At 38.9% G+C, this 288,358-nt stretch overlaps 1 protein-coding gene and 1 long non-coding RNA gene across 2 annotated transcripts; one reads left to right on the top strand and one right to left on the bottom strand.

Moving 5' to 3' along the window:
- The first annotated feature begins 32,025 nt into the window (after positions 1-32,025).
- On the top strand, positions 32,026-57,430 carry LOC126297469 (uncharacterized). Its single transcript, XR_007552529.1, has 3 exons — positions 32,026-32,116; positions 37,170-37,223; positions 51,153-57,430. It is a non-coding gene; the product is annotated as an uncharacterized LOC126297469 (long non-coding RNA).
- Positions 57,431-59,535: 2,105 nt separating this feature from the next.
- LOC126297466 (protein phosphatase 1 regulatory subunit 37) lies at positions 59,536-262,673 on the bottom strand. The gene is made up of 11 exons (XM_049988342.1): positions 262,215-262,673; positions 244,254-244,351; positions 229,588-229,734; positions 180,452-180,571; positions 135,144-135,294; positions 107,240-107,369; positions 107,016-107,157; positions 85,857-86,045; positions 77,565-77,684; positions 71,763-72,101; positions 59,536-65,192 (listed from the first exon to the last, which is right to left on the bottom strand). The coding sequence occupies exons 1-11, from the start codon at positions 262,378-262,380 to the stop codon at positions 63,582-63,584; spliced, it is 3,213 nt and encodes a 1,070-aa protein (XP_049844299.1). The 5' UTR covers positions 262,381-262,673; the 3' UTR covers positions 59,536-63,581.
- Positions 262,674-288,358: the final 25,685 nt, after the last annotated feature.

The following is a 288,358-nucleotide window of genomic DNA, read 5'->3' as shown; positions in this document are numbered from 1 at the left end:
ATAAAGAAACTTACAAAAACCTGAAACGAAAATATAGATCTGAAATTAAAATAGCCAAGTGTAAGGCAAATGGTGATTTCGTTAAAAAATCACACAATAAATGTAAGGCTGCATGGAAAGTAATAAAAGCAGAGCTAGGTATGGATATAAACTACAAAGACAACACAAATGCTGCTAACGTCACTGCTGATGATTTCAATCACTTTTTTGTCAACTCTGCCAATCTTAGCCTGCCAACCCACAGCAACCAGTATTCCAATTCAATACATACACCTATTTCTCACTCCATATCTGGCAGAAATTTTCAACAAAACATTACAAACATAGTGTCAGCTTGTAAATGGAGAGAAGTACAAGTAACTGATATAATTAAAGCAACCTCTAAATTAGGATACTCTAGATCTGAAGATGTGTATGGCCTGTCAAACTATGTAATTAAAAAAGTTGTAGATCTCATATCATATCCTCTTTGCATACTGATAAAATGGATGCTCTCGAGTGGACACTTTCCAGAATGTCTAAAAAATAAAAAAAAAATAAAAAAAAAAAAGTTGTCATACCATTATACAAAAAGGGTGACAAGTCCTGTATCAATAATTATAGACCAATTTCACTTGTGCCTGTTATCTAAAAAAAATAGAACATTGCATACTGCAGCAAATATGCATACACCTATCAGACAATAACATATTAAATGATTCTCAGTATGGATTCAGGTCAAACTTATCAACAGTTAAAGCAGTTGAAAACCTTATCTCTTTTGTACTAAGCACATTTGAGTCAGAATTATCTGCTGAAGTCATTCTAATTGACTTGAGTAAGGCTTTCGACTCAGTTAACCACAAATTATTATTAGTTAAACTGTGTTGCTATGCAATCAAACACTTGGAACTTTCACTATTTGAATCATACCTCAGCAATAGAAAACAAATAGTAAAGCATAATGACCAACAGTCACAGACTTTAAGTGAAAACGAGGTGTACCTCAGGGCTCAGTGCTTGGGCCTCTACTATTTATATTGTTTGTAAATGACTTTCCGAATAACTTAGCCTGTAAATCTGTCCTCTATGCTGATGACACAACATTAGCTAATTCTGGAAAGTATATAAATATATTGAAGGAGGAAAGTGAACAGTGTCTCAAAATATCAAATGTCTGGTTTAAAGCTAATGACTTATCTATGAACCATGAAAAGACTGTCAAGATAATCTTCAGTTTATCAAACAGTAACATGGAATTATCATCTGTTAAACTACTAGGAATACACATTGACTCAAAATTAACTTGGGACACACATACAGATTATGGATGTCGAAAGCTATCACGAGTTATCTACCTTCTAGCCAAACTACACACATGTGTTACACAAGATTTATTGCTTCAGTCATACTATGCCTTCTTTCATTGCCATCTACAATATGGCATTCTTTTATGGGGTAACTCTCCAGGAGCCAAAAAAATTTTCACTTGGCAGAAGAAAGCAATTAGATGTTTTTGCGGAATCACTGACAACAAGCCCTCATGTAGACCTTATTTTAGAGACGTAAACATTCTCACAGTCCCATCTCTTTACATATATTGTTGCCTATTTAACATAAAAGAAAACTTAAACCACTACGCTATGAGGAAATCAGTTCATCAACACAATACTCGACAAACAAATATGATTGATATACCCACAACCAGGCTTAAGAAAACCCAATCTAGCTATGAATACATAGGCATAAATTTATTCAACACTTTACCCGTACAGGCTCAATTGGTTTCAATGGATATTTTCAAAACTAAAACCAAAATGTGGATGAAGAAAAATACTTTCTACAGTGTAGAAGAATTTCAGAATAGTTGTAAAGATGATCTAATTTATTGATAAACTAAGGCTTACTGTTATGTATAGTTATGGATGTAGAGGCAGCTAGCTATAAGCTAATAGGGTACAACACTGTCATTTTTTTCCCATGTAATATTTTTGCTATATGAAACATAATGTACAAATACACTCCTGGAAATGGAAAAAAGAACACATTGACACCGGTGTGTCAGACCCACCATACTTGCTCCGGACACTGCGAGAGGGCTGTACAAGCAATGATCACACGCACGGCACAGCGGACACACCAGGAACCGCGGTGTTGGCTGTCGAATGGCGCTAGCTGCGCAGCATTTGTGCACCGCCGCCGTCAGTGTCAGCCAGTTTGCCGTGGCATACGGAGCTCCATCGCAGTCTTTAACACTGGTAGCATGCCGCGACCATGGACGTGAACTGTATGTGCAGTTGACGGACTTTGAGTGAGAGCGTATAGTGGGCATGCGGGAGGCCGGGTGGACATACCGCCGAATTGCTCAACACGTGGGGCGTGAGGTCTCCACAGTACATCGATGTTGTCACCAGTGGTCGGCGGAAGGTGCACATGCCCGTCGACCTGGGACCGGACCGCAGCGACGCACGGATGCACGCCAAGACCGTAGGATCCTACGCAGTGCCGTAGGAGACCGCACCGCCACTTCCCAGCAAATGAGGGACACTGTTGCTCCTGGGGTATCGGCGAGGACCATTCGCAACCGTCTCCATGAAGCTGGGCTACGGTCCCGCACACTGTTAGGCCGTCTTCCGCTCACGCCCCAACATCATGCAGCCCGCCTCCAGTGGTGTCACGACAGGCGTGAATGGAGGGACAAATGGAGACGTGTCGTCTTCAGCGATGAGAGTCGCTTCTGCCTTGGTGCCAATGATGGTCGTATGCGTGTTTGGCGCCGTGCAGGTGAGCGCCACAATCAGGACTGCATACGACCGAGGCACACAGGGCCAACACCCGGCATCATGGTGTGGGGAGCGATCTCCTACACTGGCCGTACACCTCTGGTGATCGTCGAGGGGACACTGAATAGTGCACGGTACATCCAAACCATCATCGAACCCATTGTTCTACCATTCCTAGACCGGCAAGGGAACTTGCTGTTCCAACAGGACAATGCACGTTCGCATGTATCCCGTGCCACCCAACGTGCTCTAGAAGGTGTAAGTCAACTACCCTGGCCAGCAAGATCTCCGGATCTGTCCCCCATTGAGCATGTTTGGGACTGGATGAAGCGTCGTCTCACGCGGTCTGCACGTCCAGCACGAATGCTGGTCCAACTGAGGCGCCAGGTGGAAATGGCATGGCAAGCCGTTCCACAGGACTACATCTAGCATCTCTACGATCGTCTCCATGGGAGAATAGCAGCCTGCATTGCTGCGAAGGTTGGATATACACTATACTAGTGCCGACATTTTGCATGCTCTGTTGCCTGTGTCTATGTGCCTGTGGTTCTGTCAGTGTGATCATGTGATGTATCTGACCGCAGGAATGTGTCAATAAAGTTTCCCCTTCCTGGGACAATGAATTCACGGTGTTCTTATTTCAATTTCCAGGAGTGTAGTTTACAACATTGCTATATTTTTACTATGTAATATTTTGGTATGTAAAACATAATGTACAAATAGCTGTAACTCTTCTGACGACATTGATTGCATGTTAATGCTGAAAGATGGATAAAATAAATAAATAAATAAATACTGTGATTTTATGAGAATTTTGTGATATTTTAACATATCTAGTACCTGCCTGTCTGAGCGTCTCATTATACTTAATTTCAATAAATGCTATCAACAGGAAACAATCCTATGCTTGACAAAGTAGTCACCCGTAGCAGCTGATCCAGCTGCATATTGACCTTATATCATGACTGCAATATTTCCCTAGCCTTGCTGCACATATGTTGTGCTTTTTTCTGCAAATGTGGTGTCAGGCAACAGCTCTTTGAGATGCCGCTGGTGTGCAATTTTGTGAAGACATTGAGATGATATCCATGGCATCATTGTTTTACCAAGCAAGGCATTGAGTGATGTGCCTGGCATCACTTTTTCTCTCCATTCAGGCCTGTGATCGGCAGGGAGATGTAAACTGGGGAACCCCAATGCTTTCATGCAGTGTTTGCTCTGAATTAAAATAAAAATAAATAAAAGGAAAAAAACAATGCTGTTATTATCACAATAACAAAACTTGTAACATATCTGTAGAATGACAGCTGAGTAGATTTTTATTTCCTCACAGTGATGTGTCTAGACTTGAAACATATCACCTGCTGTCCTGCTGTCCACGTGATTGTGATTGAAACATTTCTCCAGCACAAGGACACTGTAATGACCTTTGTGTATACACGTTGCAATTTTTTTCTGTGGACATAATATCACATGGCAGCTCTTCTCAACTCGAGAGAGAGACGCCGCTGGCACATGCCATGTCAGTTGGATGCTCAATGGAGTGACATCTGACAGCAATGCTTATTCCTCTTCATGTTGTATGTGAAGAAGCATTATCAATAACCTGCCTCCATAAAAAGGTATGTAGGATCAAAAATTCTGGCCTCTTGTCTTGGCATTCACAATGTGTATATTCAAACACCACACACCATGATGATGTGTAAGATACAAAACCAAAAATTCAGGACCACTGTGAATCTTTGAATATTCTATACTACAGCATAGCAATATACATTCACCATGACATACTTCATCTATGAGAGTCGTCCCAAAAGTAAATGCCTCCTATTTTTATTCATGGGAACTACAGGAGATACATAAATGACAACAGCACAGATAGAGCAATATTTCAGCTGCAGACTGTTGTTTTCCCACATAGTCACCTTCACTTTTGCCAATGATGAAGCGGAGCCTGCATGCTGTGCTTGTGAAAATCATAACCAACTGAGAGGAATCACTTCCTTACAGCTTTTACAATGAGTTGCATAGTCACAAAACTGGTAAAGGGCCTGGTGTTGTCATGTTGTAGGTGAAAGTTAGACTTCTTCTCTGGCCTTACCTTGGGAATTAGGGCTTTCAGCTTAGTCAGTGTCATCTTGTAGCATGCTGAACTGATAGCTTCTCCAAGCTACATGACATCCAAAAGACCCACATCCTGGCTCTCTCAGAAGACTGGGCACACCACTTTGCCTGCAAATGGCTGTGTCTTGAACTTCTTCTTTCACAGAAAATTCACATGTTGCCATGCCATGGACTGTCTTTTGCATTCCGTCTCATAACAGTGACACCTTGTCTCATCTCCAGTGACGATGCTATTTCGAAACTTGTCATCTTCAGCTTCATATTGGTCCAGCAGGTCCTGGCAAATTTCCATTATATGAGTTTTTTGTTCTTCTGTAAGCATCTGTGGGACCCATCTCGCACAGACTTTGCAATATCAAAATGTTCCAACAACGTTTCCAAACAATTACAACTGACATTCAGGTTTGCACATAATTCTGTGGGCATTATCTGCCAGATGAATTGATCAAGACACTCTTCATTATGAGGGATGACAGCTGTGCAGGGTTGACTGGGCCATGGCTTGTCATGGACACCCTTTTCCCCATCTTGAAAATGCTGTACCCATCGCCTCACATTGCTCATATCTATTGTATCATCTCTATACACCTTTAGCAAGTGTTGGCCCAATTTCTTCAGCAGTGAGGAATTCAATCACGCATCGCTGTTTTATACATGTGTCCATATCAGACTCCATTTTGGATCACTCCTCTGTTAGCGCCAACTACCACAGGGCAACAGAACCACCTTAAAATGAAAAAGGAAGGTTCAAGCATTAGCACTACACCAAAAAACATCTGGCATGATCATCCAAAGTCACCACAAAAAAATAGGAGGCATTACTTTCGGAATGACCCTCATATTAAGGTGGTGTTATTCAGGGTAATTTACAATTTGAATGCATGGTTCATCTTCTGATTGAAGGTTCAACATAGTGGTGATAACTGAGAGTGTAATGCTTTCATACAATGAATGGTGTGCAGTGTTCAATAGTCCAACACCTCCTGTCCTACTAGACTAGATGAAACAGTTAAGGTATGTAGCAACTGGGAAACTGAGGAGTGCACTCACATTCAGGGATCAAACCTAGCCCAGCTACACAGAGTACTGTGAGTGTGTGTATGGAATGTTTTTATGAAATATATCATATGCACATACAGAACTAACTCACAACAACGTTTTTTTGCAAAGCATTTTGATGTGTGTTCTGCCTATGTATTGATCATCACTACCTGACATAGGTAAAGAATTATGAGTACCTGATGTATAACACATTATGTAAATATACTAGTGGAATAATTTAATTATATTTTGACAACATGGCAGTTGACAAGTTACCGAAGGTTGGGCCTAAGGCCTTTGTACAGTTATCAATATTTATTTTATAAATTTGTGTCATGAAAGAATATATCATCAAGTTTCTTTGCAGATATTGAATACTATAATTGCTGTTGTTGTAAAATTATAACACATGAGGGGAAGGTGCAGTGTGTTTCGTGGAATCACAAGACAAAATGTAAGAGAAGAACCAATATTGTTGTGTGGTTTGCATGATACATGAAGTTTAATGTTGGGTCTTCTGAAAACAATGTGTCAGAGCTGTGAAACAGGCTACCTTGCAAATCTGCTTGACACACATCTCATTAATTAGGGACTCCTGTGAGCATATTGCAAAGAATTCTTCATATAAGTTCCAGATAATGGAACTTCTCAAGCAGCATTTTTGGCTGTGATATTGGCACCAGCAGTGAGCATCTTTAATGATTTTTTTTCTTTCTTTCAAATGAGATTACATTCCACATGTCAGGTAAAATTATCAAGCACACTGTGAGGATATAGGGTTCAGAAAATCTATATGTTGTGTTAGACTTTGTTCCTCCTAAAATGAATGTATGGTGCAGTTTAATGATCAATGGAGTCATTGTTGTTGCTGATGTTATGCAAGGAATGTGTTCAAACATATGGTGCATATGTTGAAATTTATTCTTTCATTTGTCAAAAACCACAAATACATAAAACAAATAGGTATTGATAATTGTAGTTTATTCAGAGCAATATTTGCATCTGAATTGTGTAAGTGTTAACACTTTCCTAACAATCCATAATATCTTCATGTCATGTGCCTGTGGGATATCTCATCTACTGACAAAGCCACACCGCAGTCATAATGGCCTTGGTTAGGACGTCTAGTTCACGCAGTCAGTAAATGTCCCATCTTCCACCAGTGGCAGTACAGTGAGTCAGACAAAAAAATCGTTTGAAGTAAACTGTCAAAGTACTCAAATTATTTGTTATAAATAATGCTCTGTGGTGGAGTGATTTATCTTTGTTAAATAATAATATGTTCTCATAACTATTCATCATATTTACTTATGCTCCACTTGATGGGTGCGTGTCTGTGAAGCAACACATGCACACCCCCTGACAGCACAATGTGACGCCCAGTTCACATACTGAAGTGATAAGGCTTGCTGCACTTCACTTGTTCTACGTCATTATGCAAAAAGGAAAAAAATTGTACCAGCAGACATCAATAAAAGAAAGGCACTTATCTTCTACACAGGCTCTCCCTCTGCACTGAGTAAACATATCTTTTAATATTACCTCCAGTGGCAAACAAAAGTATTTTACAAACAAGTGGCATATACAATTTTGTATATTGTAGTGTTAACTTAGTCAAAGCACACTGTAATACTGAGATCTATTGCTACAACTACTGTACATCTGCCACATGCTGTTGGCATATTTGCTCTTCACCCCTGGAGCACAGTACACAGCAGTATGGATAGGTTTCCAAAAAATCAACTTATTTAGCTACCTGCTACATCACAGTACTTTCACAGCAATGCATTGTTGCCTATGTGAAAACATTACCTCTCGTATTAAACAACAGAAGCTGCAGCCAGCGGACTTCTCATGTTAAGAGATTGAGTCCTACTGCAATATGTAGAATACCACAGTTCTTTGTCTTCTTCTGCTTTCATACTGTTTGCAACATAGGGTGTGTTCAAGAGAATAAATAGCTATCTGTGGCAGAACATAAACTCTATGGCATAAACTATATGTGATCCGGACATTAATATGAGATCTGCCAACAGAAAGTATTGCTTGGGCATTCAAACAGTCAATATGGTGGATGAGGACCATACATGTATAGGTATTGACCAACTATGCAGGGTGTTAAAAAAAGGTATGGCCAAACTTTCAGGAAACATTCCTCACACACAAGTAAAGAAAATATGTTATGTAGACATGTGTTGGGAAATGCTTAATTTGCATGTTAGAGCTCATTTTAGTTTCATCAGTATGTACTGTACTTCCTCGATTCACCACCAGTTGGCCCAATTGAAGGAAGGTAATGTTGACTTGCGACTGGGGAAGACCTAGAACAATGAGGACACCTGCAATGGACGAGGCAATTCTTCGTGCAGTTGACGATAACCCTAATGTCAGCGTCAGAGAAGTTGCTGCTGTACAAGGTAACGTTAACCACATCACTGTATGGAGAGTGCTATGGGAGAACCAGTTATTTCCGTACCATGTACAGCGTGTGCAGGCACTATCAACAGCTGATTGGCCTCCATGGGTACACTTCTGCAAATGGTTCATCCAACAATGTGTCAATCCTCATTTCAGTGCAAATGTTCTCTTTACGGGTGAGGCTTCATTCCAACGTGATCAAATTGTAAATTTTCACAATCAACATGTGTGGGCTGACGAGAATCCGCACGCAATTGTGCAGTCACGTCATCAACACAGATTTTCTGTGAATGGTTGGGCAGACATTGTTGGTGAGGTCTTGATTGGGCCCCATGTTCTTCAACCTACGCTCAATGGAGCACGTTATCATGATTTCATACGAGATACTCTACCTGTGCTGCTAGAACATGTGCCTTTACAAGTACGACACAACATTTGGTTCATGCACGATGGAGCTCCTGCACATTTCAGTCGAAGTGTTCGTACGCTTCTCAACAACAGATTCAGTGGCCGATGGATTGGTAGAGGCAGACCAATTCCATGGCCTCCATGCTCGTGCTCGTATTGTGGACGGCTGTGATACAATACCCCATTCTCCAGGGCTGCATCAGCGCATCAGGGATTCCATGCAACGGAGGGTAGATGCATGTATCCTTGCTAACGGAGGACATTTTGAACATTTCCTGTAACAAAGTGTTTGAATTCACGCTCGTACATTCTGTTGCTGTGTGTTTCCATTCCATGATTAATGTGATTTGAAGAGAAGTAATAAAATGAGCTCTAACATGGAAAGTAAGCGTTTCCAGACACATGTCCACATAACATATTTTCTTCCTTTGTGTGTGAGGAATGTTTCCTGAAAGTTTGGCCGTACCTTTTTGTAAGACCCTGTATGTATGTATGTATGTATGTACTCTCTCGATCATCCATGATTCTCCAGTAAATCCGATGTTACTTTTACAATATAGGTGTAAGCCACCCACCTATAAAAATGAAGTTCATTCACATTCTATGGGCTTTTCTCTTGTATAAATTTCATAATGAATGAGTATATAACAACAACCATCCCATACATATGTTTTGGTATTCCATGGAAGAAAGTCAACATAATTCCCATGACAACTCTACCATCAATGTTGTATATCTCTAACAAACACATCTAAGGTGCAATATGCCCCACACAGTGAGGTCTATAGCACTTGACACAATATTATGACAACCAATCTATGGAAGAAAGTCATACAACTAACTAAAAACCTCACATGTTGCTCTTTTACCTTTTTATATAGCTGTGGACTTATAGTGAGACCAATGTCAAGGGTGGAACAGAGTGTGTGCATGCACATTCATGCATGCCCCCACCCCCCTCTTCTTCCCCCCCCCCCCTCCCTCGACACACACACGCACATATACACACATCAAAAAAGTTTTGCATCACCTCGGTTCCGAGAGTTCCGGAACCTGTACAGAAAATTGGAACAGAGATCAACATAAACATCATTTCTGCCCTTTTTATTGCTAATGAAAACCACACATTGCATGTTGTACCACCATACAGCAAGACCTTCTGAGGTGGTGGTCCAGATTTCTGTACGCACGGGCACCTATAATACCCACTGGCATGTTCTCTTGCATTGATGCATGCCTATATTCATTCTGGCATACTATCCACAAGTGTATCAAGGCACTGTTGGTCCAGATTGTCCCATTCCTCAATGGCAATTCGGTGTAGATCCCTCAGAGTGGTTGGTGGGTTAAGTCGTCCATAAACAGCCCTATTCAATCTATCCCAGGCATGTTCGATAGGGTTCATGTCTCGAGGACATGCTGGCCATTCTAGTTGAGTGATGTCATTATCCTGAAGAAATTCATTCAGGAGATGTGCACGATGGGGGTGCAAATTGTCATCCATGAAGACAAATGCCTCACCAGTATGCTGCTGATATGGTTGCACTGTTGGTCGGAGGATGGCATTCCTGTATCGTACAGCTGTTACAGCACCTTCCATGACCACCAGCGGCATACGTCACCCCCCTCATAATGCCACCCCAAAATAGCAGGGAACCTTCATATTGCTGCACTTGCTGGACAGTGTGTCCAAGGCATTCATCCTGACTGGGTTGTCTCCAAACATGTCTTCAGTAATTGTGTGGTTGAAGGCATATGGAACACGCATCATGATGTCAATCCTGAGTGGTCCATTCGGCATGTTGTTGGGCCCATCTGTACCATGGTGCATCGTGTCATGGTTGCAAAGATGGACCTCGCTGTGGACGTTGGGAGTGAAGTTGCACATCATGCAGCCTATTGCTCACAGTTTGAGTCATAACATGATGTCCTGTGGCCGCACAAAAAGCATTATTCAACATGGTGGCATTGCTGTCAGGTTTCCTCCGAGCCATAATCCACAGGTAGTGATCATCAACTGCAGTAGTAGTCCTTGGGCAGCCTGAGTGAGGCATATCATCAACAGTTCCTGTCTCTCTGTATCTCCTCCATGTCTGAACAACATTACTTTGGCTCACTCCGAGACACCTGGACACTTCCCTTGTTGAGAGCCCTTCCTGGCACAGAGTAACAATGTGGACATGATCGAACAGCGGTATTGACTGTCTAGGCATGAGCTGTGTACCTCCTTCCCGGTGGAATGACTGGAACTGATAAGCTGTCGGATCCCCTTCATCTAATAGATGCTGCTCATGCATGGTTGTTTACATCTTTGGGTGGGTTTAGTGACATCTCTGAACATTCAAAGGGAATGTGTCTGTGATACAGTATCCACAGTCAGCATCTATCTTCAGGAGCTCTGGGAACTGGGGGTGATACAACATTTTTTGATGTGTGTATCACTATCTCTGTACTGATGTGGAGTTAGTACCGATATTACAATATTAATTTTCTATTTAGTTTCATACATAAAAAAAAAACATTCATTTTGGAGAACAACCCTAGGCTTTTTTCACATAGTAAAGTGCCCTTTAGGTAAGTGTGAGAAGGTGACTTATAAACAACAGCAGCTCAGGTGGGGTTAGGGAGGGAGGGACTATATGCATACAGATAAACCCACCAGTCTGCCTAGTCATTAGTGCAATGCTGCTATTCACAATAACTTTTTATTTGAGAAAATATGGTTTGCAGAGGATCAGTGTCCGCATCTAAACTGTCATTGAGTTATGGCAGGTGGTGGTTGAAATAGAGGATTTGGTACATTGTAGGAAGGTTCAGCTCACACAAATACAATAGTATATCTTGTGTGATAGACTATTGTACACTGAGAGTCAATTAATCAACTAGATCTGGCCAGACAATGTCAAAACTGACATAAATGTTTTCACCATCAGTGACAGTCTTAGTGCCTCAGTCATAAGTGTGTTTAGATAATCTTTTGGATTGTGTTATGACATATAGTGTATTATTCAAATTATAAAGTGTTGCATCAAATCTGGGTGTTATGTGATGCGATATGTTTCACAGTCGACAGATATATCGTTAAGTGACAATGTGAAGAAAGTGTTTGATGTCACTGTTGAGGTATTATACAATATAGCCTGTGTGAAGGCTCAAAGTTGGGTGATTTTATAGGAGCCTACAGTTGGGATTACATACATGGTGAATTTATTGTGCCTAAAATAATTATTTGGTAAATATTGTATATTGCAACTGGTTTTGATGTAGGAAAGACAAGCTGAATTTAAAAAAAATTACATACCTGAAAAAGTGTAATAAATTAATATTGTTTAAGATGTGCAATACATGTAAAATTTCCACCACTAAAAAAAGATTATCGGTTTTAAACTCTGAGTTATAACTATGGAATGGATTGTCCAAATTTGACTCTAAAAAGAGTAATCTAAATGTATTTGCATAGAGGATGAAGTTGTAATAAATAATTTTTTCTACATGCTGGAATATATATTTCTACAGATTATTATTAGTTTCGATTGGAGTAGATGCATTTTTATTTTCCACAATACATACAATAAACTGATGTTAATTGCTACAAGAATGGCTTACTGTAGGTGAAACAGATCTCTGGTGCACATCACACATTGAACTACACAATGGTGCTGATTTAGGAGATGAAAGTGGAGGTATTTCCATTCTGTACAGGCCACATACACTTTCTCACAAGAATTTACTATCTTATTATACGCCCCGTAAGGGGTCTCCCAGCCAATGACGCCAAAAGCTCATTTCCATTTCCATACACTTTAAAGATCCAAGATGATGACACATCCAGTAACATGATTATGGTCTTAAACATTCTTGTAGATGTAATCCAATTGTATTGCTCTACATTCTTAACATCTAACATACTTCACCATATCTCCAACTGATTCTCCAGTGCCTGTGATTGTGTGAGTGCTGCCAGGACTTGATTAGTTGGTTGGAACAGCAGCAAACCCTGTTACTCACCTCGCTCTTCCACTGTTAGTTATTTTTGGTTATTGGAGTCCTGAGGTACTTCATCCTCTATGTAGCAAAACAAAAAGATGTTTTTAATTAACTTAGGTCACACCTACATTAAACATGCAACTCTCTGTCTAGACAGTAGTGTTCTAGCTTAGCTTTTTGCTACCCTAATGTACTTGTAAGTAGAAGAGAACAGTAGCTGATTACTTATCTATTTCTATTAGTGCTATTTACTTTTGTTGTAAGGGGTAGCAGATTTCGATAGCTTCTGCTCAGTGAGTTTACTTTCTAGTGCAGTACACAGTTTGTATACATCATTTGCCTTGTTTGTATTTTTTGAGATCTTATTAAGTTCTTATATGTGGATAGGGACTGTGCTTGTTGTGGGCAGACACAAGAAGCATTGGCTGCTGCCCATAAACAGCTGAAAGCTGCAGTTGCCATGGTAGGCTGTCTTCTGGCTACTACTCAGTGCTGCGGCAACATCAGGGTGCCAGTGATGAGACCTGCACTACCTCTAGTGCTATTGGAATCCCATGATGACACGTTTGTTGCTGTGTCTGCAGATATGCAACATCTGACTGGTCTGTCTCCAGTCGATAGTGAGACGCAGACAATGGTGTGTTTGCACATCATTGGGTGGAAGGCAAAAGAGGGAATGGGCTGCACAGTTGACTCCTTATGCCTTATCACCAGGTATGGGGTGCTACCCCGTTTTGTTAATACTTCTGAGCCAGAATGGAATTGCCTTTCCTTCTGGGCCAGCGGCCGATTTTCCTATCCAGCCAAGACAAGTGCAAAGGGCAGATATGCTAGTGATTGGGAGTTCCAACATTAGGTGGGTACTGGAGCCCCTCAGAGAACTAGCAGGCAGGATGGGAAAGAATGCCAGTGTGCACTCGGTACGTTTGCTGGGGGAATCTTGTCTGAGACATGGAGGAGGCCCTACTGGTGTCTATCAAGTGCACTGGGTGCAACTGGCATGTCAGCAAAAATGACACCTTCTGCTTGGGGTCTGAGGCCATTCTTGGCTCCTTTCGGCAGATGGCTGGTTTAGTGAAGGTAACTGGAATTGCATGCAGGCTGCAGACTAAGCTGACTATTTGTAGCATCATATCCACAGTTGATCATGGTCCTAAGGTTTGGAGTGGAGTGCAAGGTCTAAACCAGAGGCTCAGACATTTCTGCAATAGCATTGGATGCAAATTTCTTGATGTCCACTATCATGTGGAGAATTGTAGTTTTCCTCTTAACAGATCAGGCGTGCACTACATGCAGGAAGCATGTACTAGTGTAGTGGAGTACATGTGGCATGCACATGGGGGAATTTTAGGTCAAAGGAATCCTGCCCCACTTTAGAACTGCCTGAAAAAATGGAAGATATATCAGGCACAATGACCTGAGAGAATGCTCGTCCTCACAGATTGGATATTGGTAAATTATAGAAGCATCCAAGGAAAGGTCTCAGAATTGGTATCACTTATTGAAAGCCGTAATGCACAGATAGTGTTAGAAACAGCAAGTTGGGTGGAACCTGAAGTGAATAGCAAAAAAATTCTAAATTCAGACTGAAATATTTATCACAAGGTTAGGTTAGTCACTAGTGGTGATGACGTAGTTATTGCAATAAAGAATCCTATGATATCTAGCAAAGTCACCATCGATTCCAAATGTGCATTAATATGGGTGAAGTTAAGTGTCAAATGTGGGTCAAAAATGATAATCAGATGCTTTTATGGACTGCCTGGGTCAGGAGCTGTAGTGGTAGAGTGCTTCAGAGAGAACTTGCACAGTATAGTTGATAACTTTCCTGATCTTTTTGCTGTGATAGGGGGAGACTGCAACTTGCCAAGAATATATTTGAAGGGTCATGCTATCAAAACTGATGCCAAACATAGGGATTCATTTGACATTATTCTGAATGTCTTGTCCAAAAATTATTTCAGTCAGATAATTAGAGAACCAACTCTCAAAGGAAACTTCTTTGGTCTCCTAGCTGCAAACAGGCCTAAACTTATCAAATCAGTTAACATAGACAAAGGTATCAGTAATCATAAGGCAGCGATAGCAACTTTGACCATGAATATTAGAAGGAATGTTAAGAATGGTAGGAAAATATTTTTGCTTAGCAAAGATGTGAATCACAAATGGAAAAAAAATAAATCAAAAGGATCATTCAGTATGTCTGAGCGAAGTATCCACCGAGCTAGGTCCTGAAGAATGGGAAAGACCCACCATGATTTAATAATCATGTTAGAAAACTTCTGCGTAAACAAAGAGAACTTCATCACAGATTCAAGAAAACTGAAAACCTAGCTGACAAACAAAGGTTGAGCAACGTCCAAATGAGTGTAAGGAGAGCAATGAGGGAGGCATTCAATGACTTTGAAAGTAAAATTTTGTCAACCACTCTGACTAAAAAGCCCAAGAGATTTTGATTTTACATAAAATCAGTAAGCAGTTCAAAATCATCTATACAGTCACTGAGTGACCATACAGGCACCTAAACGGAAAACAGAGAGAAGGCTAAAATACTGAATTCGGTTTTCCAAAAATGTTTCACCACAGAAAATGGAAATATTGTCCCTCCTTTCAATCATCATACAAATGTCAAAATGGCAGATATTGAGATAATTGATTGTGGAATACAAAATCAGCTACAGTCTCTTAGTAGAGGAAAGGTATCAGGACCTTCAAGATTCTACAAAGATTGTGTGAAAGAATTTGCTCCCCTTCTGGCAGCAGTTTATCATAGTTTGCTGGAGCAACAAAGACAGCCTAGTGATTGGAAAAATGTGCATGTCATTTGTATTTTCAAGAACAGCCGTAGAACAGATGCACGTAATTAAAGGCTTACATCGTCAGTGTCAATCAGTTGTAGAATTATGCAACATGTCTTATGCTCAAGAATTATGTTTTAGGAGAACAAAAATCTCTTCTATAAAAATCAAATGGATTCTTCAAACAGAGATGTTGCAAAACTCAGCTCACTCTGTTCCTCCAAGAGATCCATAATGCTGTAGATAACGACACTCAGGTTGATGCTGTGTTCCCTGATTTCAGGAAGCCATCTGACATCATCCTAGCAAAAACATTGTGAGCTTACCAAGTATAGACCAGATTCATGATAAAACTCAACACATTACTCTTAATGGAACCAAATTAATGATGTAACAGTAATTTTGGGGGCACCAAAAGGAAGTGTGATAGAACCATTACTGTTTATAATGTATATAAATGATCTAGCAGAATGTGTCGGAATCTTTTTAAGGATGTTTGCAGATGATATGGTCGTCTGCACAAGGTAGCAATGCCAGAAGACAGCAATGATTGCAGAAAGACCTACAGAGGTTTTATGAATGATGCAGGGACTGGCAGATGCTCCTGAACATAAATAAATGTAGCATATTGCTCATTCATAGGAAAAGAAATCCACTACTGTACAACTACACTGTTGACCACAAATTTCTGGAAACAGTATATACCATAAAATATCTAGAAGTAACTATCCAGAGTGATCTTAAGTGGAATGATTAAATAAAACAAATCAGAGGAAAAGCAGATGCTAGACTGAGATTCATGAAAAGAATAGTAAGGAAATGTAACTCATCCACAAAAGATGTGGCTTACAAGGTGCTTTTTCTACCTATTCTTGAGTACTGTTCATCAACCTGGGACTTTTAAAAGATAGGAGTGATAGAAGGGAGAGAGAAGATCCAACAATGAGTGGTGCTTTTTGGCATGGGATTGTTTAGTTAGTGGGAGAGCATTACAGAGGTGCTCAACAAACTCCATTGGCAAACACTGAAAGGAGGCATTATCCATCATGGAGAGGTTTCCTATTAAAATTTTGAGACGGTACTTCCAGGGATGAGTTGGACAACATATTACTCCCTTTCACACACATCTTGTGAAATAACCACGATGAAAAAATTTGAGACATTAGAATTAATACAGAGGTTTGCTGACAAGCATTCTTCCCATGCCTCACTTGTGGGTAGAGCAGGGAAGAAGCATCTTCTGCCATACAACATCAGGTGGCTTTTGGAGTATTGATGTAGTCAACACAGAGTTATAAATCAGTTCTGTATATTGAAAGAAGTATCGTAGGTGAGGCACAGTGAGTGAGAACGTATGATCTACTAGGTTGAACATGCTGTTTAAAATTACCGTCATCATTATTAAATTGCTAACAATTCTTACAAGCAAAAACAGTTTATTCTTTTTCAATTGTCCCTTTTTTTAACATATTGTAGAAATGACTTATATCTCAATGTTTTCTAGATGGAGAGTTGCATGTTTACTGCAGTTATGACCTAAGTGAATAAAAAACTTTTTTTTTCTTTTTACTGCGTGGGAGATGAAGTACCTCAGAACTCCTGTGGGCAATAATCAACTATAAATGGAACAGTGAAGTGGGTAAGAGGATGTTTGGATGTTCCAGCTGATTTACCAAGTCCTGAAGGTGCTGACATGATTACAGGTAGTGGAGAATCGGATGGCTGTATGGTGAAATATGTTAATGGTAAAAATATATATAGCAACAGAATTGTATTATATCTGCAAAGACATCTGATTCCATAATCGTGTGACTAGATGTGTCATCATATTGGATCTTCAAAGTATATAATAAGGTAGCGGATGCTTGTGAAAATGTATTTGTGACATGTGCAGAATGGAAATACCTCCACATTTATCTCCTGAATCAGTGCCATAGTGTAGTTCAATGTGTGATGTGCACCAGAGATCTGTTTCAGCTGTAGTTAAGTCCATACCTGTAGGAATTACCATGAGTTTATTTGCCATATTGTGGAAAACAAAAATGCATCTATTCCCAGGGAAACTCATAATAATCTGTATAATGGAATTAAACTTGTATTACAATGTGCAGAAAAAATTTATTTATTACAAATTCATCTCATAGACACATACATTTAGACTACTTTCCTCAGAGTCAAACAAGGACATTCCATCCATAGTTATAGATTACAGCTTAAAACCTATAATCTTGTTTTAGTGACAGAAATTTTGCATGTGTTGTCGATCTTAAACAATATTAACTGATTACACTTTTTTCGTGTATGTAGACTTTTTAAATACAGTTCTTCTTTCCTCCATCAAAGCTACTTTACATATGCAATCACTAAATAATTTTGTTATTCACACTAAATTCACCATGTAGGTATTCCCACCTGCGGACTCCTATGAAATCACCTGATTCAAAGCCATCACACAGCCGATGTTACATATACCTTACACAATGTCATCAAGTACATTCTTCACTTTTTCACTTAATGGATATATCTGATTGTCAGCAAAATATATCACATTGAAATTAGCCAGATGTGATGTAACACATTGTTGTTTTAATATACACTAATGCTGGTGAAAACATTGATGTTGCACAAGCAATATGACTGTAGTTGAATGAGCTGAAACCTCCTACAACATACCACATCCTCTAATTCAACCACCTCCAGCCATAATTCAGTGCCAGGTGAGATGCCAACATTGACATACTGCAAACTGTAGTCACTCAAGTAAATTGGTTTTGTGAGCTGCAGCGAGCTGATGGTTTATATGTATGAAAGTAGCCCTCATAACCCCCCCTCCGAGCTGCTGTTATTTACCAATCACCTCCTCACACCTACCTGAAGGTTACACTATTGAAACAAACATAAGGAACGGTTGTTGCAATTATTAATCTCTAATCACTTGGATAGTGCTAGCATTGTGGAATTTAAACTAGTGAAAAGCCCATCAAATGCAAATGAACATAATTATTTTAGCTGGTTGGCTTACATCTACATTGTAAGACTAACATCTGATTGCTGGGAGTATCATGGATGATTGAGAGACAGCATACATACATATAGGTGATCATTATCTATACATGTATGGTCCTCTTGTGCCATATTAAATGTCTGAATGCCCGAGCAACACTTTCTGTAGACAGATCTCATATCAATATCCAGATTATTATAGTTTGTGTCCAAGGCTTCACATTCTCCCGTAGATAGCTATTCATTCTCTTGAACACATCCTATGTTGCAAATAGAGTGAAAACAGAAGAAGATGAAGAACTGCAGCACTCTGCACACTGCAGTGGGAATCAATCTCTCAACATGAGAAGACTGCTGAGTGCAGTTTCTGTTGCTTGATATTAGAGGTAATATTTTCTCATAGGCTACTATGTGTCAGTGTGAAAGTACGGTGATGTGGGGGACAGCTACACAACTTGAGTTTTGAAACCCATCCATACTGCTGTGCATCATGTTTGAGGGGTGAAGTCTGTATTTACCCCATTCAGTAATTCAGGTGTGCGCTGTGGTGTACAGTAGTTGTAGCAATAGTTCTAAATACTGCAGTGTGCTTTGACTGAGTTAACACCACTGCATTTGTTTGTAAAAAAAGAATTATTCAATGCTGGAGGTAATATTAAAAGATATGTTTAATCAGCAAGGAGGGAGAGCCTGTGTAGAAGATAAAAAAACACCTTATTTTTATTAATGTCTGCCGGTACAATTTTTCCCTGTGTGCTGTATGACATGGAACAAGAGCAGTGCAGTGGCCTTATCACCCCAATGTGTGGGTTGGTTATCAGATTGTGCTTCCATGTGCTGTGCATGTGTCACTTCAGTGAGCTTGTGCAGAGCTTATATAAATATGATGAGCAATTGTGATAGCATATTGTTATTTTAAAAAAATATCATGATGTAGCCCTTCCACAGAATGATATTTGAAACAAGTAACTCAGATGCTTTGAAAGTTATTTAGAATGATTTCCCCATGCCCCCATCACAAACACAAAAATTGTATGATGATATTATGGAGGTTTTAACAATTATGTAGTTCAGATGCAAATGTTGCTCCAATAAAACTAGAATTATTAATATCTATTTTTTTACAAACTTGTGGTTTGTGACAAATGAAAGAATAAATTTCAACATTTACACCATACACACACTTGATGACATTCCTTTTGTAACACCAGCAACAGCAATTGTGCATTAAACTGCACCATATATTAACTTTAGGGAGGAATCCCTAATGCAATCTAAGACAACATATGGACTTTCCAAATCCTATAGCCTCACATTGTGGTTGTTAACTTTACCTGATATGTGGAATGTTGTCACATATGAAAGAAAGAAAGGAAAAAAGAAAAAAAGAAAATTCATTAAAATACTCAATGCTGATGCCAATATAGCAGTCAAAAACTGCTCAAAAAGTTCCATCATCTGGATATTATATATAGAATTATTTGCTCTGTGGTTCCAGGAAATCCTAATTAATGATTAATTAATCAAGTAGACTTTGCAGAATGCATGTTGCTCAGCTCTGAAACATTGCTTGCAGAAGATCCACTACACTGCTCTCCTGTTTATACTTCATGTACTAAGCAACAATACTGGTGCTTTTCTTCTGCATTGTCTCATGATACAACAGAACACATTCAACTTCTCCCCATGTCACATCATTTTGCAACAACAGTGATTGTAGTGCTCTTTACCTGCAAACAAACTTGGTGATTTATTCCAGCACTTGGGTAGCTCAGTCAGTAGAGCACTTGCTCACAAAAAGAAAAGGTCCCGAATTCGAGTCTTGGTCCAGCACACAGTTTTAATCTACCAGTAAGTTTCATATAAGTGCACATTCCACTGCAGAATGAAAATTTCATCCTGGAAATATCCCCCAGGCTGTGGAAAAGCCGTGTCTCTCTCCCCAGAGTGCATGTTCTGCAAATTTCACAGGAAAGCTTCTGTGAAGTTTGGAGGATACAAGATGAGGTACTGGAGGAACTAAAGCTGTGAGGACAGGTCATAAGTTGTGCTTGGGTAGGTCAGTTTGCCTGTGAAAAGCAAAGGTCCCAAGTTTGAGCCTCAGTCCAGCACACTGTTTTAATCTGCCAGTAAGTCTGGTGACTTATTCCTTCATATCACAAATTTGTAAAACAAATATTGATAATTGTACAAAGGGTTTAGGCCCAACCTTCAGTGACTTGACAACTGTTCTGTTAAGGAAATATAATTATGTTAGTTAAACAGTGTATTCGCACACTGGCTGTGTCGACGTGTTCTACTTCAAGTACATGTAATTTTCTACCTATGTCAGGTAGTGACTAGTGACAATATGCTATACATAGGCAGAAAACACATCAAAACTCTTAGCAAAAAAACGTTGTGGCAAGTGAGTTCTGTAAGTGTGTACCATGTATTTCCTAAAAAGTCCATGCACATAATCACAGCACTCTGAATGGCTGGGCTAGGTTTGATTCCTGAATGTGAGCGCATTCCTCAGTGTCCCACTTGCTATATATCTTAACTGTTTTTGGGTAGTCTAGTAGCAGAGGAGGTATCTGACTGTTAAACAATGCACACCATTCATTGTGTAAAAGCATTACATTCTCGGTCATCACAACTACATTGAACCCTGAATTTGAAGAGGAACCTATGCATTTAGATTGTATGTTATACAGAGTAACATCACCTTAATAGACGAAATATTTCATGGTGCTGATAACAAGAACAGTTGATGTATATCACTATGCTGCCGTGTGGTTTAGTCTGAGATTCATAGTGGTGCTGTATTTTAAGTGGTGTATTTTACACATCATCTTTTGGTGGCATCTTATCAATAATGATTCTCATGTACAACATGAAGAGGAATAAGCATAGCTGTCAGATGTCGCTCCAGCAAGCACTTATATGACACTGTGTGCACCAATGGCATCTCTCTCATATGTTCAGGTGGGCTGCTTTGCGACACTATATCTGCAGAAAGAATTTGCAACATGTAGACACAAAGGTCTCTGCAGTGTTCCGGTGCTGGAGAAATGTCTCAAACAATATCATGTGCACAGCAGGTAATATGCATCAAGTACAACACACTGTTATGTGAAAATAACACATTGCTTACCTGGCATTCATACTGTTTCATAGTGTTTGTAAAATCACACACTGGCAGCATCTCGAAGAGCCACTGTGCAACACTGTATTTCCTGAGAAAATTACATCTTCTCTGTGTGTTGCAAGGGCAGAAAATGTGTCATGATTCAACACAGGCCGCAGTGCTTAAAATAGGAGCAGAAAATGGGCACACAAATGTGGGGTTTGTGGAGGTCTTTCAGCACCATGATCAGCTCTGGGAAAACACTGCTGTAAGGCATGGTAACACTGAACTGAACAGGATGCTCCAGACACCAGCAAAATCTCATGTAAGTGTTGTTCCAGATGATGCTAGTGGTAGGTGGGGATACAGTACACATGGCCTGCACCTAAATAGAAAGAGGAAAGGTAAGTTAGCTGCTCTATTAGCAGATACTGCAAGGGAAGCCACAGTCACACAAGGAGCGATTCCTGTAGTTAATGTGACCAGGCAGACAGGTTCTTTAGGTTAAAGCCAAAGTCCAGACAGACAACAATCAAGAAAAACAGAATAGAAGAAGCTTCATGTACGGTAAATAGGGATAAAGCTAAGGGTGGTATCAGTTTACTTCATCAAGACATCAGAGAAATAAAAAATAAAGTAGATGAGCTGTTAGTGTGTTTAGATGATCTCAAAAACAAGAATGAGATTGATATACTGTGTCTGACTGGACACTATGTCGCTGTGGGGATGGAAAGTGTCAGTATAAATGGGTATAATTTAGCTACTTACACTTGCAGATCTAGCATGAAGAAAGGAGGAATTGCCATTTACACAAAACAAGGGTTAAATACAAAACTATAGAAGTAAGCAGATTTTGTGTTGATCAGCACTTTGAAGTTTGGGCATATGAACTCATCTGGATAACGTAGTGTTTATGTTAGCAACAGTGTACAGGTCCCACTTAGGAGATTGGGAGCTATTCATAGAAAAGTTTGACTCCCTATTATGCTGTCTGTCAGACAAAAAGAAGAAGTTATTAATCTATGGTGATTACAATGTAAACTTTCTAAGCAATTCTTATAGGAAAAGCAAACTTACAATCAGTAATCAATATCCCTACACATATAGCTAAAGACAGTAGCACTCTAATAGATAATGTATATTTACAGCAAGAGGCTGTAAAACTAACACATGCTTCCCCTGTGATAAATTGATTATCAGACCATGATGCACAATTGATTAACTTACAAGTTAGGTGTACAGTTCACAAACCTTTAAGTAAAAGTGCAAGACTGCTCAACCTGATATCTACAGAGCAGTTCAGAGAAAGTTTAAGAAATGTTAATTGAGAAGATGTATATAATGAGCCAAATGCTAATGATAAATGCAACATATTTCTTGAAAGATTTATACCCCTTTTTGAACATTGTTGCCCAAAAAATTACTAAATGTAACACCAAACCTTGGCTAACTACGGGTATTAAAGTGTCTTCAGAAAGAAAAAGAAAACTGTATGAGACAGCAAGAATTAGTAAAGACCCAGAAGTAATTTTACATTATAAAAATTATTGTAATATACTGAGAAAAGTCGTCAGAAAATCAAGAAATATGTATATTAGCGTTGAAATTAACAACACAGGCAGTAAAATCAAATCAATATGGAATGTGGTTAGAAGGGAGAAAGGAAAAGTAACCACTGGGGTTGGTAGTATTACTATTAAAGAGAATGAGTCCATCTTAAAAAAAAAAAAACAGTAAACAAGTTGCTAATGTATCTAATAACAATTTCTTAAGTGTAGGTGAAAGAGTTGGTGAGAATAGTTCAAAAGAAAAAGCAAGCAGTACATGGAAGAGTCAGTTCTGAGAAATCTAGGTCACATTAATTTTCACCTAACATCATCTTGTGAAATAAGGAAAAATCATTAAATCTTTAAAAAATAAATGTTCTTTGGGGTAGATGACATCTCTGACAACATATAAAAACAATTTGGAGCAGTTACAGCTGATGTTCTGCATCAAATATTTAACACATCACAAACACAAGGTATTTTCCCAGACAGGTTAAAATATGCCACTGCCAATCCTCTCTACAATCAAGGGGACACTACAGATGTCAATGATTACTGGCCAGTATCCTTGCTTACAGCATTTTCAAAAATCGGCGAGAAAGTAATGTACTCAAGAGTGGTTAGCCATCTCAACAGTAATAGGATACTTAGTAAATCATAGTTCGGATTTCAAAAATGCTGTTCCACTGAGACAGCAACATACAGTTTCCCTGCCCACATAATAGAGCCTTTAAATAGCAAAATGTCACCAATAGGAATTTTCTGCAACATTTGATTGTGTGAACTATGACATTATGTCACAGAAATTATTATTCTATGGTATAAATGGAACAGAATATGAGTAGTTTAAAGTCATATCCACAGAACACAAAGCAAAAAGTTTCTTTAAATGGTTTAAGTGATTTAAGGAAGTTTGTCACTTCATCTAACTGGCGTGAAATTACATTAGGTGTTCCACAGGGTTTGATCATGGGTCCCCTTCTGTTCTTGATATATGTGAATTACCTGCCTTCTATCTGAAACAGGAAGTTGAACTGACACTGTTTGTTGATGACACAAGCATCATTATTAACCCAGTAAAAGAAACTCCAATGGAAAATTATACAAATAATGTCTCTGGAAAAGTTATTCATTCGTTTTCTGTGAATGGGCTTACTCTGAGCTTTGAAAAAACACAGTACATCCAATTTTCTGCCACAAGGAGTACAGTTCCTTCAATAAATATAACACATCAACAGAAGTCAGGGCCAGGGTAGAGAATGTTAAGTTTTTGGGTCTACATATCGATGAGAATCTTAATTGGAAAATTCATATTTTGGATCTCCTAAGCTGACTAGGGTCAGCAACGTTTGTAATCAGGATAATTAACAATTTTGAGGATACAGAAATTAGTAAGCTAACATACTTTGCAGACTTTCACTCTATGATGTTATATGGAATAATATTTTGGGGTAACTCAACACAAAAAGTACTGACTGCTCAAAAGAAAGTGGTTAGGATAATGCATGGGGCTCATAGTCGCATATCTTGTAGGCATCTGTCTAAATGATTAGGAATTTTTACAACAGCCTCACAGTACATTTATTCACTAATGAAATTGCTTCTCAACAACATGGACCAGTTTGAAAACAACAATGACATTCATGATTATAATACCAGAAGAAAGAAAGACTTACATTATCTTCTGCTAAACCTACCTTTGGCACAGGAAGGGGTAAAATATGCTGCTGTAAAACTTCTCGACAAGCTTCCAGATACCAGCAGTAATACTTTCAAAAATAAATTGAAAGCATATCTCTTTGACAACTCTTTCCATACCACAGAGGCCGGCCGCAGTGGTCTAGCGGTTCTAGGCGCGCAGTCCGGAACCGTTCGACTGCTACGGTCGCAGGTTCGAATCCTGCTTCGGGCATGGATGTGTGTGATGTCCTTAGGTTAGTTAGGTTTAAGTAGTTCTAAGTTCTAGGGGAGTAATGACCACAGCAGTTGAGTCCGATAGTGCTCAGAGCCATTTGAACCAACCATTTGAACCACACCACAGATGAATTCTTGAATATGAATGAATAATACTATAGTTATATCATGTGCATTTTGTGCCATTTAAGGTGAAGGGGTAGGTAATAAAAATTTTAAGCTTTTTTTCTTATTTTTTAAAAAAAATACCTTGATTCATGTGTGCATTTCTTATGCACTTGACATCTTCCACATCATAACGGTTCCCGTGAGATTGAGCAATCGAACACATAAATAACAATCTAACTAACTAACTAACTAACTAACTTGACACTGACATTGATTGGTATGATGCCAGCTTTGTATAATTGGAATAATTTGTTACACCAATAAAAAAATTGACCAAAGGGTCTCTTCGCTGCAGAGCACAGAATTCTAATAACTCCTATTGGATGGAGAACAGAAGGAAGCTCGATTCCCATTGGAAGAGTTCCCCCTCCTCTCTCCTGAGTGAACTTTCTGCATGTCAGCATCGACCTTCAATATGACATGCACAGATGTAATATGCTACCAGCCAAGAAGTGCTAACAGACGCTGTGTCAGCAATTTCAGCCAGTTCTCTCCCATTTTACCAGAATGCAGGCATAATACAGGATGTCCCACGAAAGGTGCCTAGGAGGGATCCACAGACTGTGTGGTACATTTCCCCGCTGTTGCTGCTGCATCTCCCAGTTGTTGCTATGGGTAGTTCTTGGACACCAGCACTTTGTGCATGCCCCCTACACTGTGTGACTGAGTTTTTTGTCAATTTTAATCACTTCTAATATTGTCACTGGATGTCTTTATAGCAAATGCACCAAGTCTGGGGCTTTCCCTGCCCCTATGTCGATGAGCATAATCATAAGTGGAATGTCGGGTTGACTCATCTGAAAATTTCCCAGTGTGCATGTTCCCAATGATCTGATGATACACAGATTAGTGAAGAAATTTCAAGAGGCTGGAGCCATGTTATACAAACAAAAGCATAAAGAACCTAGTGTTTTAACTGAAAGTAAACTAGACAAGATAGGGTATGCCTTGGTCAGAAGTCCAAGAAAATCTCTGTGCCCTTTGGCACTTCACACTGGTTTGTCAAGAGTATCTAAGTACAGAGCTGTGCACAAACTGAAACTGAAATCATATAAAATAATGGTAGTGCATCAGCTGAGGAGCAGAGATACTGTTGCTCAACATCGTTATTGCAACTGGATGTTACAGTCTGTGCATAGTGAGGAAGTTAATCCTGAGATGCCATTCTTTTCTGATGAAGCATGCTGCATTTGTCAGGGTACGTACATTCTCAGAGCATTTGACATTGGAGTTTTGAAAATCCTCATGAATTATATCAACAAACTCTGCATGATGTGAAAATAGGAGTGTGGTGTGCAATTAGTGCAAAACAAATTATTGGACCAGTCTTTTTCCACAAAACAGCATGTTCTGGCAGGTATGTGAATAATAAAACAATATAAAGCATTTTCCCCCTTCTCCCCTCCCTCCCCGAGAACTAGCACCTAACAAAAAGATATATGGTTATTTCATGCAGGACAATGCAAGACCACACATCACCAATGCTTCTATGACAGACAGAAATACAAAGTGTTTTTGATGATAGGATAGTTGACTGGTTTTCTTGTCCTCCAGATCTAAATCCATATGATTTTTATCTTTGGGGAGTGTTAAAAGACATGGTGCATGTAACCAATCCACACACATTCGAAGAGTAGGATGACAGGGCTCAACTAGTCACTTTCCAGATTTCAGCACCTGAAATTCGTTGAGTGCTTGCTGATGTGTTCAGGATGTGTCAGGATGCTCTTGCCACAGAGGGACATCATTTTGAGCAGCTACCATAGAAAAGGGTAAGCTGAAGTTAATCAGATGCCAATGTAGTGTGCACGAAGCCGACTAATGGCAGATTAGTGTCCGATAGTTGGTCGCAATGGCAATCGGAAGATGCGGTGGTGGCTGCTGGTGGCTGTGCCACGTGATCCATGGAACCCTCCCGGGAGCCTTTCATGAAACACACTGTATTTTCATTGGATGGAGTTCCTAGACCCTGGGAGATTGGAGCTTCAAATTTGTGAAGCTACTTCATTAAGTTCAAGCAATGACAACTGCTCTGGGCAGTGTTTACTAGTGCTGCACGGTTATCCCAACATCATCAAAACAACTTTGAGTGAACATCTAATACGCTCAGTTAAATTTTGATGCTCTAGTCAAGTGAAAAATGTATTTGTGATGATTAAAACCATCACAAGCTGATATGGTAGTCCCTAGGCCACCAACTACTGTAAACAGCTGATCCTTTTCAGGGAGGTCAGGCCACTGCCTTCAGCAGAGAATCATGCTAATCACCATCAGCCAAACTAGTCTGTGGCTGCTAAGGAAGAATAACAGAGAGGGTTGACTATACTGAATGATTTTCTGGGCAGATTTGCATCTGATGTGGAGAAAAGGCAGACCACACAACCCAGTGTGATCCTCCACTGTGGACTGCATGAAGAAGAAAGATGGCAAATGACGTTTTTATCTGTTACTGGTGACTGCACAAAATCTCGAAAAACAAAGAGTGACAGTACCCACCAGCACAAATTGTATTCCTCATGGACTGTCAATATTCAGAGTAGCTACTAGCAGATCTAATTTGATGAGGCTGACTGATAAATCATTGCTTTTGCAACATCTAATGGCCTTTATGAATTTTAAGTTATGCTGCTTGGTGTGTGCAGTGCTCCAGCAACCTTCAAAAGCATAATGGACAACCTGATTCCACACCTTGAATGGACTAATCAATTTTGTTACCTGGATGACATTGTCGTTTTGTCAAAAACATAATGAGAGTATCTACACCACCTGACAACAATGCAGAAGGGTGTCAATGATACAAGTCTTCTCCTGAATCTGTTAAGTTGATGTTTTGTCACTTAAGGAATGGAAAAGGTTATACACTGCCAAAAATGCACCCTTTTGAAGATTTCAAATTCATTCAAGACTTAGTGTTGCAACAGTGAGCCCAGACATGTCAACACAAACTGTGGCAAGCCAATTATTAGCACACATGCCTGTAGCCTGTCTTCCATTCATGTCACAGCATCAACATACACCGCTGGACTGGTGCCATCAGAGGAGTGCTTGGCAAATGAAATGGCATGTCGAGGTCTTCAGTGATGAAAGCAGATTTTCTGCATGCAGACCATCATTGCACAATTGACGCAGCACATAATGGATCTTATAGCTACAGATAGGCCATACCATATCGGTGATGTTGATACAGAAATGGGGATTAGCGATCATGATGTCATTATAGCAACTATGATTATGAAAGTTAATAAATCAGTCAAGAAGGCTAGAAGAGTGTTTCTGCTAGGTACAGCAGATAAACAGTTATAAGCATCTCACTTAGGCAGTGAACAGGCATCACTTAGTTCCAGTAAGATGGATGTAGAGGCATTGTGGGCAAAGTTTAAGCAGATTTTAAATTGTGGTCTGGAAAGTTATGTGTCTTGTATGTGGATTCATGATAGAAAAGACTCATCATGGTTTAATAATGAAATCTGGAGAATACTGAGGAATCAGAGGCTGTTGTACTCTCAGTTCAAAAGGAAACACACAAATAACTACAATTGAAGGTTAGCAGAGATTCATGCATCTGTGAAAAGATCTATGTGTGAAGCATACAACAGCTACCATCGTCACAGCTTAGTAAAAGATCTGGCAGAAAACTGAAGGCAGTTCTGGTCTTATATAAAATTGCTACATGGGTCTAAGGCTTGCATTCAGTCCGTTCTTGACAACTATTGTGGGGCAGTTGAAGATAGCAAAATGAAAGTCGAAGTTTTAAATTTCACATTCAAGAAATTGTTCACCCAGGTGAATCATACAAACATACTGTCATTTGACAATCAGACTGACTCCTGTAAGGACGACATAGCAATAAACATCCCTGGTGTAGAGGAACAACTGAAAGATTTGAAAGCAAATAAATCACCAGGTCCGGATGGAATTCCAGATCAATTTTGCAAAGAGTACTTTACGGCATTGGCTCCTTACCTAGCTTGCATTTATCATGAATCTCTCACCCAGCACAAGGTCCCAAGTGACTCCAAAAAGATGCAGGTGACTCCAATATACAAGAAAGGTAAAAGACTGGACCTGCAATATTACAGACCAAAATCTCTAACTTCTGTTTGGCGCACAATCCTTGAACATATTCTCATTTCGAACATAATAAACTTTTTTGAGTCTAAGAAACTCATGTCCACGGATCAGCATGGTTTTAGAATGCATTGCTCATGTGAAACTCAGCTTACCCTTTTCTCATGTAATATTCTGAAACTATGGATGAAGGGAAACAGGCAGAGTCCCTATTCCTAGAAAGCACTTGACATGGCGCCCCATTGCAGGCTGTTAACAAAGGTGGGAGCATATGGAATAAGTTCACAGATATGTGAGTGGTTCAAAGCCTTCTCAAGTAATAGAACTCAGCATGTTGTCCTCGATGGTGCTTGTTCATCAGAGATGAGGGTATCACCAGGAGTGCCCCAAGGAACTGTCATAGGACCGTTGTTGTTCTCTATATACATAAATGAGTTGGCTGACAGAGTGGGCAGAAATCTGCAGTTGTCTGCTGATTATGGTGTGGTGTATGGTAAGGTGTTAAAGTTGAGTGACTGCACTTAGATACAACACGACTTGGACAAAATTTCCAGTTGGTGTTATGAATGGCAGCTATCCTTAAATGTGGAAAAATTTAAGTTAATACAGATGAGTAGGAACACAGCCAAGTTGTTTAAATATGTGGGCATAATGCTGCAAAGGGATTTGAGATGGAATAAGCATATGAGAACTGTGGTAGGGAAGGCAAATGGTCGACTTTTGTTTAGTGGAAGAATTTTAGGAAAGAGTGGTTCACCTGTAAAGGTAACTGCGTAGAGGATGCTGGTGCAACCTATTCTTAAGTACTGCTTGAGTGTTTGGGATCCATACCAGGTCATATTAAAGGAAGATGTCGAAGCAACTCTGAGGTGGGCTACTAGATTTGTTATAGTAGGTTTGAACAACAAGTAAGTGTTACAGAGATGCTTAGGGAACTCAAATGGGACTCCCTCAAGGGAAGGCAACATTCTTTTTGAGAAACACTATTGAGAAAATTTACAGAACCAGCTTTTGAAGCTGACTGCTAAATGATTCTGCTGTTGCCAACACACATTGTGGGTAATGACCATGAAGACAAGATATGAGAAATTGGGGCCCATAAAGAGGCATATAGCTAGTCGTTTATCTCTTGCTCTATTTGTGAGTGAAACAGGAAAGGAAATAGGGAGTTGTGGTACAGGGTACCCTCCACCACGTACTGTATGGTGGCTTGCGGAGTATCTATGTAGATGTGGCTCTTGTGTTGCAGTTCTCCAAAAGGGCAATCCCGCCATTCAGAAGGCCACAGTTGAAGTCCTCTCAAACTTGCTCAGTTGGCTGTTGAAAGCATGAATGCATCTCTGTTGCATGGTTGCCGGCTTGCTTCACATCATTACCTATTAGAGGGTAGTCACAGACGGCGCTTTGGTAGCTATGCCACTATGCTACCCATTTGTGGACGACATTGAAATCATTAACAGTACATCTACTATCCCCCAAGTGGAACATGTCATCATGGGATCAAAACTGATGTTATTTTTCCAGGTGTACTATTCTCCCTCCCCTCTGGCAGTGTATTTCCCAACTCCTTGGCACATTCATGATGTGATAGGTTTCCTCGGAATTTGCTCCTACTACATAAACTTAATAAAGTATCACGGCATGTATGAGAACATGTTATTTGTAATCATCCCTCCACACACACATATATCTTCTCACAAGTGATATCATTTAGCATCCCCTCCTCATCCCTCAATCATTAATACATATTTACCCTTGTTGATTTTCACTTCTAATTATGATACAGCTTCTATAAAGATTTTGCACTTGCATGCCTCTGTTGCCCCTCTCAGCTTGGCACCCCAAGCAACTGCTTGTGTGGCTTGGGCCTTAAACTGGCCCTGCAAAGAATGTCAATTGAAAGACACTGCCACTACAAGAACTGCTGCAAACAGATGAACAATTCTTGGAGCGAGGAGAAAGAAGGACATTTCTACATCTTTATGGGACACCTTTTACTGACAGTGCTATTGTTAGTCACACTGACTCAGTTTCTCAGTTCAACATCAGCATACATTAAGAAAATATCTGCCAATGTATTATTCATACAGTCGTTGAGGCCATTCAACTGCAGATGTTAAACATAGTGCTCCATACTTTATGGAGCACTGGCAGTCGGTACAACACTGATGACAGTGTAGCAGGCTGAGTGGTCAGAGCACACTACTGTCCACTGGAACGCTGCCACTCCAGTTGCTCCATTTCACCTGATTAAAACTGAATTCTTGAAGAGGTTTCTGATGTGGACAAATGGGAATAAATGGATAACAGTGTGCACTAACTACTGAGACTGCTACATGGTCACCACTTCTGTACCAACTGCTAAAGCTTCACGAACCACCAGGTCTCTCGTAGAAGACATACTTTTGAAGCATGGAGCACCACATTTAACATCTGCTGTTGAATGGCCTCAAGGTATGTGTGAATAAGACATTGGCATATTTTCTCAATGTGTGATGATGTTGAACAGAGAGACTGGGATATGATACTGCCTATTCAGACATTCGTGTACAATATAGCAAAGCAGGGCACTACTTATTTCATGCTGTTTTCCTGATCTGCACTCAAGAGGCTGAAACAAAAATGGATACTTTTTTTCTGTTTCAGCTCAACAATTGTCAGGATAATTATGTCAAACATTTCATCATCTGAACTGAAGAACCAATACAACTGGTGTGCATATGAAACTTGTGGATTAAGGATAAGTCTGCAAACACTAAACACCATCCTGTAAGTTACAATCCAGGCAACCTCATATGTATTTTTACACCTGTGCAGAAGGAATTGCTGTAGGTAAAATTTTAGATAACATGGTTTGGAGATGACAGCAAACTATTACTAATTATCAATTAATAAAACAGTTAGGATCAAAATAATAATTTATTTAGAAATGACGACTGATTTCAGCCTTTATGTGGGGCATCTTCAGACTTAATGCACCATATGATTGCTACTGGAGGTGCATGGAACACTTGCGTGAACTCACAGGCTTCGACTATGGAATTGTTCTGTGCACCACTAGATGTAGTCATATACTTTGTTGGATCTGAAAATGGCCAGCATAAAGGCCAAAACCAGTCATCATTTTTAACCCTCTGCCAGGCATGCATTTTTTTATTGCACGAGCAGTCGCACAGTGCATTTTGTGCTCCACTTTCACTGCTCAGTTCTATAGTTATTTTCACACACTATCACACTAGTATTGATATTAACTAGTTTATTGTTTTTAAGAGTAGATGTAGTATAACTCAAAATGATAATAATATCAAAATAACAAATTTTGTTATGTAATTAATACAAATAATTTATTATGGTCACAGTGGAAAATACTAAGAAATAATGTTACTTATAGTGGGAAAAATTCTTTCCCACATATAGTGGGAAAGAATTTTTCATGATTTAACATGGCTGTTAATTATGCTTTATTTAGAAAAGAAGATATACGTCAAAACACATAAATGACATAATTCTAAAAAAATCTATATTTCACTATCAGCTTTGAAAATTACTATGTTCTTAGTGAATGCCTACAGAAACTGTATTATAGCAGATTACAGGCAGGTCATGTTCATTACTTAGTAATTTAAGAGATGTCAAGATTCAGATCACTAGTCATCTGAGTCTGCAGGTGTAACTTGACACTTTTCACAGGTGTAACTAACACTCATATGCTTCCTGCTAACAAAACTATTACAAGAATCACACTTTATTGCTGTGTTAATATTCTTGGCCCTTCCACAAATAACACAGCATAGCTGTTTCTTAGCCAAATGCTTCTCAACTTGCTGAGATGTTTTCCGGTACCATTGAAGGAACAGCAATAGTTCCTTGGGAAGGTTCTGAATTTTGGCTCTTTCTATTGGATGCGGTTTCATGTAGTCATGAGCCAGGGTATTCAGAAATACTCTTCTTGTATCCTTTCGATTTTGTCCATTGGAGTAAAAACGGATCTTGGCTTTGATACCTGCAATGTCTATCAGACTGAAAAAGATTACCAAGGCCACCTTCTTGTTATGTGCGCCACACATCTAGTCGATTGTATCAATGCCACACTTAGTGGCATTGTAATCTAACACAATCTCTGGCTTTCGAGAATCTTCATCGATAATACCTGAATCGTGTATAGTTGAAAATAATAAAGCCCCCTTTTCCTTCTTTGGTACATACAAAACCAACAACAAATCGTTTTTATATCCAAAGAGCGATGAATCAGGTACTCAATTTTTCTTAGGCAGGAATTCCAAGGGAATTTCTTGTTTATTCTTTCTGAATGTCCCAATACATGTAAGCCTTTTATCTAATAGCGACATAGCCAAGGGGCAACTTGTATACCAATTGTCCATAGTTATATTCCACTAAATCCCTCTATATGACTCACAGGTCTGTGAAATATTTCTGATGCTGAATTTGAGACTGCTTTCCACAATATACCTCAAGGTTGCTTGTAAAAAATGTTTTTGCATCACAAAGTGCAAATATCTCAATGCCATATTTGGCAGGTTTGTTGGGGATATATTGCACAAATCCACAATGACCATGAAAAGCTTGAAGTTCCTCATCAGTGGTTACAAACTCACCAATGCTGTACGTAGTTTTGCAATTGGTTGCAAACTCATCCAGAATCGAATGTATGGTGCCAAACTTATCAGCTCTTCTCTTGTGCTTTTATCGTTGAAACGAATGCAATGCTACAAGAAGGAAAACTGCTTGTAGCTCATCACAGCTCTCCCAGTTTGGATTCCTGATCCATCAGTATTCCATAGTTCCATTGCATTTGTGTGGTTTGCTTTCTTAATTCCGAAGAAGTAAAGTAACCCAAGGAGTGCGAGTATTTCACTTCTCTTCATTTCATTTTTGTCTCTTTCTCTCTGATAGTCAGACAGTTCTGGTTTGAGCTGAATATATTTGTTTGTACATTTCACAATAGTATCAATCATTTCCATGTTAATTATCATGAGCAATCCAGAAATCTTGGTTGCTACATCCCTGGCAATAGCCTTGGGTCCAGGAAAAATATTTACAATATTTTTCCTTCTCGCTTTGCTTGTGACAGAGCTAGTACTTTTCCTCCATTTAGAAGTTTTGTCTCTTCCCACAAACCAATCATGAATAGAACCTGGTTGACAATTATTGCCTTCATTTTCATCTGACTCATACTTATATTGAACTTGGGCCATTTTCATACAAGGGGCTGAAAGACATTTGATTTAGGATATCAGCACCATCATTGGCATTGGTGCTAGGTCAACACTGTTTTTTATGTCTTTTTGCAGCACAGTATTCTTGGTACATATTAGTCTGAGCATTACATAGTCTGCATTAAGTTGTTTTAGTCTGATGTCTGTTGTACTCTTCCATCTCGGGGTTAGGGAACTCCTGCTATGTTAAATGTTACAGGATTCAAGTTGGCTTCTTACTTTGGTAGAGAAAATATGGAGAAAGGAGAAGTTGCTACATTTGTCTGAAACTGTTTTGATGTCAAGAGCATTGATATTAATAAATTTTGCTCAGAGCAGCACTTATAAGCTTGTGCAACAGAAGTAGTATCTCATAATAAGTCCTTAATAATAGTAGATATATACAGATCACCTTCAGGAAATTTTAACCTCTTTATAAAACATCTGGAAGCTTTGCTGTTCCATCTCTATGGTAAAAAAAAAAAAAAAAAAAAAAAAAAAAAAAAAAAAAAAAAAAAAAACCAAGGAAATAGTGGTTGCTAATGTAAATGCTCTGTTACTGCTATTGATAATATCTTTGTTGACAAATCTAGGGAACAAAGTCATATCACAAACCCAATAGTAAATGTGCTATCTGATCATGACATGCAGCATCTTGTGTTAAGTGTTGAAACTTATCAGGATAAAAAATCTATTAAATCTGAGAACAGGAGGGTAATAAACAAGTCAAAAATTCAGAAATTCAGGAAACTGCTCAAAGACATGAACTGGATAGATGTTTACAATACTTCTGACTCAAATGGAAAATACAAAGCATTCATTAATAAAGGTACCTCAACTTTTGAAAATTGTTTTTCCATAAAGGTAACCCAAGTCACATAGAAGTCGAAAGATAAAACATGGATTACACAAGGAATAAAGACATCATGTGGGATAAAAAGAAAACTGTATCTACTATCTAGGAACAGCTCTGATGTTAGAATCATAATGCATTACAAAGAATACAGCAAAATATTGAAACAAGTAATCCAGAAATCGAAGCAGCTTTATTATAAGAAAAAGATAATTACATTAGGCACAAAATAAAAAACTGTATGGGATATAGTGAATACAGAGACAGGTGGGGCCAAAAAGAGAACAAGTACGTGTAGTGTTGCAAACCTCTTAAACAAGTACTTCATTTCTGTTACTGACAGTTTGGAGTTATCATATTTGGTGAACAGTGCAATGGAGCATCTGAGGTCCGTCTTTAAAAATAACTTCAGTAAAATGGAAATGACACTCACATCTCCCACAGAAGTAGCATCCATCATAAAATCCTTAAAATCTAAGTATTCTAATGGGTATGATAACATATCAACTAAGTTAATCAAAGAGTGCTCTTGCAATTCGAGTTCTATCTTAGGTTATTTGTGTAATCAATCTCTTATCAGGGGAACATTTCCAGACTGGCTAAAATATGCTGAAGTTAAGCCTCTTTATAAGAAGGGAGATAAAGAGATACTATCAAACTATCGACCAATTTCACTTTTGCCCGTTTTCTCAAAAATATTTGATAATGTTGTGTTCAAGCAGCTCCTTAGGCATCTGACTGCAAATAATATACTGTCCAAGTCACAGTTTGGATTTCTTAAGGGTTCTGATATAGAGAAAGCTATTAACACTTACAGAGAGAATGTACTCAATTCATCAGATAATAAATTAGAGGCTACTAGCATTTTCTGTGACCTGCCAAAAGCTTTTGACTGAGTGAACCACAGCATTCTCTTAAGTAAATTAGAATATTATAGTTTCACTGGCAATGCAGTTCAGAATCTGTAAGAGATTTCCTTCCAGCACGTGTATAACATATGAAGACATGCAGATCGAAGAGGCTGACAGTGTTACATTTCTGGGATTACAGCTCGATAATAAATTCAGTTGGGAAGGGCATACCACAGAATTGCTTAAGTGCCTAAACAAGTCTGTATTTGCAGTGAGAATGATGTCAGATGTAGGAGATACAAATATAAAAAGACTTGCATATTTTGCTTACTTTCGTTCTATTATGTCATATGGGATCATATTCTTGGGTGTCTCATCAAACTGAACAAAAGTTTGTAGGGGGCAAAAGTGTGGGATAAGAATCATTTGCAGTGTAAATTCAAGAACATCACGTAGAAACCTGTTCAAGTAACTTTGTATTCTAACTACTGCTTCTCAGTATATTTATTCTTAAATTCTTAGTAAATTGTTGCAAGTAATACATCTCTATTTCCAACAATAGCTCAATACATAGTATCAAAGACCTAAAATCACTAACCTTGGTCCAAAAAGGGGTCCAATATTCAGGAACACACATTTTCAATAAATTGCCAGCAACAAGTAAAAACTTGGCATAAGATAAAGCACAGTTGAAACAGAGTTTGAAAGACTTTTTGATAGGTAACTTCTACTCCATAGATGAATATGTTAACAGACTGTTAAGCCAGCTTAAATAAAAATGTGTTATATTAAATTTTTCACAGTACTTGGTCACAACAGTCAAGATTACATATTTTGTGTATGATAAATGTATTAATGTGCATAACAATGTTTCATTCTGACAGCATGTTAATTTGTTCCAGTTCACCACATTGTGTTCACGTATTTTGACAATCTCCTGACCAGTGATCAGGGTAGTAAGTATTATATTCAAACATTTTATATTTTTATGTTATACTTTTTGACATGTTCCACACCTACAAGAATCATCTAATATTTTGGGTGTATGGAACGAGAACTGAACCTAATGTAATCTAATGAAGACTACCACTGTTTACTTTTTGGAGTGATAGAGATTCTGTGTACCAGAGACACTAGAAAACTTGCCAAATGCTTAACAGAGGGTATTTTGCCACATGGCTACTTTTCAGCAGAAAGGTCACAAGTTCACAGCTAACTTCCATTTGCTAAACCAGAAGAGGAATCATTTACACAGTATCACTTATTGTGTAGTAGCTTTCCACTGCTAGAAAGTGGTGAAAAAGAGGAAAAAAAGTGCAGAACCACTAGTACAACCAGCAAAATAACAATAAACACAAAAGTGAAGTCTTTTGTGTAAATGTAACATACTAACGATACATTTCCAGAGCTGGGAGTAACGTACCATACAACGACACATGGTAATACGACTGAAAGTACAATACAACTCAAACCATAAAATTGTATATGGCCCTAATGGTTAGACTGATGTATACCTGTTACACAAAGCCATAACAGCATTCTGTTGACTGAGTGCCAATGCAATGACTATGCTCATATCAACCACTGAATGTCTTTCAGCCTCTCATATATTAAGTACTCATCTCTCATTTTCTGCTCAGGATCTATGTTTCTGCTGGACTCGTTTTCATGAGTAACACTACCTCTCAAAATATGTGAAACTTTTTCAACTCCCTGTATATATGTCACACCATTCATCTATACAGGGTGGAGAAAAATTGTGTCACGAAATTTTAACCCTGGATAGTTGATGCCAGTAGGAACCAAAATTACTAATGTTGTGTAGATTAACAACACACCATTTTTAAACTACAGATACTTGGTACCACACACTCCAATTGGCCGCAGGATTGCGCTGTTGCCAGATGCTCTGGACAATGCATGACTGCAAATGCTTTGCCTGCTGCAGATCGTGATGTATCCAAGATGGCCCGCATACTCGGTGGAAGTGTGCCAGCCTTCTGTTATGGCGGTGAACCCGCCGGGGTCCCAACACATTCATTGTAGTTTCATGATAAGACGACCGGGAACAAACATGTCAACAGCTGTTAGTTTGTGTACAGAAATTGTGATGGCCCTGAAAGGGTCTTTTTTGTAGCTAGGGCATTGTTTACTTAAAGGAACTGCTCGAAATGACGACCCTCTGATGCGACACAAGCTTGGTAACATTCAACGGTGTTGTGTCGAACTCTTTCTAAGATTACTGGCATTGCCCTGATGTGTTTGGTGGCATGTTGAATGTGATCCATTGATTCCTCTTGGTTTCTAGGTGGTTTGTGTCTGGGTGGGTGAACTAGAACCTTGAAGAATCCCCACAGGAAAAAGTCCGGTGGCGTAAGGTCTGGTGATTGCAGGGGCCATGTCCTATGAGGAACTCTGCCAATTACCCAGCCGTCGAAGAGTTCATTTAAATATCCGAGCACAACAAGACTCTTATGTGTGGGCGCCACATCATGCTGCAACCACATGTGTAGCCTTATGTCCAGGAGAACATCTTCCAGCAGGCCGGGTAGAGTTTCTTGCAAAAAGTGAAGGTAATTTGCCCCGGTACATCGAGAAGGTAGATGGACCAGCCCAGTCAGATAGTCACCCACATATTGAGCAAAAATCATTCCTGGTGTCTGTGGATGTACGTGACATGAGGATTTCCCCTTGCCCAGTAATGAACGTTTTCAGTGTTGTAAAGGCCATCCCAATGGAAGGTGCACTCATCGGTACACAACACCATGGCGGGGAAGTCAGGACCTTGTACAACATGTCACAGAAACCACCAGCAAAACCCTAGCTTGTGTTCATAGTCCGCCACAGGATTTAGATCTTGGACAGGGTGGAAACTAAATGGATGCTGGCTCTCATCCCTCAAAACCTCCCAGACTAACTGATGAGTGACCCCCATGTCATGTCCAACCACTCTAGTACTTGTCATAGGTGCTTCCTTGAAATGCTCGAGAACAGTCTCTCCAAATGCAGCATCCTGTAGTGTTTGAGGTCTTCCAGCATCGCCATGATATCCTACTAACGAGCCTCTTTTGCCAAGTAAACATTTTTGGGTGTGAGTGGTGTCATGCTGGGGTACCATTCCTCATACAACTGTCAAGGTTCACACACATTACTGTAGGCTACTCCATAAACAAGAACCATAACTCATTGTTCTTCAAACGAATACTATGCCGCCATGCTTACTGCATGACTAAATCACAGGTGACGTATGTGTGCTCCGAAGTGAAGCTTACATTTGAACGCCTCTGACGTGAGGTACAGACAAACAGCAAGACCTATTCAACACATGTGCATATCACGTTGGGGCAGTGACAGGGTGAGGGACATTTGTATGTGTGAACCGACAACCATAGTGCTGCTTGTGAACCGACAAATGGCAACAGGGTAATCCCATGGCCAATCGAAGCATGTGCGCCAAGTTTCTGTAGTTTAAAAATGGTGCATTGTCGACCTACATAACATTAATAATTTTCGTTCCTAATGGCATCAGCTATCCAGGGTTAAGATTTCAAGACACAAATTTTCTCCACCCTGTATAGTCATTTATTCCATCCCTCAGTGACCATAATGGTACCAAAAGATGACAGAAATAAATCTGAAATACTGAATTTAGTCTTCTGAAACTGTTTGACGGTGGAAGATAATAGTATGTTGCTTCATTTGAAGAACTGCATGAATGCTGAAATGGTAGATATTGAAATAAGTGATTGTGGCATAAAAAATCAACTAACACAGCTCAACAGCAGAAAGTCAACTGCACTCAATGAGATACCAGTCAGATACTAAGGATTATGCGAAAGAACTTACTCACCTTCTAGTAGTAGTTTATCTTACATTCCTGGAGCAATTAAGGCTACCTAGTAATTTGGAAAAAAAAGTAGAAGTCATTGCCATTTTCACAAGGGCTCATTGTGCAGATGCTTACATTGCTGACATCAATCTGTTGTAGAATGAAGGAACATCTTTTATGTTCAGCTGTTGTGATGTTTATGGAGAACAAAACTCTCCTCTATAAAAATCAACATGTATTTCACAAACACATAGGTTGCAAGACTCGCATTCCTCTATTCTTTCAAGTTCCAGTAAAAAGAGCAGTGCATTTCATCATCGGATTGTTTACTTTGTGTGAGTGCATTTTGGAGAGGTTCAGAAAACTCCTGTGACAGATGCCACAAGAGAGTCATGCATCACAGAGATTTAGTGTTGAAATTTCAAGTTTTAATGTAAACAAAACAGGAATGTCTCAGACAGATGACAGCCTGCTGGTATGATAAGGATGAACATCTAACCATGCAGAAGAGCAGGAAAGAGGGAAAGTCACCATCTTTAGTACTTGCAGGTATCATCAACACATATACCTTCTACAGCATGCTGTGAATTCCAACCAACAGTTGTAGTTCACCCCAAATGGATATTAATATTGACAGTAATTAATTATTACTACTGATTGTATACAGGGTGGTCCAGTGATCTTGACCGGACCAGATATCTCACAAAATAAGCGTCAAACAAAAAAACTACAAAGAACGAAACTTGTCTAGCTTGAAGGGGGAAAACAGATGGTGCTATGGTTGGCCTGCTAGATGGCTCTGCCATAGGACAAACAGATATCAACTGTGTTTTTTTAAATAGGAACCCCCATTTTTTATTACATATTCGTGTAGTACGTAAAGAAATATGAATGTTTTACTTGGACTACTTTTTTCACTTTGTGATAGATGGCACTGTAATAGTCACAAACATATGGTTCACAATTTTAGACGAACAGTTGGTAACAGGTAGGTTTTTTAAATTAAATTACAGAACGTAGGTAGGTTTGAACATTTTATTTCGGTTGTGCCAATGTGATACATGTACCTTTTTGAACTTATCATTTATTAGAACACATGCTGTTACAACGTGATTACCTGTAAATACCACATTAATGGAACAAATGCTCAAAATGATATCTGTCAACCTTAATGCATTTGGTAATACGCGTAACTACATTCCTCTCAACAGCGAGTAGTTTCCCTTCCGTAATGTTCGCACATGCACTGACAATGCGCTGACATATGTTTTCAGGCACTGTCGGTGGATCACGATAGCAAATATCCTTCAACTTTCCCCACAGAAAGAAATCCAGGGCATCAGATCGGTGAATGTGTGGGCCATGGTATGGTGCTTTGATGACCAATCCACCTGTCATGAAATATGCTATTCAATACCGCTCCAACCGCATGTGAGCTATGTGCTGGACATCCATCACGTTCGAAATACATCGCCATTCTGTCACGCAGTGAAACATCTTGTAGTAACATCGGTAGAACATTACATAGGAAATCAGCATACATTGCACCATTTATATTGCCACCGATGAAATGGGGGCCAATTATCCTTCCACACATAATGCCGCACCATAAATTAACCTGCCAAGGTCACTGATGTTCCACTTGTCGCAGCCATCATGGATTTTCTGTTGCCCAATAGTGCATATTATGCCGGTTTACATTACCACTGTTGGTGAATGACGCTTTGTAGCTAAATAGAACGCGTGCAAAAAATCTGTCATCATCCCATAATTTCTCTTGTGCTCAGTGGCAGAACTGTACACGACGTTCAAAGTCATCGCCATGCAATTCGTGGTGCAATCGATGTTGATGTAGCATTCTCAACACCGACGTTTTTGAGATTCCTGATTCTCCCACAATTTGTCTGCTACTGACGTGCAGATTAGCCGCGACAGCAGCTAAAACACCTACTTGGGCATCATCATTTGTTGCAGGTCATGGTTGACATTTCACATGTGGCTGAACACTTCCTGTTTCCTTAAATAATGTAACTATCCAGTGAACGGTCCGGACACCAGGATACCGAGCAGTAAACATAGCACACACCTGTTTGTCATTTTGATCACAATAGCCATACATCAACATGATATCGACCTTTTCCGCAATTGGTAACCGGTCCATTTTAACACAGGTAATTTATCATGAAGCAAATACTGTCCGCACTGACGGAATGTTACGTGATACCACGTACTTATACATTTGTGACTACTACAGCACCATCTATCACAAAGCGAAAAAAGTGGTTCAACTAAAACATTCACATTTCTTTACGTACTATACGAATATGTAATAAAAAATGGGGGTTCCTATTTTAAAAAACGCAGTTGATATCCGTTTGACCTATGGCAGCGCCATCTGGTTTCCTCCTTCAAGCTATACAAGTTTCGTTCTTTGTAGTTTTTTCGTTTGATACTTATTTCGTGAGATATTTGGCCCGGTCACTATCAATGGACCACCTTGTATAATCCAAATAAACAAAGTCATAATATTGACACCATTTATTAACTTTTAACCATAGAGTAATATTATTGTGAATATTTGCATGTATAACCACAGATAACTGCAATGCCATGGACTTATACTCGGAAAGTAATTATTACTGTGGATAGCCAAACTTGAGCAAATCTCTGAGCATCTTGGGTGCCAGAATGATCCCATGATCCCTACCCCATCCTAATCAATAACAGTTTCAGACTTACACTACTTTCACTTCTGAAGATTTTTTGGTTGTTTCAATTCTCTCAATCACCCTCTAGCTAATATGAATTCTGAATATGGCAAGGTAGTTTGCATTCACAAAAATGATAATTTTTAACAAATACTGTTTATTAAATAACATGATTGTTTTATACAATTTTATTCTCTCCTCATTCCATTTTAACTTGCTGTATAACATGGTTAATGACAAGTCACAGTTCCTGTAGCTAACATGCATATCATCACAGCAATAATGAATACAGGCACATACTATTAATCAGAGAAAGAGAAAAGCAATATGCTGTGAGAAAATACCAGCTGAAACTTTAAAGGAAATTGAGCAATATCATGACTCACCACTCTTACCAACAGAACATATCATGAAGGCATCATCTTCGAAAATGTATTTAAAACTCTTCTACTCCCTTTACCAAAGAAATACAATGCCAAAGAATGCGAAGACTACAGGACAGTTAACTTCATATTGCACATTACAAAGGCTACATGAACACATTCATTCAGAAAATCAGAAAGAAAAATTGAGCAAAAAATGGGAGAGGATCAGATTGGACTTAGGAAATGAAAATTAAGATGAGATGCCATTGGATATGTGAGATGCCATTGGATATGACGATGATACAACAAAGAATTCTGAAAGTCAACAGGGATATGTACATCTGCTTTGTTGACTGAGAAAAGGTGTTTGAAGAGCAGACTGGGGTATCAACTTGAAGATCTTAAAAGAAACTAACATAAACTGAAAGGACAGAAGACTTACAAATAAATTCTATTCAAGACAGAGTATGGTGGCACGGATTGGTGATAAAACAGATGAAATGATCGTCAGAGAAGGTGTAAGTCAAGGGTGTTGTTTGTTATCAATATTTTTCAATATTTATACTGAGGAACTAATAGGCAATGGATTATAAAAGCAAAACAGAAGGAGAAGAAAGAATAAATACAATTAAGTATGCAGATGAGCAACACTGTTCACTGAATCAGAGAAAGAGCTACAATTTCTGATTGAGAAGATAGTAAAAGTGGGAAAAAGAATATCAAATGTGGTGAATGTGGGAAAGACCAAAGTAATGAGACTCAGGAAACCTGTAGTCTCTGCCAAAATATCACTGGAAGGATGCAAAAATATCACTGGAAGGAAAGACCTTGGAACAAGTAAAACCTTTTGCGTACTTCAGAAGACTAGTGGCAAAAGATGGAAGATGTATGAAGGAGATATGAGTAGAACATCTATGTGTAAAAGAGCTTATGAGAAGGTAAAAGATTCATTGATGACATCAGAGTGTCTGATGTAATATTATATGACAATGAATTATCAGCAGTACAACTGACTGGGGTAAAAGGCTTGGATAGTTTTACCATGTAGCCATGGAGAAAAATGCAAATAGTGAAATGGACTGACAGAATCATTGCGAGGAAGAGAGGGAGACAAAGATGATCACTTGAAATATTTGGCAACATTAAAAATTGGCAGAGGACAGAGGAAACTGGAGAGCATCCAACATATACCTGTCATAAGACAAATAATGTATATCAAATTCAACAGCAGGGCACCCAAGAAAGTGAGAGTGAGTTTTTTTATATCAAGAATCCAACAGTAGAACATTTACAATGCTTCAAAAAAAATTATATATATACGTGTCTGTGTATGTGCGGATGGATATGTGTGTGTGCGCGCGAGTGTATACCTGTCCTTTTTTCCCCTTAAGGTAAGTCTTTCCACTCCCGGGATTGGAATGACTCCTTACCCTCTCCCTTAAAACCCACACCCTTTCGTCTTTCCCTCTCCTTCCTATTTCCTGAAAAAGCAACCGTTGGTTGTGAAAACTTGAATTTTGTGTGTATGTTTGTGTGTCTATTGACCTGCCAGTGATTTTGTTTGGTAAAAGTCACATCATCTTTATTTTTAGATGTGTTTTTCCCACGTGGAATGTCCCCCCCCCCCCCCTCTCTCTCTCTCTACTGAATTCTTACCAAAAATAGTGTGTACATGATCTGAAACCTTTAGGTCTCCTTTTTAAAGTAAATTTGTAATATTTTCCAAAGCAGTGTCTCCTAAATGTTGTACTTTAAATAAGTTTTTATCTAGAAAACTGGATATAAGGGAGCCACATACACTATGTGATCAAAAGTATCCGGAAACCTGGCTGAAAATGACTTACAAGTTCGTGGTGCCCTCCATTGGTAATGCTGTAATTCAATACGGTGTTGGCCCACCCTTAGCCTTGATGAAGGCTTCCACTCTTGCAAGCATACATTCAATCAGGTGCTGGAAGGTTTCTTAGGGAGTGCTGCACTGAGAAGAGGTATCGATGTCGGTCAGTGAGGCCTGGCACAAAGTCAGTGTTCCAAAACACCCGAAAGGTGTTCTGTAGGATTAAGGTCAGGATTCTGTGCAGGCCAGTCCATGCACAGACCATGTATTATGAAAAAGTGCTCGATTGTGTTGAAAGATGCAATCGCCATTCCTGAATTGCTCTTCAATAGTGGGAAACAAGAAGGTGTTTAAAACATCAGTGTAGGCCTGTGCTGTGACAGTGCCATACAAAACAACAAGGGGTGTGTCGTATCAGCTGCCGCACAGTAGCCATCAACTCGGCGCCGCGTGCTACAACACGCGCGGCACACAGCGAGTACCGCTGGCACCGCACACGATGTCAACAACTGGCGCAAGTTAATGCGTCGTCACGGGGTTAGCGGCAGCGTACACACCACTATTGACACGGATTACCCTTGTGGCGCTGCCCTTGCCACCAGAGTGAGCAACCGTATAAGGGCACATCTACCAACACTCTGATTGGCCGAACCTGTGGATTTAAGCGAGCTCCCTGAGCCCGTTTAACCAGTTCAATCTTTACCAATGACTGTGTTACTACGCGGCTGCTGGATTCACGACGACCGAGCCGTACTGTGGCCTCCCTGGCTGGAAACTTGCGACGAGTTGGTATCGACTGGTTGGCAGTGGTTTGGACTGGTATTCTCTACTAGTGACTCTGATTTCTCCTTGGTGCTACAGCCAGCGAAGTGTTGTGTAGTCGAACTTAAGTTTTGTTTTGAGTGACAGAAGGTCAAATAAATTTGGTTATCACGGAATATTTGTTGTGTTATAGTGCACACATATGCAATGGGGTGCAAGCCCCCTCCATGACAAACATGACCACACCATAGCACCACTGCATCTGAATTTTACTGTTGGCACTACACATGCTGGCAGATGACGTTCACCGGGCATTCACCGTACCAACACCCTTCCATCGGATCACCACATTGCGTACCGTGGTTTATCACTCCACACAACATAATTCCACTGTCATTTATGAGCAGCCACTCGACCATAAAATCTAAGTTTTCTCAACTCCCACCTAACTATCATAGTACTTTCAGTGGATCCTGATGCAGTTTGGAATTCCTGTGTGACGGTCTGGATAGATGTGTGCCTATTACACATTATGACCCTCTTCAACTGTCGGTACACAGCCGAGGTCGGACTGCACGCTTATGTGCTGCACGTGTCCCCTCATGTTTCCACTTCTCTATCACATTAGAAACAATGGAGCTAAGGATGTTTAGGAGTGTGTAAATTTCATGTACAGATGTATGACACAAGTGACACCCACTCACCTGACCACATTCTAAGTCTGTGAGTTCTGCTGAGTGCCCCATTCTGCTCTCTCACAGTGTCTAGTGACTACCGAGGTTGCTGATATGGAGTGCCTGGCAGTAGACGGCAGCACAATGCACAATGCAATATGAAAAACACATGGTTTTGGGGGTGTTGAGATACTTTTGATCACATAGTGTATGTGCAATACTGATAGTTGTAATTAATCATACTGCAGTAGTGACTAACAAAATCAGAACATCATCTCATTGAAAGGTTAAGCAGAATTATGAAGAAATGGTCTAAAGAGACTGCAGCTTCTGAAAAAGAGATGAACTTTTTTCATGTTTTCTACAGAATGTTCTGCATTTCTTTGCAGATAATCAACTGGAGCATTGGCAGAACACTTTCCCTGCTCTTTAATCCAAATTTAAATTGAGTCATTTACAAGTTTCCTACATGATTTTATGGGAAGTTAAGTTTATTTTTAGTTTATGAAACATTACACTCCAAGCTCAGACTTTCCAGTCAGCTAAAATTTGCAATACAGGTAAGAGAAATCAGTACGCTGCAAGTTTGTTAATAAGTCTCCATGGAACTACAGTAACTTAGTCCTTGATGCAAAAATATTCTTTCACTCTCACTCAGAACACATTTCCATCACTTTTTATAAATCTTTTGATAACAAGATCCTCTTTATATGTTATTTAGCTTCACAACTGAACTGGGTGAAATTGCATAATCTTCAGCCAATGAATAAGCATTTATATGGAGAAGTGTTTAAATCCTTGCTCAACCTTCCCAGTTAATCTTATATGGTTTTCCTGTGGGATGTGAGGATTATGGTTTCAACAAAACCATGATCAGTTTGTTTCCTCATCCTTGTTCAAGTTAGATTTCTCAATGACCCTGGTCTCATAAAGCATTCAAAGGACATTATTCGTGGAAACTGATACTCAAGCATAATGTATGCCTCTGTTGCAATGATTAAAAATTCAATTGTTAAAAAAGTAGTGCAAGAAAATGCATTTATTGCACAAGTTGAGTACATCACACATTGTCAGATATACAGGTCAAAAATATGTACAATACTTAGAAACACTACTATCATTCAGTGAGTACAACAACAATATGCAACAGGTACAAGGTGACACATATAGCAATGATGGAAAGTTAGCACACTTCATCATTATGTCATTTATCAACTAATATGATAGCTACATGATTGTTGTACACAATTATACATTACAATGAAATGCTGAGAGGTATATTCTGAGGAACAAGATATTTCACAGACACAAGTGTATTAATGAACTTTTCTATAAACTTTTCAGTTTGGGATGCAATTTGGAAGTTAGCAAACAACTATTATATTAAACTAGATGATGACAAATAATATTTTATAGCACATAATTGAAATACAATCGCTTTATATGGTCTAAGAATTAATATATGGGCACTTTTACAAATTATGCTTTAGTCTGCAACATGAAATATATCAATATCACCAACACTTTAAAAAAAAATCCATGGCAATAAAAATATATGTATGCATTTATATATGTTGTATCATTCTCTTCTTGAGACTATGGCTTCTACTATGTGGTAACATATTTTCACATCATATTCCTTTCACAACTCTGCTATCACACTAATTGCATATTTTATTGAGACAGTGTCTCATTTTGTAATAAAAGGACAATGGGAGACAAAACAATAATTTCCATCAATATATTCTGGCCCCTTCACATTGTACATGAGATATTATAGTATGGAATAGCACATATGTCAGTTTCTGAAATAGGAAAGTAAAGAGTAATGTGTGTAAAAGCAGTGTTGATAAATATTGTGTAATGAGTAACAGAATCATGGTAACATTCTTATGGAACTGTCTTACACCAATAAGCAAACTCAACCACTACTATCAACACATTTTGTGTACGAACATTGTTTACAGTTTTAGATGGTGTAGCACAACTTGGATGCCCTAGTTTGAAAAATACATGTTATCATGGTATCACAAGAGGAACAAACAAATATGTATAATTATTACAAATAAATCTTTATATTATTGATATACATCATCGGAATTTCATTAATAAAAAAGCTGCATGAACATTATTTGTGAATTAGCTGCAAGAATATTCATAATGAAAGACAATAACTAGGGCAACTATCTTTTGTTAACTCCATTGTACTTATTCACATACATGATTTTATTATTTAAGAGGAAATAAAAGTAATATGAATGCAAACAGTGCACAGTCAAATTTTTATATCCCACCTGACAAGAAACGTTGACCCAAAGAAACTTTGCAACAAATTAAAACAGACCAGGACTCAAACTTGACACTTAACTTTTGTGGGCAATACTTTTCCTTTACTACTAAGACATTCTCAAAGTCAAATAATATGGTAGTGACTTAATCTGAATGAATAATCAGACTATGTCAATAAGTTTATTCTGTGCTAATGGAGATCATAAAACATTTTACACAACAATCCTGAAAGATACAGTTATTCTAATAATCAGAACCACTTGCTCTGCAGTTGTTCACTTAATAAATTACAAAGGAAAGAAAAATGAGATTATTGAAAGTGGCAATCCCGCCACATTTCTGCAACCCAGGACTTGTGATACAGTTGTAATATTACTATTAAAGGAGTCTTCTGTGTTATTCATTAGTTTATGACAAAGGAAGAATAGTAATATTGAGTGCATCAGCTGATTTAACACACAAATCACAACTATTGCAAGTTATACAATTTCTCAAATACTGTTGCTTTGCAGGGTATTCAGCCATTTAACAAGGTACTGCATTTTCCGTGTACACAGTATATGGTTCTTTGCAAATGGAGAACTTATCTCCACAGATGGGCAGTTCGGCACAGACAAATGGTACTATTATGATCCTCATTGTAACTGCCTTCACTGCTCTATCAGATGAAATGGTTTAAATTTAAAATTAGCTCCAAACTACAACAATGCTGATAAAATTTATTACTACAGTTGCTTTGCTGTTTCCCAACACTTGTCAATATGTCTTGCATTTGCCTGATAAAATATTAAGACATAAGGCAGACATCTCAACATGTCTTGTAAATGTGGTTTTGTTTCTAGAAATTCAAATTCAGCTGTACCCTACAGCAATTATCATTTTTTTCCATTTTTTATTAGCTTCTTTCATTAACAGTCCATACATCCAAATGTTGAGTCAACTGTTGGAAATCTCATGCAAAAGTAGAAACATTATAGTCAAACAGAGAGTTCATCAGACAGAACAAATAATTAAACATTCATACATATAAACATGTTGGGAACCATCATATCTTTGATTCACATTCCAAGGAGGATACTTTGTTTTCCCCGTATGGATCCACTGACATGAACTGATGTACTCAAGGTTTCTCATTCAGCAGTGGCAGTATAAATTTTATTCCTCACTTTCCTTACTCCACTATCCTCAAACTATATTTTTACCCAAACAATGGAAAGTCCAGGATGGAATAACAACAATATTATGAAAATGATAGATTTCTACTCATCACAGGTGTTTAGTCACAGACAGGCAAAATGAAAAGACAGCTAAACATTAACATTTTCAGCCACAAAGCCCTCTTGGACCCAATTTTTTATGCTGCCTACTGACTTAAAATGGATGGTTCTCACAAAGTACAAAACTACAGTCAGTCAAATAGTTCCTCATGAATGTCAGGATATAATGCAAGCCTACATCAAAAGTAAACTATTTTACTTAATTTCAATTGGATATGATTCCCTGAAGAAGTTGTTAGTAGCAATTGAGAGCTGTTTTACTAACATACAATAACATATTTTTATAGTTGCATCTGATATACATACATCACATATTCTTATTTTTGAAGGATTATTATAATTAAACTTTCTGTGAGATTTTACTTGCTTTGGAAGTCATAACCACAAGAAATTGCAAAAGGGGTTTTAGTCTACTGTTTGACTGAAGAAGAAAGAATAGCACTGTTCCCCACAAAAATATTCATTTATGCTTACATACATGGTGTTGACACATGTGTCACAAGAATTGAGAACTCTATTCTCTCTCTACCCCCCCCCCCCCCCCCCCCCAGTATAGGAGAAATTTTTGTATGTATTGTGGACTAAAAAAATGGATTTGTGATAATAGCTAATGTTCTTCTTGGTGGGTTCTTTTTCCAGTTTATTTATTTGTTGTTAGTGTTAATGATAACTAACACATGAAGCAGTGTAGGGTCTGTTTCGTGTAACACAGGGAAAGAAATAGGCTATAGCCTTGTTAAATAAATCAGACTAGCAATCACAGTATCTAGTATCCCAACTACATCACCACCTGACATTGGTCATGGTATACTGCTTCCAGTGAAAGTAAGATGGGTACTGTTCTTCAAGGCATTTCTGACATTGATATTATAATCCTCTTCATTAACTAAGTGAAGATCTTCCAGGCAGCAAGGAACAGAACATGTTAACTCCTTATTCTGCAAATAATAATATGTTTGTATCCTCTTCATTAACTAAGTAAAGATCTTCCAGGCAGCAAGGAACAGAACATGTTAACCTCTTATTCTGCAAATAATAATATGTTTGTATCTATTCTGTGTTTACATTGTCAATGAAAATGAAATAAAACTAAAATTGAACGATGCCTCAGAACATGTATACTTTGTAATTTGTTGAATTCCAGAGTACGCTTGCTTTGGCCCCTTAGTAACCACATTTACTGTCACCAAGTGAGGAATGCAACAGAACTGCAGAGGAAGAATACTGGCATGGCTATCCTAACAAAGGGTTGCCTCATTTTCTGGTGAATGCCATAAAAGTTGTAACAAGGTCAGATAAATTTCTTATTAGTATTTCCAAATTAGATACTGAGCTTATGATTCTCTTCAACAACATTACCCACTATACCCCCTACATTGGTCAAATTGCTTGGTACCATTTAATATTTTGAACTAAATAAGAAAGATGGCTGTAAAGCACTATAATTTTCAACGCAAAACAACATCTGATTTCTAAAAACATAGTTCAAGCCCATTTCATCACTTCATTCCTATAAATAATAGAAAGAGATTCAGGCATAGGGAAAAGTTGAAGTTTGTAATTATAAGTTATAAATTGCATGTGATGGGTGTAGTTCAAGGTATATTGGTCAAACTGGTAGAAATTTTGAGATACATTGTAAGGAGCACAATAAAAACTCACACTCCAAATCAGTGTAAGTACCCACCCACAGGAAATTGGGAATTCAATTACAGTTCTCCCCTCTAATCTTCAGATAATGCATCGAGAAACAAAGGGCTATACATTTAATAGTTTGGAAGAATTGGAAATTTATTACTCCTGAAAAAAATTCCTGGTGAAATACTCAAAGCACATATGAATTTATGCCACAGACACAATTTGGCGAGTTTTGATTGTTTAAATAAGTAGTTTATAGGTTACCAGAAGCATATTCTCTTCACATCACCTTTAGATGTCAGTATATGCATCCCCTGGCTCATTGGAGGATTAGTTTATTAAAATTATACAGCCACTTTTCACCCTTCTCATTGACACACACCACTCGGCCACTCTCTAACTTCGCGCATGCGCTATTTTCCGCACAGCCTCACAACAGCATTCTGCCAGTTTAGCTCAGTTTGATGCCATGCTACCTGCATAAGCAGTCTACATATAAGGTATGTGTTGAGCCTTGCTTCTTTCTTTCTGGTTTCTGTTTGAAGTTAGGCTATGTTTATTTGATTTTGTTTATTTGGATGTTCTTACGGCACCTATGGTTTTTCCAGTTTCTTTCGTTTTTCATATTTAATGAGATATGCGCTTCTTTTACAGGTTGCTTTTTGGGCCCAGTCATTTTAACTTGGACCACCGCTTTACAGCGAGTTACTTATTTTTATTGATTTGATGATGAATAATGGGACTTGTCTACATCTGTTTTTCCTGTACACTACAATGACTTAAAATAAAAGATAAGTATACTATTCATAGCAGCATTATGTGATTCTGATCACTTATTTTTATAAATTGGTTATTCTGAAGAGTAAATAGGTTATTCCCCCAATGTACAGATTACTTGAAGATGCATATTGAGAATGCAAAACTGGTCATGGCCTTTCAGTAGAGGACTTTAACAGCCTGATCGTAAGACCATTTATTCAGCATTATAATTTTCAACTGATCTGATGCTGATGATTGTTAACTAGTTACTTACAAGTAAATTATTATAAATGAAAATGATGGTTTCACATTGCAATTAATGTTTGCTGTTCTGGAACTTCCCAACAGGTAAGAATGGCTCATGAGGATTTCCGGCAAAAGATAAGGCTCCAAGCTGGCGGAGTCCCAGTCAGCACACAGTTTTTATCCACAAGTAAATATCAAAGTGTAATGCTGATTGCTTATACAGTTTCAGAATAAATTTAAAAAAATAAAAATAAAAAAATAAAAATAAAAACATAAACTAGAACTGAAACATACTTTTAAGAAAGTGCTTGAAGGGTAGTATGTGATGATGTATTAAATAATTGAAACAGTCTCCAATTACTTCAATAGAATGAAAAAGTTCAAAGTGATATCATTTTCACTTTCTGCTGAAATGGTGGCAATTACTATTTACAGAGCCATTTGTAGCTGTCATAAAGCAGCTGGTGGTAAGTACAGGCATTCATAATTCTACATACAGTGAAGTCATCTACCCCAGAAATGTTTTGTAAGGCACAATGGCATGTGTGGTTCATGAAGAACGTACTACATTTCACCAGAAGTAAAAATTACTGTACTGACTTTAACAATGTTAAATTTTATCACTTTCTAAGAGGTGCTATGGGAATTTTGAAGAAGCCAACAATTGAGTCAACGAACTTATGGATACATAAGACTGAAGGATGAGAAGTGTTGCAATAGCAAACACAAATAATGGAGTCACCTGCTACATACATGTCAATGATGATTAGTCTGTAAATGATTTCTCAGTTCTCTCATTCCCTGATGGGTATTAACTTGGGGTCATTCTTTCGTCTCCCACAAACAAAAATGGAAATTTTGTGAAAGCCAGTTTAACACACACACTACTGAAACATGTAGAAGCTGCTTTGTCGGAGAAATTTTCAAAATAACCTGAAAGAATATAAACTGAAAATTTCTAAACATAGAGATCCTTGAAAATATGTTTACATTTTTGGTCAATAAAATATCCCTAATGATTTTGGTGACAAAAACTGTGTGTATTCTTGAATATTATTTTTTTGAGATATAATGTTGTTGCACAGAATGAAGCAGATTAAAATGAGAGCTGAAGTTTCAATCAAACTTTAAAAATTCAAGGGAGCAAATGTAGTAAATAAAATGGCTGAAAGCTGGTCAAAATATTGGTTCTTATTTAATTTCATTTCTAAATATCACACTGCACTATAGCCCAAGAGGATTTCTTTTATGCCGACACTGGCTGCAGAAATGTGTTGAGTTTGATTTACAAATATTTATGCATTTCTGCATAATATTCCTAATTTAATGTTTGTGATACATAAGACTAATAACAAATGAGGCAAGCTGCCAAGGATAATTTCTGTTATCAGGAACTTTTCTGTTATCAACAACTTTTATGGAGCTATTCTTAAACAACAGTCTAGGTATTACAGGCTAACTGCTGGGCCGGTCTTACAGATATGTGGAACTAACGTGTGTTGTCTACCAGCATTAAAGAATAAAACTGAATATTATAATCATAACAATTACTGGTTTATGTCTGTATCGTTGCAACAAGCCTGTGAGTAAGAAGAACAAAACATTGGTGGGCATATAGAACGAAAATCTTATTACAGTTATTTTGCATATTATAATTTTGATAATATAACATGAATTTTTGACATTTGATTGTTTAAAATTCTATCAATCTTGACTGGCTTGTACAGTGTTCTGTGTTTCAGTGATATCTATGTCACTGTAAATATAAAATATGTTGAAACATCTATAACTGGTATTGTCAACACAACACATTATCACATATGTAATAAGAATATAACATTTTATAAACATTACAAAAGAAGAACAGCATCTGCTTATCATATATTGAAACAGTTGGTACAAGCCTGCCCCCCCCCCCCCCCAAAAACACACACACACACACACACACACACACACACACACACACACACACACACACACACACAGAGAGAGAGAGAGAGAGAGAGAGAGAGAGAGAGAGAGAGAGAGAGATGTTAAATCTCTAGCTTTCAGAACGTTTCAAGCTGCTTGTCATACAGGGAACAGAAATAGGTAAAAGAGAGTTTTACAGATATCTGAAGGAAGAATATTTCACCTTTAATCCTAGAGGTGAGAGCTAAAATTTTACAGTTTCTCTTTATTTCAATTTTGTGTGTGCCTACTAATGCAGGAACTGTTCGAATAGCTTTGAAAGATAAAGATTCAATACAAATTTCCCCATTTGTGCATGAACCAGTAGTGTTCTAATTTGAGCTGTTGCAACCACTGGTAAGTTCACACTTTTCTTCAGTCTTAAATAATGCTAACACTTACATTTAACTTTATATTTTTAATTTAAACACATGAAATGTTACTTTCTCACTCAATACAAAAACTTACTACTACAAAGGGTGAGTGCCAAAAGACACATATTTATGTTTTCATTCTTATTTCTGGAGTACATTATGGAGTCAGCAATTATAAATGAGACTTGTTCTTGAATCAAAATAGAAAAATCAATAATTCAGTACCACACTTATGGGTATGCTCAGGACCTTTTCTACATAGCACCTTCAACTGTCCACGAGTTCCTTCTGTTTTGTTTTCACATACACAAGAAAGCTGGGTAGTAAGCAGTAATGCACAGTTTCTTTCGCTGGTTTCCTAGCTTAAGACTTTCACAGTAGGACGATTGAGAGAGTTCAGAATGAGCAGTAGCCTCAAGCCATTATATGGGGAACTATGAAAAGCATTCAACACACTACAGATGATTACTTCCATTCTCATTTAAATTTTCATTAGTGCTAAATGATTTCATAATTAATTTCTCATACAGTTACAATAAGAAAATTACTTTTTATGGTTATGGCTACAAACCAATACTTTTCTGTGTATTTAGATAGAACATGACAGCATTGCCCGCTTCTGTGGTGGAGGTCAACAAATTGTAGAGGACTCATGTAGTTCCTTTACCTCATGCTGATAGGGTGGCTCCATGAGAGAAATCATTTTCACTGGCATATTGGGTTTGCTGCACAGGAAAGGTAATGTTCCAAAGACAAATTGTTTAACTGTGTTCTAAGCCAAAGCAAAACTACCCAGCAATATCTTACCAAGAGAAGGTCACTAGTAAGTTCTTCATTCAATGGAAACATTAAATTAACCGGTGTTCTACTGATTTTAAGTTAATCCCATTTCCAACAATGCAAACATTATATTATGCTTAATATACACACACAGCCACTGGTTTTTACAGTAACACATTAGGTACAAATAAACTTACGAACAATGCAGTTCTTCGTGGCTATAGTCGTGGATAAATATTTCATGCATTTGTTGCCACTTCAATCTCTGAAACATTTACCCACACACGTAAGAAGTTGTAAGCTGAGATTAAATAATGGCCTACAAGATGTCTAGTGCTGCACTTGTAAGCAAACTGTGTATGTACAGCTACATGAAACAGCCTGAAACGGGGAGCAAACATTATGATGAAGATTTCGTCACTGAAATGTATGCTTTCATAATTTGAAAAACTATGCACATGAAAATAATAATTTTGTGTTATGTTATAACTCTACATATTTGCTGTTTAGTAGATACATTGTGGTAACTAATGATCAGTCAAATTCATTAACTACTAGTGTAAGTTAATCAACTGCCAATGGATCCATTAACTGTTCAATGAAGTAATACAACACAGTTAACTGTTCTGTTCCAATAACAACAATCAAACATGTCTCATTTGTATTTGCACTCCATTCCCTACAAATTAAATAATTTAATCATGGCCTAAGACTGAATTTGTCGACAGTCTGCATATTACTGAAATTCTGTGTAGGTTGTCACCATTTGCTTGGAAATGTACTCTTACACCTATTCTTCTGAGCTACTTAGAATTATCAGTTCTTCTCTCTGTCTTCAGAATACACAAATACACTTTGTGTGTGTTTTCACCACCCACACCCCTACAGTTTTTCTATTTCATGTATAACAATAAATCTAAGCAGAAGTACTAAGTAACAAACAGATTTGAATTAATTATATAATTGTACTTAAAAACTGCATCAGCATGTGTTCTATAGGTACACTACTTTAAATATAACACAAATAAGACCAAGACACGAAATTTTTAAAAATGTCTTTGTTTTACAATCGCTAGGACAGTGACAAAGGCATACTACATTCATTAAAAAATTACTTAAGAGCTTTAAAACTTGTTTGGTGTAGTGAACATAGATGTTTCTGAAAATAAAATAACACATTTAATGCATGACAATATTTATCACAAACATGGGAGAAGTACTTTAGCCTATTATAATTTTCTATAAAGTTAGCTGTTTCACAACTGACATTTCAAATACTCTATCTTAATACTGTTGTTTTGTTTCCACTTTACCCTGTACAAGCCAAATTCTGATCACAGTTTACAGCCACATTTGCACATCCTGAAAGTAAAAACTTCAATGCAAAGAATGTGTCTGAAAAAATGTTACAAAACAGTATTGTATGTGCACATTAAAAGTACATCTATCCACACAAAACATATTAATTCTCTGTTTCACTCTTAACTTACAAAATAATTTTGTCAAGCAAATCTAGCCTCTCTCCTGTGAAGTATGAACAGTTTAGTCACTGTAGTTTTAAGAAACACTGGACTTTGTAAGAAACAGAAGTGGGCCATCAGTCATCAGGCAGAACATAAGGTACAATGCTAGGGAAATGTTCCCCTAAGAACTTACGTAAACACGAACAAGTACACGTGGGTTCCCTCCCCCCCTCCCCCCCTTTCCCTCTTCCCCCCCCTCCCCCCCCCCCCCCCCACACACACACACGAGAGAGAGAGAGAGAGAGAGAGAGAGAGAGAGAGAGAGAGAGAGAAAACAGCAAAAATTCAGTGAGATGAAACACATAAGCAAAACATTGACTGTAAGTGTACATTTTAAATGACTGAGTGTGGTAACAATGAAGAAATGCTCAGGGTTCAAGTTGCTGCCATGGCCAGGTACTAGTAAATAGAATCTGTCACTGCTTTTTCTTTCAACTATGTTGTGTGTGTGTGTGTGTGTGTGTGTGTGTGTGTGTGTGTGGGCGTGTGCAAGTGCATAAACGCACACAGGAAAGGGGAGGAGGGCACAAATGCAAGCGCACACACACACACACACACACACACACACACACACACACACACACACAAAGCACATTTGCTCATATATATCCAGGGTGTTCATAGTTAAAGTTCCAGAACACTGTAGAAAAAGAACCACTGCTCAGAATGACATCAAATTTGAACAGAATATTATTTGTGCAGAGGGAAACACCATGGAATAAAAAAGAAATTAACAAAAATTTGACTGATAGAGAGTGCTAAAAGCATCAGAAGTTGTTCACCAATGGACGTCAAACACGCAGCTGTTCCTCATTTTGCATCTGAGATGTCTAACATAACTGTCTACATGAAGGATCGCACATTGCTGGTAAAGCTCTTTTACAAGAATGGTGACTGTACGCCAGTAACCCTGCGGAAGTTCCAGATACTCAAGGATATGAAGAAGGTTCTGCAGAAAATGATTACAAAATTCAAAAAGACAGGTACTTTTGAAGTGCAATGTGGCAGAGGGAGGAAAGCAGTTGATCCTACATTTGTCGAAGATGTGGCCACAGCACTGCAGGAGGGGTCAGTGGTATCCAAATATGCATTGCATGGGAAACCGTTCAAACGTTGGACATGCTTGTGAGCATGTTGCATAAAATACTACAAAACATCCCGAATTGCTATCCATATAAAATCATATATGTTCAGGAATTGCTTCCTGCTGACCTGCCAGCAAGACAAATGTTCGCTCTGGAATTTCTTGCTTGCATGGAAGTGGACAATCAATGGTCATGGAACATTCTTTGGACAGACACAGCCTGGTTCCACCTCCACAGACATGTCAATATGTAGAATTGCAGAATATAGTCAACAGAAAATCTGCACAGAAATCAACTGGTACCACTTCATTCTGCAAAGGTGACTGTGTCATGCAGGTTGACTGCATTATTTATCGTAGAGCTGCAGTTTTTCGAGGAGATGAGGCCTGCGGATCCTGTTACTTGTACCATCACTGGTAAATGCTATGAGAATCTTGTGGCACCAACATTATTCCATTACCTCTGCAGCATGGATGCAAGAGTCGGATAATTTTTATGCAAAATGGCACTCCTCCACACACTGAACAAAAAGTGAAGTGGCTGCTGCAGAGGCATTTTGCAAACGCTAGAATTATCAGTCACCGTTTCCTACAGCCTGGCCATCTATATCACCTGATCTTAATGCGTGTGACTTCTGGCTGTGTGGTTATCTGAAAGATGATGTGTTCAGTGCTCCAATTATGAATGTAGCTGAAATGGAGGACCACATTTTGCACTACCTTCTGAATGTGACTCCCATCACACTCCAATCTGTTGTGGAACATGCTGTATTTCTATTTCAACTTGAGGCAGAAAAGAGTGGACAGCTTATTGAACATGTCTTGCGCCAGTCTCACAAAAATTATATGTCACTGTCCTTTTACTCTTTATGTGGTTTCTGGTCCCAGGACAATTAAAAAGTGACATAGTTTTGCTTTATATGTGGTTTTTGGAATCAGGACAATAAAAAACAGATTTTTTCCATCAAATGTAGTATGACTTTGCCACATTGGATGGGCTTACCTAACTAGCAGTGCCACAACTGTAGACTGCTGAGCTTGTACAGACATGCACACTGAACAGTACAGATGGTGTAATGTGCAACTCAAACTACAGCTGTCACTTTGCGATTCATCTGTTACTTTTACCTGACACCATTTATTGGTAAGATGATGAAATTTTCATTACCCCCCCCCCCCCATGGTGATTCTTCCTGTGTCAATAACATGCTGTTCCAATTTAATGTCATTCTGAGCAGTGGCTTTCTTCCTATAGCACTTCGAAACAGGAAATTTAATTATTGTGAAGTTTATTAATTTGTTTGTAATGTCACACATAAATAGACAGTCAGGATGATGAAATCTAAAAAGGATAAAGAGCTTATTCCTCTTAAAAGGTACCAAAAGGATTTCTGAGTTTAAAACGCCAATTTATAACTATCAAAAGTAGCTTATAATCATCTTTTACTGAACTTTAAACATATAATTGGAGTTCAATTCAGGCCACTGGGCAAAATACAACAGTCAGCTATTATATACCAACATCTCTCTTTCTTTTACTGGACAATGTGTGCAGACATAAATTTCTTCCGGGATGAAGGGTAGGACATAGAAAGGTGTCATCATAATTTGATGCCTATGTCTTAAAAGCAGGTGTAGATAAGGTTGCATATGAAAAATACAAAAACTAGATGGGTGAGGAAGTCACAGGGGGTCACCAGAGGAGAGGGAACAGAAGCTAAAATTTCAAAGAGACTACGATGTGGAAATATGACGATGAAAAAGACTGTAGTGTTTGCACACACAGATTACTGTAGCTCTGCAACACTCAGTTAGCATCTAAAACAAATGTAAATGACAAACAGGCAGTAACAAACAGAAGGAAAGTGCACAATGGCAATGACAAAGAAATATGGCAAATAGTAAACAAAAATGAGGGTGGAAAAAAAGCAGAATTTTCAGAGTGAAATTGCTTATGAAACATTAGTGAAAGATGTTGACTGGCTATAACAATGAATTTATGGAACTAAGATGGACCACAGCTAGGATATACAAATTAAAAGCTGGGAAAGAGTGAGACTTTTCACAGACTGCCAACCAAAGCCAAAGCAATTTATATTTTTATTCTTTTATATAAAGAATGCTTTCACTCCCCACTCCTCCCTCTTCCTCCCCCCCCCCCCTCCAACAAATTTTCATTCTACTTGAAAAAGTTTTACATACACTAGTAACTTTGTCAAACTCCTCTTCAGGGTGTAGTATTGGGTACTTCACACAGGCATTAGTTCCTTTCCTCCTAGCTCCACTTTGTGACAGGAGGACACACAATACAAATGTGAACAAAGGTTTATAATTACAATTATCTGTTTCAACGAGTAATTATGAGCAATTCACAATAGTGTGGTACAGACAACAAAACCAAACTGCTTTTAATGAGGTGTGTGCTCTCTCTTTTAATATTAGTTCCAAATATGAAATCAGCATGTACTTCAATTTAGACATCACTGTCAACACTTTGCTGTGATGGAATTCCCACAAATACAAAAAGTACTAGGGAATGGGTGACATAGTTTGTCACAAATAAGTACTTGCACTCACTTTTTTCAGTGCTGAAAACTCTTGTAGAAGGTGTTTACTTTATTAGTAAATCATTTAAATAGATTTAGAACATTGGCAGTCTTTTTTCATTTCTTGTGAGATGTTCAACATAATCTGTACTGTTATCTATCAGAAAATCTTTTATTTTGAAGATTATTTTAGATGATTACTCGAATATTACCCGTGAATAGCGATGGATTAGACTTTCCCACAACATTCAAACAATAAAATTTACTTATGATTCTGTCATGATATAACTTTTTTAAAAATCTACATTTTGTTTCTAAGTAAAGGTTTTTCTTATTCAACTAAATACTCAATGAAATTAAGCAGAGTGCCAAACTACCATCCACTAAACCAAAAATGCAATGGTAACATACTGTTCTCCATATTGTGATAGCCGATTGATAACAAATGTTTGCTGTGAAAGAAAGTCATTAAAAATAAAGATGCTCTGGCCTCAACACTGTTGAGTCTCAATGCAGCACCACAAAACAATAAAAATAAGCAAATCAATAATTGTAATTTAGACATGGAGTTCATGCAATCTGAAGAATTGTTTAGTATTGCCAAGTCCTGAACAGAATGTTAAATAAATTTGAGAGTGAAGAGAACTGCTAGGCAATTTCCTATGATTGAAATCTTTATTGTTCCTAAACTAGCATGTTCAAAATAAGACAGAAAAATCTTATGAGAACTCTGTTTTAATAAGAGAACTGTGGCACTACTAGCCATGAATATTTGTTTACATCATCAATCAAGCATTATGATGAAAATAAGGACAGCTGTAAGTACAGGCTGTGATAATTAAAGCTGACGGGAACAAAACTTATTGAAATTAGCCCTCAAACACATAAAATTTGTTATTTTTGAATATGCATGCAATATATGCATTAGGACCATGGTAGTATAAATTCCACATAATGACGACACGAAAATGAAGTTATTCAAAATATACTAAAGATATATCTAGTCAAGAGAGGCAATTTTTTCCTAAATGGGGGCAACTGCGACCATAAATTATATATTATATTTTCTGCTCTAAGTGAGAGAGAGAAAAATGGCAAGTTTTGTCATGTTTTGTACTGAGAAAAAAGATGTGTGTTCAGGTTAATTAGGATTAGTGCTCCTACAGTATATAAAAGAATACTTCAAACTGTATTCCGCAAAAACCCTTTTTTTGTGTGTACATTTATGTACACATAGTCGAAGAGTGCAGTTTCATGGGAAAATGTTACATATATTTAACTACATTAACAAGCTAATGGTTTCAATTTCACATTAATTAATTATATAGCCACCAGCTGAAATAAGACCCAGTACTTTATACACGGTGTGAAAATTGTAGTAAAATAGTGCATCGTAGATGCGAAAATGGAAAGAGAATAATTTGAAGTGTACAGAAATGAAAGCACAAAAGTTAAGCTAATTCAGAATGAAGCACACCTATTTTTCCTTTGCAAAAGATGTAAGATATGAATAGAAACACTTTCTCAAATAATTACTAGAAGAGGGACACACCATACAAATTCTAAATCAGATCTATATTACCAGATAGAACTAGCTGAAATACAATCTAATTATTTGCCAAAGAGAGAGAGATTTAGTGATATACTTCTGACATTCAGCAATGAATCACATACAAAAATAATGTGCTGAATTGCAAACATACAATACGTGCCCCTAACAAAGAGACAGATCAGTATTTAATTAATAGAAGAAGTATGAAGCTGTAAATTTACTGGATTTTGTAATGACACACATTAATGACCTCCTTAAATGGTTATCTGCTATAACCAATTACAAGTATACATGAACTCATTGCTTTAATTAAATATTCTGGTAAATAGTATGTGAGTGGTACTTATGACATCTGCTCTAATGTACAGGCTACGAATAGTCCACTCCAGAACAGGTGTATACATCACCACTTGAAGAAACAATTAACCTAGAACTGTAGCTGTATGTTTCCTCAACGTCGATCGCATAAATCCACCCTAAACACAACAAATTTGTCAACTAATGAAACGACTGCTAACTACAGTTAATTACATTCTTTATTTCAGGTAAGCATTTCTCTGCCTTGGTGTCCTGCATTTATCTGATGAATGAGGGTCCACTTCTATTTTCAATGTTCTAAAGAACCAATTTACTTTTGAGACAATACTTGCAACACTTTCACTCTCTAGAAGTTTTCACGAAGGTAATACTCCGTGAACTGACAATGTAAGTCAAAGGTACACTGAAATGCAACATAACAGTCATAAAAAACACAAACAATATGCATTTGTCACTTCTGCTTTCAAACTCTAGTAGTGTCCATTATTATAAATTATTTTCACAGTGAAGTTAAGATTTTAGTTTAATGGAAGATACTTCTCTGTTTTTCAACCATTACGTCATGACAGAGAAAAAATGTAACAATGTTCAAAATTATAAAAATTACAACAACTGGGGAGAGACTCACAATGACAACTGGAATACCTGAAGAAAGGAAATGAAGAGGAAATAGGGTATTATTTAATATATAAATGAAATTTAGAGCTCTGGTTTAACCAAGAACACTTGAAAAATACTGGTGATTCCACAAATGAGAAATACACATGAAGTGCCTGCAAAAAGAATTTACAGAAATGAGTTATTCAGTCAGGTACTACAGTTATCTGATCATCATCTCTTGCACTACTTAAGTTATTCGCTTTATCAACTAGTTGAGCCTGTCTCGGATCAGGGTCAGTAGTTTCAACATTTTCAGGTGATTTTACAGGATTACACGACTCTTCGAAAGAAAATGGACTATGGCAATCACTGTCACTTTTTTCACCAGTTGCAGGAGATCCAGCTTCATTCACATGAAGTTTCATCACTGTCCGTGCATCATCAATCACACTCAAATTTCCACACTGAAAACCACAAGCACTTTGACTGAAATCTACATCAGCTGAATCCCACAATTTAATACCACTGCCACAGACTGATGTTACGGGACACCACATTCGGGTATCACAATCATCATCATCATCATCATTATCACGATCATCCTCACCTGTAACAACTGGTAGGCAAGGTTTGGCTAGATTAAAATTTTCATCCTCATGATGCCTTATTCTCGGCTGGTTGCCTTTCTCATATGATACTGGCGAAATTTCCTTTTTATCATCACATTCACTAACCTTGGCTTCTCCAGTTTTATTGTTATTGATGAAATCTGGCACTGGAGATTGTGATGCTCTAACTTCGGGACCTTCTGGGATTAGCTTTCCAGATTTCTGAAGCATTGCATCTTTAACTGCATTAGCCAATGGCCCTGCAGTCAAAAGAAATGCTGCATCACTATTTGATGTAGGCTGTTGATTTATGATAGCAGTTGTTGCTTTGTACTGAGGCTGGGATTTGTTGAAGAAGCTGCCTGGTTGTTGAAACAATCCCATAAGTTTTTCTAAATTGGAAGTTGCTTTTTGGTCACTGACATGGATGTCTGGTGGTGCAACCCATGAAATCTTTCTTTGTGGTTGAGGAACTGTGCTATGTCCAAACCTACTAACTAATTTCGAACTATTTGAATGAGTTTCATTTGTTGGATTAGAACTGACTGTAACTCCTCCATCTGAAGGGGTTGTCACTTTTGGAACTGGAATTTCAAAATTTGTGCTCTGAAGAGAAGAATTACTTTGGATATCTGTTACAAGTTGATTATGCTTTTCAGTGAAACTTTCTGGATCCATAAGTCTCCTAACCTCCATGTCATCATTATCTTCAGAAGTGTCAGAAGCTAATGACAGTAAACTTGCACAACTGGACAAACTTTGCATTTGTTTTGCAATGTTCTGAGATATTTTGGATGTATCGATGAGTTGAGTCGGCATAACTGGAGAACTCTGGGTTGCGTCACCTGTAATTATTGATGACGATAATGATGAGCCAGACAATTCACTTGCTCTAAGAGCAGCACTTTCATCCATGAGGCCACCTACAGATGGCTTCAAAGGTGTTTCTGATTTCTTAGATTCATCTGACGTTTCTAAATGGTTATTTGGAGATACATCATTGTCATTCAACTTGAAAGAAAAGCCAGGTGTGACAGTCCTCCCAATCCTCCTGTTTATATCTGGATTTAAAACACTTGGTTCAACGGAAGTCACCTGGAACCGGGATGATGATGCAGATGGTGATGCTGTTACTGGACATGATGATGGAGATGGTGATACTTCGAAGAAAGTTGTCGGTGAAGACATCTCGGATACTCTTGATACCTATAGACACAGTTTATTTTATCAGAATTTAATGTAAAGTTTGTTGCATAATTCACACATTTTAAAATGATTAAAAATATGTCATTTGTAAACTAACAATTGTAAATATTCCTCATCATACACTTAGTACTTGCATATTTCTCTTATGAGTATTTTATTCTCAGCCACACAATTAGTTTTGAAGATAATACAAGTACGCACAGAAAATGTTAAGCTACAGAAAAGATCTGTATTAATAATAATAATGCAGTAGATAGGTGGCACAATAGTACTAACATTTTAAAACTGGAAAACTGCATCATATGCACGGATCTATTAAACAGGAGCATGCATTGGAGAGATACTCATACTTATTCCACGGATAGTTCTGCTCATCAAGAAACAAAAACATCGGAACAACAAAACAGCTTTTCTAAAAAATAATAATATATTTACACTTTCAGAACATTTTTTATGAAATATTTATGATGAACAATACTAATCTTTCTTTATTTTCCTGACTTTAGCATTCTATTCACAGCGAAGGATTAAAACTGCTCCACAGTGTTTCATGGAATGAGAACATGTATCACTGTGGAAGGTGATTTGTTGATCAGATGGGGGTGTTACTTTCTGTGATCCCCTTGGTGCTATTCAAGAGGAGTACATTATGTGCAGGCACCATGGGTTTCATCCTTTCTCTTCCATTCCTCATCGTCAACGACAACAACAACATAATGCCAGAATGTTGGTGTCCTTATTTTGTCAACAAAATTGTGTACTGCATAATGATTTATATTTTTATTTCCCAAATGTGTGCATACTTTGGTAGTTCATCAACAGGTGCAACACATACCTGTTAAGTGGCTGACCCCATTTAATTTGTGCCGTTTGTGCTCAGTAACAAGTAAAGCATAAGCCTGAAAACTACATTCACAGGTGGCAGGCAAATCAGTACATTTAGTTATTACAATACATAAGAAGGAGAACACATTTTTCAATAAACGTAGAAAATATGCTAAACATGTGCACTGTTATTGACTGGGTATCATGACTATCATATGAAATAAACTTCCTGACAGATTAAAACTGTGTGCCGGATCAAAAGTTGAACTTGGGGCCTTTGCCCTTTGCAGGCAAGTGCTCTACCATCGAGCTACCCAAACATGACTCATGACCCATCCTCATAGCTCTACTTCTGCTAGTACCTCACATCCTACCGCCTGAACTTCACAGAAGTTCTGCCTAACTTGTAGGACTACCACTTCTGGAAGGAAGAATACTGCAGGGACTAGGCTTAGCCACAACCTGGGGTATTGTTGCCAGAATGAAATTTTCACTCTGCTGTGGAATGTGCGATGACGAGAAATTTCCTGATAAATTAAAACTGTGTTATGGACATGGACTCAAACTCAGGAACTTTACTTTTTACTAGCAAGTGCTCTTCAATTAAGCTACCCAAGCATGACTGTCCTGCCGGTTAAGCAAGGGAACTGTGAAGTTTGGAAGGTAGGAAATGAGGTCCTGGCAGCAGTAAAGGTGTAAGAATGGGTCATGAGTTATGCTTGGGTAGCTCAGTGGTAGGGCACTTGCATGCAAAAATCAAGGGTCCTTGGTTTGAGTCTCAGTCCAGCACCCATTTTAATCTGCCAAGAACTTTCACATCAGTGCACATTCTGCTGCAGAGTGAAAATTTCATCCTGGAAACAAACCCCCAGGCTGTGGCTAAGCCATGTCTCTGTAAATCCTTTCTTGCAGAAGTGCTAGTCCGGCAAGTTAGGCGGGAGAACTTCTTGTTATGTTTGGAAGGTGGGAGATTAGGTACTGGCAGAAGTAAAACTTTGAGGGTGGTTCAGGAGACATGCTTGGGTAGGTCAGTGGTACAGCATTTGCCCACAAAATGCAAAAGTCTTGAGCTTGAGAACCAGTCTGGTAACATAGTTTTAACCTGCTAAGAAGTTTCATATCAGCACACACACTGCTGCTCTGTGAAAATTTCATCCTGCAAGCACTTTAAGTGTATAAAAAATAATAAATCAGATTAAGTGGAGAAATTTTTAAATTTCTGAGACTTTGAGAGACTACAGCATTTCATAGGTAATTAGCCCCTACTGGTATTACAAGCATTGATTTCTGAACACTCACAAGTAGCCATTATAGGAGATGGTGGAACAAAATGAAAATGATTCTGCAAATGAACAAAGTTGTTCACTAATATAAAGCTATGGTTGACAACCTTGATAACCTAGTATGCTTGGGGCTGTGTCAATGCTGGATTATCAAATATGCCAGATAATGAAGGTTATTTATAAAAACCTGGTTTAAAAAAAGGGATATAAGTAAAACCTACAGTTTTAATGTACAAAAACAAGTGACTGTTATTTGTTTAATATAACAGGAGAGACTACAGTATAAAAAAAAGTAGGTATTACTTTTCTATAAAAATAACACTGAATTAAAAGCCGAATACTATAATGCTCTATTAAATCAATTTAAGGCTCAAAGTTTTAGAAAAGTTCAATATACACAATTTTTTTTATTGTATGCCAGTTATGAAATACAATAGGCACCACTGGTTTGAAAGGATAAAGAACTAGCTAATTATAAAAACTGTTACCAAGGATTTGGTGGAGTTTAATTGAAATACGTTGGACTGGTATTTAACCCCAGTGGTTAAGCTGAAAGTTTGTTCTGAGCTCTCCTGAACATTGGAGGAAATGCTAACTTGTTTCTTGGAATGAGCTCCTCTTTTTTTTCTTTCTTTCTTTCTTTCTCTCTCTCTCTCTCTCTCTCTCTCTCTCTCTCTCTCTCTCTCTTTTTTTTTTTTTTTTTTTTTTTTTTTTTTTTTTTTTGAGAAACATCGTTTTGTATAATCTGCAAATTTATAACTTCAGAAGTGCTGTATTGTTGGATACTCTCAGTGACTTTCATAACAATGCTTCTGAAACCTAAGCCCAGGAGATATGAGTTTTAGCCATATCTCCTTTATCACTCTCAGTTTCTGACAGCTCCTGTGGGTTGAAACCCCTTTGTAACATCAGATCATCAGTCTGCTCTTCTTTGATTGCTAAATATCTATCAATATCTATCAATGTCAATCCATTTGTCAACTTCTTTGGCTGAAAATGCACTCAGTTCATAAGTGGATGCAGAATTTATCACTTTTACAATTTCAGAGCGATCAGTTCTCGACTCCTAATTATTTACATCACTTTCCATCTTGGCTTCTTCGAGCAGTTTACGCTACAGTTTGCTCCAGGACATGTGCAATGTCGCATTTTTCACACAGGTCCAAGCAACTGCAGCAGTTAAAATAGCATCTTTGATGTTAACATTGCATTGGAACTTTTTGATGATGCAGTAGCTTAGCAGCTTTTGCACAAAAAATTCACTGTACCAGCACCTGAAATTTTGTTTGTTCCCTCGGTCCGTGGGTTGAATTAGTGCTGTAATACTGGCAGGAAGATACATGAAAAAAATTCTACATGAGACAAAGTCAGATACTGGAGGGTAACCTCAACAGGTGTCAGCATGAGAATCACCTTACAATTTGTAGATAGTCCAATTTTTTGAAAGCTTTCTTTCACAGCTGGACAAAATGGTGAAAGAATCAATCTTTGAACAACTTGGCTTTCATCTAGGAATTAATCTGTGCACCGTAAATATCTGGGATATGCGTTATATTTTTTCAGGTTTAGGTTGTTGATGTTTCCCACTCAAAAACAAGGGAAGTTTATGATCATCTTGACACATTTTCACACAATAAGACAGTTATTCTACCTTTATTCTTTTTCAAATGCTTTGCGATGGACCTCTCAGCTTCCACTAAGGTTGAATTTGGCAAAACATTGCCGTAACAGTCCAGTCTCATCAGTGTTGTAAATTTGATGTGGGAACAACTTATGCTCATCAACAAGCTTTTGAAACATTGTTTTGTACTCATCTGCAGCACCCTCATTAGTTTATTTTATTTTATTATACCAGAAACATCTAGTTTACGGATGGCCTGACAGATTTTGAATTATGAAGCAACCCTTTCAATAATGGAAGAACTTCATGTGCGGGCAAAATTAATTCCTTGTAAAAAAATTTGGCTTTTCAAATAACATATGCCTCATTGATGCATTTACCTCTGCTCTCTTAGCAATGAAGCACTTATGCAAAAATTCATCTACAGTTCCTTACTTAGGTATTTTTAGAGTATGCCTCATGTCCGGGCATTTAACCGAAGTAGATTGTGACACAAATTTCTCTAGCTGTTGTTCTTTTTTTCTTTAATATCATATATAGTTGAATATGTGATACTAAATTTACTCATAATATTGTCTCAGTTCTTGCCTTTTTCCAGGATTCATATGATGTCCAGTTTTAAGTGAATTGTTACAGTTTTGCTCTGGAAAACGTATTAATTGTACATATGAACTTTTTACTGCGTTGTAATCTTCTGACAGTCATCCAAGCAGCTGAATATCGATATAGTACAATGATTTTATTAAATAACTACTACATAAAATCTCGCAGCACTGATTCAAATGTAAGTACTGTAAATTTAGGTCTAGTGAACAAAGAATCACTGATACTAGCACAAAGCTAACAATGCAACTGGCTTATCTAGACAAGAAAATAATCGCTCAGGGAGGCAGACAACTATTGCTGATGACACGCTGAACCAAACAGTTCTAATGTTTCTCAAAGGCATCCGAGTGTACTGCCAATTGTGCCAAGCTAAAAATATGAGAAAATTTCTGATGAACAAGTTGTGATAAACAAGCAACAGGAATTATTTTACTAATTTTGCAGGCTTTATACATTCAATTTTCAAATTTTTTAAAATCTTTTTGGTACATGTGTTTCTGATGTATGTTTGCATTTTCAGCAGATCTGAATATTTAGTTTATTTTTGACAGTCAGAAATGTATAAGTGTTTGTGAGTACTTGGTGAATTTTTACTTTAGAAAAAGATGGATCAAATAATTTGTATTACATTTTGCTTGAAAAATGGAATAAAGTGTAGTGCTGCATTCAAAACGTTGACTGTGGATTTTGGTGAATCTGCTATGAGTAAGACCAGAACTTACAAGTGGTATAAACATTCCTAAGAGGTGTGAGAGGACGCTGAACATGACGACCGTCCTGGATGCCCTAGCACATCAATTACTGACAATTGTGTGGAAGAAGTAACAAAAATAATTCTGGAAAATCACCAAATCATCATCAGAGAGGTAGCTGATGATTTTTGCATATTTTTTGGATTATACCAAGCGATTTTTTCAGACTTTTGGGCATGAAACAAGTTGCAGCAAAGATTGTTTTGAACCTGTTGAATTTTGAGCAAAAAGGACATCATGTAGACATCACACAGGAACTGCTGAATGAAGCTGACAGTAATTCAGAACTTCTCAGGAAAGGTGGCAAAACGTGAGTATACAGATAAGATGTCAAAACGGAGGCCCAATCATCCCAATCAAAGAATGAAGAGCCAAGACTGAAAAAAATTTGACAATTTCGAACACATGTGAAGGGTGTTTCTCACTGGTTTCTTCCATTACAATGGGATAGTGCACCACGAGTTCCTGCCTTACGCTTGTACAATCAGTAAGGAATACTAACTGGAAGTTATGCACTATGTGTGTGAATCAATCTGAAGAAAATGACTACAATTGTGACAAAACCACTTATGGAAATTGCATCATGATGATACTCCCGTTTACACCTCAATGCTTGCTCAGGGTATTTTGGCAAAAAACAAAACCATTATGTTGCCTCAGCCACCTTATTTCCAGGACATAGTCCCCTGCGACCTCTTTCTGTTTCCAAGACTGAAGTGAACTATGAAAGTCTATCGTTGTGCCACCCTCGATGAGATAAAAACAGAATCAGTGAAGGAGCTGAACACCATAATGAAAAGTGAAGGACTTACAATATCAGAAAAAGCACTAGTGAAAGTGTATTATATCTGAGGGGGATTTCTTTGAAGGGAACAAAGTTGATGTTGACCAATAAATAAAAATTATTTAAGAAAAACAAACATTCCTGTTAGTTTTTGATCACACCTCGTGTGCTGGACTATTGACACTGCCGGAGTATTGAGTGCCAGATTGACGCAGTCTTACTGTACATAAAACTGAAAACAATGAGTTGATGTGCAGCAATGTGAGGAAAAGCGAGTAAAGACAAACAAGTTAAGAAAGTTTAAAAATGCATAAATGAGAATCGAATAGTGCTCTTGAATAACTAGCACAATTTGCGAAGTAACTGAGAGTTTTATACTTCCTATACAGACTAGGAACGTCTCATCCTTAACTATTCTGGTGCAGCAGAAACATTGTTTTGTCATTCATTGTCAGACCTTAATGAGAATAAAAAATGAATTAAAAGAGCAAATGAGAATTTAAAAAAAGAGACTGCAAAGAACTCTTTATCTTACACACATGTATCCATGTTAGATTATAATCTGAATCATCGTCTGTGATGAGTAACGAGTCATTTCCGAAAAGCACAAATTCATTCTCAAAATGTGTTACTGTGAACAGGTATCTGTGTTGCATAAACCATAACTTATGACTTAATGTTTTTAAAAAGGAACTGTACCTGGAAGCGATTCCGAGATGGACTAGGGATAGGACTCGAGACAGGACTAGGGCTTGGAGATGGAGCAGGGCTGCGTAGACGACCACCACCTCCACGTGGTCGCGTTTCTGGCAAGAGGTGATGTGGCTGTGGCTGCTGGTGATTAGCTGTTTCCACATTCCGCATCAATGTTTCACAGGTTAACGAGATTTTTCGAGAAACAGATTTTGGAATACGTAGTCGGCGCTCTGGCACTTCAGCTCCAACTGTGTCTTGATGTTCCGATGCTTGCTCTTGATTACGAATGCAGAATCTACGCACTTCAGCCACCAGTTGTTCATATTGTTTATCGTCATCTTCCTGTACAACCATGAAGAAGTATTAAAAAATGAAACACTCTCACAAGTTCCACCATAAAAAAACTTAACAGGTAATAGCATAAATTCATTTAGAAATTACACATTGGGGTATTTTGAAAGTCTGGTATCCAAGTGAAGGACATCACTGGTTCAAGTATATTAAATTACATGTACTATTTATTCCAGTAGATACATAGTGAGGAGGTCTGCCAGGATGCAGAACATGTCCAAAAACAAAAACATATAATAAATATTTACATAGAAAAAAAAGATATGCTAACGTACCTTCCACAGATCCCAAGTGAAACAGTCCTTATGAGTGTGGAATAAGTCAAAGAATCTTGAACACATTTTCACTTCAAAGATAACAACATGTTTATCACTACACATGTAAATTTTCAATACACTGTGGTAATTATTAGGCTATAAATACTTTTGGATTAAAGGAAAGCATAAGTATTGAGTTGTTGACAGGCTCACACTAAAGAAATAAAATTTGCTATTTTTTAGAGCCATTCTTTGATCAGCTAGAGTAAAATACACACACAAAACAGACACCTATGCACCTACATTGTGCTAGACTAATGCTGTATTTTTGGGAGTGAACTGGTTGCAGTGGGGACGGTAGAGGGAGAGAAATGCGGGAGGCAGGGAGAGGGATTGGGAGTGAGTCGCTAGAGGCTCGTATGGAAGCAGCTTGTTTGGTGGATAGGAGTGTGGATAGCAGAGGTGGCAAGTATATGGGCTCAGCAGGTAATTCACATTGTAGGGTCCAGCGGGAAGTTTTGCAAACTGAAGATGGTATAGGGACATGAAGTGGGACAGGGTGACAGGACAGAGGAAGGGGAAACTGTCAGGTGAAGGGTCAGTGAGTTACCTGAGACTGAGGCCACAACAATTATACGAGTGGAGGATGTGTTGTAAGGATAACTCCCTCCCAACTATGTAATTCAGAGCAGCTAGTGGTGGAGGGAAGGATCCAGACGGCCTAGGTTGTGAAGCACCCACAGAAACTGAGCACATTCTGCCTACTGATAACTCAACATTTTTCCTTCTTGCTGAGTGGTCTCCTTTAATCCAAAATACATAAATTCTACAAGAAATTTCCTACAACATTTATACCACATAGGAGCTCTCTTCCTTCCAAACCTTGAGCCATCCCTGCTTTGTTACTGCCCATAATCACATCCTCTTTGTCTCCCCAATATTGTCCGTCCGCATCTTTTCCTATGTTTTCCCGCATGCCTTTGTTACATACACGCATTGCCGATGCCTAACAATGTGGTTGCACTTGACATTTGTAACACCCTATAGCACCGGGCATGGTCATTATAACTGCACCACATGCTGTTCTATGTACCACCCATCCACGGGTTCACAGTTCTAGCACCTGCCAGCAACTAACCACTACATTTCAATGCAGAATCCACTCACCATCCCTGCTCCCATATTGCTCCAGCCAGATATTCAGGTCTTTCCTTTCTTTTTCCTGTGTATGATTACAACTTCTGCACGATCAAATGTCCTCATGCCACAAAACCATTCTATTGCTCCAACACCATTTTTTTTTATCCTTTTCACTCCCCGAACTACCGCTATATTATCTGAGTCCCCTTATACCCACATAACACTTTCCACTGACTCACTTCCCACGTCACTATCTCCTAACACCATCCCTACCCCAATAGATGCCAGCTCCATCTTTCTGCACCAGTTCAAAACAGTATTTTTTCCTTGGCTAAAAACCAGTCCCAAATCCTGTTCCTTAAATGCTGTCTGGATCATGGTACCCCTGTCCATCAATGGCCTAACCATGAAAATCCCCTTCTCTGGATACTATCTATCCTTTCACAACAACCTTCACCTTTTCAGATTACACCAGTCTCTATCACTCACAAACCTAGTATTGCAGAAACATCTTTCCGTGATACAGGCATCCCATAACCACCTCTACTCCCTCTACAAGATACTATTACTGTGCAATTCTTGGTACATAAACAAAATCTTCAAAACAGAAACCTGTGCACATCAACACCTACAGCAGTATTCCAACCACCACCTTCATAAATTGTCAAACCTGTTGACATCACAGCACCCAGACCCTGCCTAGCTGACCTCTTCAACTTACCACATCTTCTAAAACTCCCTCCCAGTGCCTCAAAAAACCCAGAACCTCTAATAAACCAAAGAAATTGTTTTTAACCTTTCCACCAAAAACCTCAGCCCCATAGAAGTTTCAGCCCTATGCAAAGGCCTCACATCAGCTCTACACCCAATTTTAACCCATGTTGGGATTGTCAAAGACCTACTTTCCTTATCGCAATCCCTACATTGGAAACACTTCATTGCCACCAATCCCTTCAATCAAAGCCAATCTAATCTGAACACTCAACCAAGCCTCTCCCAGTTCATACCACCATCAAAATGTGACCCCCTCCAATCTTCCACCTTGTGCTCCCACTGAAAGAATTTCTGCTCTTGTCGACCAGTACCTCAAGCAATTGCCAGAAACCTAGCCTCCCACATCAAAGATACCAACCACTTCCTTCAGCAATTCTCCATCCTTTAACTCCTGGATCCCTTATTGTCACTGTTGACTCAATTTCCCTGCACAACAACTAATCCCCTATGTCCATGGTCTTGCCACTATTGAAAACTCCCATCCTCCTTCACGCTCCAAACCCACTACCTCATTCTTCATACACCTTTCTAACTTTATCTTGATACGCAACTACTTTTCCTTTGAAGTGGAGGTATAGAAATAAATCCATGGCCCAGCCATGGCCACCTGCATAGAACCCTCCAATGCCAACCTGTGTATGAGAGATCTTGAGGAATCCTTCTCAGCCTCTCAAAACTCCAACTCCTAGTCTGACTCTGGTTCACTGATGATATCTTCATGATCTGGACTCAGGACCAAGACATCCAACTCTCATTCCTTCACAACTTCAACAACTTCCTTCCCATTTAAATCACTCTGTCCTCCTCAACCCAGAGTGCCAATTTCCTGGATGTTGTCCTCCTCCTCTCCGGTGGCTCCATCCACACATCTGTCCACCTTAAGCCCCTCAACAACCACTGGTACCTGCATTTCAACAGCTGCCATTCCTCCCACACAACCTGGCCACCTGGATATGGTGTATCTGCAGTGACAATATCTACCTTGTCCATTATCCTGAAGATCTCATAAAGGTTTTCACAAAGTCACTATTCCCCAGACGTAGTCCACAAATGTATTTCCTGTGCCATATCCCCACACAACCCCAATCCTCCCATCAAAGGCTGGAACAAATGAACCACATCCTTTGTCAGGATTTTCATTATTTATCATTATGCCCTTAAATGAACGACATCCAATATCCTTCCCATCCCTCCTAAGTGGTGTTTCAGTGCCCACCCAACCTCCACAACATCCCAGTCCATCCCTCTGCCACTCCTAATCCCAACCCCATGCCACAAGGATCATATCCCACCTGTCCACCTGGATGAATGGCCACTGCCAAACTGTGGCTAAGAGCAAAGTGAGCCACTCTGAGGCACAACATGCAGTTGAATATACAATGCTTCATTTCAATGGCTGCTTCACAATGGCCAACTGGCTCCTCCCCTCTTTTCTGAAATGCGCAGATGGAAGTTATCCCTACAACACAGTCTCCATTCCCAAAATTATCCTGGCCTCAACCTATGGTAACCTACTATCCCCACACCCTCCACAACCATTTCTGTCCCATCATATCATCTCCTCCCAATTCACATTCCGCCACATCAGCCCATAGAGGGCTCCGCCTCTGTGGCGGCTATTCCGCGCAGCGGCTCTCGCGCAGTGAGGGCGCCACTGCTAAGCCACGTGCAGACAGTGGCCAATAGCTGCTCCCTCCGGTTTCGTATATAGGGACCTGCTCTGCCCTAGTCCAGCCAGTCTGGTACTCGCTCTGGATTTGGTTTCTATCTCGGCGGTACTGCGTTCTGGTTGTTGCTCATTGTTGATATTTGCCTGGCTCTGGTTCCGAGTGGATTTACGTTTGGTGTTTGGTGTTGTGGTTTCCACAAGCCTCCGTTGTTTATCCCTTCCTTGTTGTGTCACTCATAGTCGGTTGTGGTCGGTTGTTGTCAGTTGTCGTTGGTCTGTCGTCCGACTCATCCTGTGTTTACCCGGTGGTGCGTGCTCCATTGCCGGTGGCTTCTCCGCCTGGCGGCTCCGATCCGCAGCCCAAGGCGTTCCCACTGTTGGTTGTGGTTACTACATTCCCCACATATCACACAACAGTTCTAAATCATCATCAAATCGGCGATTGAGTACCCTGAAGATCATGCACCGACCTCACAATGCTATTCCATAGATGGCGATTGTGTGCAGTTTGGATCCAGTTGTCATGTACTCCAAGCTGGCTAAGATCTTTCTGTAGTTCATCCTCCCATTGCTTCCTGGGTCTTCCAATTGGATGGGTCCCATCAGGTCTTCCCACAAGTATGGCTTTTACCCAAGAGGTTTCTGGTCTTCTACCAATGTGGCCTGTCAAGCTTATTCTCCGTGCTTTCAGTTTTTGAACGATGTTCAGTTGCCTCATCAGCTCATACAATTCTTGGTTTTTTTCTACGTCTCCACAAGCTCCCTTTCTGGACATGTCTAAAGATTCTTCCCATACTTTTTCTTTCGAAGACCAACAAGGTTTCTTCATCCTTATTTTTGTGCTTATGGTACAGTTTTGAATGTTTTGTGGTCATAAATTTGACCTGTTGCGCTTCACAGCATGAGAGTAATTAATAGTATTCACCAAACACGCAAATAAATACGCGTGGATATTAATGTTTTCTGGCTGTCAGCTGTAACTAGTTAGTAATATTAACAATATAATTTTATGTTCATAGTCTCTGAATACTATTAATGTATACATTAATAAAAGTACTTACAGTAGGGTATGGCATGTTTCTTATATCCTTTCAATTTGCATCAGAGAAATTATGTCACGTTATCTGTGACCATAGTGAACAAGTACCAGAATAAGGTAGAAAGGGATATTTACATATTGCAACGACTGTCTGCTGTACTGTTTGTAGCTCTGTGTAAAATGCCTGTCAGCATTTTCCACCTACTACTGCTACTACACTGGGGCACTTTTCAACAGTTTCCTTTCTTCTCAATTATTTGAGATAGAAAGCACAACTGATAAAAGAACCTCAATCAAATGGTAATTTCTTATGTAAAACCTACATTTAATAGACATTATGGTACCATCTGCACAGTTTCCTTACTTACTGATATTTCATTATTTCTTTATAAACTCACAATATTCAGTATTTATGAAACCATTAACACAGCTACTTTACATTTCTTTATTCATGCAATACCATGCCAGATGTTCAAAAGAATGTAAGCTGTTTATCATATACAAAATTTAATTTGATGAATATTATATATAGACAAGTAACTGTAGTGATATATGAAAATAGTAGTATTTCATACCATCTTTTCCTTTGGTCTGTCATCCAGATCCACTTGCGTTACACTATGGTTAACTTTCAAGGAGTGCGTAAGTGCTAAAAGGCCAGCTAGTTGGATGTTGTTATCTCTCAGATCAATCCGCTGTAAAATATTTGATAAAGAATCTCATATCACTGGATTGCAATGTAAAACTGTAGTTCTGCTACACAAATTCAATAAGAAATCTATCAGGCAACCTACATATGCATTTTTTCTATTACTAGTATTCAATTAATAAAGCTACAATTTCTTTAACTGAAACTAATCCTCTGTTTGTCACATACAAACAGAATGATAAGTGAAGCATGTACATAATGACAATTAAGGATACAACTCATTGTGCTCAGAGAGTTCTACCCATGTTACTGAATTCACATAATAAGTCAAGAGGTAGTTCAGCTTTACCAATGCTGTACGTATGCCACTGAATTCTATATCACTACAAGACACACTTTCTATTTACAGTACATAGAATAATAGCACAGAGTACATAATTAAAAAAACTGCTCTCTCTGAAAACTATAAAAAATTGCAATATATTCACTTCTAGTCATCTAAATGCTATCCTGACAGTAAAAAAAGGATATTAAGTACCCAATAAGACAATTTCTTATGTATTTTTGGACAGTATAAGTGTCAACTGTTGAATTACATGTGGCACAAACAGTGGACATGCAAACTGACAGTGCACCACATAGAAAGTCAAAAGGCTTTACTGAAATTTCAATACAATTTCTATTACAATCAAATCTCAATATTCTTAATAATTATGTATTCCATTAATGATCCACTTTCACAGCATGTGAAATATCTGACAATCTGTAAGCCTTACCTAATGTCACCACCAGTCTTATCATGGTACATCATATTTAACACTTACACTAATTTACACACTACAACTGCATAAGCAAAGATGTCCCTGGTGAGACATGTAACTCTGTTTTCAGTTTATAATGGTTTACATTGTTCTCCGGGAAAGAATATGCCTATACTGCTGCACTACAAGCCGATAATCTGAGTTTAGGGTTATGATTGGACATTTATCATTTGCTTGTTGCATCAGACAAAATACTTAATACAGGTAGACATTCTAGCAGCCAACTGTCATATTTGAATGCTTCACACAAGACTGTAATCAAAATCTGTTAAGTTACAGGTGAGATAAATTTGAATATTTGTGGTTTGTATTCACTGCTGTACATGGCATGCAGAAGCTACTCTAAATCTTCCATATGTAAGGACCGCAAAATTAATTTATGTCTAGTGTAATGTTTCATTTAAAAGTGTTGACTTATCAAAACACTGCATAGATAAAATATCTGAAGACTGTGCAAGAGAGTTTCATTTCTCAAAGAAAAAACTTTTCACTACGGCCATCTGCAAATGACGCTGTTCAGACTAGAGTTCTTTTCTTCAGACCTGACCCAGCATTAGGCTTGGTTCTTAAGAAAGACATTAATTTGATTTTGTATGAGGATTTCAATATAAACCTTCGGACTGATTCTCAAGAAAAACAAATGCTGACTTACTTGAATCTTACAACTTAGTGTAGGCAGTATAGTTTCCTACCAAAATTCAGAGAAACAGTAATAAGTCACAAATTGTTCAGCACAAGAAAAATTAGTAATGGCTTGTCTGATCCTGAAGCACAGGCAGTAATACTGACAGGAATAAAGGCAGAATCATATCTCAAAGCACTGAACAAAATATTTAGAGATACGAGACCACTTGTAATGCAGACATTTGAAGCCAATCTCAAAGGGGAAACTTGGTAAGAAGTATGAAATACAAACAACTTGAATGATAAAATATATTTCTTAAGACTTGTATCTCATTCTTTGACAGATGTTTACTATCAAAAAATTGTAGCCAGTCACACAGTACTAATAAGTAACCGATTTGAACAATGTATAGTATTATAATATCATGTAAGAGGAAATGGGAGCTGTTTATTTATTTAGTCATATGGCTCACAAGCTGTATAAAAATACAGGTGTATAACATCAGTATATGTATATAAAAAGAATACAGCAAGACAGAAACTATATGTAAAACTATCTAAATGGCAATATATAAGTTTCTAATCCACATAAGATCTGTATCATCAGCTTTCAGCTTTCATGAGGTCACTCCAGCTCCCTTGATAGGAACAAAAGGGGCATTCATCCCTAATAAGCTTGACTGACTGGTTCTGAGTCCCACAGTCACAAACTCAAGACTCTGTAGTGCCCCACTTGTAAAGTGAGTCTCTGCATTGACCATGCCCAGTGTGAGTTCTGTTCAATTTGGCCCATAGTTTTCTGTCAAGTTCTGTGCCAGCAGTATCACAGTTATACTTTCAGAACCACTCATGCTGTTCAGGATTTTCAATAAGTTTACAGTTCTGATTTCACAGGACTCTCACCTCGATATTACTGTCATCTAGCTGTTCTGCTTGCCACAGCAGTGGGTTTCTTGAATTTCACTGTAGACTTGGTATGTCTTCCTGTATGGGTAATTCCAGGTTCTCCTGTAACTTGCGGTATTCCCTAAGCAAGGCCTCACTTTTATGGATTGCGGATGGATAGATGTTGCTCAGCAGATGAAGCCAATAAATGGGAGTTGGTTGTATTGTTCATTATTAACTGGATAGTGTGGTTCAGCTAGACACTGATAAAGTTGGTGTGGCAGCTGTGTAACCACACAGGAGCATAATACTCAGCTGCTGAGAAGACCAGTGCAATGGATGACGTGAGCAAGGTATCTGCTGAAGCTCACCATGTCACTCCACACAATTTTTAAATAATATTGTTATGAGTTATCTTCAGAGCAGTATTTTCAAGATTTTTTTATATGAAAGAGTGCGGTCAAGGTTGACACCAAGGTACTTAGAGTATTTGTTATGGCAAGAAGTGTTTTCATGATGGTTCACTCTGAGCTCCTTGTTAGCTTGTTTGTTGTTCAGATGGTTGGGTTGTTTGGGGGAAGAGACCAAAAAGCAAGGTCATCAGTCTTGTCGAATTAGGGAAGGATGGGGAAGGAAGTCGGCCATGCCCTTTCAAAGGAACCATCCTGGCATTTGCCTGGAGCGATTTTAGGGAAATCATGGAAAACCTATGCAGCATGGCCGGACGCGGGATTGAACCAGCGTCCTCCTGAATGCGAGTCCAGTGTGCTAACCACTGCACCACCTCGCTCGTTGTTGTTCAAATGGAATTTACATACATCATTTTTACTTGTACTGGGTTTAAGTCACCACTTAAAATGGGATCTCATAATGGCTGGATATTCTGTGACAACTGCCTCCACTTGTGTACATGATCTTCGGTTTTACAAGCAATAGTGATATCATCCGTGTAGCACAATTCTGTTGACCTGTTACTGGGGAGATTGGAGATATATAGGTTGAATAATAGGGGACTAAGACAGAGCTGTGGTAGACCATTACTTAATTTCCTCTCCTTGCTCACATTTTCTCCCAAGTAAATGTGGAAATACCTATTGTTTAGCATGGTGTTGATGGAAGTTATAATTATTTGGTATCAGATTGTTTTTAGTAATTTGTATACCATTCCTTCTCTCCAGACTGGGTCATATTCTGTGGTTAGGTCTACAAATGTGACAAATATCTTCATGTTTTCTTGGAAACTAGTATCTATGAAAATTGCTAGGACCAATACCTGATCACAGCAACTTCTCTGTGGCCTGAAACTTGCTTGTTTAGCAGGGATATTTTCCAGAATGAATCCACTAATTCTATTAAAAATGAGTCTCTTGAAGAGTTTGTAAGTATAGCTAAAAAGGGAAATTGGCCTGAAACTTTGAGGTTGGTCAGCTGATTTACCTGGTTTCAAAGCTGCCACTATTTTTGTTCCCTTAGCTCATTGGGCAGTAGTTCATTATCTAGGATGTTGGAGAAGAAGCTGAACAGCCATTTTTTTCCACCATTACCCACGTTTATCAGAAATTCTATGAATGAATCCACTAATTCTATTAAAAATGAGTCTCTTGAAGAGTTTGTAAGTATAGCTAAAAAGGGAAATTGGCCTGAAACTTTGAGGTTGGTCAGCTGATTTACCTGGTTTCAAAACTGCCACTATTTTTGTTCCCTTAGCTCACTTGGCAGTAGTCCATTATCTAGGATGTTGGAGAAGAAGCTGAACAGTCATTTTTTACCATCATTACCCACGTATATCAGAAATTCCAGGTGCACATTATCCAGACCAAGTACTTTATCATGTTTAGTTTGTTTCAAGGCCTCATCCAATTTCATCAGTGTAAATGGTGAAGAGAAATTAGATTCTTTTGGGCACTGAGCTTTTACAGAGGTGAATTCTAGATGTTTCTACTATATGGTTAGCGATTTGGTTACCTGAAATACCAGATTTCTGACTGGGTTTATTGGAGGCTCCGCCAAGCTTACACAGAAGGCTCCATGCCTTTCAAGTTAAATGTTTTAAGTTTACATTTTCTACTGTCTTGCACCATCTTACTTCTCTAGCCATGTCAAGACTTCAGAGGAGGTCACCTACAATAATATTGCCACCAGTTTTGCTATATTCTTCATAAAATTGTTCGCCATGTTCATTCCCTGCTGGTATATATTCCTTTCTGCATCTACAGGGGATAAGTTTCTTAGCAGCAGTAAGAACAGCCCTGACAAATCGAGGGTAGTTTTTGGGTGGGTTCTAGTGGAATAAAACAAATATATTTATCGATGTGGTTGGCAAAACACCACCAATTAGCCCTGTGGAAATTCCATCTTGGAAGCGATAAAGGGACAGAGAGCCCCATATCGAGCATTACTGGCCTGTGATGACTGTGTGGGAAATTATGTATGACTTCTCTGCACATAGGCAGTGGATGCCCTCTACAGTCCCAGTACACAAAGCAGAAATCTTCGCCAAGCAGCCATCTGAACGTGGTCAAATCCTTGGCATCATAAACCAGGTACAGATTTTTATGTTCAGCCCAATCACTGACTGTAATACCACATTAACTGTCACATGCATAGTCTCAAATGACCATGGTGAATATTAAATTCTAGCATAAAACAAATGATGGGCAGTAATTGGTAGAACATATAGTGGCTACAGCACATTTGATGGCTTACAAATATTATTTATAACGATGTCCTCCATTTGTACCGAGACATATAGGATCTCATTTTCTGTGTTTGTTGAAATAAGGTGAGCATGCTCAATATTGCTCCTTGAACAGGTGGCACCACCATACACACTGTGATATGTAGCACCCACAAGATCGTAGCCATGGATTCTACCTCTTTTACGCAGGTCTTTTGAAGCTGGAGTGTGTGTTTCTGCATTAGAACTATTTAAATATCATTATTTACAAGGAGTTTACATAGGTACAAGCTTTTAGCTTGGCCAATGTCTTCTATGTTTAAATGGCATACTTGGATTGAAGGCCAAGTCTTTTAATCGACTGGTCTGGAGAAGGCCCATTTTTTAAAGCTTTTTGATTTTGATTTGTCTGCATGTTTGTAGCCAGGAAAGCCAACATTTTTGACCTTGCTGCTGATTTGTTCTAGGTCATTTACTGTTACATGGGGTCCACATGTAGTATTCTACTATGGGCGCAAGAAGGGAGCTGTACTTCAAATTATGATATGGGATCTGTATCATAATTTGAAGTACAGTCAAAGACGAATAACAAAATTTTGCTACAAACTATACTGCAAATTGTTGAGGATTACTATTAGACAGGGTAAAACAAAGAGAATGAATAGCTTTCAGAGCAGAATTGAAACTGTATGGTCAACTGTGAAAGAAATATTGGGGCAGAATGTGGGTGTTCGACAAATTTCAACTCTCTCACATGAGAATAAACCAAAGTTGTGCTAAATATTTAATAATCACCTATAATCAATAGTCAGAAACATATATTTTATTAGTAAGCCTACAATTAAATATGAAGAAATTTTAAAAAGCTGGTGTTACAACACTAATACATCACATGCATTCTGCAGGAAGCAAGAAAAGATGAAAATGAAACAGTTATTATGCCATTAAAGAGTAAGGACTCCCTTGCGTTTGATGCAATCTGAAGTGGGATTATGAATAAAAATGCACCACACATCAGTTCTGTACTCAGTCAGCTGTTCAATGTCTTTCGGGTGTGGCCAATTTCCTGATGGACTGAAACACTTGTTAGTAAAACCACTTAATAATAAAAGGGTGAGTGAGAATATAAACAATCAGTGTCCAGTTTCACTGATATTAGTTTTTCCAAATTTTTGAGAAAGCAATGCATAGCAGAGTGGTAACATATCTCAGTACACATAATTCGCTGTCATACTCACAATTTGGTTTCAGGAAAGAGGTATACACAAAAATGCAATTTATCCTTTCGTGTGTGAGGCACTGGCATGGCTAAACAACAGGTTGAGGACAGCAAGTATTTTCTCTAATTTAACAAAAGTATTTGATTGTGTGGGTCATACAATACTTCTGCATACACTAGAATGTTATGGGAATAGGGAAAAACCAACAACTATTCACTTTATATCTGAAAAATAGGAACCAGAAGCAGTTTCCCAGTGTCAATGTGATGGGGGTCATGTAAAGTGTGCGTTGTCTTGGAATCTGTTCTGGGTCAATTGCTTTATCTTGAACTCTACCGACAAACTTTAGAATTGGTGGTATAGACCAAAACAAGATAAAATGGGTAAACACGGGCTCTAAAATGCATACCTTCAGGGCTATGAGCACTTGTTCAGTTGAAGAGAAGTGTTTCAGAGTAGCAATGATGAGAAAGTGCTCATTGCTCTTGAGCTATGCATTTTAGACTTTTTTCTTGTTTTGGTCCACACTACCACCTTTCAAAATATAGAAAGCAAAGAGCTTTCAGTAAAGAAGATGTGTCTCACAGTAATAAGGTCAGTGGAGTTCTTGCTCATCCTGCATATCAATGACCTTCCACTAAACATGACAGATGACTCAAAAATATTTATATTTGCACATGACCCAAGTGTTATTTTCAAAGACATGGAATGTAATATAAATGATATAACTAATAGGGCAGCCAGTAACATCAGTATGTGGCTTTCAGAGAACAGATTAACTCTTAACAGCAACAAAACCAGTGCATTCAGTTTCTAACACAGAACTCTTTAGCCAATTTTTATTGTCGCAAACTGGCCAATGATCAATGAGGTCAAACATTTTAAATTATTAGGACTGGAAGACTATCTTGGAAGTATCACATTCAGGAGTTGCAGAAACTGAATGCTTCTATCTTCACTTTAAGAATGATCTCCACTGTCACTGGCATTGAAATGCAAGGACTTGTTTACTTTGCTTACTTTCCTTCTCTTATCTTGTATTTTTGTGTATTTTGGAGCAACTCTTTGCACTCACGAAGAGTATTCCCAGTATAAAAAAAAGGGGGGGGGGGGCAGTTACACTGATCTGCAGTGTCAGTTTGTGAACTTCATGTAGGCTATTGTTTAGGTGTCTTGGAGTTCTAACTCTGTCATCCATGTACATATCCATCATGGGAGTTTGCTAACTCATTCAGAAGAAACAGTAACATTCATTCAGTGACACCAGATGTAAAATGATGTGCACTAGGATAACACTTCCTTAAGAACTATGCAGAAAGGTACGCACTATTCAGCAGGTTTCATAAGTGATAAACCCCAAGTATTAAAATTCACATTGAAAGGTTTGATTGTGGCATGATGTTTCTATTCTGTACAGAAATTCATAGCAGTAGTTTAGATTTTTTGTGTGTCATGAGTTATGCATTTGCATACTCTCTTGTAAGTTTTTATGTGGTTTAATATTTTGTTTACAAATTTTCTAATTAGCATTCTTTAAACTGTGTGCTAATTTATTTTGCAACCAAGCAGCTGAATCTTGCATAGTGCCATGGACTCTGATAAATAAATAAAATTAAAAACTGTCTTACTAAGAAATAAAAGAATTACTGGTGGTGCTCAAAGTACTATGCAGATAGCTTTAAGAAGTTATTACCTTTGCAACTAATGTAATATCATCCTCTATTCCCCCTGTCCCATTTCAACTTTGTAATCTAAATAGTGATTATTGTGCACTACAATTCTTATGCTACCCATATCAGGTAAATACTAAATCAATTTAGATCAGTGTGTCTTAAAATGTCTCTCACACTGCCAAGGTTTATTCTATACATTTGTTTTCTGTGCTGTTCCACCGAACATCTTTTTGTTCATTACACTATGTAACGGTTTTGAAATTTAAAAGGAATTAACTTTATATACAAGAAATAGCAAACGTATTATCTGTCTTTTACCTGAATAACATTATTATCTGCGATGCATTCTGCCAAAGCTATGACACCCTCACATGAGAGGTGTGTTGACTGCATACCCAAACGTAACAAACTACGGTTCTGCTGAAGTGGCTCCTTTATAATATGCAGGCATTCACTGCTCAGTGTGTTATGGCCTACATTCAGTGTTTCCAGTGTTTTACTGTGAGACTGTAAAAAAAAAGAACAATGTATGTAAATTCACAACAAATCAATTCACAACATGCTTCAAAGTGATAACAGAAATTTTGTGATAGCCATAATCTGAAGGCTGTTGATTAGTTATCACAGTGGGAAGACTAACCTAAATACATTACAAGGCATTCGTATTTCATCCAGTATCTTACTGTTGATACTAAAACAACGGTATACTTAATATATACTATTTTCAGAGATGAAGAGTTTTAAAAATATATAACAGCGTTTTTAACAATTAAGCACATATTACTGTGAGAACGGTAAATTTGAAGAACAGAACATGGAAACTTATCATGTTAGCAGCCATCAGGTAGGCGCTCCTGTTATGGGTTACTACTTCCTCGACTCCTTCTAGTAGTACTACTGTAAAAGGGAAGCGTTAGTGTTGAGAGTTTCCTGCAGCAAGTTGCAGTTTTGAACTGTGCTTTGTGTGCAGCTAAAAGATAGTCAAATAGACACCAGGAAATGTTTCTTCATTATATGTGCAGTGTTTTTCACTTCAAAAATACATTTTTGTTGTTAAACAAACAAATATAATTTATCATTACGTGAGAAATGGACAAGCTACAAGTGCTGCACTGACCGCGACATTTGTTCGATATAATTAACCACTCAAAGGGCAAGAAAAGGGCAAGAACCAAGTCACTCACATGTATAGGATCTGTGCACAGTAACAAACAATAAAAGTATAATATGGCACATATCAGTGCTGTGGACATAATGACAACTCACAAGCAGCACCAAATGACAGTGAGGCAAAGAGTGTAGGGAATCTTTGAATAACATGATGGACAGCTCTAGCAAAAAGATGAGACTAAGGGTAGTGTGAAATCATGCCTTAACGTATGACAGCACTGCACACACACACACCACACACATTTGGGAAGGAAGCGGTGCTCCACACTTAACTAAACATGCAAGTAGGCTTTCAATTGACTTTGAACACTTTCCTGGTGTAAAAAGTCTTGAAAGTCTCCTTGGCTTTGGTGTGGGATCCTAAAATCAACATGAATCAATATTTTGGTGATCTAACTGTCCAACATCTTCAGGAGAACACTGCTGGTCCTGAGTCCCACTGAAAACTGATGCCACGGCTGCAACTCATCATCCTACAAAGACCTCCATACTGCACACAGAGCATGCTCAACCCATCACAGACATTATTGATGATAAATTGCTGGGAACAGTAGCTACTGTAAAATATACTCTCACATATGTCTTGCAAAATGACCCAAGACTGGGCTGGTGGCATCACCCTTAGTAGAGCACTGGCGGCAACAATATATCGCACTCAGTCAGGCTGGCCACACCAGAGAACGTACTCTTTTGATGTGGGATGGCATAGGATGCCATGTCCAAGTGGAAAACTGCTGTCTCTATTAATAAAACTGTCTGCCAACCTAATTTCAATTGCTTCTTTATAAACACTGTTCCAAAGACTGGAAGTGTTGCCAACCATTACAGTCTCATCAAATTTCATTCCATGTCTCTCGTTTAGGCAATGAGCTGCTACCGCCAATTTTTTGAGCTGTTGTAGCCTCGTGTGATGGCGATGTTCCATGCACCTGTCCTAAACTGTGCAAACTGAACAGCCGATGTAAGCCTTCACACACTGACAAGGAATTTTATATATGCCAGACTTTTTAAGCCCCAAATCATCCGTCACAGAGCCCAGTAGTGCCCTAATCATCATAGATGGGCAGAACACACTATTCATGTCAAAATTCATTAAAATTATTCCAGTCTTAAATGATATGCCCCCAGCATAAGGAATGAAGGCCACAGACCTATGTTCCTTTTCATGCACCTCTGAGTATGGTCCAAACTCCACACCCAGACAAATCTGCTTCCTAGAGTATCTATATGCCTTAGAAACAGCCAGTGCAAGTTCTTGGGTTAAACTGTTTGTGTCAGAAAAGGCATATACTCTGTGTACCAGAGTCCAAAGCATGCCTGGCATGGTTGATGGCAATTCTTAGCATGCAGATACTGTTCAGTGTGTGTTGGCTTTCAGTGAATATTATGTCCCAGAGTACCATATTGTTTTTGTAAACCATGATTTCCAAAAACAGAAGCCTCCCATCACTTTCAACCTCCATGGCAAATTTAATTCAGGGATGAAGACAGCTGAAATGATCCCAAAATCTGTTGACAGCATTACATCCATGATGCCAGATGAAACAGGTATAATGTATGTATATTTTGAAGCATGCTGGTTACAAATCTGAAGTCTTCAGTGTCATATCCTGACTATGGGAGTTGAACTGTAGCCACTCTGTCATTCTGTTCTGCAATTCTGCCATTACATGGAAAATACATGGATGTTGACACATGACAATAAAGCTTCTCCAAACAATTTCAAGGGCTTTCAACTGTCATGGAGGTGGGAAAGAGCAGCATCATAGTGGATGAGTGACTTGTGAGAATGCATAAACAATGAGAGTGGTGCCTTACATATATGGGAGTGCAACAAACATATCAGACAAGCAGTGTGCAGGGGGCTGTAACAATAGTGGTTGTTATGCGATCTTATGTTTTCCCAGTGTCTTTCTAACTTGTAGAATTCTCTGGTGTCCGGTCAGGTCACATTGTAACTACTACACAATACTTCAGCAAACAGATCTCTTGTCATCTTCAGGTGGTCCTGAACCACTTGAAGATGGTAAGTCTGTTGGAGTAATTACAGTATGACCTAGCCTGGCACCTAAGAATTCTACAAAATAGTGGCTGTGTTTACAATAAGTATCGGCATGGATATTTTGAAAGGTATTGGTGAGACTGAACAGCTGCAACCAGTAGTAGACAATCACCTGAAGATAATGTTTATGTCTGCAATCTATTCAGAAGTGGCCAAACCCCTGTAAAGATCAAAGGGAGAAGTATAGCATCTGCAAGGGATTTAAATGAAATCATTAAATGTATAGGCTGGACAAGTCTTGCTTCAATCTGTCCAACAGCAATTGCTACCTATGTCTCAAAACCTATGATGGTGATAATAATATAGCAGCATGCATAGTTGTACAGCACAGTAAACAGAAGCTAAGTTTGATGATCTGGAAAGTCACTGGATAAACATGTGATCTCAACTCCTATATGTTGATGGTGGCTTCATAGCCCAATTTACTGCTCCCTTATCAGACAATTGCCATGCCAAACTGGTCGTGAACCTGACTTCTCTGCCAATTACCTACATCTCAGTATTTGAAAAGGTCTATTACTGCAGAAATCTTTCTTTTTTATCATTTACCAATCCAGTCTAGAACACAGTTAAGAAAAAAGTGTTATGATTCATTATAAGAACACATAGCAAAAAGAAGCAATTGGTTATAGTAATGGAGAAATTAAGCAGAAACATGTACTCCTTACTACAGCACATGGTAGGCCACTAAAACTACAACACCATGAAGGCAGCATGAAACAAATCTCAAAGACAAGATGTGCACTACTTACTTCAACATGCAAACAATTAGCATTTTAACGCAATTACACCAAGTAGGTAGGAATAATGCCATATACATTCTGCATATAAGTCAGCATCTAACAGCACATGTCGGAATTCGACAGTGACAGAAGATCTATTGAGACTGCGGTTTTCTGTTCTGTCATATTGTTGCTTGCATTGGTCGAGAGCACACAACTGTCATATGAATATGAAATTAACAGGTTCAGGGGGGACCATACTCAACACCACACAGGATGTCAGTGGCCCCACATCTACATCAAAACTCTGCAAGCCACCTGACAGTGTGTGGCAGAAGGTACTTCTGGTACCATTACCTGATCCCCATTCCCTGTTCCATTCACATATGATGCATGGGAAGAATGAATTTATCAAATTTTATCATTGTGGTGATTTTGCAAGACATATGTGAGGATATTTTACAGCAGATACTGTTCCCAGCAACTAGCCATTAATAATGTAGTTGTACAGTAATGGCATTTTTTCCTATGTATGCATAATAGATTATATTTATCTATGTTCAAGATCAGCTGCCAGTCCCTGTACATTCATCAATCCCCTGTAGGTGCTTTTGCAAATTGTTACTGTCTTCTGGTGCTGCTGCGTTGTTATAAACAACTGCATCATCTGCAAACAGTCTTGAAGAGCTTCCGACACATGGTACTAGGTCATTTATAAACCGTGTAAACAGTAATGGTCCTATCACACTTCGTTGGGGTAACCCAGAAATTACCTTTACATCTGTCAATTTTGTTCTGTTAAGAGCGACGTGTTAAGTTCTATATGCCAGGAAGTCTTGAATTCAGTGGCAAATTTGGTTTGATACTTGGCAAGTTCATATTTTTGAAGTTGAGGAACATGGCACCAACATGAGTACCAACGTCTAAGCACTGTGGATATCATAGAGGAACAGAGTGAGCTGAGTTTTACAAGATCTCTGTTTGTGGAATCCATGTTGATTTTTATAGACAAGATTCTTGTTCTCCAAAAACATCATAATACATGAGCATAAAATATGTTCCATAATTCTACAACAGACTGACATAATTGATACAATTATAGGCATCTGTCCTACAAACCTTCTTGTAAGTGTGAATGACCTGCACTTTTTTCTGTTGCTAGGAATCCTTCCTTGCTCCAGCAACCTACAATGGTAATGTTAGAAGGGAAGCAAATACTTTTACATAATCTCTGTAGAATCTTACTGGTATCTCATCTGGTCCTGATGCCTTCCCACTACAAAGTGATTCCATTATCAGTTATCTCAATATCCGCCATTTTGATGTTCTTACAATTGTTGAAAGAGGGACCATATTGGCAGATATACTGTATGCTCAGTCATGCAGAATTGTACAGCCATGTCATATACCTAGAAGTAGGAAGTAGGCTTGTTTGCTGCATGGCACACAGTGCAACAATGGAGCACCACTGACTTTCGGCCACTATTATCACTTCACTTGTCACGGCAACAGAGAGAGGCATGCTGACAGTGGTGCGACCAAAGACAACACTGTACACAGGACTGGCACTTTGTTGTCTTTTCAGGTGAGTCCCCGTTGTAACATACAGCCTTGGAACAAATATATATGTATGTCTCTGACCTCTGAGGAGAATGGTTGAAGATTGTATTTGTCACCATAATACAGGCCCAGCACTTGGTGTGATGGTATGGGAGTATTACTTGATACACAACACAATCATCTCTAGTTTGTTTAGCGGGTAATCTGGACAACAGATGTTCCATTTCTGACATGCTACGGCTAGTGGCTATGCCCTACATTACAAGTCTCCGTGATGTTATGAAGTTTTTAAACCTGGTCAGAAAACTGGTACCAAATGTAGACATGAAGTGGTCCAAAAAGAATCATTGCATCAGCATAAGCAAAGATCACCATCCACTAATGACACTGATGTTTTTGAAGCTTGCTTTACTGCTGATACTTCATTCAAAAAGGATTCAGTGAGATACATCAACCACAAAGTTATGAAAGCCCAAGGCAGGAATATTAAAGTAACTGCCACAGATGCTGTTGTGAGCTAAGTAGATATTGCTCAAATACAAATGGAAGAGTGCTAAAAATGTAAAGATATGGGCATCTTAATTGAACAACTTTAGATTAAGCTTCAAACTTCAAGCAATTGCACTAGTATCTCAATGTAGCGAAGTGTAATGTGATGCGAATACATAGAAAGATAGGTCCCTTATCATTTAGCTACAAAATAGCAGGTCAGCAACTGGAAGCAGTTAATTCCATAAATTATCTGGGAGTACGCATTAGGAGTGATTTAAAATGGAATGATCATATAAAGTTGATCGTCGGTAAAGCAGATGCCAGACTGAGATTCATTGGAAGAATCCTAAGGAAATGCAATCCAACAACAAAGGAAGTAGGTTACAGTACGCTTGTTCGCCCAATGCTTGAATACTGCTCAGCAGTGTGGGATCCGCACCAGGTAGGGTTGATAGAACAGATAGAGAAGATCCAACGGAGAGCAGCGCGCTTCGTTACAGGATCATTTAGTAATTGTGAAAGCGTTACGGAGATGATAGATAAACTCCAGTGGAAGACTCTGCAGGAGAGACGCTCAGTAGCTCGGTACGGGCTTTTGGTGAAGTTTCGAGAACATACCTTCACCGAAGAGTCAAGCAGTATATTGCTCCCTCCTACGTATATCTCGCGAAGAGACCATGAGGATAAAATCAGAGAGATTAGAGCCCACACAGAAGCATACCGACAATCCTTCTTTCCACATACAATACGAGACTGGAATAGAAGGGAGAACCGATAGAGGTACTCAGGGTATCCTCCGCCACACACCGTCAGGTGGCTTGCGGAGTACGGATGTAGATGTAGATGTAGATGTAGATGTAGTGAAGTTCAAATTTAAGCCCTGAGCGCAAACAGCTGGACTATTGAAAAAAACGGCTAAAGAACTCAATGTTTCAACTAAAATGGTGAAGAAGAGCTCAATGATGACGCAAAAGCTCAGTGATAAAGTAAATTAAAATTTCCTCACTTTTTTTGAAGGCAATGAGTTTTCTTGCTTATGCCCAGGGTGAAAAGATTCACTAGCAGAAATGCCTGCTCCTTTGTAACCTGAAAGAATGTTCATTCAGTATGTGTATGCACAAGTCATCAAAATGTCAAATTAATGCTGGCTTCAGCAAACTTCCACCGAAGATGACTACAAGCATTTGATGAAAAAAACTGTATGCAGTTTGGAATCAAAATATTGTATGCTGCAATGTTGTGAGGAATGTAAAGGAAAAATACATCTAGAGGCCTTCCTTGAAGATGACCCTGAAGAGACAATGGAATACAAGTAATCGGCCCATACTGAGACACATATTAGAGACATGTTAGAGAACTGTTGAAGATTTCATGGAGGCACTGATTTTGAAAATTACCGGTTAAGAAGCCATCACTTTGTGTCAAAGCACCAAAATTTATACCTTAAGCAGCTAAAAAGAAATCTTGCAGAAAATGAATTAATTATTTTCATGGATTTTGCTGAGCATTATTCATTTGTTGTTCAAGATGCTGTGCAAGAATTTCATTGGGAGAATAGTCTGGCCCCATTACATCCATTTGTTGTCTATTCTGGTGGCAAAAAATGTCCGAGTATTACCATTTGTATGATCAGTGACTGTCTCTGTCATGATACCATTGGTGTCCACACCTTTCAAATAAAGTTAATAGCATATTTAAAGACAATGATTGAAAACATTAAGAACATTTATCACCTTAGTGATGGTTCAGCTGCTAGATTAGATCAATACTTGTTCCATAGATCATGAATACGACACTTCGTAATGATGTGGAACGTGTCAGGTTAATGAAAGATGTCTGTACAAGATATTACATTACAAAAAATATTGCATGACACTAATGCTTAAGTTAGTTTTTTTCCCTCCCTTGATTTATATCTAAAAATTCAGCCAATGAGTAGGAGGAGTTGTCATCTAGAAATTCTTTTAATTTATTTTTAAATGTTGGTTGACTATCTGTCAGGCTTTTGATGCTGTTTGGTAGGTGACCAAAGACTTCTGTGGCAGCATAATTTACCCCCTTCTGTGCCAAAGTCAGATTTAACCCTGCATAGTGAAGATCATCCTTTCTCCTGGTGTTATAGCTATGCACACTGCTATTACTTTTGAACTAGGCTGGATTATTAACAACAAATTTCATAAGTGAATATATATACTGTGAGGTTACTGTGAGGAACCCTAGATCCTTAAATAGATGTCTGCAGGATGACTGTGGGTGTGCACCAGCGATTATTCTGATTACACGTTTTTGAGCAATGAATACTTTTCTACTCAATGATGAATTAACCCAGAATATGATGCCATACGAAAACGGTGAATGAAAGTAGGCATAGTAAGCTAATTTACTGAGATTCTTATCACCAAAATTTGCAATGACCCTAATAGCAAAGGCCCTTAGATGACCAAATACTGACTCCATATAATTTGTTCAAATTCTGTAATGATAGTATTCCAGACAAAGTTCTTTTATGCACCAAGAGAAGAAATTGAAGAAACTCAGACTGACCAAGAAAGAAGGTTTTCCATGGGACATACAATGTCTGGAACAAGAGAAAATCATCAGTTTAAACCAATTAATTGTAATCAGCTCAAAGTAAGCAGAGTTTCCAATGATGCTACAGCATTCACAGATGCTGCCTTCAAAGCAGATGAAGAAATTCCAGTAATCTCAATTGCAAGTTTATAACCAGGACAGTATTTGCATGTATGTGTGACAGTTTTTGGCAGGTTGGAAAAGTGTGTGAAGTTTCACATGTACTACAAGGTTTCCTCCATCTTTTTTAAGCACCCCCAAGGTTCTGGTCTCCCTTCAACTGACCAACTTCTCAAGATACCTGCTGGACTCCTAACCAACATATTTACATGACTTCAGAACCACCACCACTACCACCACCACCACCACCACCACCACCACCACTATCATCATCAGGAAGACAATACAGCTATCCACAATCTGCCTTAACAAAATTGTTGAACTGTTTAACCAAAAATGGAACTGACTCTTTAGTATTTTTGTTTTGCAAATTTTCTGTGTTGTGTATTATGCTTGCTTTTATGGCCTGTGTTAAATTAATGATTGAACAAATTTAATTTTGGGAGTAAATGAGCAAAATATTTCACTTTTCAGTCTTCTCGAAGTGCTAAAATAATAACTTTTGAAATGTATTTTTACTCATCAAAATGGAAGACCTAGAAATTAAGCAATATAGCTTTTAAAGCTTAAAGCACACTCTTTTCAGCTGTGGCAAGAAAAAAGGGTTGAACAACACACAGGTGAGATACTGCCCCCTAAAAATACCCTAAAATTTGCACACAGAAAATTTTGGCCAACTATGCAGATGCATATTTATTCATCTAGGCATCCAATGTTAATTAGATTTGTCCATATATAGACATAATAGGTAGAAATAACCCTCTAATGTCTTGTAGTTACTGGTTCAATTTTTTAGCCACTTTAGAGGCTTGTATCTACATTTACATGTGGCTTAACATCTTAATTTTTTCCAGGTGTGATTCAGTATAAAAAGTTTCCTCTGTGTATTAAACAAATGACCAAATGTCTGGTAGAACTTTAAAAAAGCATTGCAAATGTGGCACATTTATATGGGATGCAAAGATGAGTAGCCTCTCTTTAAAAGCTCCTAAAAATTCAATCACTGAAGATATTGGACTGAAAATTTGTATATAACCATCAAAGGCCATATAGAACCATCAAACCAAATTTTATTAGATTTGGAGATGGTTGAGTGGGGACCCATGGTCCCCTTGACGTGGGGTTGGGTGAAGAGACCAGACAATGAGGCCATTGGTCTCATCGAATTACAGAAGGGCAGGGAAGGAAGTCGGATGTGCCCTTTCAAAGGAACCATCCTGGCATTTGACTGGGGCGATTTAGGGAAATCACGTAAAACCTTAATCAGAATGGCCAGACGTGGGGTTGAACCGTCGTCCTCCTGAATGCGAGTCCAGTGTGCTAGCCACTGCGCCATTCTCACTCAGTTGACATGGCATGACCCTTTTGTAAGTTGAGGAAATCTGCTATCACATGACACCGAAGTACAAAGACCTACGTGATGGTAGACTCCAGTCATAGAAGGTAGCCTGTTGTGATTTGGACCTTCAAAGTTTGCACTGAAATGGTGGAAGTAAACTTCTTGCTTCCAGACACCAACAAAGTCAGTGATCGATAGTCGATCACTCTTCTGGGAGTTTGCATATGGCCGCCATTAGAATGATTGGTCTATATTTGTCTATATTGTGAGGTCTGTACAAGGTTTTGATATTGGTAGAATGATAATTCTTGTCCATTGGGTGGAAAAAACTCCCTCTTGCCAAATCTTGTTATTAAACATCATCACGAGACTTTGTTTGCTATAGTCACTAAGGTGGTGAAACACCTGGTTGTGTATGGTATGTGAGCCTGGAGTGTTATCTATTCATTTTACTAGTGCACCCTTTGAATTCCTAGCCTGTACAAGGAGCATTATATGTCTCTACCTATCAGATGTTAAAAGAGAGCATGCTACATTGTGTTTAAATTAAATGTAGAGTAAAATTTGGGAGAAAATTTTTTGAAGTTGATATTTTGGCAGAATTGCCAGTAATTTGGCTATATGAAAGTGCTTCTCAGTCTAAAATCCATGTATTTCAGCTGGAGCATACTTCACAGTTTTTCCCACACCTGGGCATGTGTTGCATGTGCAGTCACTGAAACAATGTATAGTTCGCAACAATCTCACTTCCATGGTTTTATTAAATAATGTGATTTTGCTCTTAGCCATTAATATAAAATTAGATTATTAGTGAAGAGTTTCTCGTTGGTTATTGTCATGGTTTTTGTCCATTTGTGATGGCCTCACCCATTTCTTGACACCAGCATGGTATGAAGATGAGTCAAGATGTTCCAGAATAATAGGTTTTGCATTATATGTTGCTAAGGTAATCACAGTCTTTGCTTCTTGCACTATCTTGTCAATGTTCCTTTCCTTGGGCTATCGTGACATAGGCTTCCGACATCTAGGTATCCCAACTGGCTCTCTGTAGAGTTGACCTTGGAATGACCAGAATAATAGGTTATCTATTGCATTACATGCAGTATAGGTAATCACATTTGTTGCTTCTTGCACTATCTTGTCAATGTTCTATGTGCAGAATAGTAAGTTATCGCAATACTTATTGCACAGACAATTACATTCATAGGTTCTTGTGTTACCTTGTCTGTGTTCTTTTCTTGGGATATCATCATACAGGCTTCAGGGCACTAGGTAACATAACTGGATTTCTATAGGGACCACTTTGGAATTTGGCATTGATAAAATGAAGGGGCACTGATAGCTGTTGCAAAAATCACTGTGGGCACACCATTCTATCAGAGTGAGGACAGCAGAGTGATAAATCAATTGGAGAACAGGTGCCTAGACTGGTAGTAAAATGCATGTGGGTACATGCATTAATTAGACAAAGATTACAATCCATGAGGAGTCATTCAATTAACTGAACTATGTTATTTGTATTCTCACTGCTAAACAGATAATTGTGGGCACAAAAATCATCCATCTGGATAATAGGGAGGGTAACTATTGTAATAGTTCTTTCAGCTCTTCATAAGATACATCCCTACTTGGCAGAATATATAAGTTGCAAATCGTTACCACAGTAAGCAGTTGGATTCTAATCACTACAGTCTCAAGTGTGGTGTTAGAAGTACCTGTTCACTAAACGTGGATGATAGACCAATGTGCAAATGCCACCTGAAGCCCTTATTGTGAAACTTTGATTGTGCTCAGATAACTGAACTTGTTAAGACGACTGCTTGCAACAGATGGGAAATCCAGGTTTGAGTCTCAGCCCAGCACAAATTTTCATATATCTTCATACCTAATTTACCTAATGTCAGAAAGATTTCGCAACTGTGAATAAATTTTATATGTTACTAAAAACACGGTAGTTTCTGGTTAGTGAGTGGTAAACTATCAATAACTGTGATTCCTACAGTGCTACACATACAGTGGAGAAGAGGGACACTAACAGCTATTGTTCACCCAGGTGACAGTAATAGCTGCAACAATTCCATTGTGTCATTGTTAAAAGAGAGGGTGTTAAGATGGCAAAAGTGAAAGACAGTTTCTTTAAGTCGCTGTTCCTTCCCTGTCTTTCTGTATGACTGGTATAATATCCATATTTACATGTAGTTCTTCTATAGGAAAGATTTAAGGCTGAGCAGTACCAACAAAGACATATTTTATTTACATTTTCTTTTCGTTTCCTTCTGTTTCTCTTTCTTATTTTCTTTACAAGATTTTAATTCTTATGATGGTATGGGGGATTGTACATCTGGTTTAATAATGAAATTCAGAAAATGCTGAAGCAAAGGCTGTTGCACTCTTGGTTCAAAAGAGGACACACAAATGATGACAGGCAAAGATTAGTAGAGATTAGTGCTTCTGTGAAAAGATCTATGCTCAAGCATACAATGCTACCACTGTTATACCTTGGCTAAAGATCTGGTGGAGAAGCTGAAAAAATTCTGGCCTTATGTAAAATCGTTAAATGGGCCTAAGGCTTCCATTCAGTTACTTGTTGAACAGCCTGGTTTGGCAGTAGAAGACAGCAAAAGGAATGCTGAAGTTTTACATTCTTCATCTAAGAAATCATTCCTGCAGGACTATCGTACAAATGTATGATTGTTCGACAATCATACAGAGACCTACATGGATGGATGGAGAAAAATGTAAGGCAATGTGAATGAGTAGGGAAAAAAACCTGTAATGTTATGATACAGCATTACCAGTATCACACCTGACACAGTCACGTCATTTAAATACCTGGGCATAATGTTGTGAAGCGATATGAAATGGAACAATCATGTGAGAACTGTGGTAGGGAAGGTGAATGGTCAACTTGAATTTCTTGGGAGCATTTTTGGAAAGAGTGGTTCACCTGTAAAGGAGACGACCACACATAGGTTGCTAGTGTGACCTGTTCTTGAGTACTGCTTATTTCTTTGGGCTCCAAAACAGGTTGGATTGAAAGAAAACATCCAAGCAATTCAGAGGTGAACTGCTAGATTTGTAGGTTCAATCAGCATGCAAGTGTTACAGATATGCTTTGGGAGCTCAAGTGGGAATCCCTGGAGGGAAGAAGACATTCAATTCCAAGAACACTACTGAGAAAGTTTAGAGAATCAGCAATTGAAGCTGACCACAGAATGATCCTACTGCTGCCAACATATATTTTGCATTGGGGCCACGAAGATAAGATACCAGAAATTAGGGCTCATATGTAGTTGTAAAAGACAGTTGTTTTTCCCTCACTCTATTTGTGAGAGGAACAGGAAAGAAAACGACTAGCTGTGGTACAGATACTCTCTGCCATGAGCCATACAGTGGCTTGTGGGGAATGTATGTGGATGCAAATGGGGAGTAGGATGATTCTATTCTATGGTCTTCTTTAACCTTTCTCCCAATGATTGTTATGTATAGGTGGGTCAGATGAAAAACAGGATGAGGATGCCCCAGGGAGATGACCTTCTCTTTGGTGATGCTAAAGGAGGATGGAGAGCCTCTGGCTGCATCAGCTGAGGGGTATGCATTGACAATGCATGGGTGGGGTTGAAGGTAGGTGATAACTTTTCCTTCAGAAGGTTTACAACTTTCTTCAGAGGAGGTGCTAGTTGTAACTTTTGCAAAATTTGTCATCGTATCTACTCAATGAAGCCGTTCATATTTTTTTCATGCTTCAATGTATGACTTGTGATCGAGGTCTTAAGTTCCTCAGTTTTCTTTTACTTTCTAAAAATTGGGCAAAGTTATGACCAGAAATGGTGGTGGATCAAGCAGTTTGTGCACAGAGAAGATGGTTCACAAGGGTGACCACTGTGAGGAGTTCTAGGACGATTTGCAGAGATAGGTTCTAAAGTACAGGAGGATGATATGTGATCAATACAGAAACACTAGAAGAATCTCATGAGTGGTGGGAAGTATTGTTTAACATCACATCTATATACCATTAGCTTTACTTTTTCTGGTAAGATGTGTCCTTCAAATGCTAATATGACTGCAACTTTGTCAAATGGTTTTCCTTGGTCACTCTCTATACACATCATACAAAATGGATGCTGCAATGTTCCACATTTTCTCCGAGTTCTCCATTAGATTAACGCATTAGACCTCTGTGAAAGATAATGCTCTGAGACTTATTAAGGCTTTTGTGTGGGGTAATAGTGACAAGGATATCTCCTAGCTTGGTACAGGTTTGGAGCACTTGAGGTTCCTTCACTCACTGCTTTAATTAATACAAATAAGAAGAAGAAGAAGAAGAAGAAGAAGAAGAAGAAGAAGAAGAAAAGATACTGTTCGCTGCCCAATAAAAGGAGTAAAAAAATTTGAATCCCCTACACTAGCTATTAATTTTGTGGTTTTCAGTACTACTTATAGTCTCTGTACCTTGTATAATGGCAATTTATTTCTACCATTTTATCTATGTATTATACCACAAATTTAAAAGTTGTAGATTTAATTGTTATCTAAAAAATATACACAATACATTCTTATCATCTCTCACACCACTTTATTTATTATACAACTTCACAAGATACACATAATAGCGTGACTAAAACACAGTTTTAATTTATTTATCCTCCAAATTTCCTTCAATTCAAGTTATGAGTTAATTCACTTCTGCATGTGAGTAAACTGAGTAAATGTGTGTGCTTCACATTCCCTAAATTTCAGGCTACGGGTTAATTCTCTAGTGCGTACTAGGAAGAGTGAGTGAGTGAGCATACATGGTGTGTGTGTGTGTGTGTGTGTGTGTGAGTGTGTGTGAAAGAGAGAGAGAGAGAGAGAGAGAGAGAGAGAGAGAGAGGTATGGTCCGAACTCACTGGGAAGTGACAAGTAACAGATGTTTCCACACATCATGCAACTCTGTAGTTTACAATGAAGTGGTTAGCGAGCTGACTGTATTAACATTCCAGAAGTGTCAAAACTGGATTGGTGTCTAGCAAAGGAACAAACATAGTTTAGCACACTGTCAGCGACAACTTCATATGAGTTTGAGGCTAATTCAAGTAAGGATTCAGGAAGGAGACAGCACAGGCTTTGCAGAAAACCACATCCTGGCGTTGAACTGAAATGTATTTAACAAAACTATGGAAAATCTAAATCAGGATATCAGGACCGATATTTGAATCCTACTCTCCTCCCAAACACGAATACAACGTCTCAATCTTTGCATCACCTCCTTTGGTGTTAGATGGTAGATTTGAGTGCTAGTGCATTGCCTGGAATTCATTAACATGCTCCTTGAACCACTGTTATGCACAATTTTGGCATTGAATTATGGATGAATGACCAATTGCAATTCACTTCTATTCACGTGTGGAGTACGAGAAGAATGATAGCTTAAATGCCGCTGTGTGCATGGTAATTAATCTTGTCTTCACGATTTCTTAGAGAGCAAAACATAAGGGGTTCTTTTATATTCCTAGATTCCTTGCTTAAAAGTGTACTTGAAACTTTGTAAGTAGGTTTTCGTAGGATGGTTGCCATCTATCTTAAGAAATATGCGATTTTAGGTTTTTCATCATCTTTATGATGCTCTTCCATGGAATAAAGAAAACTATGATTATTCTTGCAGCTCTTCTTTGCATACATTCAGTATCCTCCATTAGTCCTATTTGGCACAGACTTGAATAATAGTCTAAGGTGAGTCACTTGGGCATTTTGTAAGAAATCTCCTTAGTAGAGCTAGTGCATTTCCCCAGCATTCTACCAAAGAATGGAAGACCATCACATGCTTTACCTATGAATGAGTCTATGTGATCATTCAATTTCATATCTCCACTAACTGCTACACCATGGTATTTTTGTAAGTCAGCCAATTCCAATTGTGACTCAATGATGCTGCAGTCAAAGTATATAACATTTTGCATTTTGTGAGGGGCACAATTTTATAACATTTTGCATTTTGTGAAGTGCATAATTTTATGTTTCTGAAAATTTACAGCAAGTTGGCACTCTTTGCACCAGTATGAAATCTTACGAGGATATGACTGAATATTAGTGGCCTTTTTTTTTTGCGGTAGTACTTTACTGACACTTGCATCAACTGAGAAGAGTCTGAGGTTATTATTGACACTGTCTGCCACATCATTAATATGCAACACTAAATAGAAGGATTCCAACACAATTCCCTGGGGTACACTTGAAGTTGCTTCTACGCATATCAAGGACTCTCCATCAGAGATAATATTCTGCGTCACTGCTACTGAAAACCTCAATCTAGTCACAAAATTTTGTACAATACCCTATATAATTGGACTTCCATTAATAAATGTTGGTGTAGCACTGAATCAAATGCTTTCCAGAAACGAACAACTTCTGCATTCATCTGACTGCACCAACCCACCATTTTCAGAATGTCATATGAGAAAAGCTCAAGGTAGGTCTTGCACAGTCGATGTTCCTGGAGAGGACAGAGGATACCATTCTGGTTGAGATACCTCATTATATTAAGCTCAGAATATTTTCTAAGATTCTACAACAGATGTCTATGGTACTGGAGGATAGTTTTGGGGGTAATTTCTTCTATGTTCCTAGTGTCTGTGGGGCATGAACTCAAGAAAATCCTTCAGAGATATGTTCAGGGAACTAAGGATACTATTTCCCAATATATTTATTCCTTAATGAAATCTGTCATAAAATATTCCTTTTTATCAAACCAACAGCTCAATTAATGGAATCAATACTAAAAATAAGAATAATATTCATAAATATATGGAATCACTTATTTTATTCCACACACTTATCATTTATTCAGGAATAGGCATTTTCAATAACTTGCCAGCAGCCATAAAAGATGGTTATGAATAAAGTTCAGTTTCAGAGGAGCCTAAAAGATTTTTTGGGCACCAAATCCTTCTACCCTACTGATGAAGTTCATAGAAGAATCAGTTTATGTAAACATTATTATTGACATCAAATGTCATGACTGTTCATAAAATCTGACATCTTTACATCTTCGGTGCAATAACTTGATCAATCTAAATACGTGTCACAAACTGAATTTTTTTTGTTTGATGATGTGTGTCTGTAATAGCTTAAGAATCATCACATGCACCTCTGTGTATTATACAATTACAAGTTCTGTGACTAGTTACCACTTAACTGAAAACATATTTAAGATTTGTTGATTTATTTCACATTTATGAGTACCATTTAACTTAGGAACTCAGGAAGGATATTGGTATCTCTCTTTCTTTGTAAATATGTATTATTGTCTGTTCTTGTTTTATGACATGTTTTACATTCTTGAGGATCTCCTGACTATGGATACATGGAACAAAAAGTTCATCTAATCTAATTTAAGTCATGAGCATCTAGACATGGATTGGATTGGATTGTTGGGGGGAAGAGACCAAACAGCGAGGTCATCGGTCTCATCGGATTAGGTAAGGAAGTTGGCCGTTCCCTTTCAAAGGAACCATCCCAGCATTTGCCTGGAGCGATTTAGGGAAATCACGGAAAACCTAAATCAGGATGGCCGGACGTGGGATTGAACCGTCGTCCTCCCGAATGAGAGTCCAGTGTGCTACCACTGCGCCACCTCGCTCGGTATATCTAGACATGAACTCCAGTGCTATGGACTGTGTTGGGTCATGTTAGATAACTCGTACAACTCTTGTGGTGAATCTTCTTGTGAGTGGGACAAATTACTACTACCACAGGATTCATTTCTGGGAGCATTCTTGTTCTTGCTATATATAAATGATTTTCATATTCCACTGATAAAGCAGAAATGGTGCTCTTTGGTGATGATACACATATAGTGAATGAGCTCCACAGAGATGCAACAGAAGAAGGAATAAATGAAGATTAATTGGTCCTCGATAAATGGCCTATCAATTAATGCTGAAAGTGATACGAAATGGATCAAGCACATGAGGTTGCTAGTAGGGAAGGGGAATGGTCAACTTCATTATTTTGGGAGAATTTTAGAAAAGTGACAGTCATTTATGAAGTCAACCACATACAGAACACTAACGCAACCCACTTTGGAACACTGCTCAAGTGTTTCAAAACCACACCACGTCAGACTACAGGAAGACATTGAAGCAATTCAGACACATGCTGCTAGATTTGTTACTGCAATCAAAACACGGGTATTACAGAAACGTTCCATGATCTGAAATGAGAGTCCATGGAGGGAAGACATTCTTTTTGTGAAACACTTTTGAGATAATTTAGAGAATAGGCAGTTGTGATTGACTGCAGAACAATTCTACAACTACCAGTGTACAATTCGCATAAGGGCAGTGAGAACAAGACAAGACAAATTAAGGTTTGTATGGAGTCACACAGTAGTTGCTTTTCCTTTGCTCCATTTATGAAGTGGAACAGGAAAGGGAATGACTAGTACTGGTGTAAAGTACCTTCCTCCATACATCATATGATGGCTTGAGGGGTATGTAAGTAGATGCAGATTTCGAATAGGAACTAATAATAACAATAACAATAATAATAATGTTAATCTGTACTACTATATAAAGACATAGTTTAAAACTGCATCAAAAATTTTGAAAGACTCTTGACTGATCTACTTCAGATTTTTATGCAATACTTGGATAAAAGTTTGGACAGACATATAATACGCATTTTTTTTAATACATATGGTATATAAAATGTATACTACTATACAAAGGCAAATCATTGTTCACCATTGTTACCAAAAATCTCTCTACATTTTTTTAAAGCAACACTGCACAGATTTCCTGTTACAACTGCCTGTGAGAAAGTAAATGCTGTGCAATGCTCTGCTGATGAAGTGTGGTTTCATTTTCTTTCTTGCAGTCAGTTTTAATTACGATAACAGCACGTTTAAACATCAGACTAACTGTTTCTCCCATATATATATATTATTTCTCCTTTTATACATAATTTTAAACAAAATTTGTACACACAACTATGTACTGTTTTGTTTTCTTTCTCACAATCTGTTTTAACAGAAAGCAGGAAAGTTGTATTTATGGCTTATGAGTATACTATTACTACTACTACTACTGTTTGCAAATTAAAACTGTGCAAAATACTGTCATTGAAGCCACTATCCTCACAGACCCAACAGTAGGAAAGGTCTCTCATACCCAATATACAAATGATCCCAACCAGTTCACCCATTCACTTTAAGCTACTTCAGATCCCAATCACGGTGTTGTTGGCGCATCAAAGAGAGGGGGGAAGCAGATGGACAGAGAGAGGTTGTGGGGCGTGGGGGGGGGAGGAGGTAAATGAACACATCAATAGAGAGGGGGAAGGAAGAGATGGACAGAAATAGGGTGGGGGAGGAGGAGATGGGGAGAGTTAGGGGGAGGAGGAAGAGATAGACAGAGAAATGGGGGATAAGCTCCAGCTCCGAAATCTGGAAATGAGGAATGCCCAATTGGAAATCAGAGAAACTAGTTGTAAATGCAAAAATGCAGATTTCAGAAACAAGAGCATATATTGTTGTTTTAGAAAGTAGGTAATTAGCTGCCTTCAGAAGCTGGAGATGTGATTCAGTTCTCTGATAATATAAGGGGGATACTTCCAAAGCAAAGTTCCTGCTACCAGGAAGAGTTATGGAAGCCTGCCGTGTGAAGGAGGGAGATGAGGATTGTGATATGGTGGGTGTGCTGTTCCAATAACAGCGTTAAGGTCATGGAGAAATAAGAGGGGCTGACAGTCAGTATGGAAAACTGCACTTCTTCATATGTATCCAGAATAGTTGTGCATAATAAAGTGACAAAAGATCAAAATGATGAACATCACAGGTGTATTGTATGCAGACGTTCATCACCAGCTCCAAGGCTCATCAGCTTTCCCGAGAAAAACATTGAAGCATAACACTGCAGTAAACAAGAATTCCAATCACAAACATTTGTACAAGTTTCTTTTCCAGGCCCAAATGTTAGAACATATTATATTTTTGTAGGGGGGTGGGAAGATACTGGTGTCTTCTTACAAGATGTTGCTCTGTGTTAAGAGCAATATTTGTGGCATTTAGGAATCCTGAAATTTAGGGCTAACGAGCACAGAATAACCAACAAGGATAACTTCGGTTTTGGATGGATAGAACTTTAACCCCACTTTCTCAATGATGCATACATGTCAACAATGACATTCTCAATAAATGTTCTAAAGTTGATTCGTTTTGTACTTACATATAACTGGAGGTCATCACCATGCAAATTGTATTTACAATGGGACAGAACTGATGATATGTCAGTGTTTGGATCATAAGTTATTTTTATTGCAGCAAACATTGTGTTTCAATATTTGTGGAAGCCTGATTCCTATTTGTAGTTAAGTAGTTGGTAAGTTGATCAAGGACTACATATTGTAAAGTCTTGGATAACAGCAGTAGAATACAAATAGTGCAGTAGTAAGAGAGTGTTACAGCAGTGTCTTTCTTCTGTATGTGGTTTGGTAATTCTGTGTTCCAGGCCATTGTCAAAATGAGGGATGAGTGAAGATTTCTGTTATTGTGGTTAGTGGTGCGTTAATAATATGCTTCCTCATCAACCATCGTGTAAAGTAAATACTTCATACACCAAGTGTGATGGATTTTTTGATAGTTTTATCAGTAACACGATTTTTTCTGTGTAACATCATCCACCCTCTTGAAATAATCAATAAGTCTTATTTTTTATCTGCAGTTCAATAGTGGATGTCAATGAAGACAAGGCAGATTCATTCAGAGTACAGATGGCTTGTGTCTACTCACAATTACAGTATGAGTGTGAATTATTTTGTATTGATTATAGATCAGCTGTCTGTATGTGTCTCACCTCTGGTTGTAAGCATAATGATTTTCTGAGGTTGTGTTTTGCTTGCACTTCCAATATGTAGCACCTGAGGCTCATAAGCTGTATTAGTTCATCTGTTGAACAAACCCCTGATTTTCTTCTCAGATATTTTTGGCTTTGGGGAAGCCTATTTATCATACCTTAATGTCTGTTAAACCTATCAGTAAAACCACACAGTTCATCATTTATGTCCTGGGAAGAGACAGTAATTGTTTCCCAAGCTCTCTCTTGCACTTTGTCCACAGGTTCAGATAGACTAATGCACTCTTGCCTGCACATAGTTAATTGCAGTTTGTTTATTACAAAGTCAAGCAGTGTCCTGAAAATCACATCTCATGCATAAATTTTTATATATCCTGCTTGTAAAAAAAAATATGTCAATCCCCATTCAATGTTTTTATACTAAATGCTAATACTGACATAAAATATTCTTCTAATTATTAAACGTTCCATTTTTGTTGGGTACTGCACCTTATAACTGCAACTGCCTCCAAAAAACTCTGTTTACTCATTCTTTTACACATCTTACTATCCAAGAATCAGAATGACACAAAATAAAATGCATTTTGTTATAGCACTGTGATACATACCAGCAGCCTTGCAAGGTGCTTTGAAGCATTAGTTGTTAAATGGTTGTTCCATATCACAAGAATGCAGAGTCCCGCCCCAGATGGCTGTTCAGCTAGTCCATCAGCTATATGGCAAAGGCCGGCATCTTGAATGTTGTTGTTACTGTAGCAATGTGTTCATTACAATGAATAAACAAATTTCACAGCAAAAAAGACAGTCTGTATGTTCATTAATCATATCTCACCTAATGTCAAGTAGTTGAAGGGTTTCATTTGCACGAAGCAGGGCACCAATCTGTATAGCATCTGTCGGGCCAAGATTGTTGTCAGCCAAATACAATTCCTTCAGAGCACTGTTTAATTTCAGAGCAGAAGCTGAAACAGTCACACATTTCAATAATAACATGAGCAATTTTGTATATACAAAAATAAAGCAGATTATTTCAAATGACCTTTCGATTTCTTTGGAAAGAGTTATAAAAGACAAATTTCCAGCTATACAACTAAGTTATTGACTATAGAGAAGTTACCAGTATTCTGGGTAAAAAATTACTGCTGTGTTCCCAGCCTGTGGAGGGCATAAGAATTTGAGATGTGTCCAAACTCTTTAAGTGCCTGACTACAAATCCAGTGGCATGAAGTTTTTTTTCCCCAGTTGGCATTCGATTTTTTTCCTGTCACTTCTTGCTTCTTTCACCTCTGGCAACGATTTGTTAATGTGAAAAATGCCAAGTTGCATCATGGATGGGAGTCCAAATTAAACTGTGAGCTCACCTTTAACTGGATGGGTAAAGAAGGCAAGGGTATATAATCTCGAATAGAGCTGCATTTAGTAAAGCTCTGTGGTGTTCAAACCAATCTCCAAGTTGAGGACAGTTATTACTTATGTCCAAAGGATGGAAAAAGAACTTTTTTTACACATTCACAGACATTCATAAAAGGTTATAAAAGTTGGAACACACATAATGAACTCTTAGAAAACAAACTGAGCACTTCTGTACTTATCTGGTGGCTGTTATTCATCATGGAAACAGTAAAATATGGAAAATAGTACATCATAATTGTTTTGAATCTGTCAATAGGTTTGGCACAGATTTTATGTCTTAAGGAACCTCAAACAGTACACCATGGATACTAGAGCTGTACCCTCCCTCTATCTTTATGAAATTATTATCCTTTTATACAACAATCTGACATTTTTTAATAAAATCATTCTGACTACATTTGCAACACATGAAAACAAAGAAAACTTTTTGCTTTCCACACAAAAACTAAAGTTATGAGATTAAGCACACACAAGCAATTATATGAGAGATAGCTGTGGTGTTGGAGAGAGGAGAACTAGGGAGGGAGGGGGGAAGGGGATAGGGGGGAGGGGGATGAGAGAGAGCACTACTGTCACCATGGTGAATGGAATCGATGGGTGTGCTTTGTGATTGTGATATTATCAGACTTTGTACGGCAATCTTTGTGATGGTCAACTGCAGGATCCATCGTGCAGGTATGGGCTTTAAATGAGTACCCATGTTAAGGGCGTAATGTGAGTATCAACAATCGGGGGAAACCATTGTTGTTAGGATCATCTGCCATGGGTCACAATGTACTGAAGACATGGGCTACTAACACTTACTGCAAGAGGTGAACATGGAGTAAATCAGATGACGAATGACAATGATGATGACAACAATGACGACAACAACAACAACAACAGCAACAATAATAATAACAATAATAACAAAAACTACCACCACCATCAAGCAGCCATACTGTCCAAAGTGCTCATATCATTAAGGTTCAGTTGTACAATCATATTTTAATGCATGGTTGGCAATATGTGGAACAGACTAACTACAACACAACTGTGAGTATCTATTGTACAATCTATTATATTCCACATTTAATTATACCACAAACAGAATGCCATTCTGTTAGACTGAGAATATAGATCAAGTTAATTTAATATGTTTGTGCGCTAAAGTTGTGATAGTCAATCAGTTTTGTCTTTGTATGAAGAAGCATTAAATGTAAACATAAATGAGAAGCATTTAACCCTCTCACTTCCTCTGGCTTCAACTGTATACATTAGCTTTCACTGTGACTTAGCTGCAACAGAAGTATTTTTCCCCAATGGAAACCTGAGGTACACATTTGTTGATGTTCGTCCTTTTCATCATGAACAAGTGCTGCCAACCATTGGGCACCACTATGAATATATCAGCAAGTCAGTGTGCAGCAGCTTGCGACCACCAGAATACAAAGATGTGGTCGATTTGCTATATTCCACTGTATAGTTGAATATTGTTATTTTTGATGGTAATTATTGATTGATCATTTTACTATTTATTACAATAGAAAATATTTCATTATTAGTTATCTTAGTCCATAAAATGAAGCCAAGTGTACAAAGTATGTTTTGAAAACAGCTACATATTTTTGTATAAATATTGCATCCAAAAATCATTAAAAAAATCGCCTAAGAGCATTACCACATAATTAAAAATGTTCTCTTCTCCAGAAAAAATTCATGTCTGAAAGAGTTAAACTGTCAGAATTACAGTCTTGAGCATACACTACAACAACTGGACATCAAAGTGTGCTCCAAGAATTTACTGGAAAAAAAGTTACTGGATTCAGTCACAACTATTGAACAGTTAATGAAAAAGATTTTAATAGCCTTGAAAGTTACACATCACAAAACACTGTATCTTGAAGCCAGTTAAAGGATTAGATATTAGTTGTTCAGCCATTACATGATGTGTCATGTAGTTCTAAACATCAGAATACATTTGTTTAGGTAACATACTTAAGTGATTAACATTGCAAGATCACAGGTTCAGGTAAGTGCAAGATAAGCCATTGCAAATGTGAAATGCTGGTTTATTAATAATCAGTGTAACTGCCAGAATGTTGAATGCAAGCATGCAAAAATGCATGCATTGTGTTGTACAAGTGCTGAATGTCAGTTTGTGGGATGGAGTTCCACGCCCGTTGCACTTGGTCGGTCAATACATGGACGGTTAGTGCTGGTTGTGCATGTCGTTGGATTTGTCGTTAGATGATGTCCCATATGTGCTTGATTTGAGACAGATCTGATGTTCAAGCAGGCCAAGGTAATATGCTGATACACTGTAGAGCACATTGGGTTACAACAGTGGTACATGGGCAAACATTATTCTGTTGGAAAACACCCCCTAGGACGTTGTTCATGAATGGCGCAACAACAGGTCGAATCACCAGATTGACATGCAAATTTGCAGTCAGGATGTATGGGATAACCATAAGTGTGCTCCTACTGTCACATGAAATTGCACCCCAATCCATAAATCCAGGTGTAGGTACAGTGTGTATAACACACAGCAGGGTTGCAAGCCCTCAACCGGCCTTCTAACCAACAAATGGCCATCACTGGCACTGAGGCAGAACCATCTTTTACCAGAAAAACATAACAGATCTCCACCCTGCCCCCCAATGAGCTCTCGCTAGACACCACTGAACTCACAAATGGGAGGTGGTTTGGGGTCAGTAGAACGCATGCTACAGGATATCTGACTCGGATCTGTTCTTGAAGTAACTGGTTTGTAATAGTTTGTTGTGTCACTGTAGTGCCAAATGCTGCTCAAACTACTGCCCTGTCATCTTGCGACCATACATTCTCATGACCACCGCTGCCAGCAAACATGTACAGTGGCTACATTTCTGCCAAGTCTTTCTGCAATATCACAGAAGGAATATTCAGCTTCTCACAGCCCTGCTACATGACCTCATTAAAACTGACTGGGGTGTTGACAATGGCATCTTTGTCACCACAAAGGCATTCTTGACTAGCACCAATTCACCATATTTAAGATTGAAGGTAACTAATGCTCATGACTGTTGCAGTGTGTATTTAAAGCAAACCTGATTTTCGCCCTCATAGTGGTGCTATCAGTGCCACTGTTATGCGACTGCTGTGAAATTTTAATAGACATAATCTAACCTACCAACTGCGATTTATGTCACACAACTCCTTCTTGGTGTTCTGATTTTATTTCTCTCAGTGTATATCATTGCTGCAATGTTGTATTTTATCTGGATTTCGGAGGAATAGTAACTGTGGCATACCTAACTTTTGCTTGTGTAATCACCTCTAACAGTTAAGGGGGCTGGCAAGGGGTAGTGGGAGCATGAATATGCCGCAGTACACATTTATCTCCTAACTTATCTTAAAGCAGCCTATTTTATTTTTGGACTCAGTATACTACTTTTCAAAGATGTGATGGAGTCAATCACTGCTACAGAATCAACAGGTAAGAATCGCAAAAACTACTTCACAAATATTTAATAGATACTAGAAAGTCTTAAATCTGAAAATTTTAAGCATTCTGGAACCTGTTCATTGTTATAGGACAATGGCAGCAGATTTTCATATTATTCCTTATAATAAGAATCTCACATTGTATATGGTACCTTCTGATTAAGTGCACATGTAATGAATCTACTTTATCATGTATACGGTTTTACAATTCACACAACTGTGCCAGTTCACCATCAAAATATCTGAAATTTTTTTAGCTGCATCGCATAATGAATGCAATATGTAATATAAAATGCTTTGCACTGTATGTATTGCAGATGAAAACACCATGGCAACAAAATACTTATACAAATTACACACAGATTATTAATGGAGTCCTGATTATAGCTTCTTCGTGTTTCTTTGAGCAGTATGCATAAGATAAAACAAGAGAAATGTAAATTAACAGGTTACTATATATACTCATTTTCTCAGCATTGAAATTCTGTCTGTAATGAAATTAAAAAATGTGATTTCTTTTTAATTCATGGTCTTCATTCTGTTGAAACAGATGAATCAGTTTGTTATGCTTTAGTATGAATATTTTATTGAAAATATTATATTTATAATGGTGAGAGCACAAACAACTCTAGTTAACCATAGAATATATCTCAAAGTCAATGAACAAAAATGAAATCAAAGAACAAAGAGGATTCATTGGTATACACTGCAGCTCATAATGACAGCATCTTTACCACTCTTCATCACTCTCCCCCACCCCAACCCCCACACCTCTCTTTATTGTTTGATTTCATGATTGTTCATTGATTTTCATATTTATTCTTTGGTTTATTCGAGTCATTCATGTTATCGCATGTATGTTATAAATGTTGTTAATAAAGTATTCATAGTAAACACAACATTTTTGTTGACCACCAACACTTCAAATTGAGCAGCACTGCATGCTAGATATGAGACAGTCACATGATTGCACCATGTATTTTCCGCGCACTGACTCTTAATTTAATTAGCTGACATAACCTCTGACAAGACCAAACACTGTTACATCATTGCTGCTCTTAACAAGGACATGGTCATGGAAAATCCAGGATTCTTGAACTCACCATCAAGTGTTGACAAATACACTTTAATTAAAAGTGATCTGATCAGTCGCTTGTCTCAATTAGAAGCCAAATGACTGCAAATGTTACTCCACACAGATCATGGCAAGCAATTTTGTTAATGAAGACATTCTCAAAAGTATCTGGCTGTCACACTTATTGCCTGACACACAGGAAATATGCATTATATATACTGGCAACTTCAACCTCCTGCCAAAAGTGGTGGACCATATTGCCAAAATGTATCTGTCCACGTGTGTTGCAGCAGTATTTCCACAATCAGAGAATTGCCCGGTCTCATTACAAGCACAAATCACTGAGTTTACCAGACAGGTTACTGTTTTTTAGACACAAGATGCCTGTCACCCATCGTGCCAACGATCACCAAGCAAACACCACTGTTCACCTTCAGCTGAAAAAGGTATGCTGGTAGTATACATGATTTGGTTCAGAAGCACAACAATGCCATTTCCCATGTCTTTTGTTATGACAGTAACTGGCTGTCCAGATGGCAGCCACTGACTGTTTGTCACTGAGCTCTGTTCTAAATTACAGTAGCTAGTGGACACATGTCAGCACATATAGATGTACCTGTCATCTTGATTACATTACTGCTCTATGCAGCCAATGGTCAGACAATGAAGAGATATGGTCACGTATCAGTTTCACGAAACTTCAGCCTTCATAGTGGTGGACGTAGTATACCCATCCTTGAAGCAGATTTTTTTTTATCATTTTACAGTCTGCTACTGGACTGTCGTCACAAGTGCCTTCTTGATACAACCACTAACTTTGACAGCCATGAGTTTTTAAGCCATGTGGACAATACTGCCAGACACAAAATCACCGGTGATTCTCCAGATCCAGAACTCTTTGGACAGTTCCCACAGATCACTCAGTGGGTATCCACACTAGTTTCTGTGTAGCACCCAACAGAGCACTATATTCTAATGATGACAGGAATGTTGATTCACACTCAACATAGTCAGGTACCGCCCAAGAAATTGAAGGTAGTGAAGTGGGAATTTTCTTCTATGCTTCCCCAATGGATCTGTCATCCATTATACAACAACTGAGCCTTGCCTCCCCATGTTGCTCCAAAGAAGACTTTCGGATGGCATTCACATTTAATGCCAGAATGATTTCCGAGTGGTATTCTGTCTGACACATTGAAGATTTCTCATTCAGTCCTCGCCACAAACACATAATCTCAACAACAACCTTGATATGTGTTTTTTTTATTAAATACCCATTGCTCCAGAAGATACACCTGAGATCATTGTCTGTACTCCATTTGGCCCACTGGATTATGCAATGCTATGCAAACCTTCAAGCACTTTATGAACAGAGTCACATGTGATGTCATCATCTGTCATGTCCATCCTGATGATGTTTCAAACACAATGATGGTTCAAATAGCTGTGAAACTGATAATTCCAACTGGATTGATCATTGCCAAGAAGTTTTTCTTTGACAGTTCATTCCCGATGATCATGATGCATTTGTCCAGATTTGAAATGGAACATTTGGATCATTTATGACAAATCCTCACTTGCCTCCATTCATTCGGTTCAGTCATCAACCTACTGAAGTGTGTGCTTCGAGAAATGGAGAAACAGAAGTTTGAAGAACCAGGAATTCAGCTGCCGCAGGAGAGAGTGGAAGCCATGAACAACATCCCACAACCTGTTAGTGTTGAAACTTTCTTGGTTTTGCTAACTATTATTGCCACTTTGTGCACAGCCACATGCTTTTGGCCATCCACTAAACATCTTCTTACCAAATTCATCAAAACCATGTGACTAACTACAGTGGACTAGCAAGAGTGGAAACTATCTTTAACAATTTGAAGACTGCTACATCTGAGAACACATGTTTAGCGTACCCCATTCCACAAGCAGCTCCCACCTCGATGATTCATATATCTCCAACTGCAGTAGGTGCTGCACTTTAACAACAAATAGACCCATATTAGTAGCCATGTTCTTCAGTCATCACAACAGAGCTGTTCAACATATGACTGCAAATTACACGTAGCTTATGCTTCTAGAAATAAAAAAAAAAAATTCTGCCAAATGCTTGAAGGCTGACAGTTTATGTTGGTAGAAGTTTAAATATCTTAGGAAAAGCTTTTCTAAGGGTGTTTTCATAATGACAATTCAATACGGTCAAAGCAAATGATGCTTCCATCAAATCCTTTCAGATGTACAACACATTCAATTCATGATGTCAGTCTGATACAGTAATTGAAACAAATAAATAGCTATACAGCTATTTTCAGTTCTTATTCTGGGAAATCAATCTGATGTTTCAAACACAATGATGGTTCAAATAGCTGTGAAACTGATAATTCCAACTGGATTGATCACTGCCAAGAAGTTTTTCTTTGACAGTTCATTCCCGATGATCATGATGCATTTGTAGACATCTCGGGCACACACCTATCTTGATTCCATTAAATATCCCCATGTTGTGGTTGGTTCTTCTTGTTTCCAGTGATATTCCTTTGCTACAATTCATTAAACAGATCATCATAATGATTGTAACCACAAGAAGAAATCTTCAACTTACAGGAAATCCTTCAGTTTCATAGCCTTGTTAACTGTCATGTAATCTTTAGTATCATTGTCAATATTTTTTGCCATGCACTCAACAATTTCCTTTTGGTACTTGTATATAGTGGTTACATTCCAAATTTGAAATTCCAACTGATGGAATGAGGACAAACAGGAACACATTTATTCTCTATCTCATCAAAAGTGGCTGTGCCTTTAGGAGACTGGGGGAAAAAAAGGGTATAAATTTCTGGCGAAGTTACTGAAAAAAATCTATAGCCATTTACTGCCTATCACACAATGTTCAACAGTTATATTTAACTGATTTGAATAGCTGTGAATACAGTGAGTATTTCTGTACACATCTTTAATTCCAAACCTATTTTATGGTAACTCATAACAGTAGCACTGCTGTAACTCTGAGCTACCAGTTTTTCAGGTATTTCATTTACTTTCATTTTGTCTTGTTGATCGAGAGCAGCTACAGTTACATTATCTACAGTGTGAATTTTTGGTTGTACAAAGGAAATAAATCTTTATTTATTTCCCCCAGTAGCTCTTACTGAATTATTACGAGCAGCTGTGACAAATTTGCATACTGAATTATTACAACCAGCTGTGACAAATTTGCAGCAGTCAGTGATTGCAGTTTCGATTACCAACAAATTTTTCTTTGACAGCTCATTCCTGATGGTATTGAGGAATACCTCATGAAGTGATTCTAGGAATTTATTTTGAGGAGTTTTAGGCAGACGTAAGAAAACATGGTTTTCTGATTTCTCAATGTGCTGCTTCAAGATGCATCCCAACTCTTACATTATACCAACTGAACTTTCAAAGATTTCGGGGTCCTTGCAATTTTCTGTTTCTTCATGGCCCCTTCAGGCAAGTTCTAATTTGCCACAAAATTTAACACCATGTATCAGTTTACTCAGTATATACCAATTCTTTGAACATTTCAAATGTGTCTTTATATTAAGGCAGTAAGCACTATCACAAGTTGGCACATAATGTCCACTTTTCTTAGCACTGAAAATTCAATAAATCATTCAATTACTTTTCACTGGAGTTATGTTTTTTCACTATTGCATGAAAATTTGTGGTACCATTCTCAGTCCATGTGCTATCACTGTACTTTGCAACAAGACAGGTGAAACAAAAAATTCTATTTTACACATCACAACCAGTCAGCTGCATTGTAGATTGTTCTGTTGAAATTGTGTGTATAATGTTGACTGGATTTACACAGTTTTTGTTCTTGACTGATGTTTACACTATGCCAGAGTAAATCAGATTCTTTCACTTTCTTGCTGAGCTCATGTTCCAAATTTTTGCTTAATAAATTGCACACTGATTTCATATTGTGCTGTTTCAGACCTGTGGTCTACTGCAGATATTCACAATAAAATAAAACCCACTAAATCACAGGCACAATGCACTTGCACAAAGAGACTTTCTAATAATACACTTTCTTCCACAAATGCCTTGGTGGTGATAGTTATATTACCATATTATGGTGCACTTCACTTCAATGAGACGTTTGCGAACTTATTCCCATAGCAGATCAAACTGCCAATGCCAGAAACAAAAAACTATCTAAACCACTGTTGTTGTTGTGGTCTTCTGTCTAAAGACTGGTTTCATGCAGCTCTCCATGCAATTCTATCCTGTGCAAGCTGCTTCATCTCCAAGTAACTACTGCAAACTACATCCTTCTGAATCTGCTTAGTGTATTTATCTCTTGGTCTCCCTCTATGATTTTTACCCTCCACACTTCCCTCCAGTATTAAATTGGTGATCCCTTCATGCTTCAGAATGTGTCCTACCAACCGATCTCTTCTTTTAGTCAAGTTGTGCCACAAATTCCTCTTCTCCCCAATTCTATTCAGTACCTCCTCATTAGTTACGTGATCTACCCATCAAATCTTCAGAATTCTTCTGTAGCACCACATTTCAAAAGCTTCTATTCTCTTCTTGTTTAAACTATTTATCATCCATGTTTCACTTCCATGGCTACACCACATAAAAATGCTTCCAGAAAAGCCTTTTTGATACTTAAATCTATACTCAATGTGAACAAATTTCTCTTCTTCAGAAGCTTGTCTACATTTTATATCCTCTCTACTTTTACCATCATCAGTTATTTTGCTCCCCAGATAGCAAAACTCATTTACTACTTTAAGTGTCTTATTTCCTAATCTAATTCCCTCTGCATCATCTGATTTAATTTGACTGCATTTTATTATCCTCATTTTGCTTTTGTTGATGTTCATCTTATATTCTTCTTTCAAGACACTGTCTGTTTCGTTCAACTGCTCTTCCAGGTCCTTTGCAGTCACTGAAAGAATTACAACGTCATCGGCAAAACTCAAAGTGTTGATTTCTTTTCCATGGATTTTAATTCTTACTATAAATTTTTCTTTTGTTTTTTTTACTGCTTGCTCAATATACAGACTGAATAACATAAGGGATAGGCTACAGCCCTGTCTCACTCCATTCTCAACTACTGCTTCTTTTTCATGCCCCTCGACTCTTATAACTGACATCTGGTTTCTGCATAAATTGTACATAGCCTTTCTCTCCCTGTATTTTACGCCTGTCACTTTCAGAATTTAAATGAGAGTATTCCAGTCAACATTGTCAAAATCTTTCTCTAGGTCTACAAATGCTAGCAATGTAGGTTTGCCCACTATCACTATCAAAACTTTAATACTAAATATAAATCAATAGTCCATCAAAGCATATAAGGAATTTGACAGTGAAGTTTCAGCTGCTCTGATCACCCCTTTCTGATGTAAGCAGTGGAACACTAAAATATTGTGGAGGCTGGCATGACACTTTTAGGCTGTATTATCAGAACTAAGCCATTGGGACACCCATAAGAGCTGCACTGGGTATAAAAGTCATGCCCCCTAACCTCTGCTACATAGAGCAAACTGGCCATTCACCTTGAGACTAGCTACTATCTGCTCGAAAAACGTCACTTCATATCAACAGCTCCATCTCAGAGCCTTTAAACTTCAAGCTGCGCCTGCACTGAGATGCTACTGGGCACCATTTACCTGCCCACAAACCACCTGCATGCAATTTACAGGAATTGCGTGACCTGTGAATAGACATCTAGTGCCACGTACCGTTGAAAACCTATCACGGACCTGTCAAATCCACACCATGCAGAATACTACTGTTCTGCATTCTAGATGTGACCCAACTCACTATTAGGCTGGTGGTCATCACATTTTGGTTAATCAGTATAAACTGTTAACTACTTTAAATAAAAAGTTCTCAGGTTTCCAAATGGGTCAAGTAATTAAAATTGCACAAGCTTTCGGCCAAGTACTCCTTGGTCATTGTCAAGCAGTATGACTACCTTTGGGATGCTGGTATACCCCTTATATACACTAGCTGCCTGCTGTGACGTCACTGGTGCCTGTGCCATCGCCATATAGGGCATTTGCTGAGCTGCACGCCACCATCTCTGTTTAGGGTGTTATTGGTGATTTTTATTTCAATAGCTTCTTTAATTCCACAATCCCAAACCTGTTTGTGTGAGCCATGATGGATGTTTCATCAAATTTTATCCGGTGTCCATTTTCTAAAGCATGATCTGCTAAAGCAGATTTCTTGGGATGATGAAGGCAATACAGCCTCTGATGTTACTTCCTGCATTGTTCCACAGTGCATACTCCTTGTCTGACATAAGACTGGCCACATTTGCAAGGTATCTTGTAGAACGCAGGTGTTCTGAGACCTGCTATGTCTTTCAATTGTCTCAGTAATTGACACATTTTCAACAGAGGCCTGAAGATTGATTTGATCTCGTGTCATTTTGGTAGATGGCCCATCTTACCCAACATGGAGCCAGAGCATGGCAAGAAAGCAAATTTCTTTTCCTGTCGGTGGTCTTGTTGCGAGTCTTAAACAAAATCATTTATTTGATGGATGTTGTAGCCATTGTTGCTGAAGACCTTGTGGGTGGCTCAGTTGATGTGGCAGGTTATCAGCATCTGATATCATTCTTGCATGATGCACCAATGTTTGTAAAACAGTGAGCTTCTGTGCCGGGTGATGATGGTTGATGGCATGCAAGTACAGATAGGTGTAGGTAGTTTTTCTATAGACGCTGGGACCAAGGCATCAATTTCATTTGAGGTGGATGAGAATGTCAAGGAAGGGCAATGCATCATATTTTTGTACCTCCATTTTAAACTGGATATTACTATTAATGTCCTTGAGGTGTTCCATGAAATCGTAAGTTTCTCACATCCATGGGGCCAAATGATGAATGTACAGTCAATGTACTAAATGAAACAACTAGGCTTTACAGATGCTGTAAGCTCTTCTACAGTGCTCAGTTATGTACAAGGAGAGTAATATTCTTGACAGAAGTAAATAGTCTTGAATGCTGAAACAATCAGGTAGTTTCTGATTAGTAACAGTGCTTAGCAATGTCATGCTACATCGATTTACTCGTACTTTCTCACTGCAGTCTTCCATACTAAGGTTGATAAAAGTCTGAAAATCCAGAGGATCTGGGACAAAGTTCTTGAGTTTGGCTGCTTAGAAATATGTGCTGACCAACTGTAGTAGCAGACTGTAAGATCGTGTGAATTCACTGTCCTACAGTGGTGTGTTTGTGTGGCACCACCCATCAGAGATAGTGAGAAACTAAAGAGAAAACTTGCCACCAGCACACTGGTAAGAGATATGAATGTGCCATCTCCCACATAGCTGTGTGCAGCACCCTCAGTGTGCTTGATGAAGACGCCATGTCTAAGGCAATGTCCTCAAAATTCTACATGAAGCTGGTACTAGTGCTAATGAGTTAATTGCAACACTGTCTGTCTTATTGTAATACTGGCTATTGTGCAGAAAATAGATGTCAGAGTGTGCCTAAATAGCTTGACCACTTCACTGACAAAGATAAGTCACATGCTGAAACAACACAAGAACAAATTGATGTTCAGGCCTCAAACAAAAATCCATCACTGGGACCAGTTAAAGACACAGCAGGGCTACAAGATACCTTCCGAGTCTGGCCAGTCTTATGTGGGACAAACAGTACACACTGCGGAAAACACAGGAAGGGGCATGATAAGTTTTATTGCCTACACCACCCTGAGAAATCTGCTTTAACAGATAATGCTTTAGAAAACGGACATTGGATAAAATTTGATGAAACATTCATCGTGGCTTACAGAAACAGCTTTTGGGGTTGTGTAATTAAAGAAGCCATTTAAATAAAAATCACCAATAACAGCCTGAACAGAGATGGTGGCCTGCAGCTCAGCACGGTGTTGGATCCAGTGATTGTGCGGTCAAAGCCGGCACATCGATGGTCAATATATACCTGTATATGATAATGCTGCATGCACCAGTGAGGTCACAGTTTGTAGCTAGTGTATATATGGGGCGTACCAGTAACCCACTGCGCATTGCATATGTCCACTGACAGAGTGAACAGCACCCAATAGGGAACATTGTCAACTGTGGACTACTTTGCTTCCCCCTTTTACTGGTGGATGTGGGAATATTTCTACCGACAAGCTCAAAACACAATGCGCTGCAGACACTCTGACCAGCAATTAGACAGTACCATTCAGTGCCTGCACCTGTACATTACAAAGTTCTGAAGACTACATGCCAATTTAGCAAACATTATTTATGGGGAACTTGAACAAACCCAGAGTGTCTGTAATATTGGCGACAAGATCAACAACTGCAAAGAGGCAGCAAAATTATTTTAGATATTGTTGTATAAGATATCAACTGCCATGTACCAAACTGTACCAAAGTTCAGTACCACTTGTAACATACTCTTAATAAATCTTATTTCTTACAGTGTTGCCACATCTTTGCTATAGTGCTACTCAAGCAAACAAGCATTTATTTGCAAGCATGCAAATCAGCTACCATTAAGGAACCACAACAGGGAAATTGTTCTTTGCTATCATGTATTTTTGTTCTGAATTGATAGTAGCATTCAGTTACTAAACTCACAACAATTCTCTTAGAGTCATAAATGATGGTATAATAATGTTATCCTAGCTAGAAAGTTCATTGTCACAGCAACAGCTTGGATAATTGTTGTATGGGTATAAGAGTGGTATACATCATTCCTGTAGATGGCCAGTTCAACTTCTGTTTTCAATCCACTGAGGTTATCCTTTTGGTTGAGGTTGTATCCACATAGCACATGAAAAGCAGAATGTTAAACATATGCTTGATGTTGGTGCAAACATATATGTCCTCCCTACATGTATAGCGTTGTACTACAGTTCCGGCTCTTCCAGCAAAACAACACCGTAATGAACTTGGAGATACCACAGCAGAGTGGTGCAAGAAACCACAGTATAGGGGTCAGTATGGTGTTTTTATATAAGTCTGCAAGTGGTCTATGATGACACTACAGAAATCACTCTGGAAAGGTGAAAATGCTTCACCGACACAACACACCCTGGGGTGTGAAACAGGTGACACAACAGAAAAACTGAGGCAATGATGTCATGGTTGTCCAATAATCACACCTTGCATCTTGATTCTACTGTGACTTAGGGATGAGAAGTGCTACCATTTGAGAAACAACAGTGGACCCAGCTAGCATATATACTGCCCACTTTAGACACACAATATCAAGCCAATTACGAGGGGAGTTCTATGACAGTCTACACCAAGAAATGGGCCAACAAGCTACCACACGCTAGCTGTTGTCCACACTAAGTCTGAATGCTGTTGACTTTGTGCTTTCCACCTGGCAGGCCAGCTGCTGATTAACTACTGCAGGGGGTCTACCTTGTGGGTCTTTGATTCATCCGTGGACCACCTGGTTGTCCAGACCGCATGATCTATGTGGGTAAATTCTCTTGTTGTCTGTCATCGCCTGTGAGGGCACACATCACTGCTGTTAAGTCACTGTCGTCCATGCTGGGGTCCACAGTTGGATTCTGTACATGCTGTTGTAACCTGCACTGAATCGTTCATTCGTACCAGTCAGAGTGGCTGTCTACTCCAGATGCTGCATATCACTTTGCTTTGGGGCCCTGAGTCACACCACTGGAGTGCTGACCATGTTACCTCATGCAGCCACCACACCCCAGGAGAGGTCGTTTGCTGGCTATGACAAGAGGCCGCTTGTTGATCCAAGCACGCTTCATCAACCAAATCTGGCCTTGACCTTAGGGGCATTGACTACTGCCTAGCACCACAACAAACATTGTATTTTGGTATAGAACAAAAGACTAAGTCACTGCTGTTTTAGGATGTTGGGCATCCACCTGGAACCTATCCACCACACCACTGCAACCACAACCAGAATGATGAACTGGAGGCCTTTCTGACTACCAGCAGCCCAGTTACATCACCCACCATACAGGTCAAGCACCCCTTGCCTCTTACAAGATGAAGCAAATATGGAACATTGCAACATCGACAATTGTGGTACCTCATGGAGGAAACAGCAGGGACTTCTGTCTACAAGTGGTATCAAAAACGTTCCTGCCACAGGCAACTGGATCGAGGATGACAGTTGTGGTAACATGCTGTATTAAGAACAAGGTAGGGTGAGTGTAGAAATTACTTTCTAGCAATTATTTTTGCAGTTAGGTCTCCTACCAGATTTCTGATTCTGGTTTGCATGTGCAGTGTGCAGCAACAGACTTGGCAGATTCTGATAGGAATGCATGCTAATTTCTGCCCAGTTGGTATGGACAATGTATTTTGTGAGCACGGGGTATGGCTCATAGTTTTGAAGTATATAAAGTAGTAAGCATGAGCAGCCACACAGGTGGAGAAATTAAGTTACAGCAAGAAGTGTTATAACAGTGTTACATTAAGTGTTTATGGCACCAATGGCGTCTTCATCAAGCACACTGAGAGTGCTGCACACAGCTGTGTGGAAGATGGCACATTTATATCTCTTACCAGCATGCTGGTGGCAAGTTTTCTCTTTAGTTTCTCACTATCTCTGATGGGTGGTGCCACACAAACACACTACTCTAGGACAGTGAATTCACATGACCTTACAGTCTGCTACTACAATTGGTCAGCACATATTTTTAAGCAGCCAAACTCAAGAACTTTGTCCCAGATCCCCTGGATTTTCAGACTTTTATCAACCTTAGTATGGAAGACTGCAGTGAGAAAGTATGAGTAAATCGATGTAGCATGACATTGCTAAGCACTGTTACTATTCAGAAACTACCTGATTGTTTCAGCATTCAAGACTATTTACTTCTATCAAGAACATTACTCTGCTTGAACATAACTGAGCACTGTAGAAGAGCTCACAGCATTTCGAAGTGATTTATATCTCAATTATTACGTGTACATGTTATAAGTAAACTTATTAATGTGTTACCCTTTTTGTTTATGTCCAATTGTGTTCCTTGGCCATCTCAATTATCGATACAAACAAACCTGATGCTTACATGTGGTAATTTTTGGAAATTCATAAAATTTGCAAAATTTTGTGTAGAACACATTTTACAGTGTCTAGTTTTTTGTATGCAATGGAAACTACTGGACAGCAGTCAATCACCTCACTTGTTCAGTTTCAGAACAAACAAATCAACTCCTTGCTAGGAACTACTGGCAGACTGCTTGATGCTCAACAAACCCAGCAAAAGCCAATGACTGAAGAAGTGACTGTTTTTATACTGAATGGGATGGTCCAGGTAAAATCAAAACAGGCCCTTTAAAAATAAGTGTGTGCGAAAAGTTAAAGAACAAACTCAGAACAGTAAAAAAGAAACTTCCGAAAATGAAAATAATTGTATATGCACTAATTAACTGCAGAGGCAAGAAACACTGAATAAAGAAATAGGTAAAAACAACATATTCGAGGTGTCTAACATAAAGTATGGTTCTCCAGACAGCATGCATATCCCAGTGCACTTCTGCAGACGATACAAGTGAACAAGGAAAACTACCGGTGAGATCATCAATGAAAAAGCAATCCACTGTTTCTGAAAGACCAGTACTGCATAGCAAACCTAAAAATACAGTATTTATTGGCTCCAAGAGCTACGGCAGAAACTGTGCTGGATGGTAGATAATGCAACGTGGACCCATTAGTGCATTATTACAGAATGCCGTGACCTGTATAAGCTGACAAATACAGAATTTGCCGTTATCTGGGCAGGGGCCAAAGATATAGCAGAAAAAAAAAAAATAGAGCTAATATAGGCATAAGGAGGTTGAGTCGTCATGTGTAACTCAAGAAATCCAATCCACAAAAAAGAAAACTAAGAAAAGTTGTGAAAGGCTTTTACAATGCAAGTATTATTGCTACACCTAGTAAAAAAAAGAGCTGTATAATGTGGCAGATAGAGTCACTGAAAACAGTTACTGGTTCAATTCCCACAAGAACAACAACAGAATCCTTAAATGCAAATACTATATCTATAGATAATGTAATTATTTAAGAAAAAGTCATCGAAAAGAGATCAATGCAAAATTTAAAGGAGTATCGAATGAAAATAATCAGCAGCAAGGGTGGCAAAAAAGAAAACATCTTATAAGCAGACAGACCAAGTTTCAGAAAGAAGAATAAGAACAACTCGAGCTTAGGTAATGGGAATACCAACAGGCAGTATATGGCTGTCAACCCAAAGAAAGAAACCACCATAAAAGGTCCAGGTCCTTTGGAGGGATCAGAAATTGTTTTACTAGAGAAAGCAGTTAACAAAGTGAACCAACAACAGAAGAATAGGTATGGGACTAACATAACACATACCGTCACAATGCACTGTGACTAAAAGCATTAAATGAGCCTGCAACCTCGAGTATAGCGATAAATAGCTCCAGGGGAATACAGATAGAGACAAACTTCTTACTTTTACACAAATTAACACATGTTGAATTAGAAATAAGATTCTGGAATTAGAATATTTGTGTAACATTCACAATGTAAATATTATATGTATATCTGAGCATTGGTTAACCCAAGCCCAAGTAAATCAAACAATGGAAAATCCAGGATGGAATGGAACAACACAAGAAGAAGAAGAAAACTAGCATTTGCAGGAAAGTACTGAAATTAGTGTGTCATAGCTACTTCTAATCAGTCATAAGGTACAAAATTAAATTTTGGAGGGTAGCTCGAGCCATATGTCTCAAATATAAACTTCAAAAAATTATCATTAGAAATATGCACAACATAAAGTGAAGAAAACCATGTCAACCCTCCTAAGAAATCTAAGTATATTAAGTGTTCTCTCATTTTACATCTGCGAACTGATTATCTTCATACATAGTAACCCTGATTTATTCATAGCAAATCAATTTCAACAGGATTACAGTAACAAGAACCAAAATCATTTTATGCTACCCGTCTACTGCTTAAGACTTTATCCTCAAACTCCATGGTATATGGGTATGAAAATTTACAACAAAGTAAAAGGAAAAGAATTGCTTGGTATTAGTTTGGAAACGGTGAAAAAATCTTACATGACAGACTGGCACAGAAATGTTACTATTCAGATAAAGATTTAGTGGAGGACAACTTGAAAATTTGAGCAGGAGAGAACACGTACTTAGGATATTATAGTTTGTTATTTTTTTGAAAAGACATCAGTTTGTGTCACATATGTATTCTGTACAGTATATTAATGATATTTTAAGGAAAACTGCAAACAAATTTTTGTACACTGACAGGTCTCATGTACATTAAGTCAATGACTTGAAACTGAATGTTATGAGACAATAAACTTCTATTCCATAAACCAAAGTCTGCCACTTGCTTTGTCCATGTCTGTGCGTATGTGATCATTCCATTTTATATCCCTTCAAAGCATTACACCCAGGTATTTGTATGAGTTAGGTATTTGTATGAGTTGGCTGATTCTAACTGTTACTCAATGATATTATATTAGGACACTACAATTTTCTCATTTTGTGAAGAGCACAATTTTACATTTCTGAACATTTAAAATTATCAATCTTCGCACCACTTTGAGATCTTATCAAGATCTGACTGAATATTTATGCAGCTTCTTTCAGACAGTATTTCATTATAAATAACTGCATCATTTGTAAAATGCCTGAGGTTACTTTTAATATTGTCTGCAAGGTCATTAATACACAACATGAACAGCAATTATCCCAACACACTTCCACATCTGATGATGAATCTCCATCCAAATAACATGTGTCATTCCTATCAAAAATCCTCAGTCCTGTCACAAATTTTGCCTTATACCTCATATGATCACACTTTTGAAAATAAGTGTAGATTTGGTACTGAGTCGATGCTTTTCAGAAACCAAAAAATACTAAATCTACCTGACCACATTGATCCAAAGCTTTCAGTAAGTAGTCTTACATTTCTACATAGAATGGATCACTGACCTCAAACACATGACTAGGAATTGCAAATTTAAATGCTGTTGTGGAGCCCCATTTCAACATGAAATGCTTTGCGATGTCATTATTCAAAACCTTGCTAATAACAGAATATGGACTAAGTTCTAAAGCACCACAGTCCTGGTCTAAATGACATGCTAAAAGTAACCGAAGCTCAAGAAATGCAAGACTTTGCCAAACTAAAATTTAATGTGCTTGTTGTTGCAATGCTGACTGCAGATTGCTCACAGCAGTCCCAGTTTTGCAGGGCACAGTACAATGGCCATCACAGACATAAATATAGTGTGATACAATCAGTCGCCTCCTTGGCTAATTTAAACTGTTAGAAGTCTTCTGTGAAAAGTTAAGTAACACATGACTGCTAGAACTGCTTTCTCCACTATGCAGAATGCCATCAGTGGCACAAATCAGAACACACACAGAAAGTGTGCATGCAAAAGAAACACTAAATAAGTTCTGTCCCACACAAATCCTGACCGGAGAAAATGGAAATAAATATTACCTCTCATTCTGAATCTGTACCCACTCATCCTGACAATCCACACAGGAACTGTGGATGAAAGCGATGAAATTACACAGCAAAACACACAGTAGAAAACTTATCACATTCTCACCAGCTCTTCTATGTTTTGTCAATAATAACTCAATAAAGACAGTCTTCCACAAGTCAGAAAAGACAGTCACATTCAAAGGACACCACAAAATGTTGATCTCCTGCAGATTTGTAATCAATCTGTACTACTTCAGTTAGTTACTGGTGCTTCACTACTTATGAGCAATTGGGACACCCTCAATTACAAAAATCATGACTGTATCTTCTGGCCTATAATGGTGAAGTATCTCTGTTCTTGTAACATGTAATTTGCATGCAGAATGTAGAAATATGACATTAATGCCATTCACTGTAGTTGAGTCATGTTTAGTCCCAATATTTTTGGCATGGATACTTTTGATTTATTTGTTTTAGGTATTCAGGACAACATACTTGCTGTTGATACATGGCAGTATTCATCAGTTATGTGAAAAATATGGATATTTGTTCTATGCAACACTGAGACATGCCAAGAATTTTCACACAGTGCCACAACTCTTTTCCCCCCTTGAAAAAAAAAACTCACTTCCTTGGAGACATGGACAGTGCGGAGACATCCATGGCCTCTTGTGAGGCCCCGAGAAGATCCTGCGGAGAGACACGAGAGTATGGTTGAAAATGTCCAGGACGGAAGCTCGTGCATGGAACGTGCCTCCTGGACGAGATGATGGGTGAAAAGTCTGGAGCAGCATCCATAGGTGTCGTGGATCTGGGGGTGTGCTCCCGCGAGATGGGTCCCGGAGAAGGCGGCGTCGCGACTGGGGCCAGTTCCGGCGTACTCGGAAGCATTAGCCACGTCGGCTGCATCAACACGTACGGTAGATCGGCAGCAGCGACAGGACTGCCTTCTCGGGCTGGTGGAGGCGAAGGAAGGGGCGGTGGCACTGGCATGGCCACCACTTGTGGGTGCATCTGGTCGTAATGGCGAACAACCATGCCGTCGTCCTTACGTATTTCACAAAGCCGGCGGCCGCGAAGAGCCTTGACCACCCCTGGAATCCATTTAGGGCCAGATCCATACCCTCGTGCCCACACGTCGGCGCTCACCGAGTATTTCTCCGCACTAGGGGACACAGCACAAGGCATGACAGGGTGAAGCAGGTCCAGTAGAGAGCACAGTTGGCGGCCATGCAAGAGTTCAGCAGGGCTGCGATCACCCAGAGGCGTGAAGCAATAAGAACTCAGAAATTGCAGCAGAGCGTCATCTGTGGAAAAATCACTAAGGAATTTTTTCATCTGGCTTTTGAAAGTGCGGACAAGGCGCTCGACCTCCCCATTCTATTGCAGATGGAAGGGCGGTGCTGTAACATGATGAATCCCTTGTCCAGTACAAAAATCACGGAAGGCCTGCGAAGAGAACTGAGGGCCATTGTCCGTGACGATCGTGGAAGGAAGGCCTTCTAGCGCCAAGATTTTGGACAATCCCATCCTCGTCGCCAAAAAGTGTTATAACCTTTAATCACCAATAATTGCGTGGATATTCAAACACTCTCACTTAGGAACAATAGATGGTTACATGATAACAGCTCAGTATCTGGTATTCGAATGCCGTGCCGTGACATGCGGCTGGCGCCGTTCGTAGCTACGTGGCGCTCCCGCGCTCAGCCGAGTTGTGGAGCGCCTCTATCGCCGTTTGCGTGTACTGTCGTGGCGGCACTGTTAAATGTCGGGGCACCTTAGTAGAAAGATTAAGGAAAGGCAAACCTACGTTTCTAGCATTTGTAGACTTAGAGAAAGCTTTTGACAATGTTGACTGGAATACTCTCTTTCAAATTCTAAAGGTGGCAGGGGTAAAATATAGGGAGCGAAAGGCTATTTACAATTTGTACAGAAACCAGATGGCAGTTATAAGAGTCGAGGGGCATGAAAGGGAAGCAGTGGTTGGGAAGGGAGTGAGACAGGGTTGTAGCCTCTCCCCGAAGTTATTCATACTGTATATTGAGCAAGCAGCAAAGGAAACAAAAGAAAAATTTGGAGTAGGTATTAAAATCCATTAAGAAGAAATAAAAACTTTGAGGTTCCCCGATGACATTGTACTTCTGTCAGAGATAGCAAAGGACTTGGAAGAGCAGTTGAACAGAATGGACAGTGTCTTGAAAGGAGGATATAAGATGAACATTAACAAAAGCAAAATGAGGATAATGGAATTTAGTCGAATTAAGTCGGGTAATGCTGAGGGAATTAGATTAGGAAATGAGACACGTAGGTGGTAAAGGAATTTTGCTATTTGGGAAGCAAAATAACTGATGACGGTCGAAGTAGAGAGGATATAAAATGTAGATTGGTAATGGCAAGGAAAGCGTTTCTGAAGAAGAGAAGTTTTGTTAACATTGAGTATAGATTTAAGTGTCAGGAAGTCGTTTCTGAAAGGATTTGTATAGAGTGTAGCCATGTATGGAAGTGAAACATGGACGATAAATAGTTTGGACAAGAAGAGAATAGAAGCTTTCAAAATGTGGTGCTACAGAAGAATGCTGAAGATTAGATGGGTAGATCACATAAATAATGAGGAGGTATTGAATAGAATTGTGGAGATGAGGAATTTGTGGCACAACTTGACAAGAAGAAGGGACTGGTTGGTAGACATGTTCTGAGGCATCAAGGGATCACAAATGTAGCACTGGAGGGCAGCATGGAGGGTAAAAATCGTAGAGGGAGACCAAGAGATGAATACACTAAGCAGATTCAGAAGGATGTAGGTTGCAGTAAGTACTGGGAGATGAAGAAGCTTGCACAGGATAGAGTAGCATGGGGAGCTGCATCAAACCAGTCTCAGGACTGAAGACCACAACAACAACATAAATCTGAGTTGAATTTTCTTGCCATAACCTGTTGAGGCATGGTGTCTTATATCGCTCCTGTCTAGCGCCTGTGTATCGGGAGAATAATTCATGCATGTACAGTAACAGATGGTCTGAAGCAGGTACACTCAAGTACGTAGCTCTAATTTTCATCTCCTAGAGGACAGTAGTGCACAGTGACATTCAAGAAACAGGTCAAGATTTTTTTTAACTGTTCTGTTTATTTCTTGACAGCTTTTTTGTTTATTTATGTTTGTACAGTTGTGTATATGCTTTTAGTAGTGTGAATGATGCATGAATGTGGTCTAAAGTAAATATGTAGATCACTGTTCTACTGATGAATGCGGTATGAACTAGTGTGAGAAATTTTTAAGACAGAGTGAATGCAGACGACTGGGAATTTTGTATCATAATATGTTAAGTAAGTTTATGGCAAAAGGATAGCTAATTTCATTAGGGAATCAGTATTTAATGTCCAGAACTGTCATCAGTGGGTGCATTAAAATTTCTGTTACATTTATGAACAATACAATTATTCACAATTTTTGCAAGTGGAATTGCACATACTGTCAGAAGTTGTTCCACGACACAAATGCCTAAGGATGTTGGTCCAATAGGGTGGTGCTCTGCTGCATTCCACTCTAGTAGTCAGATGACTTTTAAATTAAGTGCTCAGGCACATGCTGGCTGGGCATAGTGGTCTCTGAGAGTGGCCCCCCAGATTGGCCAGTTTAACACCACTTGACTTTTTGTGTGGGATTTTATGAAACGCAGTATCTACAAGACACCAGTCAAGATCTGGATGCAAGAATTTTTGAGGCCACAACAATCATTCACATGACACAAATTTTTGAGCAGTTCCCCATCATTTCTTCAACGATAACAATTTGGTAGCAATGTTTAAGACAGGGATCTCTAACATAAAAGAAGTGATATGATAAAAAAAAGTCTTTAAAATTTAATTTCTGTTTTCTTTTTGCCCACTATCTCAGTTCACACTTACTTATCTGTTGAATTTGATTCTAAAATTCATTCACAGCCTCTGTTCATTAAAACATGTGGCCTTTAGATTTCATTCTTAATAACACTGTGCCTTACTCTACCACATGTTGAATATCTTACTGCAATGGTCTTTCTGCAGCACAGCTTATTATCTAACAAAATTAAAAAATTAATGTCATTATCGCACTTTTAGAGCAGTTGATTTAACAGTCAAGCCATAGCATAACAGAAAATTTGCATCTATCATAACCAGTCATGGATAGGAATTTAAAGTATGCCCAGCTTTGAGCATTCAACTAAAACCATTATTTATCTTCAAATAATTTAAGTAATAGCTTTGTACTTCAGCAAAACAAGTATTAGCTTGGGCAAGTCAGTTTAAATGCACACACTTCCACAAAGCTCATCGCTGACTGGTTATCATTTCACGGCCATAGTTTCATAATCACGCATTTCCAACTTATCAATATTTGAAAAATTTTGTTCAATTTACTCTTATCTTACTATAGGATTGTATTTCTCCATCCTGTATGATGTAAGCTGATTAACCATTTGCTACAGGATTGGCAAGTCCTCATTTTCCTTCAAACGTTTATATTCAAAAATTACCTATCACAGCATTATTACCTTCAGCTTTTTGATTACGGAAATTAAAGACTGTTGCTAACTCATAAGTGTCTAAAAGCTACTTTTGCCCCTTTCTCTGTCAAAATGTTTTTATTCTTCTGTTTCTACGAGAGAACCTGTAATTTTCAACCACTTTTCAGTGTAACTAATGAGTGTAGACAGCAATATGTTGTCTGTATGAATGAAAAGTCACGTGGAAACAAATTCTATCAGGAATGCTGTCCTGTACCCACTCTTGGTCTCCTTACATATCAACGACATGTCATTGGTTCTGTCTTTCAGAAGATATCATTTCTATGTTGATAAACTGCACCTTTACTTAAGTTTTGGATCCAATGATATCAGTACAAAACCATCATCCAAATTAATTACAATCTACCTTCTGAGTACAAATGGGTGAAAAACTGTGCCTATGCTTAGATGTGACGAAGTCTCAAGTAATTTCAGTGTCTCAGAATATAATTAGTCCTGACTTATGCAATTGTTGCTACCAATTCTTCTTGACGGCAGCCCACTATTGCATCAGAATGTGTGAAGAACATGGGTTTAGCATTAGATTAACAGATCAACTACATAGAAAATACTGCCACCACACGTAGGAAGACTTCTGCTTGTTTCTATGCACTCCAGAAATTTTGGAAGATACTCCAACACGATATGAAATGAAAACTTGATTATCATTCACACCTATGTCTACCTCCCTGACACATCATTAAGCACCCCTCCCAGCACCACAGCACCATCTCATCATAATTGCAATGCTAGGTCTCACATACCTAGTGTGCTAGCTGTATCTATCCATAACATTAAAACACTGTCAAATTACTTATCAATTTAGCTATCAGCCTCTGGGACACTCAACCTTGCACTCTATGCTCAATTACAAATAATGTAGCATTTAAGATAAAGTCAGAGCACTTCCTTTTCTCCTCCTCCTCATATTCTCTATTAGATTAACATTGCTCTTTATCAAACACCTCATTTTTCTCCTTTCTTCAGTGGTGCAGTCATAGCTTGCTTTCTCCCCTCTCTTGTCCATTGCTATCATGGCCCATAGTCTAAAACTTACCTGTAAATTGATTTTATTATTCCACTCTTCACAAAAACATAAGCTATGTTTTTTTCTGCAACAGCTATTACAGTTTTTATTATTTGTTTCATAAATATTTAGAAGTACTCAAAGTCATATTAAATCTAAGACCCTTAAAACAAGTGGCATAATGAATGTAACATAAAATAAGCAGAATTCCTACTTATATATAATGCTTTCCTAAACACATTTCTCATGCTCTTTGAGAGTTGTTTTCCATTAGAATGTTCTAGCAGTAAAAGATAGCCCGGGTGGTTGACTTGTGGGATAAGGATATCATGTAGAACAAAGTGAGAATTATATCAAAATGTTAGAAGTAGTTAAAATCAAGCTAAAGTAGCCCAATGCACATTCACAAATGTGACACAGCATGTGAAGGTTGCTGTGTGTGGACAGGTTAAACCGAAATTGCAGATCTGAATATGGTTCTAGAGGAACCGAAAATGGTCATGTGAGTAAACATTTTTGCAATCAAGACAGATTATGAGTAACATTATCTGGTCAGCAACACAAGGTCGACGATATAAAGTCAGTTCATAGTAAAAATATTTCTGTTCTGATAAATCAGATATTTGTACAGTATTTAACAATCATTTTCTGAGCATCGCTGGTGACTTAAGTAAAAATTTAGTTTCTACATGTAATCATATAACTCTCTTGAAAAATGCCTTTCCGAGACTGATGTCTGAAATACTTCTCTGTGATACTGACAAGGGGAAGATTGAGTCAATAACTAAATCACTGAAGACTAAGGACTCTCATGGGTATGATGGAGTGCCTAGCAGAATATTAAAGTACTGTGCTGCACATGTTAGTCATATTTGTAATTTTTCCTTTAGGAATAGTCAGTTTGCTGAACGATTAAAGTACTCAGTAGTAAGGCCACTTTATAAAAAGGGTAATGTAGATGATTTTAGACCTATTTCTATGCCATCAGTTATTGACAAAGTTACTGAAAAGGCTGCGTATGTAAGGATAATTGATCATTTTATATCACATAATTTGCTTTCAAATGTATAGTTTGGCTTTAGGAGTCATTTAACAACTTTTTTCTCTGTAAGGTACTGGATGGGTTAAACAAAGGGTTTCGAACACTACCCATATTTTTTGATTTAAGTAAGGTGTTTGATTGTGTTGATCACAAAATATTGCTCCAGAAGTTGGGACATTATGGAGTATTGGGAGTAGCTCCCAATTTGTTCACCTCTTATATTAACAACAGACAGCAAAAGGTCCATTATTCACAGTGTTGAGAATGGCTGTGATATGGGGTCTGAGTGTGATACAGTCAAATGGGGGGTGCCCCAGGTATCAGTGTTGGAGCCACTCCTCTTCTTTATTTATTTAAATTATATGCCCTCTAGTATTATGGGTAATTCTAAAATATTTCTGTTTGCTGAGACACTAGCTTGGTAGTAAAGGATGTTGTGTGTAACATTGCTTGGTTTCACATAGTGCAGTTCATGACATGAGTTCATGGCTTGTAGAAAATAAACCAATGCTAAATCACAATAAGACTCAGTTTTTACAGATTCTAAGACACAATTCAACAAGACCAGATGTTTTAATTTCACAGTATATGATTAGTGAACTGAACAGTTCAAATTTCTACATGTTCAGATAGACAGTAAACTGTCGTGGAAAGCCCATGTTCAGGATCTTGTTTAAAGACTTAATGCTGCCATTTTTACCATTTGAACGGTATCTGAAGTAAGTGATTGTCCAACATGAAAATTAGTTTACTTTGCTTATTTTCATTCGCTCATATAATATGATATTATATTTTGGGGCAACTCTTCCCATTCTAAAAGGATATTTTTGGCTCAGAAACAGGAAGTTTGAGCAATAAGTCGTGTAAGTTCGCGAACCACTTGTCAACCCCTGTTCACTAGACTGGGTATTTTGAGATTGGCATCTCAATATGTACATTCTTTACTGCCGTTTCTTGTTAACAATATCAGTTTATTCCCAAGAATAAGCAGCTTTCACTCAGTGAATACTCAGCAGAAATCCAACCTGCATTTGGATCAGACTTCCTTAACTCTTGTGCAGAAAGGTGTGCAGTATACTGCTGCATCCCTTTTCAATAAGCTACCACAATAATTCAAAACTCTTAACAGTAATCCATGCACTTTCAAATCGAAGCTGAAGAGCTTCCTCATGGGTCACTCCTTCTATTCTGTTGAGGAGTTCCTTGAAAATGTAAGCTGATCCTTACATTATACTGTTGACTGTGTTTACTGAAACTTACGGTTAGATTTTTTTTGGGTTCATAAACATTTTATTTTTATCTGTTATTACTTTTATGTTTTACTGACATGTTCCATGACCTTGGAGACTTGCTCCTCAATTTGATCCTACAGAACTTTACGCTTAAATAAAATAAAATGCCTAATGGTCATAATCTTTCCATGGTAAAAAAATTAAGATATTTGTACTGACCAACAAAGAATGGACTTATTTCTAAATTTTTCAATTTATGCTCATTTTTCATGAATATAATCACATAATATTTAACCATATTTGAGCTACACTCAAACAAAAATAGTTTATAACCACCAAATTCAGATTTCAATCCTAATAGTGTTCGGAGACTCAGATGACATCAATTTGATTCCACATCTCAAGATCTTCTAAGCAATCAATCATTTCTTTGATTTTTAATATATAATGAATGTAAATGCTACTTATCTTTAACTCTTTAAATAATTATGTATGTCAACTCACTAAGAATAACAGTGGGTCGTCCTGCAAGACCACAGTTTTCCAGCTTCAGCACCTGTAACTGAGTGCCAATTCGTAGGGCTCGGCTAATTATAGGCATGAGCTGTTCATTTAATGTTAAGTTCCTCGCCTCAAGCTGCTCTAGGCACAGGGTCTGAAAGAAAAATATGATATAAGAATACCGTTTCATTCAAAAACACTGCTTTAATAGAATTTTGTTTTCATGTTATTTTGACATTAAAATTCACGTAATTTTGAGCTATACCTATTTAGAAAACAAAAACATGTACCAATGCTGCTTTTAAAACTGGGAAAGAAACTATTTTTTCCTAGAATGTGGAGTACAAATTCTGCAGTAGAAAATGTTCACAGGGCGTGCTCTAAGAAATCTCATGGGTACTGATTACACAATGAAGAAGCTTGAATACAATGTTGTTTGCTCCTTTATGATTACATTGTGTACTGTAAATGTATATATAATATAGAACACATCAAAAATAGAAACCATTCATTATCACTTGCTTTCTAAGAAGTGACCATTTTGATTACACTCTCTAACATCACTTATAAAGAACAATGTACAAAAATTTGACTTAATAGGTGATCTTTAACACTCTAAAATTCTTTGAGTTTCTTTGTCCAGTTACTGCCATGTATACTATCATACAGGTTTTAGGGGAAATTCTTAATAACCTGATATCAGAGTACTGAGGTCCTTTTTGAAGTAGTGTTAGTTGGTTGGGTAAGCTTTGTACATCATTCTTCCACAGTGCTTTGTGGGTGTGTGCACTAGCATTTCTAATCGACTTTGACCTCTCTTTCATGATGTATATTATTGTTTTGTATAAGTACAAAGGTGTACAAGTTAAATGCCTAGATTTCTGAAGCAGTTTCTGCATGTTTCAGAAGTTCTTCTGGAAATGATTCTAATTGCCAGTTTTTGTTGTTGTTGTTGTAATGTCAATGGTCTCTTTGTTTCCCCACACTGTCACAGATAACGCAGGCACAGTTCAAAGAATCCATGGTACACTGTACATAGAAGCTATTTGCATACTACATTAGCTGTTTCAACATAAACATGATGGATATGAGTTTCTTACAGACAAAATTAATATGCTGTTTCCATTTCAACTCCATTATCCACAGAACCTAGTGGATTCTACTTCTTCCAAGTTTCTATCACCAACCTTAAAATCCAGTTGTACAGACTTCTCTTGGTTGACGAACACTGAATATATAATCTTTTTTGGGTTATATCACTGTATTTTCCATGAGCCATTGAGCTGCAGTGTTTCAGAAATATATGCTCTTCTCTCCAGAGGTTGCACATTTTGGTAACTGTTCCTTATTGTCAAGTCATATGCCCACAACATTTTCTTCTCATTCTCTTCAGCACCTTTATCAGGCTGTTCCTGCTCGCTCACACGCCTGCCTGCCTGCCTGCCTTCCTTCCTTCATTCAAGCAGCAAGGCAGGCACAGGCACAAGTGAACAGCAGAGGACTAATGGCTGACACACAGGCAGTCTCACAGTTGGGCCATAAATGTATGGAATCGTGCTACAATGCAGAGCGCAGGCCAAGCAGGTCGCACATGTGCAGCACATATGCAATTATGCTGTCTTGCAGGTAGCCTGCACTACTTGTGCCTGCATGTGGGCAAGCTAACGAGCGCTAGTGTGTGCCCGTGCCCTTTGGTCCTGCATTGGAAGAGTCTGACCTATATCATTTACAAACAGATTAAATAGTAATGACCCCATTACTGAACCCCATGTTTTTTCCTGTATCAGTTGGCAACAAGGATATTTTGGGCACCTCAATCCCCCCCCCCCCCCCCCCCCCCCACTGCCAACCTTCCTAGTTTCATCCCAGAACATTTGGCAACAAGGTATTTTCTTTTGGACTCAAGTTTCTCATCCATCCAAGGTCAATAACATTTTCTTCAGGCTCCAGAGCCTCACCATTTTTGTTCCACCACTGGCAATGGCATCTATGTTTCATCCCACCATTTGGTGATGGTGATAAAACATTTTCGTCAGCTCCAGTGACACCATTTTCTCCAGTGCTACCACTCAATGTTTTTGTTCCATCATCTGGCAACAAGGTGGAAACTTTTTCAATAGCTCCAGTACCACCAATGGCTCCTGTGCCACCTCCCACCATTTTGTTCTATCAACTGGTGATGAGTATGTTCATTCTCTACATAGAAGCAACTTTCTCAAATCCTATCTTTCTTGCACAACTTGCAGCAGATTCACAGACATCTTTCGGATAAATTAGCCAGTATCATTACAACACTGGAGGTACCCAGATGCAGCCCCGATGCACCTCCAGGGTGAACCACCTCCGGACAGTTCTACCACAGCTTCCTGCTTCTGGCGCTGCACCAGAACCCTCAACTCAATACTTCCTCAAGCATGGACCTTATGGTGACTCCCATCAGCAAACCTTAGTGATTGAGCCTATTCCCTTTCTCCTGGCTGAGCCCATGACTACTTCCGCACACAATTCCTGATCCTCTTTTCTGTGCCTTATCTATGCACATATTTTATGAATATCCTACCTGTGCCTAATACAGGCACTCATTTCCCTATTTCTACAGTGCTCCTGCATCCAACTATGCTCTCTGCCCACAATAATTTTACGTCTCAAGTGCTCCCGCACTCATCCATATGCTTCGGACATGATCATTTTGCATCCCTACTGTTTCTGCCCTATGGGCACAACAATTTACTTGCCAAGTGCTTCTGGACCCATTTATACCCTATGGGCATTCTTAATTTTTAAAAATTGAGATTTTTGTAGTTACAAATAAACAAGGGTGTTGCCCTGCTCCCCTGTTGAAATAGTTGGGTCAGAATCCGATTGCTGTTGTTACAAGGTGTAGAAAACTATGAGTTTTTGCAACATTCGATATTTTTCTCAGCCAGTAAAAGTCAATCAATTCAACCTGTGCTTTGCTTCTGTGACACATGAAGGGAGAATAACAATGTAGGGCATCAATAACAATGTCTTTGTCAATGATAAAGTGAGAGGGTTTTTTGCAAAGCAATGAACATAAACTGTAGGTTAGCAATTGTCACCAGAGTCAACAATAGACAACTTTGACTCCTGATAATCATAATTTCAAGCCAGCTTTGTCAATGAGAAGTTTGCAGTAAAATATTTGGCTGTGGAACTATAAAATTGAGGTTAATACAATCAAGAAAAACAATCAAAGAAAACGGTATACATGTAATTGAGAGTACAGGTGGCAGGAAGACCAGGTCAAGAGTGAAAACATCCAAGAAGTACAACAAGAACAAGGAAATGCCACCTACTGTCTGTTCACATAGGCTACCAGACATACTAGTGAACCCAAAAGCCTCAAGAAGAAAAGAATGCAGAGCAGCTGAGTGCATTTATGATGATATCAAAAATTTTCTTTGTCATGGGAATAGTTTAAACAAAATGCACCTCGATAAATTTTTACAAAAATACATGGGAGTAACTGAAATGCAGGAACGTAACAAAACAAGCAAAAAGGAAAAATGGTGTTTCAATACAGTACAGTACCTGTACGTGAGGCAACATTTCAAGCAACATCAGGGATGTCCAAAGACAAACTCTCAGAAAGCCCTGGCAATGGTGAAGTTACTGGCCAAAAACTGAGAGGGAGTCCACAGTACTACAAAAGATAAGGAAGTTGCACAAGCTATATGGAATGATATCAAAATATATAGCTGCAGAGAGAGCTGCTATTCAAGGAAAAAGTCTGAAAGAGGATATTTACCACCTGAGCTGAATATAATCAAAATGTGGAAATATTCCTGTAAAAAAAAAGGGAATCATTAGGCCTTCCCCCTTGCTCTTTATCAAAGTACAAACATATTTCTATCACTACTTTTAATATTCCATCTAAAACTCCCCATAAAAATACATGCTCAACATGCAAACTTGGTTTACTGGAACTAAGAAAGGAAGAAGATCTGGAAATAAGAATCAATTAACAAGAAACCACAGGTTGTTCAAAAAAGTACTATGCTATAATGGAGGAGGAAAATCCAAATGTGGTTAAAGTATGTTTTCATATACAACAGAATCATTCAATACCAAAGCTCTCCTTAGGTGAAGTGTTCTATTCAAGACATGCCTGACTAAACACTTTATGCATTATGATTAATTCCTAAGAACAGACAAAGAAAAGGACTGCTTCTTATACTTAGTTTGAAACACACGGTCATAAAGGATGCAACCAAGTAGCCTCTGCTCCGTTGGATTTTCTCAGAAACAATGAGCCATACAAGACAGAAAATAGTCCAAATGAAATTCTTTTAGTTACCGACTCCTGTTCCAATTAAAATAAAAATACAGCAATGATGTGCACTACATACGGAAGTAAGCACAAAATTAACTAGCTGGTACGTTATTCCCCTATATGTGCTTACAGCTACAATTCTGACAGAAATGTTGGGTGGAGTGGATGGAGACTATCAGAAAAAGGAAGATATTCTTTCACCAACTGAATACTATAAAGTGCTGGAACATTACAGCATTGTCACAATGTAAGTAAAGACTGGAAAGCAAAGGATCTTAACTCCAGTGCAGTAAAAGCCCTATGAACTAAAATGTCTTTCAAATTAACTGCTCAGCAAGTGATGGGCGATAGAAAGTCTAAGAAGAAGGTATTGTTGTTAGTGTCAGACGCTTATAATGGAAGTCCTGTAGAGGTTGAGGTACAGAAATCCAGAAACCGCAGACAGGAAGTGAGGAAAGCAGCCACTTTGGAAAAGAAGAACATGGTCACCACAGGGGAAAATTATGTCTTAAAATTTATGAGGCATTTTGACATGCCAGAAGGGGCAGAAGAGTTTTATAAGAACACTGTTGACAGTAATCAACAAATTTCCAGTTTAGTATTGTTGTAGCCAGTACTTTGTGTGGTATTTAAATAACATTTGTTGCTATTTTGCACTCCTGCTTATGAAACATTTATGAAAAAGTATTATACTAAAGTGTTATATTGTAGCACAGTATTGTATTTCTACGTAAAATGAACAATAACATGGATTTTTTTGTAGTTAATGTTAAAGATAAAATAGAGAAACCAATCTCTGAATCTGTATATTAACAAAACTTTTAACTTCTATTTTTGTATTTATCAATGTTTGAAAAAACTCATAAATGTTGACTCCCTACTTTCATATAAAAAAAATTAAAATTTTAGAAAAGTCATGCAGACAATCGGACTCATGCCTACAAAACCACTGTAAATGTTAAATTCTCTCATTTACAAAATTAGTATTTCGGTATAGTATTTAAAAAATACTTTTCCTCAAAAACGTACTTTTATGCATTTATCGACTTTTGAAAAAATGTTCCTCTATTTTACTTCTCAGATGCTTCTGCGCCCACAAACACCTTCCAGGCAACAGTCAGTTTGTATAGCAACAGACTACAGCTAAGACTTGTCATCATGTGGTCATGCAATATAAGGACTTGGTTTCGGTCCATGCATAATTTTGTGTATAGACTATGTCAAATGTCACCATATAATAGTAATTTGATTTATATGCCATCTCAAATATGATAAACCATATGATGATTATCCACACGTGCCTGAAAATGACCTAAACGTCAAAATCGGGCAATCGGACAATTAATAAAGAATATTACAGTCAGCTATAGACCACGTTTTCCATTACAAAACATTATTATGCACTAGTTTTAGAAATAGGAATACAACTGAAAAATAAACATATATGACATATGAAAGAAAGTGGTATATAATTCTTTCCACTTCAAAGATGGTTTGCAGCAGTGCAGAAACCTTACTCTCATATCAGAACAAACAGCCCATATCACTCTCATTCTGGAAAAGAAGTAGAGTGTAATAAGCAGCTGCTTCAAATTACTTGGCGACCTATGAAATATTTTCTTTTATTTAACTTTATTCAGCTGGACATATGAAATTAAAATCACAAAACAGAACTTCTCTACAGAAAGAAAACAGGCTTATAAAACATTGAACATTGAATTGTCAAAATGTAAAATAACAATGTCAACACTACTACTGCTGCTGGCAAAAAACACCACCACCACCAACAACAACAACATCGACAACAAGAAAACAAAAATCAAGCGAGTTTGATCAGATAATGTCTGATTCTTCTTTACATGATCAGCATTTCTCAATTTTTCAATTAACTCTGCTGTTTCATAATTACAATAACATGTTCAAACACACCAAGTACTCACATTAAAGTAGCACTATCTATTCTTTGGCTCATTTCAGTGAATTATACAATCAGAATCCAATTAAGATAATGTCAAGTACTCCTGTGGGAAATAGGGACATGCAAAGGAAAAAAAGTCTTCAACTTGTATTTGGAAACCTACGGCTTGTCACTAGAATTGTGACATTATCATCATTTTGCCTATTCTACACATCATATGCAGCACAATAGCCCTCCTTGTACTTTGATTTCAAAGAAAAGAGCCATAAGCACAAATTATGTACCCACAGAAGCAGGCTCCAGTGTTGCCAGTTGTCATGAGAGAACTGCTGGAGCATGTGGTACAGTACAGAGAAAGAGCAAACTGAAAAATACTGTGAACTAGTCCCCAACTCCATCTATGTAGAACTCAGCACATTCTCTGTATAACACACCACATTCTTGTCTTCTTAAAGTATACCACCCTAACACCCTTAAACTCTTGTGAAAGCATGCTAATACATGTTGCAGGGCACTACACACTTTTTTTAGTAATATTTAACAATGTGTTCACACATTACAAACATTACTAATCTGCCTTGTTTTCACTGAGTGCCTGCTGCTGTTGCCTACATACAACATCAATTCTGTGCACCATGACTCTCATATGTGAGTAGATGTACTGTGATATTTATAATTGCCTGACAAAAAAACTAAAGCACCCAGAAAGGGAGGAGGAAATGAAATAAAACTTCATGGGTTGAGAGGTTATGCAATGTTAATTCAGTGATTATAAAATCAAGTCAAATTTACAAAGAACTTCACAGTATGATCCCACTTATCAGCATGACATTGCATCTCCATCTCCTTCACAGTGATCACTCAACATCGGTCGCTGTTCATGCCCCTTATATATCCTGCCAGGCTTGGTAAAAACACTAAACATGAAAAATACTAACACATTCTCTGGACCAATCTACCTGTCACAGAAATTTGCAACTCTAATCACTTACATATCTACCAATGGTTTGCACATGTATAAAGTTACATTGACATCTGACCACGTCTTCTGGGTGCTTTATATTTTTTGTCAGGTATTGTAATGTATAACAGATTATACAAGTACATGGAATACAATTTATCAACATATAACCCCAAAATTGGAATTTAATTTTTTAACTTTGTAAAGGTACAGCCTCCTCTATCATTACTTTTCTTCAGCAGAAGTTATCGATACCAAAAATGCTTTCTACCTTTTAAACAGGTTAATATTATCTCAGCTGTTTAACTAAAAGAATTTCATATGATTTTGTATATAATGTATATTTCAGGCTAAAATGCATAAAAAGAAATTATTTTTGTTGTTACAATTGATACCTCCTCACTCTGTATGCACAGTTAAAATTACTTTTCTTTTAGAAACCTCTGAAATTACGAAATATATGGTACACTTTGGAATCCCCCCCATGAACCATGGACCTTGCCGTTGGTGGGGAGGCTTGCGTGCCTCAGCGATACAGATGGCCGTACCGTAGGTGCAACCACAACGGAGGGGTATCTGTTGAGAGGCCAGACAAACGTGTGGTTCCTGAAGAGGGGCAGCAGCCTTTTCAGTAGTTGCAGGGGCAACAGTCTGGATGATTGACTGATCTGGCCTTGCAACATTAACCAAAATGGCCTTGCTGTGCTGGTACTGCGAACGGCTGAAAGCAAGGGGAAACTACAGCCGTAATTTTTCCCGAGGACATGCAGCTTTACTTTATGATTAAATGATGATGGCATCCTCTTGGGTAAAATATTCCGGAGGTAAAATAGTCACCCATTCGGATCTCCGGGCGGGGACTACTCAGGAGGATGTCGTTATCAGGAGAAAGAAAACTGGCGTTCTACAGATCGGAGCGTGGAATGTCAGATCCCTTAATCGGGCAGGTAGGTTAGAAAATTTAAAAAGGGAAATAGATAGGTTAAAGTTAGATATAGTGGGAATTAGTGAAGTTCGGTGGCAGGAGGAACAAGACTTCTGGTCAGGTGACTACAGGGTTATAAACACAAAATCAAATAGGGGTAATGCAGGAGTAGGTTTAATAATGAATAGGAAAATAGGAATGCGGGTAAGCTACTACAAACAGCATAGTGAACGCATTATTGTAGCCAAGATAGATACGAAGCCCACACCTACTACAGTAGTACTAGTTTATATGCCAACTAGCTCTGCAGATGATGAAGAAATTGAAGAAATGTACGATGAAATAAAAGAAATTATTCAGATAGTGAAGGGAGACGAAAATTTAATAGTCATGGGTGACTGGAATTCGAGTGTAGGAAAAGGGAGAGAAGGAAACATAGTAGGTGAATATGGATTGGGGCTAAGAAATGAAAGAGGAAGCCGCCTAGTAGAATTTTGCACAGAGCACAACTTAATCATAGCTAACACTTGGTTTAAGAATCATGAAAGAAGGTTGTATACGTGGAAGAACCCTGGAGATACTAAAAGGTATCAGATAGATTATATAATGGTAAGACAGAGATTTAGGAACCAGGTTTTAAGTTGTAAGACATTTCCAGGGGCAGATGTGGACTCTGACCACAATCTATTGGTTATGACCTGTAGATTAAAACTGAAGAAACTGCAAAAATGTGGGAAATTAAGGAGATGGGACCTGGATAAACTGAAAGAACCAGAGGTTGTACAGAGTTTCAGGGAGAGCATAAGGGGACAATTGACAGGAATAGGGGAAAGAAATACAGTAGAAGAAGAATGGGTAGCTCTGAGGGGTGAAGTAGTGAAGGCAGCAGAGGATAAAGTAGGTACAAAGACGAGGGCTGCTAGAAATCCTTGGGTAACAGAAGAAATATTGAATTTAATTGATGGAAGGAGAAAATATAAAAATGCAGTAAATGAAGTAGGCAAAAAGGAATACAAACGTCTCAAAAATGAGACCGACAGGAGGTGCAAAATGGCTAAACAGGGATGGCTAGATGACAAATGTAAGGATGTAGAGGCTTATCTCACTAAAGGTAAGATAGATACTGCCTACAGGAAAATTAGAGAGACCTTTGGAGAGAAGAGAACCATGTGTATGAATATCAAGAGCTCAGATGGCAGCCCAGTTCTAAGCAAAGAAGGGAAGGCAGAAAGGTGGAAGGAGTATATAGAAGGTTTATACAAGGGCGATGTACTTGAGGACAATATTATGGAAATGGAAGAGGATGTAGATGAAGACGAAATGGGAGATACGATACTGCGTGAAGAGTTTGACAGAGCACTGAAAGACCTGAGTCGAAACAAGGCCCCCGGAGTAGACAACATTCCATTAGAACTACTGACGGCCTTGGGAGAACCAGTCCTGACAAAACTCTACCAGCTGGTGAGCAAGATGTATGAGACAGGCGAAATACCCTCAGACTTCAAGAAGAATATAATAATTCCAATCCCAAAGAAAGCAGGTGCTGACAGATGTGAAAATTACCGAACTATCAGTTTAATAAGCCACGGCTGCAAAATACTAACGCGAATTCTTTACAGACGAATGGAAAAACTGGTAGATGCAGACCTCGGGGAGGATCAGTTTGGATTCCGTCGATATGTTGGAACACGTGAGGCAATACTGACCTTACGACTTAGCTTAGAAGAAAGATTAAGAAAAGGCAAACCTACGTTTCTAGCATTTGTAGACTTAGAGAAAGCTTTTGACAATGTTGACTGGAATACTCTTTTTCAAATTCTAAAGGTGGCACGGGTAAAATACAGGGAGCGAAAGGCTATTTATAATTTGTACAGAAACCAGATGGCAGTCATAAGAGTCGAAGGGCATGAAAGGGAAGCAGTGGTTGGGAAAGGAGTGAGACAGGGTTGTAGCCTCTCCCCGATGTTATTCAATCTGTATATTGAGCAAGCAGTAAAGGAAACAAAAGAAAAATTTGGAGTAGGTATTAAAATTCATGGAGACGAAGTAAAAACTTTGAGGTTCGCCGATGACATTGTAATTCTGTCAGAGACGGCAAAGGACTTGGAAGAGCAGTTGAACGGAATGGACAGTGTCTTGAAAGGAGGATATAAGATGAACATTAACAAAAGCAAAACGAGGATAATGGCATGTAGTCAAATTAAATCGGGTGATGCTGAGGGAATTAGATTAGGAAATGAGACACTTAAAGTAGTAAAGGAGTTTTGCTATCTAGGAAGTAAAATAACTGATGATGGTCGAAGTAGAGAGGATATAAAATGTAGACTGGCAATGGCAAGGAAAGCGTTTCTGAAGAAGAGAAATTTGTTAACATCGAACATAGATTTATGTATCAGGAAGTCGTTTCTGAAAGTATTTGTTTGGAGTGTAGCCATGTATGGAAGTGAAACATGGACGATAAATAGTTTGGACAAGAAGAGAATAGAAGCTTTCGAAATGTGGTGCTACAGAAGAATACTGAAGATAAGGTGGATAGATCACGTAACTAATGAGGAGGTATTGAATAGGATTGGGGAGAAGAGAAGTTTGTGGCACAACTTGACTAGAAGAAGGGATCGGTTGGTAGGACATGTTTTGAGGCGTCAAGGGATCACAAATTTAGCATTGGAGGGCAGCGTGGAGGGTAAAAATCGTAGAGGGAGACCGAGAGATGAGTACACTAAGCAGACTCAGAAGGATGTAGGTTGCAGTAGGTACTGGGAGATGAAGAAGCTTGCACAGGATAGAGTAGCATGGAGAGCTGCATCAAACCAGTCTCAGGACTGAAGACCACAACAACAACAACATGGTACACTTAAAATTCTTATCATTAATTTTGCAATCTGGTGCTAATTATTAAATTTATTTCTGGATTTATTTGCAAAATAATGTTATAGATTAATAGAAAGTCATTTTTCAAGGAAGTCTGTAAACTTTTTGGAATATTGTTAGTGCTGCAAAATGGGTGAGTAGTAGTGATCAGACATGTTTTTATGTTTGGCAATAACAACATAATTTTCAGTTTTGAAGTGTAAATTGTAAAGACAATGTGATATAGAAAAATGTGAAAGAATAAAAATCAAAATAAAACGGACAATTCTTCAGAAATTATTACATCAATTGGAACCATGAGAAACTAAAATGTAAAAAATTTCAGCTTCAAGAATCAATCCCTAGACATGAAGAACTGGAGCCAACTACGAGAAAAAATATACGCGAAAAAAAGTTTATAGTAAATCTTACTCCTCTTGAAGCTTATTAAAAGAGTTTACTTTGAAGTCAGTGACAATCAATAAAAGATGGGAGGGAGGGGTAGATTATAACTTGCTCAAATGATCATATAATCACTGAAAAATTCCTCAGCTGGGTAATAACATTTCTGCTTAGGAGCGCTACTTAATTTCCTCTTTATCAACTCAGTTTCAACTTTCAAAAATTTGTGTCTTTTAGCTTCTGGTATATTTTCATTCGCATACACTGTCTGTGTGAAAAGATGAGATCTATGTTCAGTAAGCACGAAACTTTCTTTGTCCCTTATTTCATACCTGTGCTCAAAGTTACCTAGAAGGAACATATTCAGGGTCATTATTTCATGTAAGTACAATGAGTGAACACTCAGGATATTTAGGTCTCGTAATAGTGGTCAACAAGATTCTCTTGGCCTTGCATTCACATTTTTCTGATCATTTTTTTTCTGCAAGCATAATATTCTTGTCATGTATTAGAGAACATTGTAACATACAGAATTACTTAAAAGAAAACCAAATTATAAAAATGGAATAATGAAATTCTATAATGAAAAGAACACTGAAAAACCATCAACAACAGCACTAAGCAAACATGTAGTGTAAGAACATATATCATTTTACACATCTTGGTAAAGGGAATGGAAATGGGAAAATGTACTTTAAGCCATGACCTGTTACTAGGAAAATTTCGGAATCCAACAAGCCACAAATAATGAAATGAGGATTGCTGCTGGATCAGGTAAAGATGTTGGTAACCCCAGCTACTAAACTTCCCAATGCATTGTAGACACAGAAATATAACAACATATCTAAGGTTACTTCAAGTATTCATTTATGAGAAATGTTGTTCCATCATTTCACTGAATTACATACTTAACAGCTAGTTAACTGAACACCATAATAGTTTACCAGGAGTAGAGCCTTCATCTTGTGTTTGTAAACCTGCAGCTTGCCACTAACAGTCAATTATTTTGGATGTCTATTGAAAATGTCTGTTAGAAAGCACTGTATACTTTTTGGTCACTAGTTAAAGATGTACTTGGAACATACAGATCATTCCTCCATCTTATGTTTGTCGAGTAGACTGAGTTCCATTAAACCAACATGAAATTGTGGAAACAATAACTCTCACGCGTGAGAAGGTGTACTGTGATGACATGTAAGAATTTTCCAGCTCCTTAAATACAAGCCTACATGAATTAACACCATGTATGTTCTTCAAGGTCACATTTTTTTGCTAAATACATTCATTGCACATGAACTGGTTTGTGGGAAATGTATCTTCTCAAGACATCAATGAATGAAAGTATATACAATAGACAAATTTCAGTGTATCACTTGATTGGAGTGCATCAATCATAAAAGTAATAAAAAGTAGAACTTGTCCACTCATCCTTTGTAAGTGATTGAGAACATGAGTGTCCCATGAGAGCATCTCAATTTATTCCCAGTCTCAGATCTATGAAGTCTTCCGATACACTGATTGCGCCACCATTGTAGGAGAACTATTGCCACCATGGACAGAATAGTGAGTAATATATTTGATGTACTGTGTTTTATTGCAATTAACATTTCCCTTGCTAGATGTGAAACAAGAGTTGCTCCTCCACAGAACATGATTTCATATATTGAGTAGTTCCTGACTGGATCAGTAAAATTATGTTAGTACCATCTCCAGACAAAACTGCTTCAAAGCTATCTACTAAAGTTGAAGGTAAGTAACAAATGTTTATCGCAAAAAGAAACAGTTATAGTATGGAACCCTGTGAAACAATCCATTTTACAACATTTCCTGTAATGTAATACACTAATTTCTTTAGCAATAAATATACCATAGTTTACATTCTCAGAAGCCTGCAATAAGTCACAAATGTATCAAAGTGCTGTTATTTCTTATCAATATTTCCGAATATTTTGTGCAATGTCAACTGAGGAGGTGGTTCGAAGACTGGATTGCGAATCAAGTAGTACTGTATCGATAAATAATTTTTCATAGAGCAATATGAAGTTAATCAAATGGATGCTTACCCAGTTGTAAAGGAATTGTGAGATCATGATGCACAATTAGTCACGAAAAACAACATGCTTGCGTACAGATCTGAGAACAGAATATTACAGCAAAAGCTTAAAAACTGTTGTCTGGAATCAGTTTTATAATGAGCCAAATGCTTATTTTAAATTTAATCAATTTCTTGATAAATTTGTATCCAACTTTCAAAACAATTATCTCAAAGAATTAAGTAAGAGTTATTTTTAAATTTCATTGAAGAATCCATGAACCACTGAAGGAACTGAAAAGGGTAAGTCTCAGGAATATTCTCATATAATAAGTAAAAAACAGTTATATGGTTAGAAGAATCAACATGCATAGTGTCAGAAAAGACTATTTGAATGTAAGATAAAAACACTATGGAGTAAAATAAAATGAGAATTAACTACAGATAATTTTCCTTGATTGTGATACCATTAAAGATAATAGTAAATAAAATCTATTTTTAATAATCTTTTTATAAATGGGCATTATAAATTTAGTTCAAATAGTTTGGCAGGAAAGCAACATTGTACATCAAAGAAGCAGTGCTGAACTTAGGATAACTAAAAACTCTCTATAAATATGAAAAGTCTAACAACATTGATAATATTCCCCACACACAATTAAAAAGTTTCTGTCCACTTGTAATCGATGTTACCATTCACAAATATAACTCTCTAGATAAACTAAGTTTCTGATATAAGAGTGATAGCACAATAAATTCACATGAAGAGTCATGAGTATTTGTAACAGCCTTGCAGTACACACAAGTTTTTGAGAAAGCAATGTACAGCAGAGTAGTGGCACATCTCAGAACAAATAATTTGCCATCAGACTCACAGTTTGGTTTTAAGAAAGGGGAATACACAGAAAACAGAATTTATTCTTTTGCGTGTGAAGCACTAGCAGGGCTAAAACAATGGGTTGAGGACAGTATGTATTTTCTCTGATTTAACAAAAGCGTTTGATTGGTTGGCCATACAATGCTTCTGCATAAGTTGTGACATTTTGGGTTTAGGGAAAAAGCTCAACAACAGTTCACTTCATATCTGGAAAGTGGGAAGCAGAGGGCAGTCTTCCAATGTCACCAAACATGGAAGAGGTTTGAATGTGACAGTAGTCATGTAAAGTGAGGACTGCCATGGCGCATGGTGTCTGTTCTGGGTCATTTGCTTTTTATTGCTATACTGGGTGAACCCAAACTCCACCAACAAACTTTCAGAAGTGGTAGAATGGACCAAAAATGAGAAAAAAAATCTAGTAAACATGGGCTCTAAAATGCATAGCATGAGGGTTATGTACACTTGTTCAACTGAAGAGAAATGTTTCACGGTAGCGAAGATCAAGTAGTACTCATAGCTCTTACGGTATGCACTTTAGAGCCCATGTTTACTGGACATTTTTTCTTGTTTTGGTCCATACTACCACATCTCAAAATATGGAAAGCAGATATTTTGCAGTACAAGAGATTCGTTTCATACTATCAAATATGAAGAAGTGCATATAGCTCTAAACATATGCGTTTTAGACCATTGTACTTTCAACTGTATGCATTTACACGATTAATTACAATATACCCTGAATAACTTGATGTAGTTTATAATTCATTGTTCCTTACTATCTGAAATGTACGGTAACATTCAGCAATATAATGTTAGATGGACAATGAATTACATTATTGATCAACCTGTGATTTGCTTAAATATGCAAGAATTGCACAAATTTGAGAGCTTGGGTTGAAGTCTAAGTTCAGCACACAGTTTTAATCTGTCTATAAGATTCAAGCAGGTTGTATGGAGAAGAGAAGAACATGCTTCACCTATTTTTTCTAATATTAAACTTTGAAATAAATTTGCAATTTCTGCTTGTGCCTCGGTTATTAAGGAGACACTGACTCTCAGCCCAAACTGCAGTAAGACCCAGTTCGCAGGATGTTCTCTCTCAGTCTTGGGTATGTCATGTTAACATGGACTTTTGTTTTTCTAAACATCTTAGTTGTACTTTCACTGTCTACTTCTTTGCAAATTAGTTTTTCTATTATCATAATTCACTGAATTCATTATTCTTCACTGAGGAGACATCATAAAGTCAGTATACAGTCAATGCTTCCCTAATCTTTCGATTGCTCAGGAAATGTTAACAAGTCTAAGTTCAGCACACAGTTTTAATCTGTCTATAAGATTCAAGCAGGTTGTATGGAGAAGAGAAGAACATGCTTCACCTATTTTTTCTAATATTAAACTTTGAAATAAATTTGCAATTTCTGCTTGTGCCTCGGTTATTAAGGAGACACTGACTCTCAGCCCAAACTGCAGTAAGACCCAGTTCGCAGGATGTTCTCTCTCAGTCTTGGGTATGTCATGTTAACATGGACTTTTGTTTTTCTAAACATCTTAGTTGTACTTTCACTGTCTACTTCTTTGCAAATTAGTTTTTCTATTATCATAATTCACTGAATTCATTATTCTTCACTGAGGAGACATCATAAAGTCAGTATACAGTCAATGCTTCCCTAATCTTTCGATTGCTCAGGAAATGTTAACAAGTGACACTGCTACTGTCCCTGTGTGCTCTGAACTCGATTACACACACCTTTGATGCTTCCATCATGTGCTCTAGATGTGTGCGTGCACAACCACTTGCCTTTGTTTTTTATTAAGAAAATGACATACTGTTGTGGTTATACAGAGGAAGAAATCATGAAGATATTGACAGGCAATGATACCTTGTACTTGGCATTGCATGATAAAAAAAACTGAAGTAGGTTTTCAGGCATCTCCAGATAAAGACCATTTCACCAGTGATGCTGGAGAGACTAGTTGGTAAGTGGATTTCACTAATTATAGCTATAAAGTGTTTAAAGAATGTAAATACACGAAAGTCTCAATGGAAACTGAAATAATTAAAACACATTTTGACGTAACAACAAACAGGTTTCCATTAAGGTGGAGTAGCTCACATGGCATACCATAAATACTAGTGTGTGTGATGTCACATTATTCTTTTTTATGAATGACCAAAAATAAACAAAACACAATGTGTTTTTACCTCTGCAAAATTCTTAAAATTTGATGCAATGATTCACTTAATTTGATGCTACACACTAACTACAATGAGTAATGAAAATGAATTCAGTCCTCTACTGAGTGAAGATGTCTCATAAGATGTAAAAGAATGACATTTTTTCACCACATAGCTTTTTTGAAAGCAGATGATAAGTATTTCATAGTGCCTGGCATGTCTCCTCAAGCACGTCGTTGATAGGTTGTCTGATGCAGTTGTGCTGCACACACAGAACAGAGTACTGTAACCACATCTCACTACTTCCTGTTAATAGTTTGGCAATCTGTCTTCCTGTGACAAACTGTTCATGTTTGCTATCGTATATGAAACAGATCATACATGAAATTATGGAAGACGTCTCATGAAACGGAAGCAACAAACCTGGATGGATCTGAGCACTATTGCACTTAACATCTGAGATCATCAGTCCCCCAACAAACCTGGAGCAAAAAAGTTATTACTACAGTTTCCAATGACTGTCGGTGTTTTAGACGGATATCACAGTATAGATTCACACCTTCCTTCAGTTATTACAGTTATGAATATTTGAAAGACAGCAGCTAGTATAGAAGAGTAACTATGAAAGAACACCAAGTTACTAAGGTGAATACAAAGTGACAAGCTGCTTTCTTCACTGGCTTCTAAAATCCAACTAAAAACTCCAGGAAAGATGTAATTCTCAGTCATGAAACAATACTGACACACCTATGTGTTTGTCTATGCAGTAATTCATTTCTAGAGCAGATTTACAGTGAAAAACTTAAGTTGTCAGAGTAAATGCATTTATTTTGTATTGGGAATGGCAAACCCAAGGCAGCAGACAAAGTCGTCAAATCCAGTGCTCCAGCAATATTCAGTACAGGTGAGCCAGACCATGTGGCAAAAGAAGTACACAGGTGACGGCCTAAATACAGCATCTCAGCATAGGTAGCAGTATAAGGCAACAACAAAAGTCTCGGAATAGGTAGCAGTATAAGGTAACAACAAAGCCACACTCACCACGGAATGCAGCGAGCAAATTTGTAGCAGTCAAAGGGCTAAAGACACCTACATTAAATGTGTTTATTACTCAGTTACTAATGTGAACTGTTTTACATTGATGTGGAGGGAAGTACTATTAACAAAAGCTTGACTGAGTATGAGCACTGTATATGGCTTAGGCATGACAAACAGCTGAACAGAAACATATGCATGAAAAATGAATACAATTTAGACAAGCCAACATATCTGATCAGCAGACCATCACCAAAGAGAACTCTGGAATAAAGGCAAAAATTGTACTAAAATAATTAAAAGAAAGGGCTAAAAATAAAGGGAGAGAGTCACTGTAGGGCAAGGGACACAAAAATCATGAAGAAAGACAAGTACCTCAATCTCAAATAGGCACTACAGTTTAATATTCCAGGCAGAAACTTAAAACAGATACTGTAACATCTGGAGATTCAACGCAGAGTACAATGATCTTCCTCATGTGAAATACATCAGCCACCACACTCCTCTCGTCACCCTAGTACATTTTCCCCTCACACACTGGAACTTTAACCAATGTCTTATTTTTGCACGCACTGCTTACTTTGATAGCAAATAGACAAATCAAACGTTAACATCAATTTTGTAACTACACATGTACGAGGTACCTTAAAATACACTGCTCTGTAAAACTTATCGACGACCTAGATAAAGTAACATAAAATATTAACAACTTGGTGGAAATGAATGAAGGGGCAGAAGCATGTTGTCAAGAGTCTCATAGTTGTGCACAGGAAGTTGCACGTCACCTAGCGTGAGGTCAGTGGGACTATAGTGCCAAATGGGATTCACCATGCAACACACGACAGTTGAAGGAATGGGAAAAGACAGTGTATATCAATCAGCAAGCAGTTTGGTGCACTGTGGTGATGTTTTTCATTACAACATGGCTCAAAGGCAACATTTGGATGGCTTCACACAGGGAAGAATCATCAGGGAACCGGAAGACGGATAAAGTGTGACTAGTGAAGCACAGGAGTATGGTATTTTTCACAGTATTGTTTTGTTAGCATGGGGAGTGATCCAAACCAAAGGTACTGCTGCTTGAATGTGAGAGAGTGGTCAACTACAGCAGCAGATGTCAGCTACACTGTGCAACAGGCAAAAAGTTACCATGTCAAATGCGATGGTGCCAAGAGCTTATGGATTGGACCAATGAGGAGTGGGGTCACATGCTCTTCTTGCGTGAGAGCAGATTCAGTCTGGAGACACCTTCACATGGTGGAGGTGGGAACACACAATGCACCCTGGAGCATTGTTGAACATGATCGTTTTGGTGGTCATATGTTGTTGTGTAGGGAGACACAATGTCACATGGGTGTACTGATTTTCAAATCTTTGTACACAGTATACTCACTAGTCAATGCTGGTGGAGGAATGGAATGCCCCACCAAAGGTCTCCTCACCAACTTTGTGCACAGTATGGCAACATGTTGCAGAACATGCACTGCTGTCTGTGATTATCACACACCCAATTAAGAACCATACCCAACCTTTTGAAATGTTCAAGGAATCATAATAAACCATGGCAACTACAGTGTAATCATTGTCTCTGAATAAAAAGTGTCATTTATTCTTCTAATAATTTCCGGGTATGCAGCCGGATCCCGCCGACATTCTGCCACGATATTTCGGCCCAGAGACGTCTGGCCATCATCAGGTGAGTACACAACTACTGAAGAGCCCAGGTGCAGTCGCGGTATTTATGCCGAATCTCGCGCATGCGAAATGTACTGGCATCCTACAGCGCATGCGTCACGTGTTGACATGCGCGGCATAACCGAGTTGTACGTGCTGTCCTCGGTGGTGAAAGTAAAAGATCATCTAGTCATTGAGTATCGAATGACGCTGTCTATTCCGCTGTGATTGTATAATTTTAATAACAGGATTCCAATTTTTATCCAGTTGAAAGCCGTTGTCACGATTTATAAGATTATTGGCAAGACGTATTTCCACTGATTCCTTGATTACGGAATCCCAAAATCCGGAAACCGGAGCTAAAATTACTTATTCAGTGCAGAAATGACGGCCTTGTTTGAACATATACTCTCCTCAACGTACTTTTTATTCAATGACGAATTCTTTGAACAAACAGATGGCGTCGCCATGGGGACCCCTTTGTCCCCTGTGGTAGCTAATCTCTTTATGGAGGACTTTGAGGAGAAAGCACATGAGTTTGCTGTCTTAAAGCCTACGGTCTTCTGGCGGTACGTAGATGATACTTTTGTTATATGGCCTCATGGCAGACAGGAACTGGAGAAATTCCTTCATCATTTAAACTCTTTACATGAGAACATCAAATTCACGATGGAGATTGAAAAGGATGGCACTTTACCATTTCTAGATGTGCTAGTACACCTTAAAAATGATGGGTCATTAGGACATTATGTGTACAAGAAACCGACTCACACAGATCTGTATCTCCAGGCGTCAAGCTGCCACCACCCAGCACAAACAGCCGGTGTTCTCAGTACCTTAATACATCGAGCGTATGTAATATCGGATGATGAAAACCTCCACGCAGAATTAGAACACTTGCAGAAGGTTTTTAAAGAGAATAGCTACACTTCACGCCAAATAAGAAAGGCCAAGCGCAACTGTCATAACAAGAAGCAGCGCACTGAGGACACTGATGACGACCTTAAATCTACTGCGTTTCTTCCATAAGCCGGGAATGTGTCGTCGAAAATAGGCCGATTACTGAAGAAGAATAAAATCAAGGTTATCTTCCGTCCACCAGCAAAGAACCGAGCCCTGGTTGGATCCGTTAAAGACGATTTACAACTGAAGAAAGCAGGCGTCTACAAAATTCCCTGTGAATGTGGCTCTGCATATATTGGCCAGGCGACAAGAACTGTCCATGAACAATGTCCAGAACATGAAAGATACACCCGTCTGCGGCAACCGTCAAAATCGGCAGTAGCAGAGCACTGTATTTCATTGGGACATTCAATGGAATACAATGGAACAAAAATTTTAGCTCCGGTTTCCGGATTTTGGTATTCCGTAATCAAGGAATCAGTGGAAATACGTCTTGCCGATAATCTTATAAATCGTGACAACGGCTTTCAACTGGATAAAAATTGGAATCCTGTTATTGAAATTATACAATCACAGCGGAGTAGACAGCGTCATTCGATACTCAATGACTAGATGATCTTTTACTTTCACCACCGAGGACAGCACGTACAACTCGGCTATGCCGCGCATGTCAAAACGTGACGCATGCGCTGTAGGATGCCAGTACATTTCGCATGCGCGAGATTCGGCATAAATACCGCGACTGCACCTGGGCTCTTCAGTAGTTGTGTACTCACCTGATGATGGCCAGACGTCTCTGGGCCGAAATATCGTGGCAGAATGTCGACGGGATCCGGCTGCATACCCGGAAATTATTAGAAGAACAAATACGTCAGGAAAATTTCAGAAGTCACAGTGTCGTTTATGTTTATCTCAGGTTTCTTTCAGTTACCTTCTGTGCCACACTTTTAACATTCTGTGTATGGTCCACATTTCATTGAGCTATGTTACTTGATAGCAACACATCATGCAGAAATTATTTTTGTTCTTAAGTTTTGCACACGAGTGTACATATGCAAGTTATACCGCAATACTATAAATGACAAAAAACATGTGCTTTGCTGTTTTTATGCATGAGAACAACTGAATCATTGATTATTTTGCTAAATTTTCAATTAACTGTGACTCTGAAGTCAATGGTACGTGGGAAACTAAAAACCAAAATGGAGAAACTGTGTAGAAATTTTGAATGAATTGTCTCTGCAATTTTTTCTTAATGATTGTAGCATACAACTAATTAAACAGTATAGATTTTTCCAAAGGAGTAGTTTCGACAGGTTTACAAGCTGATGTCAATGTTTTTATGTATGTTAGAATTTACTTACCTTTTAGAGAGATTACTTCCAATTCTGGGGCTTATTACAGTTTGTTACTGTGCCTCACAGTCTGCCATTCAATATGACCATTGGGGTTTACGTTTGTGGAGGCTCTCTCTCCAAAAATTGAGGAAGTAAATGAAAAAAAAGGAACTGAAAACTGAATCAATAAATAACGTCACATGTATCATGTTCCATCATGTGACTGTTGTTCATATGTGTAAACTGATTTATTTTGGTTACTGGTCATATATCAAAAAGGGAAGAACCATATGCTGAATATGTGCTCAACCTACAATATGGTCTTAATCACTTGGTTGTGGAAGGGTGTCCACTACTGATGGAACTCTTGCGTTTTTAACGCTTATATTATTAATAAGTTACTTTTTAATGCACTTAATGCTTATATTAATAATAAGTTACTATACAAAAATATTATCACAACGAGTAAAAGATTATAAAATCTTCTGTACAGCAACTTAAATGTATTATTAAACTTGAAAATACAGTTTATCATACAGCAAATTTCATTTCCACAAGCACATCCCACAATTTTTATCCAACGAACTTACAGTATGGTACTGAAGAAACAGGTATGGTTAAACAGTGTTCTGCAGGTGCAATTACTGCACCTGCACTCTTACCCAGCATGCCAAACATAGAGGGGAGTTGGACAGATGGGTGTTGAGGAAAAGGAAGATTTCAGCCAAAATCTATTACACCAGCATAGTCTCCATATCAATCTGAGAAATATACCTACCTTCCTGACAGGTCACATGTCCACAATATTGCTCACAATACGAGTTGTGTTGCATAAGATTTATGATTTGCATTAGATATCATATATTGTCTAGAAGCCAAATTTTTCATTGAAAATTGGGATTTGCTTTACTTTTAGATATAATTTGAAAGACCATGCAAAATGTTTTATTATGGCACTATTCTGTTATATGTTGGAAACAAACACTCATAGGAACTCCATTACAATATCAACTACAAGGACAACATTATGCACTTGTCTTCTGGGAGGACTGTAGCATTCCTAGAGACAGTGGAAAAGAGGGCATGTGTCTGTCAGTGGACTGCTGGCCACATTTGTACATTTGATGTCATTAACTATTTCAGTTCCTTAAATCTCTCAATGTAAGAAATGAAGCATATGGTCACTGATATACTCGTGATTTGGGGCATTTCTCGTAACTCAAGGCAATCAGCTGTGAAGCAGACATAACTGACAACAATTCAAAACTTGAAACAAAGTATGAATAGTTTTCAAACAATTTGCAACACTTTATCCAATTCAAGACTCATTTTGTCTTATTTATCGGACCATTCTCTCTTATGGCTCCTGATGTACCATACTGTTTTCAGCTTGAGCCAATAAACCTATGGTGAAACACATGGCTCAAGAGCCTGTTTGCTCAATTTCACAATTTACAAGATTTCTTGGAAATATTAGCTCCTCTTGTGTGTTATGTACAATTAGATGTAGAAATGTTACAGGGAGTTTATTTCAGAGTTAATTTCTTTAGGATTTTTTTTCAGTTATTGCAAATTTTGACCAATATTGTTTCATATTGTTGAGTTCGAAAATCCCATGCACCTCATTTCTATCAACCCAAGGAGTTCCACAGTTAAGTTGCTGGAGCAAAAAATCTGACATAAAATTTCTGACGATATAAGACTGGGACTCTTCATTATGGTTATTAATACTCTTGTCACAAGAGTTCTGGAACTATATGGCAATAAAAACAATATTGAAACACTGGTACACAGAATCACTAAATAAAAACCAATCTCCCCCATTATAGCTCAACTCACTCACTCATTTATACCAGTCCATAGTATGATCAAATTTTGTACATAGCTATGTTTGAAAATGTATTATTAAAACATAATAACAGGACACAACAGAACTAATGAATCAACAAACTGTAACTGGCTGATGACTTTAAAAAATGAATGGACAAAAATTCACAATCAACTTTAGATGTTATTTCAGGTAAATACACAAAATTTTAAAACACTTACAATATTGCTCTCCCTGTCACTTAAAATAGAAGGCAGATCATGCAGAAAACAGAAACTGGTCTGTTGTCATGGCATGAAATACATTTAACTCAAAATCTGTATGCAACAAGAATTGAACAAAGGTGGCTCCAACCTCCAAAGCAGGAATCCAGGTTTCATAAGGTTGTATCCTATATTGATGCAAGTTCAAACTACCTTATCTTACAAGAGTAATTAGATACAGCTACAGCAGGATGGTGTATACTACCAACCATGGCTAACTGACCCTTGCTCCACCCATCCTTGCTGACCACATACTCTTTGTTCCTTGATATGCAGCTAGCAAGGACACAAGGCAGGTGATGGATCTGAGAATACGAACAAAGGTAGCCTATCCCCACAAGCTGACACAGTTCCATCAGTCAAATTGTATTACAGAAAGAAGGAAGGAGGGGGGGTTTGATGTCCTGTTGATGATTAGGTCATTGGTCATGAAATATAAGCTGGGAATGGGGGAAAAAAAGGACTGTGTCCTTTCAAAGGAACTGTCCCCTCTCTATATCAAGATACTAGCATGCAAGAGGGATCTGTATATACATTGTACCACTGTGTCACCCACTGTGGCATACTTAAAGCTATGACTGCACACATTTGCTTAATTTCTCTGTTCTCTGGTACCAAGTAGAACATCATCTCCTTCCCCAGCTGTTGCAGAGAGACAAAGAGATTTCAGTATATTTTTCACTAGTTTATCCACTGGGTACAAGCACTGCATAGTGCTCTTTATGTCACACATGAATTTACATCAAAAACTAACTTGATTCGGGAACTGAATTTTGAAGATACTTCATGGCAATTAATTAAAATATCATATGACAAATTTTTAAAAATCATACTTTGCAATTGTTTCTAAGCTGAAATAAATCCATGCCAAGCAGAGATTCCACGTATAGTTGAGGACAGTGATATTGTCTGCACCAAGTGCCATCACCTGAGTGGCAATGTGGAATGGTGGTAATTGCAGGACAGACAACACTCTTCATGCATGACATACTGCAAGGATCTGTCACTGTGTGGCAAGTATTAGCTAACCTGGCTCAGCATAGAAGTTGAATATAGGGCTGGTTTTTGAAGCACCAGTCTCCATCCTAAAATCCTCATGATGCACAATGTTTAACATTTTGAAGCATGTAGACCTCAGTGAACCATGAAGTATACATTCATAATGAAGCTGGGATTACTCAAAGGAGTAGCAGAATTTGATCAATGTGATCTGTCTGCTACCCCAGATCTATGAGTAACGCACTTCAGGATATTCAATGGTTTAAGGTATTTGACCATTAAAATATTTATATGCTACAACTATGTCAACTTTTCCATCAAAAGTGAAGCCCAAAAACATTAATGTATTTTTTTAAAAACTGTGAACAGTGTCCTCCATTTTACACATACAAAATTCTCCAAGAAAAATAAGGCTGACCACATACTCTTTGTTCCTTGATATGCAGCTAGCAAGGACACAAGACAGGTGATGGATCTGAGAAGACGAACAAAGGTAGCCTAACCCCACAAGCTGGCACAGTTCCACCAGTCAAATTATATTACAGAAAGAAGGAAGGGGGGAGGGGGAGGTTTGATGTCCTGTTGATGATTAGGTCATTGGGCATGAAATATAAGCTGGGAATGGGGGAAGGAAATCGACTGTGCCCTTTCAAAGGAACTGCCCCCTCACATTTGTCTTGAGCAGTTTAGGGAAACCACAGAGGATCTAAATCTGGATGGCTGGATGAGTACATAAATTCCATTCTCCTAAGTCCAATATGGTAATCACTATCTGACTTGGCACAAATTTACAAAATATAGGTAAGGCAAGTTTTAGTTTTGGTCTTATTTACTACCTGCCATAACATGTTACTTCAAACTCAGTCACTTCCAGCAGAATTATCATAAGCCTTAGATAACAGGGAATCCAGGTCCCAGATGAAGAGTGAACGATTACGGACTTCACTTTTGTTGTTGGGACTATCCCTATCCTTACCCCTGTCATCTTTTCTCATTAATGTATGGTGGTGATTAAAAGCTGAAATCTGGTTAACGTAATGGTAGCAAAGGAAATATTCCAATATTGGCTGGTCAATGTCTTCGGCTGCTGTTTGTAAACATCTTTGCTACAGAACAGCAATTAACGGTGGGCATCCATCATGACAGAAATCATCCTGATGCACTCTCACCCATTTGCTGAGACAATGGCATAATGAATCCTATCCAGTAACACACACACTCACTCTCTCTATCAGATATTTCTTTTGATTCTTGACTCTGGTGATCTGAATGCTCCTAAGGTTAACAACAGTAATACACTGAACAATCTGGCCCAAATATGACCCTGATTGCATAGCAACACTTATTCTACAGAGGGAAAGGCTACCTTTTAAGCAATCACGAGAGCTTTGGAATAGATGTGTCAGTAGCACGGTTAAAGACTATTTACAACACATTCGCCGGGAAAGCTCGAAGAGTCACACGGTTGATAATGTTTGAATTGTGATCCACCCAGTTCTGGACTTTGTCTGTGTTACAAACAGCTAACAGCTAATCATTTTTGAATATTTTCTGATAAGCTTTCATTGCAATGCCCTCTTTCCATTTGAGGATTGCTTTGTCTGAAAGGTGGTCACTTAAGTGGAAGTCATCAACTTCTTTTCATTCATCAGTATTTATAAGGACAGAGCAGGAGAACTGAAGATCAATGACAAAGAATGACACTACCGCAGTACTGAAATACCTATTACCACCCATATTGACAAGACATAGCATCTATGGGAAGATTAAGTTCTGCAGATACTCTTAACTTGACTCCTGTATCGGGTGCATACAGAATGCCATACTACATTGTGCTCCCTCTCTCTTTCTTGTGAAAGTTGTAAAATCAGATTAGTGAGAGACCCTTGCTTGTGCACTTGTCAAGTGCACTTGTCAGGTGACGCGTGATATGTATTGTTGGTATGACAGGTACTTGACCTTTGGTTCAGTTGGAAGCTGCACACCCTTTGAATACGAGTATCAGTAGATTTATACTGTGTCCCCTGTAGATGTAAGCAACAGGGTCTTTACTGTGTTAAAAGTTGTTCAATTGGGAAATGGGAGCCATTTTAGCTGTTAGGCTCCCTTTGTCCATTAACACTTGCTTCACTTGGTGATCTTACAATGATGGATGGCTTATACTAGGGGATCGTATATTGCCTCAGGTTGACCTCAATGTCCATATTACATTTACCAGTTCGTCAATATTTGATACATTGGACAGGACTAATGTGGTATGGACTGACAAATTTTGCCATTTTCTTTTTTTTTTTTATGAAGGATCTGTTACTTTCTCCTGAAAGTTGTTCCTCCGGGACTAGATGTGATAACTTAACAATCTGTAAGACATTAGATACACTTTTTTTGCTTGCTTGTCGGCCCAAAACTGCTGGATTACATATACTGTTATATCCCTTGTTTTGTGTTTTTGGCAACTTGAAAGAGAGAGCAGACTTTACGGCAACCTCATCATTAGAGGAGAAGGTGGGGGGAGTGAGTGAGTGAGTGAGTGAGTGAGTGAGTGAGTGAGTGAGTGTGTTTTGACTTTATAGGCACACAAAGATGAGATTATCGGCACTCTGACATATATTAAAAGAAACAAATGTGGACAAAATCACTAAAATTGTTCCAAACAATGTGGATGGGATCTACAAAACAATACCCCTGCACCCATACTCACCTTGCATTGACCCACACAATCATTCAATCTCACATGCATTAAGTCAACAGACAATTGATAAAAGGTGCTATACCAGGGTTAAAACACAGGTGGAACGACAGAGGAGGTAAGACAATGGCACAGGCAAATGTGACTGGCTGACCAATTTCAAAAAACGTGGGTGAGCCCATCACCTGGTTAACACACTAAGAATCTTAGGAAACACACTGGGTGATTCACAAAACTTTAAAACTTTAACGACATTCGTTTGAAAGTAAAGGGCACTGCAAGATCACATATACTTCCACAGCAAAAGCAGTAAAGTGTTGAGGTAGTCACATGCTGAGCACATGATCAGAGAAAACATCAGAGCAACCAACAGAGTCACTCTGTTTCCATACATCTGTAAAGAAAGCTCTAGAGTTGTGGTCCTCAGTCAAAGGATCATTAAATAATGTATTAACAACATATGTAGGAGTGCAACCTCTCCTTTACTGCACTAAATCTAAAGTTAGTCTGGGCCTCTGTGGTAACCAGGTTGGGAGGCATTTAAAACACTGGATTAGAGGTTATACTTGCTCCACACCAAGTGACTACAGTACACACCACCCACGGATCCCAGACAACCTTGTTGCTCATGGACAATTGTAGAAAATGCATTCCAGAGGTGGACAAGCAACAGTATGGTATACAGGTGAATCCGGAGCCATGAGGAACTTAAATGCCTGATGCACAACGAGGAGCTGCCACCAGAGGGAGAGTGTCGGTTCCCCCCAGCTTCAGCAGAGGAACTAGGTATGGGGCGGGTCCCACAAGCACCTATGGCCAGCCTAATCCCCTCTTGGTGGGTAGCGTCAAGAAGGCCTCACTGATTTATACATTGTGCACTCATAGTCTAGCCAAGTACACACAAAATCCTATAAAATTGGAGCAGATGCACCCTGTCTGCTCACCAAGTCCTGTAACTAAAGCACTTTATGACATTCAGTGCCTTCTGGTTTCTGGCTTTCTGTCTCTTATGTGTGGCAATCAAGGCAATGTAGAGTAAAAAATGAGGCCCAGAAACTTCACTGAGTCTTTAAAGTTTAGAACGGTACCCCTCATTTGCAAGTTGGGTAAATTAAAAACATGACGAGAACAATTAAAGTCAACATAATCACACTTATCTGCAGAAAACTGAAAAACACATCTTTGCAGCCCACTCCTCTAACCTCTGCACTGTAAATTGCAACTGACAAGTCACTGTGGCAACACTGGAGGAAGATTAGAAATCATCTGCAAATAAGGAGCATTGTAAAGCACCCCTTACTGAGGCCATGATACTGTACATGGCTATGGCAAAGAGGGTAACAAATCACTGCTCTGAGGGACACCACTCTCCTGCTCAAAACAATCTGACATCTTGGGACTTGAAAAACCATTTAGACAGGAAAGACCATATGAAGATGGGGAGGTGGTCACTAAAGCCCCTCTGATGAAGTTGCTCTAGAATTCTGTCTCTCCAAGCAGTGTCATATGCCTTATTGAAGTCAAAGTACATACCAATACAGTGACATTTCCATAGGGAAGCCTGCTGAATAGCCACTTCTAGAGGAGTCGGGTTATTGAAATCTCCAGAGCCTACAATGAGAGTGCCTAAGGTACTGAAATCCTCTAATTTTAAGGCATGGTTTGCATGACACTCATGATTGGATGTGGAAAAAATCCATTTTTTGTGATATTTCCTTTAGGCTTTCAACCTGCAAGCTGTCAGTTTCAAACACTATGTTACACATTTATATGTGCCACTAAATTAACTGCCCAATTAAAACAAGAACAGAAACAGGGCATACAGTATACTTATCTTAACCTTGCTCTCATGATGCTTTGCTGGTTGTATCCATAAAACTATCTTCTACAGTGACGGCAATATCTTCCTCAGCTGTCTCTGTTGATTTGTCATCTGCTGTTTCAGATGCAAACAACAATGATGACGAGGTTTATATCGTCACATGTATAAACTACATTTGAATATTTACTGACACATTCGTTTGACAATACTCCTTGTCATTTAGCAAACATTTATTCAAGTTTAATTTATGTGAATCAATGTTTCATCTAAATAAACCACAAGCCACTTCAATTCAAGTGTTTCATATTCTTTTAAAAGTCTAATGTCATCTCATTTGCAGATGATAGATTATGACTTGTTTGTCCTGACACCTTTGGAAACCAAAATGCTACAGACAAAAGTTTTTTTCATCATGAAATAAATCTCGAGTGAACAGCCTGGTGTGAGTGTGTATAAAGAACACAATATTTTGGGATTCAACCTTGTTGCCATCATCAGGTGTGCTGATGTACATCGTTTCATCATGAAATACCCTTGGAGATATTGAAGAATCACTTTTTTCTTAGTTTCCTTGCTACCCTTGAAATTCAGGTAGTGTGATAAAAGCTGTGAAGTTTATGCATACTTGATATTTCCTTGTGTCATTCATAATATGGAAATCATTGAGTAATACCACACTCGTCCACTTGTCAATGAAATCTTAATTGTGTGCACTTTGCTTCTTTTTCTCTGGAATAGGTACTTGAGCCCCAATCCACATGACATTGTGACCCTCCTTCCATAATTTCCACACCATCAAATTAATCAACTTTTGCTTTTGTTAAAGCATACTGTTGCCTTTTATGTAGGTTCTAGGATAGCTATTCAAAGTTTCGCTTGTTTGAGCATGTTTCGATTCAAAAGAAAATATTTCATAAAGGCCGGTAGTCGTTAGTTTTGTTTACATTTTAGGCATAAATTTTGTGTGAGTGTAGATCTTTATTTCTGACTAGACTCAGCAGTTCAAAGCTAAATTAATTCATGTCTGTCACATAGTATAGGTAGTTAATTAATACTTTCAAAAGTAAGTTTAAAAGTTTGTTGACATTAGTGTATAGTTGTGTATTAGTACAGGTTATTAAAACTTCTGTGCTCTTGTGCCAAGTAATTCTCTGCTTCTGTGTAATTTTTCCTATAAAACCATGTGCAACAAATGTGGCAGCTGCTGTACAAGTCTGAAGAAGGGGGTGTTCTGTGAAGACTGTAGGTTATGGTTTCATTGAGGCAAATGTAGCGGCGAGGAAGTGGGGGTAGATAATGAGGTTCTTCCATGGCAATGTAGGTAATGTAGAAAGAACAGAAAAAATGCTCAACAGAAGGCAAAAATTTGTGCCCTTAAGGTTGAACTAGAAAATGCAAAGGTGGAATTATGTAGGCTAAAGGAGGAAAAAGAGATGGGGTGCTGGGAAAAAGTAACAAGCAAAAGGCAAAAAAGGGAAACTGTTGAAAAAACTTCCGAAATTCATTAGTAAATCAGTCTGGCTTGCTATCTGAAGCAGTGGAGGAAGGACCTCATCCAGATGTAGTTGAATGTACACTATGTGATCAAAAGTATCTGGACAACTGCAAAAAACATAAGTTTTTCCTATTAGATGCATTGTGTCGCCATTTACTGCCAGGTACTCCATATCAGCAACCTCAGTAGTCATTATACATCATGAGAGAGCAGAATGGGGCGATCCGCGGAACTCACTGACTTCGAATGTGGTCAGGTGATTGGGTGTCAGTTGGGTCATATGTCTGCACGCAACATTTCCACGCCCTCAAACATCCCTAGGTCTGCTGTTTCCAATGTGATAGTGAAGTGGAAACATGAAGGGGCACATAACAGCACAAAAGCGTACAGGCCAACCTCACCTGTTGACTGACAGAGACTGCCGACATTTGAAGAGGGTTGTAATGTGTAATAGGCAGACATCTATCCAGACCATCACACAGGAATTCCAAACTGCATCAGGATCCACTGCAAGTACTATGACAGTTAGGCAGGAGGTGAGAAGACTTGGATTTCACAGTCGAGTGGCTGCTCATAAACCACACATCATGCAAGTAAATGCCAAACGACGACTCACATGGTGTAAGGAACATAAACATTGGATGACTAAACACTGGAAAAACTTGTGTGGAGTGAAGAATCACAGTAATGTGGCGATCCAGTGGCAGGGTGTAGGTATGGCGAATGCACGGTAAACATCATTCGCCACTGTGTGTAGTGCCAGCAATAAAATTTGGAGGCGATGGTGTTATGGTGTGGTCACGTTTTTCATGGAGGGGGTTTACACCCCTTGTCGTTTTGCATGGCACTATCGCAGCACAGGCCTACGTTGATGTTCTAAGCACCTTCTTGCTTCCCACTGTTGAAGAGCAATTCGAGGATGGCGACTGCATCTTTCAACACGATCGAGCACCTGTTCATAATGCACGACAATAACATCCCTGTAATGGACTGGCCTGCACAGAGTCCTGATGTGAATCCTATGGAACACCTTTGGGATGTTTCGGAATGCTGACTATCCGCCAGGCCTCACCAACCGACCTCAATACCTCTTCTCAGTGCAGCACTCCACGAAGAATGGACTGCCGTTCCACAAGAAACGTTCCAGCACCTGATTGAACGTATGCCTGCGAGAGTGGAAGCTGTCATCAAGGCTAAGAGTGGACCACCACCATACTGAATTCCAGGATTACCAATGGAGTGCACCACGAACTTGAAAGTCATTTTCATCTAGGTGCCTGGATGCTTTTGATCACACAGTGTAGGTTGAAGCAGAATATTAGCTCAAAGAAAAATGACAGGTTGGGATCAAATCAGAAAAGGAAAAGAGGAAGCCTGCTTATAAGTAGCACACATGGGAGGGGTCTAGGCTAGCAGCTTCAGGAGAAATTAGGTGCCGGGTACCAGGTCACAAGTTTTGTGAAACCAAGTGCTAGCATTAGCCAGGTGACAGAAAACTTGGGTCAGCTAAGCAAGGACTTTGAGAAGGAAGATCAGGTAATTATAGTTGGGGGAGCAGGAAACAGCCCGACTATGAAGCCAAGATATAGCATTAAGAGTGACCTGGATAAAATATGAGCAGAAACTCTGCACACAAATGTGGGGTTTGTGGAGGTCTTTCAACACTATGATCAGCCCTGGGTAAACAGTACTGTAAGGCATGTTAATCACATAAGTGTTGTTCCAGTTGATGCTACTGGCAGGTGGGGATTCACTATACATGACCTGCAACTAAATAGGAAGGGGAAAGATAACTTAGCTTCTCTATTAGCAGATACTGTAAGGGGGACCACAGGCGCACAAGGGATGATCCATCTGGTTAATGATACCAGGCAGGCAAGTATTTTAGTTTAAAGCCAAAGTCCAGACAGACAACAATCAAAACAAATACACACATAAAAAAAAACTTTTGGAGCACTTCGATTTCGAGAGTTACAGAACCTGTACAGAAAGTTGGAAGAGAGATCAACATAAACATCATTTCCGCCCTTTTTATTGCTCATGAAAACCGCACACTGCATGTTGTATCACCATACAGTGAGACCTTCAGTGGTGGTGGCCCAGATTGTTGTACACACCGGTACCTTTAATACACACATGTTGTTGGGCCCATCTGTACCACACTGCATGGTGTCATGGTTGCAAAGATGGACCTTGCATTGGAAGTATGGAGTGAAGTTGCATATCATGCAGCCTATTGCGCACAGTTTGAGTTATAACACCATGTTTTGTGGTTGCACGAAAAGCATTATTCAACTTGGTGGCGTTGCTGTCAGGGTTCCTCCAAGCCATAATCCGTAGGTAGTGGTCATCCACTGCAGTAGTGGGAGGCCTGTGCGAGGCATGTCATCGACAGTTCCTGTCTCTCTGTATCTCCACTCCGAGACTCCTGGACACTTCCCTTGTTGAGAGCCCTTCCTGGCACAAAGTAACAATGCGGACGCAATCGAACTGTAGTGCTGACTGTCTAGGCATGGTTGAACTACAGACAACATGAACCGTGTATGTAGATGCTTCCTAGTGGAAAGACTGGAACTGATCGGCTGTCGGACCTCCTCCGTCTAATAGGCACTGCTCATGAATGATTGTTTACATCTTTGGATGGGTTTAGTGGCATCTCTGAACAGTCAAAGGGATGGCATCTGTGATACAATATCCACAGTCAACGTCTATCTTCAGGAGTTCTGGGAACTGGGGTGAAGCAAAACTTTTTTTGATGTGTGTAGAATAAAAGAAGCTTCATGTACAGTAAACAGGGATAAAGCTACGGGTAGTACCAATTTACTTTATCAAAATATCAGGTGAATACGAAATAAAGTAGATGAGCTGTTAGTGTGTTTAGATGATCTCAAAAATAAGAATGAGACTGATGTACTTTGTATGACTGAACACCATGTAACTGTGGAGATGGAAAGTGTCAGTATAAATGGGTATAATTTAGCATCTTACACTTGCAGATCTAGCATGAACAAAGGAGGAGTTGCCATTTACACAAAACAAGGGTATAAATACAAAACTCAGAAGTAATCAAATTTTGCGTCCATCAGCAATTTGATGTTTGTGCAACTGAACTACAGTGTTTATATTGGCAGCAGTGTACAGGTCCCCATTCGGAGATTGGATGCTATTCATAAAAAAGTTTGACTCCCTACTATGCTGTCTGTCAGACGAAAAGAAGAAGTTATTAATCTGTGGTGATTACAATATAAATGTTCTAAGCAATTCTGATAGGAAAAGTGAACTAGAAGTGTTATTAATGACATAAACTTACAATCAGTAATCAATTTCCCTACACGTATAACTCAAGACAGCAGCACTCTAATAGATAATGTATGTCAAACTAACACATGCTTTCCCTATGATAAATCGATTATCAGACCATGATGCACAATTGATTAACTTACAAAACCTAGCAGGGTGTACAGTTCATAAACCATTAAGTAAAAGTGTAAGATTGCTCAACCTGGTATCCACAGAACAGGTCAGAGAAATTTTAAGAAATGTTAATTGGGAAGATGTATGTAATGAGCTAAATACTAATGATAAATGCAACATATTTCTTGATTAATTTACATACCATTTTGAACATTGTTACCCAAAAAATTACTAAACGTAACACCAGACAGATTCCAAAGGAACCGTAAGTTACAACAGATTATTAAAGTGTCTTCAGCAAGAAAAAGGAAATTGTATGAGACAACAAGAATTAGTAAGTAGTAATTTTACATTATAAAAATTGTTGTAACATACTGAGAAAAGTTGTTAGAAAATCAGGAAATATGTATGTTAGAGATTAAATTAACAACTCGAGCAATAAAATCAAATCAATATGGAATGTCAAAAAATGGGAGACGGGAAAAGTAACAACTGGGGTATGTAGTATCACTATTAATGAGAATGAGACCGTCTTACCCAACAATACACAAGTAGCTAATATATTTAACAACCATTTCTTAAGTGCAGGCAAAAAAATTGGTGAGAATAGTTCAAATAAAAAAAAACCAAGCAATACATGGAACAGTCAGTTTTGAGAAATCTCAGTCACATTAATTTTCACCTAACAACCTTTTGTGAAATAAGGAAAATCATTAAATCTTGAAAACATAAATGTTCTGTTGGGATAGATGACATCTCTGACAAGATATTAAAACAATGTGGAGCAGTTACAGCTGATGTTCTGTGTCACATATGTAATGCATCACTAACTCAAGGTAACTTGAGTATTGCTCATCAGTGTGGGATCCACACCAGATCAGATTGACAGAGGAGATAGAGAAGATCCAAAGAAGAGTGGCGCGTTTCGTCACAGGGTTATTTGGTAACCGTGATAGCGTTACGGAGATGTTTAGCAAACTCATCAAGTGGCAGACTCTTCAAGAGAGGCGCTCTGCATCGCGGTTTAGCTTGCTCGCCAGGTTTCGAGAGGGTGCGTATCTGGATGAGGTATCGAATATATTGCTTCCCCCTACTTATACCTCCCGAGGAGATCACGAATGTAAAATTAGAGAGATTAGAGAGCGCACGGAGGCTTTCAGACAGTCGTTCTTCCCGCGAATCATACACGACTGGAACAGGAAAGGGAGGTAATGACAGTGGCATGTAAAGTGCCCTCCGCCACACACCGTTGGGTGGCTTGCGGAGTATAAATGTAGATGTATTTTCCCAAGCAGGTTAAAATAGCCATTGTCAAACCTCTCAACACAAAAGGGGACTCACAGACACCAATAATTACTGGCCAGTATCCCTGCTTACAGATCTTCAAAACTCATCGAGAAAATAATGTCCTCGAGTGGTTAGTCATCTCAAAAGTAATGGGATACTTACCAAATCACAGTTCGGATTTCAAAAATTCTGTTCCACTGACAGAGCAACATACAATTTCACTGCCCACATGTTAGTCGTTAAATGGTAAAATGTCACAAATATGAATTTTTTGTGACTTATGCAACGCATTTGATTGTGTGAACCATGACATAATGTTAAAGAAAATACAATTCAATGGTATAAATGGAACAGCATATGAGTGATTTACATCATATCTACAGAACAGGAAGCAAAAAGTTTCTTTATACAGTTTAAGTGATTTAAGGAAGTTTGTCACTTCATCAAACTGGAGTGAAATTACATTAGGTGTTCCACAGGGTTTGACCGTGGGTCCCCCTCTGTTCTTGATATATGTAATGACCTCCCTTCTTACCAGCAACAGGAAGCTAAACTGACACTGTTTGCTGATGACACAAGCATCATTATTAACCCAGTAAAAGAAACTCCAATGGAAAATTATACAAATAATGTCTCTGGAAAAGTTATAAATTCATTTTCTGCAAATGGGCTCGCTCAGAATTTTGAAAAAACACATTACATCCAATCTTCTACAGCAAAAAGTACAGTTCCTTCAGTAAATATAAAACATCAACAGAAGTCAGTAGCCAGGGTAGAGCATGTTAAGATTTTGGGTGTACATATAGATGAGAGTCTTAATTGGAAAATTTGTTTTGGATTTCCTAAACTGACTAGGTTCAGCAAATTTTGCAATCAGAATAATTGCCAATTTTGTGGATACGGAAATTATAAATTAACATACTTTCCGTACTTCCACTCTCTGATGTCATACGGAATAATATTTTGGGGTAACTCAACAATTAGGCAAAAAGTATTCACTGCTCAAAAGACAGTGGTTAGAATAATGTGTGGGGCTCATAGTCACACATCTTGTAGCTATATGTTTAAAAGGTTAGGAACTCTTACAACAGTCTCACAGTACATTCCCTCACTAATGAAATTTGTTCTCAACAATGTGGACCAGTTTAAAAGCAAGTGACATTCATGATTATAACACCAGAATAAAGAAAGACTTACACTATCCTCTACTTAACCAAACTTTGGCACAAAATATGCTGCTGTAAAACTTCTCTACAAACTACCAGATGAAATAAAATGTATGATAGCCAGCAGTAATGGTTCCAAAAATAAATTGAAATCATATATCCCTGACAACTCAATCTATACTATAGATGAATTCTTGAATAGGAACAAATAAATCTATAGGTTTAATATATACATTTTGTGCCATTTAAGGTAATGGGGTGCGCAATTTAAAAAAAAAAAATGATAATAAAAAAAAACCTTGATTCATGTGTGCATTTCTTATGCACTTGACACTTTGCACATCATTATGGTTACCGTAAGATTGATCAATGGAACACGTAGCTAACCAACTAACTAGGAAGTATCAAACCTTTGTCCTTCTTCTGTCAATAAATTTAATAATGTTAAAAGGATGTTGTTGTGTCTGCGAGTAAAGAAATTTTCCTAATAACTTTCTGTTCTTCTACAGCAAGGTATCATCACACACTACTTCAAACTGAAAAATGGTTCAGCTTATTCACATGACCAAGGTAGTTCCCACTACAGTCGAGTCTACAGTTTGCTTTGGTGAGCAATACTCTATTTGCAGCAGTGCAGATTACAGAAACAATTAGACTTCATTTTTCAGACTGTCACTGAATAGTCAAAATGTTTCACATAAATCAGTTGTGTGATTAAGCAGCTTCTTGGAAATAGTAGTTAAATGGACTCACTTTTCTAAGACCTGTACTTGCAGAAAAGATACTAGTGAAAAGATTTAATGTATTGATAAATATTTTATGTAGTAATTATTTCAAAACAAATAACAGTTGCCTTGCAAATCATACTGCAGGTAATAGGTAGTTACACTTCCCCAATGAATGCAGATTTATAAGTAATGGTGTGTCTTTTCTAGCTTTTCCTGCTTTTTGATTTTGCTTTCTATGCCAAGTGAGGTTACAGTTGTATATTTTGGCAGTGTATTACATATGGCTATATCATTTAAATCTGCATCTTTTACATAGTATTGATAAGATCAAACCTTTATGTTTTACACAGTTATTGTAATAATGTTGAGCAGTCTTTACAGTTTTTATTCAATCTTTTTTATCTACAGTTGTGACATTATTAATGTGAAATATATGTCATCTGATGACTTAGACATTTGTAACAAAATTTTATACTAGAAATCACATCAGCATGACCAGCCGGCATCATGGCATTGTGTCAACACATCACTAGAAGTAGTCTAAAGTCTCCAATCATGTAGGCCTCAATGGGATATCATTGTTAAGTTGTTTCTCTAATTTAGGTGTTCCACTAACAAAGAGCCTTTTATCTTTTCATATAAAAACTTCATTCCATGACATAAGGTACAGATTTAGTGCATAACTTTTCAACGGTTATTCTTTTGATTGGGTGGGTGCTATAGCTCCCAGATGACAGATCCATCCTGTGGGCAACACTATCCGGTAACTTATGGAGTATGTAGATACAGACAACTTTTAATTTGTGAGAGAGAAACCACTGTGTTCTCATGAAGAGCTAGAAAAACGTGTCAACTCAGGGGGGACCCATATACCCAATCCATCCTCACCCAACTGTTATGAAGCAGTGCCCCAGAGGTCTGCTATTGACTGTTTTACCTAAACTTGTACCCGCTACTCCACTCCATTTGTCAGAAGCTCGCCTTGAGGTTGACACTCTTCATTCCTCCACCCTTTCCCTACCCTTTCCCTCAATGTCTCTACCTTCCTTGCGATGCAGACAACTAAATAACAAAATCTCATCTCTCTGCAACAAACACTCCGCAACTGTGATGAATGGTGGTTACTGAAGCATGTCCAAAGCTCAAAGCTTACTGTAATGGTGTACTATAGTTTGAGAAATCCAGATCTCTGCTGTCTGAGCTTGGAACTGTTTCCATTTAGCACCAACCAAAGAGCACATGTAACTTATGAGTGATACGGTCACAGTAAGCGTGACCCTCTTTTTAAAACTAATTCAAGATCTGGTCAAAGTGAACTCTTAAGACTGGCTAAATTTGCTCAGTGCGACAAATTAGAAAAATTAATGTGATAATACAGTGTCTGGATGGCGAATGAAGATTTAAAAAAATAAAAAATAAAAAAAATAAATAAAGACAGGAAAAAGGGTACGGGAAAACAGAATTGGAAGGACGGCACTCCAGAATGATGAAATACAAATTAAAATGTATATGAATAGTAACAGTTTCATTATTGGTTTCTCTACCACTGTCTACACGAAGTGTGGCTATATAATAATGGGACTGATGCTGTCACAAAGTAAGTATGCATGAGCCAAAGATGAATGACAAATACCTCTCAAGGGTGAAGTCTCCACAGCTGTAAGCAGCATCTCTGGTGTCTGCAGGCACATCAGTGTGGCTGTGGCCTGAATTTGTGTAATAGCAGTTTTTTGTTTTCCAGAAAAAAAGTGTAATAATAAAGCAACAAATTGCACATGAACTTTCACATGAAATTAAAAAAAAACTGCTAGTGAAAACTATATTTTGCTAAATGAAGCAAATGGTAAAGACTGCTTATCACATACAAGAGTTCTTGAGTGTTTCAATCATTTCCAAGATAGCTGCCAGAGTTCTGCATCAAGACAACGCTCAGGCTCAAACTGCATTGTCTGTTATTCGCCTGACCAAGCAACATGTAACTTTTACATATTCTCCAAGGTCAAATCAGCATTTCAGTTTGTTGAAGCAGTGAAAGAAATAGCACCATGTGTCATCAAGGAGCTCACAGAGGAAGACTTCCAGCTCTGTTTCCATCAATGGAAGTGTAGTAAGGATAGAGGATGGAAATATATTGAGGGTGGCAATAACTAAATACATATGTCTTTGAAACAAAATGTTTTACAGCAACAGTCCCGTCATTTTATAGTCACACCTTGTATATGCCTACAACTATATCTGCATTGCATTGTTTTCTTCTTCTGCAAATGCTCACTCCCCCTTTTACTGGCTTCAAACCTCATTCCCTCCCTCATTCTTATGCACATTATGCCCACTCCTTTCTCTTTGCTCTCTGAAAAAAGAAATCCATGCTTCCAGAACTTGAGTCAGTTTGGTGTTTGTCAACATCACAAAGAGTTCTTGCCCTTTGGACCACAACTGCTACACCAGTCAATTTTTGTCTTGAAAATTTTCATTTCAGCTTTTTTTTTTGGACTGCTGTGATGTCTGTTCAAAAATAAACAAACTTTTTCATGCAGTAATGTGCTATTGTAAGCACTGTGTCTGTTACAGTCCCCCCCCCCCCACACACACAACAACAATTTGATTGTTTCAACACTGAACATATTTCTTTTAGAATCCAAGGTATTAATATTTGAGAGAAAGGCAGAACAGTGTTCATGGCAAATTTTACAATATCTAATTTACGTAAGAATACAGTGTGAAATTTTGCATGAATGTGGAAAAACATTTACAGAAACATACGAATTTCATAAATAAGCTTATGAAAATGATTCTCCAGGTCAAACACAGTGTTATGAATGATTCTCCCACTCCCAAATGAGCATTAACCAACTGAAGATTATACTCACCAAGGTCTGACATCAACTGATGGCACTCACAAGGTTCCAGTGCAGCCAATAATTTTCTAATTGTCAGAGTACTCATAGTAGAAGTTTGAATGTCATTCAGTTGGTTAGTGTCATGAGATTTTAACTGAAAAACTGAGTGTGCATCATGCTGTAGCAAAGTTTAGTTCTTCTCAGCAAAATGACAATAATGAAACATTCATGCAGAGGAATACTATAGGAGACAAGTGCTGCAACATTGACATGGAAGATCAGTCACCACAGTGGGTTTGCAAAGGCTCTAGTGGCAGGAAAAGATACAAAACTCTCAATACAATGCCAAAGGGAGGCTCACAGTATTTTTCCCCTTATGTCCAGGAAATTTAGCATTTTGAATTTTTGGCTGAAGGTCAATCAATCATCACTACCATACAATCATTATAAAAAGAAGAATGTACAAGTCTATCTGCAAAAAGAGACTACAGTTGTGGCAAAACAGCCCATGGTTCCTTCACAATGATGACACACCTGTACACTCATCTTTGTCAATTCAAGAGTTCTGTGCCAAAGAAGGAAATGCTTGTTCTTCCAGACCTCACTACTTGTTACTCATCTTGTTTCCAGAGTTAAAAAACCAGTGTTGGAAGAATGCCACTTCAACTTAACTGATGAGATAATGGAGACTTCATCATGGACACTGAAGGAGAGTCTGAAAGAAGCCTTCCACAACTCACAGTGAAATGGGAACAGTACTAGGACAAAAGAGGTGATATTTGTGGCAAGACAGCTCATAGTTTTCTAGACATGACAAAACCTAAAATATTACAATAAAACAAAAATGAAAATTCATCACCCATTACACCACAGAAAGATCTAGTACGAAAAAAGCAACATTCATTTTTTTAAATTTCTGACCATTACATTAGTCAAATCTGTGTTTTTTAATCAATTTTTAAAAGTAGTTTGAATCAAAGATTGGAAAATTTTTAGATTATTATTTTCACATAAGGTGCTGAACTCTTAAAATCTCATATAAATCATAGTTATTATTTCACCACAGAAGTTTAATATTTAGCACTGAGAATGATTTGGAATGATAAACTCAATAAATATTACCGGCTTCAGTGACAATTTTACTATTTATACACTAAAAATGAACTACACAGTCAATAAGGACTGAAAGCATACAAAATGTGAACAATACTAATCAAAAAATTACAACATTCTAGATGCTAAACAAAGTTTGTGTGAAAATGTATCAAATAGTACTGTGGAATCCATATTAATCGAGATATGGTGCTTGGGGGGAAAAAAAGGTAAAATATGACAATCAGCAGTCAGAATGGAAATGAAAGTGTGCAGTGGTAAGACGAAAACTTTCTTGTACTGTATTTGCACTGACAAATTATGTAGAAATAAAGAACAAGTTAACCCCTCAACCCTTTCCCATCCTCACCCCCTGGGCTAGGATAGTACTTATAAAAGACGAGACTGAAACAAATAACAATAATCTTGTAAACTATGATGAAACATGACAAGTGTGTGACATGTTTTCAGTATACACTAGTAAGTCCATAGTTATAACTTTGTCTGAATAACTTTTTACACCAATGTTTAAAAGTTAAGCAAGTCAAAAACTGCCTGTACATTTCCTTACTAGGATTTTGGACTGCTACAGAAAAAATTAAGGTTAATCACAAGACATTTAACACACAACAGTATCAACAATATGTACTTAGAAAAATATTAACACTGAAAATACAAAGAAAAATGTTATGACCCCAGTAAAACTGTTCCACCAAAAGTAAAACAATCAGTAGAGGATATGATTATCACATTCTGTCAGGTGATTCATGAGCTCTGCTGGCAGACAGTCTCATTGAGAGAAAACTTTGTCAGTCTGGAAATATCCTTGGTGGCTGCTGATGGGGCGCAATTCATTTCCACAAGTCATCCCGGACATACCTTATATTACTTCTATCTGAAAACCTTGTCAGTCAGACTATGTGGTGGATATATTGACCACGGTAAAACCCATATACCACACCACATGTTTTTGCTTTGTTCATGAAGATGGATCCATTTCAAATGCACAGGTGCAACTCAAAAGTAGAAATTTCCTAGTGTCAGGCCCCCACTTTCGTTAACGTAACAGAGAAATGGCTTCATCTTCCATATGACTACTGGATATGTCATTTTCCTCATCTGTTAATGCCAATTGTACTTATGTTTCTTCTTTGTTGTAATGTAAATGTATTTCTGGTGGTTATGATGCTCACAATTTTTAAGATATGTTATACGCTGACAAAAAAAGAAATAACAACACCAAAAATTAGTTAATGTAGAGTACTGAAATTTTGGGAATACATTTGTCTGAGTAAAATATTTAAGTGATGAAAATTGCAAGATCACAGGTTAACGTAAGTGCGAGACAAGCCCCTGCAAAAGTTAAATGCTGGTACGTTAATAACTGATGTAACCATCAGAATGTTGAATGCAAACACACAAACATGACTGCAAACACACAAACATGCATGCATTGTTTTGTACGAGTGCCAGATGTCAGTTTGTGTGATGGAGTTCCATGTCTGTTGTGCTTGGTTGGTCAGTGCTGTTGCAGATGATGTGGGAATTGTTGTCCAATAGCGTCCCATATATGCTCAAATGGAGACAGATCTGGTGATCAAGCAAGTCAAGGAAACATGTCAACACTCTGAAGAGTACATTGGGTTACAACAGTGGTATATGGGTGAGCATTATCCTGTTTGAAAACACCCGTGGAGTGCTGTTCACAGATGATAGCAGAACAGGTCAAATCACCATACTGATATACAAATTTGAAGTCAGGGTGCATTGGGTAACCAGGAGGTTGCTCCTACTGTCATACGGAATCACACCCAAGACCATAACTCAAAGTGTACATCCAGTGTGTCTAGCACACAGACAGGTTTGTTGCAGGATCTCAACTGGTCTCCTTCTAACAAACACATGACCATCATGGGCACCAAGGTAGAACCAGCTTTCATTAGAAAACACAACAGACCTCCACTCTGCCCTCCAATCATCTCTGACTTGACACAACTGAAATCACAAATGGCACTGGTTTGGGGTCAGTGGACTGCACACTACAGGGGACCTGGCTCTACACTGTCCTTGAAGTAACCAATTTGTAACAGTTCATTCTGTCACTGTGGTGTCAAATTGCTGCAGCAGATGCAGTACAGTGCACCACAGCCATACGCCCAAACACAATGGTCTTCCCTCTTGGTAGAGCCACATGGCCATTGGAGCATGGTCTTCTTGTGACCGTACATTCTCATGACCACCACTGTTAAGAATCACGTGCAGTGGCTACATTTCTGCCAAGTCTTTCTACAATATTGCAGAAGAAACATCCACCTTCTCGTAGCCCCATTACATTACCTCATTCAAACTCAGCGAGGAGCTAATAATGGTGTCTTTGTTGTGTTAAGGCATTCTTGAATAACATCAACTCACCTCAACCAATCTCAAAGATAACTAATGTTCACGAATGCTACATCAGGTATTCAAAATAAATCTGATATGCATCCTCTTGGTGGTGCTAGTAGCACCACTCTTATGTGACTGATGTGAAATTTGAATAGAAACGTGCCTTCCAACTTTTGTTTGTCGCACAACTCCTTCTTGGTGTTGCAATTCTTTTTGTCAGTGCATCTCACAGTTATACACGTTTTACCACCTCCCACACCCCATCTCTCTTCATCCCCCTTTCCTTCCTTTCCTCCCCTCCCTCTACCTCCCAGTCTCCCGTACTCCCTCTTCCAACCTCTCTTCCGCCTGGTCTTTTTGCTATTGTTTTCTATTTGCACTATCTCACAGTTTACATAATTGGTTTTTACCACAATGACCTTTTATGGAGGGTTATTATTATTTGTTGCAATTTTATTAGTTTGAAATGTGTACACAGCAAATGGGTTTTAATATCAAAATTTTAATTTTAACATTTTAAGCAAGTTTAGCACAACAGTGTTCATTCACTATCGTGCACCCTTCTCGCACGTACTACTGGTGCCCTCCCTTGCCAGAAGTTTTTCTTAGCCCAAATGCTATGTACACAACGCTTGTGCACCAACTTTACATTGGTGAGGTGATACCAATTGACAACAACAATGTTGTGCATGTTTTAAAATTATTTTGGAGGTGAAATTTTATATCTGACTGATGTCTTTCGGCTATATTTTAACATACCTTCACTGCAACATGTAAACCAGTAAGTCCGAATAATTTTTTTATATTCGTAAAGAGATAGTATATACACAGGGGTTTAAATAAACCTTCCATTTTGCAACTGATTGGCTGTTCATTATTTCTACAAGAAGCTTTCATCCTATGGTTGCTGCTCCCGTTATTTACAAAATTTTAAACAACCATGCATTATTGTTGATTATGGGGAAGATAGGGTCAACAGGAATAGCTACATCTCTGAAAAGTCGCAAATGTGGTTACAGTACCACATGCATGTGCTTCTTGCTGTTAATTGCATTCTTCCAAACACAAATTAAGATATGGAGCCCCCTACATCACTCCAAAAGAAGCCTGGCCACACCAAGACCCAACCACAAGCAAACTATTCTCTTTCCACAATGTACATGTGTCAGTACCAGCTACCAAATTCCCTCCCGAACTAACATTTTCTTCATTAATTTATGGACCAATCTCTATGTTGGTGACTTCATAATGAACAGTCTGGCATAGAGACCAAAGGACCAACTGGTCTGGACTTCCCATATGGAGCTTGGAAATTGCTGAGAACTGCAGGAGACAAGTGTGTTGCCAATATCCTTAGTTTTTGTAGTGCAGATAACTCTTGAAAATTGGTTTATCTTGTACTGATATGAATGTGATGAATCACATTCCTATTTGAAGAGTTTCATGTAGAGAGCGCACAACCATGGTTCTGGGGAAAAGAGAAAGTCATTTAAAGTGAGTGATGACCTTGTCCTTATATTTTCCTCTTTCCTTCTATGTTTAACTTCTGTACTGTTGTAGTATTCTCTTGAGTGATTTCAAGAAAGAAGGAAAAGCCTACATGACACTGTCAGCACATCATTTAAACTATTATCCTACTGCTAGTTTTGTGTTTTATTGTCATAACAGCTTAGTACATCATAAAAGAGAAGAGAATTGTTTAAGAGTCTGTAAAGATACATTCTCACTGTGCTGTCATGATTCAGTTTTTCATCAATAAAAAAGAACAAAAGTTTTGTAATTTGTGTATACATAATGTTCATAAATAAATCAGGTATCACGTACTTCTACCACTCCATTCTGACACAGTGACATTAACTTTACATACATCATTTCTGTTCCCATGCATAACACACCAATGATTAGATGTTTCTTACCTTCTTGATCATACGTGAACATGCCTGCCATCCTCGAACACCAATATTGGGGTTGGAAGATATGTTCAAATGAACAGCTGCCTCATAATATTCTACCATGTCAAATAATGCAACTGACCCCTGAAATAAGAAAACAACAATGAATAGCTGAGGCGATTATATTCTTTGACAACTTATCATGGCTTACAATCTAACATTATCCAGAAATAATTGAAAATGACTATGGAACATAGCTAAGACTTAATTTTAGTATGCAGTAACTGACAGCAGATGCCCAAGAATGGATTGATAATAAACTTGAAAATGCAGTTACTAAAACAGACAAAATATGACAGATTGGGCAAATGTCTTATTATAATAATTCTCATAGCTAAAGATGTCAAACAGCAGTCTCAGCATTTTCTCTGCAAAGAGACTGTAAAAGGAAAAAACATTTGGGTTGAATTTTCTGCCAATTATGAGGTCACTTGAGGTTAAGCACAAGCTCAAATAGGGCCAAGATATCCTTTTCAAAAGGAAACATCATGGCATTCACTTATAATAATTCAAGGATGCCGTGGAACACTATACCAAATGGCAAAATAGGAGTTTTAATCCCATTTCTCCCCACTTCCAGTGCCTTATCCAGTACCACAACTCAGTATGGAAACTGTAATGAGCATTACAATAACAATAATTATTATAATTACCATCATCATTTCAATATTATGTGTAATTATTTTACCACCGAAACTGCTGATTATTGTTTCCAGTGACATGGCAAGCACATATTAAGTTAAATGGAACATTACTTCCCATTGACACAAAACCCAAAGCAATCACTGCCTTGCAAGAACAGAACAAATGAGGGAAAGAGTGACCCACTCATCCTGGGGTCTGAATGACCATTCCTATTTCCTCCATGTGGAAGAACCTAACAGTACTGAAAGGCAGGATTAGTGTTCTCAGATTTACCTATCTCCATCGACAGCACTTGAATTTTGGTCCCTAAGGTAAGTACTGGCCAGTCACTCTGTCTCTTCATAATTAATGTTTTTATTAAGATTTATGTGTCCTCCAACGATAATTGTTCAAGATAATTGCAATCAGTATAGCTATTTTTTAAAGTTTTTGGGTAACTTCCTCTTAGCTAAGTTCATCGGAACTGTTGAAACTCACCCGAACATTATGTTGGCAGGACACCTACAGCAACTGCCCACTTCTAGTATTAGAATCATTGCAAAGGATATAGCAACACTAAAAACACTGGCAGTTAAAGTAATTTTAACATGTATTCATTTATTTAAAATTCAATTACCACATTTTCTCAAGTCAAATGGGCAGTTAACAAATCTTCAAGCACTACTTAAATGATAATTAAAAATAAGTTTTGCAATTCTCAGAAATCTTCAACTAAATGATTGCCATTTTTCCCCCCTCATAGGGATGATACCCGATAGGCAAAGTAATTTGGTAAAGCTATAACAGATCAGAATAATTCAATCATTTCTTTTAAATCCAAAGAACAGTAACTTCTCAAATACATTACTGTCAAATTTTATTTCTAAGGAGCTTACATCAAAGTAGAGAAATTTGTTGTCTGAATTAGCTGTTACAAAGGAAATGATAGAAATAAGTTCTTGTAATTCAAGAACAGAGAACCTGTCTTGCTAAATTTTATTAATCACCATATGCTTCCAATCCAGTGTCCCCAACAATTTATAAGTAAGTTCTTTAAGCAAATTACAATATTTTAGCCGCTTTTCTGTGGAAAATATTAAGATCCATTCTTAAAGCAAAGAATCCCATAGAAATATGGACAATTTATCACAATATTTTGCACAGTGTTAAACAGAGTACCACAGACAACAGCACAGAACCACAGAGGAGAGTTCAGTACTATTTTGATACTAAATAAGGATTTTTAAACACCACCTTCTGCAAAACACAATCTTTCTCCTTTACCCAACTATGTTTTGACACATATGTCATGTTCAAATCTCATTTCATTTCTATAAAATATAACACTTTTTTTATTTATTGAAAGTCGTGCAACATGTACCTCTCCATTTTACAGTGATTCCTCATCTAAAACTACATTAGTTTTTACAGATGGGATTGTACATTGACATGAACATTACGTATATCTGTGGCCTGCTGCATACAAAAATGTTCAATAACAAAGTAATAAACATTTATCATTTTGACATTCACATCAAGTGAGAATTGCTTCAGACTGTGTGAAAATGCTGTTTTATTTTTAAGTGAAATTATATAAATAATGAAATCATTACTACAAATGAGAGTTGTAGTATTTGTTTTACAGCTCACACAGGTTAATTAAGATGGGCACTGAAATGTTCTTTTATATTCTACTTTGTATTTCTAGTTAATGAAGTACACCTGCAAACAGAAAAAAATTAATCGCACAATAGATTTTCAGATAAAAATTACATTTTGAACATTGTTTTCCCTACTACCACAATTTCTTCGCAAAAGATCAGTTTTTGTAGGCCCCTAAGTATTTGTATAGATTACAGGCAACGAGTTTTACTTAGTATAGTTAGTTGCATGTTCCATGGATCACAATTGCAATTTGTCATGATGTAGGGTGAACACACACATACACACACACACACACACACACACACAAAATAAAATAATATTCTACGTAATAGGAATGGTTGTCAACCAGATGTAATTTCAGTTTGTGCTTGAGTTTCATTATATTATCTATTAATGTCCTTACATCACTGAATAGGTGATCAAAGATTGTTACAGCTGAACACCTCACTACTTTCTGTGCCATAATAAAACTGAGTGAAGAGTACTGCAAGCCATTCCCCATCTAGCTTTATTTTTAAGACTGTTACTGTTGTTTTCAAACTATGATTGATTGTTGACAACAAACTACATAAGGGACTAAATGTACTATTACGCTGTTGTTAGTATGTTCAACAGTTTAGAGCGCTGTATACGTGAGAGGTCTGGTATTAACCTTATTACACAATTCTTTGTAACCAACATTTTCTTCCTATATTATGAGTTAATTCACAATATGACAGCATAAAACATTAGTGGATGAATACAGGAAAAGTAAACCATCTTTTTGATATTTTCATCTCCAAAATCTGATATTACCCATAATACAAAACTTGTAAACCTTAGACATCTTACAATATCCGTAATGTGTAATTTCCAGTTCACTTTCTTTTCTACATAAGCAGCTAACAATTTAGAATATTCTCTTTCATCTACCAATTTACCCTAACATACTATTTCTAATGGTGTGGTCAGGCACTGTGCAGCACTGAACTGCATGCATTGAGTTTTATCTAAATTTAGCAACATTCTGTTTGCAGAGAACTAGTTATTAATTTTCAAGAAAATTTTATTTACATTTTTTAACTGTTGAAGTTTCCCCATTAGGATTGCTTACAATACTTACAGTGTCAACAAAAATAAATATTTCTTCTTCTTGAACGTATGATGGAAGATTATTTCTATACAACAAGACAAGAGCAAGCCCAATATCAACCACTATGGTAGGTCTGTAGTGAATAATCCCCATCCTGAGAATGCTTCTTTGCTGCATAAACTCCTTGAATTTCTTAATGTGACACACTGCATCCCTTTGGTCACCACTAAGATTTCTGATAGTGTAATATTTGAGCTTCTCTAGGAAAATACTGACTACGCTTTGTGGAAAGACGCTTTTGAAATTCAAGTTGAGACACGGCATCTTATTCAGGAAGCAATGTGTTATGGGTTTTGTGCAAATAATCTTTTCTAGTACCACTGAGACCTTTGAGGAGGTGGTAAATATTGAGACTGGTCAATATACACACATCAAAAAAGCTTTGCAGCACTTCAGTTCCGCGAGTTCTGGAACCTGTACAGAAAGATGGAATTGAGATCAACATAAACATTATTTCTGCCCAATTCATTGCTCATGAAAATCATGCATTCAATGTTGTACCACCAGCGAGACCTTCATTAGTGGTGGTCCAAATTGTTGTACACACCGGTACCTCTAACACCCAGTAGCATGTCCTCTTGCATTGATGCATGCCTGTATTCATCGTGGCATACTATCCACAAGTTCATCAAGGCACTGTTGATCCAGATTGTCCCACTCCTCAACGGCGATTAACCGTAGATCCCTCAGAGTGGTTGGTGGGTCACGTTCTCCATAAACAGCCCTTTTCAATCCATCCCACGCACGTTTGGTAGAGTAGATGTCTGGAGAACATGCTGGCCACGCTAGTTGAGTGATATCATTCACAAGATGTGCACGACGAAGAAGAATGCCTCGCCAATATGCTGCCAATACGGTTGCACTATAGTCAGAGGACGGCATTCATGTATCGTACAGCCGTCACGGCACCTTCCATGACCACCAGCGGCATATATCGGCACCACATAATGACACCCCAAAATAGCAGGGAACCTCCACCTTGCTGCACTTGCTGGACAGTGTGTCTAAGGCATTCAGCCTGACCGGGTTGCCTTCAAACACGTCTCCAATGACTGTCTGGTTGAAGTCATACGCAACACTCATCGGTGAAGAGAAAGTGGTGCCAATTCTGAGTAGTCCATTTGGCATATTGTTGGGCCCATCTGTACCGGTCTGCATGGTGTCGTGGTTGCAAAGCTGGACGCTGCATTAGACGTCAGGGTTGAAGTTGCACATCACACAGCCTACTGCACACAGTTTGAGTTGTAACATAATGTCCTGTGGCTGCACGAAAAGCATTATTCAACATGGTGACATTGCTGCCAGGGTTCCTCCAAGCCATAATCCATAGATAGCGGCCATCCACTGCAATAGCAACCCTTGGGCAGCCTGAGCGAGGCATGTCATCGACAGTTCCTGTCTCTCTCTGTATCTCCACCATGTCCGAACATCACTACTTTGGTTCACTCTGAGATGCCTGGACACTACCTTGTTGAGAGCCCTTCATGGGGCGAAGTAACAATGCAAACGTGATCAAACAACGGTACTGACCATCTACGCATGGTTAAACTACAGGCAACATGAGCTGTGTACCTCCTTCCTGGTGGAATGAATGGAACTGATTGGCTGTCTGAGACTCTCCATCTAATAGGCACTGCGCATGCATGGTTGTTTACATCTTTGGGCGGGTTTAGTGACATCTCTGAACAGTCAAAGGGGCTGTGTCTGTGATACAGAATCCACAGCCAATGTCTATCTTCAGGAGTTCTAGGAACCGGGGTGACGCAAAACTTTTTTTGATGAGTGTATATTGACATATGTCTTACTACCTTTCTTGAAAAGGGGTGTGATAATGGCAGGTTTCAGTCTGTCTGGAAATATCCAATGTGATGATTATGTATTGCATATGTAACTGTTATGCAGTGCACATGTGTGTATAACCGGGTACTAGTTTTAGTACAATACCTGATAAATTGTTAACTCCATGAGGGTTTTTGGTTTTGATGGAGTTAATTACACTCTTATTTTCTCTGGTAAAGTGTGGAGTAATTGTAATTTGCCTTTATTATGTGACACTGCTTCTTACATGTACACTCATGATCCAAAACATTATGACCATCTGCTTAATAACTTGTTTGTCTGCCTTTGGAAAAGAACACATCACTGATTCTGCAATCAGGGGTCCAACAGTTTGTTCGTAGGTTTGTGGAGGTACGCAACATTAGACATCTATGCACAGGTCACGTAATTCACATAAATAATGGGCTACTGATAAGCATACACTGTGATGGCACCTGATAGCGACCCACATGGGTTTCATAGGATTTACGTCAGGTGAATTTGGTTGCCAAGGCATGAACATGAGTTCACTATAATGCTCCTTAAACCACTGTAGCATAGTTCTGGCTCCAAGACGTGCACAATTATGCTCCTGAAAGACATCATCATCATTGGCGAAGACATCAAGCATGAAAGGATGCAGGTGCTTTGGAACTGTCAGCGTGTCCTCGATTATGATCACAGGTCTCACACGAGCACAGCAGAATATCTCCCATGACATAACACTGATCCCACCATCCTGCATTCACGGCATGCTGCATGTTTCGAGCTACCTTTCACCTCAATTATGGCATTTGTGGAGACGCCCATCTACCTAGTGTAGCAAAAACGTAATGCACAATTATGCTCCTGAAAGACATCATCATCATTGGCGAAGACATCAAGCATGAAAGGATGCAGGTGCTTTGGAACTGTCAGCGTGTCCTCGATTATGATCACAGGTCTCACACAAGCACAGCAGAATATCTCCCATGACATAACACTGATCCCACCATCCTGCATTCACGGCATGCTGCATGTTTCGAGCTACCTTTCACCTCAATTATGGCATTTGTGGAGACGCCCATCTACCTAGTGTAGCAAAAACGTAATTCACCTGAAGAGCCGACATATTTCCATTGGTCGACAGCTGAATCCCGATGGTCCAGTACCCACTGCAATCATAACTGACAATGACACTGGATCCCAGGAACACATAGGGGTGATCTGCTGCAGAGGTTCATGTTCAACAATGTACGATCAATGTTGTTGTTGTTGTTGTTGTTGTTGTGGTCTTCAGTCCTGAGACTGGTTTGATGCAGCTCTCCATGCTACTCTATCCTGTGAAAGCTTCTTCATCTCCCAGTACATAATGCAACCTACATCCTTGTGAATCTGCTTAGTGTATTCATCTCTTGGTCTCCCTCTATGATTTTTACCCTCCACACTGCCCTCCAGTGCTAAATTTGTGATCCCTTGATGCCTCAGGACATGTCTACCAACCGGTCCCTTCTTTTTTGTCAAGTTGTGCCACAAACTCCTCTTCTCCCCAATTCTATTCAATACCTCCTCATTAGTTATGTGATCTACCCATCTAATCTTCAGCATTCTTCTGTAGCACCACATTTCGAAAGCTTCTATTCTCTTCTCGTCCAAACTATTTATCATCCATGTTTCACTTCCATACATGGCTACACTCCATACAAATACTTTCAGAAACGACTTCCTGACACTTAAATCTATACTCGATGTTACCAAATTTCTCTTCTTCAGAAACGCTTTCCTTGCCATTGCCAGTCTACATTTTATATCCTCTCTACTTCGACCATCATCAGTTATTTTACTCCCTAAATAGCAAAACTCCTTTACTATTTTAAGTGTCTCATTTCCTAATCTAATTCCCTCAGCATCACCCGATTTAATTTGACTACATTCCATTATCCTCGTTTTGCTTTTCTTGGTGTTCATCTTATATCCTCCTTTCAAGACACTGTCCATTCCGTTCAGTGACATGTATAATGTGATACCTGTCAATTCTAAATTTGGATGCATTTATGGGTGGATTTCCATCAAGCTGTCTCTGACAGAATTACAATGTCATCGGCAAACTTCAAAGTTTTTATTTCTTCTCCATGAATTTTAATACCTACTCCAAATTTTTCTTTTGTTTCCTTTGCTGCTTGCTCAATATACAGATTGAATAACATCGGGGAGAGGCTACAACCCTGTCTCACTCCCTTCCCAACCACTGCTTTCCTTTCATGCCCCTCGACTCTTATAACTGCCATCTGGTTTCTGTACAAATTGTAAATAGCCTTTCGCTCCCTGTATTTCACCCCTGCCACCTTCAGAATTTGAAAGAGAATATTCCAGTCAACATTGTCAAAAGCTTTCTCTAAGTCTACAAAAGCTAGAAATGTAGGTTTGCCTTTTCTTAATCTTTCTTCTAAGATAATTCGTAAGGTTAGTATTGCCTCACATGTTCCAACATTTCTGTGGGATCCAAACTGATCTTCCTCAAGGTCCGCTTCTACCAGTTTTTCCATTTGTCTCTAAAGAATTCGCATTAGTATTTTGCAGCTGTGACTTATTAAACTGATAGTTCGGTAATTTTCACATCTGTCAACTCCTGCTTTCTTTGGGATTGGAATTACTATATTCTTCTTGAAGTCTGAGGGTATTTCGCCTGTCTCATAATCTTGCTCACTAGATGGTACAGTTTTGTCATGACTGGCTCTGCCAAGGCCGTCAGTAGTTCTAATGGAATGTTGTCTACTCCCGGGGCCTTGTTTCGACTCAGGTCTTTCAGTGGTCTGTCAAACTATTCACGCAGTATCTTATCTCCCATTTCGTCTTCATCTACATCCTCTTCCATTTCCATAATGTTGTCCTCAAGTACATCGCCCTTGTATAAACCCCCTATATACTTCTTCCATCTTTCCGCCTTCCCTTCTTTGCTTAGAACTGGGTTTCCATCTGAGCTCCTGATATTCATGCAAGTGGCTCTCTTTTAAAGCTTGATGGAAATCCACCCATAAATGCATCAAATTTAGAATTGACAGGTATCACATTATACATGTCTCTCCAATCAACTTCCTTTAATGTTGTCTTTAAATTTTGTTGTCTCTCTCTACCAACTGAGCTAGCCAAGCATGTTGGTAAAGCACTTGACCTCAAAATGCAAAGGTTCCAAGTTCAAGACTCGGTCTAGTACACAGTTTTAATCTGCCAGAAAGTTTCATATCAGCGCACATTCCGCTGCAGAGTGAAAATTTCATTGTGGCAACATCCACCAGGCTGTGGCTACACCATTTGTCTGTAATATCCATTCTTCCAGGGTGCTAGTCCTGCAAGTTTCGTAGAGAACTTCTGTGAAGTTTGAAGGTAGTAGACAGGGTACTGGTGGAAGTAAAGCTATGTGCATGGGTCATCAGTTATGGTTGGGTAGCTCAGCTGGTAGAGCACTTGCCCATGAAAGGCAATGGTCTCGAGTTCAAGTCTCGGTCTGGCATACAGTTTTAATCTGTCAGTATATCATTGATTAAGGATTCACATACATATATGTTGTCTTTTAGTTTAGTGTTTTTCTACATAATTCTAGTGGAAAAATTAACAACAGAACTAAGGTTTATTTGACATTTCCCAAGAGTTTCTTTTATATGAATCTTTCAGAAAATTAATATTAAAATCTAATATTGGCATAGCAATGACTCACATTTTTCTAAGAATTTTATCATTTCTCAATGGAGCTCTACGTATTGTAATATTTACAAATGACTTCGCCAGTAGCACAAATTTCCAAGTGCAAGCTACCCATTGCTGACCTAAGTAGAACCTCCTGGATTCAATAGATTTTTTTTTCTTTTTTCTTTACAAAGGTAACAACTCCTCCTTTGTCCATATTTTTGCTTACAGAAACGGGGTGCTAATTTATAATCATCTATGTTTAACATATGGGTCCCTGTATTTACATAGTGTACAGACAGATGTGATACATCAATCTTCCTTGAGAGATTCTCTGTTTTGTAAACAAGAAAGAAGTTTATTAACTTTCAATAAATGATGTATACAACCAATAAGTTGCATAAAGTTTATTGTAATAAGCCTTGGCCAGGTTTCAATACCAACAGGGGTGTCTAGAGGTATTGAAATCTGGTGAAGGCTTATTACAATGAATTTTACACAACTGATTAGCTGTAAATATGATTTATTGAAAGTTTCTTTATGGTTGCTGCTTTCAGCCATGATTAAAATTGTTTATTAACTTAGTTTTTACATGCTCTGACATTCTGATGCTCAACGCGCGTGTACATGCATGCATGTTATTACTTCATTTGTTTGGACCTCTTTTGAAGCAGTTTGTCTGAATAAGATATTTAACTTCTTGCACCTATTATCAGCATACAGAATATGTTTCCAGGTATGTGAGAGGCTCCAAGACTTCATAAGTAACAGAAATCACACTTGTTGTACTCGATGGCAAGTGTTCACCAGAGGCAATGGTATAGAAGGAGTGCCTGAGGAAAATGTGATACGACTGGTGTTATTTTCTATATACATAAATGATCTGGTGGGCAGCGTAAGCAGCAGTCTGTGGCTGTTTGCTGACAATGCTCTGGTGTATGGGAAGGTGTAGTCATTGAGTAACTGTAGTAGGATTCAAGATGGTTTACACAAGTTTCTAGTTGGTGTGATGAATGGCAGCTAGCTTTAAATGTAGAAAAATGTGTGGTAATGCAGATGAGAAGGAAAAACAAACCCATAATGTTCGAATACAGTATTAGTAGTGTGCTGCTTGACACAGCATAAGTATCTTGGCATAATGTCGCAAAGCAATATGAAATGTAATGAGCATGTAAGGGCTATAGCACGGAAGGTGAATAATTGACTTTGGCTAATTGGGAGAATTTTAGCAAAGTGTGACTTATCTGTAAAGGAGGCTGCATATAGCACACTAGTGTAAACCATTGTTGAGTACTGTTTGAGTGCTTTGGATCTGCACCAGGTTGGTTTAAAGGAAGACGCCGAAGCTAATAAGAGGCGGTCTGCTACATTTGTTACTGGTAGGTTTGAAAAACATACAAGTATTACAGATATGCTTCAGAAACTCAAATGGGAATCGCTGCAGGGAAGGTGACATTCTTTTTGAGGAGCACTACTGAGAAAATTTAGAGAACTGGAATACTGGCATTTAAGGCTGACTACAGAACAGTTCTACTGTTGTCAATGCACAGGACCATAAAGATAAGATTAGAGAGATTATGGCTCGTGGAGGGATATAGACAGTTGTTTTCCCTTTGCCCTCTTAGCTAGTGGAACAGAAAAGGACATGACTAGTAGTGGTACAGTACACCCTCTGCCACACATCATAGGGCTGCTTGTGGAGTATGTACACTTATGTTCAGAAAAAACAGAGCACCCTGAACAACTAGAGATAGGTTGGTTATATTCACAGGACAAGTACATTAGTATGTTCTACTGAAACGACTAGCATTTGAATCATGTTGCCCTGCGGGTTTAAGGTCAACATCGATATCGGCAATGCAACACTACCTACTGGTGATATGTAGCCTGCGGCTCTTGTTGTCACTATAAAATGAAGGTAATGGATCAGTGTGACCTGTGTAGAAACACAGGAAGCCTCGCAGATGTACGCACGAACTGCACCATCAAGTAAGTGAGTTTGAAAGAGGGCACATTATTGGCATTAGAGAATGTGAAGCATCCCTCCGGGAAAGTGCTGCTCATGTGAGACAAAGTGTTTTGGCAGTGCAGAGGCAACAGAGTACCTGATTGTAAACTATCGGGGGTGATAGTCTGTCGTCGTTTATTACAGTATGGGTTACGTGCATGTCGTCCACTTCTCTGCCTACCTTTGACGAATATGTAGAAACATGCTAGAGGGCAATGGTGTCTGGAATTACATCACTGGCAACAGGAATGGCATCAGATAGTGTTTTCGGATGAATCCAGGTTCTGTCTGTTTGCAAATGATGGTTCGCCTCACACAGAGGGAGCGGCATCACAGTGACTGCACTACATAAGACATATAACACCAACTCAAGGCCTTATGGTGTGGGATGCTATTGAATATAACCACAAATCACAGTTGATGTGTGTACTGTGCACTGTGACTAGTGTGATCTCCATGAATGACGTCATGCAACCCATAGCCATACCCTTACTGTACACCACCACAGTTGCTATTTTTCAGCAAGACACTGCACAACCACATTTTGCTGGATGAACACATGTCTTCTTGGTGTCAGAGGATGTCAGACTTTTGCCCCAGCCAGCCAGATCACCAGACTTGTCGTCACTCAAAAATGTGTGGGATATGGTGAAACGACAGGTGCAGCGCTGTGGCCCAATGCCAAACACCCTAGATGAACCAGGTGAATACATCATGGATGGTTATACTACAGGATACCATTCGCACCTTATACATGTCAATGCTGTCGTCCATGGAACAAGTTATCAGTACCCATGGCAGAACTGTGCCTACTACACAACAGGACACATGTTGAACTGAGTTGACTGAAATGCTAATCATTTCTGAAGAACATATTAATGAACATTTTTGGTGAATATGAACATTCTATGTCTAGTCTTTCAAGGTGTTCTGTTTTTCTGAACATGAGTGTATGTAGATGTAGATCAGAGGAACTCTACCACTGGATCATTTGTGGTGGTTCAAATCTCTCTGAGCACTATGGGACTTAACTGCTGTGGTCATCAGTCCCCTAGAACTTAGAACTACTTAAACCTAACTGAACTAAGGACATCACACACATCCATGCCCGAGGCAGGATTCGAACCTGCGACCACAGCGGTCGCACGGTTCCAGACTGTAGCGCCTAGAACCGCTCAGCCACACCGGCCGGCTTGTGGTGGTGCACCTCCTCTTCTATATATTTTCAACTATCAGTTCAGCATATCAATCTTCTCCCCTCCTATATATTCATAACACTGTTAACAAACATTATAATATATTAGCATTAAATACAACAAACTAGAGTTAATTAAATATCCCATTCTCAGTCGTTACAATTAACTTGCAGTTACTCACAAATAAATACGGTAATTATCGCATGGCAGTGAAACTTGGTAGATACACTAATGCATTAATGCGGAAGCAATTTTTGCTGGAAGAAAGAAGTTCCAATTTTGACCGCTGTGTGAAAATCTGGTGTCTTGAACAACACAAGCAAGATGTATACATGTGTTTCCATATGTAATGGATTAGGAATGGGACGTGGGCAGAAAAGGTGAAACATGAGAGAAATGCATAATGTTGATTCTACTATTAACCACCACTTACACAATATGTTGAATACGAGCACCAGAGACGTCAACAAGAAGCTGTATCCATAAAGTGACGTGGTCAACAGTTGCTCGCAGCACTTGCGGTGGAATCTGAGCAATTTGTTCCTGTATACTGGCCTTCAGATCATCTACAGACCAAACACATCCCTAGAAAATGCATTCTTTTAGATATCCCCAGAGCCAAGAGTCATATGGATTCAGATCAGGTGATCTTACAGACCATACATCTGGAAAACCTGTGAAGATAACACATTCATGGAAGGTTGCATTAAGCAGCTCTTTCACTGGGCAAGCAACAGGATGTGTTGCCCCATCTTCCACAAAAACAGTGGTTTCCACACAGTTGTGCTCTTCCATAGCAGGGGTCACATGCTATAAAGGGAGTTCTTAATAATGTGCAGATGCCACAGTACACATCACAGGCCCTTTGGGTGTTCTCTTCAAAGAATAATGGACTGACAATGAAGGTGCTTGTGAATCTGCACCACACAGTCACATATGGTAAGTGCAATGGCTCTTTGTGCACAGCACAAGGTTTAACAGTAGCCCAAATTTGGCACTTCTGTGTATTCACTGCACCCTGTAGTGTAAAATGTGCCTTGTCACTCCATAGAATATTGTCTGGTCACATGTCATCAACTTGAATCCATGCCAGAAACCTTAGAGCAAATTCAGAATGTTGCTGCAGATCATGAAGTTTCAGTTGCTGCACCATCTGGATCTTGTATGGGTACCAGAGTAAAGTAGACCACAACACTTTCCATACTGTTGACTGTGGGAAAGACAATTGTTGTGATACTGCACGAGCACTAGCACTTTCCAGGAGACATGTTAAATGGTCAATTACCTTATCAATAACTTCCACCGGGATAGGACACCTTCCTCTTCCAGGTGCCACACCCAGTTCACCCATGTTTTAAAATTTTGTTATCATCTGATTTAAAACATTTAATGACATTGGGCCTCTCCTCAGACCATTCAGTCAGTGATACTCTCTCAATGCAGCACTGTAATTGCTGCTGTTCACATAAAACAAGTTCACTGTAGTGTGCAGTGCCAGATTTGCACCTGGTGGCCAAAACTGGAACTAATTTTTTCCCAGCATAAATTGTTTTTGCATTAACATATCTACCAACTTTCACTGCCATTCAATAATTACAGCCCACACTGGACCTTCATAAGTAGTTGCACATTAATTATAACCATCCAGTATTACTCGTGTCATTGTGATTAGGTTTTACAGACTCAATTACTGTTGTGTCTATGTGATTTACTCCAATGATGTTGCCTCTTTTTAATGAGAAAACAGGGAATGAGAATAGGCAATGCTCCATCTACATAAAAATGAGACTAATGACTAACAAACTTATTACACATATTAACTCTGAAATTTCCTCTTCAGTGGAAATCCAATACTTGCAGGCTTGAAATAAGTTCAAATTGAGCTGCAGTATTAGCCACATCTTACACAGGATGTCACATCTTCAGCTGACCAAAACCTTTTGCACTGTATCAGCCAGTATTGATAATATCCTGGTACTTCATCTAGTGTACCATTTTTGTGTTACCACTTTTCCTATCTTTTAACTGAACACCATGGGCATTACTGGTCATATTTCACCACTGTATATCTTGCGCACATAGTTTTTAGTTTCACAGTGTTGAAATCCTCTTTATTCTGTTACGGTGTAAATTCAGCATTGGCACACCCTTTGGGAATGATAGAGAAGAGATTGGTGAGAGACAAGGTCAGCCAACTGTACACTGGCTGACCTCCCTCCAAGATGACAATGCGACAGCAGCAGCCCTAGATGAAGAGGACATAAGTGCTGCGACCGACTGGTGGCACCCACTTCATCAACGTTTGCCACTTTGTTAGGACTCTCTATGTAGCACAGACTCGTGTTTGTCTATTCTGACAAAGACTGATTATTTTGTATGTCACCCTTCGCTTGCAACACATCTATCAAAGTTAAGTATTGTAAATTGTCTTATTGTAATAAAACTCATTAATAAGAGATGCCGGCCGAAGTGGCCGAGCGGTTCTAGGCACTAGAGTCTTGAACCACGCGACCGCTATGGTTGCAGGTTCAAATCCGGCCTCGGGCATGGATGTGTGTGATGTCTTTAGGTTAGTTAGGTTTAACTAGTTCTAAGTTCTAGGGACTGATGACCTCAAAAGTTAAGTCACACAGTGCTCAGAGCCATTTGAACCATTTTTAATAAGAGATGTCTGATTGTTCGTCTAGCTAACCAAGTATGCAGGATTCCTAGACACAACATATTCACTGCGTTATTCTGTATACATGTCTTCATTCAACTTTTAATACTAGGCAGTAACTTGTTTGCCTTGGACTTAAAAAATTGAAATAAATTATGTGCATTCTGAAATTTGTTTTTGACAGTTTTTGGGAACATATAACACATACACGGTTCCTTTACACCAGGACATAATATAAAGTAATATCCAATCATTTATTTTGCAAACGATAAACTGTTAGGCATATATATATATACATCATTAAAGCTCAACAATAACTCCATGAAACACTTCACATTCAACATAAAAGTTTATGAATAAACATGTTCTTTTGTGCCTTTGCTGCAGTGTAACAAATGTTCTTAGACAAGATCCCAAGAGCAGGTTGTCCATTGCACTGACGTTCAGGCTGTTTTGAGGCCCTGGCAATGGTATACGGAAGTCTTGTCACCCGTCAGACCCAGTCGTTTAACAACAGTTTACTCAGCTTTCCACTGATGCTCAGGGTTGGAATATAATTATATCATCTATTCCAACAATGGTTACCTCTGGATATGTCCACTCATTAATCATGTGAATATAAGTGTACTGATTGTAAGAGTCATAAAACACATAGGTGGGCCAGGTAGATGGCTGGATGGCACCCCTGCCCAAAATCCACATGCACTAGAATGCTTTAGATTTTTTCATTACAATGATTATTGTTTTTTGACCAGAAAAAAATTATGATTCCACGAGCAGTAATAAGTCAAACACTTAACACAGGTTGCATTATTATTTTGGTGATTTTTATGAGGGAAGTGTGACAGTATTAGCTCACGAGCATGCACACACACCTGTGTATCACAATCTTTCATTTAGTATCTGAGGAACAACATGGAAAGATAGTCTCTCTGTGTGTGGTCTCACATATTTGGTCATGAGAAACTTGAGTCATGGTTATTTATCACTTCTAACTGCAGACTAGTGTTAAGAGACTTTGCACAGTCTCTTTCTTTTTTTCTTTCTTTCTTTTTTTTTTTTTTGGTTCCTTTATTAGAGTGGTTAGTTACAACCGGAACGTATGTGTACTCTCTATAGGAATAAGAATGTTCACAATTACAATACTATAATAAAAAAGATCGCATATTCTTCAGTCAGCTGAAAAAGAGGTAAATTCTTTTGATAAGAATTTTATCACTTATCCAATGATATAAAATGCTAAACAGATATCAAAATTAACTTTACAAACAAATTAAAAATGTTCTTCTACACAACTAATTCATATATGAGTTTTTCTTTACAGACTTGCAGCAACAAAGCGTAAATGCATAACACATTTACTAATATTAACATGCTGACTGCCGCACGCTTAGTGAGGATGTTGCACTGGCAGGCCAGGCACATGGCGTTAGGCATGAGAATCACTTAAAGTAACATATTTTCATTTTGGTATACACTTATCTGAAAATAAGTACCATGGACTCGCATATAGAAATAAATTTTAAATTCCTGTAAACTGACTCAATGTACAACACTTTGATAAGGTATGTTAATGACTGACAGGATATTTTAATTATATAGCACACCGGTCGGAGAATGTATGTTACACTATAGGAAACATTATTTTCATTCAATACTAAAATGATGAACTAAAGCAATATTGTTAAAAGGCAGATAACAAGACAGCATATACTGCATCATGTTATAGAAGACATGTCACGTTTATTGCACCACCCCAGTATTTTTACTGACAGAGGAGATCTAAAAAAAAGGATGAATTTGATTGTTGTATACCCATATAGCTTGTACAATAATGTGCTAAAGAAGTTACTGATATTTCACTACAAAAGAAAATAAGAGAGACACGACATGGCGGGTTTTGGAAAAGACATAACCATGACAAAACTGGAATCTGAAAGGTTAGATAAAGTGCGAATAGCTAAGTTGTGATGATCACTTTTTAAATGCAAGTCATATGCAACTATCTTCATACAATCAGTTTGGCCTCTAACCACCTATTATGAACAACAGTACTTTGTTCAAATGGCTCTGAGCATTGTGGGACTTAATATCTTAGGTCATCAGTCCCCTAGAACTTAGAACTACTTAAACCTAACTAACCTAAGGACATCACACTCATCCATGCCCGAGGCAGGATTCAAACCTGCGACTGTTGCAGTCGCGCGGTTCCAGACTGAAGCGCCTAGAACTGCTCGGCCACACCGGCCGGTGAACAACAGTACTGTACAGGCAATAAATTTTATAGTATCTAACTGTGCATGGAAATATCCTACAAAAATGGGAACAGGTATGCAACAATGCAGCATGGAATGGAAAGCTGTATGTTTGTGTGAAATTGGGTTTTGAGTGCAAGAAGGTATTACTGTGTCTCATGCAGTTTTTTGGTAGATTTTGAAACTGTGTGTTTGTGTACTAATGCCTAAATCCAGATCTGGGAACTTTATAGATTTTTATATCAATCTTCATTGTGAGCAGAATGTTTTAGTGTTGACTGTTTGTGTAACCACAGAATGTGTTGCATTGTCTTCTGGTCACCAGCTTTCTCCTCGGAATGAGAAAGTATTTTGTTGGTGCTCACCTACATGGTGTGAAGTAATCATCATTACAAAATAGGAGAAATCAGAGCTCTCATGAAAAGAGTTCAGTGTGCTTTTTTCCTGCATGCTGCTCAAAAGTGAAAGAGTAATAGCTAGAAGGTGTTTCGCTGAACCCTCTGCCAGTCAATTAAGTGCAAATTGCAGAGTGATCATGTAGATGTAGTGCCTGTCCACACATACATTACATCATCTACATACCTGATACAGTATTCAATATTTGCACTAAAGACATTCTTTACTAAATAAAGGTGTTTCAAAGTGACCCATAAACATTTGTGCCAGAAGTTGACACAGATATGACCACAAAGTTAATCAATATAACTGCTCGCACAGAGTTCCCTGGAACTGGAACTAGTTTTGTGCTATGCATGCCTGAGTTAAAGTCTCTATCTAGTTTCACCAGGCTGACACTAGATCTGTGTACCAGCTCTGTCAGACTAGCAACACAGTCTCCTACTGGTATGTTGAAATTAAACTACAGGCATCAAGGGATAACAACTTAGCACTGTGTGTGATTGGTAAGGCTTTTGTTTTATTTGCAAGGTCCATTGAGATTGAAATAGCATACTGCAGTTTGCATATTCTCTTACCTTTAACAGCTTTGATATATTTTACATACTTTCATTCGGTAATGTCATAGGGAACAACTTTCTGGGATAGCTCAGCTTTAAGAAAGAAAGTCTTCACTTTTTTAAACATACTGTAAGAATAATATTGGTGTTCATCCGCAATAATGTTGTAGGCATCTGTTTAAGAAATTAGGCACTTCGACTTTACTACACAGTATACTTATTCCTCAGGAAGTTTGTTGTAAATAATCCACTGCAGTTCAAAAGGAATAATGATGTACATAATTACAAAACCAGAACAAAAAATGACATTCATTACTCCACATTAAGGTTGTTTTTAGCACAAAAACCAATGCACAATGCAGCCACCAAAATTTTTGATCACCTACCCAATGATACAAAAGTCTGCAAGACAGCAAAGTTTTTTTTTTTTAAAAAAAAAGAAAAAACTATAAAAACTCCCATTCCACAGAAGAAATTCTATTTTCCTAATGTGTAAAAAGTGGCGAGTGGGAGTACTAACTCATATCTGTATTTAATACCTTTTTAAATGGTCAGCAAGTAGCCACATTTACATAATATGAATGTGTAATGTTAAAGTAAAAGTCATTCAAATGGTCCAATCAACCAACCAACCAACCAAAGTGCCCAGTTTTCTTTACAGCTTGTAGGCTGGAACTGTGAATGTGGATACAACGGGATATTATTCAAATAAAGTGTGAAAGTTAAATCTATTTGAAGGTCAGGAGATCAACAAGCATCTGGCACCCTACCCTCACTTCACCCCTCGACCATGCTTGATGAACCAAGTTCGGCCTGCCTCGTAGTGCTGCGCTGCGTGCTCGACAAACAACAGTGCTTGGGCCTGCAGTTGGTAACATTTGAGGTGCTTTACAAAGTGTATTTACGGTTTTACACAAGCTGCAGGCGTCCACTTGGTATTTTCACATTCGTTTTTGATGATAGGTTTTTAGCAATAATAATTAATGCGAGAAACAAATATGTTGAACAGTTTGTAAATTCACATGTGGATACATAGAAATGATTGCATGTGCACAGATGAGTGCCAATCAGCAATTGAGATTTCTATTCTTTGTTCACAATGTTATTTCTACAAGGCATAGTTCAGAAACCAGATTTTTAAATGTATTACTCAAGGAAATAAATTCTTAAAACATCTATTTTCTGAAGAGTATTGTGTATGCATATTCATTTGCTCCTCCCACAAAAACCTTCATGGGACTGTCAAAATAAATCAACTGTAACAAGCTATTTTCACAGCACACATTCCTGATGCCAAAAGCCTTGAATTATTGACAACTTACAATTGCAAGAATCACATGGTTTGAGAAAAATGCATCAAAGTGTGTCAGCTAATGCCGGGCTGCAAGAAAGCACCACAAAGTATGGGAATAATCACACAAGAGGGAATAGATAATGGTGCAAGGAACAGCCCAGTCTAGGGGTTAATATTAAATTAGCAAAATCATTTTAGTATGTCTTCACAGAAGACCCTCATTTCTACATTTCATTCAATTTGTTAACACTTCCTTATATTTATTTCATTGTGATTGCCAATGTAGTCCAAATTATATATATATATATATATATATATATATATATATATATATATATATATCTTCTCTACTATAAAGTGTAATATTTCCTATTACTAATGTAATGGTTAGCTTATCTATTTCCAGTGTGTTACAACTGTCAAAAATAACTTTTACTCTGTTTTTGCACCACATCTTCCATATATAACACTTTTTTAAAGTTAATCTCCAGTATTCTGGTGCATACATCTTGCATTTATGTTATTTTGATTGTCAATGTAATTTAAATTTTGTTGTTTTACTATATGTACAACTTCTCTTTAGCTAACTGCACTCTTTCTTACATGAATCTGCCACTTGCGTAGTACTTACAGCAGTTACAAACTTATATTTAGGTGCAGCATGATTTTTTTATTGTTCGTATCCTCAAAATGGCTCTGAGCACTATACGACTTAACTTCTGAGGTCATCAGTCGCCTAGAACTTAGAACTAATTAAACCTAACTAACCTAAGAACATCACACACATCCATGTCCGAGGCAGGATTTGAACCTGCGACCGTAGCAGTCGCTCGGCTCCAGACTGTAGTGCCTAGAACCACACGGCCACTCCGGCCGGCGTTCGTATCCTCACCACCCTTTTTCTATGTTCACACAAACACAGCTTCTTCACTGTTTGGCCTAAATATTTTCTGGGAAGTTCCTTTCAGTTTTATATACCGATTGGTTTATGTATTGTAAGTGCTATAACAACTGTTCTGTCAAATGTCACATTTACACTGTTTTTGCATCATAACCATCATATTTAATGCACTGGTGAGCAAAACTTAAAGGATTACAGTAACTTCCACATGGTGTGTCACTGTCAAGTAACACAGTTTGATGAAACTTGGCGCATACATAGAAACAACTGCTGCGGTACAGATGGTAACTGAAAGAAATACACAATTTGGTAAACAGAAATGACACTGTTATTCAAGGACTATAATTACCCTGAGCAGTAGTTACTCAGAGATGAAGAGGCTTGCACAGGATAGAGTACCATGGGGAGCTGCACAATTTGTTATGGTCTTCTGGACATTTCAAAACATGGAACATGGTTCTTAATAGGATACGTAATCACCACAGATGATACTGCATGGTTTGCAACATGCTTCCATACTGGCGAGAAGGTTGGTAAAGTGTTCGTGTGGCAGGGTGTCCCAATTTATCCAACAGTGCAGCTGACGACTGCTGGATTGTCATTGGCACATGTGGATGTGCTGCAATACATCTCCCAAACCCTCCCACACATGCTCAATGGGATTTAAGTTGGGGAAACAGGCAGGCCAATCCATTTGCTGAATATCATCTCATTCAAAGAGCTCCGCCACCTTTGCAGTTTGATGTGGCTGCACATTGACATAAATGAAAATGAAGTCAGGGCTGAATGCACCCCTGAAAAAATGCACATGAGGAATAAGTACAGTGTCCGAATAATGTTGACTGGTGAGTGTACCCTGTTAAAAGATCCGAAAGTCAGTATGTCCATGCGTCGTTATGCCTTCCCACATCATAACACCTAGACCACCAAAACAATCATGCTCGAAAATGCCCTGGGTGCATTACGTACCCTCATATTATGAGGGGTGGAAAGACGTAAAGGAGCCCAGAACATTGCTGGACTTGATAGTTTCAGTTATACAGATGTTATAGTGTGAGGCAGAATAACGCTCCATGGGCATACTGACCTCCAAATTTTCGAACATGGTGCACTCATCGTTGAACATTATGACACTGTACTCTTTCACCAAGAGCACCTTTTCAGAGGTGCATTTGGCCCTGACTTAATTTTTATGGATGACAATGTGCAATTGCATCAAACAGCACAGGTGGTGGAGCTCTTGAGAGGAGGATGTTCGGAAAACTGAATGGCCTGCCAGTTCCCCTGACTTACATCTCATCAAGCACTACAAATGATGTATTGGGGAGATGTGTTGCAGCACATCTAAGTGTACAACAACTATCCAGTAGTTGTCATCATGCAAGTGGAGGGATCGAACATGCTAGTGCACACCAATCATGAGGCCAGCATGGTCACCATATTGCAGGGCATGCATTGTCGTCCGGTGATCACACAACCCCATTGAGAACAATGACCCGCCTTTTGGCATGTTTAGGGGACCATAATAAATTATGAATATGGTCAAAAACTTTGAAAAAGGAACACTGATGTGCAAAACTTAAGGACAAAAGTAACTTTCACATGATGTGTCATGGCCAAATAACATAGCTTGGTGAAACTTGAACCATACATAAAAATAACTACTACAGTATAATACAGAAAGTAACTGAAAGAAATGCGCAATGCGGCAAACATGACACTTTCATTCAAAGAGAAAAGTTAATTGTCTCACGAGTATTTGCAAGTATTATTTGGCAATGGCTTCAAAGCCAAAACATGACTGTGGTGAATGTCAATATTTTTGTGATTTTGATAAGAAGTTTACATCCCAGACAGAATCACAGTTTCAACCTTCAACAAATTGTTAGCAGCTGTGAAATCCAGTGTAAAGAAAACGATTCACAATATACTGTTACTGTTAGAAACATTCCCTGAGCAGCACAGCAGCATGGCTGTTTCAAATGACCACATTTTCTACACGGTCCACTCACACTAATGTGCAATAACCACTCACGGACAGCAGATGGCAGCATTAGCAGTGGAGGGTATATAAAGCATGTTGCATTTAGGCATCGTAATGTGGAAATGGACCAATTTATTTGACATTCAAAAGAGCATGATCACTGGCTTTTAGGCCAAGGGTGGAAGCATTTCCAAAATGGCTAAGTTTGTAAACAGTTTGCTAAAGTATATCATGCATGGCCAAATGGTGCTATCCAAATCTAGTGATGAGGCAGCTGTGGTGCACCACATGGGCCATAGATGAAAGGGGAAATGATGGGTGCAGAAATATGTACGTTCAAACAGATGAGCAACTGCTGAGCAACTGACCACCCATATGAACCCAGGGGCTACCAATAGTGTCTCCTCATTGATCATTCAGCAAATGTTGCTGTTTATGGGCCTTTGCAGCTGGCACCTGATCACGCACCCGTGCTGACTGTTGTTCACGGACGATGGAGGCTGCAATTTGCATGCCAATACCACAACTTAATGTCCACTGAGTGGCGATAGGTGGCCTTTTTGGATGGATCATGTTTTATGCTCTACTGGCCGGATGGCTGTTGGCATGTACAGTCCCGCAACATTCGTCTGAAGGGTCCAGGCTGGAGCAGTGAGTGTTATGATCAGGGGAATATTCGTGGCATTCTCTGGGTGATCTGGTTATTCAGAATGGCATAATGGATTATCAGACCTATGCATCTATCATTGTGGACCATGTCCATCCCCACATGCAGTTTCTTGTTCCTTGGCACAATGGGATCTACCAGCAGGACAATGCAATGTGTCACAGTTTGTGGTGTACATGCATGGTTCGAAGAGAACAAGGACGAGTTTACCATACTCTCTCCTGGCCACCAAACTCCCTGGATTTAAATCCAACAGAGAATCGGTGGGACTACCTTGATCAAGCTGTACACACCATGGCTCCTCAACTGAGAAACCTAGCACAACCAGTCACAGCAATGAAGTTGACATGGCACCATATTCCCGTTGGTACTTTCTAGAACCTCACTAACACTCTTCCCACACATTTCGCAACAGTTAGTGCTGCAAAAGGCTTTTGGCCGGTGGTCACATTAATGTAACTGGACACTGTATTCATGTCTAGTATGACACATACTAAACACTGGCTACAACTATTTATTTTTTTTAAAAAAAAATGACCTGAATCACTTCCAGTGTATATGATCTTCAGAAACAAACAACATCATATTATTCTCACTGAATAAAGTTTTGTTTTGCTCTTCAACTGAATTATTCTGTCTACTCAGAAACTTTCGTTCATAATTATAACCATTTGGTTAGTAAAAAGAAGAACAGTACATAGTTTATACTGCAAATGTGGCTCTTAATGTAAATAGATCATCTACATTACCATTTCAAATTTTTTCTGTAAATGGAGACATTGGGTCCAAAACGTGTTTTTCTGTCTAGCATCTCTTTAAAGGTTTGCATGTCAGTTTTTCCACTTATTTTCCCTACCTGCATTGAATTTGGTTTCACTATATACCGGGTGGATCCCATTCCAGACCTTCCCAAGATGGAAAAGTGTAAAGCTGTGACCAAGGATTGAATATTAGATTTTCAAACAAGTAACCTGCAATGTATATGGAGTCACTCACTAACCTACACAAATCTTTCCAACTCATGTCAGTAGAATGGTCAAACTCACAAAAATGACAAACTCTTCCTTTTCACTGTATGTTGTTTTAAACCTAACAGCTTGCACATCTATTGTGTATAGAAGGCAGAATCATTACTTGTGACTCAGACTATAGCTCCACTGGACAGGAACTTAAGTCCACTGTGCCACATGACCACAATGTAAAAATGCACACACGTCATATTAAGAGTCTTGTGAGACATGCTTTTGTTAGACAAGTTATTGGGCTTATCCTTTTTACGTCAAATACATGTGAATTCTCCTTGATACCTCAAGGATATTTAATATGAAATAATATGAGAGACTAAATGAGCTTTTTGGCTATTTATTTCATCTGACAATAATACAATACAAAACAATACACCGTCAAGCAGAGCCTTAAGGAGAAAGCGAAGTCATCTTCCCGCCTTTGTTTTATGGTATGTAGACCCAGTCTGCTTTGAGTGTAGCAACTGCCTAAATCAGTTAGAAAAATCACCTAATCATTTTCCATTTTGGCTATTTTTATCATCAATAAACAAAACAAAATTATCAATTTTTCATTCATGTACTAGTTCAGCCATCGTCTTATGGTTCAGGACAAATATCACATTTATGAGCCAGGAAAAAATATCAAAACTTAATGTGTATTCTTTGTATTGTATTCTTATGTAATACTCACAAACTACACAGTATATGACACTGATACTGGCTACACATATCATATATCAATAACAACACTATTATACTGATCAAGCAAGCAAAGAATGATGGGGTATATGGGATATTCAAATCTCATAATCTAAAATACCATTATACTGCTTTACCATTGAGTTTTCCCCTATGACACTCAAACTGCAATCAACAGCAAGGTAATTATAAAATTCAAAAGCTGTTCAGTTCACATAAAGATTGAAGGGGGAAATGATCATGGCTTATCACAAAATGATTAAAGCAATCATCTCTTAAGATATTGGGAAATAAGTTAGAGCTTTAATCAGAATAATTCTTTTTGTAGCGTAATGCTCCATTTAGTAAAAGTTGACATCTGCAACTTCTCACTATGTGAAAACAAGATAAAATATGCAACAAAAGAAAATATGCATCTGTTGAAGTCCTGAAGAACTTAAGTGTGATGAATGACTTCATCCAAAATGAGAGTAATGTTATGCTAATTGCACACCACCTTTTATATTAATGATAACATCAAATTTACTTTTTATGCACACAAAGATAAATCCAAGATGTCTGGTGCATAAGCTGAATACCAGCAGTGGACAGAACATTTACTTTTTTTTAATTCACATTGCTGCCCACATAACGACTGATTAAACCACATGGGAAATAGATATTTAAGGAAAATTTAAACTCCATGTAACAATCATGGAAACATGTGGAATTTCAGGATAATGATATTAACAATACTACAGGGAGAAAGCTTTGTAAACTGGTTGGTTGAACAATAAAAGTGTACACAGAAAATTTCTTTTAAATATTTACTATAAAATAGAAACCATCATACATTTTTGATATGCAAATCTTGGAGAATGTTATACACAACAAACTTAGTTTCAATAACACAGCTGAGTAAATAAAACAGAAATTTCTGTTGGGCTCTACAACAAACAACTGAAATTATTCATGAAATTGAATAGGTATAATAGCAAAAACACACACATGGACAAAATTTTAAAAGAAGATTTTTCAATCAAATGCTATATAACTCACAAGTCATAATCTAATCAACTGTCAACGGTAAGAACACTAAAACTGCCTTGGAAAAACATTTCTCTATACCTAGGAAAATTAAATGAATGTAAATAGTCAGAATACAGATTTTGATTTCTTACTTCCCTAGTTTTTTAAATACGTAATATAATTTGCATACAATCTGTTATTACAGGATAGCTGTAGCTTTTTAATGTGACATATACATTTTGAACAACAGTTTTCTGCTTTCCTTATTCTGACCAAAGTCAGCTGTCTCCAATAAAATCCGATTCAATCCACAGTTAATTTTATACTCTATATGACAAGATTAATTTGATTAATACTATGTGTTCATTAGAAAAAAAGCAATGAAAGTATGGTTATATCATACTGTGTATTGGCAAAAGACCCAATGATCAAGTTCAGCCATTCAAATAAGTACAAAAAATAAGATCTGCAATTGGCACATAGCCTACTACTATTCAGAGAAGGATCTGACAAATCTGAAGTCTCCACCCAACAAAACAAGCACCATCAACACTTTCTTATTTCCTCACACAGTATGCAGATGTGGTTTTTAGAATTTGTTTAAGGGCACTTCCAAATAATCTGGTGGCAAAAAACAATTGTACACAATCTCTACTTCTTCCTTTGTTGGCTAAACTTTCTGATGAAATGTTTTCCACCAGCAGGATTCAAACTGTCTATTTCTGGGTTGAGTAACACTACATTGCAACACAGATAGCAACTTAGCCATGGGGGTGAGTGTGATAATGAAACTCAAAGATTACTTTTATTTCAAATTTTTAAAGAAATGTTAATCAGTGAAGTCTGATAACAGATTCCTGAAAGAAGTATACTTTGCTAGTGATTAAAATTTCATGAAGGGTCACATGACAAGCTAGCATAATTATCGCAAAAGAACACGATTATATCTTTTTGAAGCCAGGCATGTTTCCCTTAAATGTTCAATTAGTTTTTATATGTTTGCGCACTTGCCTCAGTTTATGAATACACTGTGTACCGACACCAATAGTGGTTTGTAGTATTAATCATGAAAACATCATAAATCATTCCAATAAAAATGAGAAAATGAAATCTACTTTGAAATGCCTATTTAACAAGAGACACTGTCCATATGGGACACATGCATGAGTACACTTGGCTTCCAGACAGCAACTCTATGGCTATGGGAACGTGTTTACCAGTTACATACCTGTCCTTCACAAAATGTACTTCATATCCAAATAGACAATGTTGTATACAGTCTATAGTGATGCAAGCATTCTTTTGTTGCGATGACAATAGCACACTTTCCAAATTACCACAATAACAGTGAGATGTATGTGCACTTCCAGAGATACTGATGATAACTGATAAGAACCAACTGCCAGCCTTATAAGAATATTCATGTGGCCTACATCATTTTACAATGCCAGTAAGGAATTTGTTTAATTTACATATTTCTTTTGTGACAGAAAAACTCTATCACACAAAAAGCAAAATTAAACAATATATTGGTCACAAAATTTCAATAATGAAATACTAAGGCCACATTTATACAGGCTGACCCAAAGGTGTGTTATTTTAAAGTCATCAATTTATGGAATAATGTAGGTAGAGAAATAAAACTTGGCACACATGCCTGAAATGACATGGAGTTTTACTGAAACCAAAAGTGAGGGCAAAAACCAGCCAACAGATAGCACAGTCACAAGTCAGTGATGCCACATGAGGGTGTGAGGCACACCGATATGTTACAGAATCACATCATCCCGACCTCACTGATAAATACCTGCAGGATGGCACTCAGTACCATACTGGTGTACTCTTGAAAGATTTCTCGCGCACATTGTTTCATGAGGACTGCATTCTGAATTGTTGCTTCCATCAAGCTTGGCCTCTCAGGTCCCCAGACCTCAATCCACGAGTTTGTTGATTGTGAGCTTAATTGAAGTTGCAATTCTGCCGTGATCATCCTACATCATAAGAGAGGCTAAAAGACAACATCTAACAGCAATTTGTTACCGTATCTACCGATATGCTGTACAGTGCTGTTCACATTGTCCCTTGACTACATGTATTGTTGATGAATGATGGCTGACATACTGGGCATTTGTTATAAAGAACATCGCCTTTGCTAAAAATCATCTGTTATGGTGATAATTGCTTTTGTATCATATAAACTTCTATCTGTTGGTCATTTTGTGTTCTTACTTTGGTTTCAATAAAAACCCCATGTCATTTCAAGCACATGTATCAATTTTTGCCTGTCTGCCTACATTATTCTGTGAAGCACTGAACTTCAAAGTGTTAATGGACTTTTCCATGAATTACAGTTTGTAGCTGCATACATCCATGTTGTTCCTCCATGTTCTGTAATGTCGTCAACCAACGTTGATATTGGTTTGTTTTCTTGGTCTTCTCTAATTTCTTTCTGCCGACTTACATTTTATTTTTATTTTCAATATAGTCACAACTATGTCTCCCATTTCTTGGTACCTTGATTCATTCAATTGTTTTCCTGTTTCTTAGTAATGCCCAATACGCACTTCTCCACTGCTTGCTGAGCAACCCACAGTTTATAAAAGGTTCTCCCATTCAAAACGCTCATGTCTCACTGTCACATGTCACAACTAGTAATAAGCAATGAAGTGGCATACAATCATATGCTCTTTGTTATTCAGCAACAGGCTATGCACGTTTCGCTTGGGTTGGGTATCGTCAGGTTATCTGTCAAGTGTTGGTGACAACAGTCATAGCGGCACAGAACAAGATCACACACACAAGCTGCAAATATAGCTCTAGACCAGAACAGCACTGGAGGCCCATCCGCTTTCAGTGTATGATATTAGATTTATATCAATTACCTGATCAGCCCGAGTTACTGTGTATTTGTGAAAGATGCTTCTTCCTTTTATATATTATGTCAATCATCAACAGCTCTATATTATATAAAAAGAAGACAGATGTAAACAAATACCCAGCTGACTTTCAGCTACAAACTAGCTAAAAAAAGAAAGAGAGAAGAATATTATTCTACTCTACCAACAAATACTGACAGAACATTTGCATTTCACTGGTTTTAGAATGTTGCATCTACTGCAAACATACAAAATAAAATTCAATAATGCAAAGTCTCTTCAAATTCAGGGAAGAACAAACATGTAATACCACAGTGTTACTAAGATTAACAAAAAATAAATTAGTTTTGAGTTGTTTGAAAAAGTAAATGTGTCTTCTATGCTGCTTTTATAATTTTTAAGGTAACTGATCAAATAAGTTAATGAGCTGAACTAAAGAGAAATAAATACTGTCTATCTTTAAAATTTGTATTGTTTTTTCTCTCACATTACATACTATATTTTCTCTTTTAAATTCTGTAAGGAACATATTCCTGTGTTTCTCTTAGTTTTGTAATTCTGTTAAATTACAAATCCAAACTAGGCCACTTTCATTTGTGAGCATTGGGGTACAGAAATTTAACTCAATAATTAATGTAACTATTTTGAAGCTTCCTGGCTGATTAAAACCGTGTGCCTGGCCAGAATCGCACCTGGGTTGGTAGAGCACTTGACCTTGAAAGCATACGTCCTGTGTTCAAGTCCCGATCTGGTACACAGTTTTAATTTCCCAGGGAGTTTCATATCAGTGCATAATGCCCCGCAGAGTAAAAAATTCACTCTAGGTGTAACTATATTTTATTCAGCAAACAGTTACATTTTTCATGACATGTAAGGTCACAAATCCATGAACATAAATATAAGTGAGAGAGAGGTGTAGGTCCTGTGCCAGGTGAGACATTCAAGTTATTGCTCTTGTGAAGATAAGTTATTTAGATTGTAATAACAGTTACTTTAGAACAGATTACTCATTGAACATGTGCATTACTGTGTTTTTGAGGCCTACTGTTAAAAGTTTCACTTTTCTGTATGCATTAATCCAGAAAATGTGAGCAACTTGTAGATTCTGGTTGTAGTTGCTTACGTTTTGATGCAGTAAACTCAGAAAATCACATTTAATTGCTCTGTTTTTCTTTCCAGCAATTTTAGTAGAACACATTCATTCATTATTAAGTTAATATTTGTGGAAAGTAGCATAACTCTTAAGACACAAAGGAATTACAGACATTTGCTGCAACTAGGCCAACTAGGCAGATGCTCTAACCATTGAGCCATCCAGACACAGTGGTGATTGTAACTGCACGGACTGCCCTAGCAAGCCTCCTGTCAAATCCAAATTCTAAACTTTTCTCACATACAACAAATGAGTGCTCCTTGCATGTTGGAAAGAACAGACACCACACATAAAAATCTTAAGTTGTTTGATACAGAAACTTTTGCACAAGTAGTTTGTTTACATAGAGTTTGCATTCATTAATTTTACATTTTATGGTGAAAAAGTTAATTAACAGACCACTACCAAATTTGTGTCCCCACATCAGCTAATTGTGTGCTGTTATCTCACGCCCTAGTGTATGAAATTGTGTGCCCAGTCAACTGTCACTTGCCCCCTCTATTTGCACCCCTAGCTAGACCACAGACAGCTCCCCACTCTCCCATGAGCCGCCAGACACTTCCCTCCAACCCCTCCCTGCCTCCCACCTTTCTCCATCCCTCACCCCCCCCCCCCCCCCCACCTCCATCTCCATCTCATCCCAGCTCATCCCAGTACACTCACCATGGACCACTAAAGAGCTGGCAGTCGACGGAGCACAATATAGGGAAACAGGCATGCGCATGTGAGTGAGCGTGTGTGTGTGCATATTTTTCCTACAGCTACAAAAAGGAAATGCATTCCAAAAGCTAGCCAGGCTCTGTATCTTTTGTTTGTATACCTACCAATGATGCAGTGCTTCTGCCTTTCAGTGCATTTTCTCCTTGATTCCTAAATAATTTATAATTTTCAACCACAAGTTTCCTGCCTGTCAGTGGCCTGTGATACGGGAGTAGTTATGTCATCAAGAACTAAGCAACTACTACCGTCGTCGTCATTATTGATATGTTTTTCCATTCCTTCCTTATGTTTTTCTCTTCTTTCTTCTATCCTTACCGCACTTTTTTTCCTTTCTTTGTTTTCTCCTTCAAGCCTTTGAAACTTTTTGCTTTTACTCTGAACCTTTCTCTTATTTCTTCCTTCATTATTTCCAATTATCTGAGGTTTACTTTAACTTCTTTGACTTATGTCATTGATGTTTTTGAGTTTTTGTCAAAACGTTATAAATTCTTTTTTATTATCCTCTTTTCATCTAGCTGTTTTAGGTGTCCAAAGAATTCAACTCTTCTCTCCCTCATTGTGTCTGATATGGGTTCTATTTTTTATAAATTTCTTTATTACTTCTTAATTTCTGTTTCCCATTCTCATATTTTGGTCCCTAGACTTTCCTGATTATTTTTCTTTCCTTCTTTTGGAGCTGATCGAATTGCTTAGCTGTACTTAATGAAAGGTGTTCTGAAGTACAAAGGTATTCTGATTTAATGACAGCATTGTAGTGCCAGTTTTCCAATTATGAGATTGCTTTCTTGTTATACAGGTCGTTTGTTAGTCGAAAAGCCACCTCATTTTACTTGTGCTTGCTAAGTTAGCTTTTTGTCCAAAGCATTTGGTTGTATTATTTCATCTAGATATTTAAATTTTGCAGACACTTTTTTATTCTTAGATAATCAGTGTCCACATATTCTGAGTCCTCCCCAACATCTGTCATATACTCTGTTTTTTCACAAGATGCAGCTTTTATAGTACACAATTGAACATCAGATGGGACACAATACATCTGCTTGTTTTAACCCAGTTTTGATCTCAAACGGCAAGGCGGTCTTGCCTAAAAATTTAACATTGCGTTTTGTATTTGTTAATGTGTCTTTTGTGACTCCCACCGATTCGTTGTCAGCTCCAAACTCTTAAGGTGTCGAATAATGTTTTCCTGAAACTGAATCATATGCTTTTTTGAAGTCTACAAATGTTGTATAAATGCTTTTGGATCTCATTTTTCTATACCTGATTATAAATTTCGGATTTAAAATGTGTTTCACAGATGATTGTGCTTTTCTAAAACCTCTTCAGTACTCTCCTAAACACTGACTGAGCTTGCTTTCCAGCCTGTTTTCTAAAGTTTTTGAATAAACAACTATAGTTGTTGGGGCAGTTTTACTCCTTTTTTGTGGAATGGATGAAGTAATACTGTTTTCCAATCTTCCTGTATAGCTTCCATTTCCCAGACTTTTTGAAAGACGCCATATAGCTTCTTGGCTGTTCTAGCATATTCCATTTTCCATCATCATCATCATCATCATCATCATCATCATCATCATCATGCTTAAACTTGATTTATGGTGGTTAGGTGTAAGAGAGGGCCTGAAGGCCCTAGTCTTGCCAGGTAAAATAAATGCATAAATAAAATAAATAAATAATTTTGGATAAAAACTAGTAACATTAGCTATTATATAGGTGGTAATAAAAGCACACACAAAGAGATCAAGATTTTTTTGTTAAAAACTTGCCATATTTTGTTATACACTGTACTAATAAACCCATGTGCTTTTTACATTACATAATTTTGGAAGTGGAAGATTTTTCAATACCTTCATATAACAGTGCTAATTGCAAATAATCCAGATCCCATGCCAAATGAATGCTGTTGTAACAAGAAAATCAGAGTAACACACAATTCCTTCTCTGAAGTGCTTCCAAGACAGCTAAGCCAGAACATAACAGTAATTTTTACAATCATTAACAGAATTGACCAGGTTTTGACAGAATATGCAACATAAACCTGATCTATTTTAAAATAATTGCACAAAATAGCCTATTGTTATTTTTTTCCTTTGTGATTGAGTTCATTAATGTTTGCAGACAGGGATCTAAATACATACAATCGCAACTTATAAAAATGAATAAGAATCTAGTTCAACTATACCTCAACAAGTGAATCCTGCAATGTGAGTGACAGAATTACTTCATAGTTGGTAGCTCAGTGGATCAAGGTTACAGAAGTCTTAGGATCATCAATTCAAACTGCACTGAGTGCGAGGCTTTTTTTTCTGGCCCGTAAATAACTTCACATTTGGCAACACTTCATGTAAGCACAACATGTCATGTCACACTCAAGTTTACAGCTACGCTCTTTCCAGAGTATGAAATAAACTCCACAAAATTGGGGTGCATCAGATCCTTGGACGAATGCACTGATAGCTCTCACTGGAATATGAAATCACCAATAAGTGGACAGAGTTCCATGTAGATGGTAATCAGGAGACTTCCTGTCCAGTACAGTGACCAGAATAATTGCCTGTTACTGGCTCCAGTCTTCAGACACTCCTCTCACTCTTGCATGGCACTGAATCAATAAGCAAGATGATAGCTTACAGAAGAATTGCACACTGTATACCAACGGACTTCCTTGAACCATTATGTTATGACCTCATTTCTCCAGATTGCAAAATATCCCCATAGCCTGCTCCACCAGAAGTGAATCTGTATATTTTAGTCCATTTTCGCTGCTGGGTACATTTGCTGTAACATGTTTGGAGCACTAAGGGAATAAGAGCAGATGACAAATTTCATCCCCTGATGACAGTTCATCTATCCCATATAGCTTGGTGACAATCACTGCAAATTCATTTGGAAGCCTCAATGTGAAGATATGATCATAGGGAAACAATCAAAATGTCAAGGAAGATGTCTTGCCTGAGCCATCAGTATATACTACCTCAACACAAAAACAAAAAAGACTACAGACCTATATATAGTAGTATATTCGTGAGTGACTGTTTCCCAATTCTAGACTGTGTTCTCATGATCTGTTAAGTTTTGTCAAAATTGATCAATTGAGCGGCACTGGACGAGCAGTTTACTACACATACTGCATTCCATCAGAAAATGCCCTTTGTGAAATTTGACATAAAAGTAAAAGTATTTATGTACTTACCAAATATGTTCAAGCAGTGGGTGTTGGCTTCAATGTAGGACCCACTTGAGTCTGTACACATCTGCACATGTCCATTCCACAATTCCTAACATTTCTGCACATCATTTTTTGTGTGGCTGTGTGGAAACTCAACATTTCTATCTTCTGGCAGGGCACAAGAAAATATTTGCAGTGAACTATTCACCTGCTGTGCCATAGTAGATCAGTTTTGATAAAACTTGTCACAACATGTGGACACAGTTCAACATTGAAAAACAGTTGTTCACCAATATGCTACGCCAAATAGTTCCACAGATGTCATCAGTCTCATTTGTTTTGCATCAAGGTACTACTACGTAAAAATCATGGTACATTATATCCAGAGTATCCCTAAAAACATTGACAATACTTAATGTTGTGCAGGAAGGCACATTGATCAGTTTTCAAGAAAGAACCCACATTTGGAAACACACGGTTTGGGTAATGGAGAGCGTCAAAGTCTGAGATGGGTGTGTGTTCCACATTACGTCAATAAACCCAACATGAGCAGCACATCAAGCTTTGTACATTACAAACAGGATTTAAACTGCATACCTCCAATGTTGATGCAGGGTCTACATCAACAATGCTGAGCCTCATACACATAAGCCACTACATGTGGTTGTCTTTGCAGTTTTTCAATCACTCTGTGGACTTGACCACAATATGGTCCTCTGCTGACATTACAAGTGTGCCATACAGCATACTCTTCATACTACCCCACACAAAAGGTGTCCAATCTGGCTACCATGCTGGCCATAGAACTGTTTCACCTTTACCATTCCATCGATTCTGATATATGATGGTGTGGTGATTCTGCACATCGAGATCAAAACATGCTGGAGCTCGGTTGTGTTGCAGCCACTTATCCACCAGAACATTTAGTGGCACTGCATCAATAGGGTAGGCAAATCATCCTTAATAAATGTGAGGAACATTGCTACTGTTAGTCTGTCTGGCACTAGATATGGCCCAACGATACAGTTACCAATTACCCTGGTCCAGATGTTAAAACCAATCCTGTGTTGCTGATTTTGAATAACCTGCACACGTCGGTTTCTGCCCACCCAAGCATGCATATTGAGCAAAAGTTCAATATGCCGTCTCTAGTAAACGGGCATTCATCCATGAAGAGCACCAAGCTCAAGAACTGTGGCTGGAGTATGCATTATTGTAAATATCACTGCACAAATTCTACCCCGTCCTCCTGTAATGCCTTGACTTTCTGCAGATGGTATGGATGGTGCTGGTGTTCTTGGACAACACATCACGTCGTCTCATCTATGAAAGAAGGTAAGTATAATTATTGACTGCATCTCAATTAGCATTTATGCTTTTGAAAGGCTGACTGTCTTGTAATGCACAGAGACTTTAAACATAAGTTTCCATCTTCAAAAACCGACTGCAGAATTTTACAGTATTTTACAGATGCTGAAAAAAATATTGTAAATTGTTTGTAGCACGTCAAGAAATGTTGTAGCCAATTTACTACTTGTGGCTGTACTTGATCCTACTAGATTAAGGGGATGTGTGGAACTGGGGATCAAAACTGCCAAGGAATTGAAGAACTTGACTCCAGTTTGTTAGGCCCGAGTAGATTCCTGCAATATTTGCAGCATTATCATAACTATGCCGAGGCAGTTGCTTATCTCTAATACACAGGAGTTGAGGAACTTACATACTGCATCTGTCAATTCTTTCCTGGTAGGCTGAGCATTTCTCAAACTCTATGAACAACTCTTGTGGTACACCATTTTTATTCACATATTGTGTAATGGAACTTCACTGATCACAGTTTGACACATTAAGGTTAGAACCCACAACAATCGAGAAATACTTTGTATGAACTCTCTCTTTTATGATCTGTTCTGTGACACTCCTTCCCCATAATATTTACCAATTCTTCATAAGTGGTAAATGGTAAATATGAGGCATTTCTTTACCTTGGTTTTCATATTTAGCTATATGACCTTCTAAGAAAGGATCAAATTCAGCTGTCAGATCTAAACACATCATAAAAATACCATTCCTAAGGAAACCAAACTGTTCTTAATTGCTACAAAATGGCAATCTCTTTGCAAGAAGTTTTTCCACTATAGCCACTATCCCCGTTAGTATATTTCTCCAATACTTTACTACTTGCAACTGAGTAACAAATTGTTTATCAACTTTACAGTTGTTTATCAACTCCCCTTTCTTTGAAATTCACAACACAATCGCAACGTGCAATGGAATTTTCATGTTCAGTTAACCTTTGATTAGCGTGTTTCCTATCACTAAAGCCACTTGCAATGAACTAATACACACCCTCAAACAGTTTACATGGTACACAGCAAAGTGACTCCTGACTGGGAGAGTAAATCAAGTAATCGCGTTACACAATGTTTTGATTCAACAATTTTCTTTCAAACAGGTCTTTGGAAATATATCTTCATTTATCAGGATATGCTCACTCTGACTTTACAAAATCACAGTTTCAACTCCGATTAATTCAGTTTTGTAAGACAGGACCTTCATCAATTGTCAAATATGATTACACTGCCCTTAGGCCTAACTCTGGTTCACCTGTGGAATTGCTTGTATGATGGTTATCAATTTCAGATTCACTAACATCAAGCTTTTCATCACAACTGCTGCTGCACTTCAAATCAGTTGTAGGTTTCTCAGGTGGCAAAGAAATTACAACTACAGAATCTAGTCATCTGGTAACGAAAAATGTGAGTAACTTTGGCATCTGATCTAATATTTCTCCCCCCCCCCCCCCCCTCCTACCTTTTTGTTCAACTAATTTTTTGTAGAACAGAATGAGATTTTCACTATGCAGCTGTGCGTTGATATGAAACTTCATGGCAGATTAAAACTGTGTGCCCGACCGAGACTCGAACTCGGGACCAAGTTGGAAGTTTCATATCAGCGCACACTCCGCTGCAGAGTGAAAATCTCATTCTGGAAACATCCCCCAGGCTGTGGCTAAGCCATGTCTCTGCTATATCCTTTCTTTCAGGAGCACTAGTTCTGCAAGGTTTGCAGGAGAGCTTCTGTAAAGTTTGGAAGGTAGGGGACGAGATACTGGCAGAAGTAAAGCTGTGAGTACCGGGCGTGAGTCGTGCTTCGGTAGCTCGGATGGTAGAACACTTGCCCGCGAAAGGCAAAGGTCCCGAGTTCGAGTCTCGGTCGGGCACACAGTTTTAATCTGCCAGGAAGTTTCATAATTTTTTGTAGTTTTGCACGACTGAGGTATTTCCTGCTGTCAATATTGATGTTTGCTTTATAACAGAACCTCAGCACATTAATAAAACAAGGAGAAATACAAAAATAAAAGCACCAAGCTGATACCACATTACATCAGACGTTCTGATTCTACATCTGACGCGTCTCTATCTAGCCATACAAAACATCGGAGAGGCAGTGTTCAGTGTTGCCAGTCGCATGATGCATCCATCTCCATCCATCTACCTACAATTTCCCTTTAACTAATAAGAATTCTGACCCCCCCCCCCCCCCCTGCCACACACACACCCTTCTTTTGCCCACGAAAATTTTTTTGCTCATACCCTCAACACAATTTACCACCATGAGCCAGAGCCCATGCATAATTATGGAGGTGTGTGTGTGTGTGTGTGTGTGTGTGTGTGTGTGTGTGTCATGCATAGACAATGAAGGGAAAAAATGGCAGCACCAAGAAGGAGTTGAGTAGACAAAGTTAGTAGACATGTTTCTACATCTGAAAGATGATGTCTAGTCAAATTTTGTACCAGTTGCATAACAGTGGTGCTAGTAGTGCCACTATAAGAATGAAAATCGGGTTTGCTTTAAATACAGGCTATAATGGCCATGTGCATTACTTACCTTTGAGGTTGGACGTGGTGAGTTGATGGTACTCAAGAACACCCTTAAGGAGACAACGATGCCATTATCAACACCTCACCGAGTTTGAACGAGGTCGTGTACTAAGGCTATGAGAAGCTGGATGTTCCTTCTGTGATACTGCAGAAAGACTTGGCAGGAATGTAGCCAACATACATGATTGCTGGCAGCGGTGGTCACTGCGAATGTATGGTCACAAGAAGACCAGGTTTTGGATAGCTACGTGGCACTACAGAGAGGGAAGACGAAGGCTCTGGCGCATTGTACTGCATCTGCAGCAGCAATCTGAGCAGCAGTTGACACCACAGTGACAACAAATTGTTACTTCAAGGATAGCGTGGAACCAAATGCCCTGTAGTATGCATTTCACTGAACCCTAACCACCGCCATTTACTTCTTCGGCCCTGTCAAGTGAGAGCTAATTAACGGGCAGGATGGAGGTCTGCTGTGTTTTCTGATGGAAGCTGGTTCTGCCTCAGTGCCTGTGATGGCTGCACGTTGGTTAGAAAGAGGCCAGTTGAGGGCCTGCAACCACCTTGTCTGCCTGCTAGATGCACCATACATACATATGGGGTTATGATCTTTGGTCCACTTTCATATAACAGCAGGAGCACTCTCACGGTTACTCCATTTACCTTGAATGCAAATTTGTACATCAATCTGGTGATTCGACCTGTTCTGCTGTCACACATGAACAGCATTCCAGGGGGTGTTTTCCAACAGGATAATGCTCACTCACATACCATTGTTCTAACCCAACAGTATCTACAGAATGTCAACATGTTGCCTTGGCCTGCTCGATCACTAGATCTGTCGCCAATTGAGCAAATATGGGACATCATCAGACGACAACTCCAGTGTCATCCACAAGCAGCAGTTATCCATAATACTAGAGGGCATATCATGTATATAAAAAAAAAAAAGGAACAGGAGTGGCCCAAACAGTGATCCCTGGGGCACCCCCCATTTGACTGTACTCCACTCAGACTCCGCATCACAGCCATTCTCAACATTGTGAATAATGACCTTTTGCTGTCTGTTGTTGAAGTAAGAGGTGAACCAATTGTGAGCTACTCCTAGTATTCCATAATGGTCCAACTTCTGGAGCAATATTTTGCGATCAACACAATCAAACATCTTAGTTAAATCAAAAAATATGCGTAGCTTTCGAAACGTGTTTAACCCATCCAGCACCTCACAGACAAAAGAGCATGTTGCATGTTCAGTTGTTAAAAGACTTCTAAAGCCGAACTGTACATTTGATAGCAAATCATGTGATATAAAATGATCAATTATCCTTACATATGTAGCCTTTTCAGTAACTTTAGCCAACACTGATGGCATAGAAATAGGTCTAAAATTGTCTACCTTATCCCTTTCACCCTTTTTATAAAGTGGCTTTACTACTGAGTATTTTAATCATTCAGGAAACTGCCCATTCTTAAAGGAAAAATTACAAATATGACTAACATGTGCAGCACAGTACTTTAATATTCTGCTAGGCCCTCCATCATATCCATGAGAGTCCTTAGTTTTCATTGATTTAATTATTGACTCAATCTATCTCTTGTATGTATCACAGAGAAGTATTTCAGAGATCAGTCTCAGAAAGGCATTTTCTAAGAGAGTTATATGATTCCCTGTAGAAACTAAATTTTTATTTAATTCACTAGCAATGCTCAGAAAACGATTGTTAAATATTGCACAAATATCTTATTTATCAGTAATAGACTAAAGGATGCTGTGTGCAACACTGGCTCAGTTTCAAATGACCTAAGTTTAAGGATTGTAGAAAATAAACTAACGCTAAATCACTATAAGATTCATTTTTTACAGTTTCTAACATATAATTCAACAAAACCTTACATTTTAACTTCACAGGATAGGCATGTGATTAGTGAAACTGAACAGTTCAAATTTCTAGGTGTTCAGATAGATAGTAAACTGTCGTGGAAAGGATCTTGTTCAAAGACTTAATGCTGTCATTTTTACTATTCGAACGGTATCTGAAGTTAGTGATCGTTCGACATGAAAATTAGTCTACTTTGCTTATTTTCATTCACTTATGTTCTATGATATTATATTTTGGGGTAACTCTTCCCATTCTAAAAGGAAATTTTTGGCTCAGAAATGAGTGGTTCGGGCAATAAGTGGTGTAAATTCACGAACCTCTTGTCAACCCCAGTTCACTAGTCTGGGTATTTTGACATTGGCCTCTCAATATATATTCTTTACTGTCGTTTCTCATTAACAATATCAGCTTATTCCCAAGAATAAGCAGCTTTCACTCAGTGAATACTCAGCAAAAATCCAACCTGCATTTGGATCAGACTTCCTTAACTCTTGTGCAGAAAGGTGTGCAGTATACTGCTGCATCCATTTTCAATAAGCTACCACAATAATTCAAAACTCTTAGCAGTAATCCATGCACTTTCAAATTGAAACTGAAGAGTTTCCTCGTGGGTCACTCCATCTATTCTGTTGAGGAGTTCCTTGAAAAAGTAAGCCGATTCTTACATTATACTGTTGACTGTGTTTACTGAAACTTACGGTTAGATTTTTTTTTTGGGTTCATAAACATTTTATTTTTATCTGTTATTACTTTTATGTTGTAATTTCATGTACTGACACGCTCCACAGCCTTGAAGATTTGCTCTTCAATTTGGTCCTACGGAACCTGACATCTAAATAAATTTTTAAAAAACCTTGAGACACTGTATATTTTTTCTCACTCAGTGTCAGTGGGAATTAAAATGCTTCCCTCCTCTAGCTCTTAAAAGGCTGGCATTTTAAGCTGCATACCCTTTAGCATCACCATGGGATATATATAGCTTGGGAATGATATGGATAAGTAAATATTACACTGCTTACTCCTATTATGGGTAGGTTTATATCCATACTACATTTGCAATCATCATCATCATTGCTCTACTCACCAAAACGTAACTGACAACAAATGTTAGCAAAAAATAAATGTACTATGAAACTGTAGGTAACCTTGCTAGTTGCGACATAGTGACAATTACTTTCTCTTGCACAGTGACTAGTTGTTTAAGTGAAGAGAAACACAGAATCATTATCCCATAGGACATTAGTGAACGAAGTTCAGTAAAACATGTTAATTTACAACTGCGGAATTCAGTTAGCAAATTCCTCATTACCATGTTTTCCTGCATAGTATGTTCATTCTTAAAAGTCCCAGTCACAATTGTATTAAATACATGTTAAACTGACTCATTTGTGCATTCCCCCTGCCTGGTTTGTGCATTCAAATTTTGCAGTATCGGTACTGTTTGTCACAAATTTTGCCACAGTGAGTTGTGAGAGTGGCAGGAGTAGGGAAGTTCACAGCCATGTGGTGTGGAAATTTGCATGGGGGGAGTGCTGTTCAGTGTCAGCAACTCTGCAAGTCTCATGGATCATTTTCTATTGTAGAAATGACATGTAGCAGTAATTTGTACGGGTTGGCAGTAGCTTCAATGACATCCAGTTTCTGTTGCAGACAAACAAACTGAGTAGCGTGTAAATGAGTCACTGGTCTCCTTTGCATGTTTGATTAACTTTTAGTCCATACTTTTTTTCTTTTTTTTTTTTTCTTCTTTTCATTTGTACAACAGTCAGCAAATGAAAAATAATTGAAGCAGCATGTATGGAAGGAGGCAATGGCAAATGAAAATTAGTGCACAACTATCAGTTTCCAGAACTGGTAAATGTGCTCCTGAAGTGGATAAAACTAGTTCGTCCTTCTAACATTTCAACTGATGGTGCAGTGGTTCATGCTAAAGCAATATATTTGGCACAGAAGTTGGGACTTGCACATTACAAGGCATCCAATGGTTGGTTCAAAAGGTTTAAGAATCGACATAATTTAGTGTGTGTGTTCAAGTTGAGGTTGCAAATGTGAATTCACACTGTTCAGTCATACTCTGTCATCGATCATAGAAGAATACAGACCAAATGAGGTTTTTAATACAGATGGAACAGGCTAATTTTCTCACTTTCTGTCTGGCAAAATTGTTGGGGTCAGAGGAGAAAAATACCATGATGGAAAATTTAGTAAAGAGAGGCTAACTGTTTTATTATGTTGTAATGAAAGTGGTACAGAAAAGTTGGTACCACTAATAACTGGAAAAGTGAAGATTTAATAATGCTCCAAAAATGTCCACTCATTTCCATGTCAGTACGTACATCTAATGCAAATGCATGGGTAACAACACTTATACTTGTACAATTCTTGAGACTAGAATGCAACATTGGATGTTGTAAGCAGGAAAAATAATCCTGTTTATTGACCAGTGTGCAGTGCATCTGCAAGATAAATCATACCTATGTAATATAAATGTAATATTTTTCCCTTCCAATTGTAGAAGCCACCTTCAGCCACTTAACTGAGGCATTAAAAAAATGCCTGAAACAAAGATACAGTAAGATTCTTGCAGAGAAGAGGCTGGCTTGTAACCATTCTACAATGAGGTTACAATCTTGGGTGCTATGCATTTTGTAACAAGAGCCTGGGATTCCGTGCAAGAAAGCATGATCTCAGACTGCTTCAAAAGAAGGCTGGCTTTCATCGGATACTTTACAGAAGACATCATACCAGAAAACAAAGTAGCTGGAGCTGAATAATAGCAGCAAATAATTGGGCAAGGAGAAAACACTGACTACCTTAGCTTCGATGAATATCCTGATAGTGGCAAAAGTGTTGACATCTGTCAATCCAGGACAATTGATGAAGTGTTGTAGGAACATATGGCAGAGAAACAAGAGGAAAGTGAAGAACAGGATGAATGGGACATTCATCGGTTTCTACACCAACGGCTATTGAGGCATTGGACACAGTTAAGTTTTAGGTTTTGAGTGTTGGAGTCAACAAAGATGTGATGAACATGATAACTAAGATGGACAATACAGCACTAAAATTAAGACAAAATAAAGAGTCCACTATAGAGAAGTTTTTCAAACATCTGCGAAGACAGGATTACACACTGTATGTTACCATGATGTAATGTAGTTTGGCTAATAAGATGTACAAAATACCAATAGTCTGTTGAAATGACAACCCGTAGTAAGTAAAAGGCAGTGATTCACTAATGGTGAGACACTGTCACGTGACTTTCTTGCATTCCAGTTGGATGATGGTCGAAGTGTACACATCTGATTATTACATTTCACACATTTTTACTTCTTTTATACTAACATGTAATTCTGAGAATTTCTTGGTTTGATATTCTGAATGTTATCTCAAGAAGGTGCATTTTGAATTATAATTTATTTATTACAGTAGCGTGTCAGAAAGTGTGGTACTGTGAGATCCGATATTACCCCAAATATGGTACCCATATTTACGCATTTTGATAGACAAAAAAAAATCTAATCACTATCAAATCATATATTTTTCAGTAGAATATTTTTCCACTTGTGATTTCAAAATTTGTGGTTCTTTCAAAAACACGCTGGCTAATAAGAGGCCACTGTAATTGCTATGCCTCCAAGGCAGAAGTAGCTGAACCTATGTTTTTATCAAGTTCACTGTAAATTTTTTCCCTTAGTTTAATATCATCATCAATATATACAATGTGGCCAGCAAAAGTCTGAAAAGCTTGTAAGAGCATTGCAGGGCAGGTTGTGGTGAGAAATAACTGTTACGAAAAAAATTCATACATTGTGCCATTTCCCAGTTAATTGCATTGAAGTTAGCAAATCAGGTCATAGGGCACATAAAAACAAGCAGCCCGCCAGAGACAGTGTCACCAAAAATGTTCTCTGTTTGGTTTCCTAAACAAAAACAAGAGAGCGATACGAAAGTTGGACAAGGGACTGTAGTAAGGATTGAACCCAAACCAAAGGCTTAGCAATCTCTTGCACTATCATCCATGTTATAAGAACAACTTACACTAATTCTACCTGGGGGGCTGCTTGAATTTGAACACGCAATGCCCGATACGTTACCTTCAATGCTAATTAACTCGGAAATGGTACAATATTATTAACATTCACAAATGCACGATTTATTATTCTCTCGCTTGCACCTTACAACAATATCTGGTCCCATTAAAAATGAACTAATTATCCATGCTAGTTTAAAGGTAATGGTACATAGTCTTGTCAACTACAGCAACAGAGGTCCTATGATTGAACCTTCTGGAATAATGCCTTTTGTAATTTTTCACTATGTAGGTGTTTCAGTATAAATTAGTTAAACCACCTAGTGTAACTGGAGTCATCATATGCCTTAAGCAGGAAATAACCACTCATGCTACGCCATGCAATTCATATAAAAGTAAGTTCTCTGTCACAGTGTTATGATCGATACAATCAAATGCTTTTGAAAATTCATAGAACATATATTTCACCACATAAAATTTTATTAAATTTTTGCTAAATATCAGTCACTAGGAAATAAGAAAAGTGAGCTGATCTTTCCCATTTACCTGCGATTCATAACATTTTCAGTATTTATATCTACATCTACATACACTCCACAAGCCGCTATACAGTGTAGTTAAAATAGTTGGTAAACAGAGAAAGAATATTAAAACATTTTGGTAAAATAGCACTCCAAAGATACATGCTTTGAACAGCTGATGATATCTGCCAACAATATGTCATCATTTGCACAATGAGAAGGGCAGTTGAAGCACTATGGTAACTTCTTTAGCTCTGTTCGCCATAGAGGAGTGGATAGTTTTAAGATTTTTGTCTTCAGTGAGAAGACTGAACAAGTCAGAGCAAGTGAATAGATGCATGTCTGTCAGTTGTTGAGGACATTTACTCTGATTGAGCGCAACCATTTCTGGTGAGAATGTTGGACATACTGATGCCATTATTCATGAGAATCCGTGTACTTTTTTAAAAACTTTGCCCATAGAACTTGAATGTTAGTGTCGTATACACTCTCACCATTGTTACGGAGGTTCTCAGGTTCTTCAAATTGTGTGCCCAGTAGATGCATTTCGTACTTGATGACAAAAACAAGATTCATACAAAATTTCCATATCCTTTTAGTATTATGTATTTCTGTAAGAGACAGAGTGCTGACACATACTGTCACAAAGGAAAAAATCTGGAAGCACCATTACATACCAAAAAGCAGAAAGAAGTCTTTGATGGGCAGCACATATGTTCTCCAACTAAGTCTAAACTATGTGCCACTACAGTATTTTTCACACTTTTCTGGGATATGAATTGGCCAATGCTCGTACACTAACAGGAGAGGGATGAAGAAATGAATGCTTCCTGGTGTAGCACAATGTTGGAAAGGAGTTAAATCTATTACCATGAAGCCATCACAAAGGACTTCTGCCAAGAGACATTAACCTCCTTCACACCAACAGTGAGAGCAGTGATGTAAAATAAGTTAATTGGAATAATCAAAGAGTGTTATTCACTTTATTATTATTACAGCAGTTTGAAAATGCTGAAGGCATATGGCAATAGTTATGTCAAATATTAATGTCTACTACAGTTATATACACCGAGGTGGTGAAAGTCATGGGATACTTCCTAATATCGTATTGGACTTCCTTTTGCCTAGCGCAGTGCAGTAGCTCAATGTGACATGGATTCAAGTCGTAGGAAGTCCCCTGCAGAAATACTGAGCCATGTTCTCTCTTAGCCATACATAATTGCAAAAGTGTTTCTGGTGAAGGGTTTTGTGTATGAACTGACCTCTCAATCATGTCTCGTAAATGTTCGATAGGATTCATGTCAGGTGATCTGGATGGCCAAATCATTCGTTTGAACTGTCCGGGATGTTCTTCAAACCAAACGTGAACCACTGCGGCATGGAGACAAGGTGCATTGTCATCCATAAAACTTCACTGTTGTTTGGGAACATGAAATCCATGAATGGCTGCACATAGTCTCGAAGCAGCTGAACATAACAATTTCCAGTCAATGGTTGATTCAGTTGGACCACAGGATCCAGACTATTCTGTGTCAACACAGCCCACACTATTATGGAGCCCAAAGTTTGATACATAATATATCCACAACTCAGAGGCATGATAGTTAATTTAGAGAGATCTGCTTCAGTTGCACTAATATTTATTTAAACAACAAGCAGCTCTGAGACTTTAAAATCCCATCTTCAGATGTATGAAAATTATAGTATTTGGTAATAGATAACATGCAGTCAGGTCAGTCAGCGCAAGATTTCCAATCACTTTATGTCGGCAGAAACTGTCTGCCGGTGGGCAGCCACATGGTAGGAACGCCAAACACTACTGTGTGGAGGGTCACACCAGAGGTCTCCACCACGCCAGGGGTGATCTCTATAATTGTCCTATTAGCAGACCATACAAGCAGAATTGTACCATATTAATATCAGGAAGTGAATAATGCGACAAATCATTTTCTGGAGAGCATGAACACTTAGTTCACAGCTAATGGACTAAGTCTTAATTGCAACAGCACACGGGACATCTAAGATTCTTACACACATTTCTGATCACACTGCTATTCAAGTCTTACAATGATTAGGAGAAAACAAGCAGATTTATGGAACTGAGGATATGTGACAAGCTGTCGCCAAATGTTCCTATTCACAATGTCCAATGGAACATGAATGTTGCTACCTATGTGATTAGTACATTTTTTACTGTCAGCACCAGTGGTACACTGAAATGTATGAACTATATATACTTGCTGCCCATGATGATATATATGATAAGGTATAGGACCAACTGCATTCAGGCATTCCGAAAGTGAGTAATCAAAACCAAATATGCTGTTAATTCACAAAAATTCATGTAAACCTCTGTTTAATTAGCTGGAGATTCTCATACTTGCAAAGTGGTACGACTACACACTTCCACAGGTTGGAGAAAAAAGGGAAACACTCCAAGAAATGCATGCTTGAACATAAATGCAGATGCTAGTCAAGTCTGCAGGTTGTGCTGTTGTATTTGACCATGAACAACACCTCAACACATCACAGATGTCAGTCGTGATCAGGACAGTGCTCCGTGAAGCTGTGAGTGACTTATGATGGAGTTAAGTGAATTTGAACATAGGCAAACTGCTGGTGCTCATAGGGTGGGTTCTTTCATTACCAAGGGAGCTGAAGCATTTCTTGTTACAAGAGGCACTGCATCAAAGATGTATACAGCATACAGGGAAAGCAGAAAAAACATCATTCAAAATCACAGTGTGGACAAAAGTGTGTGTTAAGTGATCATGACACACTGTCATTGAAGAGAATAGTGATGAAAAATAAGAGGATGACAACCACAAAAGACACTGCAGAACTGAATGTCGCACTCACAAACACTGCCAGCACAAAAATGAGATGAAGGGAGATTTGTAAGTTGGGAATAATATGGTGAGCTGGAATTCCAAAACCACACATCAGTGATGCAAATTCCCTTAACAGGTAAATGTGGTGCCGAAGCCGTGATACCTGGGCTATGAAACAATGCAAGAATGCCATTCTGTTAGATGAGTCTTGTTTCACACTGTTTCCAACTCCTGATGGAGTTTACACCCCAAACATGAATCACTGGGGGGATTTGGTGATGATTCGGGCAGCCGCATCTCAATATCTCATGGGTCCCAAAGTTACTCTGCAAGGCTGCATAATATCAAGGCTAATGTGACCATTTTGGCTAATTAGGTCTGTCCCATGGTCCAATGGTTGTTTCCAAATGGTGATACTTTGTTCCAATGCGATGACCCCCGTTCACACAGCTCGCATCATCCAGGACTGGTTTTGTAAGCACAAGGATGAACTGTCACATTCCCCCTGGCCATAACAGTCACCAGATCTCAATATTACGTGTTGTATTTTTGGTTGTTTCCCTGTTTTTGTTCAACTCCTGTACAAGGTTAATGGCTGACAACATAAAGGTGTCTAAATGGAATTACAACATTAATTAAGCAAATACAACGAATGAACAATATTTATATTCTCAACTATTGCTTGAGAAATTGTGCCACACACTGCAATATATATTTCAAACACATTTCCACGTGCAACTCGGAGGCTGTTCCTAACAAGCTGCAGGTTTTCAAACCCAAGTTGAAGGGTTTCCTCCTGTTCCTACCACTCCCTGCAGGTATACTTCAGGTTCACTAAACTGTGTTACGAAATTTTAATTCAATGAAGTTCATCAATTAATACAAAATGCTGTTCGTATAAGAGTGTTTAATGTCTACTTTATTGTGCTTTTATAATTATTTGGTTTTTCACTCAGCTTTCCGAAATCATTAAAGGTGGTCAACAAGTAGTTCATACTTACATGCCATGACTTGTCCATTACTAAGCTTTGTCAAATAAGTTCATTATTATACCGTACATTTCTTATAATTCTTGTTTTAAGTGTTATCTCAGTCTCAGATTTTGGGAGTTAATTTTCCTTTTCCTCCATAAGTTCTGTGTGTGTTATGGTGTGTTCTATGGTATTGTATCATGGATAAAAATTAAATATTTTTTATCACTTTACATTGACCATGGTTAAGGGTTTTCCATGAATGTTCTGTCTGATCTGAAGCATCAACGTAACTCAAGAACTTTACACAAATAGGTTGACTTCCAACTTCATTACCATCTAGAACTGCGACTGTGATTTAAACTGGTGTTTTTTTTTTGGTAATAAATATGCAAGCAATTGCTTTTAACGATTTATCCAACCACGAACATGTTTTCAAGCCACTGCAGGCTCATCTTCAGATGGAGGTGTTAAGAAACATTATCTTGTGGACCAAGTGTAGCTAGATGCAGTGCTGGTGTTGCTGGTGGAAATGCGGGAAATTTCAGTAATCGCTGACGAAACATTTACGTATCCTAAAGTTTTTTTATATTTTAGGTACTTACGGTGCTCTGCCTTCTGGTATTCACATCAGATTGCTTCTTATAATGTGCATTATTACACTATGTAGACAAATAAACACAGTATGTTGGTACACTTGGTTTTACACTGGCTCAAAGGATGTAAACCATTTGATGTTATTGCAAAGAATACAGATATGACAGATACTGCACTTTTACTACTTAATCATATTTGTGTGTTTTTGCCAAAGATTATTATGTAGTAAAAGTGCAGTGTGTTTATGTCAAAGACTATTATGCAGTAAAAGTGCAGTATCTGTCATATCTGTATTCTTTGTAAAAACATCGAATGTTTACATCCTGTGAGCCAGTGTAAAAATAAATGTAGCTACATACTGTGTTTATTTGAGTACATAGAGTAATAATGCACGTTATAAGAAGCAATGTGATGTGAATACCGGAAGGCAGAGCACTGTAAGTACCTAAAACATTAAAAAAAACTTTCGGATTCATAAATGTATCGCCACCGATTACTAAATTTCTGTCATTTCTGCCAGCAACACCAGCACTGCATACAGCTACACTTGGGTCCACAAGATAATGTTTCTGTAACACCTCTATCTGAAGTGGCTCAAAAACATGTTCATGGTTGAATAAATCGTAAACAAGTGACTGGCTCCATATTTATTACCAAATAAATGCCAATCCAGATTAACGTCATTGCAGCTATAGAACACAATGTTAGTCAGCTACACCATCAAAATAACAATGATGAAACAGAATTTCATGAGGGAAATGCCAAGGAATTATAAATAATATCACTACCTGACAGCATGTTTCAGAGTAAATGGAAGATTCAGTTTCATTCCAGACGTACTGGAAAAATAAGTAGCAACTGAAGTGGGAGTTATTTATAAGAACTGCTTGAATGGAACAATTGCACTATAAGAATTACAAAAGAACACCACCAACCTCATCATCAAGAGATGTTGCTTCCAAGTTAATATGCTTGAATTGGACACGCTTTAGGACTTCCTCCAAGCTTTCACAGTGGCTCCAAACTAATTGCTCACCTGCTAAGTCAAGAATTTCATTGCGACCAATATCCAAATCAATTTCCTGTAAACAGAGGGAACACATAAGCACACAATCACATGTTCTAACAATATTTTCAATGAGTGAAAACAAAATCCCCTTCAACTTAATTCTGCATAGCACACTAAGAATAATTATACAACAATTACACAGTTCCCAACTGCAGACTGTTCTCTTTTAAATACATGCTTTCTGCTTATTTATTTTGAAGAACTGCAATGCATACATAATGGATTCCTATCCATTGCACTTTGATGGAAAAAAACACAACAATTGTATTCAATAAAATTTATTTTTTTCTATTTTCAAAAACAATGAATTATTATCTAAATGTTAATGCATTCACCATTTGACTTATTTCCTTCAGGATACATTATTGTAGCTTCAGGTTTGAAGCAATTCTGAAGTTTACACACATTTCCGCATTAGCACAGTACTGAGTTCACAGCTAACAGGCCAAGTCTTAAGCTTCTAACACACATTTCTGATCATAGTGCCAATCAAGTCTTACAGTTACTAGCAGAAGACAAGCAGATTTCTAGAACTGACAACAGATGAGAAGCTTTCATAGAATGTTCATGTTGACAACTTCCTGTGCAGTATATTATTACACCACTATAATGGCAACAAATCCAAAAGTGCAGTAGTTTATTCAGAAGAAAACAGTGTAACAATCAAATGGCAAAAGAATTATCATTTGACAGTTCTACATGACTGACTCCTAATAATACGAAAATAATCAAACTATTAGAAGCAATGGATGGTTGATGCAATATCATTTATACGCAATGTGATTCTTCAGTTTCTCCGGCATATTTCTTGCTTGAACAGTCCACAGGTGTACTGCCGGTCCATAGTTTCCAACGGGCACAATATTACAGTGATCAAACATGTCACCATTGTCAGGTGCACTGACAAACTGAGCTCCTGAGGATGGATGGCCGTCTTAAATCCCCTCCCCTCGCGGATAGGCGCGCTCTCTTTACGGTCCGCACCCGCGCATCAGCGGTCGGTGAGCCGCTGAGCCACTGGCGTCGGCGTCTTTGGTGGCATCGGTGTAATTGCCTCGTCCTCCCTAGTTACACATTTGTTTCCTTTGCTGAACATCTTTTCCATTAGACTCAATGTTAGTTCCCACACCCTGCTGAGGTTGTAGCCGTAATCCCGGTTGGTGAGTCAATCCCAGACTTTATGGACTCCCTAAAGTCCACAAAGAAGGGGTGCCATTATGCCCAATTGTCAGCAACATTAGGGCACCTACATATTTGCTGGCCAAATACCCAGCAGAATTACTACGCCCTTATGTGAGTAAATGCCCTCATCCTGTTCTGTGGATTTCGTAAAATGTCTTGACAACTTTTAGGAAATTTTGGATCACCTAGAGGAAGGATAATTCTTCTCAAGAATTGATCTTGCAGAAGCCTCTCTTCAATTACCATTGGACGAAGAGACAAAGAAATTTTTTTATGAATACTCACATCAGCTTGTTTGAACACCAACACCTACCTTTCAGAAGTGCTTCCGCACCTGCGTTGTTTCAAAAACTTCTCAAAAAAGTAACATCCAAAGTGTCTTGTTGTTTTAATTATAGTGGTGACATAATCGTGTCCACACTAACACCAGAACAACACCTTCAAAATTTGGGCCTCAACTGTAACTTGCAGAAATGTTCTTTCTTCAACACAAAGACTGTATACCTACACCATATCATCGACACCAATGGTGCGTGTCCTTTGACAAAACATTTGCAGCAATTTCCATCTCCTAATATTTATGTTAACTGCGAGCTATTCTCAGAAAATTCACGTACTACATAAAGTTCATTCCTCACGCAGCACAAATTGCCATACCTCTGAACTGCCTCAGACGTAAAAATGTTCCGTTCCATTAGACAAAAAGATTGTGAGCAAGCTATTCAAAGACTGAAAAATGCATTGCTTCACCAACCTTGCCTTATGCACTATGATCCACTGAAACCATTTGTGCTTGCAGTCAATACCTCATCCCATGGCATTGGCCAGTTTTGTCCCACAAAATTGGCCAAACAGAATATCCAATCACATTTTCTCCCAGAACTTTGAACAGTGATCCGATTAATTACAGTCAGCTGGAGAAGGAAGCCCAGGCTATAATGTATGATATCACCAAATTTCATCATTACTCGTATGGCAGAAAATTTTTTCTGGTCACAGACCATAAGCCTCTTACTGCACTGTTTCATCCGTCAAAATAAGTTCCCCGGTCGCACAGCAAAGAAGCTTCAATGTTGGTCGCTATTATTGTCAAATTACCAATATTAACTTCTGTCTTGCTCAATGGTGCAACATGCATATGCCAACACATCGTCTTGTTTCTCTGTCTGCACAGATGCAGTATTCGACACATTGGAAGCATCTTGTTTACATATTGATTCTTCTGATTCACAAGCACTGGATTCTTTTCCTATTGGTTCACAGCAGATCGCTCAAGCCACAGAGCATGACCGATCTCTATGACTGCTACGAAGTTTCATTCACAAAGGTTGACCGCACCCTCAGAAATGTATCCTCGATCCCTTGGTGTGAAGATACTCTGTGCACTGCAACAGTTTATCTCTTCTGAATGGTGTGATCCTGCTTCACATGACCAATGAACAGACTAGAGTGTTAACCCCTGCCTTGTTGCAACAGCAAGTGTCTTCTACACAGAAGTCATTGGGGAACAGTTTGCACCAGACAGCTGGTGTGCCAACATTGTGCATGGCTTGGTTTAGATAACCATATAGAACATGAGATTGCACAGTGTTGTGCTTGTGTGGGCAATCAGGCTGCTCCGCACCAGCAATTTTTCTCCTGGCTACATTCTGATACTCCCTGGCAACGTCTCCATGTCAACTTTGCTGACCACTTCTGGCAAACACATTGGCTGATTATCGTTGGTGCCTATAGTAAATACCATTCACTATTCCAATGCTTTCGATGAATGCCAAAAGCACTATCAAGGGACTTGCTTCTATATTTTCTCTGAGGTTTACCACAAACAACTGTTTCTGAGAATAGACCTCCATCTTCTTCCAAGGAGTTTGCACAATTTTGCAAACACAATGGAATCCAGCATGTCAGGACAGCACCATTCTCACCATGATCTAACGGCAATGTCAAACATTTTGTTCAAATGTCCAAGATGATAATGTCAAAACTTCGAGCTTCATATTCATGTGTTGATGACTTACTGAAGTTTCTGTAACACATTTGCATGTGTAGCATCATCAGATCTTGTTGCATTTGCTTTGTCCTTACAGCCCTGCTTCAGCTTCAGACTTCACTATGAAGTTTCACCCAAACATCAGACTTCAATATCGAGTGTACAACAAGCCACATTTATGAGAATCCGGTGTTGTTCTCAGATCAGCTAGTAGAGCACAGTATACTATTCGTGGCCGCAGAAGCACACATCAGTACCTCCAAAATCAGCTACAGCTCCATGAATCCAGTGATCCTGCCATGGATAAAACTGTTTCAGATTTCTTCACTGCGTGGCATCTGGCCACCGTGATGCAGCCACATCCGTCCACCACAACAAAGCCTCCTATGTAGTTTACCAAGTGAGTGCCTCCACCCTCAGTTATCTCACCAATAGAAGTCTCTGCCTGCCCACCTGTGACACCGTTGCTGTTAACACGGCAGATCAGCTGTCGCACAAAAATAGATGCTGTGACCATTGGCTCGTCTCCGGCACCCTCTGCAGTACCCTCCATGTTCCTACTTGTACCATTGGTTGCATCCAGCACCTGGTTTTCCCTGGTGCTCACAAGATGCACTGTCAGGATGCAGGTTAGTCTGTTCTGCCCCAGCTACGCAACCATTATCCATGGCACAGGCTTGCCCTCGTACCTTCCAAGTTGGGCGGGAAGGGGTGCGGTATTGGAGACTATCTAGTCAGCTGCATTTTCAAATATGCGCGCCACCAGTTAGGATGCCACATTTTCTTTGCCACCACTACGGCACGAGGGCACTACGACGCATGATTACAATCCTGCTGATGAGGTGTGAGCATCCCCTCTCCAGAGCTCCTGTGGCAGGTCTACTTAAGTTCAAACATTCATGGGTTGAGCCCATTTTGTGGGCCTGCCCGTTGAATAACATTTACAGATTTTCATAGCAGCCAGTGATCAGCATCTTCTCAATAACATTGTATTGAAGAGTGAAAGATTTATAAATCTTTTCTATCTGTGTATATTTCTACATTCAAATCTACTGTTAGCAACTGATGCTGCATCTACAGCAACGAAGCGGTCACCCCCCTCCACTAGATCTCAGGCGGCTGCGGCAGACCAGCGGCATACGCGCGGTGGTGGGGATGGCGGTCGACGTTGACGGGCGGACTCCCAACGGGTTGCCACTATAGCAGGGTTCCATGCTGCGTGTGAATCCTTATTTCCATGGATTCTTTGATAACGCTTTCCCAGAAGCCAGATGCTTGGCACAGTACCTTCGTGTTTTCGAAGTTGAAGGTGTGTTCTTCATTTATGCTGTGTTCTGCTATGGCTGATTTTTCTGTGTGACCTAGTCGCATACATCTGCTATGTTCTTCGCAGCGTTTAGATATACAGCGCTGTGTTTGCCCAATGTATTGTTTTCCGCATTCGCACCGTATGCTGTATACTCCTGGTGTGTTAAGGTTCAGCGCATCTTTGGCTGAACCTAGGAGCTCCCTCATCTTCGATGGTGGTTGGAGAATGGTTTTGGTATTGTATTTGCCCAGAAGTCATGCAATTTTGGCCAAGAGCGGACCCAAGTACGGAAGGAATAAGAGTCGTTTGTCTTCTTCTTCTTCTTGCCCTATGTACCAGGGTGGTCAATACTGTGTCTTTGTGCTGGATGGTGGCAGCCTGTTGCATGAAGGAGTGTGTCCTCTTTCTATGTACTGCATGGCCTGGTGAACAATCTGCCTTCCTCTTAATTAAAATATCAAGGAAGGGGAGGCACCCTTTTTCCACCATTTCCATTGTAAATTTGATGGATGCTGTTGAGGTGTTCCAGAAACGCACCTAGCACCTGTTTGCCATGTCCCCACACGACAAAAGTGAATTCTCTGTTCATGAACAGCATCAGTTCCTAGCTCCTGCATCCATTTAAGAACAACACAGTGAGCAAAGGAAGTCATAAAAACTATATTGCCAACAGAAAACTCATGTATGAAGGTCACTTAAGTCAATTAATGACAACTTTCTAAAATATTTTTGTTTCTGGAACTAATACTGCTCCATAAGAAGATAACTTGATAAACATTGGTCCTGTGCTAGACAGCTTAAACCTTTATAAAATTGTTAATTTGTCGCATACAGTCACACCAGTGAAACTTGCCATTACATCAGATGTTTTACAGTACAAGTTAATTTCCTGCTCTGAACTCAGCATTGCAAAGTCAAAAGTCAAACACACTGTACTCTCTCTCTTTTCGAGTGTTGTGAGATTGTATTGAATTTGTAATTTTGTAAGATCTAATAACTGACTTTTCAAAGAATATGATCTTCCACAATTCTCGTCTTTCAATTTAATATTCAGCTCCTTTTTCATCCTTATTTGCATATAAAGAGAGGAGAATTTCACTAAGAGCTTACAGACATGACAAAGTCCTTTGTGAAGGAGCAGTACAGCAAAGGTTTGTACGTGCGTATGTGCTTGCATGTGAGTGTTAAATTATAGATTATGTCAAAGGCATCAACCAGTGTAGCAAAACAAAGTACTCTTTCCTCAATCTGAAGGTTGGTTTAAGCACTGAAAATAAACTTCATGTAAAATCTGGCTCAATTGCTCAACTGCCAGCAAACTGCAGTCTATACTCTCTAGAGACTAAGAATGGCAGTCTTTATGGACACACAAACATATAGCTACAATACTACATTGCTGCCCATTAAAACTGCAGCACCACATGCAAATGATTATTGTTTCAGTGCAATTGCATGAAGTCAGTTGGAGTAATACCAGCTATATTCTGTATACAAGGAAAGATTACACACATTATGTTTCTCATTTAGAAATCTGATCTGAGTGTTAGCTGTTTGTGAGATGATGTTATGCCTAGGGCTAGTAAATTTCATGTTCCATGGATCATCTGCACAAGTATCATAATGGTGAGAAATAAGTCACTGTACATTCAAATTATACATTCATACTTAAGGAGGGTAAGACATAAAAATAATCGATCTTTCTAAAATATGCTTATTTTGTAGTGCACATCCTCCTGAATATATATAAAATAGAAAGAAACTTCCACATGGGAAAAATATATTAAAAACAAAGATTCCAAGACTTACCAAGCAGGAAAGCGCCGGCAGACAGGCACATGAACAAAACACACAAACACACACACAGAATTACGAGCTTTCGCAACTGGCAGTTGCTTCGTCAGGAAAGAGGGAAGGAGAGGGAAAAATGAAAGGATGTGGGTTTTAAGGGAGAGGGTAAGGAGTCATTCCAATCCCGGGAGCGGAAAGACTTCCCTTAGGGGAAAAAAAGGACAGGTGTACACACACACACACACACACACACACACACACACACACACACACAGACACAAGCAGACATGTCTGCTTGTGTCTGTGTATGTGCGGATGGATGTGTGTGTGTGTGTGTGTGTGTGTGTGTGTGTGTGTGTGTGTGTGTGTACACCTGTCCTTTTTTTCCCCTAAGGGAAGTCTTTCCGCTCCCGGGATTGGAATGACTCCTTACCATCTCCCTTAAAACCCACATCCTTTCATTTTTCCCTCTCCTTCCCTCTTTCCTGACGAAGCAACTGCCAGTTGCGAAAGCTCGTAATTCTGTGTGTGTGTTTGTGTGTTTTGTTCATGTGCCTGTCTGCCGGCACTTTCCCGCTTGGTAAGTCTTGGAATCTTTGTTTTTAATATATATATATATATATATATATATATATATATATATATATATATATATATATATGAGGAGTTATAAGGTATGTAATTTGGTCTTAAGTGTATGAAGGTGGAGCACCACGCCCCTCTGCACAGCATTCTTCTGTCATACCTAAGTGTATTTCGCTCTGTAGAATTCGAATGTAATATTTGTGCCAAAGATACTCATACGTGAAACAAAGGACTATCGATATCGATACTTTCTCTGCTGCTATCAACATGCATTGTTTTGATTGCTGGTTTTGTTTGATCTATGTTTTGAAAGACGTGCAGTGTGGTGCTGTGATCTTCCACACAATTTTCATTTTGCTGTGTTGTTTTGTGTTCGTTTGTGGCATATTATCACACAGGATGCCTAGAATTAGTAGCTTCAACCATAAACAATGTCAAAAACAATTCACAACCAAGTGCTTCTAGAAGGAAACTTGTTTTTGGTGCTAATGAAAATGGAGGCTGTGAATCCAAAAGTTCATGTAATATTATCGTTGATGTTAACATACTGTCACAATTAATATTGGACAATGTTATATGCAAGCATTGCTTTGGTGTTCAGTGTGTTTCTTTGGTGGAAGATAAGAGTGCCAGGAAACGCCTTGCTACAAACTTATCTGTGATATGCAGCAAACACAACGTTGGTGTGTCTTGCACGACATCTAAAATCGCTAACAAAGGTTATGATGTGAATTTGAGGGCAGCATATGGCATGGGCTGTATTGGTAGGGGACATAATTCAGCAAGAACACACAGTGCTGTGATGAATCTTCCTCCTCCTCCAGCAAAGTTTGAGAGGTATTATGGCTTACTGATTGAGGCTGTAAAAGAAGTAGCAGAATCTTCAATGAAAAGTGGTGCAGAAGAATCTATTGTCGAAAATGATGGTGACAGGGACATAGTGGCTGCTTTTGATGGTACCTGGCAAAAAAGAGGGCACACTTCACTGAATGGTGTTGTAACAGCAACATCTGTTGACACTGGTAAGGTACTAGATGTTGAAGTGCTGAGTAAATTTTGTCATAGTTGTGTGAAACGGATTGCAGATCATGTATGTAATATGAACTATAAAGCCTCAAGTGGAGGTATGGAAGTGCAGGGAGTTGTAAGCTTGCTTACCAGATCTGTTGCCGCCCGTGGCCTGCGTTATGTGAAGTACCTTGGTGATGGTGACAGTAAAGCTTTCTTTGATGTTCAAAAGTGTGCACCATATGGAGCTGACACTATTGTGCAGAAGTTAGAATGTGTGGGACATGTACAGAAAAGACTTGGCACTAGACTTGATTTGTCAGGAAAAAAAAAATTATCTGACGAGAAGGGAATAAAAGGGAGAGGGCGACTGACGGATGCATGAATTGACAAACTACAGACATATTATGGTTTGGCAATAAGAAGGAACACAGGGAACTTGAAAAATACGAAGCAGCCAGTTTGGGCCTTATACTTCCACAAAATGTCCACAGACAATAACCCTATCCACAACTTATGCCCAAAAGGAAGTGAATCATGGTGTGGCTACCAAAGGTCAATAGCTGGTGGTGAAGAATATCATCATAGGAATTCTCTACCAACTCTGTAATGGGAGCCATCAAGCCTATATTCAGGGACCTTGCAAATGAAAACTTACTGAATAAATGCCTTCATGGTGGTGCCCAAAACCCAAATGAAAGTTTTAACCAATGTGTATGGGAAAGATTGCCAAAAACCGTTTTTGTGGGAAGAAATGCACTTGCTATTGGTGTTTATGATGCAGTTTCATGTTTTAATGACGGTGTACAAAGCAGGAAATATGTATTAGAGAAAACGGGAGTTAATCCCAGAGTGAACTGTATCAAAGCTTTGTATGCGATAGAGAGCGTATAGTGAAAGCAGATAAATCATTTTTGGAGGTCATAAAATCAAGAAGAGAGCATCATAGAAATGTGAAGAGGAAGGAAACTGATACTGAAAACGAAAAGGAACCTGCTTATGGTGCTGGACAGTTCTAAAACTATGCCAAATACAAGCAGAAACTGTAATGGCCACTTTCCGCAAAACACAATTTTCTGTACTTAGGTACATGTAGCATCCAAAATAAATATCCTATTACTATCAAACTTGGTATGCTTATTAAACACAAACTCCTTAATGCAAAACTCTAGAATTTTCCAAATCTATTAAAAATTGTGGTAGAAATTGGGATACTTAACTATAAAATTTGAGTTTTTTCTAAACATGAAGTTTAAAATGTGATAACTCCGACATTTTTTCATAAATTAAATAAACTCAAGAGTTTTGTACTCCTTTAAGTATGATTTGTATGCTGTGGAAAATTCAATGCAGAATCTCTCTTACTTATGAAGAAAAGTGTACCTAAAGCAATTAATGCAGCCAATGGTAACGGAAAAAATGGTTGAATTTCACATATAAAACAAATTCCTTTTGTTGTTTTTCAACGTCCACTGCTATCAGTGTGAATCCTGAATACTTCTTGGTCACGCTGACAAATTTTTATGAATTTATTTGTAAAAGTATAGACAGTGGAAATTAAAATGTCCTGTGGTGCTATAAGTCGGCCCGTTTGACGTCCTACCCCGCTTAAATATGTTTTTATGTTGACCATATATTAAACGGATGTGAATTAGTAATTCCTATGCACAACTTTTTATATATTGGGCCTACACAAATAGAAATTATTCTACTGAATAGAAAAAATTGTCAAGGAGAAAATTTTTCAGTTTGTTTTCAAATTTAACTTTGTCATCTGTTAAGACATTGTAACTCAGTGGGCAAGTGACCAAACATTTTGTTGTGCCACAGTAATGAACGTCACTTTTTTCTTCTTCCAGTGTTTGCTATTATGTACATAATTGTTTATTTTGAACTATATTGGGTTATTGACAACAAACTTCATGAGGGAATAAATACACTATGAAGCAATAAATGCTTAAAACCTTAAACAGATGTAAGAAAGAGAATAATATATGAGCATTTGTCTGAATTAAACAGCAGCACGATCACGACCTATCAAGAGTGCGATTTGTCTTTACAAGATTTGCTGCTCGTGTTGGTCAGAATCCAGCAACTGTCATGCGAATACGAAAGGAGGGCCATACTAAATGTCATGCAGGAACCAATCAGCCCCACATGACCGCATATTGTTCGCTCAGATGCACAGAATTGTAAAGCCATTTCACATGCCTTGAAAGAAGGAAGGAAGATTGGGTTTAATGTCCTGTCAACATCGAGGTCATTAGAGGTAGAGTGCAAGCTTGGATTGTGCCCAGGATGGGGAAGTAAATCGGCCCAGCCCTTTCAAAGGAACCACCCCACCATTTGCCTGGAGCAATTTAGGGAAATCACAGGAAACCTAAATCTGAATGTCCGGATGCGGGTTTGAACTGTCGCCCTCCTGAATGGCATACCTCGAGTCAGGAAATGGGTTTCTTTGGGGTAAAGCAGTGTGACATCTGGAGCACCACAGACATCACCACAGCAACCACTGTTGCAGTTTCCCTTGACACGGCAGCAGTGTGAGGTGTGCTCAGAGTGATGCACCCAACACCAACAAAAACGATGACAACAACACTGGACGCATTAAGTGGCACCACACTAGTCTTCAAATGAGTCCCAATTCTGTTACAGTATCACAATGGACTTATCTGTGGAGACTCCAAGAAGAACCAACACTGCCAGACTGCATTCATCATCTTTGTATGGGCCCAGCACCTGGAGTGATGGTATGGGGTGTCATTTGGTATGTAACACGATCATCTATGATTCGTACAGCCAATAATTTGGATAGCAGGCATTGTGTTTCTGACGCTTAAGGTCGGTGACTGTGCTCTATCTTTGAAGTCTTTGTGATGATATCTTTCAATATGATATTGGAAGACTGCATGTTGTCCTTGCTGTCCTGACCTACTTCAATGCAGAGGGTGTTCTGTTCAACTGTTACCCTGGATAGAACATTTTCCAGATCTCTTGACACACTGAATACATTTGATCATAGGTTGGCGAGACAGTTGCACACCACCACTAACCATCCACTATAACAAAAACTGGCACTGGGTTGAAGCAGGATGAATTGGCATACCCATTTTGGTCTTCTAAATTCAGTAACAATCACTGCTACTAAAGGTGGTAGCTCTGTTTACTAAATTTCACATGCTGCATACCCCCAAAGTGCCAACAAATTTAATCACATATTCTTCTTACTATATTAGATATGCACAATAAGAAAAAAAAAATCACTATTTGCTACCCTTCCCAGAGCTGCAATTTTAATGGGTAGCTGTGTGCATATTGAAAAGAAATGCCCCAAATTCAGCATACTAACATATTTTTATACCAAATAGAAGTCATGTATCAAAAGGGATTTCCTAATTATATTTCATAAAGTTATAACAGTCAGCAATATATTTATTAATTGAGATAGTGAAAAACATTTTTTTCTTATAACTATACTTGTTGTGAACATCACTGTTATTCTTACCCTAGACTGCTGAGGATACATTCCATTCCATACAAAATGTACAGCAAAGCTGTTCTTAATATTTTCAACTGCTTGAAAAGATATTGATTAGAGGTATGTGAGTGGATAATTCTAATTAATATCTTCAGTGCAAGGGATACTTTTGAAGTGCAGTTTCTCTAAGGAAATCTCATTCCAGGCCAGGTAATGAATGCAGCTTATTACTCGAGCATTCTCCCACTGACCGTTACTAAAAAAAGGATATATTTTCACGAAAGTACAGATTTGATCCTATGAATGTAATTCTTTTTAGCCTACTAAAGTCACCATTTCACAACCTCTTTCACAAATATTACAGTAATGTTAGTGCAGATTAGTCATAAATCATAATAAGTTGTTGTTGTTGTCTTCAGTCCTGAGACTGGTTTAATGCAGCTCTCCATGCTACTCTATCCTGTGCAAGCTTCTTCATCTCCCAGTACTTACTGCAACCTACATTCTTCTGAATCTGCTTAGAGTACTCATCTCTTGGTCTCCCTCTACGATTTTTACCCTCCACGCTGCTCTCCAGTGCTAAATTTGAGATCCCTTGATGCTTCAAAACATGTCCTACCAACCGGTCCCTTCTTTTTGTCAAGTTGTGCCACAAACTCCTCTTCTCCCCAATTCTATTCAATACCTCCTCATTAGTTATGTGATCTAACCATCTAATCTTCAGCATTCTTCTGTAGCACCACATTTCAAAAGCTTCTATTCTCTTCTTGTCCAAACTATTTATCATCCATGTTTCACTTCCATACATGGCTACAGTCCATACAAAATCTTTCAGAAACGACTTCCTGACACTTAAATCTATACTCGATGTTAACAAATTTCTCTTCTTCAGAAACGCTTTCCTTGCCATTGCCAGTCTACATTTTATATCCTCTCTACTTCAACCATCGTCAGTTATTTTGCTCCCCAAATAGCAAAACTCCTTTACTACTGTAAGTGTCTCATTTCCTAATCTAATTCCCTCAGCATCACCCGATTTAATTTGACTACATTCCATTATCCTCGTTTTGCTTTTGTTGATGTTCATCTTATAACCTCCTTTCAAGACACTATCCATTCCGTTCAACTGCTCTTCCAAGTCCTTTGCTGTCTCAGAGAGAATTACAATGTCATCGGCGAATCTCAAAGTTCTTATTTCTTCTCCATGAATTTTAATACCTACTCCAAATTTTTCTTTTGTTTCCTTTACTGCTTGCTCAATATACAGATTGAATAACATCAGGGAGAGACTACAACCCTGTCTCACTCCCTTCCCAACCACTGCTTTCCTTTCATGCCCCTCGACTCTTATAACTGCCATCTGGTTTCTGTACAAATTGTAAATAGCCTTACGCTCCCTGTATTTTACCCCTGCCACCTTCAGAATTTGAAAGAGAATATTCCAGTTAACATTGTCAAAAGCTTTCTCTAAGTCTACAAATGCTAGAAATGTAGGTTTGCCTTTCCTTAATCTTTCTTCTAAGGTAAGTCGTAAGGTTAGTATTGCCTCACGTGTTCCAACATTTCTGTGGAATCCAAACTGATCTTCCCCAAGGTCCGCTTCTACCAGTTTTTCCATTCGTCTGTAAAGAATTCACGTTAGTATTTTGCAGCTGTGACTTATTAAACGGATAGTTCGGTAATTTTCACATCTGTCAACACCTGCTTTCTTTGGGATTGGAATTATTATATTCTTCTTGAAGTCTGAGGGTATTTCGCCTGTCTCATTCATCTTGCTCACCAGATGGTAGAGTTTTGTCATGACTGGCTCTGCCAAGGCCGTCAGTAGTTCTAATGGAATGTTGTCTACTCCCGGTGCCTTGTTTCGACTCAGGTCTTTCAGTGCTCTGTCAAACTCTTCCCGCAGTATTGTATCTCCCATTTCATCTTCATCTGCATCCTCTTCCATTTCCAGAACATTGACCTCAAGTACATCGCCCTTATATAAACCCTCTATATACTCCTTCCATCTTTCTGCTTTCCCCTCTTTGCTTAGAACTGGGTTTCCATCTGAGCTCTTGATATTCATGCAAGTGGCTCTCTTTTCTCCAAAGGTCTCTCTCATTTTCCTGTAGGCAGTATCTATCTTACCCCTAGTGAGATAAGCCTCTACATCCTTACATTTGTCCTCTAGCCATCCCTGCTTAGCCATTTTGCACTTCCTGTCGATCTCATTTTTGAGCCTTTTTTTATTCCATTTTGCCTGCTTCATTTACTACATTTTTATATTTTCTCCTTTCATCAATTAAATTCAATATTTCATCTGTTACCCACAGATTTCTATTAGCCCTCGTCTTTTACCTACTTGATCTTCTGCTGCCTTCACTACTTCATCCCTCAGAGCTACCCATTCTTCTTCTACTGTATTTCACTTATCAATGTCCTAACCACCATTTTTGCATTTCACAACACTGCCACAGTCTTATGTTATTAAAAAAGGTTACTAACTCTACTTTTAAAAAGCCATTGCATTCCTTAAAATCATTTAAGTATCAGAGAAATCCCAAATAAGAACAATGAAAAACCAAAATGTCTTACCTAATCCACATTAAGTGAAGTACTGTTGTACAACCAGAATTCAGAATTACAGTTAAGAGGATGCATAATTGGATTGCAGCCATATTAATATTGTAAATAGTCTTCACGGGTTTGCAGCCGGATCACGTTGTGCAAATTCCACAATATTTCCTCGGAGCAACTGTCCGACATCTTCAGGTGTTTCAACCTTGCTCGTGGCTAGGTACGACAGGTGGTATCCGCACGTCAACACCCCATTTTTAGAACACGCATACGAAGAATGCACAGCCGCAGAAATCGTGCATGCACAGTGATTTGCCCTATTCAGACTCACTCTGCGGCAAACCCGTGAAGACTATTTACAACACATCTGTCAGGAAAGCTTGAAGAGTCATATATTAATATTACTTATTAAAATAAGCCACACCACACAAAAATGGGAAATCTAGTAACATATGAAAGTTGGTTCTCCAGAGCTGATCACATATTTTCAATTTTCTGAATAAACTACCCATACTTACAATTTCAAAATGATTTTGCTGAAGAACCAAAAGAAAATAATACACCTTTAAAACACTAAGTGAAGTAGTGTGTTATACATATGCATGCATGATGTAGATATGCATGTTGACATACCTCCAAAACCTTTAGAACGGCAGGTAATGGCTGAACACCATGCTTACAACAAGATAGCTTGTATGCGTCGACAACATCCTTACGAGTTATATTCTCAGCTGCAAATAAACACAGAACATTAATTTACAAATAAACAAGTTTCTCTATCACTCAGAGGAGGATTGTTTATGACAAACTGGGAGCAAAATATAAAGTAAAAGATTTGTGCTTCAAGTATGACTCTCTTTAAAAAGATTCCCATTCATTCACAAGTTGTAATGATGATAATGACATGAAACTTGTTAACGTATCTCGAAAAATAGCAAGTTGTATTGACTGTAAACACACAGTATATGGTTTTCATTATTCATGTATACAACAAAGACCAAGTAATATTATACACTTTAGATTTATCTACAAGCTCCAAGCCACAACATGTTATAACATACATAAATGGAGGAACGAAAAGGTATTTTTAAATGTTTATGAATTAAGAACATGGGTGAGGTGAGGGGGGGGGGGGGGGGCTGATTGACATCTTATATCAATCTGAAATTAAAAGTATAACACAGTGTTAAAATCATGTTTCAAATAACCCAGATTTCAGGACCACTTACTTGGAGATTTTACGCTTCAGTTACAATCCCCACTGAACCAATGGTGGCCACCAATGATGGCCAATTTCTGTCTTCCACTGTTTTTTTATAATAATGCCAGTAATATACAAGATTACGCTGCTATATTGCCAAACCCTACAAAAGAAATCTCCCTGTGTTCATAAAAACAAAATCAAGCCCTGTGATATGATTAATATCTTACAACAGTAAGTTAATACAAATAACACAGCCAACCACCTTAATATATTGTATGTGACAAAACAGAGTGCCTGACAGGTTGAAGCTTTGAGGCAGCCCATGAGGTACAAGAGGTATGTTTGAATAGCACACCTAGTAGCACAAAGCCTGCAAAAGCCATGGAGCCAGGCTTGAGTTGTGGTTGCATGCACTGTTGTGTGTTATCACATATAATCAACACCTCATATACACCATATCAGTGGTTGTCAAAACTTTTTTGCCCAAGAGCCAATAGTAACATTGTGGGGCCCACCCTCGGGCTGTAATGTACTGATACTGTTATCAAATGGTAACCTACATTAATTAGTATGTTATGAGCCCCCAATAGGCTAGCTAAAGCACAGGTGTGATAAATTAGCCACCAGCTTCCAAATATTGATTGTTAAATGTTGGTACCATTTGGAAGACTTCTTGTAGACTGTTCTTTTTTTTCAGGCTGCTACCTCTCTCAGCAACCTCAAAGTTGCGAAACTGTAATTGACTGACAAAGTATTGTCGCGCTGTGTGTGAAAGGATGATTAATCCATTAATGACAGTAAAGAGTACCTACATCTAAATGAAATGTGCAATATGAGGCACAATCGCAAATGTTTATTCACTGTTTCGGTCATTTTTGTTCTAAGCATTGCATGAGAACAATCTTACTTTTCTACTTCTGCAAATATGTACCAAATTTCAAGATGGCAGTCTCTATTGTGTGTATGCACGAATTCATGTAATTTAATGATGTTTACACTGTAGTAGCTGGTTGGTAGAAGTAATACACATCCATAAGTTGTCAGTACTGGAAGACAAACAATAAAACATCTCCCCATTTCAGATCCTCTAACCTGGCAGTGACCGCACTACTTACCCCTCTGCCCCTGACATAAGCAGCCAACTTTACTTAGCTCAAAGCCGAATTCACCAACATCAATTAAAATTAAGCACATCTTAAATGTTACCTCTATAAATATTTTCATTTGTCACTGAGGTTTTTTGATTTGGTTGTTAGTTGCTACATGCCTACTGTTATACAATGCAGCTGAGAACTGTGGGCCGCACAAATACTTGGTTCTAGCTGCATGCGGCCCACTGGCTGCAGTTTCACATCCCTTGCTTCATATTACGAGACATCATTTCGAGCAATGACCACTCGTGTACAAAATCCCAACTCCTCAATATACATATTCTTATAGTACTGTAACACCTGCTTCAACATTCATTTTTGACAGCTATTGGTTCCAAGGATTTTGTTTCCCTTTAGTTTACCTTCAACTCAGTTGTTTCTTCAATTGAAATTCTCCAGTTGTCAAGTTGTAATTTTAACCATATAACAGGTTTTGATTCAGTTATGAATCATTTTCAAGTATGTGAATAAGTTATGCCAAAAACTACAGTCACATAATATAGTATACATAATTTTAAGACAAGTGTAATCAGCTGAAGGCGCTACTGAAATATGGTGTATTATGAAAACGCACATAGGAGATGAGTTTAGATCACTTCATCTCATCTGAGTCAGAAGGAAGTGATGCACCACAGCCAGACAGCTAGTTTCACCAACAATAGCTTTTGTTTCTAGACTCCCACTGCTCCTGCTATTAACGCACAACCAGTTCAACAATAAGACAATGGCCTGTAAGAGCTCTAATACTTAACTCTTAATTTGGTAGTACTACGATGTGTGCACAGTGTGCGTAGATGCAGGAGCAGCTGGCTGCAGTTCACAAACAGCTGACAACACTTTTAGCAACTGTTAGCCTTCTTCAGACTGTTGCCTTTGAGTATAATGGTGGCAGAGAATCTGGCACACCATATGCAATACCTTAGGTGTTGCGTGTTTACACGTCGGGCTCTGCAGCCAAGGCACCTCGCAGCATACCTGACGCGGACAATTAGCCCTCATTGCAGGGTGATGTGCCCTTGCATAGGATACAGCAAGCATATGAGAACTTAAAGAGGGTTCAGGTCAGTCTGCAATTTCTGAGTGGTTAGGAGTAAATGCAGAAAAACTAAATACAGTGATAGCAGCCAAAAACTGTCACACAGCACCTGTGATAGATGCGGATTCTACATCTACACCTACATCCATACTCCGCAAGCCACCTGACAGTGTGTGGCGGAGGGTACCCTGAGTACCTCTATCGGTTCTCCCTTCTATTCCAGTCTCGTATTGTTCGTGGAAAGAAGGATTGTCGGTATGCTTCTGTGTGGGCTCTAATCTCTCTGATTTTATCCTCATGGTCTCTTCGCGAGATATACGTAGGAGGGAGCAATATACTGCTTGACTCTTTGGTGAAGGTATGTTCGCGAAACTTTAACAAAAGCCCGTACCGAGCTACTGAGCGTCTCTCCTGCAGAGTCTTCCACTGGAGTTTATCTATCATCTCCGTAACGCTTTCGGGATTACTAAATGGTCCTGTAACGAAGCGCGCCGCTCTCCGTTGGATCTTCTCTATCTCTTCTATCAACCCTATCTGGTACGGATCCCACACTGCTAAGCAGTATTCAAGCAGTGGGCGAACAAGCGTACTGTAACCTACTTCCTTTGTACTCGGATAGCATTTCCTTAGGATTCTTCCAATGAATTGCAGTCTGGCATCTGCCTTACCGACGATCAACTTTATATGATCATTCCATTTTAAATCACTCCTAATGAGTACTCCCAGATAATTTATGGAATTAACTGCTTCCAGTTGCTGACCTGCTATTTTGTAGCTAAATGATAAGGGAGCTATCTTTCTATGTATTCGCAGCACATTACACTTGTCTACATTGAGATTCAATTACCATTCCCTGCACCATGTGTCAATTCGCTGCAAATCCTCCTGCATTTCAGTACACTTTTCCATTGTTGCAACCTCTCGATACACCACAGCATCATCTGCAAAAAGCCTCAGTGAACTTCCGATGTCATCCACCAGGTCATTTACGTATATTGTGAATAGCAACGGTCCTATGACACTCCCCTGCGGCACACCTGAAATCTCTCTTACTTCGGAAGACTTCTCTCCATTGAGAATGACATGCTGCGTTCTGTTATCTAGGAACTCCTCAATCCAATCACACAATTGGCCTGACAGTCCATACGCTCTTACTTTTATCATTAAACGACTGTGGAGAACTGTATCGAACACCTTCCGGAAACCATAAACACGGCATCTACCTGGGAACCCGTGTCAATGGCCCTCTGAGTATCGTGGACGAATAGCACGAGCTGGGTTTCACACGACCGTCTTTTTCTAAACCCATGCTGATTCCTACAGAGTAGATTTCTAGTCTCCAGAAAAGTCATTATACTCTAACATAATACGTGTTTCAAAATTCTACAACTGATCAACGTTAGAGACATAGGTTTATAGTTCTGCACATCTGTTCGACGCCCATTCTTGAAAACGGAGATGACCTGTGCCCTTTTCCAATCCTTTGGAACGCTACGCTCTTCTAGAGACCTACGGTACACCGCTGCAAGAAGTGGGGCCAAGTTCCTTCGCGTACTCTGTGTAAAATCGAACTGGTATCCCATCAGGTCCAGCGGCCTTTCCTCTTTTGAGTGATTTTAATTGTTTCTCTACCCCTCTGTCGTCTATTTCGATATCTACCATTTTGTCATGTGTGCGACAATCTAGAGAAGGAACTACAGTGCAGTCTTCCTCTGTGAAACAGCTTTGGAAAAAGACATTTAGTATTTCGGCCTTTAGTCTGTCATCCTCTGTTTCAGTACCATTTTGGTCACAGAGTGTCTGGACATTTTGATTTTGGAACTCAATAAGGGTACTTGAAGGGGATCAAGGTCTGAATAAGACATTTCATATAATGGAGATACTGAGCCTACCCTGAGACAGCTGCTTAATTCATCTGCCAGTTTGTCTGCACCTCCCACAACAGATTAATTCCTGTAATCTAAATGTTACCACTTGCGACTGCTCTCCGATTCTGTCTCTGGTTTCCTGCCTTAAAGTGGCTTAACTGGCTTCCTATAGACTCACACTTAACAATGTTTAAGTCAGTTAGTCATCAATATATGGTAATGAGTAGCAGCTTGTAAGGAGTTCGTGTCCCTCGAGGTAGAGTGTCAGTGTGGAGGCTGGACGTTTGGCCTTACCCTATCACCCTTTGAGTGGACAGGTGACCACTCTGTCAGCAAAGTCTGAGCAGGCACATGGAAAGGGGGGGGGGGGAGGGGGTGTTGTGCGTTGGTAGTTATCGGGAGCTCCAATGTTAAGAGCTTTAAGAAAAAAATGTCCAGTGCTTGAAAGAAGTACAATATGCACTCAGTACGTCTGCTAATGGTCCACACCTGAGATGTGGAGGGCGGCCTGTCTGCAGTTATCAAGGGTGGAAGGTGGAGTAGTCTGCAAGCTGTGGCTAACGTTGGCAACAAGGACGCTTGTTGCTTGGATTCTGAGGCCATCCTCAGTTCGTATAGGATACTGGCGGAAGTGGTGAAGATAGATTGCCTTGCTGATGGGATACAGAGTACACAATATGCAGCATTGTACCCAGAGCTGATCAGTGTACTTTGGTTTGGAGATCGATTCTGTGACAGTAATGGCTGAAGATTTCTGAACCTGCATTATTAGGCAGAGAATTGTAGGAGTTCCCTTGATATCTCAGGGGTGCACAACACACAGGAAGCAGCTACTCAGATAGCAGCATACTTGTGGAGTGCAAATGGGAGTTTTTTATGCTAGGAAGTAATTTGAGGTCCTATGATGAACGCTTATGTCAATAAACACCAGGGATATCAGATCACGAACAAAGTAAAGACACTTTGACTCAAAATATTAACACAAAATATCTGATGAGGCAAATATCCGCAACTAAAGAACATATTGATAGAATCTTTAGGTGCTGCCAAATAATTATGGAAACATAATGAGTGGCAGGCAGACCACTCAGTCATGAGAGGTCACATCCATGCCAAAGATGGTTGTCTGGTGTCAAGGAGGGTGCCCCAGCTGCTGGTTCTACACTCCCATGAATCTACTTGGTTCAAATTAATTATTGCATGTTTGTACCAGCTACCTGATTCCACAATGACAGTTGCAGAATCATTCGAAGAAAATCAATGCTCAGTAACATGGAAACACCCAGATCATGCACTATTTGTTGATGTCCATTGGTTGAATGGTTGACTGGGGATATGGGGGGGTAGTGGGGCTGGGGAGGGGTTCAAAAATGGTTCAAATGGCTCTGAGCACTATGGGACTCAACTTCTGAGGTCATCAGTCCCTAGAACTTAGAACTGCTTAAACCTAACTAACCTAAGGACATCGCACACATCCATGCCCGAGGCAGGATTCGAACCTGCGACCGTAGCGGTAGCGCGGTTCCAGACTGTAGCACCTAGAACCACTCGGCCACCCCGGCCGGCGGTGGAGAGGGGGCATGAGGGGACCAATGTCGAGGTCATTGGTCTCACAATCTAAAGAACAACGCCAACAGCACAGTCCAGTTAATGCAAAAGAAAAAACAGGCAAACAAAGAGACAAAAAGAACACCAGGGTGGCAGTAAGAGTACAAAACTGAAGGGGCATGGCGATAGAAGGGGGAGAGCATGGACACCCTAAAGAGAATATGGGGAATGGGACAAAGGGGGAAGATGGAAATTGCAGTGGAGATAAGAAGTGGAGCCCAATAAATAAATCCATCCAAGGGAGGACAGCATATAAGCAACATCCCGAAGCTGTGAAGAGAATAGGGCAGCTAAGTAGGGAATGAACTGGTAGCGGTGGCGTAGGAAACCAGGAGCTGGGACTTCCAACCAAAAGGGATTGCGGGGAGGGGGGGGGGACCCTGCAGTATCAACCAGAAGACTAGCGATAGAGCTAGTGCGAAATGCACCAGTGGCCAAACAGATACCACGATGGTGGACTGGATCCATGAGGAGCAGTATGGAAGGGGCAGCTGAGCCATAAACTTGACAACCACAGTCCAGGCAAGGCCCGATACAGGCGGAGGAAGAGTCTAACAATATGTGCCCCAAGAAGTTTTGACAAAGAAGTGAAGGACGCTTAGTTTACAGAAACAGCCAATCTTCAGAATGCTAATAAAGGGCAACCAAATACACTTGCTGTCAAAAAAAAAGACCCAAGAAATGTAAATGTGGGACTACGGTCAGGTGTTGGGTGTCAAAGTAGAGCTCCGGATCAGAATGGACCATAGTATGGCAAAAGAAATGTAGGGGGGGATTGAAAACCACGTGAATGCATCCAGAAGCATGCCAAATGGTACCCTGGAGTTGTCATTCTGCAGGGGCTACTGTGTTGGAACTAGCCTAGATACAGAATTCATCCACACACAGAGCAGGTTGGTTGGTTGGTTTAAAAAGGGGGGGGTGGGGACAAAACTAAGAGGTCATCGGTCACTTGTTCCCAGTAGAACAATTACCCAAGGGAAAGAAGAAAACAAAGACCATGTATGGCACAATAACAGGAGAAAGGAAGAATCAGAAGAACGTCAGAAGGACAACAAACACTACAATGAACAAAACAGGACAAGAAAATCAAAGAGAGGTGCAAGAAACAGGGAGAAGAGATTAAAAACAAGAAAGAAGATCACCATGGCTGGCTGACCATGAGAATAAAAAAAGGAGAAACCAGCCACTCTGCCACACATTAAAACCTCCACCCTAAAAGCCCTAGGGTGGAAGGCACACAGGGACAAAGGACATGTGCCAAAACTTAAATCAAATGATATAACTCACCCTCACAAATAAAACGTAAAACAAAATCAGCCAATGAGGCATCGTCATATAAAATGAGCGGCAATGAGTCTGGTAACACAAGATTTTGTCGCTGGGCAGTCAAAGTGGGACAGTGCACCAGAATATGGGCCACTGTCAACCAGGTGCCGCACCAACACTGAGGCGGGTCTTCACAGTGCAGGAGGTAACCGTGGGTCACCCAAGCGTGGCCAATGCGTAGCCAGCAGAGGACAACTGATTCCCTGTGAGGGGCCCACATGGAAGACTTCCATACTTCTTAGTCTCCTTAATGACACACAGTTTGTTGTGTGTACTGTTACGCCATTCCATCTCCTAAAGTCGAAAAACCCTGTGGCATAAGTCAGAACACAGGTCAGGTTCAGAGATGCCCAACTCCAGAAGCGGTATCTGCGTAGCGTGCTTGGCCAGCCTGTCGGTAAGTTTGTTGCGTGTGGTCCACACAAACTGGACCCGTCCAAGGCATAGATCGACTTCTGGATGGACGCCACTAAAGGATGGCGAAGGTAGCACTGGTTGATAGCTTGTAGGCTGCTCAAGGGGTCAGTACACAGAAGAAACGATTCCTCGGGGCATGAACGGATATACTGGAGTGCGCGAGATATGGCCACCAGCTCTGCAGTGAATACACTGCAGCCATTGGGCAAGGAATGCTGTTCAATATGGCCTCTGTGGACAAAGGCATAGAAAAATTACCATCAGCCATCAAGCCGTCAGTGTAAACCACTTCAGCGCCCCATAATACTTCAAGAATCGAGAGGAAGTGACAGCGGAGAGCTGCAGAGTTTGAAGAATGAGGTCCCTATGGAAAATGACTGCCTGAAGCGTAACCGAAGACTGGTGAGGAGTAATGGACACTGGGATATCGCCAAGATGGTCACTTGCATGAAGATTGGGCGGCAGAAGCAGTTTTGATCAACAGTGAACCTGACCGCATCTTTTTCAAACTTGTCTTTGATTGATTTCACAAAAAATAATGGCTTGGTGGCACTGAAAGTGCCCCGTCAGTCCTGGTGCAGATCTGGTAGCTGGGAAAGGATTTCACCCCATGCTGGTGAGCCTGGCCATCCTCCTGGGGTGTAGCCAGAAAAGGGCAGGCCACAGGATTATAAGAACAGCATTAAAAGGTACATTGCCAACTAAAGAGCCAGCTATAGAAGAATGGTGAGGTTTTTGAAGCTTAATGCATTTCGTTTGCAAAGCATACAACCCGACACCACCCACATCAATCAGAGGCTCTCCCCAGAGGCATCACCCAGCCACAACAAGGGCTATCTGGCACAGTGGCCATTTCTGGGAGTTCCGATACTCCAGAATGACAAGCAACCACTCCTAGCCATATGCGGGGAAGCAACAACTCAGGTATCAGAAGTACGATCCCTGTGTTGTCGGGGGCTCAGCCAATACAGTACACAACAACCCCACCACACCTGTTGGCTGCATAGCATTAAAGGACAATGGCGTCAAGGAAAACATGGAAGAGGCAGTAAGGCTACAGGCTGGAGACACCATGTAAGGTTTTCTTCCCCAGTAAGCTCACACTACGGAGAGCAAATTTAGAAAGCAAGGTCAAACCCCAAAAGTGGACCAAAGAGGAAAGGTGAAAAAGAAAGGCAAGAGGAACAAAAACCGTAAGGAAGGATAGTCGGCCTGATGTAAGCAAGGACAACCAAGAGAGGGGAAGGAGAGGGAGAGGTGAAGGGGCAGGGGCACAGGGAAGGGAATGCGGCCCTAAAAGGAAGAAAGAGCTGCAATAGCTCAGGGCCCTGTGTGTGTGCCATGCATGAAATCACAAATGAACTGTGAGCCCCCTGGGGGGAGATGGAGACAACTTTAACCTACCAAGTATAAACTGGGACATCATACAGACATAAGTGTTAAGTAATTTTAAACACGTTTTCTGCAAACTGTCTTGAAAGCTAGTTCCACAGCCTCAATGGAAATATTTTAGATCTTATTGACAATATCAGCTTAGAAGTATCACAGCAATAATGATTACTGAAGTTAATAAATCCATTAATAAGGCTAGGAGAGTATTTTTGCTAGAAAGGGCTGAGAAGCAGTTGTTAACATCCCATTTAGACAATAAATGGACATCATTTACATCCAGTTTGATGAACTTAAGAGAAGTACGATCTGAGTACAAGGATTAAGGATGGAAAAGACCCACCATAGGGTAATAACGAATCTGGAAAATACTGAGTTAGCAGAGACTGTTGCATTTTCAATTTAAAAAAATAATAATTCATGCTTCTATAAAAAGGGTGATGAGAAGCCTATAACTTCCATCATATCTTAGCAAAAGAAAAATTCTGGTCCAATGTGAAATCCCTAAGTGGGTCAAAGGTTTCTATCCAGTCACTCATTGACCAGTTTGGTGCAGAAATAGAAGACAGCATAAAGAAAGCTGAAGTTTTAAATTTAGTATTTAATAGACGATCATTGTTGGACTGCCACTTAAGACTCCCGGATGGAGGACATACATTCTTAAATGATGCACCATGAAAGAATTATCCAAATGGAATGGAAATCGGTAGACATGATGCGCATGTACAGAAAAACAAATGATTACAATTTCAGAAAAAACTGGACAATTTATTTAAGAGTAAGAGCCTCACAAATTGAGCAAGTCAATAATGTGTTAGTGCACCTCTGGCACTTGTGTAAGCAATTACTTGGCTTGGCATTCATTGATAGAGTTGTTTGATGTCCTACTGAGTGACAGCATGCCAGATTTCATTTGGCACGTTAGGTAGTCAAAATACCAAGCTGGTTGGAGGGCCCTGCCCACAACGCTCCAAATGTTCTCAATTGGGGAGAGATCTGGCAACCTTGCTGGCCAAGAAAGGGTTTGGCAAGCACAAAGGTATGTAGTAGAAATTCTCACTGTGTGCAAGTGGGTGGTATATTTCTGAAATGTAACCCCAAGATGGTTTGGCATGAGGGGCAATACACACAGGGTGCAGAATATCATCGACACACAGCTGTACTATAAGGAGGGTGTGGATGACAACCAATGGGCCCCTCCAATGAAAAGAAATGTCACCACTGAACTTCACTCCTGTCAGGCTGTATGGTGGGCGACAGTCACGTTGGTATCCCACTGCTGGCCAGGGTGTCTTCAAATACACCTTTGCTGATCACTGGGGCTCAATTCAGAGTGGGGCTCATCACTGACGACAATTCTACTCCAGTCAGTTCGATGCCAGGGCGAAGTTCTTCCTGACAGTGGTGGGACACCAACTTGACTGTCGCCTGCTATATGGCCCAACAACCAGGAGTGGAGTTCTGGGGTACCATTTCTTTTGACAGCTGGACCCCTTCAGTTGCCATCTGCGGCACCCTTACAGCACAGCAGAATATCAACAATATTCTAATTCAGAGATGGGATCCTAGATTTGTTACCAGTAGGTTTGATCAACACACAAGTATTACAGACATGCTTCGTGAACTCAAATGAGACTCCCTGAAGAAAAGGCAACGTTCTTTTCACCAAACACTATTGAGAAAATTTGGAGATCAACATTTAAAGTGAATTACAGAATGATTCCACTGCCGCCAATAAGAGAAATTAGGGCTCATTTGCATGCATAGAGACAGTCTTTTTCCCTTTCTCTATTTGCAAGTGCAACAGGAAAGGAAATTAATGACTAGTGGTGGCCATACACCACCTGCTTTTGATCCATTCATTGTGTCCTTGTACCCAAAACGAATGATCAACACACCGTGTGTTTGGTATTTTAGCAAGAGAGAAACACACTAGAAGATTTGCAGCATTTTTCTGCTGCACTACTCATTCAATCACATCACTTTCTCAGATTAAACACAATTTTTAAAATTAATACTGTAACTTAACATCCGTATTTAAACATCAAGGCACGATCATGGTAAACGACTGAATAATAAAAGGTGGTCCCTAGCTTACAGCAACTTGCTACATGGTAAAATTGTGACATGTGTAAAAAATAGTTACATCTAGAAAAATACTCCACATGCTTGTACCACTACTAGTCATTTCCTTTCCTGTTCCATTGAAAAATAGAGAGAGGGAAAAACAACTATCTACATGTCTCCATACAAGTCCTAATTTCTCTTATGTTCATGGTCCTTAAACAACATATACGTTTGTGGCAGTAGAATCTTTCTAGAGTCAGCTTCAAATACTGGTTCTCTACTTTTTTTAATAGCATTCCTGGAAAAGAACTTGGCTTTTCATCTGAGGATTCCCATTAGAGCTCCCAAAGCACTTCTGTAATGCTTTCATGTCATTCAGACCTACTCATAATGTCTTCCTTTAATCCGACCTGATGGAGATCCCAAACATTTGGGCAGTACTCAAGAACAGTTTGCACTACTGTCGTATATGCAGTCTCCTTTACAGATGAACCACACCTCTCTAAAATTCTTGCAATAAATGGAAGTTGACTGTTTGCCTTCCACACTACAATCCTTACATGCCCGTTTTATTTCATGTATCGCTTTGCAATGTTACGCCTAAATATTTAACTGACATGACTTTGTCAAGCACCACACTACTAATGTGGTTTTCAAACATTATGGGTTTGTTTTTCCCACTAATCTGCAGTAACTTACATTTTCCAACATTTCGTGCTATCTGCCAATTGTCACAGCAACTAGAAATTTTGTCTAAGTCATATTGTGTCCTCCTACAATCACTCAATGACAACACATTTCTGCAGAGAGTGCACAGAATAATGTGGAGGGTACATGCGCAATTGACAGAGAACTCGTGGGGAGAGGGGTAGTGGTGGGGTTTGCAGCAGGAGCTGCAGGCGAAACACACAGTGCTGGAGGGGAAGTGCCATTCTAAACTGAAGCCTAAGCCCACATTTTTTGTAAATGTTAAGTATGTGCTCGTATGTGCATTGTGAACATTCAAAAAGATCTACTGTCACCTCTGCTTTGGTTAGTATTTAGAAAGAAATCCACTGAAAATACAACAAAAACACTGATTTATTTTCACCTGGTTTTTTTGACCATTTGTAACTTTCAGAGAAGCATCGTGGGTGGCAAAATTTGAGTACAACCTTCATTTATCTTGTTGCTGTCTTGAAATTTGCTTCTTTTACCAAAACACAATGGGATTTACACAATGTCACCTCACTAACATGTGCAGACAACTGCAAGAGGATGTGGTTTATTAAGTGAGGAACTGGGAAGAATTAAGGTCAATAGCTTATGAAAAAGCACATCCTCGGTAAAAAACTAAATACATATACATGCGTCATAACTTTGATTGGCAAGTTGTTTTATTTTTGTATTATAGTACGTGTGTTAATGTGCATAATTGTGTGTTTCTTGTATACTGCAATTGGTGCTAATGCAATTTTTTAATAAATTTTTGGGTTGTGTTGATAGCTGTTGGTAATTATGTTGGATTACTATTGGTAGGTATCATGAAGTTTATTTTACCTACAGTGGTGAGGTTACATTTTTTATATTAGTTAGATGAGTGAGTTCTGGTTTTGGGGTACTGTATACTTCATTACAGATACATAGATCAAGTGAAATTTCCAGTACCTATCTTTGGTATCTTTGAGTAGATTCATGATATCATGGATTTCATTTGAGCTACATAGGTCAAATGTGATGTCCAGCACCAATTCTTTTCAGTTTTCTTTTTATTGTGGTTTTGTTGAGTGCTGAGGATTTGGTATGCTTGATTTTTGCATTAGTATTTGTTTTGGAATGTATTAATTATTATGACTGTCACACATTCAGTCTGTCCTCTCCCAAAACTCCTTAATCCCTGCAGTTATCCCATTAGTTTTGGGTTATTTCTGCAATTATATACTTTTCACACTATGCGAGTCTGTCTGCATATACAATGAGTGAGACCATGGTTGCCATGTTTGAAATACGGGTGTCTGCCATCTTGATGACATCAAGGGTCGTACGGCAATCTGAGGCTTTGCCCACTGACTCCCATTAGCATTAAATCCAGCGCTTTGTGTCTAGTATTATAAACTGCCACTGCTTTCCTAAAACAACACTGCTATAAAGCCTTTTTTAATATATAACAAGTGGTATCTTAAGCATGTGTCTCTCTCAGTTATCAATTGGCAATCCCGTTTTGTATCCGTTTATGAACTGCTGAGCTGTCATCTACAAATATCAAAAATTCACTGATAGTGACTATCTTCTTACTTGTATTTCATGGATAAGTGTTTGCAGTGCTCACCATAAGGTCTGTTGGAAAGGCAAGATGTGACATAACTGGCTTTAAATGTGGGCACCAAGATAATAGAAGAGACAAAATGTGTTTCAATGCAATCAAATTAAACTAATTTCTCACATCATGAACTACCAACAACCCCAGCAGAATAACATATTTAAAACAAACAAAAGAGTGGTGATAACTTGCAATGGTTATCTAGCTCTTCACTCATCCTCAGAAGTCAACCTAACCATAATCTTAGGTTACACTATATATTCCAAGACGTGGCTGAGAGCAACAAAATAAACTCTGAAGAATATAAAATGCACTTAATGTTGTTGCTAAAAACAAACCATCCATTTTCTCACCCTACAGTTGCCACCTGAAACTATCAAACTAAAAGAATGCTGAAAGTTTTACTTAGTAATTCAACCAATACAGTCCAAGGACATTATTCTGACTGGGGTTCCCCAAGGCTCAATCTTAGGACTACCATTGTTACTCATATATGTAAATGATATTCTGCCTTATACACAACAAGCAGAATTGGCATTTTTGCAGACAACATAAGTATTTTAATCGATCCAGGCACACATACAGAAACAGAGGAAATGTCAAAATTTGTTCGTAAAAGTATCAGTGAAAGTTTTGCTGTGAATAGTCTCACCCTCAGTTTTAAAATTACACAACATATTTAGTTCCGCACCAATGATAGGGGTAATACATTGTGGGGAAATAATGAATACGGTGGGAGCTTCAAAATTCTTAGTGTCAATATCAATCAGAATTTAAACTGGAAAAAGCACATTTTGGAGCTCCTAAATCAACATATTTCAGCCAACTTGCCATAAGAATCATTGCAAATTTTGAGGAGAGAGAAATTAGTAAGCTGACATATTTTCCTCCAATACTGTCATATGGAATAATGTTCTATGGGAACTCATCTTTAAGAAAGGAACTCTTCAGTGCTCAAAACTGTGCTGTGAGAATAATATGTGGTGCTAAACCATGATCATCTTTTAGACCTCTGGTTAAGGAATTTGGTATTATGACCACTGCTTCACAGTATATTTATTCACTAAGGAAGTTTGTTCTAAATAATCCACTGCAGTTCAAAAGTAATAATGATGTCCATAATTACAATACCAGGGAGAAAAATTATATTCATTACTCCACATTAATATTTTCTTCAGCACAAAAAGGAGTGCACAATGTTGCAACTAAAATATCTGTTAACATACCCTGTGATGTAAAATGTCTGACAGACAGTAAAGTAAATTTAAAACTGAATAAGTTTTTCATTGACAAAACTACTGAATCGTACAACATTTTCTATTACTGTAACGTGTTAAAGGTTTCTTCTCCCCACATTCTCTGACTTCACCGGCTGACAATAAATCTGTGAATATATGCACCAGACGGTGACATGACAGCAGCCATTAACATTATGTCACTGGTCAAGGCTGACAAAGATTTATTAACTCTGATATGTATTTTTTTTAAAAAAAGAAAGCTTATAAATGTTCAGCATTTAGCCATATTTACAAATAAATTTGTGATGTGAAGATAAAATGACTTCTTCCACATCATTACAATTTATTGTGCAAATGATCCATTGACCAAGAAACTCACTCCTACCACTAGCTATGCAAAACACTCGTTACGAGCATAAATATAGTAGAAGTAAAGCATTCATTCTTACAGTTACTATTTGCCACTTCAGACTATCTCCACGGGCCCTCGATCATATTACGCCATGTAAGTAGCTGTATCCCTTGAATAGCACACATGTGACCTATCCATAGCAACATTATTACAAACCACCACTTTACAAGCATGAATTTAGACACTCTGCTTGGTTTCAAACTAGTGTCCACACTATGAATGGTGATTGAAAGTGACAGCTGTGCACAGATGACCATGTGTGGGGCTGTCTCTTTTTAAACATTTCCACTAATCTCTTGAAAGAAGTGCAAATAGTTTTCTAACCTAGGCAGCACACAAAGTTATTGACATAATCTGTAGAGCAACAATGTCATGCTCTTAATTGCATCCTGAATGTCCTCCTCTACTTCACAGAACAGCACACATCAGATTCCATTCTAAACATCTACAACAATGCCTTCTGTCAGCTTTGTAGCAGCCTAGAGTTCTAAAAGAACATGAGAATTATGTTTTACTAACTAAAATTCACTTTCAATGACAAATGCTGCACCAAACTTAATAATGATAGGTAGATTTTTAACCAGTTCGACAAGTAATTTCTACAGCGAAAAACAACCAAGAGGCATAGTGTTGCCAGTGACAGAGAAATTGTTCCCAAAATGGTTTGTATACAATAGTTCTGTAATTAAGGAACAGTGCAGAAAGTTTCTTCGAGTTGCTACGGAGAATGGTGTAATGGTTCCACTAATAAGACCATGGCCGATTTCCAGCTCTATCCTCATATGCCCCTAACCTACTTTGTAGTTGTTTTAAGTACAGTGCACATGCACATAATATTATGTGCTTGACATGTGCTATACTGTTCTGTCAAATGGTCAAACAACAAATAAATAAATAAAAAGTGTTTTACATACTGTTAGTTGCAGTGTGGACTTTAACCCCCCTTGCATTAAATTTCTTACAATGGTGAGAGAGCAAGAAAGTACTCCAACAGACAGGAAAGGGTAAAGAAGGTCCTGTGATCTTCCAAAACCAACTTTAAAAAGATTTTCCAAAAGTAACAAAGGAATCACAAAATTTCATCTACAGGTCACAAAACACATCATATAGCTGCAATTGCTTTCCACAAATTAAGTATATGATCAGATGAATAGTGTTAAATTTGTGTTATGATAATGCAACACCACTGAAGAAAGTTTCAAAGTGAAGACAAATCATAGGTTCATTATAAGATTCACCTACATAGCAATAATAAGCCAACTTTTGCAGGGGGTATACATTACAGTTACTGTATGTCAATCATTGTCTGCTTTGGAGACGTGTGGCCATCTATGCAAAAATCAGTAGCCTTCCAGGTTACAGACATTGTTCTTTATGATATACCTAATTTTTATACAACAAAGTACAGTAACACCAATTAACGGATGTCATAAGGCCATATTTCGAAATAATCCTATTCAAACCAACTTCTTTTTAAATGTAGCTACATCTGAGTTAATATAGTATGAATATTTTTGGTAATAAGAACAGTTTGTTACACAGTTCATGAAGGAACATTGCATTAATAACAATATTACAAACTAAAATCTTAAAGTTGGCCCCAACATGCAGGAATACAATAGAAAGCTGAAGTTTACAGTGGTATATCACGAAACAGGCAATGTATCGACTGAAAAATGGAACAATGTATAATGGATCATATCATCTGAATTTGGCTCAATTCTTCTCTCACTAGTATAGAGTGATTTTGCATCAGATGCCATTTAATTTTACTGGTATCTGTCCCTGTCTTATCTCCCCCCCCCCCCCTCCCCCTAGACACAAACACAAATGCATACAAACAAGCATTCGGAACTTAACCGGAATAATACATCAAATAGGACACAGAAAAAAATTTAAACGCAGTTACACAATTTGATGAAACAATGAAAGCATACCATTAAGGCACAACCTCGTTAAAACTGCTCTTATGTATTCACTTACAAAAAATCGGCAAAATTGTTTTCATAATAAACTGTGCATGATTAAAAACATTTAAAACTATAGAGTATGGCACCAGTGATTACAAACTGTGTAACACAATAAATATTGGTGACAACGGGCCTAAGTCTACGTGGGCGGCAGGATCATATTGCACAGTAACAAAAGGCAACAAGCATGAAAGTAAAGATACTGACACAGAAAACATTACGGATAAAGTTGCGACACTACGAGAAAACTATCCGATTCGAATATATATATATATATATAATGTCTGGCTGATACTGATAAAGAAGCGATAAATAAAGCAACTAAATAAAGTTGTCTTACTGGTTGCTTTACTACAGTGAGGGGCTAAGACAAGCAGCACAACAGATACCGATTTTACGAAAAAATTTATTCACTGTTAACCAAGAGAAATATTATTCTGTGAATCCACAATCAATGACCCTCACAAAATGTTACAGTTTTTATTTCCATTTTCTTCTGATGCTGGTAAACTACATATCACTTCAGACGCAAATCGACGAATGCAACAAGTACTGGCAAGACTATTTACCTGATGTACGGATAGAATTAATAAGCATTACGCTTACCATATTGCCATGGATTTGGCGGTTCTAAATAACCGGTGATCAGCTTGTTTTCCTCAGCCGGGAAAGACACTGAAAATGAATATCTACGACTGCTCTTTAAATTCCGAACGCATGAAGTTATTCTCTCGGCAGCTTCTTGCTGATCTTCTTTTGAAGGATCACTCATGTTAAATTGCAGACTTACATCCGTACACGTGCGATTTCGGATGTAATCAGGAACCAAACTTGTCAAAAGCGCAAGCCACTACACTCAAATCACAACACTGCCGCCATATTGCCCAAAACTCATGTTAAAAACATAAATAGTAATATCCAACGATATATAAACAAATAACGAACTGACGCCAAAGCTTTATATCGAAAACGAAGATTTTCTACTATTTCAGAAACATGAAGCGTTTCAGCTATTAAAAATGCCGGTTTGTTTCCTATCCACTGTGATCTGTTGATGCTACTATACTGCGCAAGATAAAAGTGATGCTTTTTTAATTTCTTTTTTAAGTAAATACAGTTTCCCTGCAGCATCACATCATGCCCGAATAACGTGGCAGTTCACAGCTTGGACGCGTCTTCATTAACTCTGACGCTTAAAGCCCACTTCTGCTGATGATTTTAGATAGTTTTTTTCCAAAATGACTCTACTACAACGCTTTGAGGCTTAGCTTTTAATGAGGTCAACATGAACTACGGGGATTATAAGTAACTCCACGGCGTCCTGAAATAGCTCGAGAAGGACCTGTTGAAGACCAATGACTACTAACTTCTTTTTCTATGAGAGATTGGACATAAGTAGAAGAACTGCTTGAGAAGTTAAGTATTTATAAAATAAGTAGTTCGACAAATGTCTGATTTAGTTCTTATTTAATAAGCAAAATGTAGTCTCCAGCAAGTTCGTAAAATATATCAAGTGGTTCACCAAAATTCTTTATCATAATGACCGGTTTCGAGGGTTGGCCTATTACTGTTTCCTTTGATTCTGTGGCATTGTTATAATAATAATAATTAGTAAAATGAAATTTTCACTCTACAGCGGAATATGCGCTGATAAGAAAGTTCCTGGCAGAGTGAAACTGTGTGCCGGACCGAGACTCGACCTCGGGACCTTTGCCTTTCGCGGGCAAGTGCAAGAGCACTTCAGAGTTCGAGTCTCGGTCCGGGACACAGTTTTAATCTGCCAGGAAGTTGCATAATAATTATTAGTATTAATATTATTATTATTACAAAATTATATAAACTCTTTAATGCTCCATGTTACATATGTGTAACATTGGGTGTTCATGGCATTATTTTAACAAATAAGTTAAAATTTACGGCGAGTGCCAGAATTACAGTTATGTAACAACGTAAGGAATGCTTTTGATGTCCCTACAATGGAAATTTCGTCATCTAATTTATTCTTGTTCTAACAATACTAACAACATTCCCGCCACCCCACTAAGTCTAGGAACAGCTACATGATTATTATATTAAGTTTGGATTTTCATATATAGGAATGTCCAAGACTACAGTCTATGGTTTTTGGCGACATTCTTGATAACAGTTCTCTGAAACCTTCTCTGCTTAAACGCCATTTAGAAACTAAGCACTCCATCCACACAAACAAATCTGCTGTTTTTTTTACACGAAAAGCTAACGAGTGAAAACTGATTTAACTACCGCACTTTTGTATCCTGTGTAAACAACGACAATGAGAATGCTCTTGAAGTGTCTTATCACGTTAACTACAGAACTGCTAAAACGCAAAACCTCGTTGAATAGGTGAAGATTTAGTGCGTCCATGTAGCCTACATATGATGTAGTGCAACGCATGCTTGGAGACTCTTTCACAAAAAAAAGTCGATATGGTACCATTGTCCGACACTACGACCAACTGAGAGATCAAAGACATGTAAAATTAAGTCGAAAATGAAATTTTTGAAAGAGTTCGTGCCACTCCTTCTTTTGCGATTCAACTTGACAACTCGACTGAAGTTGTTAGTTTAGGCATTTTGTTACTTTTCGTTCGTAGAAGAGGAACTACTAGTCTGCAGACCCATAAAAGAGGAGGAGATATACTCATTAAATTAACCGACGAATGCTTTCGAAGAAATTCATTGTGTAGGCGTTTGTTCAGATGGTGCGAAATCTATGACAGGGTGTGATGCTGGATTTTTTGTCAAAGTGAAATCGGTAGCGCCCAACGCTACTTGGACATATTGTTGCGTTTGTACACAGGCTCTTGTTTCTAGGCGCATGCCCGATGGATTGGAATCTGTGCTGGACGATGCAGTAAAAATAATCCATGTTATTAATTCTCATTCAACAAATTCTCTCATCTCAGTGCGTTGTGGGGAAATGGGACGCATTTATAACTGTTTATTGCCTCAAACTTCAGTTAGGTGGCTATCTTGACGTAGAACTACTTCCAGACTATATGAGCTTAAACACGAAGTTTACGTTTTTCTCAACAGTGGTGCCTTTCATAAAGCAAATTGCTTGGGAGCTTATTTGGTAGACATTTTCTCAAAAATTAACAGTTTATACTTATGTCTCTTGGGGTCATATGTAAATGCTTATATTGTGCAAGACAGTATCGAATCATTAATTGAAAAAAAGCTTAATTTTTGGGAAACGAGTTTAAGTAGGTATCATACCTAGTGCCTTGATACCCTTCAGGACTTCCTGGCGGAAAATCATCTTTCTTTGGGCGAAAATGCCAAGCAGATTATTAAAGACCGTTTGAAGAGACTTGGAGAAACCTTCACAGAATATTTCCCCGCTATGTCCAATAATAATAATAATTAGATTCGCAATCCTCTCGAACAGTCAACAATTTTAGAATTCATATTAACAATAAATGAAAAGGAGCAGCTTCTTGAAACTTCTACTGATCTTCAGTTACTAAAACTCTACTATCTAGAAACAGCTCTGATATCAGCACTTTAATGCATTACAAGGAATACAGCAAAATATTGAAGCAAATAATCCAGAAAGCTAAGCAACTTTATTATGAGAAAAGGATAACTTCATCAGGCAACAAAATAAAAACTATATGGGATATGGTGAAGACAGGGACATATGGGGCCAGAAAGGAAGAGGTGCATATAGCTCTAAAAATAAATGAGATAATGGTGACAAGTGCATGTAGTATTTAAATGTCTTTAACAAATACTTTATTTCCATTACTGACAGCTTAGTGTTATCAGGTTCAGTAAACAGTTAAATGGATTATCTGATATCAGTCTCTACAAATAATTTAAATGAAATGGAAATGACACTCAGTTCACCCAAAGATAGAGCAGCCACCATAAAGTCCTTACAATGAAGGTATTCTAGTGGCTATAATAACATATAAACAAAGTTAATCAAAGAATGTTCATGTGAGATGAGTTCTATTTTTAGTGATTTGTGTAATTAACCTCATATGAGCATAACATTTCCAGAATGGCTAAAATATGCTGAAGCTATGCCTCTTTGCAAGGACAAGGATAAAGAGATACTGTCAAGCTATCGACCAGTTTCACTTTTGCTGGCTTTTCAAAAATATTTGAAAAGGTTGTGTTCAAGCATCTTCTTAAACACCTGACTGCAAATAATATACTGTCTGAGTCACAGTTTGAGTATCTTAAGTGCTCCAATGTAGTGAAGGCTAGTTACATATTCAGTAAGAATGTACTTAATTCATTAGATAACAAATAAGAGGCTACTAGCATTTTCTGTGACCTGTGTAAAGCCTTTAACTGTGTGACTCAAGGCATTCTCATAAGTAAATTAGAATGTTATGGCGTCATTGGCAGTGCAGAAAAATGGTTTGAGTCTTACCTAACTAACAGGTAATGAAGGGTGTCATTGTGAAATACCTGTGGAGTAAGCAGTGAGTCTTCATCTGACTGGGAATTAATTACATGTGGTGTTCCTCAAGGTACTATCTTGGGTCCATTGCTTTTTATTGTCTACATTAATGACCCCTCATCTATTACATTGCCAGATCTAAGTTTGTTTTGTTCACAGATGACAAAAACATTGCAATACGTTGCAAGTCAAGTACAGATTTAGAAATAGCTGCTAATCAAATTTTCATTGACAAGTGGTTTAAAGCTAATTCATTAAACTTTGAGAAGACCCACTATATGCAGTTCCGAACCTGTAAGAGATTTCCTTCGAGCATGTGTTTAGCACATGAAGACATGCCAATAGAAGAGGGTGACATGGGTAAATTTCTGAGGTTACAACTAGTTAATAAATTCAGGTGGGAAGGGTACACCACGGAATTACTGACACACCTAAACAAGTCTGTATTTGCAGTGACAATAGTGTCAGATGTAGGAGATGTAAATATAAAAATACTTGCATGCTTTGCTTACTTTCACTCTATTATTTCATATGGGAGCATATTGTGGGGTACATGATGTAAATTCAAGAATATCATGTAGAAACCTGATCAAGGAACTGGGTATTCTAACCACTACTTCTCAGTATATTTATTCCTTAATGTAATTTTTTGCAGATAATATGTCTTTTTCCAACCAATAGCTCAATATGTAGTATCAATACTAGGAATAAGAACAATTTAATAAAGTCATAAAATCACTTAACTTAGTCCAAAAAGGAGGTCCAATATTCAGGCTCTCTCATTTTCAATAAATTTACAACAACCATTAAAAACTTGGTTTCAGATAAAGCAAAGTTCAAACAGAGTTTGAAAGGCTTTTTGGTAAGTGTCATCTTCTACTCTACAGATGAATATTTTAACTGGGTCTGTTAAAACAGCTTTAGTAAAAATGTCTGTCAGATTTCAGTTTTGACAGCACTTGGTCACAACAGTCAAGATTAGGTATTTTGTGTATGATCAAGTTATTAAAAGTGCATAACTATGTTTCATTCTGCAAATAGTAGAAGTTCCAGTTTACTATAATTGATTCATATATCTTGACAATCTCCTGAAAAACGACCAGGGAAGTGGATATTATATTCAAATTTTCTATGTTTTTTATGTTACACTTTCTGTCATATTCCACACCCACGAAAATCATCTCATTTTTGGGTCCTTGGCACGAAAACTGCATCTAATCTAATCTACAAATCTTTGTCATTAACTGGTTTTTGTTAATTTTCAAGGAGTTCCCAGTGTTTGCGAATAAAGCCATAACGACTTGATTATCCTTTTCATCTACATAATTGTGCAAAAAGTCGTTTTCTTCATATGTCTATTAAAAAAATAAACACAGAAACAGCCATTATGCTGAAAGTGATTTTAGACTTAATTGAACTTCTGTGGTTCCTGACTTCAGAGCACTGTACCATGGAAAGCAAGCTTAACCTACTGATTCAATTCCAGGAAATAGATGAGTAATTACAATGAAACCCTGTATTTATTATTACATCTAGGCCTATGTGTTGTTTAACGTTTAAGCCTTAACTAGAGTAATGTAAGATTGTTAAACCTTTTGTTTAGAATAAAATTCTATGCATGTCTGCTGTATATATATTTAAATGTCAGTGGTTTGCCCTACTCAGACCATTGCAGAAGTGGTTCACAAATTGAAAAAGTTTGGTAATCACTTCCTTAGGATGTTCGAGTAGTACAAAAAAGGACGCTACATCATCTGAATGGGGAGATATTACAATTGGAGCCCACAGGGGTCGACCATTGGACCACTACCGTTATTGCTTTATGTTAACACTAGAAGGACCAAGAATTATGGTCTACCTAGAAGAACCAACCTGTTATTTTGATGGATGAAGTTTTATTTGTCTTTTTTGGTAAAAGTAAACAGATTTGCATATATACCAATTTATTTTGTACTATTTATACAGTTTACTAGAATATAATTTTACTCTTTTCTTAAGAGTTAAATCCTACATTAAACATTTTATACCTAATAATTAATCCAAATATATATATATATGGTAAGAAAATGTGAAATTGATTACTTCCCTCAGCCAAAACATAAAATTCTGAATAGCACAATATATATTAGGGAAATTTATAACTCTGATTTTTCTGAATCAAAGCCACCTACTGCATTGTATCACGTAGTACTGTGTATTCAGTGTTGCCTAAAAATGGTCCACAAATATACTTGTTGCACTTTGTACATAAATGCTTTCTGTTATTCTTCCCTCTACATCCTTCAGTTTGACAAGTCTTATGAATGTTGCTATGCTGTGGTACTATATTGGAAAGTATATTTTGCACCCCTGTGGCCTTATATGCTGAAGGCGACTCTTCTACCAACTTGTATACAAAGTAACATGTACTTTCTTTTTCACTTTTTACTTAGCTACAGAGTACGCATGCCTTAGTGGCCAAGTCCACAATACATCGAAAAAATGTTCATGGGCCATCCATAGTTCACAGTATTAAGTCAAGCCATCTGGTCGATGACGTCAACACCATAACTGGTGTTGATTTAGTACACCATTCTTTCTGGTAGCTTTTGAGAATGTCATTCGTTGATAGTAATTGCATCACACATTTAACTCAAAAGAAGAACATTTTTGCTGTTTTTCCCTTAATAGCATGTTAGAGTCATGAGATCTGACTTATAAAGTACTGTGTGCAAAGTTGCTGCAGCAGATTTTGTTGGTTGAGGGACTCCATTTCAGGGTTTCTTCACTTTGCCTGCAGGCTTCCACTCTTTCGTTTTAAACTTAATGCAACCACATCTAGTTGTGAAAAAATTGTCACATATAATACTTCTTCCTGCAGAAACAAAGGTCTGTGTAAGATGCATCACAACATGTTCTGCAAGAGGATCACCTGCAGGGTGCTGCTCATATTTGCCTAAGTAAGGAAATATATTCACCAGATATCTTGAATTTGTATCAGCTGTAAACCATAACTTTATTCCAAATTTGTCTTTTTTATTGCTCATATAATGAACGAAAGAGCATTTATCGTTGCATGAAAACAGTTGCTCATCTCTAGTGAACTTTTCACTTGAAATGTAACATTGTAAGGAACTGGTAATGAAAGGATTCGTCATAGGGGTAGCAGGTGCAAAACAGTCTGTCCTGTGCAAAGCAGATATCACTAAGTTAAAATATCATTCTACACTCCTGGAAACGGAAAAAAGAACACATTGACACCGGTGTGTCAGACCCACCATACTTGCTCCGAACACTGCGAGGGGGCTGTACAAGCAATGATCACACGCACGGCACAGCGAACACACCAGGAACCGCGGTGTTCGCCGTCGAATGGCGCTAGCTGCGCAGCATTTGTGCACCGCCGCCGTCAGTGTCAGCCAGTTTGCCGTGGCATACGGAGCTCCATCGCAGACTTTAACACTGGTAGCATGCCGCGACAGCGTGGACGTGAACCGTATGTGCAGTTGACGGACTTTGAGCGAGGGCGTATAGTGGGCATGCGGGAGGCCGGGTGGACGTACCACCGAATTGCTCAACACGTGGGGCGTGCGGTCTCCACAGTACATCGATGTTGTCGCCAGTGATCGGCAGAGGGTGCACGTGCCCGTCCACCTGGGACCGGACTGCAGCGACGCACGGATGCACGCCAAGACCGTAGGATCCTACGCAGTGCCGTAGGGGACCGCACCGCCTCTTCCCAGCAAATTAGGGACACTATTGCTCCTGGGGTATCGGCGAGGACCATTAGCAACCGTCTCCATGAAGCTGGGCTACGGTCGCGCACACCGTTAGGCCGTCTTCCGCTCACGCCCCAACATCGTGCAGCCCGCCTCCAGTGGTGTCGCGACAGGCGTGAATGGAGGGACGAATGGAGACGTGTCGTCTTCAGCGATGAGAGTCGCTTCTGCCTTGGTGCCAATGATGGTCGTATGCGTGTTTGGCGCCGTGCAGGTGAGCGCCACAGTCAGGACTGCATATGACCGAGGCACTCAGGGCCAACACCCGGCATCATGGTGTGGGGAGCGATCTCCTACCTGGCCGTACACCTCTGTTGATCGTCGAGGGGACACTGAATAGTGCACGGTACATCCAAACCGTCATCGAACCCATCGTTCTACCATTCCTAGACCGGCAAGGGAACTTGGTGTTCCAACGGGACAATGCACGTCCGCATGTATCCCGTGCCACCCAACGTGCTCTAGAAGGTGTAAGTCAACTACCCTGGCCAGCAAGATCTCCGGATCTGTCCCCCATTGAGCATGTTTGGGACTGGATGAAGTGTCGTCTCACGCGGTCTGCACGTCCAGCACGAACGCTGGTCCAACTGAGGTGCCAGGTGGAAATGGCATGGCAAACCGTTCCACAGGACTACATCCAGCATCTCTACGATCGTCTCCATGGGAGAGTAGCAGTCTGCATTGCTGCGAAAGGTGGATATACACTGTACTAGTGCCGACATTGTGCATGCTCTGTTGCCTGTGTCTATCTGCCTGTGGTTCTGTCAGTGTGATCATGTGATGTATCTGACCCCAGGAATGTGTCAATAAAGTTTCCCCTTCCTGGGACAATGAATTCACGGTGTTTTTATTTCAATTTCCAGGAGTGTATTTTCATTCACTGGTGTTGTACAGGATAATATTGCGGGGTAACTCCTCGCTTAGTGAAAAAGTATTCATCGCACAAAAAAAGTAATTATAATTAACTGCGGAGTTCACACACATACATCTTTCACACATCTGTTTAAACAGCTGGGAATATTAACCACACTTTCACAATGCATTGATTCACTTATGAAAATTGTTACGAACACTCCATGTAACAACGTCATACCACCAACTTGACCTCATATTTTAAGGCAAATAAAGAACACTTACAGGATGTCAGCCTCAGTAATCGATCCCACGAGAAAATTTGGGCCATGATTCTGATAATACGCAGTTATGACCCCCTGAATGTACAGCTTTTTAATTTCACATGCACCAGTTGTTTGTCAGTTGCGCCGTCCCACTGCAGCCTCCTAATAATGCCTGAGCGCTCTGTACTGTACTCTAGAATGAGAATCATAGCCCTCCTATTTGCAGGCTGTTGGAGGCAAGAGAAGAGGAGAGAGGAGTTGGAAATCTTATCTGAGAACACATGTTGTTCTATGTGAAAAACAGGTAAGTTATATTTGTGCATAATATGTCACCTGATGCACATATATGTTCAATATTATATTCTTGTACTGATATTCTGCAGCTAAATACGTCCCGTAAGTCGCAATGAAAAAACCTAATCAACTGAAGACTTATTATGAAATGAGCTAAATGATTTGGTCTGATAAGGATAGAAGTTGAAATAATGAGTCAAAACTTGTGTCAAGGCTGGGAATGGAACCCAATTTCATGCTCACTAGGCAGATGTGCTACACACTACACCATCGTGACACTATGGCTCAGACAGCTGCATGGCCTACCCTTGTTCAGTGGCCTCCCTAACACAAACCGCAATTCACACCTTCAGAACATTTTCTCCTTCTAAAATCAGTAGGAGACCTGTGTTCAAATCCAAGCCTTAGCACAAATTCCTCACGTATTACTTCATCTTCTGTCCTTATCGAAGATAAAGTTGAGACTGATATGTCTCTAGGAAAGTGTAATTCCATCAAATCAACAGCTTAATCATGCCAATCATGTAGCAGAATATGGCATCTCCTGCAAATGTATTCTGCTTTAACAGTGTCAGCTTTAAAATCAAAAGAAAATAACGCACAAAAGTGAGGTTAACAATCATCTTTAAGGACACATTCATTCGTTGTATTAATTTATACTGCATTTGTGGATCGCAAGTACCACACGTGTATGAAGAGCACAAATGTTCATGAAGGTTGAAGATCTATGGAACGAGATAGGATTATTTGTGCCTTGTGTTATACATGCATGTGTGGTACTTGGTGTCATTCACGCGCCATGCCTGAAGATGATGTGTTTGGATTGTCGAAACTGATTGCTAATAAAACAATCAAAATAACGGTTGTTGGTACAGTATTTTTACATTTCATCGACCAACCACTGTCCTATGCTCCCGAACCCAATGTGGAATTATACTTAACGAACAACATACATTGCCAATATCAAAATAGTATTTCACAAACCTCTTACTCACTCGATTGTACGTTACTTTGCACCAGGGCATTAAGCATCTGCAGTGGGGCAGAGTGAGTGACATACGGCCAAGCTTGTTTCAGAAGGTCATAACCGCATACTTCCATAATTATGGCCTAAATTTTCGCACAGGATGGTTTGTTGATGGTGGTATCGTGCAGGTGTGCTTTATTCTCCTTAAAATGTGATATCAGGTTGGTGATGTTTCCTTATAAGTTTGAGAATAACAGAGATATCCACAAGTACGACACTAGAAGGAAAAATTATCTGCATTACACTATGGCACAGAAAGGCATTATGATTTCTTTTTCATGCGATTAACTGCGAAGTAAGCTCTCTGAGCAAAATATTAGTTACCCCGTTAGAAGAACGCTTTGGATCGCTTATACCAGGTAGTCACATGCCCATCCACCACTGACGGCAGTAAAGCGGTATGTATTTGCTAGTTGGTTGTACGAAACAAACGCAGCAAGAGGGGTTAACGTGACTGAATGGCATAAATGAGCTATCACATGTGGACGTGCCCGTGATGACACCGTAAATTAAGCTGCACAATTTGTTGGTGAATAATGAGACCTATCAAAAATAGTTCAAAAGGCTCTGAGCACTATGGGACTTAACATCTGAGGTCATCAGAACCCTAGAACTTAGAAATTCTTAAACCTAACTAACCTAAGAACATCACACACATCCATGCCCCAGGCAGGATTCGAACCTGCGACCGTAGCGGTCGCGTGGTTCCAGACTGAAGCGCCTAGAACCGCTCGGCAACAACGGCTGGCTGAGAAGTATCCAATGTATCTACAAAGAATGGTGTACTACTCACTGCCATCTAACATAGTGTAAGAAGGATTATTTTAAAAAGATGCTAACTGACAGAGATCGGAGGCGAGTGTTACACCCTTTCGATAACAATAGGTTTCATATCCGACAGGCGTGGGTTCTATAGTAAATGCAGGACCATCACAAGCAGTTTTCAAACGAACATTGCAAAGACAAATATAGTTATTAGATATTTGCGTTCGAGTACCTCACAAAAGACCGTTGACACCTGCACTGGCAGCTACCGCGCAGAGTGGCCGTACTGTTTGAGGCCTCATTATACGGGCTGCGCAGACCCTCCTGCAGTAGGTTCGAGTCCTCCCTTGGGCATGTGTGTGTGTGTGTTGTTCTTAGCATAGATTAGTTTAAGTTAGTTTAAGTAGTGTGTAAGTCCAGGGACCGATGACCTAATCAGTTCGGTCCCTTAGGAATTCACACGCATTTGAACATTTTGAACACTTGCAGCTGCACGACTTCAGTGATCCAAGTAACGCAGGAAATGGACATCAGCTGACAGGAGGAAAGTAGTATTGTCAGACGAGTCCCAATGTTATCTCTCTTCTATGTTGTAAGGCGTCAATTTCAAAAGACAGCCCTTTCTCTTTCCCTCTCTCTTGCATACTGATAGCCATGTTTCGTAGGCTGATTTGTCTTTACGAAATTTACTTGTGCCCTTTTGGTGGGGAGTGTCAATAGTCCCGACTTTTTTGAAAGGTCCTGTCGTTTATGAGAGAAGTATGTGGGTTTCCTGGGTTAATCAGAGATTGGGATTGTGGGTTTGAATGTTGTCATGGCTGGATGTTGTGTGATGTCCTTAGGTTGGTTAGGTTTAAGTAGTTCTAAGTTCTAGGGGACTGATGACCATACATGTTAAGTCCCATAGTGCTCAGAGCCATTTGAACCATTTGTTGTCATGTAGCTAATTGTCGATTAGCGATTTGGGAGTTTTGATCCTGAAATCTCTTGGACTGTAGTTCCCAAGCGAACTTAAGAGTGAGTTCAGTGATAGCCTGGTCGTTTCGTAGAACGCTTCGGCGAGATTTTTGAACCTTGTTTTTCGTGGTTTTAAATTCACGGCAGCATGCAACTCTGCAGTGTGAAAAGGGCTTTCTATGTGTATTCCTCTTTCCAGAGCTTTGTTCTGGATTGCTTACACTCTTTTGATGTGGGTTTTTGCAGTGTAGCCCCATACAGAGCAGGAATATTCCAGGATGGGGCGCACTAGACTACAGTGCAAAGACGACCCAGTGAGGCTTTTAATTCAGTTGAGGTAGTTGAGGCACGAGGTGGTTCTATGATATTTGAGGGGGTGGAGTAATCGTGGTATGAGTTGGACCCATTCATTCAGGTTACACTGGACATAAACAAGGACTGTCATTTCAACATTTTTATTTAAAAAGTGTCGCTTTTCTTCGACAGCTTCACAATGAGTCTGCTGCGGACACTTCTGTCTTCCAGACTGATAACAGCTGTCTTCACAGGGCTGCGCAGATACTTATTGGGTTTGACAGACTCTCAGGTATGCTGTCATACCTCAATTGGTCCTTTAAATCACTCGATTTTAACCACACGGAAATGTATGGAACTATTTGGAACAACAGGTGAAACTTAGCAACTCACAAACCAGCAGTTTGGTACAGAAGATATAAGGGATGTAATCGTCACTGACAGACTACAGCCGGATATGACATACTTTCTTCCTCGTTAAATTGATGGCGTTATCAAGTGAAGAGGTGGTGTTACACATTATTAAAGCGATGTCTCATGGGGTGACTTCATCCTGGAAGTTACTGAATTTGTCTATTAGCTGACTGAACTGTCTAGACTTACACGTCTCTAAATAAATCTTTCAGTCATTTTATTGCGTAATATTGATAGTAGACGTTCTCTCTTTCTTACATTTTCCTCGATGTTCTACTCTGAGATGTTGTGGTATGGTCTTCAGTTCGATGACTGGTTTGATGCAGCACTCCACACTAGTATGTGTTATGCAAGCCTCCTCATCCCTGCACAACTACTGCAACTAAAATTCATTTGAACCTGCTTGCTGTACTGAAGCCTTACATCTACATCTACATAGATATTCGACAAACCATGTACGGTGCGTGGCGGAGGGTACTCGGTACCATTACTTATCATTTCTCGTCCCGTTCCACTAGCAATAGAAAAACTACTGTCTTTACACCTCTGTATGAGACCCAGTTTCTTGACTCTTATCTCCGCGGTCCTTATGCACAATGTATGTTGGCACCAGTAGAATCGTTGGGCAGTCAGCTGCAAATGCCGATTAACTAAATTTTCTCAATAGCGTTTCACGAAAAAAAAACGTTAGGTTCCCTCCAGGGATTCCCATTTTGGTTCACAAAACATCTCCGTAACATTTACGTGTTGTTCAAACCTACCGGGCCGGCCGGAGTAGCCGAGTGGTTCTAGGCGCTACAGTCTGGAACCGCGCGACCGCTACGGTCGCAGGTTCGAATCCTGCCTCGGGCATGGATGTGTGTGATGTCCTTAGGTTAGTTAGGTTTAAGTAGTTATACGTTCTAGGGGAGTGATGACCCCAGAAGTTAAGTCCCATAGTGTTCAGAGCCATTTGAGCCAAACCTACCGGTAACAAATCTAGAAGCCCGCCTCTGAACTGCTTCGATTTCTTTCTTCAATCCGACCTGGTATGGACCCAAAACAGTCGAGTAGTACTCAACAACAGGTCGCACTAGAGTACTATACGCGGTCTCAAATTCAAATGGTTCAAATGGCTCTGAGCACTATGGGACTTAACATCTCAGGTCATCAGTTCCCTATAACTTAGAACTACTGAAACCTATCTAACCTAAGGACATCACACACATCCATGCCCGAGGCAGGATTCGAACCTGCGACCGTAGCGGTCGCGTGGTTCCAGACTGAAGCGCCTAGAACCGCTTGGCCACCATGGCCGGCTACGCGGTCTCCTTTACAGGTGAACCACTCTTCCGTAAAATTCTCCCAATAAACCAAAGTCGACGATTCGCCTTCCCTACCACTGCCCTTACGTGCTCATTCCATTTCCTATTGCTTTGCAACGTTACGCCCAGATATTTAAACGACCTGATTACGTCAAGCAGGACACTAGTAATACTGTATCCGAACGTTACAGGTTTCTCCTTCCTATTCATCGGCATCAACTTACATTTTTCCTCGTTTAGGGCTAGCTGCCATTCATCACACTAACTGGAAAAATTTGTCTAAGTCGTTTTGTATCTTCCTATAGTCATTCACCTTCGACACCTTACGTACACCATGGCCTCATTAGCAAACAACCGGAGACTGCTACGCACTCTGTCCGCCAAATCATTTATGTATATAGGGAATAACAGCTGCCCTACCACACTTCCCTAGGGCACTCCTGATGATGCCCTGGTCTCTGATGAACATTCGTTGTCGAGGACAACATACTGTGTTCTCCACGATTTTTATCCTCCATGTTTGCCTCCATTATGAAATTCAGAATTTCTGGAAATATCTCCTATCAATGACCCCATCTTTTAATCAAGTTGTGCAAAAAATTTCTTTTTTCTGCAGTTCTATTCAGTCTCTCTTAAGTAGTTACTCGACCTCCCCATCTAACCTTCAACATTTTTCTGTAGCACCACATCTCAAAAGCTTCTATTCTCTTCTTGTGCGAACTATTTACTGTCTACATATCACTTCCATACAAGACTACACTCCAAAATAGTACCTTCAGACAAGATTTCCTAACAATGAATTTATACTGAATGTATAAATTTTCAGAAACTTTTTTCTTGATATTGCCAGCCTGCATTGTAGATCCCCTCTACATCGGCCACTGTCTGTCGTTTCGCTGCACACATAGCATAACTCATCTTCTACTTTTAGTGTCTCATTTCTGAATCTAATTCCTTGTGCATTGTTTCATTCAATTCTACTACATTCCATTATGTCTGCCTCCATAGCTGAGTGGCTATATAAACAGAAGCTATCAACTCGGAACAGCCTTGAGGTGTGCACACAAAGGAAGCGGGTTGCCCACATAGCGGAGGCCACCACGAGCCAGCTTGAACCTGTGGGAAGAATAACAGCTGCTATGTAATGAGACAGCACAGACAGGTAGACGGGTGGTAGCGCCAACTGATGCGGAAATGACCCTGCCAGTGAGCCAAAATGTATGAGACACTGTTTGCTAGCGGCTGCTTGCCAGTCAACGATGCACTGAGCTGACAAAATCGAGGTGTGCGATCGGCAGTCTTTCTCAAACATTTTTTTTTTTTTTGCATTGCTTATAGCGTATGTCAGCATCATGGTGAAGTGCCCATCATTAGGTTAATCGTCACAGTTATGTGATATTTCACATTTAAGTAAAGGCCTGTGCGAAATTGGGAAAGTTTATAATGAAAGTATGGGATCACTATGATATTGCGTTTGGTGCGTATTAGATCTTACATTGCTTCATATGATATTTAGCTAGCATACTGAATTTTTGGTTAAGTGTGGGGAGATCTACACTCCTGGAAATGGAAAAAAGAACACATTGACACCGCTGTGTCAGACCCACCATACTTGCTCCGGACACTGCGAGAGGGCTGTACAAGCAATGATAACACGCACGGCACAGCGGACACACCAGGAACCGCGGTGTTGGCCATCGAATGGCGCTAGCTGCGCAGCATTTGTGCACCGCCGCCGTCAGTGTCAGCCAGTTTGCCGTGGCATACGGAGCTCCATCGCAGTCTTTAACACTGGTAGCATGCCGCGACAGCGTGGACGTGAAGTGTATGTGCAGTTGACGGACTTTGAGCGAGGGCGTATAGTGGGCATGCGGGAGGTGGGGTGGACGTACCGCCGAATTGCTCAACACGTGGGGCGTGAGGTCTCCACAGTACATCGATGTTGTCGCCAGTGGTCGGCGGAAGGTGCACGTGCCCGTCGACCTGGGACCGGACCGGACCGCAGCGATGCACGGATGCACGCCAAGCCCGTAGGATCCTACACAGTGCCGTAGGGGACCGCACCGCCACTTCCCAGCAAATTAGGGACACTGTTGCTCCTGGGGTATCGGCGAGGACCATTCGCAACCGTCTCCATAAAGCTGGGCTACGGTCCCGCACACCGTTAGGCCGTCTTCCGCTCACGCCCCAACATCGTGCAGCCCGCCTCCAGTGGTGTTGCGACAGGCATGAATGGAGGGACGAATGGAGACGTGTCGTCTTCAGCGATGAGAGTCGCTTCTGCCTTGGTGCCAATGATGGTCGTATGCGTGTTTCGCGCCGTGCAGGTGAGCGCCACAATCAGGATTGCATACGACCGAGGCACACAGGGCCAACACCCGGCATCATGGTGTGGGGAGCGATCTCCTACACTGGCCGTACACCTCTGGTGATCGTCGAGGGGACACTGAATAGTGCACGGTACATCCAAACCGTCATCGAACCTATCGTTCTACCATTCCTAGACCGGCAAGGGAACTTGGTGTTCCAACAGGACAATGCACGTCCGCATGTATCCCGTGCCACCCAACGTGCTCTAGAAGGTGTAAGTCAACTACCCTGGCCAGCAAGATCTCCGGATCTGTCCCCCATTGAGCATGTTTGGGACTGGATGAAGTGTCGTCTCACGCGGTCTGCACGTCCAGCACGAACGCTGGTCCAACTGAGGTGCCAGGTGGAAATGGCATGGCAAGCCGTTCCACAGGATTACATCCAGCATCTCTACGATCGTCTCCATGGGAGAGTAGCAGCCTGCATTGCTGCGAAAGGTGGATATACACTGTACTAGTGGCGACATTGTGCATGCTCTGTTGCCTGTGTCTATGTGCCTGTGGTTCTGTCAGTGTGATCATGTGATGTATCTGACCCCAGGAATGTGTCAATAAAGTTTCCCCTTCCTGGGACAATGAATTCACGGTGTTCTTATTTCAATTTCCAGGAGTGTACATTGAGGTGACAAAAGACATGGGATAGCGATATGCGCACATACATATGGTGGTGGTATCGCGTACACAATGTATAAAAGGGCAGTGCATTGGCGGAGCTGTCATTTGTACTCAGGTGGTTCATGTGAAAAAGTTTTCAACGTGGTTATAGCTGCATGACGGAAATTAACAGAATTTGACCACGGAATGGTAGTTGGAGCTAGAAGCCCCAGACATACCATTTTGGAAATCCCTAGGGACTTCAATATTCCGAGACCTACAGTGTCAAGAGTGTGCCGAGAATACCAAATTTTAGGGGTTACCTCTTACCGCGGACTACAGTGGCCGACGGATTTCACTTAACGAGAGAGAGCAGCGGCGTTTGTGTGGAGTTATCAGTGCTGACAAACAGGCAACACTGCATGTAATAAAAGTAGAAATCAGTGCGGGGAATACAAAAAACGTATCCATTACGACATAGCGGAAAAATTTGGCGTTAATGGGCTATGGCAGCAGGCAACCCACACGAGTGCCTTTGCTAACAGCACATCACCTGCGAAGCCCCTCCTGGCCTGGATCATATCAGTTGGACTCTAGGCAACTGGAAAGTCGTGACGTGGTCAGATGAGTCCTGGTTTCAGTTGGTAGAGCTGATGGTAGCATTCGAGTGTGGTGCAGACGCCAAGAAGACATGGATCCAAGTTTTCAACAAGGCATTGTGCAAGCTGGTGGTGGCTCTATAATGGTGTTGACATTAGCGTGACAAAGTGGGTTCTAGCACAGTCTGTTAGTGCGGGGTGCCTACATTCATGGGCAAACCTACTGTTCTCTTTTCATTGACAGGTCCTTAACCTGTTGTCCTGCTAAGAGGATTACTATTGAAAGACAGGTCCGTAACCTACTGTTCCCCCACCCCTCCACCTCCCCCTCCTCATCCCCACCTCCACCACCACATCTCCATTCCTCTCAAAGACACCTCGCCGATACGAGCACACTTTTGATCTCAATTTAATTATTTAATTAATTAAACCAATAAATTAATTAAACCCTTCCTCATAGCCCTCCCCCTCCCCTCCTCCACATCGAAATTGGCAGGGAAAATACTCAGTTATTGGCCATTTGGCGGGAAATCGATAGCAGTTATGGAATATTGTTTAAACAATTTAGACAATGTGTGGAATGTTGTTTATGTAAAAAATTTATGGGATGTAAGGCGATGTTTGTAATATAGTTTAAATATTTAGTTGAAGACTTTGTTGCGAAATCGACTGCACTTTATGGAATACTGTTTATTTAAACAGTTTGTGGGTGACAAGTCTCTATGGAATATTTGAACAATGGACGCGTTTTTTTCGTTCTTATGGGCTTAGTTTATATTTGCTACTAGAGTCAGAGATGTTAAGGCCCTTATTTTTTATTTTCCTCACTTTCTGAAGCACTCTAGTGCCTAAGTATAGATGTGAAGATCAGAACAAATATGTATCTAAAAGTTCACGACATATTTTGAAAACCACTGTCGCTTTCTGCAGACAGACAAATTACCAGAATTTCAGCGCCGAATAACATACATTAATAAAAGTTTTGCATCACCTCAGTTCTGAGAGTTCCGCTACCTGCACAGAAAATTGGAATAGAGATCAACATAAACATCATTTCTACTCTTTTTATTGCTCATGAAAACCACATATTGCGTCTTGTACCACCATACAGCGAGACCTTCACAGGTGGTGGTCCAGATTGCTGTACACACCAGTACCTCTAATACGCTGTAGCACATCCTCTTGCATTGAAGCATGCTTGTATTCGTAGTGGCATACTATCTACAAGTTCATCAAGGCACTCTTGGTCCAGATTGTTCCACTGCTCGACAGCGATTCGGCTCAGATCCTTCAGAGTGGTTGGTGGGTCACATCGTCCATAAACAGCCCTTTTCAATCTATTCCAGGCATATTCGATAAGGTTCATGTCTGGAGAACATGCTGCCCACTCTAGTTGAGTGATATCGTTATCCTGAAGGAGGTCATTCACAGGATGTGTATGATGGGGACGAATACCTCGCTAATATGCTGCTGATATGGTTGCACTATCGGTCAGAGGATGGCACTCACGTATTGTACAGCCATGATGTCGCCTTCCATGAGCACCAGCAGTTTACATCGGCCATTTTCAATCTATTCCAGGCATATTCGATAAGGTTCATGTCTGGAGAACATGCTGCTCACTCTAGTTGAGTGATGTCGTTATCCTGAAGGAGGTCATTCACAGGATGTGTATGATGGGGACGAATACCTCGCTAATATGCTGCTGATATGGTTGCACTATCGGTCGGAGGATGGCATTCACGTATTGTACAGCCATGATGTCGCCTTCCATGAGCACCAGCAGTTTACATCGGCCCCACTTAATGGAACCTCAAAATAGCAGGGAACCTCCACCTTGCTGCACTCGCTGGACAGTGTGTCTAAGGCGTTCAGCCTGACCAGGTTGCCTCCTGACGATTGTCTGGTTGAAGGCATATGCAACACACATTGGTGAAGAGAACGTGATGCCAATCCTGAGCAGTCCATTCGACATGTTGTTGGGCCCATCTGTACCGCACTGCATGGTGTCGTGGTTGCAGAGATGGACCTAGCCATGGAAGCTGGGAGTGAAGTTGCGCATCATGCAGCCTATTGTGCACAGTTTGAGTCGTAACATGATGTCCTGTGTCTGCACGAAAATCATTATTCAACATGGTGGCGTTGCTGTCACGGTTCGTCCGAGCCATAATCCATAGGTAGCGGTCATCCACTGCAGTAGTAGCCCTTGGGCGGCCTGAGTGAGGCATGTCATCGATAGTTACTGTCTCTCTATATCTCCTCCATGTCCGAACAACATCGCTTCGAGACGCCCAGACACTTCCCTTGTTGAGAGCCCTTCCTGGCACAAAGTAACAATTCGGGCGCGATCGGACCGCGATAATGACTGTCTAAGCATGGTTGAACGACAGAAAACACGAGCTGTGTAACTCCTTGTTGGTGGAATGACTGGAACAGATCGGCTGTCGGACCCCCTCTGTGTAATAGGCGCTGCTCATGCATGGTTGTTTACATCTCTAAACAGCCAAAGCGGCTGTGTCTGTGATACAATATCCACCGTCAACGTCTATCTTCAGGAATTCTGGGAACTGGGATGATGCAAAACATTTTTGATGTGTGTATTTTGTAAAGATTGAGAAACATAGGTACATATTGCACTGACACTTAAATCCTTGAAAAGGGATCTACAGATCATGAATGAAATGAAAGGCAGTAGAGCAGCCACTGTTTGAGACCTCCTGTGTGTGTGTCTATCGTCATGGCACCGCCATGAAGGTCCAAACAGCCCATGTCCTAATTACAGATACGTTACCAAATACCACCGATCACGGACCGGAGATTGGCCTCCTTTGATCTCGCACTCCTTCAAGCAAAGTATCAAGTGGCTGCATTCTGTTGATCGCCAAATTGCAGTCTCGCTTCCTGTCTCTGTCGGTCTCAAGACACCACTCCTTGTTTGTCTGCGAGAACCAACGTCTCAAACCACGAAGATGAGGGTTTTTATCTCTCCACAGAATACTGTGTTCCCATTGGTTAATGCTGGAGACAAAAGGAAAGCTGACGCAATTTCGATATCAAAAATAGAGTGAAATAATCCATTTGCACTCCCTGTCAAATAAACTGTTTAACAATTTACAGGAGTGAAGCATATGGCATGAAACATTCACTTCCATCTTACGACGATCCTTCTTGATTATAAAACAGATTTTCAACGTTTGATTATCACACACGAACATTATTCAAAGCATGTAATGAAATTTCCGCCACAAATAGATCGTAGCGCTAAATATATCACACGTCTTGTATGAGCCCTCCCCCATCACAACGTTTCCACCAAACATATTTCGTGGAAAAAAAAAAAATACTGACGATCACACAAACTCGCGATCACGAAGTTCGCGCCACTTATTGCCGGGAGCGGCTCTTGTTCGCCACGGCGCGCTGGCCATGCCTCCCCGTACCAAACGCATCCGTGCACACAATACAACTCTCAGAAAGTAATCGATCAATCTGAAATTTAACGTCGCGGTTGAGCTTTTAAATGTACTAGTGACTTCCTGAATTGTTTCTCTCCGCCACGATCGGAAGGAGGGAGCAAGATTCTACTGTGTGGTAGAATAGAGACAACAGTAAATACCAGTGCACGACAGAATCCACTGCGATATATTGAGAAGCACTAAACATGACACACTGAAATGACGATCCTGTCCGTAGCAGTAAGCTGGCGTGGCTAGATGACAGAGACAGCTAAAAACACTTGCACATCCCGCGCGCTCCTGTCCCGAGGTCCACACACAACGCGCCCGTCACCGTGTACACCGCCAGTGCCGGCGTAAAGTGGTCAGTGAAAATTTCCGCCGCGGCCGAAACAGCAGTCGTGGACGCGCGTGTATGTCATAGTGCACCACCCGCGGCCATGGAGGTCATCCCGGGATGACTGAAGTGGCAGGAATTCGGATATTATCAATATCTCCAACGTAAACGTGAAATATTTTTAATCTTCTGTTGCACTCACCCAGCACGCTGGTCATTGGTCACTTCGCCAGCCTTCGCTGCCGCAGGCAAGATCAGGTAGGTAGGCGCATTGTCTGTACATGTCAAAGGCTGAGCTAAGCCGATACTTCCGGTTGCCGACTCCTCGTGCTCCCTTGCAGGCAGCCACACTGCACTGCGAAACAAGAAGCTGCAGCTTGGACGTATACGCCGATTGTAACCAATTCTGCCCCGATATAGATCCACCAGGTTAAAAAATCTACTATACCCAGTCCGAGGCAACGATGTTGTTGACCATACACCTCGAATTTCTCACACGAAATCTAGATTTCTCCCTTCTGTACGAGTTATTTTCGAAGATAAAAGAAATCGGATAATTCACGTATTTTCTCGTCGCTGAAGTATCGTTACTTGTTGTGAAAATCCAGTACAGGACTACGGCACAGGCTATATTCCCTCTAAGTTTTCTTTCTTCAGGTAGAAAAATATCTTTCTTTATCTGTCACGTCATGCATCGAAAGATCAGAATATTAAATTTATTCTTGGCTCATGACGGAGTGCTAAGATCTACCACTGTCGCAGGACGCCACCTCACTTTCGAACTCTCTCTTAAGGTAACCAAATGTCTCGCCACATACGAAGTCTCTTAAGGTAACATCACAGAGACCCGTAAATACAAGTTCTGTACTACACTACTGGCCATTAGAATTGCTACACCACGAAGCAGACGTGCTACAGACGCAAAATTTAACCGATAGGACGACGATGCTGTGATATGCAAATGATTAGCTTTTGCGAGGGCATCACGTTTACGACTTTGATAAAGGTCGGATTGTAGCCTATCGCGAATGCGGTTTATCGTATCGCGACAATGCTGCTCGCGCTGGTCGAGATCCAATGACTGTTGGCAGAATATGGAATCGGTGGGTTCAGGAGGGTAATACGGAACACCGTCCTGGATCCCAACGGCCTCCTATCACTCGCAGTCGAGATGACAGGCATCTTATCTGCATGGCTGTAACGGATCGTGCAGCCATGTCTCGATCCCTGAGTCAACAGATGGGGACGTTTGCAAGACAACAACCATCTGCACGAACAGTTCGACGACGATTTCAGCAGCATGGACTATCAGCTCGGAGACCATGGCTGCGGTTACGCTTGACGCTGCATGGCAGACAGGAGCGCCTGCAATGGTGTACTCAACGACGAACCTGGGTGCACGAATGGCAAAACGGCCTTTTTTCGGATGAATCCAGGTTCAGTTTACAGCATCATGATGGTCGCATCCGTGTTTGGCGACATCGCGGTGAATGCACATTGGAAGCGTGTATTCGTCATCGCCATACTGGCGTATCACCAGGCGTGATGGTATGGGGTGCCACTGGTTACACGTCTCGGTCAAGTCTTGTTCGCATTGACGGCACATTGAACAGTGGACGTTACATTTCAGATGTGTTACGACCCCTGGCTCTACCCTTAAAAAAATGTGTGTGATATCCTATGGGACTTAATTGCTAAGGTCATCAGTCCCTAAGCCTTCACACTACTTAACTTAAATTATCCTAAGGACAAACACACACACCCATGCGCGAGGGAGGACTCGAACCTCCGCCGGGACCAGCCGCTCAGTCCATTACTGCAGCGCCTCAGACCGCTCGGCTAATCCCTCGCGGCCTCTACCCTTCATTCGATCCCTGCGAAACCCTACATTTCAGCAGGATAATGCACGACCGCATGTCGCAGGTCCTGTGCGGGCCTTTCTGGATACAGAAAATGTTCGACTGGTGCCCTGGCCAGCACATTCTCCAGATCTCTCACCAATTGAAAACGTCTGGTCAATGGTGGCCGAGCAACTGGCTCGTCACAATACGCCAGTCACTATTCTTGATGAACTGTGGTATCGCGTTGAAGCTGCATGGGCAACTGGATCTGTACACGCCATCCTAGCTCTGTTTGACTCAATGCACAGGTGTATCAAGGCCGTTATTACGGCCAGAGGTGGTTGTTCTGGGTACTGATTTCTCAGGATCTATGTACTCAAATTGCATGAAAATGTAATCACATGTCAGTTCTAGTATAATATATTTGTCCAATGAATACCCGTTTATCGTGTGCATTTCTTCTTGGTGTAGCAATGTTAATGGCCAGTAGTGTATATGTATCAGTTTATAAATTCGGGAACACATCTGATTTTATTACCATGGTTGTCACTCCCTGTGTAGGTGGACGATTGAAATACAGTTAAAATATATCGCCACAAGAAAAAATAAACGCCAGGTGAAGAATCATATCCGTTGGGCCCTAGCCATTTCCTACACCGTCCAGGAGGTATGTCAGTGATTTCAAACTGATAGGCTAATTAATTAAACTGGCCATGAGAGAGTCACTTTGCTTGGCGAATAATTTTTCTTTTTCAGTAGTCGGATTACGTTGACCAAGTAGTTCAAATGGGAATCCCTGGAGGGAAGGCTATCGAGAACCGACATTTGAAGCTGACCACAGAGGGATACTACTGCTGACAACATACATTACACGTAAGGACCGTCCTATTACAAACACGATGATAATGGCTATATTACTGTCACCCTGCATAAAAAACGGTTGTGGTTCTACAGGTACAGACAAGAGTCGCTTATAGTGTTACACTTTCTGGTACAAATTCTGTATGCGATTTGGAATCAAGTTTACCATTAATCCATATACCAGAGTTGGATCCTATGGAGATGTCTTTTAACTATTACAGCCACTGATGAATAATATTCGTGCCACTCTCATATCCGAAAACTATTAATCTTATAAGTGACATGCACTTATGTGGTGTTTATGAAATGAGTGGAGCCCTGAGCTGTATCTTGATGGCTAAAAGATCCACATGCAAATGGAAACGCTACTTCACATTAAAATCAAAGTAAAAGACTGGGTCGCCACGAGCTCTAGCCACACGACACGTAAGTTGTAAAATTAATTGATTTGGTCAAAAATCATAAAAGAACATTCATTGTAATGTCACTCATAAAAAATGGAATGTAATTATTGATATGATCCAGGGATTGTTCACATGAATCAAATATTAAAATAAAGTAAAAAGTATGCGAACACTGTGAGTAAGAGCAGCTTGCAGCAAAATTCCTAAAAAACAAGATCTATTCTAAAGAAAAAGTTTTAAATAAAAAGGAAACACTAGTTAGTGGACCTGTGCGTATGGAAAAGCTGGATGGGATAACAAGGAAACTACAAGGTAAATAGCGTAGGTAAAGGAGACATAACATTTGTACACTGGTTATGAATTGAAACTAAATTATTTGTTTCTTAAGACATTGATATAAGACACCTAAGAGCTGCTGTTGCCTGGTAACTACGTACGATTGCTTCTGAAACGCTATATGTTTCACAACAGAATCTCTTAATTTGGAATTGCGGTCGTAATTAGAAGGGGGCGGGAAAGGTTTAATACCCGCATTCAGACCAACATTCGCCCTAAGAACAGCAAGGACAGCCCCAACACCAACATGCAACGAAGCTCGGAGGCTTGTTCCACTGTGGTGAGAAATGATTAAATAAAAGAGTTAAATAAAAGTTGAACATCGGCTTGGAGAAACCACCTCAACGAGGGACACACATACACTCTTACGCGCTTAACATGAAATCACAAACCAGAAATGCAAATGAATAATCCGGACAGGATATATTTGATGTCCGAACATCAGAGCAATAAGTAAACTCTAGGACAGACAGGGGGCCACAGGAAAGTTAGGCTCACAGTTAACCCATGTGGTTCACGGAGACAGAATTTCTACGTAACGTGGCCATACTGTCGTGAACAATTAACATTTTACAGAGGACACATTTGAATAAATAAAGGGTAATGGCAGAGGACCAACAAACTCTACTATTAATCCACGTGGATGGTTTCCAACAGACATGTAGTAATGAAACCAAGAAAATTCACAAAGAGGTGTAAATTATCAAGATTCGGAAAAGAATCGAATGTATTCACACGCAGTCGCAAGCACACAAACATTCACACTGAACCGAGGGCGCACTTCCTACGTGAGATCGCTTCAACAAATGCAACACCTTTGAGCTACGTTCTTCTTACAGACCAAAGTCTGCATTAGGAATCAAACTGAAAGCCTGCAAAAGCCTTACATTCCTTGCTGCGACCCAACAAAACAATTTTTATAAGACAAAACGTGAGGCCAAAGCTGTAGAAGGTGCAAGTTCATTGAGATTGAATGACAAAAAGCTCCCCTCTCTCTATGGGACAAAGCGTCACGCGGTTAAATCAACTCATCCTTCATCGGAAAGACCTAGGCTGCAGACCCTCGGACAGCTGGATGCAGACTGCCCATCTCACAGTAAAATTTCTCCCACACAACCCTGTGGCCATGAAAACCTAGAGATGAGGCTTCCGCCACAAACCTAACACCGGTAACTTTCACACAAAGGGAACAAACCTCTTTGCCTACGCGAAAACTACGGGGTTTGGCTATTCTGTAAGACTTCCGCTGATTCTCTGCAGCAGACTAAACTACCACACAGCAAAATGAACCACACCCACATTCATTCACTCATGCACACCAGAGAGTTTTGGTATAGGAGAACAAGGGATAAACATTTTATGGCATCATAGTCGTGAGTTGGGTTACACATAAAAACCTGGAAGACTTATAATGGCATTATAGACGCATTTGCAAGTCTGAAAAGAACCAACATAACAGCCACATGATCCTTGCAAATCGTAGAGAGAAATAGGCTACAGCTAGATTGAATCATAGCTCAGTCTTCTCTGGTACGAAATTTAGCAACGCAAACATCCGAATTGTTCTGTAGGGTGCAAAGTGCATT

Source organism: Schistocerca gregaria, chromosome X (genome assembly GCF_023897955.1).
Source record: "Schistocerca gregaria isolate iqSchGreg1 chromosome X, iqSchGreg1.2, whole genome shotgun sequence".
In the NCBI taxonomy this organism is placed as follows: Eukaryota; Metazoa; Arthropoda; class Insecta; order Orthoptera; family Acrididae; genus Schistocerca; species Schistocerca gregaria.
Note: the sequence above shows the minus strand (reverse complement) of the source record. Positions and strands in the feature narration are given on the sequence as shown.

Excerpts from the sequence above, each read along its gene's own strand:
- LOC126297466 (XM_049988342.1), bottom strand. The coding sequence starts at position 262,380 with ATGAGTGATCCTTCAAAAGAAGATCAGCAAGAAGCTGCCGAGAGAATA. Across the intron at positions 135,295-180,451 it reads GTTCACGTATGATCAAGAAG|ACCCTGTGCCTAGAGCAGCT; the intron begins GTAAGAAACATC and ends TTTTTCTTTCAG. Across the intron at positions 72,102-77,564 it reads ACAGACCAAAGGAAAAGATG|GAAGATGACGATAAACAATA; the intron begins GTATGAAATACT and ends ATGGTTGTACAG.